The 226,288-nt window shown below is 37.3% G+C and overlaps 3 protein-coding genes and 1 pseudogene across 12 annotated transcripts in view; 1 reads left to right on the top strand and 3 right to left on the bottom strand.

Moving 5' to 3' along the window:
* Positions 1-12,846, bottom strand: part of LOC121314478 (receptor-type tyrosine-protein phosphatase mu-like) — a 275,442-nt gene extending 262,596 nt beyond the window's left edge. For all 9 annotated transcript variants that reach the window (XM_041247804.1, XM_041247803.1, XM_041247802.1 and 6 more), the window contains exon 1: positions 12,586-12,846. In XM_041247804.1, coding sequence (XP_041103738.1) covers positions 12,586-12,658 — 73 coding nt within the window. In that variant the 5' untranslated portion in view covers positions 12,659-12,846. The remainder of the gene's footprint in view (positions 1-12,585) is intronic.
* Positions 12,847-28,640: 15,794 nt separating this feature from the next.
* LOC121313927 lies at positions 28,641-29,412 on the bottom strand (annotated as a pseudogene).
* A 13,668-nt stretch (positions 29,413-43,080) lies between these two features.
* LOC121314480 (laminin subunit alpha-1-like) lies at positions 43,081-113,109 on the top strand. Its single transcript, XM_041247806.1, has 63 exons — positions 43,081-43,319; positions 54,951-55,121; positions 55,671-55,783; positions 62,539-62,781; positions 63,708-63,887; positions 64,194-64,283; positions 64,810-64,927; positions 65,302-65,480; positions 65,628-65,733; positions 66,071-66,231; positions 66,537-66,677; positions 67,351-67,509; positions 67,953-68,054; positions 68,274-68,488; positions 68,744-68,855; positions 69,345-69,455; positions 70,101-70,228; positions 70,644-70,730; positions 71,191-71,402; positions 71,811-71,917; positions 73,085-73,265; positions 73,912-74,048; positions 76,500-76,736; positions 77,745-77,888; positions 78,748-78,927; positions 79,674-79,859; positions 79,998-80,125; positions 80,512-80,632; positions 80,827-80,964; positions 81,266-81,387; positions 81,883-81,969; positions 82,385-82,578; positions 82,866-83,008; positions 85,034-85,132; positions 85,243-85,354; positions 85,483-85,639; positions 86,057-86,267; positions 89,480-89,593; positions 89,969-90,132; positions 90,511-90,649; positions 91,051-91,153; positions 91,464-91,580; positions 91,835-92,017; positions 92,280-92,434; positions 95,718-95,861; positions 96,694-96,827; positions 96,994-97,144; positions 97,230-97,354; positions 97,490-97,640; positions 97,930-98,074; positions 99,073-99,214; positions 100,055-100,169; positions 100,566-100,733; positions 101,180-101,331; positions 103,626-103,811; positions 103,971-104,160; positions 104,538-104,644; positions 105,490-105,679; positions 106,798-106,950; positions 107,381-107,534; positions 109,336-109,466; positions 111,972-112,194; positions 112,571-113,109. The coding sequence occupies exons 1-63, from the start codon at positions 43,109-43,111 to the stop codon at positions 112,729-112,731; spliced, it is 9,420 nt and encodes a 3,139-aa protein (XP_041103740.1). The 5' UTR covers positions 43,081-43,108; the 3' UTR covers positions 112,732-113,109.
* A 6,762-nt stretch (positions 113,110-119,871) lies between these two features.
* LOC121314481 (rho GTPase-activating protein 28-like) lies at positions 119,872-176,682 on the bottom strand. 2 transcript variants are annotated; one of them, XM_041247808.1, is made up of 15 exons: positions 176,426-176,682; positions 143,050-143,246; positions 141,982-142,199; positions 137,228-137,306; positions 135,990-136,138; positions 135,355-135,520; positions 135,171-135,262; positions 131,873-131,950; positions 130,102-130,261; positions 128,046-128,128; positions 126,901-127,098; positions 126,525-126,665; positions 125,905-126,032; positions 125,321-125,382; positions 119,872-123,975 (listed from the first exon to the last, which is right to left on the bottom strand). In XM_041247808.1, exons 1-15 carry the CDS (start codon positions 176,551-176,553, stop codon positions 123,884-123,886), a joined length of 1,971 nt encoding a protein of 656 aa, XP_041103742.1. In that variant the 5' UTR covers positions 176,554-176,682; the 3' UTR covers positions 119,872-123,883. The 2 variants fall into 2 exon arrangements, with proteins under 2 accessions (XP_041103742.1, XP_041103741.1); XM_041247807.1 differs by having other exon boundaries at positions 125,321-125,385.
* Between the last annotated feature and the right edge of the window lie 49,606 nt (positions 176,683-226,288).

The raw sequence follows: 226,288 nt of genomic DNA on the forward strand, positions 1-226,288 counted from the left end.
CACCTCTGTTCTTGTAGAGCACATTTTACTTCAACAGTCTTGGGTATACACTGATTTCTCACTAAGGGTTTACCTATTGAGATAATTATGCTGTTGTTTTAATTAAGTCCTGCATGAGCCCCTCGTAGCACGTACTGCTTGTAGACTCTTATACAGCAGGCTTTCCATTACATCCTCCTGCTTCCAGCTCTTCAGGCGCTTTCTAAGTACTGCTACCCTGGCTGTGTTATACATCGCACAATGAAGAATCACCATCATTCTCATCACCATCATTCTCCTCTCCTACATGTGAGATGGGAGATATTGAAATTGGAGAAGGAATCTATGAAAAAGACCTAGGAGTTTTTGTTGACTCAGAAATGTCTTCATCTAGACAATGTGGGGAAGCTATAAAAAAGGCTAACAAGATGCTCGGATACATTGTGAAAAGTTTTGAATTTAAACCAAGGGAAGTAATGTTAAAACTGTACAATGCACTAGTAAGACCTCATCTTGAATATTGTGTTCAGTTCTGGTCACCTCGCTATAAAAAAGATATTGCTGCTCTAGAAAGAGTGCAAAGAAGAGCGACCAGAATTATTCCGGGCTTAAAAGGCATGTCATATGCAAACAGGCTAAAAGAATTGAATCTGTTCAGTCTTGAACAAAGAAGACTACGTGGCGACCTAATTCAAGCATTCAAAATTCTAAAAGGTATTGACAGTGTCGACCCAAGGGACTTTTTCAGCCTGAAAAAAGAAACAAGGACCAGGGGTCACAAATGGAGTTTAGAAAAAGGGGCATTCAGAACAGAAAATAGGAGACACTTTTTTACACAGAGAATTGTGAGGGTCTGGAATCAACTCCCCAGTAATGTTGTTGAAGCTGACACCCTGGGATCCTTCAAGAAGCTGCTTGATGAGATTTTGGGATCAATAAGCTACTAACAACCAAACGAGCAAGATGGGCCGAATGGCCTCCTCTCGTTTGTAAACTTTCTTATGTTCTTATGTCACACAGAGCACACTGTCATTTTTTCGGTTGTACATCTGTTCAAAACGTAGCTTGAAAAGTGTGACCTCTAACTTTTATTTCTCCTTACACCCTTTTTAAGGCACCCCTTTAGTGTTACGTCTCCCTTCTATAAACATCATGGGTTTTATCAAATACCTATTTGATGTAAATAAATAAATAAATAAATAACCCAAAATTATTCAAGGTGAAAACAGATACAATAAGAAAACTAGGTCTATAATAAAACTTGAGACCTCCTAAGACTGAAACAAAATTGGATTCAGACTGCAGATAAATAATTTAAAACATTTAGGGGACAACATGGTTTTAGACAGAAAGACCTGAGGTTTGTTATATACCCCTCAACAATATCAACGCATTATACAAACAGGTTAACTTTAAAACCATCCAAACACAAGTGTGAACAGAATGGCTTGGTGGTGATGTCACAGATCAGGAAATAAACACAACAAGTACTGCGGGGTGAGTCACCAATGCGCTTTTTCTTTATTCCAAAAAAATTAAATATCTGAACAGAAACAAAACACTCTTACACAAAACAAAATGGCACGAGGGGCAAAACAAATAAACAGTGACAGAACAAAACAAGTACCGTGCTGGTTTAAAACATGCACGCATAGCAATTGCCTTTTAATTTAGTTTTTCTCTATCTCTGCCTGCGCAATATTTCCTCCTAACCACTCTCAACCCTGGTCAGCAAAAGCTGCTGGTTTTTATAGTGGTCGAGGGATTAACTGGTTATCAATTACCTCGTTTATCCCTCGACCATGTTCTGCACAGGTTTTTTTATTACCAGTCGACAGTCAATTTGTCAATAAATTATTAGCTGCCAACCACGCATTCTCACGCCGGTATTTTGGCAGAGATGAGAAGCAAACATTGTCCCTGCCTAATTACATTAAAACTATAAAAATAAACACAAATATTAAACAATAACAATAATACAAATAAACACAGGGGCAGGGTGTATCCTGTCACAACGTGCGATATGAATATATGGGAAGCCTTCAGAGACAAAAAAAAAAGGCTAGTCTTAAGGGTTAAGTTTAGTTTTTAGGAGCAGGAGTTTTAGACACATTAATACATTTTTTCATGGCAGGTCCCACATTTGGGTTATGTGTGTGAAACTGCTGCAGCTGTGGATTTTGGTCTATAATGAAACAACGCTAGTCTGTAAGAAACCAAATCACTTCCTTTCGCAGCAAATATTTGCCTCCCTTTTAACCCATGGCACCCTTTCTCCTTAAATTTCTTTTCACTAGTTCTACTTTTGACCGCATACAATGTTGACAAATCCACTTGAGGATTCCAGCCATTTCTGGCAACTCTCACACTGCTGTCCCATATATAACTATAGAACATTTATAACTTATCATCAATCAGAGTCTGAAAGGTTGAGGGTGCAAGCAAATGAGGTGCACCTCAGGGTAGTCTAAAAATACTTCCCCACATAAGAATACATGTGTCTTGATAATAGGTGTCATTTTTTTTTTTTTTTTTTTTAAAAGGACATCTTGGGGTGATAAACTAACCTTTATAAAAGTTTACCATAGTACAGTGTAATAAAGAATACTATCAAGCCACAAATATTTGCGAATCAAATATATGGCAGATCACACCCATAAAACCTATTTTGCTCCTGAAATGTTGGCAACCTGTTGTAAAATATGAAGTATGTATTGTTAGTATATTTGTGCCAAAAACATTTGCTTTTTTTCAAGTACACAAAAAACACCTAATAAAAGGCTCACAAATATTTATGGCTTTACACTATTAAAAGCATGGTAAAGCCCAGAGGTATGGTAAAGTTTTTTATTATTGTGAACTGTCTATGGTGAAGCATGAGGCTATTTCAGCTTAAAAGCACGCTACATTACGGTAAATGCATAGTATAACCATGGAAAAAGCAGAATTACATAAATAAACTTTTATAAAGGAAATGCCATGTGGATGTACCGTTAATGCTTTTCTATTCAAATTATTCCTTGAAGGTGGCAACAAAGCCAAACTATTAAATACCCATCTTATTTTTGCAGAATGAACGATAACGTAAAGCTGGGATAAGGAATTGTGGCATTTCACTTTAAGTGATGAATTCAAATTCGGAATAATTCTCTATGGTTCACAAAAAAGTAGTTGTAGTCAGCTTCTAGAAAAACGTTATGTTTCTCAAATAATTCCAATAGCTATATTTTGCCCACCATGTTTATTTGTCTTTCTTTCTGCACTGTGAAAAATGATGTCGGATAAAATCAGGTTTCAGGCCAGCTATTTTACTTGATATAACAGGCTTTTTATCAGTCTAATATATGGTTCCCAAATCTGGAACAAAATTAAAAGGTGTTTCTAATTGATGGCTGGCTTTGTGATCAAGAAAGTTGTATAATTTTGCTTTAGTTATTGTTTTGTATTTATCTAATAATGTATGTCTAGCAGCCATGTGCTCTGATAGTGAAGCAGCAGCAGTAGCAATATTAATTAATATTCAGTGTGTTGTATATATATATATATATATATATATATATATATATATATATATATATATATTATATATCTTTAGAGAAAACTCTGACGAGAACGAACTCAGAATCTGTTGTATCATAATAGTGCACTTCTGTATATCACAGCAGGGTTTTTTTTTTTTTTTAAACTCAATGGAATCAAACAAATACAGTCAATGTTTTTACAAAATGTTTAATATGAAAAAAAAAAAATGTATCCAAGGCCTGACAGATAATACTGCACTATCCACCCACAACAATGTATTTTCCAACATAGATTTAACCCATACCAGCCAATGGTACGGTTTACAAGTCAGACCTAAATTCTCACTCAATTGTAATTAAGTATTGCTGTGCCTTTAGATACTGCCAGCTGTAGAGTAATAAGTTTTCTCTGCTGCCAGTACATAACCCATTTTAATTTTACTTTCTAAAATGTACAATATACAGTACTGTGCAAAAGTTTTAGGCAGGTGTGAAAAAATGCTGTAAAGTAAGAATGCTTTCAAAAATAGACATGTTAATAGATTACATTTATCAATTAACAAAATGCAAAGTGAGTGAACAGAAGAAAAATCTAAATCAAATCCATATTTGGTGTGACCACCCTTTGCCTTCAAAACAGCATCAATTCTTCTAGGTACACTTGCACACAGTTTTTGAAGGAACTCGGCAGGTAGGTTGGCCCAAACATCTTGGAGAACTAATGACAGTTCTGTGGATTTAGGCAGCCTCAGTTGCTTCTCTCTCTTCATGTAATCCCAGACAGACTCGATGATGTTGAGATCAGGGCTCTGTGGGGGCCATACCATCACTTCCAGGACTCCTTGTTCTTCTTTACGCTGAAGATAGTTCTTAATGACTTTCACTGTATGTTTGGGGTCGTTGTCATGCTGCAGAATAAATTTGGGGCCAATCAGATGCCTCCCTGATGGTATTGCATGATGGATAAGTATCTGCCTGTACTTCTCAGCACTGAGGAGACCATTCATTCTGACCAAATCCCCAACTCCATTTGCAGAAATGCAGCCCCAAACTTACAAGGAACCTCCACCATGCTTCACTGTTGCCTGCAGACACTCATTTTGCTACAGCCAAATATTTCAAATTTTGACTAAAGTCCAGAGCACCTGCTGCCATTTTTCTGCACCCCAGTTCCTGTGTTTTCTTGCATAGTTGAGTCACTTGGCCTTGTTTCCACGTCGGAGGTATGGCTTTTTGGCCACAAGTCTTCCATGAAGGCCACTTCTGACCAGACTTCTCTGGACAGTAGATGGGTGTACCAGGGTCCCACTGTTTTCTGCCAATTCTGAGCTGATGGCATTGCTGGACATCTTCCGATTGTGAAGGGAAGTAAGCATGATGTGTCTTTCACCTGCTGCAGTAAGTTTCCTCGGCCGACCACTGCGTCTACGGTCCTCAACGTTGCCCGTTTCTTTGTGCTTCTTCAAAAGAGCTTGGACAGCACATCTGGAAACCCCTGTCTGCCTTGAAATTTCTGCCTGGGAGAGACTTTCTGATGCAGTATAACTACCTTGTGTCTTGTTGCTGTGCTCAGTCTTGCCATGGTGTATGACTTTTGACAGTAAACTGTCTTCAGCAACCTCACCTTATTAGCCGAGTTTGGCTGTTCCTCACCCAGTTTTATTCCTCCTACACAGCTGTTTCTGTTTCAGTTAATGATTGTGTTTCAACCTACATACTGAATTGATGATCATTAGCACCTGTTTGGAATAATTGTTTAATCATACACCTGACTATATGCCTACAAAATCCCTGACTTTGTGCAACTGTACCTAGAAGAATTGATGCTGTTTTGAAGGCAAAGGGTGGTCACACCAAATATGGATTTGATGTAGATTTTTCTTCTGTTCACTCACTTTGCGTTTAGTTAATTGATAAATATCATCTATTAACATGTCTATTTTTGAAAGCATTCTTACTTTACAGCATTTTTTCACACCTGCCTAAAACTTTTGCACAGTACTGTATGTCTATGAGACAATGACGTGCAATATACAGTGCTTGTGTAACTGTTCTTTTTGTGAAATGGTGGATCTCTCTCCCTTAGCAGATGCACCAAACTTCCAGTTCCTAACAAAATGTCCACAATACTTGTAAAGCACATTACTGTGCCTCTAATTAACTAAACCTCTGCACCAGGGTGAAGAAATAAATAAAAACCCAAATCCCAAGACTATTACCTTCTCAAAATGTAACAATTACCTGTTCTATATATAGTTTAGCATGATTGGCTAATTAAAAGAGGCACAGTGATTTATTGCAATGCTTGGTGTTGTGGATTTTTTTTAAGGAGACGTGTGAGAATAATCAATTGGGGTATAATTTCTGAAAGAGTGATTTTCTCTTTTGGGTAGACCACAAATTCACTTTCAAGAAACACTGCTGTTGTAACCAGAAAAGAAAAACAAGAAATATCACCCACAAGCCAGTGCTTGTTTGAATGTCCAGCATGGATGACTAAACTTGAAGCATACAGTAGCCGATCATTTTAACTAAGTTTCATTTTTAATAACTTGTAAATCATTTGACTAGTGTCTTCTGTAGAACAGATAAGTACATGCACACTATCTGTGGATTGAGGTTTTCCTTCATTTCTCGATAGTCAAGGCTACAGTAGTGATCACTTAGGTCTGACCACCCACTGCTTGGAGAACTAATGCAATCAAGTTTACTCTAGGGTGAAGCAACACCCTAATTAAGGCTCAATTCACTCTAGACTGATCCCAGCATGTACACTTCCACTGGGAAGCAATGGCAGCTTGGCGTTCCACCTCAAAAACCAGAGACTGAATAGGACAACTAATTGCAATTTGTAGAACTTACCATTCTGAAGATTAGATTTAGCATTTCCAAGGGAAAGCAACAGTGTAGTTAGTTGTTTTTACATCTTTAAACAGGAATACAGAACATACAATAATACACAAAAATCTACAATGATTCACTTGACGTGCTGCAGATTGTACAACCTGCACTGAATCCTTAAATCATATTACTTTTCTAGGTCTTAGATATGCCTTTGCTTCCCTCAGTAATTATTCCGAGCAGGAAAAAGGCAACATATAGCAGAACTGTGCTAAATGAACTGATCAGAAAATCCTAACAAGATTGCACACTTCTTTGTGAGTTCAAACACATCTCGATGTCAGTATATTAATTAAAATCTGTCTGAAACACTAATAACTGGAATGCTAGGTGAGACACTAAATTGCATTTCGAATGCAATTTAAAGTTATAATTTAATTTTATAAATTGGCATTATAAACTGGGGACCTTTCTTCTTTGGGCAACGTGTCACAGATCAACTTCTCAATGCCAAGGACATAATGAAGCTGACAGCTTTCACGTTGAAAAAAAAAGGAGAGGTTGCTTGTGGTCCTTTTACTGTTATATCCCAAAGACAAGAAAAGCAATGCAAATGAATCGAACGAAAGCAGCCACTAATGCATCATTGACTGACAAGTGGCAATGACACTAAAGCGCACAGATGTAGTGTGACATTAATGGATAAATGTGCCTGTGGTCATACACATGGGACCAAATAGGCCCACCTGCCTTCTGCTTTCAACCTGGGCATGGAAAAAAATCATACATCGGGCAAGATTAATTAGCTGCCTGGAGTTTTACTCTGTTGAGACGATACAGACAGCACATTTCCATAATGTGAGGAAACATTCATGTCGGCCCCAAATCAGGACGACATTGAGGGACGGTTTCTTTTATTTTGGTTGCTAGCAGCACTGTGCTTGTCAGCATGACTTTGTTCTACTTAAGTGGTTTGCTTTTTCTAATTGTATTATTTTAAACAATGAAAGCCCTGAGAGCATTAATCAGTAATGTGTTTTAACGCTTACATTTTCATAGTTGCCTACAATGAATGCAATCTCTGTAAACACAATGCATTCAAGATGCTTGTTAGTTGATGATTTGAAATTGTGACAATATCAAACTGACAACTGCCCAACATATAGCTCCTCTTGCTCCCCTTTATCCTTTCCCTCATCAGCCTTTTTGATAATTCATTGCCTGCTGCCTGTGCTTTTCCTCCACTGTGCGTGGACTTTCACTCACTCTCAACTAAAAAAACATTTTTCTTTTAGCATCTTTTTTACACAATCAATACTCATGTTTAATTATTAACCACACTTATTGCCCAATCAACGTTTAGCATTTTAGTAAAGTATAAATGAACACATTAAATCAATTAACACATTATTGAAACATGAGCTCCATATTCACTTAATGCCTAGATTTAAATGCACCTAAAATGCCTTATTCCCTCGCTTTAAAGTCAACTGCTGGAAAGGTGTCTCTCTGTAAACTTCCAGTAAAATTAAGTTTTTTAATATTTACTATAAACAGTTGTGAAGAAACAGCTAAGAAATTATTTCTGTGGCAAGTTTGGTTTGTTTTAAAACATACTTTTTTTTTTTTTTTTAATTATTATTGTTTGTTTGTGTTAAAAAGCCATTGTCAGCAATACTCAATTTTACTATCAACAACTAAGGCCCGTATTCCGTTGTGTGTACCATCCATGAATCTGTTAGTTGGGAAAAAAAAGATCTAAGGGAGCAACAGGATGCTTGTCAACGTCACATTTTCCTGGAGCAATATAATTTCCCAAGTTGCAAGGCCTTTCAAACAGTGCTGCTGCACAGCAGTCGTTAAGCCAACACAACATCACACTGCAGTTTGCTTACTATTTCTTGCTATTTTAAATAATATGTTTATGTTCTTTATCCACCCTAGGGCATAAAGGTTCATTTAGTCCAGCGCTATACATACATTTTTTATTTATTTATTTATTTATTTTTTTACAAAAAAAGGGGAGGGTTGGGGGGCTGAATCACATCAACACTTCAGGTAGCCATTTTCTGAGCCCCTGTAGTTTCTTCAGACGTTATTCTTTTCAAAGTCATGTAGACATTTTTTTTAAAACGTCCTTATACTTAATTTAAAGAATCAATTCCACTTATGTTTGACGACGTAATTGCTTTATTCATCATACCCAGTTGCAACAAACGTAAAAGAAACAGAAAAACATACATGTTTAGATGTATTTAATTCCTAACTTCCAGTTCTGAGGAGTGATTTATCATTTTTGACTTGCTTTTGTTATAAGCCATAGCTTCACTTTAAATTGGAGCACTTTAATTTCAGTCTCCACTGAGTCAAACACAAGAGCTGCCACCCGTCAAATATCCTAGAACTCCTGCTAGGCCGCTTGTCTTAATAACACCAAGCTCTCATTATAATATAGTCCATTCCGAAACCTGTAAGAACATGGTGAGAACACTCATAAATACGCAGGTTAATGCTACACAACTCCTCCAGCTGCTGACACTGTACCTGTCATTTTTCCTGTAGGTTAAAGGACATGGATTTAAAAAAAAAAAAAAAAAGAAACAAACAATATACTGGATGTGTAGGATGACCAAAATGTCAACCACTGCAGGATGTAAAAAATAAAATAAATAAAAAAAGTTTACTTTTTCCCCTGTCACAAGCTCACACAACGCAGGCCCTCTAAAGTATGGTACTGAAGCTGCCCTGGAAAGCAAGACGTTTTTCAGAACACAAACACTACAATTCAATGTAGCAATTTCTACGCAGAGGAGCTTAATATTTGCATAACTATTGTTGGGATACACCTTATCTGCAACCCAAAACGATGAACAGTTCAAAGGCGTAATTTAGAAGCGTAGCTTATACTTGGGTCCTTTTTAAATCAAGACTAGAACTGAGATTCACAGTATGTTATTCAGGTATACAGTACTTTATTTTGCTTTAGAACGTATAGATCAACAGAGAATGTCTTTGTAAATTACCCTTGGAGAACTTAGCACCGTGAGAATGATCAAACCTAATAAAATAGTTATTCCTATCAGTAGGGACTAATTTGCATTTCACCTTGGTACCAGAGTGTATCCTTTGACCAGATTAATTGACAGCTCAAGGATGCTGAAAGAACTACATTTACTTTCAATGTGTAAATAGATTTCAAAATGAAAAAAAGGGCACTGTATAAGATTTTGTATTTATTCAGTTTCATACCTGTATGTAAGCACTTATTTATTTAACAATACATTTGCAAAGTGTATATTACACTTACCATAGGTTATCCAATTTATAATGCATGGTTGACAAGGAATGATACCTTTTTTTTACATTTTTTTTTACATTGTTTACATTGTGTTTTAAGCAGTTAATTTGTTTACCATTTATTTTAAATTATTTTGCATTAAATGTATGGCAACACATTTGTTTTCTGTGCGACCTTTCTTATATACGATGCTGCCACCATCAGGGCCCCTAACGTAAACAATACATAGAAGTGCAGAAGTTCCAGGCATGGTACAATTGCAGACAATGAAATAGTCCTGTTGTGTCCTGAATTGCGCAGAAAATCTTTCCACTTATGAAAGAAAACAAAAACATTATTTTCAGAAAAGCAACGTGACTGGTGTTAGAAACACGTAACTTGCATTCAACCTTATTTATATCTTAAATCCTTATTGCAACTGGTTCTTTATTCAGTTTAAAACTTCAATGGCTGACTGGAAAATATTTTGTGTGTCATGTAACTGCTTGTGAACACATAAATGTTATGTCATTTTGCATCAATACAAAATTTAAGACATTATTGTTAAACCGAATTAAAGTATTCCTGGCTTGTAGTATTTCTAGTACTTACTGCTCCCGGTGGTGTGTTGGGTTGCAATGTGTGCTGTAACCCAAGGCACAATATGTACTATATATGTGCATATTGATTTACATATATCTATATAACGCATCTCTTCAGATAAAATCCGATGGCCCTACAGCAGAAAATGACCCCCGTTAAAGTATTGAATTCAGCATTTTTACTTGACCACGGGCACATTGTTCCTGATTTCATGTGCTAAAAAGCTCCACTCAGGTTAGAAAAAAAAAAGTCTATATACAATGCGAGCTGTATTTTAACGCCTTTTTATACAATACGTTCACCTCCATAACCACAATGTTTGCGGTTTCCTTCATCCAATGTGAAAAGCTCTGGTATAGCTACACCTCGTGATCGGCAGCGCTGGTGGTTCAACTCCAAGTGCTACCTTTAGAAATAATGTAGTTGTATAATGAAGAAATCCATTAATTACTTAACGTGCACAGCTATTAATTTGTGCAGTAGAAACTATACTGTAATACAATGTAGTGTTTTGTATCTCTCCACAATGCCCCCTCTATTGAAGCACGGCACTACGTTTTAAACGGTTAGATTATATCTACACATTTGATAAACAGCCTACTCCACCTTCCAGCTTTTAAATTTAAATGAAATTATCTTAACAAAATGATGGTTGAACCTGAAAAACAAAAAATGCTGTTGAATGTTTTATTGTACCTCAAAATATTATGGTGTATAGGCTAAAAGTGAAGTTAAAATGTTCTTTTGTAAAATAACAGTAAATTGTTCTATTTAATAAAATTAACCGGGTATTATTATTATTATTTTGTTTTTTTAAAATATCTCATTACGCGTCAAAGCATGGACATTTGAAATGTGTTAATATTATACTTTTTAAAAAAAGTTTAGCTGAGCTAATTCAAATTAAATTTTGAATTGTACATGATGAATCCTTTACGATAAGAGAGGCACAGATTTGCCATGGTGACAGTGATGCATTCTTCTCGTGCTATAACAAAAGGCTGTGGTACGAAAGATAAGAACTGTGCATTATTAGAAATGCGGTTATTACTTTGTAGTCTACTTTGAATAAAAACGTGTGTAGCAGAGCGTGTATATAATCCAAGGTTTTGCACACACCATTTTCATGCTAATAATAAAATATCATTAGCAGAAACATCAGTAGTTATTATTATTATTATTATTATTATTATTATTATTATTATTATTATTATTATAAAGTACTGTACTATAGAAACATCAATTTACGAATGTATTAAAAGGTGCCGCACAATCCTTGACTAAATTGTGAACTGTTTGCTAACTGCCAAACTTTTTATTTCCAAAGCTTAAGATCCAAACCAAATCCATTACAACTGCAAGCAGTAAAATCACACGAAACTTGCATTCAGCACTCCTCTTACACACACAACGCAAGCCCGTTGATACAACAAATGTTTATATTGTTTAGATATATTTTTCCATGTAGTGTTCTCTCTGTATGTACAAAGGTAATTGAAACTGCATCCGTTCAGATAACCAGTTGCATTCTGTGCTGTGGAATGACAGTCTGAAGTAGGTACTTTCTAGATAAACGTTGTACAGTATTACAAAACATGCACAAAACCCTTTGGGACAGTTTAACAGGAACTTAAAATAGTTCCCTGTGTGAACCGTTTTAATCACCTCAACTCCCCCGGTAAAGCGCTGACTTTAAATATAAAAAAAACGCATTCGTTTTTAAAAACTTAGTTTAGTTTATTTTCTCCTTACTGTACTTTGCCCCAAAAGGTGAAACCTACGTAAAGCAGAAACGGTCAACATGTCTGGTAATAACAGGCTACTATGGGAGAGAATGATATAGGGTCCCCTCCAACTGTTTATTTTTTTCCAGCTAGCAATGTCTGCAAATTAGCACCGTGCGGTGGAAAATACTGCTTCAATCCAAGCTCCAAGTTATGTTTCTGTTTTAAAAAGTTTGGGAAGTTGACAAAAACACACTAATGTAGGAATCTTATTTGGGAGTTTATATCGAACGCAATGTGTCGCCCGCTTTAATGCAAAAAATCGTAACTATTTGGATGTGTGTAACCTCCCCCCCCACCCCACCCAAAAGAAAACCCAGAAAACTCCTCACAAACCCAGACAGAGCCAGCCCAGCCACCTGGCTTCATTGGAAACCGTTAACTAATCACCATCTAGCAATCTTTTCAAATACACTTGAGTAGCTGGGAGTGTACCTTTTGTGAAGTCTCCTTATACACAAACTGTCAGATGTGTCATTTTACATCCAATACGCGCACGTCGAACCCAATATTTAAAAGCTGTTTCGTAACAGAGTAATTAACAACATATACAGAGCAACAGTATTAAACTTTCTCTTACCTGTATATACTTGTCCTCTAATTGAGACAAAAAGACTGACCGCAGCAACTAAATAAGTTATAACTCTCTCCATGGCGTATGAGTTGTTTCCTCGTTTCCCCCCCAGTCCGGGGTATGGTGAACGATAGCCTCTTTATCTTTAGGATACTAAGAAAAATCCCCCTTTGCAGTTGCTCGCCGGGTACCTTACACAAACTCTCCCTGTCTCTCTACTACTTACTTGTTGTGTGTCTTTCTAACGGCTCCACTCTCCGCTCTGACTTACTGACTGCCAGGGGAGTTCTGACGTCACCGGGCTCGCAAAGAAAGCTAGACCAGGTCTCACCAGCAGAGGGGGTGTTTGAGAACTAAGACAGACGGATCTGGTCATCCTAATTATAAAGTTTATGGTTATATCGTATTGAAAAAATAAGGACAGTATTTGTAACAGTGACAAGTGGTTTGTAAACCAAACACACACATTTTAAAGAGTTCTAACGTATAGTACATTAAGGTAAATATAGTAAACGATATGCTTAAATCAGTCAGTTTATTAATCTCTTTAACTTTTGATAGAGGGCTGAAAGCAGGTGTTTAGTTGGTAGGTTTTGAGTACCCAAGCCGGTAAAAAAAAAAAAATGAAATAGAATCAGTGTAGAATTCTGGGAATCAGTGTGGAATTCTGGAAATCAGTGTAGAATTCTAGGAATCAGTGTACAATTCTGGGAATCAGTGTACAATTCTGGGAATCAGTGTTATTATTTAGTTAGTCCAATAAAAGGTATCACATCTCCTTTTCTGGGAATCAGTGTAGAATTCTGGCTGCCTGTGGTGACCCTGCTCCGTATTGTTGTGATGGGTGTTTCAGTGTTATTTTCTTTGGGTGGGCAAAAAGTTAACAAGCTTACCACACACAAAAACTCCATATCGTCTTGTTTGGATATTTGATTGGAACAAAATGAAGACAAGGCCCAAGAGCAGAAATGCCAAGCTCAAAATATCCAAAATAGTGATATTGTGTGTGTGTGTGTGTGTATATATATATATATATATATAACAAATAGGATTGAAAATTATGATGTCAGATGTGTCCATGTCCATTGTCTGTACTATATACAGAGTGTACAAACTAGTTTACATGCTTTTCAATTCTATCATACATTACTTCCAACAACCTCTTTGATGTTCAGATCAAGTTAAAAGAAATGCAGTGTTTTTACTCTAAGACATTGTTAGTGCAGTTCATAGTACATTGAATTTTATACAGACATAACATGATTTTTAAGTCAATAGTTTGTAATACAAATACGTCACATCTTACATTTTTTTGTTCTTAAATATGTATGTTATAATCTGTCCTCAATTTAGAACATTTGTACAAAAAGCAGATCATTATTTTATATCCAAACTAAAATTAGGTAAATATAAACTACATATATTGATATATTGTAGATTCTGGGTTTGTGTAATGATACACTTTTTTGGTCTTTCCCATAAAGAAGGAGTTCTCATAAAAGAAAACAGGAGGGCAGATTCTGGAAACAAACATGAGCTGGATCTGGAGGAAACTCATAACCACCCAGCAGCTTCATCTTACATTTTTTGAGAAGGTCTAATTGTAAATCCTGGGCACATAAACTATGTGCTCCATCGAAAGATATTTGTGGTACGAATCGATAGCTCGAAGTACAAAACTAAATATATTATAATTCAACTAATATGCCGTTATGTTATGGTCAGGTTGACCCTTAATAACAACTACTGTATTTATATGAACAGTGTCAAAAATCTCAGTTTTGTAAATTTTGTAACAGTACAATGCAGTTGTATTAAAGCAAATCATACATAAACTGATAAAGGCAATAAACAAAAATGATGATTTCTTGAATACTGTACTACTATTATGGCTTCTGGTAGACTTGCGATATCATTTTGCAACTTATATGTTTACATGATATTAAATCAAATATAAAAATTATGTTCATACACTCATTTCTTTTTATTTTGTATTATGTCTCAATCCTAAAATTCTAGGTGATGCAAAATTTTGGCCATAGCTGTAGATTTAAACGTGTGAATTGATCTTGTTTCAGAAATGCAGCAATGCAGGCTCTCTGGTGCTAAACGCTGAAAACAGTTTAGCACCATTTTTCAAAACGGTTTGCACCCCTGCATATGCATACACTGTCATTAGTGGCAGCTGTTGTCGTTTGAATACAAAAATACAAGTTCTAAGTCATGTTCTTTTAATTATAGTAGTACGTTCAGCAAGTGGCAGACTTCTAATTTTCATGCAAGCTGTATTTTAAACCTTCAGTGGTGCTATATTTGATACACTGTGGTGGCCTTGAGGCTGCTGAAGGGATGCTGTGGCTTTCTCTGGGGAGTGTATTACATATCATAATAGTCATCAATCAGAGGTCAATAACACGTAACATCTATAATTTGAAATCTTCAAGAATAGAATAGACCAAGAGAGCATTATGAAAAAAGTGAACTTTTTTGAAAAATGTAAGCAGTACCTTTGACAAAAAGAAATGGAAATGTAATTTGAATGCTTTCTTTCTCGTAGTTATTTTTAGTCTTACTCTGTTCAGTCCAAGTGGCGCCTAATCAGAAGGTTTTAAAACCAAGTGTCACACAGAAGTAATGCTTTTATCCAAGGAACAGTTTTATTGCTTGTTTGATTTTTGTTGTTATCTTTTTCATGTCTCTGACATGTATTCACATATTCAATGTACGCTATACTTAACTTAAGCTCTTTGATCTAACAGCTGTACCCAATTAGTTAGTAAATATAGTTGTAAAGGTGCAAGCTGAGTGAATTGTCGGGTTTTTTTGGGAGGGGGGTTGTTATCTTATATATATTTTTAAGCTGAACTTGTAGTGTTTATGATTATATTGTGATGCACTGACCATATTTGTCTGCATGTCTGTCTGTCACACTCTGCACAATAAATTTTGCCTATCCTATAGACTGCATTCAGATTGTTGTTGGATGTAATCTGATAAACTGTTGATTTTGTACATCCTATTTTTCACCCTTGCTATGTGTGTGCACTGATTCAATTAAAAATATCTCTTGCTACAAGTGGCTCTTCTGGTAAAAGCACGACCCTGACCATGTGATACACACTGTGAGGGATCTTTGGTAAGGATTCCACAGACAGCGTCATATTGGCTCTGGCGTGTGCACAAGTGGACAACTGCCATGCTGATAGCTTGGAGACATCTTCTCTCAAACTCCTGTCTGTAAATAAACGCTCGGCTTGGCGTGGGATTGGAGGACACCCTGACCTTCAGTTCTTCTGAGGGAATATGTTTGGACATTCTTAATTGTTCAGGAAATACAGGGGAAAAAATAATTGGGCACTCTAAATAAAATTAAAAAAAGAAAATTAGAATACAGTAGGCTGCTTTACATAAAGTAATCCAGACAGGATTGTAGCCCGAAGGTGAGGTTTCTCTCTGGATTATGGGAATGGTAAATCTATTTTAATTTCATAGGTACACCAAAATGTTAGCCTGTTAACTTGAAATCTTCTACATGCTTTTTAACTCAATAATAATAATAATAATAATAATAATAATAATAATAATAATAATAATAATAATAAAACTCCTTAAAAGACTGGTCCAAAGCATATGAAAACGTTAATAAGATCCAGTCATGATGGACAGGGTCATTGCATATTTCTTAATTGATTTCAAGTAAAATTTAACTTAATTAAAAAAAAAAAACAGTGCTTTGCTAAAAATGTTGTTAAAATTGGGGAGTTCGGCCCAAATTTTGCAATACAGGAGGTTGATTAACACAACCCAGAGGAGCAGTGGACAGAGCCAGGGGCTCGCTCTCTCTCCCCATGGTAGTGACAGACATGTAATTCAGCTCAGTCCAGAGCAGTCCTAAAGTCAGAGCCCCATATCTCAGTGCTGTGCTGCCTTTCCATTTACTTTCTGCACCCCTAGAGTGACACCCCCATCTTGACCTGCTGCCAATCACAACCTCTTCTCTCTCTATCGATGTACTGTACTCCAAACCAACCTACTAACAGAATGTAAATATAGGATGTGGACTGCACACAAACATTTAAGCTACTTATTTAATCTTTAAACATTGTGAAAGGAGTTTGCAGAACTGCAACAACTGTAAACTGTTCTTTTCATCCAGTGTAGATTAATCACAGATATTATTTGTAACCCATTTAATCCTCTCATCTCTGGATTTTTCATTAGCCACCTGTCATCTACTGCAATATTATTGAAATATTATAAAAACACAAAACAATACAGAGCTAATTATTTTAATTGCTCATGGACAATCAACATCTACTGCATTTAAAAAATGAAGACTCAAGAAACAATGCAAACTTGTTTTAATTGTATTTTGGGCTAGAAATGTTTCGAAGCATTGCTGCATGTCTAACTCATCAAAAGTAGCTACATGCCTTTATGACAATGCCACATTCAACCGACATCCTTCCTCTGTTGAAATTTGTTGTTGATTAAAGCTCTGATTTGAAATAACAATCTTCATATCTGGAAAGATAAACTAACTAACTAAAACACATGTAAGAAAATATTCCCAAAGCATTTACCACAGTGCTAAATTTGCAGGGTTTTATTTTTTGCTGACGTGAAAAGCAAACTGCTTAGGTGAATGCTGGAGCTTCTAATTTAACTTACTGTGTTATTTATTTGTAGCTTTATGACATTAACGTTTTGTTTTATTTTTAGAAAGCATTAGTAAAGGCGATAAATTCTTTGTTGCCTGGTATATGTAACTTACACTAATTGGGGATATTGTTTTTAAATGTACAAATTCTATACTATAGATATATTAAACAGTCTCTCCTTTTATCTTTCCAAGTTATTTAATAATAATGTTATTGAATCTGATGTCTAAACATGTAGAGATGTAAACTGGAAAATGTTTTGGCAGGTGGTGTGCAGTCTGTTCCCAGTGTTTATATTCCAGACAGCTTTCATCAGTCTTACTTTAAGGCATTATCTGGTTCAGCTCACCAATGACTGTTCTTGTGGATTTAAGCAGCCAATAATTTGTCAAGTCATTGCAACACAGACAAGACCGCCATTAACCTAGTTCGGAGAACTAACTAGCCCCCAAACATTTCTCATTTCAAAATCTCAAATAAACTTAAAATAAACATCCACTTTTAAATCATGTTAGTAATTTAGTTTGCCTTTTATTATACTGGTAAAAAAAAAAACAAAAAAAACAACACACACTAGGTATAGAGGCTCCTTTAAGTTCGTAAGCAATATTACTGTGTATTTGAACAAACACACTTTATTGTATAAGGTTATGTTGAAGTTGAATGATAACTCTCATTCAGTTCAGAATGAAAGTTTCAGAATGAAACATTGATACTTGAAAAGATATCGTTTTTGTTGCGTGGAACAAGTTGCGTTTTACAAAAATAGGATCAGTGTTTTTATAAATTTCACTAGCCACATGAAGTTAGTTTTATATATATATATATATATATATATATATATATATATATATATATATATATATATATATATATTAATTATATTAGATCACTACATAATTCTCTGAAAAGTGCATTGCGATTGAGTTTCAGTTTGCGCGATTTTAGTAATGGATTCGCTTTTGATGCATTCTTGATCTTGTTCCTTCATATGTGCTTCAAATAAGCATTTATTTTCCGAACAATTTGCAGTCAGAATTGTTAAATTACCTTACCCCTATCAAAAAGTATTGAAGTAAATTATTGTCCTAATTACTAGTCAAAATAACTATGCACTTCTTATGCTTGGATTGTATTGTGAAGTACGGTAGTCTAGCATATCAATTAAAATAACATTTAAATAATTGTATCAGAAGAATCGTAAAATAAGATAAATAAAAATGAGCTCAAAGGTATTACAACAAACTTGTTTCATATTTGTTAAAAAAAAAAAAAATACAAACAAAAGAAACCTACAAAAACAAGTGAGGGAACGATGCTAAAGTCCTAATTGAATGTTACTGCTGGAATACCGTAGCTGTACCCTTATCAGAACATGATGCGGCGTTTTGCAGGAAGCTCCCCCTGGTGTTAGATATAGGCATGACTACTAATATCAGATAGAATAATTCTAGTGCGTGTATTATTGTTTTGTTTTATTAAGATATTAATGACTTAAAAAAAAAAAAAAAACATTCAGGAAAGGTTTTGTGACTATTAAACTTTATCAGAACAGACCAAACAAACTCTTTCAATAAGAAGTAAATGAACAGAGCCTCAGTCCAAATGTGATCACCTTGAATAGAAGCAGATACGTAACACTGGAAAATGTGTTTGTGCTATGTTTCAGTATATTTTGCAAAAGGTTCCAGTATCCGTTTGAATCAAAAATTCTCCTCTAATTGTGCCCAAGAGAAAAGCTATTTACACACTGCTTTGTTCCCCATAACTGTATTACTTAACCTAATATATAGAGTTTGGCATACCAGAAATGCTGGTTATGTTGTTTAGCATTCTGTGTGGTCCTTTTGGTAAGCATACTGGAGTTAGGCAGTGTGATTACAAATTGATGAAAACATTTTTTTTTTTTTTTTTAATGAGAAAACACTATTGTTCCTTTAAAGTGCATTCGAAAGATCAACACAATCTGTTATTGCAGTTTTGTATTATACTGTATTCTATTTTCTAAAAATGTCAACGCCTTACTGGAAACTATTTTTTTATTGCTTAAAACTTTCTTAAATAAAATTATAAATTCAAGATTTAGGAAGAGGTCTCATTGTCCCAAGCTGACCTTTAGCTAAAAATCCACAGTCAGATTTACTTAGCCTATGCAGCGGTTTTACCAAGTCTAAAATAAAAAACAAGTTATGTTACTTTAATTAGAAGAATGTGTTGCTGAACATAAATCTTTGCTCGACACAGCTTGCTCACTGCCTGTGTGCAGTGCTTGGGTTGTTGTGTGTATTAATTGATGCCTTTCACAATCGCTAATGGACATCACCTAGCAGTCCAATCACACATATACCAAGCTGTCTTCTTGGACAAGTGCCATCTCTTAAAGGTGTGACACAGTGGTCCTTGATTTCCCAGTTAAAACAAGTCTCCAATACAGTTACTTACCAAGCAGCTTTGTTGTTCTATACTGAATCTTCAAGAATAGGGACACCAGAGTTAATTGCTAGTACTGATAGACAGATTTTAAAACCATTTTTGGCTAGTGTCCTAATAAAAATAAAAGGTCTTTACAATTTTGTATTTTTTTATTTTTTAATTTGTTCTATTAATGTTTATATTAAGTTTTCCGGGAGATATAATTTGTTCCCAAACTGGCCTCAGACAGGAAGAGTTTCTTAAATTAGTAAAACAAACTTATCCAAGGTTCACTGCTTCCTGCAGATCTGTGTTTACACACTTACTTCCTGCAGGTGTGAGACTGAGCACAGTGATATGTGATAAGACAGGAAGTGAGAGGAACAGAGGGAGGAAGTTTGGAATTGGCTATAAAATGTTGGCATGAATAGATTGCGAATTGCCCAGTCTAGCAAGGTCTGATAAACTTTTTTTTTTTTTTTTGATGTGCGATAGGGAGTAATGTGATAAAATAATTTGAAAGATAAACAGCTGGTTTAAGGATTTCTTTTCTGTAATACAGTACCTTTTGCCTGACAGTTTTTTTTTTTTTTTTTGGACTGTACTGTACTAGATAAGAACATAAGAACATAAGAAAGTTTACAAACGAGAGGAGGCCATTCGGCCCATCTTGCTCGTTTGGTTGTTAGTAGCTTATTGATCCCAAAATCTCATCAAGCAGCTTCTTGAAGGATCCCAGGGTGTCAGCTTCAACAACATTACTGGGGAGTTGATTCCAGACCCTCACAATTCTCTGTGTAAAAAAGTGTCTCCTATTTTCTGTTCTGAATGCCCCTTTTTCTAAACTCCATTTGTGACCCCTGGTCCTTGTTTTTTTTTTCAGGTGAAAAAGTCCCTTGGTCCACATTGTCAATACCTTTTAGAATTTTGAATGCTTGAATTAGGTCGCCACGTAGTCTTCTTTGTTCAAGACTGAACAGATTCAATTCTTTTAGCCTGTCTGCATATGACATGCCTTTTAAGCCCGGAATAATTCTGGTCGCTCTTCTTTGCACTCTTTGCAGATGGAAAGATTCTGGATGGGGATCTCAAGCACAATCTGATGAGGTAAGTAAGCTGGGCTGAGCTGAGTAGGGGATGGGGGGGGGGGGGGGGTGATGCTGGGACACCAGAATCAGTTGAGCCCTCTTGAGGTGTTGTGGGCTAGTCGACAAAACACCAAGGACAGAAGGTGCCCACTTGAAGACCCCAGAGATATACCCTATTTAGCTCAATCCAGACGGTTGTCATGCTGATGCACTAGGGAGATCGCATTGTGGTTGATCCCCGGAGCCAGCATCGCAGCATTTGTGTGTGCTGATGCGCTGGGGAGGCAAAATAAGCTGTTCCGTGGAGCCAGCATTACACTTCAGCCATCAACACCAGGCAGAAGGATATCTACATCATCAGATGGAAGGAAACGCTAAAATGGATGGAGATGCAGATGGATCACATTAGTTTTACTGTAAAGCTACGTCTTAGTTGATGCTTATCTTGGCGAGAGCCGAGTTCAAATCAGCATGAAGTTTTTAACATCTACTCTCATGTAATGGAAATCAGCCATCTTTAAATGGGACAATTTTTATGTGCACATGATCATCATCAAAGCCTCTACTTTCTAGAGATCGGGATCCCACAATTATGTAAAAAAATTATGTGGTTATGTAAATATTGTCTGTAAAATATTGAAATAGAATATATCAGGAGTACGTTGACAAAATCGGAAGTTTTATAATATTCTGCAACTAGATTTGTCACTAACACGCCCTACAGAACTCATTGCTGTTTTCTATATATTCAGTTGAATTGGCCTTTATTGACCACCAGGTGTCTTAAGCACTAGTACAGGCTCATTTAAACAACACTGATTGGTAAAACCCTTGGTTACCTTTGGGATTCTTTGCCTCTTTCTTCACTGATGTACCAATTGCGATCAAACACATTTTTAAACGGATTGTTCCCAAGGTTTCAGCTGCTGTTGGCAGACATTATTTTGGATTCTCGCCTGCAAGTGGCTTCAGAAGAGGTTGAAATGAACTACTTTTGTATTTGCTGATCTCTTTATCAAAAATGTAGACTCGTTTTGGGTGGACACTTGTAGATGTTAAGTGCATTGATTTTGGACCTCATTACAGGGTTACATGGTTATTTGAGGGTACTCTTGTTTACTTTACCTCAGACATAGTGGTCAATTGTGTATGGTTACAGCACAAGAGACTCAATAATTATGGGCTTTCTTATTATCCTTATTATGAAATCCCTGGAGATGGGGATACAGTGGAGGCAGCTGTATGTAGGTCACACTTTTTTTTCTGTGTATCTGGAAAATTACTTATACAAGCATGTTGCAACTTGATATTAGTATTATGCATCATAAGTTGATAAGAGTATTACATTCTGGGAATATACATGGGGTGTCTGTCTGTCCATATATTTAACTAAGAAACTTAACATTATTAAACATAAGTTACTGGGGGTAGTGTTGTCTGTATGAGAACACAAGAAATTATTCCACATTATTGCATAAATTATTCCATATTAATATAATACACACCTCATTTGCTTACCTAATGACAAAGGTAAAAAATACCATGTATCCAATTTTCATAGAATTATTCATTGCCTTTTCTTATTCTACACTACTTTATGCATACTGTTGATAAATGTAATGGTCATCATCTTTTTGATAGTTCTAATTTGGAATTTACAGAGGGCCTATGTTACTGGCATACTTCTTTAATTTGGAGACGGGTGACATCATCATCCTTTTTAATTAAGTAAATGAAACGTCGTTCATTTTGGTTGGTTTATTCTGATTATATATTTTATATTTGGTTAATGTCTCAATATATTTTCCAGTTTTGAAAACGTATTCCTTGTTATTATGGATATGCTTCAGTTTTTTCATGTGGATGTAGATTTTTTTTTTCTATGGATGTTATTTATTTTTTCTTTTGCTTCATCGTGTAACTCTAATGTAATTGTATTCTGTTGATATTCATTCTTGTTTTATTTTGTACAGATTTTTCATTCATTTCTTTATGTTTTGAATGTATGTTTGTTTTACTCTTTGTGGGTAATTACAATTTCTGTTTCCTTTTTTTTCTGCACATGGCTTAGTTTTGAAGTTCTGTGGCTTAGTGTAAAGTACAAATTTAAAGCACCCTAAACAGTACTTTCATAACAATGAAGAAATTGGTGTTCATCATTTTTTCAGCCATTATCTCAGTCACCACATCCACAAAATCATTGTTCTTGTAAGATAAACTGAACCAATGGGAACCCATTTCATGAAGTTTATAAGCTAAGATTTGATAGGAAGGACCACCCCCTCCCTATAAACATCACGTCAACCAATACCTATCCAATATCTTCTATTGGATTTGCCTCTCCCTCCCTCTTGTAGCTGCACCATGTCTGTTCTGGACTGTGAGGCAGTGCTAAGGCTCTGCACTTGTAAATATTGTGTTATAAATAAAGTGTGTTTAATTTGAGTGTACTTTGGCAGGGATGAGGTTAAAGGGATGAGGTTAAAATCCCATCCCTGCCAAATTCTTGCACAGCTAGAATTTGGCCAGGTGCTCACTAATTGATTGATTGATTGATTGATTGTCAATCAGTCCTGGCCACAAAAGGAGCCAGTACTTTTGTTCTAGAGCTGTGGTTAGTTTAGAGAAAGGACAGAGAACAGAAGGCTGTGCCAGAGTCCTCCGCCAATCTGATTTTTAAGACCTGCTTCCGACCCGGACCCGCTACTACAGAACCCGACCCAAACCCACAACAGCAACATCTTACCTGCAACCTGACCCCAACCCGCAACAGCACTATCTTCTTACCTGCAATCCGATCCGAACCTGCAACAGCACCATCTTCTTACCTGCAATCTGATCCGAACCTGCAACAGCACCATCTTCTTACCTGCAACCCGATCCAAACCTGCAACAGCACCATCTTCTTACCTGCAACCCGATCCAAACCTACAACAGCACCATCTTCTTACCTGCAATCCGACTCGAACCCACAACAGCACTGTCTTCTTACCTGCAACCCGACCCCAACCCACAAGTGTTTGTCGTTTACCTACTGCCTTTGTCGTAATTCTCACGATCTCACATACATCCACATATCTCTACCATTCTCCACAGATTGAGATCAGGGATGAGAATGCTAAAAGCCTGGATCCATGAATTGGATAATACAGCTATATATCAGAAAAAGAAAATTGGGAAAACAATTTACTTTACTAGGTCAAACATTGATTTTTGTAGATACAATCTCAGGGCTTTGACACAGTTCCTCTTCCACAGGCAGACAGAAACCTGATCTGAGCATGTGTCCAGTGAGTGATGCTTCTGATTGGAGAAATTCAAGGTGTTACAATTGTCCAGTGTCCCCTGTCCCCAGTTTCCCCTACTATAAAATACCTGTCTATTCCTTTCATGCACCAGTTGAAAGGGAGCTAAACCTGTGCTTTCACAGAGATGTACCAGTTTTGTGGCTGTTGTTTACAAAAACAAAATGACAGGTTTTACAAGCAACTAATCCAGTCACATATTCATTATTTTCATTCGCTATGATTGCAAAAGAATTCCACACTTCTGATTTACCTGTCAAACTATTATCCACTGCATAATGTAAACCCTGCACTTTTGTTTCACCTTGTCTACAGACATTTTTCTATATCACCAAGGAGACCTGATAAAAGGATCTTGCGACGTATCAAACAAGCGGCAATACAAACCAAGAACACTGCTTAGTCAGCTGACTCCTCCCTAATCGCCTCCTGCTTTAGTGCAGGAAATACCATTTAGTGTTAGAAAGCGGTACATTTTCACAATGTGGCATGCGTACCAAAACTTGACCTGTGTAATGTTAGAAAGTGGCATGCTGCCACTTTGAAAGTGGTACGCTGTGAGATTTTGGTACAGGTGCAATCAATTGCGATGTGATGTGTTTTCCTATTCTCAAACAGAGGCAGTGGCACTGGAACCATTTTTAAAGTGGGGGTGCTGAAAGCCATTGAACAAAACTGTAACCCCTGTATATGATGGAAGCCATGTAAAGACAATGGGGTGCTACCACACCCCTAGCACCCCTAGTTCCAGCGCCCTTGAACAGAGGTACATTTATCATTAATTATACATTATCTTTTTGCAAACCATTAATTACACGTTATTTTTTGCAAATTTAAACTGATAACAGACAATCAATTTGCATCCCACTTTTTCCCTGCGTACCTGAAAACAGCACTACACCAGTACATTTACCTTCTAATGTGTTATTTGGGAAAGGGTTACAGACTGGTACGCTGAAAGGGCAGAACATTTTTTTGGTGATTCCAATTCAGACCCGAGCCTGACCCAAAAATGCCTTTTTTTTTTACCAGCACCCTAACCGCAAACCATGAAAAAGTTCACATTCAGAACCGGCTCACCCACTGGCACCCATGGGTACCCAACCCATTGCAGGACTCTAGGCAGTGCTCTCAGTCCTGCACTGAGATAGCCTTAGCTTGCATGGGTGTTTTCTTATTTGTATTTTTGTTTGTCTAACCCTTTCTGTTTTGAAAAATAAAGGTTGCAGCAAACGATGAACTTCAGTCTTCTGCCTCTGTGTTTGCTATCTCTACCGCTAGCTAGCCTTGTCAGGAACGCTACCCTACCAAAAGGGGTCTATTATTATTATTATTATTATTATTATTATTATTATTATTATTATTATTATTATTATTATTATTTTATTAGCAGACGTCCTTATCCAGGGCGACTTACAATTGTTACAAAATATCATATTATAAAATATCACATGGAGAATATCACATTACAGATAGGAGCAGTTGTAAAGTACAATCAAAAGTAGAATAAAAAAAGATCAAGTTCAAATGCGAGCAAAATATAGAATACAGTTAATTATTACATTTAAGAGTGAGTTTGACTAAGAGCAGTTAACTTATTCCAGCAGGCCAAGTGATGGACTGTCAAACCAAATGGGTTTCAGACAATCATTAATTTCTGTACGTCACATAATCATCAATACAATATGAGTTTTTCTAATTTTTGTGTTGTGGGGGTTTGTCCAGATCTGCTGAACAACAGTTACAGGGTGAAATCATCCATGTAAATCTATTTTTAACCTTTTCATTAAACCTAAAACTTCCCTGTGAAAACAGACTTCTGCCTTCAAAGCCGTTTTTTATTGCTTTGCTCCTCCAGATGGAAACAAACGGGACTGATTTTAAATCATTTCAACAACGAAGCCTGGCTTTAGACTTACTTCCAGAGTAAATACTTTTGAACAGAAAATCAAGAGAATTAACCAAAATTTGGGTGGAAAAAAAATTTAAACTCTGGCACTGCAATACCTGTGATTAGCCCTTTTGTGGCACAGTTTATCAAAACACAAGTTATTTGACTCCTGAAGCTGCATGTAGCTAATGAATCACAGAAACCTCTTTTGTATCATGCTTGAAGCAAAAATAATGACAAGGCTTTTGGTTGTAATAGCAATCATAGCAAGTACCTGGGATGAGGGGGGAGAACTGACTGTGACCATGATAAAGCTATTCAATCAGGGGCTGGGAAATGAAACAGCCCCAGAGCAGTGCGAGATGCACAGCCACTGGCCAATACCAGAATGCAAGTGAAAAGCCTTTAGATAAGTATTTCTGTTGGAAGCAATATCAGAATGGTGCTCTGAAAAGAAGTTTATGGGAGAACAGAGGGCAGCAAAAGGAGAAAGTGTAATTACAGTGCTTCAGAATGAGATCTGAGGGGCAAGAGAACAGCTGACCAAGTATTTAATCTCACACAAGGGCTACAGATAGCAAAGCAAAATAACACCACAGATGGATGAATAAAAATGCATAGGGTAGAATACTGGAGAAGACTGCAGGACACATCTGGTTATCGTTTCTATATTCTCCATAAAAATATGGTAGATAGATCACAATCTATTTTTGGTAGGACAGCAAAATTTGATTTCCCAGCTGCAGTAACTGTTTAGGCTATAGAGTCTATTGTGCACCACTTATCAAGGCGAAATAACAATAGGATACATCTTTGCTTCTACTCATTTTATGTCCACTTAACAAACAGCAACATCCTCTTTTATATCTATTTAAATTGCTTGTAAATTCAGATTGATGCTGGGGTTTTCCCTTTACCTATAGATCCTATAGTGAAGTACTTGATAAGACCTGCTTTTTTAAAACCAAGAAACACGTGCGTTCAACGACTGATAACTATAAATCACTTTAGCTTTAAAGCATTATGGCTTACCTTTGACTCAAATGGAAATTTGCATACATTTTTGTTTATAACCCATAAATAGGCTGACTGTGATAGAATGCCAATTCTAAATATCTAGTCATTTTATTGGTTGGAGTCCACTGCTACATATGAATCAAACTGCTGACCACAAAGGGTTAAAGAAAAAAACAAGATTCATATTATTACTTTAAACATACTGTTATGTTACTATTTCAATGGTAGTCATTCAAATTCTCTTAGGTGCCTAATGATTGAAGTGGTGTAAAGCGTGTTGAACCAACAGGTTTAAATGTTTAATCTGCTAAAAGTAAATTCACAGTCTTACATGAAACATTTCATTTTGTTTTGACAGCCAATGAGTTATAGGATCAGTGGTGTTGCTGTACAGTCACAAACCACTCAGCACCACCCCGCCAACAAGATATAATAGAAAGCAGTGTTATTGTATCAGAATGTTAAGTGTTACAGAACATCCTGCAAAGTTTACAAGAAAAGCTTTTTGCAAATGTATATTTTTAAACATATTGTCGAATCTTTTGAACTCACACATCATCGGTCATAAATCAATATAAATTTCTCAACATTAACTCAAGGCAGGAGAAAAACCATTTGTCGTGTTGCATGTCATATCCAGTCATTCCCCTTTGGTAGTAAATGGATCATATCTGGAGTACCGCTGCATTCATGGGACAGACTGCTTATTAAAATAATATTGTGAAATGAGTTTTATTTTAAAAAATGCTCAGTGGTGCATCTGCTACAGTGAAAGAAAAATTAATAAATGTTTGCCTTGTAAATAAAGTACACAAAAACATACTAGTAATTAAAACTTCAGCAGGGGTCAGTTTGCCAATTTAGTTATCCAGCAGAGCATTATGCAAAATATATTGGGGACACACTCTACAAATAACCCACTTGGATATCTTTTACTTAAGCATGGTCGTGTTTACCTTGTCACTGACAGGCAGTGGCTGTAATTGAACTTGCTCTCTAATATTGCCACTCTGGTCAGGGTCAGCAACAGGTCAACTATACTGGGTCATTAGGGAGTACTGCAGACAGAGTTCAAAATGGATACAAATATACCCCTAGTAAATTGCACTGTAGCCATTCAATGAAACTTCAAATGAAGATACTGCTGCTTGGCTTCAAGTTCCTTGTCGTTTTAAATACAAAAATCAAAAACCCCAGAGAGTGAATATCTTTGGACTAAGATCGAGCATCATTTTGCTAAAGATTTGCTATTCAAAACTCTAGAGATTGAACTCAAAGGCTAGATTGTGTTTTTGAAGACACTTGTTGCAGACCCTAATAAATACCATAAGAAGAAAAGCTCCTTGAATAAAACACCCTTGAGTTTTCTTTCAGTGTTTATACTTTATGCAAAATGTAAGTAAGCTTCAACCTTTCAGAAAGCACAATTCCAGAGCATCCTTGTTTACAAAACCAGGCTGTTTTAATGCAACCATAAGTTAAAAAATTATATCAAAAATGTTAAGACTATAAGAAAATATTACAAGTAGAAAAATGTTTTGACTAATGTATACTAATACAAGATAATTATTCTGTAAAGAAATTATACCTGTGCAAAGCGAAACTACTGGAAGCATCCAGGGTAACTAGAGGTAGCGAATTTCTAACAAAATCTGAAAGCAGTCAGTTAAGATTTGAAAACCTTTGTTCAGAGGGCAAGCTTCTTCAATCCTCTCAGCTGATACAGTTCCATGGGGACGTGCTGAATGACATTACAATCTACATTGTGCAACCGCAAGGAGGTCAGAAAGTACAAGGTTTTTGGTATAGAGTGGATGCAGTTGCCCTCAACGATTGGGATTTTTAGGTTTTCCAGATGCTCGATCCTATCTGTTATGTTTTCCAGCTTGTTGTGGGAAAGGTGCAAAAAGACCAGGTTCTTCATCCCGTAGACGCAAGCAGGGATGTGAGCAATGAGGCTGTGGCTCAGGTTCAGCTTCTTTAGGCTGACCATATCCATGAAGCAGATGGGGAGGCCAGTGATTAGATTGTTAGCCAGACTGATAACTTCCAACTTCCTGCAGGCACTCAGCTCCTCTGGAACCTCAGTCAGGAGGTTCTTGTAGGCAAGCAATACCTGTAGGTTTTTCAGCTGGCCAATCTCCACAGGCAAGCTGGCCAGCTGGTTCCCCCACAGGTTTAGAATTACTGGGCTTTCTAGCACCCAGAGGGAGAATAGTGAGGCAGTTTAGTGGCGGATTGAGCTTCTCCATGTCAGTCAGCTCCCACAACGGCTCAGGAACTTCTGACATTCCTCTCATGGTCAAGCTTAGAATGCTGAACCCAAAATGGCTGGGGCCATGCTTCCTTATTCTAGCAGTTCATGACAATCCATCTTCTTTGGGAGGGGTTTTGCCTTTCTTTATAACTTGTTTCTTTAGCTCCTCTTTGGTAAAGTCTTTCGATTGCTTTACTCCCATGTCTTCAAACTGTGTGCTCTTCCTTTTTCAAAGCCTCCCAGTACATTTTCCAAAGTAAGCTTCCCTAAAGGTGGCAACTATCAATGTTAGATTCACTTTTTGAAATGTTAACTCCTTTTGATACAACTCTTCAAATGTTCTTCGTTCAGGTAAACTTTGACGATTTTTCTTCTGTCTTATATTACAAAATTAAATGCAAATATCAATTCAATGCTTCATGTAAGTGAAACCTAACCTTGATTGCATTAAGGTCACATTAATAACATTTTTGTCAAGTCATTTTATATGATGGCATGGGAATCACACAGCATTAACTCTAACCTACAAACTACTCAAGAATCATTGCATTGCAGACATTTTCCTTTATTGCCAGGATAGGCCATTGGCAATCCAGGAATTTTGTCCCTAAGATGTAGTCAACCAACTACATGGCACAACTACAAAGCACCCTGATTATTACAAAAGTTTATTTTATTATTTTCAAGTCTGTGTATTTTCGGTTTTTATAGTCTTCCTGGTCATCAGGTGAATCGGTGTTGTGATTTCAGAATATAGGTTAACTATAAAATGACGGGAAGCATCTTTACTTTTACATGTACCTCATTACTACTGATAATAATGAAAAAAGACTTATTAGTTGTCACGGGAATCAAAATTCATAATTTAGCAAGACATATATTTTTCAAGATATGGATCCTCTTAGACATTGTGAGGAGAAAAAAAAAAGCACATGAATATGAAATACAAAATAATTTATTCATAAGGGATATGATTTATACTATTCCTCCTTATTGCTTATGGAAAGTATTTTATTTATAGATATAGATTTAAGATTTAAAATATCATATTTCTGCTGTTGTGATGGATTTAAATCTGGTTCATAATAGTAGTTGGCTTTGCAAGCTATTTTGGTATCGCCAACATTATGAGACCGGTTCACCTCATTTTTTTTAAATATTGGCAAAAAAATGGTTACAAATAATGCTAACAAACTTTTCTTTGGATGCCAAAATAACCAAACACTTAATCTCAGTGGTTTGCTAAATTAATTCCTGTGGTTTGCTTGAGGTGTCAGTCCAAAATGGGCAGGTTGGAGAGACTGGAACAGAAGGTGTGGCAACCTATGGTAGGGGAAGGGTCATGGTCTGTAAATATTTTGGTGTCAGCTTATTCTTGTTTTTTGTTATTTGTTACTTTAATGTATTTTTTTAAAATCATGTTTTGGGGCAACATCTTAACCCATTTTGTTAATAGGCCTAATATAGCTATTCAAATTAATTGGATGACATTAGAAGCCTGATATGGAATTTAAGAGACTAAACTTATTCAGATTGTTGCTCACTGATATTATGTGTACATGCATTATTTAATACTCCATGAAATATATATTCTTAAAGAGGTTCATCTCAACTAGTGGGCAAAAGGGGATCTTTGGCAGCACCTATAAATCTGTAAGGTGATCTTTCATTAACCTCCTAAAGAGGACTGACAAAGGGTACTCTCTGTCCAGTGTGTATGTTTGTCTGTTGATCCTTCTGTTTATTAGGACAGTGAAGCTAATACAGTCACAAGCCTCAGTAACGTAAGAGTGTGCGTACCTGTGTTTAGGAGGAGAGTAGGATACAGTGCTTATTAATAATTATATTATTCATATAAAACAGTTTGACTTTAAGGTTCAGATAAAAAAAATTAATTATACAGCTAATATGAAGCCATGCAGTTCACTTCAATGGAAGCTCATGATAGAATATTGTAGAATGTGTTGTTTCCTAGTAAAACTACTGGGTAGCATCCTGGGTTGGGGAGGTAAAATCAGTAGGGTCTGCTCCCCGTGCAACAGCGGGCCCTACTAGCCAGGTACACAGTGAGTAGTAGTGCCTATAGTACACTTGGTTTACTTGGCCAAAAAACATTTTCATTGTATTCTGTTAAATAACAAGCATTCTATAATATTTCGTAACAGCATATCAACTGTAACATATTAATGAAAAGGAAAACATCAGGTTTAAAAACTATTCCTTTGCTAATTAAGCTTACTTTGTTGTACAGCGATATCACAGTAATGCTGCTCTTAGAAAATTCTGGCTTTTCTGCGTTTTTCACTTTGTAAAAAGGATACTGCCTATGTTCTTTGGCTCCTGCTCAAAAAAATGAAATGGGAACAAAGATTGCTGGGATTTAGTTGGTGGTAATAATGTAGTAAAGCCTATGTGTGACATAGCATTTTTTTTTTTTTCACATTTTACTTTTCCTGATTACATTAATCTTGAGGGGTCTGCACTCATTTGTCTAGTGTGTTAGAACTACATCATCCATACATGCCCAGTTCAATGAAGCAGATGCTGAGGACAGATTGTAACATTTGTCCTCTGCTCTCCAACTGACTGCTAACAACCAGGGCAAGCAGGAGATTTTGCAGCAGGCAAGAAATGCAGAGAGTAACTCGATTTAAAAGATGTTAGCAGAAAGAAAATTACATTGTAAAAACATGACAGTGCCCAAAAAGTCTTCACTGGCCCTGTCAAAAACAAGAAGTAATACCTACAATTATGTTAATGTGAGTGAAATGTTCTTTTCAAAGATGGTTGCTGTGTGTGTAATTCATTCATATCTCTTTTTAAAAATAACGACTCGGCCTAGGGCTACTTCTTCTGCATTGAGGTGTCCCTACGTGGCACTGTCCAGTGACTCCAAGTTCATTGAAGGGTATCCACGTTACTGTAAAGTTATTCTTTATTATACAATGTTAAAAGCTTCTTAAAAAAAAAAAAAAAAAAGAAAAGTTGAGTCATAAGATAAATCACATCTGTTAACTATATCTGTGAAATATATATTTTCAGTGATAGCTGAAAATATTTCTCGTTTTATAATTTGAACGGACACTTAAGCGGCTTTTGGAGAATTGTAAGTTCTTTCCATGCTGAACAATTATGGATAAGCTGTGACTAATCTAAATAAATACAAATGTTAGGATTATGAGCAAACAAATTCTGTAAAACTGGATGGGAAAGGTTTACTAAAGTGTCAGTTCATATGAATACGGATTTAAGTAAGCCTGGAAATGTATCCTAATTTGAAGATTATTGCATTGGTACCAGATGAGGGATCATGTTAATTTCTGTAAAAGGTGATGCGAGTCTGCTGGTAGAACATATGAGAGAGAGACGGAGGGATTGTGCTTGCCAACCCCAGCTCAGGCAACTAGGTTTTATTTATTTATACACAACAAAAACTCAGGTGCAATCCCATGTGCCACCGGCAATGTTATGAAGTCTGCGGGTGGTGTCGATTATTCAGGAAAAACAAAACAACTAAATAAATCACTGTACAAAAACTCTGTCACAAAACTAAATGTTCTCTAGTTTAGCTGTGCACTACTTCCCATTAAAAGGGAGTTCCTGTTCCAGGAACTCTATCGTCTCTAAATCAAGTTGTAGCTTGCTATTTAGTGAAACTAAATTAAATCTTTTACTGCCTCTGTCGGTATAAAGGACTCTAATTCTATTGATTGTCTGCACTTCTCTTTTATACATGTGGACAGACTCTAATTGGCAACTAATTAATCAATAAGAATCAGATCACATTCCACAGATGGATATTTTAACCAATTTTAATAAAACCTTTCAATATTCACAAACTTTATTAACAAAACCCAAACAAACAGTAATAAACTATATGGTGAGACGCAGTCCCTGCCACGAGTTCATAAAAGGGTAAGTAACTGCTGATTTAATTTGATCTATTTCTCTTCCCTTCCTTTTTTACTACAAAATCATATGATGCAGTAACCTTTCATCTCTTTTGGCCACAATATTGAAGCATTTGCGGGAAATGAAGAGCAAATCACACAGGTATTTCAGGTTCTCGAATGAAGTGGGTTATTAAGCCTGGACTCTACACTGAATCAGCAAAACGTGCTGCTTTACCAGCCAGTGGTACAGCTACAGCTGAGCAGCGTAGTGCTACTCAGATTGACAAAATAATCAGCAGCCTGCTACTTATCCCCCTGTCCAGGCCACTCCCCCAGTGCCCCAGCCACCAATCTCAAGCATGCACGGCTTCCCGCTCTTGATCCCTTGATTGTTGCAACATCTTATTTCCTGATCTGTGACAATAATATTTCAACCAGGGCTCGCTTGCATGGCAAGCAGAGCTTCTGATTGGTGGTGATTCTCCCATTTCTGACTTTACTGAACGCCTGCTGCAGTTTGACTGGGTTATAGAACCTTCCCGAGTGTAGTTACAGCAAAGCCAGGGTCGTTGCAACAGTATTTGTATGAAGAGTGGTCTAGCAAAGTTGAAAGAGCACCACATCATGTGGCTTCTTCAGAGAGTCTTCAAAAGGTGTCAGCAACTAAGATTCTGCAGCTACAGTGATGAGTGACCTAACAGCTGCTTTTGACACCATAGATCGTGGTATTCTTCTTGACCTCTTTCAGAAGTATGCTGGAATCTCTGGAACCTGTCTCTCCTGGATGTCCTCTTGCCTATCCAGACGCATGCAGTCTGTTTCCTATGCTGGACACAGTGGTGTTGCAAACCCAGTCAATTGTGATGTCCCCCAAGGATCTGTTCTTGGGTCCCTTCTCATCAATATCTACATGCTTCCCTTGGGTTACCTCATCCACCAACAAAGAGTCATGTTTCACTCCTATGCTGACGTCACCCAACTATACTTAAAACTTGACCCTGGTAGTCCCTCTGCCATGGTCTGGCTCTCGACTTGCATTCAAGACATCGAGGCCTGGATGTCTGCCAATTTTCTTCAGCTGAACACTAGCAAATCTGAACTCCTTCTAGTAGGATCTAAAACTCAATATAGCTGTCCTGAACCTCAGAAACTGTCTGTTGCTGCCTTCCCCCGCAGTACGAAGCCTTGGTTTATTTCTTGGCAGCAACTTCTCCTTTGATGCCCACATCTCCTCCATGGTCAAATCTTCCTTCTACCATCTTCGAAACATCTCCAAAGTCTGTCCCTAACTTTCCCTCCCAGATATGTCATGCATTTGTCTCCTCTCCACTCTCTATATGGTGGTCTCCTGACACGCACCATAAACCGGCTGCAGCTAGTCCAGAATGCCACTGCCAGGATCCTAACCAGATGTAAAAAACATGACCACATCACCCCCCCCATCTTGCCCAGCTGCACTGGCTACCTGTAAAGTTCAGGATTATTTTTAAAACGCTCCTGCTCACCTACAATGCCCTTCATCCCACAGGTCCCTGCTCAACCTGCTAACCCGCTATGTCCCTGCCCGCAAGCTGAGGTCCTCCGACTCTGGCCTGCTTGTTATCCCCAAGCAAAAGTGCATCACACTTGGATAACACTTGTTTAGCTTCATGCCTCCGACTCTTTGGAACTCTCTACCAGCTCTGGTGCGTGATGCTCCCACTGTCACTTGCTTTAAATCAACTCTCAAGATCCACCTGTTCTCTTTTGCTTTCCATGCTCTTTAAGCCTGATATCTGCTATTAGCTGCTGTGTTGCTGCTACTGTTTCACGTATTATGTTACTATCATGTATTATGCACTTTCCACTGTATTTAACGTATTTTGCTTTTATTTTTTTTAACTGTATATCATGTATTATGCATTAAATAAAGACTGATTGATTGATGTGATGGCTGGATTAAGCTTTGAAAGTTAACCTAATGTCTATTGCCCTTTAAAGTAAATAGACAATGAGTTAAAAGTGGAATCTGTGTTCTTTTGTATCAGCTATTTGAGAATTCAGCAGCAAACTCTGCTCACCAGTGATGCAGTGCTCTAGCTGCAGAACTTAAAGCTTTATCAGGGAAGGCCATAGGCTTTTATCAAGCATGGCAAGTGTGACAAGAAGAGACTCAATCAACAGAGTCTTGTGGAAAAGTAAAGGATTAGCTAAGAGGCCCTGGGGGAGCTAGGAGTAGTACAAGAGAGGACTGGGCTCCACCTGGATGACAGGGGTTATTTGTCTTCCATTGTTCATTTAGTCATCTACATACCTTCCTCTTACCTTCTAAACAAGGGATGGGCAGCTCAGGTTTATGGCACTGCCTTAGCTAGCTTAATAATGAGTCATTTCGATTCCATCCAGGCTCAGGTTTGATGAGATAATTAACCTGTATGGGGGTTTGATTAGTTCAATTAAACAATTCAGAACCTGGTGGAAACAAAGGCCTGTCCAGGATGGGGCCGGAGTGACCCTTGCCATTTCTAAATCCATGTCCAACAGTACAGCACAAAAATGAAGGTAAAAGATACAGTTCCGTACTATATAACAGAGTGCAATGCAGTGTGCTAGATTACAAGCCTCAAGCACATCATTGTGCCTATCCTGGACCAAAACATTAAACTAAATTCCACTATTTACATGTACTGTAAAACACCACAGAATATTGTGTTGCTTTATTTATTATAAAACACAAGATACTAAACCCATTGGGGAGGGACTAATGTATTGAAGTCCTCTTTTGTTAAACAAATATAAAGTTGACTAAGGCACCTTCAGATTGTTAGTTAAAAACATCACACATTTAAAAAAGAAGGAAAACAGGATCAAACACAGTTTAACCATCCCAACGATGATTGATTGTGCACCACAGTTTTAAGGCAATGATAAGGCTTAGTGTTCCATACAATTATTGTATCATATAATGTTTTAAAAGCCATTCTAAAGACTTGCCACAATGTGCAGTAGAAGGGAGATTATTATAAATACTGTGTTACTATTTGACAGGCACTGTTTTGAAACACAAAACGTGTATTTTAGTCAGAGTATTGTAATTAATATATACTACAAAACTTTGATTCTTTTTTTTTTAAATAAGAATTTAAACAGCCATACATTGGTTGCATAAAACTGTATACAAAAGGCTTTGTGATGAATTGAGGGAATGGGGGATGAGGGAGCAATTGTCCTTGAAAACCACCAGCTATCCAACGACAGCATCTATATATCATAGAACTGGTCACTGCGACAGAAAAAAAAAATCATGTTTTATTCAACATTCTAGTGAAAAAAATAAATGTGCATTTTATGAATGCAGTTTGCATTAGCCTTGCAATCCAGTACTAACCATGTGGATGGAATTTAAATTCACAGATTATTAAATTTCTAGTAAATCTGAAAATTGTAACAAATAAGAACCTTTTGCTGTAGTTCTCTTATGATAAAAAGCATATGTTGTTGTTCTGTAATATTTCGTATGAATATGTATGCCCCCAACAATTTCCTTAAACAAATGGAAATCACCTCTATTGGTATTACTCACTGTACCCAAATAGCATGGTATGCTGAGTGCATAGTTTGTTTTCTGATAGCATAGTGTCCATTTATATTCTATCTTGGATTTTCATTTTAAACAGTAGTTCTTCCCATAGCCTGTTGGCAACAAGTAGACATGGCTTGAGGTTTTTGCTTTTTAAAACAGCTCAAATTGATTGCAGGGGAGGTTCAATCGCTGCCATTGCCTTTGCATCTGTACAGGAGTGCTAATATGATTGCGCACACAGGGACAGATACTGCCTAACATATGCTACTGGGAACACAATGTCATTTGATTGGTCGCCACCATAGTAATGCAAACCTCTGGTTGAACATCCTGTCAGAATTCAGTTACTAGAATATGTTTAATGGTGATGAAACAAGAGAGAGGAAGAGTTGAAGGAAGTCCTCGGCTAATCTTTCCATTTGGTCTTGCATGGCTGTTCAACTATTGGTAGATGCCTTTAGGTGCTGTTATGTGTTTATCCTTTGCTCTGGTAAAAGCATAGTACAGTGTAGAAAACAATGGAAAACCATGAGTGAAGCATAGCAAGTGCATAGTATAGTAATCGGAAAATGAGAAATGACGTGGTTAACATGGTAGCTCAGACAACACTTTAGGAAATACTGTACATTTCCAGTTCATTTTGATCAGTAAATATGTCTTTACACCATCCTGGAGGGGAGATGTCCTCGAAATCAAAATGTTGGTCAATCTCTGGCTCAACAGAAGCATGCCCAGTGTAGCCTAGCCAGACATTCTATTGCAATATCATAATCTAACCTTATAGTATATATCAGTTTCCATAATGTTTTCTTCCAAGTTGGACAATAATGATATACAACAGAGATGCTGTTTGTCTACAGTACTAACTTTGGTAGGTGAGATTGTTAACATATACAGGGTTATGATTTTAATTATCTTAACAGTGGTGTGGATCTAAATCCCACCACCTTTTAAATTTATCTGAATCCAATTTATTAACAATTAACACATCCAGTACAATAACAATACGCTGTTGGAAATACGTTCAAATTAGTCCTGAAAACCGTGTTTGTACGTTTTAGGGCAGCTGTATTTAGGGCAATGTTGACTATCCCACAATGAATTAAACATTGATTTTCATTTTTCACACTAGATGGAGCTATTTCTCTACTTCTATCACTTATTTTGTAAAACTAGAAATCCCCATTATTCTTCTATTTCATTCTGTCTTGTGTAAAAAGGTTGGTGTCTCCACTAACATGTCATATCATTATCTTTGTTACAGCATGACTAACCTTTAAATAATAATACAAAAGCCTCATTTTTTATGAGGAAAAGAAAAAAGAAAAAAAGGAATGTACATGTATTCATTTCATGTTGTTTACTGAGCTTTATCCTTTCAAATATAGGCACTGACAATACAATTGTACTCTCACACTTCTGTTTGACCTTCATATTATTGTGTCTTTACCAGTGTATCATAATAAGTTATTATGATACACTCTGGCCATACACTGTTACTGTCTATGTATCTCATAACAAACCCATTCAACTCTCCCATGACCTCACTGCTGAGAAGGCTGAAATGGGCATTTCATAGACTCATTTCAACTTTGCCATGAATATAGGGGAAGTCTTTGTAGTAATGGACTGACCAGTAATTCAGGCCATAAATCAAATCAGCATTGAAAATCCAGACACAAGTTACAGCAAATTCAGACATAGATTGCACACCATGTTTTGCTCCCTTGTTAATCCATGTTACTCTGGATATCCCTAAGGCATGTTTGCGTAGCCCTCTGCCCTCTCCACATTGTGGAGTGCAACCCAGTAAGTGGTGCTAAGAACATTACTTAATCTTTAGTAATGGATCATTACAACATCCCATATCATGAGGCAAGCGCTAAAGCAAAGACAATTTAGGCAATTTAGAGGTGAATAAAATAATTGTAACGATATATAACTAGTTTTGAAAATGTCTTGCTTGCCATTAAAGCATCATCCCTGTGTTTCTTCATATGTGGCTACACTATAGTAAAATTAACATTTGAAAGGTTTGCTAAATAACATGTTTTTGACACAGGTGGACAAGCAGTGTAGTTTTTATATTTTATTGGAAAAAAGACCATATGAGCTATAATTAGCTTGTTTACAACGGCCCCCAACAGCAAATTACAAAACACACATTTAGAACCCTACACATCATGTACATACACAGGGCTTATTCAGATAGTGGAACTATTTGATAACTCAAATAAACAGGCAGCTTGTTAAAGATCCCTTTAAAAAGAATCTGATTCCAGTGAAAGCTCCTTCTTTTTTCAGGTGACAAGAAGTTTAACCTGGAATACAAGGTACAGTGATGTTCTAAAGGAGGACTCTGAAGAACAAATCTACAAATCCTGTTAAACACTGTATCAATCTTCTTCAGCTTTAAACCTTGAGTTGTATCACGCATACATATGTACTGAACTTTTTCTGCAGACAGTAGGTATTTCATTAATAAAGACAGAAAAGTCCACGAATTGACCCCTGAGGGGCACCTAAAGATACAGGCATAAAATCTGATTTCTTTCTGTCAAAGACAACAGCTTGGGAACGTTCTGATAAATAAGACTTAAGCCACAACACTGTAGTGTCCGTAACTCCAAGAGTTATTAACTTATTAAAAAGTATTTTATGATTAACTAAGTCACAGGCCTTAGAGAAGTCAATAAAGATCACACCAGTTATTTTCTTTTCCTCTATAGCCCAGTGTATATTACTTGTTAATTTTAGCAATGCTGTCGTTGTCGAATGAGCTTTTCTAAAACCAGATTGATAATTAGTTAATAAATTATTTGTTGTTAAATAATCAGTCAGTTGAATTTGGACAATTATTTCAATGGTCTTTGATGGAAGTGGTAAGATAGATAATGGCCTGTAATTGCCAGGGACAGTAACATCCCCACTTTTTAATATGGGAGATATTATAGCTTGCTTCAACTGATGAGGCATTTCACCAGACATCAGTGACATATTAATTAACTTAGCAAGTGGACTTTTCAGAGCGTAAGCAGCAAACTTAAGGAGTTTTGGTTCTATCCCGTCTGCACCTGCTGTTTTAGTAACATCAATTTGTGTTAAATATTTATATACATCGCTCTCACTTACCGGTTTAAATCTAAAACATAACTCTTTGTTATGGTCAATAGAAGTTACATCAGAAGTTTTTAATGTACGTGTACATTCACTCAAATTAGTAAAATGATGGTTGAAAGCATTTGCAATTTGAAACAGTTCACGAACCATTTGACCCTGTATATTTAAGGGTGAGGTAGAAACCTTTTTCCCTCTGTTGAATAGTTTATTAATACCCTGCCAAAAAGTACATGGGCTATTTAGATTTGTATCAATGTAATTTAAAAGATATTCAGCTTATGCTTTTCTTATTAAGGCTGTAACTTTTATTTCTCAATTGTTTATATAATATTTTATCAGAATGGTCTCCATGAATTTTCTTTCTCAGTTTACAGCCTTGGTATGGCAATACGGCAAAAAATAAATGTCAGCACCCCAGAGGAGGGGAAAATGTACTTCCAATCAGCTTTCAAAACTTTCAGTGTGGACTTAATTACCATTGAGTGGTACTCTGTTGTAAAAGCGAGGGAAGGACAGATTTTCTTCTTTTGAAATCAACACATTAGTGAATGGATTTGTGTAATACCTGCCGATAAATAATTCTTAAAGGCAATTACAAGCCTGAACATCAGCACAGCCCTACCCAATATTTTAATTTGGTAGAATAGGGGCTTATGATATGAAATATAGTTGTGATATAATATTATTTCACAAAAACAATTGATGATTCAACTGTCGAGAGCTTAGAAATATATACATTTTAGCATTTGAAACAACAAATGACTAAATAATGGTCGAAACTGTCTTTCATTCTAAAGCTACAGTATTTGCTTCAGCTCAATGCTAAACCCTGTTGTTGGGAATGACTGCAAGTGAGCTATCTAGAAAGTATTGTTTATTATGTAATGGGAGTACTGTGCTATGAAGAGGAATTTGAATTATCAAGAAACTTAAACATGAACTTTAAAGTTGATGTTTCAATACTTTTATGAACTTTAAACCATCACCATGAAATTAACTAATGCCACTTATTCTATCGATGTCTAGGAAAAAGGGCTTTCAGGTCTGTGCAAGACCTTGCTGCTGATTTTGACTCCAACCAACAGGCACATAGATGTAGTTAAATGCAGAGCTAAGAGAAAAGCAATAGTCCTGCAACAAATCAACACAGAGTTGCTTACGTATCTGTAATCTCACAAAGTCCTGTCTGACCATCAGATTGACCATGCGGCACCTCATGCACATACAGCATACAACAAAAACACTGTAGATTTTATGGTAAGACCAAACAGAGTCAAAGCAGAAGCAAAGAGAGTCCTCCAAAGCTTCACCCTCAGGAGCGTCTTCTGGGTAAAAGTAATCAGAAAAGAATGCAGAATATTGCAGGCGCTGTTATTCTCTGAAATTCTCTTGTCAAACCCGAGAAGGTGTTTGTCTCTATATCGAGTGGTGTAGTCTATTGCTTGGCGGCACAAGTGCAAACATACAGCTCACCACCAGGGTGTTTCACAATGTGTACCCTATATGATGTGAAAAGGTGTTAATTCCAATCCTAGTCATGTGACACAGAACAAGTGTGTGCAACCCTACACACAGGGAAAAAGCAGCCTGCGCTCCCTGTGAATTTGTGCATTGGATTAGGTGATAATTCCCCCTGTGTTGTAGTATTTTGTTTTGCTCAAACACATTCTGTTCAGGTACTGTATATGAATACATCGACTGTTTGTACGTCTATAAATAAAATGTTCAATGAAAGGGAGATTTTCCATTTTTAATACAGTTTATTAAAAAAAAAAAAAATGTAAAAGTGTGTCATTTAACCTGAAAAACCACAATGAAAATGGTTAAATTATGTTCTGATTTGAAAATGATCATTTTCCATGCAAGAAATCAGATCAGAGTGTGATGACTCAAGACTGAAAAGAAATGATGCTTTATGAGTAGGGCTACCTGATTTCCAGAGGGGTAAAAAAATAATAATAATAATTTTGTTTCTTTAATTCATTGAAGCTGTACCAACTGAAGCAGTTAAAATAAGTAGATAATAACACAATCGTAATTTAAAAGTTAAACATATTGTGCGTGTGTGTGTGTGTGTGTGTGTGTGTGTGTGTGTGTGTGTGTGTGTGTGTGTGTGTGTGTGTATATATATATATATTAAAAACATGCTGTCCATAGCAAAACCGGGACGATTCAACAAACTTACTGTTTCTGACTGGGACAAAAAATGGTGGTTAAAAACTGGGACAATATCAGTTTTCCCGGGACGTCCTGTAACCCTATGAGGAATGTTCTTTAAAGCAAGTGTGGGCCATTCTGGAGAACATTCCAGAAAACAGATTTACAGACTTCAATCTGCCAGCACCTGAAGGATAGCCAAATTACATTCGGAAACAAATTGCCTACCACAATAGGAAACACTAATTCAGAGTTTTTGTTCAGTAATATCGTGAAACCAAACAGTCACATAAGCTCTACCAAACTAACATAAAAATAACACACACACACACACACACACACACACACACACACACACTCAAAAAAACCTTGTTATGTTTTTGTTGCATGTTGGGGGAGAGATGATCAGTTTGAGGATAATAACTAGTAAGTGCATTAAAATTAAAATAAAATAACTATCCTGCATTACTTTACAACATGTTCCTTGTTTTTGTCTGCCTGTTTGTTTGAAATAAGGACACACAAAAAAGGGTTTATTCGCACTATTGATTTGTTCTGTAGAGTTATTTAAAAGCAATGCAATTCAAGCATTTTGAATTAACTTTGCAATACTACTGGTATGGATACAAAGTTACTACAGTTACCATAAAGGGATTCCATAATTAAAAAGGAAGCATTTATTTGGGGTTTGATTATAATAAGTGTTTCATATGTACTTCAATTAAAAAAAATAAAAAAAATAAAATAAAACTAAAACTAAAATAAAGGGTCATTCCAATTGTTTCATGTTGAATGATTGTGCTGCCTGGGATAGTAGCAGGCATCCCCTGCTGCCTCAGCGACTGCGGAACATACCAAGTCAGAGGGATTTTTTTCAAACACGTGATATTTTTGACAAACAATAATTAATTAAACTTCGAATGAAATTGTTTTTTTAATAAATTTCAATTTAAAATAAATATATTAATTGCATATTTTCAGTGCTTATTAAATATTCTACGTTTTCTGGTGACCAATGATTGAACAAACCCGCTTTGTTTCGAATGGTGCACCCCAGAGCCTGTGTGAGTTTGTAGCGGGATGAACTGAATAGAGTTTTCAGGGAGAAAAAAAAAAGTTGCAGTTGAATGAAGCAAAGAAGAATAGTCATCAGGAGAGGGTGGTTGATGAAGCTAGTGACAAACCAAGAAGGAAAAACAAGGGAGAAAGGGGATTCTGGTTGGAAAGCAAAACAAATAATAACAAGTATTTGCGAAAAATCATTCCCTGTCATCTACTGTGCAAGTAAAACTACTCCACATACAGAGGGGAAAATGAAATGCTACTTATTAATTGTGCTGATGATATGCGCATCCTCCGTGGAGTGTAATAAAAGAGGTGAGCTGGAAACAATTATTCTCCTTTTGAATTTACATTTAATTATTAAAAAAAGTGACATAAAACAATATAACACAATGTGCCCTTTTATGACACTTACAATACACTGTTTAATATTACTATATATTTATTTAATAAGTTACATGTATACAAAGCTGCTATGTTAAATAAATAATATACTGGAATTATGTAAGTCGTTTTGCAATATGCAGTACTGCAATATTTCTTGTGACGCTTACAACATATGATTGTTTGCATCCAATAAGGCTGTCTTCGTTATTGCACATTTAAAAAATAGGTATTTTGTTATTATTATTCTTATTATTTTAATCTTCTAAGGACTTGTGTAGTTACCTGGACCATTAGCAAATTCGATACGCTGTTGCTTTACTTTTGATTCAAACGTGCCATACGTCTACATAATAAAACAAGCTAGCGCTCATGTAATAGTTTTAGATCACCATTCAATCGCTAGTTCACTGTTTTGTGTTTGAAAAGATCGATCAGTAAAGATAAGACCAATTGTTGCACCTTTTAAGATGCTGAAGTTGTCGCCAGCATTCATTCATCCATTATTGCCCACACAGACTGGAATGCAGTCCAATCCGTTTACACAACTAATGTATCTGAGTCCTTGTTAACACTTTTTTCTCTAATGATGTTGCTGATATGGAAATACAAAAATGATTGTAATAAATTCGATGCCTATAATATTATTTGAAGAAATCTAATAAGACTTCTAGTCAAAAGGTTTGTTATTGAATTAATGTAGTTTCTCTTAGTATTTCTAAATTATGCAGCACTGAGTGTTTAATAGTTATGGATATTGCTGATATCACCGTTTTGCTTCCAAAACGTCCTAACCATTTTGTTTTACTAAATAGGAACAGTTCTTGGGATGTAAATCGCGGTTTTTAAACTCATGGGATTAAAACTTTGATGTTGAAGTTTACGTTTCTATATAATGAACAAAAATGCTGACAACTTCCATTTTACTTCATATACTGTAGTCCTAACAGTTACTTGTCTGCAGTTATTAATTCATTTTTATTTATGCATCAAAAATACTTTCCTTAATAGCTCGAATATGTACCCGCTAGTTTACTGTAAATCAAGGCCATAGTACTTCGTGTAATGAGGCGCACCCTGGGTTGCAATGCTGTAGGTTCAGAATCTTTGTCTTTAAATCCTAAACTCAAACAAGCAATCCCCACTCTACAGAGAGATTCCTGCTTAGTCAAACATGGCATGATAATCTTATCTTGCTTGTCTTTTTATTGTGAACTGCAATCGAACCCGTATCTTATCTGTACTACTGAAGACTGTCACTTGGTTGCATTTAATTAAATAATTCTAGAAAGATAAGTTATGTTAATTCTTTAAAAAAAAATACAAACATATATAACTATTAATGTATTTTATTAACATTTTTATTTTATAAGCTGTAGACTTTGAAATTGAACAAGTTAGCATTCTCAAAACTTCACATTTTCTGAGAATTCTTTAAATGGCTTATGATGCAAAAGAAATGTATGGGCTAGTGCTGGCCTAAAGATGTTGGAGCAAAAAATAAGTGTTTATTGTTGGCAGTCAGTGGCTGGCCATGTGCTAATTTTAGGCCTAATCTCCAGGTATTCAGTATTGTGTGATGTAATGGATCACCTCCTAGCGGCTGAGGAGTTAATAAGACCGATATCAGTGTAAGACTTGTAATTACCTCTCAACTACAGATCTTGCTGTTTATTTGAATGGAAAGACTTTGGCCTTTGAACTGTATGTTCTGCCTTTCCATTTAATTCAACGGGTTGAAATGCATGGGGCTGAATTTGTCCTGCAGATTTAATAAGTACAGTCCACACAGACATGCACAGGTGGATCACATGTGCATAATGTCCTATCACCACCATCAAAACCAGTGCTTATAATTAAATTAGCCTTCACAGTAAAAGAATGTTAGCTGCACTGCTGTGGCAAAGTTAAATTCTGAGCTCAAATACCGTTTCACTGTCCTGGTGACAGATCTGTCACCTGTGGCCCCTCAATCACAGCTTAGCTTTCACACACACAAGCACTGATGGGTCCAGATGTTTTGGTAAATTGGCTTAGAGCTCCCCCATGTCTCTGTTTTAGGTGCTATTGTTTCCCAAATGACATCCAAACCCTAAGGGATATTGGAGATCAGATGCAGTAAAGGTTTGAAGTTACTGTATCAGGAATTTAATCCAGAGTTTTATCACATGGTTGAATGCTTGAAACAATCCATCTGAATGATTTTAGCAAGTCTGAAATGTAAGTGACTGATTAAAACAGATCAGTTTAATTATTTGTTACTTTAAGTGATATGAAACACTGCATTCCAATAAGTGTGTGTGTGTGTGTGTGTGTGTGTGTGTGTGTGTGTGTGTGTGTGTGTGTGTGTGTATATATATATATATATATATATATATATATATATATATATATATATATATATATATATACGGTAGAGTCTTGAATGGGTAAAGGCTTTCTGCAGATCAGAATTCTTTGTAGATTCCAGTCACACGTCCATGCTTGATACCAGACACTCAGTGATAAAATCTAAGTACCAGAATAAACCAGGTCCAATATTATTAACAAAGTGTCGCCTTAAGTGGGATGCTGGATTTCTGTAGAAACTAATGAGTGTATAGCACAGTGACTTGTCGGCCAGTGTCCCGTGCTGGAGAATGTTTGCATGTTGTTTATTTGATTGAAGATTGCTACAGTAAGCAACTGTTGATACCAGGGTGCTGATTTCTGACATACTGTACTGAGCTGTCCTATACAGCTGCCAGGGGAACAGTGATGTGTAGTGCATGGGTTAATTTAAAAGTAAAAAAAGTAGAAAAAAACTTTCTTCTCAGTTGTGTGAAAACCCTGACTCTAGAGCTCTTCACAGTGTGTCTGGTTCATTTCTTAGGGTAAAATAAAAACATATATAATTTAATACTACAAAATATGTATTTTTGTAATAATTCCAATCCCTCTTTTTCATTCCTTGGTATTGTTGGATTGTTTTACTAAAATTAATTCATACAGTACAAGACACAGTAAATGTTTTTATTTTAAATGCATTTTTTTCACCTGCACACCCCTTTTCATAGTGTGAGAGAATTCATATTTCCCAGTGCTGTCAAAGCTGGTGTTTTGTAAAGTAAGGTACCCTGTTTTTCAGGTTCAAAATAATGCAAGATTTTAATGTTTTTTAGTACCACATTCCTGTTGTGTTTGTAGCTTCTGTGACACACAGTCTTGTTCAGTCTAATACTAAAATATTGGTTTTACCCACACAAATGCTAAATATAAAAGAAGAAAAAAAAATAGGCATGATATTATTGTGTTGTAAGTTGAATTTTAAGAGAGACTTTCCTAATAACCAAAAGCTGCTCCACTAATTTAACAGCGCTGTTTTAGTTAGGCTATTTGTTTGTCTGATCAAATTAGAGAGGTGACAATTTGCCATATTGTGCTCTGTGGGGCTACAGTGTTTAGTAAACTGTTTTGTGTCTAAAGGCATAGTGACCCCACTGTGAGCTTACATCCTGTAAGATACTTGTACTAGGATTTTTTTTCTTAACTCTTATTTCAAAAGGCAACTCTTACCAACCAGCTGTATTGTTGCAGAGAAGCACATATTCAGTGTGAAAGCCGTTAGTTATTAGTCCAGCAAGTGCCTGAGGGGGGTCTGAAATGGCTATGAATTAACTTAACAAAGGACTATATGCCCCGTTGCTTTACAGCTGCCAGGGACTGCTGCTTGACTTGATGGTTACTGTTTTAAATGGCTTGGTCATTAAAAGTAAGGCACCATAAAATTACCCTTGCAGTGCCATGTCTACTATAGACCTCTTACCTATCAAGTGTATTAGGATAATAATATAATAGAATGCTACTCCATACTTAATGATATGCTTAAAAAAATGTGGTCAGTGTGCTGTTTTTTTTTTTTTTTATAAAAATGTTTTAATAAAGAAATCTTTATGTGTGGCTTTTCAAATTAAAGTGAGGCATGTTGTGTCTAGACTTGTAAATGATAAGTGGAGGTTAGTGTGAGTCATCTTGTTCCTTGCTGGGCTGTGTAAACTTTATACATATGTAGGACTTCTGATTTTCTGTGTTTTCCCCTGACTTTTTTATACTCTCCTTTGAGAATTCAATTGATACCTGTAAAACTATTTGTGTATCTCAATCACAACTGAGAAACACATTAATAGTAAAATTTATTTCATTGACGTTTTTTTTTTTTCCTGTGAAATAACTAAATTGGCTTTTAAAGTTACTAATCTTTATTAAAGTTATTATGATAAAGTATTTTATGTGAAACACACTTTATTACAATCATTATACAGTAGTCATCATTATATAGTAGTTATAACTGTATTTATTTTAATAAAGATGAGTCGCTTCTGCTTTTAAATGAAAAAGTAAGACTTATGATTTAAAACCCATTTAGTTTTTTCACAGAAAAATAAAAAGTAAATTGAATCAGTTTTACTATTGACGTTTCTCTCAGTTGTGATTGAGATACAGCAATGTCTATCAGGTATCAACTGAATTCTTAAGAGAGTAGAAAAGTCAGTAAAACACAGAAAATCTGAATTGCTGGGATTTGCTTTTGTGTTGGGTATACCGTATGTATGGATGTGCCTGATAATTGACAATTCTTTGAGATAATAAATTCACCATATTGTCAAGCAATCTTTAATGATCATTGGTGAGACAGCTGAGCCTTTTTGAGAAGTTTCGTAGGCATGGTAGTGTTACTGCCTTCTCATCCATTGACCCCATTCACACTTTTGATTTAAGGCGGCCCAGGGTCGCCTCAGGGCCACCTTTTCTCATATGTGAAAACTCATATGAAAAAAGAAAAAGCAACACATGCCGCCTTTTCGTATCACATTACCAGTTTGATTTTATTTATTTATTTATTTATTTCTTAGCAGGCTCCCTTATCCCGGGCGACTGATTTTCTGTGATAACACGGAAAAACGCGGATTTTCTATGATGTCAGAGATTTTTTGTTTTACATCTGGGCAGTGGCAAAAAAACATGCAAGGGTTTTTTGTTTGTTTGATAATAAACAAATCCACACATGCATCGTATATAAACATTAACACAGGCAACATCGCTTTAAATTTACATAAACATACCTGACCGATAAAACTGCATCTGGTATTCAAGTTCAGTGTTGAATGAGACTTCAGTTTACTTCAGTCAGTATCCAGAGCTGTTCAAAGATGCCGAAAACAATAACAATCACCTCTGGAGATTGGATCAGCGAATTTGGCAAGAATGAATTTCATGTCGATGGTAATGTGCTGTTTTGTATTTCATGCAGCTGTAGTTACACTCAGAACCACAGACAGACCATTATAGAGCACATGGGAAGCGCTAAACATAAAATGAATGAAAGGAAACGTAAATAACAACAAACTTGGGATTCTTTTATGTTCTCAATGCCAGCGTCTCGCGACAATCTTGCAGGAGAATGTGGCAGCTCTAGTTTACACTAGCCATCTGGATGACGAAGAAATATCTATTTTTTACAGTAGGTAACTATTTGTAATATTTGAAGTAAAAAAAAAAAAAAGTGCGTTTGTTTTATTGATTAATGGCAATGGTAAGCTTGTAACTTGCTTAGAATTTGAAAGTGTAACCCATTGTATTTTCACTGTATTATTCCAATGCCTGTTATTATTATTATTGTTAATGATTGAATTATGATTATTATTGTTAATGTTATTCTATAGCCATATGTTCAGTAGTCTTCCAAGAGACGGTGTAATGCTAATGTTCAGTCTTGAAATGGTTAGGGACTGGATAATAATAATGACAATGATAATAATAAAGAGTAAATAATAGAATAGTTTAACAATCGTGTTTGTAAACAAAGACGGTATTCGTGCAGGTTAAACAAATACATACAACTGAAAAGAAACCTGTTAGTTATTTGCAATCTGAGTGAAGTATCCATTACGAAAATAAATATTTATACCTGTGAACACTAGCAAGTTGCTGTTTCCTGTGTTAAATACCTCTGTATTGAGAGAATAATGTGATTGTGGGTGGTGTTAAGCTCGCATTATCTCCCCCTTACACACCATAACATTAAGTCAAAATTGTCAATAATACATGCTTTTTTAAAATATATACCATAAAATTGTTACTGTGCTGCATTGAAAAAAAATATTAAGAAACGTCTGCGACAAATCAAGGATTACTATATATTCTGGTAGCTCTTCCAACAATTCGACACATTTTAGGCCTACTTTTCAATCACATATGTGTACGTGCAAATGCCACTTAAACTGCAAGTGTAAACGGGGTTGCAGACCTAAATATACCCTGGCCCCGAGGCAGCACCAGAGGCAGCCCTTGGCCAGTGAAGTAGTGTGAACGGGATTATAGAAGCCTTGCCTAATGGCTGACCCAGAATATCAGCAGAGTTGACATCAGATGTACCTGCAGTGTGTTGCTATTGGTCAATCATAATGATTTTGTTTACAGTAAGTGGGACATGATCAGCTATCAGGATACAGGCTACCCGTTTAGTTTGGGTTTAAGGCCAAATGAAACTAGATTAAAGACCTTGATAAATCTGTCCAAAAGGTATTACCAATTACAGGGCAAAAAATAGTCACTTAAATAACAGCAAACAACACTCAGGGCTTAGAAAATCAATGGCAGAAGAAAACAAATGGGGATTCTGTACTGCCATGTGGGTCATTTTGACCCAGTCCCAGAAGTCAAAGATTAGATATTTTCTGCCAAAGATAACTGCATCAAATAGTAATATTAGCACTGTCTTCCATAGGTAGGCAACATCTATCCTTTAGTATAAGCTATATTGATGTAAAATATATTTAGTTTAATATGTAGTAGATTATTTAAAAGGTGAGTACTTTCAGTAGTTGTGTTATATTAAATACTTTTAAAGAATACCGATCCAGTTCAGTTCAATCAATTTGCTAAGTTTGTATAGCCTCTCGTGCTGTAATTGTGTCTTTGTGTTACACAGTAATGTTGACCAGAAGGTCTGTTCTGGATTAAGGGAAATGCTCTGAGTTACATTCATCTTTATCTAAATCAGATGCTGAGACTCCTTTGTTGTCCTTGTTATCTGATACAGCACTCCTTGGAAAACCTTTGTAAGCAAACCAGATATATTTTAGTCTGAAGTTGCTCAAAGTCTTCATTCCTTGTTCTGGTGGTGTAATGTTCTGATGAGAATGATCTAACCTAGATAATTAGCAAATTAGACATTTTAGTACCTTTTACTGGTACTCGGTTATAGTTGTTCAAATAAACTGAGTACGTTGCCTCTTACCTGTGTAGTGGGGGTTATAGAAAAAGTGTGTCTGCTCTGTTAGTGATGCTTAAATAATCCCATTGTTAGGCCACTCTATCAATTTCACATTTTTAAACTTTCTTTCAACAAAAACTTTTTTACTGTTCCAAACCTGTTCCATGATTTTAGGAAATGTAAGGCAATGCCTAAAGGAAGGTAAAAGGATGGCATCGAATGAAAAGCACCTACACGTCTGTTCATTTGATTCCCCAAGCTTTTGGCAGCATGGCTAAAAACATGCACAGTGGTAAAGAAGAGAATTATTTTCTGGTCCGCCAGGCTTATTCCCCCGCTTGGAATGAGTCCCATCTACCGAACCGCAGTAACCAGCAATTTGATGACTGGCAGGAAAGCTCTGTTCTAATGGAATCACACAATTGAAACAGTTAATAGACCCTATTACAGAGCAGTCTAGGAATTTTGAGTCTGTAGACAAATAGCAGCGTTTAAAACATACTAATGAGAGTGTTATCAGTTACTGAAAGACCGCTCATCTTTGGTTCTATCTGGTGCGAAAGTAGTTCAGAAGTCCAGCTAATTGAGCAGTAAAGTTTATTTTACCTGTCATTTAACATCCTTTCACATTTCTTGAAGCCAGCATTCATATTTCTTTTCCAAACAGATGCACATTTTTGCATGCATTTTTACCATATGTCGAGTGTAATTGTAGTCGCTTCTACCATTATTTGCTCATAATGTTCCAGCTGAGTTTAAGTGGCTGCGATCCAGCAGCTATGCACCATTTAATTGAAGCTGAAACAAAGGAATCTTGTTTTTTTTTTTTTTTTTTAAAGACCAATTGAATGCCAATCAACATTACAAAGCTTCTTACTTGAGCTTGTTCACTAGGGACTGGGCAAATTGGGTAAAATGTGTCTTGTCATTTGTGAGATATACTGTATTCATAAAGCTCGAGTACACCAGTAAATTAAATGCAGCCCCATTTACCAAAGCCAGCTTATAGCTTTGACCATAGACAGTTCTATCATAAAGCTTATGTTTTGAACTGGGGTTCTTAGAAGTACCTTTTCACTGGTTATCATATTCTGCTGCTGGTCAACTGTTTTCTTTTCCAGGAACAATATAATTAATAAACAAACTCCTTCCCAATGGTGACTTACCTGTGCATCTATCTGCTAGGGAGTAGCTTTCCCCAGAGTATCCCGTTTGTTTTAACTCAAGTCATTGTGAGCAATGCTGGAGTATTTTTTTAATGTTGAACCCAGGCTGAACAAACTTGGTAGAAAATGAGATACAATGCAATTCAGTATTACAACATTGTATCATAGTAAACATAGTAAAGCATTACTCATGTAACCATCAACGAAGGCAACGCAACACATTTTGGTAACAACAGAAACCTTGAAAGTCTAAATGAAGCAAGGTATTTTTTAAAACTGGAACACTTTATTACACCCTTACAGTCCCTTCTAATAGATCCACTTCACATTGTTTTCTGTGATCTGCGTTGCCTAACTTGGAGCGGTAAATATGTGGGACAGAAAAGCATTGTGTGTTTGAAAAAGGTTTTGGCTGCGTGAATAGTTATTGTCTTAGTTGATAGATTGTGCTCCACTGCTATCAAACCAATACATTTTGTGTGTCTGCTGCTCAACTAACTAGAATAATAAATCGGCATTCTTCATGTATTTCCTTGATGGAAAAATCTCTCTGTCTTGATGCGTCTTGACCAGGTGCAATGCAGCTTGCATTGATGGCTGTGTATTTTTTCCCCATTTAATGAAATTAAAAATGAGTACAAAAATAAAGTATTCCCCCTTAGTCTACACTACCCATTAACATATAACTGTGAGCGCCATATATTGCTTCAGATAGGCTGGATGGTCAAGCACAATTTGCGATTGGATCTGTGTATCAAAATGTCCTCAGTCAAACAATTAAGCACTTTAAAAAATATGAGCTGGGGAAAAAAACTTGCTCATAGTCACCGGTGTTGAGCTGATGTTATTCAATTTAAAGAAATGTATCTGTTGTTCTGGACCTGAATCCTGCTTTGTAACCTTGCTACCACTTTTTCTATAACAAGCTGTCAATAATGGTTTCCTATTGCTAGGATGTGATTTTAATGACGTTACTGACATTGACCAAGCAGTGCCTTTCTTTTTCAATGAAGCATAGGGTTGTTTTAGCCAAGTAGCTTCAGAACCTGTCTCAGAGGCTGTAACAGGGTGAGGAGCCCTGTACATTTATTTGTTTATTTTAGAACGGTACCCCTCCGCCCCTGTGCAGTTTAGTATTTTGTGTTTATTATGATTCATTATTTGTATGTATGACAGCGTAGCTGTGTTGTTTTGTTATAGTTTTATTAAATGTGAGCAGTGTTTTAAAAATAAAAACGGCGCATGCCGCACCTTTTGCATGCAGTATTTTTCCTTTGTTTTTCTTCCTGCATCTGGCCTGACGTCACCACGCGGCTACCCTGTCACAGAGGCTCTAAGTGAATCTCAGCTAGTTGAGTAAACTGAGGCTGTTTTCCACTTCATTTCTTTATCTGGGGTATACCAGAAAACTTAAACCTGTAGCCTCAGGTCATCTGTGTTTTGTGTTTTAGTTCAAGCCCAGTGACAAGAAACATGTTTCAATAGGCATTGCTGTAGGACACTGTTCTTCACAACAGTTTGTCACAAGTCAAGAGTCCCCTCATAAAACAACAATGTTTCATTTGCGACTGTGCCAGTTGTTTATTGCACTCTTTGTCTGTCAATTTGTCACATTACATCGAAACAGCTGTTCTTTTGTACAGACCTGTTGCTGGATTGTTCGTTATTTCTCCCCATCTTGAAATTGTCTAATAAAGATTTAATTTTACAAGAGAGGACATGAAAGGTGTAAACCTTGATCAAAGACAGAAATAGTTACTGAAGCTTGTGGCAAGTTGAACAATGCAGAGTACCAAAGTGTGACATTTGAGCTTTAAAAAAATATATTAAAAAAGGCAATGTTTAAATATTTATTTGTCTGGAATTATTATTATTGTAGGTGTTCTTTAGAGCTGGGAACAGGCTGTGCTGTGGAGAGATACATGTAGCCCCTTTTTTTTTTCTTTCCCCACTTTTTTGCAGTACTTGGATGAATTGAGATGGGGGAGTTTTCCCTTGTCTGACGCGACTCGGCCTAAAAACTTGCTATTTAAGGTTGTTTGATAGTTTCCCAGCTTGACACTGATGTGTCTGTCTGCAGTTGTACATTTTAGTAGCATCTGTTTAGTGGGGGAGTGTGCATTCACAACTTGTAAAGTGAATCTGAACAGATAGCTAGAAATAACTTTTTGTTTAATCAGTTTCAAAGGCCTCTTTGTGAGGAAGTGATGAAAAGTGTGTTTTATTTCTTAAAACTGAAGCAAAAACTATTTCCTAAAACCAAGCCCCTAATAACATATAATTAGTTTTTACTTTTTTTCTGTTCCTTTTAATCTTAAAGGCCTTGTTAAACTAGATTGCCCAAGGCTCTGTAGAATTTCAAGTGCTTCTTTTATTATGAAGGTCATAGTTTGTGAATAACACCATAGCTTGTAGCCAGATTCTGATAAGGTTTGAGATAGCAAGATAAAACAGGTACTGGCTTAATACTTTGCCAAAAGAAAATTCTGAATACATTTGTGCTACGTTTTAAAAAGTCTATTTGTCCTATGAGGCTAATTGCATAAACCATGTACCTACTTTTATTTTGTTTTGAAGATTTTAACGTTACCCACATCCATGTTGAGATGAAAACTGTGTATTTAAAATGTAAAATTTTATCACAAGTTTAAAGAGGAGCCAAATGACAAGGCAGCTGTCTTTAAGAGCCCTGGAATACCTGCTTCACCCAACAAATATACATACTATACAAGGCTTCAAAGCTGCACCCTGTTGAGCAGTAGTTGGGCTTAAGATACAAAGTTGATTAGTTCACCCCCTGGCTGTGCTCTTACCAGCTGGGCTTAAGTAAGGAAAACACATGGAGTAGTTCAATTTAATTTCCATTTATTTTATGTATATAGCACCTTTTATACCACAGTATCTCAAAGCACTTTACATGTTGGTTAAAACAGAAAGAAGTCTACAATATTAAGAAGTAAATAATACTAATAATAATAATAATAATAATAATAATAATATATAATAATAATAATAATAATAATAATAATATCACACTGTGTTTTCATATGTGCTCACTTCTAGCTGTATAGCAAATGTTTTGTTTAGAGTATGAAGTGAATGTGGCTAATAGATGTATTCTTTCTGCTTATCTCCCCGCAGGTCTTTTTCCTGCCATTCTCAATTTGGCCAGCAGTGCTGAAATAACTGCCAATGCCAGCTGTGGAGAGACTGGCCCTGAGATGTTCTGCAAGCTGGTGGAGCATGTCCCAGGCAGACCTATTCGCAACCCACAGTGCCGGATCTGTGACAGCACAAGTCCAAATCCCAGAGGTAAAGGGGTTTTATATACTGTACGGGATTATTTATAAAGCAAGTATTCATTTTAGCATGGCATAGCAGCAAATGTATTGATCATATGAATGTACAAGCTGCAGGAAATAATAAGGGAGATGCCACTGTTATATGGGAATAAGGGTAGCCACCAACAGATCAAAAGGTCATAATTGTAAATGGAATGGAAATAGAAACATAGCTGCAGTATACTCTTAGCACCTTTTCTGGTCATACACAACACAAGGGATTTCCCATTTATTCTACATTTGCTGGCATGAATGGTTGACTTACTTAACACCCCAGTGATCTGGCACTGGAGTGCCACTTCTCTGCAATGCTATATTGTGTAGGCTACTTTTAATGTAGCTTTTTCTTCATAAGGTTTCTGGTAGTCTCAATAGATTCCTCATCCATCTTGCTAATCTAGTGTCCTGGTATAATTTCAGTTTCCGAGATTCACCACCTAATATCCTGGGCACAAGACAAGTCCATTAAAATGAACATTTTAAGTTGTTTTTTTTTTGTTTTTTTTCTTTCTTCATAAAGAGCGACATCCAATCTCAAATGCAATAGATGGCACCAACAACTGGTGGCAGAGCCCCAGCATCAAGAATGGCAGGCAGAACCACTGGGTAACAATCACCCTGGATTTGCGACAGGTATGTCAACAGACTGAGCAAAAAAAAAAAAAAAATACACAGTAGGACTTTTACTTTACATACATTTTGAGAGTACAGAGGTGTTACCAGAACATTTGAAATTTAGAATATTTCATCCAGCTAGTAGGGACGCTCCAGATGTGTGGACCAAATCTTGGGAAGGTGTTTCCTTCATTTGTGTTTTTGATGGTTTCCTGAATACAACAGAACTGTGTAACTGCAGCCCCACATGGTGAGATGAATGTCCCTGAAGGTGGCGAAAGCCCATCTTGATGACCTTTTGAACACATTGTTCTCCAAGTGGACAGTTACCTAGACATTGGTTATCATTATCAGGCTATGATTTTGACACTGTGATTTTTAGAACATTTCACACGCTTTTAAATAGTACACCAAAACCAACACTATAAAGACTGTTGCATTTGACTGTTGACAAGTTTAAATGTTACTTTAGAGTGCAACACGTAGTTAAAGGTCCTATCACACAAATATAACTTTATATATATATATATATATATATATATATATATATATATATATATATATATATATATATAGTATGTCAAATAACTGTTTTTATTATTGTGTTCAAAATTAAATGGTATATATTTCTTCAATAATACGAATGAGATGTTTAAATTCAGTTGTTTCTGAGTAGCCTACAGAGCACTGCCCCTTTAAAAATAAAAACAAACCAAAAAAACAGAGAGTTGAAAGGTCAAATCACACAGGCACCGTGTCCAAGAAACGGGGCATCACAAATATCAGAAAAAAAGACCAGAAACAGATCAAGCTCTCATTTTATCAACAGTTTGCTGGTAATTAAAAAAGATGTTCAATGGCAGTCTTAAGTATTTTGTTTAGCAATGTTTAGTTTTAGAGAACGTGTAAGTATTAATTAATATTTTTTGAAGATGCAAACCCACCTTTTCCTTTAAAAAAATTAACAAGATCACAACCGAGAGTTTACAATAACATATGATCTATGTTCGTGCTTGCTTGCTCAGCTACAAAATGCAAATCTCATTCGCCGACCTACATAGCTATATGTAAATGATGTGTGCTACAGAACAAAACCAGTAACAGATACTCACAGATTTGTATTTTCAGTGCGTGACATACTGCGTTTTAAAGGAAATAAAGGCAGAGCCTAACCAAATGTGTTTTTACGTCCATTTCCAAGATTTCACTGACTTTTGTTCAAATTCACAATTTCCATGACCTCTGTGACCTCTGTGACAAACTCATAGCCTTAATTGTCATGTAAAGCTTGTTTCAAGGGCTTTCCAAAAAATAATGAATTCACGTCACACACGATTATATTAAAAAAAAAAAAAAAAAAAAAAAGTTCCAGGTGCACAAAGCTGAGACCCCCTAGGCAACATCTGTCTCTAGTCCTGTATTATTTTACTCAGCCAAGCTGACATATTTCAAATTTTATTTTCCTGTGAACCTATATGTTCAGTCCATATCTTTCACTTGTTGAATAGGGGCAGTGTTTCAGAAAAGTTCATATTGCCTGTATATGAGTCAGTGTATTTCACTTCAGTAAAGATACTACAGTACATGGAATTTAGCCTTAAAAATATTAAGTTACTTGACTTTTTTTTGTGCAGGTCATTAATAATTGCAAGTCTGTACTAAAAGTTTTAACTAAAAACTACAACAAGAACAGCACCAGGCTGCAATAAAAGCCTGTTCATAATAAGCTATATTTCCCATCACACATGGGCTTTGATCTATGGAAGACATAATGAAGACATAATGATCCAGTGAAACCGTTCCTGAATTGTGTTCTGTACCAGCAGGGTGATCAGATAGCATTCTGCAACAGCCAACCAGTGACAAAGGATTATCCCAGGAATCTGACCTCTGTGACCCTGGCTTGGTTCATGTGGGTTTTGAAAGATTTAAAAGCATATCCATCAAACACCATCATTGAAATATGTTGAGATAGTCTTCTGTTTGCACATTTAAATGTGTAATACGTTATCTGTTAGAAATTAGAAAATATAATATTGGTTATGTTATTATGAAGTAGATGATTTTATCTGAAAGACCCACAGTCTGTGTAAAAGATCTCTGTACCATGAACTCTTTTTTTTGTCATTAGCGACTTGTTGGATCTTGTAAGATAACACTGTTGGAATGTCACAAGTTGTTTGGACAGGGTCCTACTTGTTTATATAGGACACATTGTGTTTGATCAGCTAGCGAAGAGACAGGAAGGTTGTTGTTGGCATCTGTCTTCCCCCTGATAATTGGCTAAATGGGATTCTCCCAGGGGAGGATGGCCTGTCTCCTCTCCCTCAAACTCTGGCCTGTCTGGTCCCCTACTGCTTTTTCCCATGCCTTTTTTATTCCCCTCCTTTGTGTCTTTAAACACATCCTCTAATTGCCCAGTTTGCACAAATAAGTTCACGCTGAAGGTGCCCTTCTGTACTGTGATGTGAAATAAAACACAGTTGGCCTCTCTGCTGCATAACTTGCTACAGATGACTCATAAGGTCAGGCTCTTGGTCAAATGGATGATAGAAATGAGCTCCCTTTCATGTGCTATGAATCTGTGCAGTAGATCAATGCTGGTCCAAACATGTCAGGGTCTGAAACCAAGCACTGACAGTAGTGTCACACTGAAGACAACACTGGTACATTCAAATATTTCTGGGATTCCAAATATTTTTTTTTTTTTTTTTTCAGTTGTACATTTCTTTATTTGTTATTCTGGAACATATACATAGTGGTGGAATTCATAGGCTACTGTAGTGTGCTCAATCAGTCCTGCATGGTCTATTGAACCTTTTGGTCTAATTTAAGCAGTATGCTGGTAGTAAAGCAATCCTCAATACCTCGCTCTTGAAGCACCAGAACTCATTGAAATAAATACAAAAAAAAAACAACATACCAGTATATTTTTTACATTTTAAGTTGTGAGTGGCCACTCGATTATATCTAGGGCTTCTGCTTTTCATTTTTCAAAGGTGCATTGGAGTGTTAATGGATGGACAACGACACCTGTGCCTTCTGCCAGTGCTGTTGTCAATTCAACTCTTGTCATCTTTCTACTCCTTAAGGATATTATCTCCGAGTATTGCTCCTTGTTAGACAGCTTTTTGGGTCTTCCAGTCCTGGGTTTGTCAATTACAGTTGATGTTTCTCTGTACTTGTTGATTATGCTTCGGATGCCAAACCTTGAAAATCAAGCGATGCAAGCTATTTCACTCAATGTTTTTCCTTCTTTATGCAAGTCAAGGTTGTTATAATAATAGAAAACACTAGTGGAGGCTTTGAGTAAATTGTTGATGCTCATAATGCATCAGAGTAGAAAAACGCAACATGTCTAAGACTTTTGCCCAGCAGTGTATATATGTATGTATATACAGTGGTTTGCAGAAGTATTCACCCCCCTACAAAGTTTTTACATTTTGTTGGCACCTGAGCATACTCCATGACGCTTTCAAATTAGACTTTACATGTAAAATATACACAAATTACTCCACATTGATAAAGTTAAAATGCATATAGAATATAAGCAAGTAATATTTACAGAGAAAAACAGACTTATCTCTGTTGCATAAGTGTTCAACCCCTTTGCTACTGCAGCCCTAAGTCAGCTCAGGTGCAAATGATTTGTTTGAAAGGTTACAAAATTAGTGAAATGATTTCAGCCTGTGTGCATTCAAAGTGGTTTAACTTGTAGTTATGTGAGGTATATAAAGACTTTCAAGCTGCAACTCACATAGTGAGCCAACAAAGCAACCATGAAGACCAAGGAGCTTTCAAAACAAGTCAAGGATAAAGTGGTAGAGAGGCACAAAGCAAGAGAAGGGTACAAGAAAATTTCAAAGGCACTGATTATCCATCATTAAGAAGTAGAAGATGCATCATACCACCCAGACACTACCCAGATCAGATCGCCCTCCCAAACTGAGTAGCCGGGAAAGCAGGAAACTGGTTTGGGATGTCACTCTCAAGCCAACAATGACCTTGAGAGATCTGCAAAGTTATGTGTCTGAGATGGGAGTCAGTGTTCACACAGCAACAATAAGCCCGTCCCTACACAAAGCTGGCCTGTATGAACGGGTGACAAGAAAGAAGTCATTACTCAAAAAGCCTCATCTTAAAGCATGTATGGAGTTTGTGAAAAAAAAGCATGTAGTTGATACTACAGACATGTGGAAAAAGGTTTTGTGGTCAGACGAGACAAAAATTGAACTTTTTGGTCTAAATTGCAAGCGTTACGTCTGGCGCAAGCCCAACACTGCACATCACCCAGTCAATACCATCCCAACTGTCAAGCATGGTGGTGGCAGCATCGTGGTATGGGGATGCTTCTCCTCAAGAGGGGCCGAGGAGCTTGTCAGGATAGAGGGGAAAATGGATGGTGCAAAGTACAGGCGAATCATTGATGAAAACCTGTTTGAGTCAGCCAGGACTCTGAAACTAAGGAGGAAATTCACATTTCAGCAGGACAATGACCCGAAGCACAAAGCCAAAGCCACACTGGAGTGAAGATAATTAATGTCAAATTTAATGTCACTTTAATCCAATTGAAAATTTATGGCGAGACTCGAAGATTGCAGTCCATCGATGATCCCCAACAAACTTATCAGAACTGGAGCAATTTTCCCATGAAGAATGAGCAAACATTTCACCTATCCAAAATAGGTGCTTCTACCAAGTACTGACTTAAGGGGCTGAATACTTATGCAACCAGTACATTTAATTTTGTACATTTTCTTTGCAAGTTTTGCTGACATTTAACCTCCTCCTCATATAACAGTGTTCAGTCTAACCACTACAGCTTTGAATAAAAAAAAAGTTTGTTTGAAAAACTGCATACTTTATTTGTAATTCGACAAAATGGGACATTATTGGTCGGGGGTGAATACTTCTGCAAACCACTGTGTGTGTGTGTGTGTGTGTGTGTGTGTGTGTGTGTGTGTGTGTGTGTGTGTGTGTGTGTGTATATATATATATATATACACACACACACAATGCTCCCTTGCTATAATGTGGGTCTCGGGGAACACATGATAAGAGTGTTATAAATGAGGGAGGGGGTTGGGGAGCGCCGTGGGACACAACAACACCCATCTGACTAAAATACTAAATAAAATAACTCCCTCGCTATAATGCACATATACTGAAGCAAGAATGTAACTTTCCGTGAATTAACCATGCACAAAGCATGTAATCAACGCTGCATTTTTAGAAAATTTAGACATTCCCACTCGTGGATCATTTTAATTAGCAGTTGTTAAACTATGAATAGCCTGGCTAAACGGCGGTTGGGAGTTCAGTTCGAAGCGACAGACAAGCAAACCAAGTGCGAGAAGGAGAGAGCGGGTTGGGCAAGGGGAAGAGGGAATGGCTTAGCCCCAGGTTTGGGTGCAAAAAAGTAAATACATTAGGAAAGATAACCACGTAATAGGCCTAATATTTATTTAGTTATAAAACGAATGCTGAATAAGATGTCTGTGTTTTAAAGTGCCAGCACAGCTTTTCTTCAGTTCAGATACTGTATCAAAAGGGAGAGACAGAAACGGAATTTAGACTGAGAAGTTGTGCAATTTGAACAACACTAGTACTGTATTTACTGTAGAAATATTGCATGAATCACTAGTGTAGGGAATTGGGGAACATGCTGTAGGAGCGTTATATATATATATATATATATATATATATATATATATATATATATATATATATATATAATATATATATATATATATATATATATATATATATATATATATATATTGCCAACATATTGTGTGAACCTGAGCAAGTCACTTAACCTTCTTGTGCTCTGTCTTTCAGGTGAGGTGTTCTTGTAGATGCATAGTTCATACACCCTAGTCACGTATCTTGTAAAGCGCTTTCTGATGGTGGTCCACTATGAAAGGCACTATATAAAAACAAAGAAAACCGGTATTATTATCTTTAGGGATGGAAATACTGTAAGACTCCTATTGCATAGCAGTTTCACCTAACCCATGTTTTACTACGAGCTTGATTAATCACAGTGTATAGGTAACAAGCTCTGATATGTCTTATTAAACTCATAGTAAAAACAGGAGTAGATCAAACTGCTGTCCAATGGGAGACCTATTTCCATCCCTGATCTTGAACTGAAACATATCATGAATAAAGAAAATATTAATAAATAAAAATAAAGCTGATTCAAAAGTGTGTGTCAGGTTTGATTTATTTATACAGTATTTTTTTTCCCCCCAAAATGTTGTCCTAGTTACTTTTTTCTATGTTCTCTCACTAGTAAAAAGATGGCTTGTTTTGACAACTTGTAAAAATAGGATTTAAAATTAGCTGTATCGGCTCTAGTATTTAATGTGGAGATAATGTCTCTCCAGCCATTGAAAAACCTCCGCATAACCAAAAGCAACCCATTGGCAGTTCGTCCAACTGTGTAATAGGCAAAGAGGCAGTTCAATAGACTGTGGCAAGCATAGCGTGAATAACACCATCAAACTTATGGAGGGATTTACTGATGGAGAAAAAGCATAGGGTGCTTCACACAATCTATATTGCACACATTAACCCAGATGCATGTGTGCTTAAAGTGACAGGCTCCCTATTATTTTTCTTTCTTCTTTAGTAATAAGCAAGATGTTTCTAAAGAAGGCGTTCAGGCAATGTAATAAACTACTGAATTATTTATATTATATTAAGAGGCGTGCACCATAGAAAACCCCCATGAGAGGAAATTAACATTGTTGCTTGTGATGTTTCAGGTTTTCCAAGTGGCATATATAATCATCAAGGCTGCCAACTCTCCTCGACCTGGGAACTGGATTCTGGAACGCTCTATTGATGGCATCGAGTTTCAGCCTTGGCAGTACCATGCTATCAGTGACACAGAGTGCTTAACACGGTACAATGTCACACCAAGGATAGGACCACCGACCTACAAGAGGGACGATGAAGTTATCTGCACATCCTACTATTCCAGGCTGGTCCCGCTCGAACATGGAGAGGTATGGTGCAAAGCAGAGCCAAACACAAACTTTTACTGTGGAAGATTTCATCTTATTGTGTACAAGCAATTACACTGTGAGCTGCCCAAAATTGCAGGACCAACAATACAAGGCCTGCACATAAAACATTATAAAGTACCATAAAAAAAAAAAAAAGCTTATATCATGCCCAGATTGGAATGTTTACGTTTCCCAGTTTCGGCCTGCAAAAGCATACAATGTTTATTAGACTGCAATTATTTTGAGCTGGGGATATGAGAAAATAAATATATAAATTAACAGCAGGACTATTGATAAAGAACCATAATGTAAAGTGTGTTTGCCTCTTGACTAGAGAAACTGAGTTCTTACAAAGCTGTTAACTGTCTCATACAGCTGGAGTCACATACTAAGCCTCGGCTTTGTTTCAGGAACAGGAAAATGGAACAATCAGCTGAGAGTAAAGACAATGCTCAGTTCTTTAATTGGGCTCCAGTAGACCATTCATAGACAGACTAGTAGATTTCAGAGAGGCAGAAACATAATGAAATGTTGTAAAGTCAGCAGTTTGTCAATTTCAAATGCCATTCCCTTGGTATGGACAGAAAATAAGAATCTCGTTCAAAGCATGGGCAGGAATGAATGAAAAATAAGTTGTACAGTCCTGCCACGGTCTGTGTTTGTTTTTGTCTTGCCACCCACTCATGTTTGAATTTATGACAATGTGCAATTCCTTCTTTCCCAGCTTGAACAGTCACCAGAGAAGTGTTGGTCATGCCATTCATCAAATTTGTCTCTATGAAAGGCTTAGAATGATATTCTTTTTTTATGTATTTTTAGGTTGACACCTTCTGTTTAGGCATTCAGAATATAGCTATCATTTGTATCTGTCAAAGCTGAAGTCTTAGGAAGAGACAGCCATTGATATTTTTCCTGATATGCTTTAGATCCACACATCCTTGATCAATGGCAGACCTAGTGCTGATGACCTCAGCCCAGCCCTGTTGGAATTCACCTCGGCTCGATACATCCGCCTTCGCCTGCAGAGAATTAGAACACTCAACGCTGACCTCATGACTCTCAGCTACAGGGACCCCAAAGACGTAGACCCAATTGTAACCCGCAGGGTAAATACACATTTGAGCACCAAATACCATGCTTAGCTTTTGTTAAACTGTCTATTTTAGCTTGATAAAACACTCCTTCATTGGGGTGAAACTTGAGCATAGGTTTTCCTTGGAAATTAATATTTTTCGTTATGGTGAAGTTCTCTTTCATGGATATTTGTAGTTATTCCCCATACTGTGGAAGATGGTTATTTCTTTCTCTTACTAACATCTGTTTTCTGCATTCTGTTTGTCGGGAACCACGTGGCCATTTATCTATTCCTATATGTAGGTCATGGTAAATACATTTGCTACTTGTCTTTTCAGTATTACTACTCCATCAAGGATATCTCTGTTGGAGGAATGTGTATCTGCCATGGCCATGCTCAAAGCTGTCCCTGGGATGAAACAACGAAGGTCATTTATTTTACATTTCCATATTATGGTCTATATTTCTGGTTAAATGTCCCACTCCATAGTGCGCTCTCTCTAATGGTGAATCCAGATCACGATATTGTGAACTTTCAGGATTTCTCAGAGCCGCTGCCTGTCCTTGTCTGTGTTTGTTTAGGCACAACGAGGAAAGCACTGTGGAGATGTTGAAATTGTATTTGTGTATTTTATTTACTGCAGCTTGACACACACAAGCATGCACCACTTCAATCTGTTACATTTCATAAAGTGTTAATTGAGCACATTAGCAATTCCTTTCTCTTTTAAAATAAAAAAATATTGGATTACAGATAGTGGGGAGCAAATCATAAATTACACAGTTATTAGAAAAAAAAAAAAAAACATTTATCATTCAGCTGACATTTTTAATTTACTTTATACTCAGTAATATAATCATGAATCATGGTAGTTTATGTTAAATACTATTGAAGACCTGACAAGATGATCTATTTTTTAACAAAGCATCTACTGTTCTCCTTTGTTAATTTAGAAACTACAGTGTGTATGTGAGCATAATACTTGTGGGGAGAGCTGTAATGAATGTTGTCCCGGCTACCATCAGAAACCATGGAAACCTGGAACTCTCTCAGTTGGCAACACTTGTGAAAGTAAGTAGGACCTAAAACTAAAATATCCATTGAGCGTGCTAGTCCAGAGTTCTTTGTAATAAATCCTTTAAGTAAAAGTTTATTTGAATTACACCTGCTAAATTGTTCTGTTTTTTGACATTAAAAGAGTTTAAACTGTCTAAGCTGTGAGCTAAATATATATATTTTTTTCTTGCTAGTAATATTTGGTGTCATACCTGTGCTTTAGAATTAGTCATTTTTACTGAATTGCTGTTAGTATATTTTTAAGTCTTGTTATTTCCTCCAACTGGTGATTTTTGTATTTTGAAAAAGCTAATAATACAGTGTTTAAAATGGTGGGATTTTAGGTGTTCACTGTATGCATTACAAATACAATTGCGATTGTTTTCCAGAATGCAACTGTCATAACAAAACCGAAGACTGTTACTACAACCAAACTGTGGCCAATAGCAAGATGAGCATGAATATTGATGGTCAGTTTGTTGGTGGAGGTGTTTGCATTGACTGTTCCCAGAACACCGCTGGCAACAACTGTGAAACCTGCGTGGATGGCTATTACAGACCACACAAGGTAATGACCTCAGTTCTGAGAGATGTATCAGATACTAACAAACCACTAGTTCATTTCAATTAAATAGCCATATTAAATATGAAAATATGAAACAAATGTAATTACAGAAATTATGATTCTATCCAAAAATGTTTCACTTTACTTTAGGTATCTCCTTATGATGAGAATCCATGTGTTGAGTGTGGGTGTGATTTGAATGGCTCTCACCATCCAGTTTGCATAAAGGATGACAGTCATGCAGATCTCCAGAATGGTAAGCTGCAGCTTTATTATCCCAGCCGTATGTCACTTTAGGGTACTGCTTATTGTAATGATCTGTGTGTCCATCCATCCGTCACGCTTACATTATAAAACATTGAGGGTAGGATGCTTCTTGTTGTTATAAGAGATTATTTCTGTTATAAGACACATTGCACAGTGTAACAATGGAGACAATGGTTGATTCTGCATATGTGATTTACCATTTAAAATGGACATTTTTCATGTTACCAATGATACTGAATTTGAAAATGAACCCTATACTGTGTAATGGTGTTGATGTACTGTGTATGTCTGCCCTTGTCTGACAATGATTGTTTTTTTCCTGCTAGGTTTGCTTCCAGGGAAGTGTTTCTGCAAAGAGGGCTATGCTGGAGAGAAGTGTGATCGCTGTTCCTTTGGTTACCGTGGATATCCCTATTGTGTGAAGTGTAACTGCAGTTTGATAGGCAGTATTCATTTAGACCCCTGTGTGGAGCAGTGCACATGCAAGGTAGTTCTAGTATAACTTTTAAACTGAATGATGGTACATTTATTTTTATACCAAGACCCATTTTTATAAAACACACAATCATATCCCTTCTTGTTGCCCCAGTCCACCAATACAAAGGGTCGGATTTTACATTATCTATGAGGCAAACATATTTTAAGGTAGTATTGATTTCTTGATTACAGTAGAATGAAGCAGTGCTGTTTTGATATTATTTATTGCTTCTTGTTTTTCATAGTTAAGAATTTAAATGGATTTAAAGAAGACCTGTTTTTTTCACTTCGCACTTAATTTGTACCTCTTCCTAGGAAAATGTAATGGGTGAAAACTGCGACCTCTGTAAACGAGGGTATTACAACCTTCAAAAGAGCAGCCCTGAAGGCTGCACAGAGTGTTTCTGTTTCGGAGTGTCCGATGTGTGTGAGAGTATTTCCTGGCCTCTAACTCAGGTAATTTGTGTCTAGGTATGTCTTTAAAAAAAAAACAACCACAAAAAAAAAAAAACAACCGTTGATTTTCAGTAGTTTCTTATATAAATGCTAAGCCTCAGGTTTTTCCTAGAACTTGGCAATGAGGCTGGATTTTTTTTGTTATTTTTAAAAACCACAATAATGAGTTTGTGTTTCTTTTTTTTTCTTTTTATAACACATTTAAGAAAATTAGTTGCTATGACAGAAATTCCTTTTTTTACTGAGAAGCAAAAGGTCTATATCTGTACACTGTGCCATTACTGCAAAGTGTGTATGGGTCGCCATGAGCAGTGCAGAACTGATTTGACATGATGAGAATGCAAGGGGATTTTAAATTGATGACCATTGCTCAGTCATAATTTACATTTCAGTGTCGTGAAATATCAGTAATTTGCACAGTCTAGAATATGGGAACGCCTGCTGATTTAAGTGTCTTATCAGATTTCAACCAATCTCTTTTAGATTAGCTTTTTGTCATTGGAATTCCATTTACAAAACAATTAATCATCGTGTGAGGGATTTGCACAAGAAAATACTACATATTGCAGATTTGTTTGTTTTGTGTAACCCATGTATGAAATTCACTGTAGAATTTTCAAAGCTAATATTTTAGAATTCTGTAGTATAAACTTTGTCTTTTTCTTCAATAAAGGTTTTAAACGTTGATGGTTGGTTGATGCCCGTTCGTCCAATTCCCATTACCAGTGGCGCCAGATTTGATCATGATGACTCAAACCACATTAGCAAAGAAAGCAGGACATTACCACCCCAGTCCTCCTGGTCAGCTCCTGAAAGCTTTTTGGGAAACAAGGTACTTTTGTGATGAGAATATACTGGGGTATATTGAGTTGATTTTAACAGCGACAGATCTAAACACCACCACTGTTTAAATAATTAATACGTTTATGCAAAAACAACACTCAAACTGCTTTAAACACTGGGAAAGTCTTTGCTTTAAAAGTAAGCAAACGTAAACGAGATTAATTAGGCTGCAATACACGGTGTTGCTATGCAGTTTACTAGACGCCATCTTCACGCAAAGCTTTTTAAAAAAATACAAAACAAATGGTAAATGTACAGTAACCTGCAACTGATTAAAAATGAATTAAAATGTAGTGATTTTAAGATTCAACTTTGTACTTATTACAAGACGTTATTCAACATGCTGTGGATGTTTTTATGGTACTGGCTTCTGCGTGCTTGTGTACGTGCATGTGTGTGTATGTCTTTTAACACTTTCTCTGTTCCCTAAAGCTCACTGCTTATGGAGGGTACTTGAACTATACATTATCTTATGATGTTCCTGTGGAGAGCCTGCACCTCCAGTTGATGTCTAATTTTGATGTCGTTATTGAGGTAAGTCATAACTAGCTGTTACTTGTTGGAAGATAGTGTATACTGGATTGCCGATAAAGGCAATCGCAGTCCACGTGACACCTTATGTGGTGATTAATATACAACCCTTTTTTGTTGAATTCAGCTCTTCTCCTGCATTACTTAAAAAAATAAGTATATATATATATATATACCAATTAAAGTTTGATTATGCTAATGGTGGCTTCTTGTTTTCCTCAGGGAAATGGCAAGACTTTGCAGACAAGGTTAAATGCTCAGTTGCTGCTGCAGCCCTACAAGGAGCAGACTGTTGCTGTGGAGATCCTGCCAAGGAACTTCATTGACTTCTACACCAGTAGAGCCGTGGAGAGAGACAGGCTGATGACTGTCCTGGCAAACCTGACCCGTCTGCAGATTTGGGCCTCCTATAACAACACCAGCGATGCAGTTCTAAGGCTAGTCAAACTTTTTTGTGTTTAAAAATGTATATATATGAAAGCTGGTTAAAGAACGCAAAGGGAAAGTTTCAATTGCAATGTACCAGTAATATTTTACAGAGGAGTTTAGCCACATGATCGTAAACCGACACTGAGATTGAACTTTAATCAAGATCATTACCGTTGTGCTAATTATTATTATAGTACCTCCTTGGAACAACCTGTAATGCAGATGTTAAAGAGGCTTTATTATATGTATTCATATCTCAACAGGTTAAGTTCTGTATCTTTGGACACAGCTACTGTGAATGCTATTGATCTAAAGCCTGCAATGGATGTGGAGCACTGTGAGTGTCCATGGGGTTATGCTGGAACGTCTTGTGAGGTCAGAACATTTCTCTGTGTTTGCATGTGCATGTGCTGATGAATGGGTGTGGGCATGCAGATACATCACATGTTGTAACTAATCAATTTAAATAAAAACAGCATTAGATTAATTTTGAGGTGCATTCAGTAATAGTGAAATGGGACAGATTGACAGCACAGATGCTTTAGAATTACCTCATCACTGCAAAAAACCACCCTCTGAGTGGAGTGTAGTTCAGTTACAGTGCCTTTCAAAACTGAGTCTGTGTCTGGAGACTCCCTGAAAAGTGTCTGTTATTGAAAAGTGTAATATTATTCCCCTGGATGGAATGACAACCCAGCTAAGACATGGTTGAAACAGATGCAGGAGTGTGAAATGAAAATTCAGCACCCTTCTTGAATTAAATTCGAATGCCTTGTTTAGTAACAGGAAGCCACACTGTGTGCTATCTGTTTGTTATTTGTTTGCTTTTGTTTGTATTTGTTTTCATTTGTAATTGTTTTTCAGTCTTGCAGCCCTGGTCATTATCGAGTTGATGGGATTCTGTTTGGAGGCATTTGCCGGCTGTGTGAATGCAATGGCCACGCCACTGAATGTGACATTCATGGCATCTGCTCTGTAAGTTACTCTTTAACTCAGTGAAACTGCAGTACTTTCTACACGCAATGACTTTGAGGAAGGCATTTGTACAGGGTTAACTAGGTTTGGAGATATAGTGAAGTAGGTATTAAACCTATAGCATTCCTATTGAAAGCATCCAAAGGGATATTTAGACTGTCGAGGTACAGACTTTTTCTTAACTGTATAAAACCAATTAGTCATGCAGTGTGGTTCGATCTCCCAGGTCTTTGAGAGAGTCACTTGAACTCCTTGTGACTCGTCCCACACAGTTGTGGAACGCTACAGTTGGTCACCCACTTCGAACTACATGTTGCATCTCATTTGCGATGTAAATAGTTGCTGGAAGAACAAACATAATGACTAGGTTCGTTTTTGCAGTTTTTGAGATACCTTATGTTGAGTTCAGCAAAGCGCATGGATTCAACAGCTAAATGGTTCTCAGGAGAACTGACAGAAATGTTCAGGTTAATACACATTGTAGTACGCTTTCATAATGAATACCTGTGATATTTTTCATGACCCATAGAGTGTATTGTACTTATAATGTGCGCACAACCATTAACCTTTTCATAACTAATGGGGGGGGGGATACATAGAAGAGTGTTAAATAGCAGTACTACAAACAATGTAAAATATCCACAGGATTGCAAGCACAACACCATAGGGCCCCACTGTGAGCAGTGCATCCCTGGTTTCTACGGTGACCCATCCGATGGGATGCCTGATGACTGCCAGGTCTGCGCCTGTCCACTCAACATCCTATCCAACAAGTAGGTCTGAGTCAGACGTCTAGCGAACAGAGCACTGTTTCAAGAAGGGAAATCCCAAAAATTAAATATTGCTACTTCTACAGCCACCTCTGACCCACATCACAAAATGCTGGGTTTCTAAAATGATATATATATATATATATATATATATATATATATATATATATATATATATATATATATATATATATATATATATATAATTTTTGAAAACCAATTTCTGGCAGTTTTGTCATTTTTTTCCTAACCTCAAGAATGCATTTCGATACTTGAGTTTTTGGGTGTTTATGTGTTTAACTGTTTCTAGAGTGGGAGTGGTAGCTTCCTGTTAAAGTTATTTTATTTTGTTTAATGAAATGGCTTTGAAAGTACATTTCAATAATTGCAACATTAATAGCATTTTGCTTTTCATTAGTTTCAGCCCTACCTGCCACCTGGACAGTGCTGGAGAAGTGATGTGTGATCAGTGTGTGCCAGGCTATGAGGGACCTCGCTGTGAAAGGTCAAGCATCCGCATCATTCCTGAGACTGCAGCTGGAAAGCCTAAGCCACGGCTTTCAATATAATCTGTGCTGATTTTACAATTATACAGACAGACAGACATTTTTTTTTTTTAAGAATTTTAATGGCTTTCATTTGATCTGTAGATTTCATAAATCCTGACAACACAGCACTGGTCTTTCAACCCTTGCATGTAATTTAAAGAACAAAGTCTCCCCCCAGGGTTTTAAAAATGTTCAACATTGAAAGAGTGAATAATTTCAGAAGAAATCTGACACAGCCCTGTTTGGGCTGTAGTGGAATTTGATAGCGTGCCCCAGTCAGAATAGGATGGTATAGACAAAACATGGCTTGACTTATCACTTAAGAGTTGCCTTGGATTTATCTCTCATAGAAATGCAGAAAGAAAGAAAACAAAAATGTACCCAGGTCTCAAGAGTTTGTCATACTTCCGCTTCTAGGTGTGCAAATGGTTACTATGGGGATCCTACTGTGCCAGGGGAATTGTGTGTTCCTTGTGACTGCAATGGCAATGTGAACCCACTTGAACCTGGCCACTGTGACACACGGACTGGAGAATGTCTGAAATGTGTTGAGAACACAACAGGAAGCCACTGTGAGAGGTGTGCAGATGGGTACTTTGGAGATGCTGTTGTTGCTAAAAACTGCCAAGGTAAGTAGTTCAGTATGTCTTGGAACAAACATGGATGCATACCCTAGAAGACTGGTCCAGCATGTGAAGTTGTTTATTCGATGCCTAACTACACACGTTGAATTGCTTACATTGTCAAAATGTGATGCTTATCAAGGTAAAAAAAAAAAAAAGAAAGGGTAAGAAGATTTTAAAACAGTCCTATTGTGCTGATGCCTTACCACTGCCCTTGAATGTCCAAGACTAAAAGGGGAGGTCACCAGCAGTAAATCCTGCGATGGCTACGATTTGTTTTAACCAAGAATTGTCCTGACGTCTAGTGCACAGAGGTAAAACAGCCTTCCCAAGAAGACATATTGTGTTATTGTGGAATGAAAGGGAGAATTCAGGTAGGTAAATAATTCCTGAACTATGTCTGTGTTTTTTAAGACTGTGGCTGCCTTGTGAACAGTTCCTACTCCAGTGTCTGTGATCTAGAGAGTGGAAAGTGCGAGTGCAGGCCCAATGTCACTGGGGAGAAATGCGACCAGTGTCTGGTATGTATACTGTAGCAGTAAAACCACATCATGCAAACAAATTAGATTTATGACTGGAAGGACTATGGTCAGGAATTATTACTGTAAACAAGTACAAAAGTATCTCTGTTTATAATCCCGAACAGACATGCACCATTTATGTAAGGGTTAGAAAAAAAGGTAAAATGTTCAAATACCTTCATCAAGCCACTGATTTTCCACTAAGTGATCCATCACCTCTAGTGTTTTAATATGACTTAATAATAGCTGCACAGCTTCTTACAGAAATATATTCTTGTAGAAATTCCCTGGCAAGACTAATGATCTTAAGTCCATATTCAACAAACAGAAACATTTTCTAGTCTTACAGTTATTAGAATAACTATCTTCTAGTGATAACAAAGATAGCATTATTTGCTGTGAAGCAGAAGTATTTGCCTGATGTAGCTTTGCTTTGGATCCACAAAGCAATGCTGGATTCCAGAATGTTTCAAGGCATTAGGATACATCACTCTCCACACATCTTCCTCCATTGGAACTTTAGTGTCACAGCTGTGCATTTGCATCCATACTCTGGAACGTATTATGATTCTGGCATATCATTTAGGATCCCTGCCAGAATGCTTGACATGTTTTTGGATAGAAAGCCCACATGCAAGTTACAAACAGCCCCATCTGGTCAAAATAGCTGGCCAATGTTTTCCTGATTAATGCTGGCTATCCGTGTGTTTATTTCACAGCTGGGTGGTAATAGGGATATGAATATAAATAGAAAAGAAAACCGTTCACAAATCCCATATGTTACTTTTATTATTATTATTATTATTATTATTATTATTATTATTATTATTATTATTATTATTATTATTATTATTATAATAAATATGGTAAATCTCATTTTAAAACTGGTTAAGTTACTGGTTCTAAAATGTAATTGAATGTGAGATAAAGAAAATACTTTTTAATTGGCGGCCAAGAAAACATATTCTGTTTAATTTGAAAATCTATATCTTCTCACCTATGGAATATTTTTGGCACAAAGCACAATACAGATAAAAAGAACATACTGAGTACTAATTATGGAGACAGACAATTTCTTGAAAATGTTTCTGTTTTAAAGATACTGTATAGTGCTTTACAGCTACAACAGATACACTCTAGTAACATTTCCTTCCGTCTGTCCCACAGCCTGGTCACTTTGGCTTGAGCAGTGGTCTTGGTTGTCAGACCTGTAACTGCAATCTGGCGGGGTCACTCTCTGACAGCTGTGACGATGTAGGACAGTGTCCCTGTGTCCCAGGAGTGGCCGGAGAGAAGTGTGACAGGTGTGCCCATGGCTTTTATGACTTCCAAGATGACGGATGCACACGTAAGTCAGTAGGAATAAGTAGTTTGTAGTATTGATTTTGGCATAAACTAATTGGCCCTCTGCAGTGGACTTTTGTGAGGTTTAATACACATTATTCCTCAACATCCTTAATAAAGCAAAGTAAAAGCATGCTAAAGCATAGGTAAGTATTATAAAGCCCAGAGCAGTAAGGTAAAGCATATTAAACATGCCAATGCACGGCAAACTATAGTAAATACTTGGAATAACCATGGGAAAAGTGCAACATTATCGTACAAAAATACTATAGCAAATGTATACATTTTTTTATATACATGAACTATACAGGAGCTTTCCCTCAAATTAGTTTTTTATATATCTTTTTTCCTTCCACCATTTTCAAAACTTAGTGGTGATAGCTACCCAGCCCCCAGATATTAAAGTAAAATGTGGAATAAGACCATTTGTACATGGCATAAATGTAATCCAGATATTTTTGAAGTGTGTGTTACACATTCTTATTTAGTTATAAGTAGAAGTGTTGTTAACTGTTTTTGTTCCCGTTACATATAGATACACTTACTTAGCAGACAAGGGGTTAACATATTCCAGATGAGCTGCATACACTCAATTGATTCATTTGATGTATAGAGGCTGAGGTTACTCTCCTTTATGTTTTCCCTGGCAGCCTGCGACTGTGCCCACACCTACAACAACTGTAACACAGAGACGGGCCAGTGCATCTGCCCACCTCACACTGCAGGAGTGAAATGTGAGCTCTGCGAGGCCAACCACTGGGGGCATGATTCTAAACTGGGATGCAAGGTAAAGATGTGTGTGCTAAATGCTAAATCCTAAGGGCCCTATTCTGATTAAATGAGTGCAGTCGCAAAGGCAGTGGTTAAAGTCAATCGCGTCTGCCCCCTTAGGGAGTGTCGTCTCTAAAAGTGTGATTCTGATGAAATTAAAAACCCAGTGCAAGCGCATTTAGTGGCATAGTAACAGTGCCCAGCCAATCAATGCTGAGTATGTTGTGGAATCTGTTATCCAATCAGGGCCAGGCAATTCTGAATGTAGAAGTGGCGATCATGCCGAGCTGCAGTAGCACAGAGCAAGAACAACAACAACACCAAAGTCAGAACAGCAAGTGGTAGGCCACTCACCGAGAGAATACCTAAACCACGCTTCACGACACAGGACATTGCTTAACATTCATTCGTCCACTACTGGTCCTGGATATTAGCTGTGCCCTACATTATTGCTTTATTTGTATTTCACCCTTCTTTGTTTTGGTTATGTGTCATAATGTGTGGTTTATGCATTCTCTCCCAGTGGCCTGGCCTTGTATGTGCTAACTAGGTCCACACACTGTACTAAAATTTATAAAATATTTTCTTTACGTATCGTACTTTTTGTTTCAATAAACCAATTTAGCCTAACTACGTTTTTTTCTTTTGTAATGCATTTATGAAAATAATATTACATACCTGATATACCCTTCCTCTGAATGGATGAAATTATAGTAATATCATCCATGATTATTAGGGGCCTACTTAAATTACGGAGAATTTACATATTTTTCCCGGGTAGGTTATGGAATAAAATTAGGATTTTGCTGACATTTTGCGGACCTGTTTAAACATTAAATAAACCTAAGCAGATAATATTTCAGCTTCCTTACTAAAGTGGGGTGCTGTCTTTTGTTAAAGGCAAGTATGCAACATCCCCCAACAGTTGCTGCAGACATTCTCTGTTGTAAAGACTTGCCCATACATTGAGATTGCACGTTCTGCATCCACTGAATTGGTTGGAATTATAAGGCAACGCTTCGCCAAGATGTACAAATGTGGAAATCGATTAGATGCAGTCCCAAAACTCGGTTACCCAAGGGCATCTGGCATTCTTTAATAAAGGCGATGTATGCAGCACGTTCATTGTCATGTTGTTTGTCCCATCCAGGAATTTATTTTATTACAGCCGAGTTAAAAGAAAGGAAACGTGCTATTTGTGTATAATATCCTAACTGCATTTAAAAAGTAAGCAGCAGGTTGTTTGAAGCAAGGTGGCTCTGTTGGATTGTACCTGTAGTACTGATTTAACTTGTCTACAACCGACAGGAATAATTTTTGTCTGTGCTGACTTTCAAGTTTGTTTTCTGAAAGTTGTTACTTGTTTTATGTTCTGTTTAGTAGCCTCTGTAGTAGCCTTTTGTTTAATGTGTGATTCTGAAGCTAAATAGCGATCGATCGTATTTTCTTCAAAGTCACGTTACAAGATGTGCAAAACAATTTACCTCCATCTGCATGTAAAGCTTCTTTTGGAAATGTCTTGGCACGATCCTCAGCCGAAATATACTTTGCTTTTTTTGCTTTGTTTCTATTTTTGGTATTTTACCTCCAATGTGGAAAACTAGATTTTAGCAACCTAAATCAAAATAACAATGCAACACTGACTTTGTCCCACCTCCTAAGGTACAGTACAGGTTACAGAAAAGCCAGTACAGATGCACTGATAGGCTGATTAAAACATTGGAGTATTAATGTTTTTTAAATGGGATTTGTCTATGGACGTTTTTTTTTTTTTTTTTTTTAAACTTTTTTTCTTTGATTTCCTCTGTGTCTGTCCAAGCGCACGCAGATTCTACTTAGGACTACTTTGCTTTTTATAGTGTGTTCAATTGTTAAAGTTCCTAGTTGCACCACTAAATAAACCTGGTTTCAGCTGGTCTTAACACAGTGCTCAATCGTCTATTTGGGACCCCACTGATTCATCAGAACTGCTTCGGCGAATGTTAATTATGTTAATTTATGCCGACCCGTGGCAATGGGTCAGGAGCTCTATAACACTGCACAAGACATGTCTTCAGAATACCATTTCAGCGCAGTGTTTTATTTTTTTACATCTTCGCTCCATTTATGTGCGATCGTAATACCATATCATACTGACTGGACATCCAGTCATTTGGATGCAATTTTAGGGTAATTTAGAATTTTTTTTTTCTGAATACACTCTGAAATGTTTGTTTCTTTGGTCTTCTCTATGCAAAGAGCTGCCATACTGGTCAGATGATGTCATCAATTATTTGTCAGTATTGAGAGAGAGAGAGAGGTTATAACTGTATGCTTGTGTTGAGTGAGTGATGCAATGGGTTGAATAAACACTGCATGTTGAAGAAAGGGTGCTACTCATGAAGCCTGTTTTGAGGTCTTCTTTATTCTCACAAACATCTTTGATAAATGATGTAACACATTTTTTTTTTTTTTTTACTCTTTATAGCCGTGTGATTGCAGTCTCGTTGGCTCGTCCAGCTCTCAGTGCGACCTGTACACTGGTTGGTGTCAGTGCAATTTGGAGTTCGGGGCCGAGAAGTGTAACAAGTGTGCCCTGGGATTCAGAGCCTACCCAGAGTGCACAGCCTGCAACTGCAGCATTATTGGTACAAGAGAAGAGTACTGTGATGAGAAGCAGGGTGTGTGTGGCTGCGAGGATGACTCGAGCACATGTTCTTGCAAGGTAATATTTGTTTTTGCACCTTCACGTGTTTTAACGCATAGTCATCTCAGGAGACCCTCCCACCATCAACAGACCTCTGCCTCTCATTGGCTAAAACAAATTGTACCTGGTTTTAAGAAGTTGTACAGTTATTAGGCTGTGAAACGACACTCCTATTTAACTGAATTGCTGTTATTTGAATTCCTTGGAATTGAAATTTCAAGAATTAAATAAGCTGTCCATTTCATTTTAATATTAATTACCGGTATGACCATATATAAAGTGTAATTGTAAAACGGGTGGAGACAATTTTATATGCTAACATTTCTGAACATAAGATTAAAACAGTCAATTGTAAAATACCAGTTTAACTAAAAACTTAAATGGCTGGTTGCAGAGACCCCGACTGGCTTGCTTAAACATGACGTAGTCCTACCATAAAATTAGGAAATATAATATTGGTGCTAATCAGGGTTAACAGTTCATATTTTTAAATGTCACGAACAGCTGCAGCCAAACAATAACAGAGCTGTAACAGAATAATGTATTGTTCCTTTACTTTGTACAATTAAAATGCTTACTTACTGTAACAAATAATCTTCCAGCCATATTGGGATGTGTTGCTTGCTGCTTCACAGGCTTTTGCACTGGTGATTTTATATTGGCTTTCTGCACTAACCAAATAACTTTTGTGATAATGGTGGGCAAGCATTGTGTTCTCTATCTCCTCCATTCTATAACTCGATTATTACCACCACTATATATACGCCTATTACCGACCCAAGTTATATATATATATATATATATATACCTACCTATTATATGATATCGCGATTATATATATATAATATAATATATATATATATATATATATATATATACTAATATATGCAATTGATTTTTAAAGCAGATTGCTTGAAACATGTAGGACAGTGCCTTGAACTTCTAGACTTTTATTGCAATTGGAGGCTGATATCTTCCAGATATGGATTCAGTTGCTGATTTGTTTGCTCATGTCCTGATTTCTAGGTAAATGTGGTTGGCCCTGGGTGTGATGAGTGTAAGCTGGGGACCTTTGCCCTTTCTGCTGATGACCCGCTGGGTTGCACCCCTTGCTTCTGCTTTGGAGTGTCTGAGACATGCGAGGAACTCGGAGGGCTTGTTTGGATTCCTGTAAGTAAAGCCTTTACCTGTTCAACTGTGTTCACTTTAAAAGCCAGCCATTAACACTTTGCGGTCCTATATCGGACCAGGTCCAACATTACAATTTTCCCATTCCAGTCCGATGTCGGACCCTGTCCGACATCTAAAAAAAAGCACAGGTCTCTAGGCGTTTTTTCTCTGGAAAAAGCCAAGAAAACCTTTTGATGGCCGAGTGAGACCGATAGGAGCCGAATGAAGCCGAAAAATAAAGGGGGCGTATCTGAGCAATACAGATAGCCCCATGCACCACAGAGATAACACGGACACAAACAAAGGAGATAGCTGCTTCCATATCCTATATCACAGACATTTGCAGAGCTTTTTTAGATGTTATAGTAATAAAATAATGACTTGGATCGCATTATTGAGGAGTTTGGTGATAAAACGAGTGATCAGGAGAGGATTTATCAGTATGCACGTCTATAAAGAGGTATGTGAAAAATACAGCGATCAAGGGGTGGGGCTTGTCTGGAGATGCAGTACTGATGTCCTTTTGACATGCAGGGCCTTTTAAACCTGTTTTATTCTGAAACTTTAAACAGCGCGTGTGAAATAAACAGCGCGTGTGAAAATAAATTAGACCTGACGCACCTGATAAGTGCTGAATAAAGGGACTGCAAAGGGTTAAACCTCACAAAACTAACAGCACAATTTCATGACCTATAAAAAAATACACTGGCAGTATACCACAACACAATAATAATGGTGCAATATTTTAATTTGTGTACTGTAATACCTTGAACAATAATTCATTTTGAACTGTTTCAGTAATTAAAACCACTTGTATAGTCCATTCTAGCGTAACATTTCACTTTGTGTTTGTGTCTAGATCATCCTTACACCTGACCAGGAGAGCCTGCGTGTAGTCAGTCAGAGTGACCTGTCTGGAACGCTGGATGGTGTGTTCCTGCAGTCTCCGGACATTCTGCTGGACGCTGCACTAGTCAAGCAATCACTACACACTGAGCCTTTCTACTGGAGATTACCAGAGCAGTTTCAGGGCAATAAGGTGAAGGGGTTAACATGGAAAGACTGTATATACAATAGCTGCTAGCAATGTACACAAGCAAACATATAGTAAGCCGTATGCACTTTTTCACTTTATTTTTATATACTGTTACTATTCCTACTATTAAACCACAAATATGTATATTTAAATTTTAAAACATGACATCTTGCACTGCACTAGGTAAGAAGTTCTTAGTTTGCTTGTCTTGTCTTCCAGGAAATCTGTTACACTTGCACTTCATGAGTCAATTTACCCTAGCAATGTCTTTGGGGTCAAACCACCTTAATGACTGCAAAAGGTGTCAGTCACCAGGAGAAGCAACTGGTTGGTTACTTAAAGGAAATAAGGCCGTGAAGGGGTGGGGAAAGTTTCACTCTCCAGGTGAAATGACCATGAAAGTGCAAGACTATAAGAAAGACCTGCAATCAGAGATTTGTTTAACCTAATGTAGTTTCAGATATCAAGTTTTAAAAAGAAAATACAAGCATGCTAAAACCTAGATTATTATTATTTTTTTTTAATTGTGCACTTGAGACCTATTTAGTGAATGTATGTGCATTTGTTGGGAAATGTATGTAATTATTTTGTTAGTCATGTTACAGTTTACAAATTGTAAGAGTGTCCGAAATGTGCTGTATAGTACTGTAGCTATTTTGTTGTTTTAATTATTTTTAAAGAAACTATGACAAACCGAACAACCAGGGAACAATTGTTATTAGAAATCATTTCTATTTTATCATGAGTAGCTGTTGTCCTATGGAGGAAAGCTGAGGTACACTGCAGCTTTTTATGCCCTTGAAGGCTCTGGCATCTCTAACTTCGACCCTCAGTTGCTTATTAAAGGAGGACGCACGAGTAAGCTCATAATATACAGGGATGTGCCTGCTCCTGACAATGGAGTGAAAACCAACCAAGAGATTGACCTGAAGGAGGTGAGTGCACTGCCAGTTGACCAGTTTGCACAGTTTAAAAGTATGTTTTTTCAGCCACATTTTTCCCACTAGGCCATGCATCACATTGTTCTCTGGCTCTCATCCACTTTTGAAAAGCTCTCTGTGTTTTTTTGACAGCGTGAATGGAAGTATTTCAACTCGGTCTCCGACCAGGCTGTCTCACACTCTGATTTCATGTCTGTGCTCGGCAACATTCAGTACATTCTCATCAAAGCCTCCTATGGGAGTGATTTACAGCAGAGCAGGTATGAAGCTTTAACAAAACCCGGCAAATAATATCCTCCAATATTAGGTCTTGATCAGTGTCCAAACTTTACTTTTCCTGACAATAATCCACTGACCATTGCGCTGTGATCATTATTTCTTTATAACTTTCATGTGAAACTTGCTCAATGTAGAAGGCAATAAAACTGACAACTTAAAATGATGTAAAATATATTTTCAATATGCCAGATATACATATGCACAGATTTGTGGCATGATTTGTTCAACCATAGCTTCAAATGCTCAATAATACATTTCAAGGGACAACTTAAGGTTAAGTAGATAAATGTTTGGGCTAATCCCTTCGGTGTATGGTCAAAAGACTACTCTTTGACTTACCTTACATTGCTATTTTTGTATGTTACAGAATTTCCAACATCTCTTTAGAGATTGCAGTGGACTCAGATGAAATGAATGCTGGTAGAGAAACAGCACGTGGCATAGAGAGCTGTAAATGCCCATCAGGTTATGCTGGCCTTTCATGTCAGGTATGTCATCTGATTTTCATGCTTGCTGTATGAATGCATTTTTTATTTGTTTATAGCTGCTAGCATAACCAGGACCCTCCTTGAAAAGTGCATGTTTTAGTTATGGTTTTAGTGCCGAAAGGCTTTTTTTTTCATACAAAACTGATGGTAAGCACATTACTTGCCTTGTGACACTTGCCCTGTCCCTTTCTTAGGAGTGTGCCCCAGGATTCTACAGGCAGAGGCTGACAGAGCTCAATGTTCGGGGGTCACGTCCACTGATTGAGCCCTGTGTGTCGTGCCGGTGCCACAACCACAGCCAGACTTGTGATCTGGACACTGGGAAATGTCAAGTACGTGACAAGAATATCACACACTGTAGCTAAACATTCGAAAACCTTGAAGAATAACAAACAGCTGAGATGCTAACACAGCATTTCAAAGTATGATAAAGTGAAATGTCAGTGTGCCGCTAATAAAATTTGTATGCCAGGCTGTATTTTATTTCCAAGGCGAAACAATACGGTCAACATACAAGAAAAGGTTCCGAAAAACCTATTTGAATTCAATACCGTCAATATATACCGTTAGGATAATTTATATATATATATATATATATATATATATAAACTTGAAACTTTATTTTCAAACTAGGGTTGTCAAGACAACACAGCGGGTGATCACTGCGATCTTTGTGCACCAGGATACTATGGAAAAGTCCGAGGGTCAATTAGTGACTGCTCACTCTGTGCCTGTCCACAGGGCAACACAAACAGGTATTTGTTTTTTATTTTTTATTTAAGGATTTATATTTAAATCCAATTCTAGACAATAGCTACTGGCATTTGTACCACACATTGCCTTTAAGTAAAACCTGTAAATTCGTACATACCCTTTTTTCATTAAGGCTTTCAGCTATTGATATCTCCCCTGCCCTTTCCTCTTATGCAATATTAACACACCAGTATATTTGACTGTTGTCAGTTGCTGTTTATTGTGAACTCCTAAATGGAAGTTTTGTTTTACATGTTCATGTTTTGTTATTACATATTTATACCACTAGAGGGAAGTATGCCTTCAGGCAAGGCTGAGTTACAGTAAAACTCATGGATCCCAGCAACAAGGAATGGATGTGTAGATTTTAATAAAACATTATTTAGACTTGTTTTCCTTTTTGCCTTTAGTGAATTTGGGACCTCATTAAATACTGTGTAGTCTCATTAAAAAAAAAAAAAAAAAAAACTATTCTGTAACATTTTTCCTTTCTTTAGTTTCAGCCCCACTTGTGTTCTGGAGGGTGTAGATGATTTCCGGTGTGATGCCTGCATGCCAGGATATGAAGGACAGTACTGTGAAAGGTAAATACATCTGTTGACAACATTAACTTTACCTTACAAAATGTATTGATGAATGTATTTTAACGATTCTAAATGTTTTCACCAGCTACTGATGTAACTGAATTCAAATCGGTGACATTCTAAACCGTGGGAACCTTGGTGTAAAAAACCATTTAGATGTTACTAATTTATATTTATATATATATATATATATATATATATATATATATATATATATATATATATATATATATATATATATATATATATATATATGTGTGTGTGTGTGTGTGTGTGTGTGTGTATGTGTTGCAAACATGTGTGTTTGGTGATCATGTGAAATAGGTCAAATGTCTGTCCTGCATAACGAGGCTTGGTTCCTGTACGCATGGCTGACAGTAAATTAACTTTTCCCTATGTCCTTGTTTTCATGAAGATGCACTTTGGGTTACTATGGGAACCCAAATGAGCCCGGTGGTAGCTGTCAGCTGTGCAAATGCAATCCAACTGGATCGGTTCACAATCTCTGTGACAAACTCTCAGGGCACTGCATGTGCAAGCCAGGAGTGAGGGGTCTCCTTTGTGACGAATGTGAACCCAGACACATCCTGATGGGCACTGAATGCATGTGTATGTGTTTTAACATTTTCCCTTATTTAAATACTGCATTAGCCCATGACACCAGAACTGGGTGAGTGGAAATAAAAATGACATTTCTATGGCACTTTGTAGCTGTGTGTTGCTATTTAAAAACTAACAGCCTGGACCCAAATCAAGGTATTTTTATTAGGGACCCAGAACCATGTTTAATATAGAAGTTGTAAAAACAGTACAGCTCTTACACAAGCTATTTAACTAAATGAACAATGCTTACTAAATATCACTGGTTTATTTCAAACCATTTGTCTTCCTCACAGCGTGCAATGATAACTGCACAGGAGTACTGCTGAACGACCTGGAGAACTTGGAGCTGTCTATACAGTCTGTTAACCTTACAGGAGTTATCCTAGCACCGTATAGCCTGCTGGCTTCATTAGAGAATACCACTGATGAAATAAAGGTGAGAACTGGAATACAGTGATCGAGGAGAGTAATTGCCTGTCTGTCATAACTGAATATACATAGAACATCAAATTAAAATAGCTGGGTCTCCATTCATATTAGAACTTTTGGGACACTACCCAAATCTACAATTCTGTTATGTGCAAAGATGAAATGATTGGCGTAATTGAATACCAAATGCATACTATGTGGTAGATAGGTGAGAGCAAGCAATTTCAAAGCCCCATAGTAAAAACATGGATGTATTTTCTTGTAGTTGGGTTTGATTTGCACTTAAGGTGAATGATGTTGACTGCACTCTTAAATGGCACGTAAAATACATTAATATAGTTGTAGGTAAAAATTTACATACCCCAGTGAAAATTTGTTGGGGGGGGGGTTGTGGATGAGGAAAAAAAATTTAAGTGTATTTTTTTCAAGCATTATTAATTATTTATTTTTTTTTTATTTATTTATTTATTTATTTGCAAAACTCCAAAAAGTCCAATTCAAAAGTATTCATACCCTTTGATGCTTGATAGTATTGTCTACACGGTGCTAGAAATTTCAATATGATAATGCAGAACCCAATTCTAGTAAGGTCTAGAAAATGCTGGATTGAAGGTGAACATTCTTAAGAGTATGACAGGGTTAGGCATATGATGATTGGTATCATTACCAATAAGTCAGTATGGGAAAAAATAAAGATCTTTCTGAATTATTTATTATCATAAAGCTGGAGAAGAAGATTTCGAAGCGTTTGAGTATCCCAATTTCAACTATTGTTTCTATTATCAAGAAGTCCAAGACTCGTGGTACCCTCTCCCTCGGTGGAAGAAGGAAGGTTCTTTCACCAAGAACAAGTAGAAGAATTGTGAGGAAGGTTAATAACAATCCGAGATTGACTGCCAAAGATATTCAAAGTGAATTGTCTGCAAGTGGAACTGGGGTTTCCATTTCAACCATAGCATAGTGAAGGTCTCAATGGTCACAGGCCAAGGAAATAGCCACTCTTAGGAAAACGTTACATGGACAATTGCAAAGTTTGCAAAACGGCATTTGAATGATGGATATGAGTTTTGGTCAAAGGTTTTGTGGAGTGATGAAAGAAAAATCAGACTATTTGGTCATGCTGATAGTCATTAAGTTGGAGAAAGTCTGGTGAGGCGTACAAAGAAAAGAACACCATACCTACTGCCAAGTATGGAGGTGGTAATATCCTTCTATGGAGCTGTTTTTCCTAATGCCACAGGAAATTTAGTTCCAATGCATGGTAAAATGGATTCCATAGCATACCAAAAGGTACTGGCCAATCATCTGAAATCCTCCACTACAAAACTTGGTTTAAAGCGCAACAGGACAATGATCCAAAGCACACATTAAAATCTAATCAGAATGGGGGCTACTGAATGGTGCATCCAGTAAAGATACTCCACGTGGAGTGCGCCCTAATGCCTGGAGATCACAGGTTCCAATCCACACCATGTCATTGCCAACCATGACTGGCGGATCCTAGGGGGTGGCGCACAATTGGCTGAGCAGCACCCGGGTATGGAGGGATTAGGTCAGCAGGGCAATCCACAGTTCACCACACACCAGCAACCCCTGTGGCTGATAGGGCACCTGCGGGTCTGCAGTGGAGCCGTTCAGATCTGTGTTGTCCTCTGTCACTATAGGTCTGGTGGCCTCGCTGTAGATCTGCAGTCTGAAAATGACAGCTTGGCAGGAACACGTTTCGGAGGACATGTGTTTCAGCCTCCGTTCCTCAAGTCGTCGGGGGGGTTGCAGCAGTGACCCAGGATAAAAATAATACTTTTGAATACTCTATTTCTTGTTACCTTTTTTTACTCATCCACAAAGGAAAACTTTTGCTACAAAAGATTGTTCCTATAATTATTTGTTTTCGAGAAATTTGTAGAAATTATAAATTTCCATTGGGGTATGTAAACTTTTAACTACACCTGTATATGTATGTACGTCTACTTTTGCTTAGTGCAGTACATCAGTGTTTTTACAGGTACTTTTTATTTTTTACTTTTTGTAGATGCTTTTATCCCCTGAGAGGAATTCCAGCTTCTTATTAAAGAAGGGTGAAGAACAGCTGTCTGGGCTTACTAAAGACACTGATCAGCTGCATCAGAAGGTAATTTTTTTAATTTATTTTTTTGTACCCAGTGAACATCCCATTTACATTCACTGCTGTTTTTTTTTTTTGTCTGTAAATAAACTAAGGTCCTTTTCCTTTCTGTTTAGACCACACAGGCTAATGGCGATGGGCAGGACCTTAATAAATCTGCAGAAAGGATGGTTAACCAGAGTAAAGAGCTTTTGGATTCTATTACCAAAGTTCAGACAGCTATTCAAGGTATTTTTTTTCAATTTGGATTAAAAATGATGCTTGTTATTTGTTTATTTTTTCAATGAAACTTTGCATCAAGTTTCTGTTTAATTAAGTAAAAATAAAATAATAAAAATGCCGTCTTCTATTTTCAGCTCTCACCGAACTAGGGAGTAACCTGAATGACACTCTTGACAATAATCTGGAGCTAACCAACAGCACACAACTACTGGAGGAGGTCTCTGCAGTTCTGGAGAAGATGAGAAACAAAGATTTTACCCAGCAGCATCAGAGTGTCACATATGAGTTTAAGTAAGCCATTGCTGTTTATAATCTTCTCTGCTTTATGTATTCATGTATTATTTTGATTTTTTTTACATGCGGTATCCATGTTTAGTCATGGATAGGGAGGCAGCTTTTGGATAAGGTCATGTAATCTGGCCATACTGAATCAGTGGATGCCGAGCTAAGGTTGAATCCAGGATCTCTGGAATCTTTTAATCTACTCAAACGTTTTCAAGCTGCCTCTAATGCTTGTGTTTTCGTGTTCAACCGAATATTTTACTACAGTCTGTAGGGTCTGTGATACTGTATCAGTTTTAAAATTATGCTTTTGGAGCATTTGCTTTATTTATCTTTTAATAATGGAATACAATTTTTAAAAACCATGTATTGCAGTGAAATATATGCTGTGAATGGTGCTATGTTTTTTTTTTTTTTGTCTCTCAGAGCTGCCCAAGCCCTTCTCCTGTGGGTTCAGAGGGAGTTTGAGAAGCCACAGAAGGATGTTAAGGAGCTGAAGGAGAGAATAGTCGCTATCCTCTCTGAACACAGCAGCAAGCTGCAGGATGCCCAAAACCTGGTGAATGAGTCTTTCACCAAGGCCAACAAAACCAACCCCCTTCTTCATGCCATGTCAAACAATCTGGCAGCTTTTGATGTAAGATCTTGTATTCCAGGAAAAAAACAAACAAACAAACAAACAAACAATTTGTGTTTCTATGTGTTGCTGCATAAACAATTGTTAATCCATAGTAGATGGAATGGTAGTCATATTAGTCCAGAGATGAGAGACAAAGAGATGGATATGTGATACATTTTATTGGATTAACTAAACGCTAATTAATCACAAGCTTTCGAGACCTCAAAGGTCCTTTCTTCAGGTGAAAGTAGGAAAGAGAGATTGATGTTTACATTCAAAGGTGGCATCAGAACTGAATGAAACTAAATATTGAAAAAAGATAGATAAATACAATAAGAAATAATAACAATAAGAAATAATAACACACAAACACCACACACACACCACACACACACACACACACACACACACACATACATATATATATACACACACACACACACACACACACACACACACACACACACACATACAGACGATCCTTGACTTACGATGCTTCGACTTACGACGCACGGCACTTATGACTCTTTTGCATTATTACCCTGCTTCGACTTTACGACATTGATACGGCATTTACGACATGACGAGACCTGAGCCATGCGTCATGTGTGCAGCTCGGTGTCCGAACCGCAGTACTTACCGTCTAGCTTAGCGTTTTTTTTTTTTTTTTTTTTTTATGCATGTAACTGTTTTTTTTTTTTTTTTTAATTTATTTGCCCTTAATGTCTGATAAGAGCAATAGACGCAAAACGAAGCCTAAGTTGTGAACTCTGTCACATGATGAGGGGTTTAACTTTAGGCGATCATATTTCCTGCTAGGAGTACCACATACAGTACCAGTCAAAAGTTTGAGTACACCTGCTTGAAACCAGGTTTTTCATGATTATCTATGCTTTTAACTGTATAAACTTGTCTATAAACACTTAATATTTCATTATATGATACATGTACTTATATAAGCTGATAATCATAAGGGAATTGCATTCAAAAATAAAATTTTGCGAATCCGGCGATTAACTTCCCCTGAAATACAAGCTCAGCTAAATGCTAGAATTTGCGTGAAGCTGACCTAACTGGAAGAATTGCTGCAAAGACACCATTGTTAAGAGTGCAGAATAAGAGGAAGAGACTTGCCTGGGCCAAAAAACACAGAAACTGGACATTTGAGGAGTGGAAGTCAGTCTTATGGACCGATGAGTCAAAATTTGAAATATTTGGGTCCAATCGCTGAGTATTTGTAAGACGCAGAGAGGGTGAGCGCATGAGTTCTGCATGTGTGGTTCCCACTGTCAAGCATGGAGGAGGCAGTGTCATGGTCTGGGGCTGCTTTGCTGGTGACAGAGTTGGTGATCTTTACCAAGTCCATGGCAAGCTCAACCAGCATGGCTATCATAGCATACTTCAGAGGCATGCCATTCCATCAGGATTACTGCTAGTTGGGCAGTCCTTCATTCTTCAGCAAATTAATGACCCAAAACAGACCTCAAAGTTGTGCAAGAACTATCTGGCGAAGAAGGAAAGTGAAGGACAACTCAGTCTAATGATCTGGCCTGCCCAGTCCCCAGATCTCAATCCCATAGAACTTGTATGGGACAAACTAGACAGAAGAGTCAAAGCAAAGCTACCCACAAATGCCCTACATCTCAAGACATGCCGGGTGATTTCCTGCTGAAACTTGTTAACCAAATGCCTCTTGTTTGTGAGGCTGTTATTAAAGCAAAGGGTGGCTATTTTGAGGATCCAAGATTTAGACAATTTTAAATTTTCTTGGACATTGCTTTGATACTCCTTATGTTTTGTTTTGTATATTGTAACATGTGTTTTCATTTTTAAGTATTTACAGAAATGTATACGACGTAAAACATTGTCAGTTATGAAAAAAAACAAGTTTCCAGCAAGTGCACTCAAACGTTTGACCTGTACTGTACACACACTGAATACGTCATTGGAAAGCCCAGAGTCTGTGCTTTTAAACGTACTGAGTAATATGCACATAGTCACTGGGCTGAGTGTAAAGAGTTAAATAAATATTTGCATGAGTACAATATAACGGGTCATTTTTGTAAAACTATATTATCTGTGTAGGGTTCTAGATGAAACTCAGAGACAATCAGAGACAATCAATCACTTCAGATTGTTGCTTCAAAGGTTTATTGCAGTGGTCATCGGACAACAGAGATCTCTGGAGAACAACAGTCACTTCATCAGTAACTAATATATTCTGCCAGAGTATTACATGTACATGAGTTACATAGTTTCACATAAAATCCCTTACTCCTATCAGAAACTAGCACGCAGCAAACAATGTTTAGGGAGCTGCCTCCTTAATTATCTCTTTACCCCTTGTCTATACCTATTGGGGTGTTGGGGCTTAATTGTCCCCCTCTTGTGTGCTTGTTGTGTTCACTTCAGAAACCAGTTTAATACCAGTTTATGATTGTGTAAGGAGTGGTTTGTGATAAATGCTTCTTGCAGATTCTTATTTAACTCCCCTATGCCCCCGGACATCTGGCCCAACCTATTTGTGTGCTGGAACATCCTATCCTTTCCTCCTCTTTTTACCAGCTGCGCACTGATATGTTACAAGTTGCAAACTGCGGGTGTGTTTGTTGCTTTGACATCCTTTTTGGTCCCTTCATCTGGCTGAAAAGTCAGGAAGGTAACCCCAATTTATACATTGTTCCTGTGGGAAAATGTGCTTCGACTTACAATGCAACTTTCAAGAACACACACACACATTATTCTTTTACTTTATTATATTGTATTTATTTTTGTATTTATCTTTTTTTCACTATTTACTTTCCCTATATTAGTATTTACCGTTACAATTTTTACATTTTATTCTGATAATGTATTTATTTATTTTGTCTTTGTTATTGTTTATTATGCAACCACTCCTGTTTTTTCAACACAGCTGTTTTTCCTTGCATTCCGAGGTCTTGGAAGCTTGTGATTAATTAGTGTTTAGTTAGTCCTATAAAAGGTATCACATCCCCTTCTCTTTGTCTATCATTGTTAATCCAGAAACTGACACAAATGATCCAATTTCGGCAGTTGTACTGCACATTACCCTTTAAATGTGACACTTTATATGAGTTTAACAAACTAAAACAGCTGAGAGATTACTGTATACATTCTGAACAAAATGAGTATCCCTGTTTTGGATAGAATGCTCCCCTGAACACTTTTTTGTCTATAGTGGTGAATGTTTTGTTTTCTTTTGGCTACAGGATAAGAAACAGAATGTCAGCAGCAACCACTTCTTGACAACTGAGATGATTGAAGAAGCACAAGCAATGATGACTGAGGGCTTGAATATTGCGACCGATGTTAATGCAACTTCTGTAAGTGTTTGTCGTTATCCTTATTCAGTTTGAAAATGCAATACATGTATATATCTAAGTGGGATACACGTTTTTTGTTTTGCTCTGTGCAAATCTTTCACGTCTCACCAGAGGTTTGGTTTAAAAGTATATTTTAAGGTGCATTGCTGTATGTTTAATGGTGCATTTCAGAATCTTTCTGTTTGTGAAATACACAATGTACAGGGTGGACCAATAGTTGTTGGGATTGTTGCTTTTTAACCTACTGTATTCAGCACAGCAGGCTTTCTTCATAAAACACAACTTTAATTCACACAATCTAACTTGCAAAAGATTCAAAGTTAACACTTGCAGTTGTATATGTCAAATCTGATTTTCCTTTGCCTCTGAGCACAGCAGCTAGAGGGGCACAAAGATGAGCTGGCCCTTTGGAATCCTAAGCTCAGAAAACAAGTAGATTACATTGTGATGCAATTGACAAAGAGAAGCGTGCTGGACCTGGTGTACAAGGCAGAGGACCATGCTGCTGGACTGAAGAAACTGGCAGACTCACTTCACAGGTAAGTACTAGCATGCTGCATGTGCTGGAAAAAGAGAGCTTTTAGTAAATGCATTATATTCATGTGAGTTATTTATCGACAGCATGCCAACCAGATCTACTGAATTTGGAAATTTGTGTCCCGACATTTTCGTTCACATGCATGTACTATTATCATAATTGCTTTTGTGAGCTACGTTTTTTTGTTTCAGTCACATGATAAAATACGTGGGTCAGGATATCAGCCTTGAGATCTGTTTTCTGTTCTATGTAAGAATAATGTCTGCTGGTGTTAAGACAGTATGAAGAGCAAATGCAAAGTCTCAGTTTGCCATGTTTGCTAGGTGATATTTCATTTCTGGTTGTTTTTCCTGACTCGATTGTGTATTCTGTTCTTCAGTGCGCTTTCAGGTGTAAGGAATGTGTCGTTCGATGCAACAAATGCTGCTCAGGCCAACTCTAATATCAAAGTCAGCATTGAAAAAGCAGAGGGTTTGGCAGAACAACTTAACAACACCGCAGCTACTGCCTGGAGTTTGGTAAATATATATTCAGTCTGTATATTGGTTTGCCTTTTTTTTAGTCACCTAGGTTTGGGGTTTGGTCTTTTGGAGTAAAGAAAGCCAACTTGATTTAGCATCTAAAGTTCACATGGCATTTTTGTGAAACTTTTAATGGGAATGTGTTGCTAACTTGGCACACATACTGTGAATATCGGAGACAGTGACCTGTCTTTCATAGTATCAACGCTTGCTTGGCTGTGGACTTGCTCTTGGGATCCAGTGTTTTTGATTAAACTAACTCATGTTAGTTATTTATGGTGTGCTAATATGTCTATCTTGGATGTTGTTCATGGCAGTTTGTCTTTTTTATTTTTTTTTACGATGTTCTGTATTTATATCCTTTGCTGGGTATGTTGCTGACAGTGTTCTTGTTTTAGGCGCTATGTGCTGACGGCTCTTTGAAAAATGCTGGAGTAAAATCTCTGCAGGAAAGCTCCAGGCTTCTATCTGAGGCCACTGATCTAAACAATAAGACAAATGGTGAGTGTGTCAGTCTATTGGACCACTGCTTTTTACATCTGTTTATACTCTTCGGCTCATTCCTTATTCATGTGATTCTTTTTGTTTCATCTGTTGTATTTTTTTGTTACCTATGGATTTGGATTTATGTTTAGCTTTATAGCCATTCGTGGTCATTTTTACTCGATTGCTTAAGTCAGTTGTCAGGTAGCAGATAAAGATCCTTGGTTGAATAGCAGTCATCTACCTGATAGCAGCAGGTGTAACAAAGTGTTAAACTGTGAAAAATATCCATGATATATGTAGTGTGTGTCTTGTTTGCACATTGTAGGTCTCATGAGTGATTTAAAAGGACTGAAGGAGCAGATGAACAAGATTCAACACAATGCCCAAAATAAAAGCAAACAACTCAGTGAACCATTGCAGCTACTAAGCTCCATTCCCAGCAGTGAGTGCTGTTTCCTTTTTTCTTTCAGTTCTGAATTGTAATCAGATGACCTTTTATGGGATGGCGCTGTGTTGCACTTACCTTTTTTGTGTATTGTTTGTTTTACCACTGAAATCTAGCAGATATGTAACACACACACTGCAAAATAAAATAAAACAGCTGTTTGTGTGAAGCGGCTATCTGAAGTAGGGCCTGACAAGATACTGCAGTGTGGTAAGTGTGTGCGTGTGCGTTTGTTTGTTTCGATATTATAGATATCACTGTGAAAGTCTTGGAAGCAAAGGAGCATGCTATGGGAGCGAATGTCTCGGCTGTTGCAGCTCTCCAAAACCTTGAAGATTTCAGCCAGAAACTAGAGGAAACCTCTTCAGCAGTGACCAGAGCCAATGAAACTGTGAAGCGAACAAATGAACTGTTCAGTGATTCTGCAAAGACTGGTGAGGGAACTACTTGAGGGTTTTTTTTTTTTTTTTTATCTTCAACGTGCCTACCCCCCACTTCCCCTTCTAGGCTGATAACTATAAACAGAAATAAGGTGACACTTTTCAAGTGCACTGTCCTAAAATCAAAAAGAATAAACATCTGATATCCCTGATAAGGACTACATGGCTGTAAAGTGAGGTGCCTTCCTAAATGCAGGCGGGGAAGGGGGGAGAATATGATTGATAACAAATGTGCTTCATTCATCCTTCTTATCAGCTAATGCAGCAGAGAAAAGGGTCAAAGAAGTGGAAACGCAAACCAACCTGCTCTTTGAACGGCTGAAACCGCTGAAAATGCTGGGAGATAACCTGAGTAGGAACTTGTCTGAGATTAAGGAACTGATAGACCAGGCACGAAAACAAGCAGCTTCAGTAAGTATTGGATTGCCAACCTGGTGAACAGACTGTGTGTGCTTCTTCCTCGCACATTTAGTATTATTTAGTTCTTAGCAGATGCCCTTAGCCAGGATGACCTTAAAATTGTTACAAAATCAAAGTACAAAGTATCACATTACAAAATATCACATTGTAAAGTATCACATTTCAGAATATCACATTGTAAAGTATCACATTACAAAATATCACATTGTAAAGTATCACATTTCAGAATATCACATTGTAAAGTATCACATTACAAAATATCACATTGTAAAGTATCACATTTCAGAATATCACATTGTAAAGTATCACATTACAAAATATCACATTGTAAAGTATCACATTTCAGAATATCACATTGTAAAGTATCACATTTCAGAATATCACATTGTAAAGTATCACATTACAAAATATCACATTGTAAAGTATCACATTTACAGAATATCACATTGTAAAGTATCACATTACAAAATATCACATTGTAAAGTATCACATTTCAGAATATCACATTACAAAATTAATTATTAGAGGGATTTTTTTATAATAGCTACATTTTTGGGATATCTATTTTCTTACAGTACCTGTTCAATGCCCTGTTATTCTCTATTGTTTCTGCTCAGAACATTATTTACCCTGATTTCTAACTATTATATAAAAAAAAATAAACAAACATCTGGATGAAAGCTAAATTTCAGGAGTGAGGTAGTTTTAGAAATGGCCAATAGGGGTCGTGCAACTAACTTTTTAAAAAGTAAAGTAAAGTGTTTGTAATGGAAGATCTAAATACTAAACAGTTTTAATAAACACATTAACACTTTTGCAAACCTCCTCACTTTAGAAATTCAGCTTTTAGAAATGTGTTGAAATAGAAAATGTATTAGCCAGGTAATAATAATAATCTTTATTTTATATAGCGCAATTCATGTGACACATCTCAAAGCGCTTTTCAGTCCAAGAATAATAATACATACTCATAAATAATCACAGCCGGCTATATGCATTAAAACAAAACACACAAAACACAATTATCTATGGAAAAGCATTCCATAACTGCATAGCAACAGAAAGCCCTATAGACCGGAGCCTGGTTTTTGGGACTATTAAGAGCCCAGCATCAGCAGATCGGAGGTTTTGCACAGAATATTCAGTTAACCTATCAGAGATGTAACTTGGTGTCAGACCATTCCAGGCCTTATATGTTAAGAGTTGCATTTTAAAATCAATCCTGACCTTCACAGGCAGCCAATGTGGGGATGCCAAAATAGGTGTTATATGTTCAAATGATTTAGATCTAGTTAGGACTCAAGCAGCCGAGTTCTGAACATTCTGTAGCCTATAAAGAGCATGTTTTGAGGCACCAGCAAGCAAGGCATTGCAGTAATCAAGTGGAGAAAAGACAAAGACATGCACAAGTCTCTCCACATCAGACAGAGAGAGAATAGGTCTTAAGCGGGCTATGTTATGCAGGTGAAAAAAAGGACACCTTGGTAACATTTCAAACATGCGCTTCAAAAGTTAGGCAAGGATCAAAGATAACACAGAGATTTCTCATTTCAGAACTCAGTCTGATTTCAAGCCCCCCACATTACTCAACTGACCCAGGGGAACCAATTTAGGTGCAAGAAACTCTTTTGCATCCATAATTAAATTTCCACCAGAGTGAAAGTACAGAAACGGCTATTGTGGTGTCGGGTTTAGTTTGAAAATAAAACTGAGTGTCATTGGCATAAGAGTGAAAACTAACTCTATGGTGACAAATTATCTGGACAAGTGGTAGCATATAGATATTAAATAACAAAGGCCCCAGAATAGAGCCCTGTGGAACATCTGTGGAAACTGGGCTGAAATTGGACAAATAACCCCCAAATTGCTTCCTGTCCCACAGATAAGGTTTAAGCCAGCACAACACAGTGCCGGAGATGCCAATAGGAGGTCTCCAGGCGGCTAATAAGAATATCATGGTTGACTGTGTCAAATGCGGCACTAAGGTCCAGGAGTACCAAGATGGATAACGGTCCAGAATCCACAGCCATGAACAGATCATTTTTACAAGAGCTGTTTCTGTACTTTGTAGAGATCTAAATCCTGACTGAAGAGGGTCATAAAGATTATTTTGTACTAGATGATTACATAATTGATTAGCCACTGTACGTTCCAATATTTTTTGCCAGAAACAGCAGATTAGATACAGGCCTATAATTACATAATATTTCCAGGTCTAAGGTATGTTAGACCTGCACATTTAAATGCTGACGGGACGGCACCAGTGCTGAGAGACACATTAACGATCTTGGCCACCAGAAAACTGATGGCTGGAAAATTAGAAACAATAAGATGTTGTAACAGGGTCCAGAGAGCTGGTTTTAGGATTCATTTTAGCAACCATTATAGTCTGAGAAAAGAGGCCCTGTAAACTCTGTTGTAACAGGTGACAACACACCAGGCATGGAAGGAGGTAGAAGCAGTTGTCTAATGTTGTCTATTTTAGTTTGGAAAAATTCCAAAGACTTATTACATTGCTCTTTAGAACCAGATGGTGTAGACTTACAATGTGGCTTCAGCAGCATTCAATTTATTGTTGAAAAAAGACACCTAGGATTGCCAGAGCCATTCTTAATAAGACTAATAAGAATAAAAAAAGGTGACCGGACCGAATTTATATCAGCCTTGTAACCTCCAAGCCTGCAAATGCACAGTTAAGCCAGTATCCCTGCATCTGCTTTCAAGCTTACACCCTGCTGTTTTCAAGGAGTGTAGCTGATCATTATATCAGGGAGAGCAGCGAGTATATGAGACTAGGTGTGTTTTCTGTAGCGCTAACCTTTCAAGAGCATTACACATAGTAGTATTGTAAGAGTTAACCATGTCCTCCAGTGCATTCATCAAACAACCTGGGGACCTCCTGTGGCTGCTGGTTTTCATTCCAACCGAGCTCTCAATTACTTAACTAGACCCTTAATTGAACTGATAATTGGCTTAATTAGACCTTTTTTACTTGTTTTCAGCTCTTAAATAGTTGCAGTTCAAGTTACTTATAAAATGTTATAGCTAACTTGAAATATGCAGCTGTTCAAGAGCTGAAAAGAAGTAAAAATGTCTAATTAAGCAAATGATTTGTTACGTAGATAAGAAGTTTAACATTGTGAAAATACAGTTGGCATAAACAATCCTGGTTTATAGACATTGGGTCCTATAGATTTAGTAACATTGTGCATCCGGTGCAGAGCTGTTTTTTTTTTTTCACACGTGAGTAATGGCTTTTTTTTGTTCATTTCAGATTAAAGTGGCAGTGGCTGCTGAACAAGACTGTGTACGTGCCTACAAAGCAGACATCTCCTCCAGCAACTACAACACTCTGACGCTGATCGTGAAAACATCCCAGCCCGACAACCTGCTCTTCTACTTGGGCAGCAGCACCAGTGTAAGCTCGACAACAACGAATAAAGGGCATGTCTATAAAATGCAAAGCAGCAACAAAATAATAGGTGCTGGCCCATGAGGTTTATCCCGTCCTTGAAATGAATTGATTGATCGTGTGTGTGTGTGTGTGTTTGTGAATGTCTCACGTATACCATTTATATGTTCTTACACACACACACACACACAAATAAAACTAACTTTACTGTACTTCTCGTATATTCAGTGTATGCCAATAAGGGACAGTAGCAGTGCTGTGGCATGTTACATGGTAATAACTGGACTCCAGAGTCAAACATTATTTGAACAAGGGAGTCACATTTATTAGTGAAATACACACAACAGCAATATCATTATTATACAACTTTTTAAGTGATTTGTTTATTTACCTTTATTTGTCTCAAGTAATTATTGTAGTCAACTTGAGAGAAGGACTTGAGTGTCAACAAGAAGCGTTTAATCAGAAAGCAGTGGATTTAGAACAGGTGTCATCTCTCAGCTGTGCTTTCCGTTCTAGAGTAGGCCACCATAGAAAACAATGGAAGAGCAGTGTCTGGTTACTGTATAATACAGTATACACACTGTGCTATAAAAAAAATAAACATTTTGTTATCCTTAGCCATTCAGATGTTATACTGTTCTTTCTCTTGTCCACACAGTTTCTTAGACAAATATATTGTTATACAATTTAAGGCTGGGTCCATAACATATTGAACTGCATTTACTGTGTATTGAAATAACAAAAGTCTATCAAACAAAGTGAGGCAACTCTGAGCTGAATAGATTGATTGCATCTGTGTACACTTTGAACTGCTTTTTGTGTTCCTTTCTAACAGGTTGATTTCATGGCTCTGGAAATGCGACGCGGAAAAGTGTCTTTTCTCTGGGATGTAGGCTCTGGATTTGCAAAGTTGGAGTATCCTGACATTCAGATTAACAATGACAAGTGGCACAGGATTCATGCAACCAGGTGAAGTGCACAGATGCACATTGCAGATATGAGATTTTAAATTGGTGTAAATATATATATATATATATATATATATATATATATATATATATATATATATATATATATATATATATATTCTGAATCCCGAGTGTCTTGTTATGATATCCTTCTTTCTAAATCCCAGGTTTGGAAAGACTGGTTCTATTACTGTTCAAGAATTGAAATCTTCACAGACCTCCACTGTAAAGACAGCAACCTCCCCCGGCACATCGACTGTGCTAGATGTGAATCAATCCACTCTTGTCTTTGTGGGGGGTCTTGGTGGTCAAATTAAGGTGAGCGTTTTTTTTTCTTGATTTTTTTTTCAAGATACTAGATTCACTGTGAGTGTTAATTTATCGAATGCTTTAAAACTGACAGAAATCTTCGGCTGTGAAAATGACCCACTTCAAAGGCTGTATGGGAGGGGCTTCACTCAACGGGAATAATATTGGGCTGTGGAATTACGCAGAGAGAGAAGGCAAATGTAGGGGCTGCTTCATGAGGTAAGACAATCATCTCATTTGCAGCCACGTGTATGGCATATTGTCAGCAAAAGCTTCCCAATCGTCACATTATGTTTTGATGCGCCAAACAATTCCATTTCTAATAGAAAGATTTTTTTGTTTGTTTTTATTCAGTCCCCAGGATGAAGACACTTCCTTCCATTTTGATGGCAGTGGGTATTCCATTGTTGAAAAGGCTCTTCGCTCGACAGTCACACAAATAGTGATGCTTTTCAAAACCTTCTCTCCAAATGGATTGCTGCTTTACCTTGCTTCTAATGGAACGGTATGTCAGCAAACCTAGTTCTTTTTTGACCGTGCGGTTGATGTTTTAGTTTTTGCCTGTTAATCGACTGATAAAAATGGGAGTGGCTTCCCTTTTAGGGCAAATCAGTTTTATTTAAAAGCTACCATTGTGTATCGTCCTATGGGGGAAAAAAAAATACATTTTTATAATTTGGGATTTCTGTTTGTTTTTTAAATCTCAATCTGGGGCTATCATATGCCATACCTTTTAACTTCACACGTAGCATAATGTAGATTTGTGATGCTTAATTGAACTTCTTGTGTTGCAGAGAGATTTCACGTCTGTCGAGCTGGTGGATGGTAAAGTCAGGCTCACCTTTGAGCTAGGATCAGGACCGCTCAGCCTTATCACAGATAAGACATACAACAGTGGAAACTGGTATAAAATTGCTTTCCACCGTACCAAACAGAAAGGTAGGACTTTAGTTTCAGTACTATTAGATTATAATTGATCTCAAAAAAAAAAAAGGCTGAATCAAGCACCAAATGATACATTTGAGTTTTCAGTTATTCAGTTGATTTTTTCCATTGTGCCTTAATGACCTGAAGGGAAAATTTGTTTTAAATCATAAAATTATTTATGTTATGTAAAATTGCATACATATGTTGGAACAGCTTAACAAAGTTGGATGAGGGTATGGGGCTAAATTACTTTCAGATTTTGTGAATGAACTCCAAATGCTGAAATATGCTTACTAAAGTAATACATTCAGATTTGTCTTGTGAGTCTCAATTGCTGAGCAGGGGGAAAAAAAAAAGATATACTACCAGGGTTGCCAGATTTCCAGTGTTTTTGTTGCACAAAATGATCCTAAAACTAGACCAACTGTAAAACCACAGATCTGGCAACTCTGAACTACACACACAAACAAATGCACTATTACTAATTTTACTTTTTTTTAAATTGATGAATAATAGGAGTGAAAATATTCAGGTAAAAACTAGAGCGATTTCATTGAAAATGTAAGTTATTTATGTATGTTGGCAAAGATGCATTATTCCCCATTTGGGATGACTATCCCCAACAAAAATGCATCTTTGCCAACATACAGATAACTTTTATTTAGTGTATAATATACCTATAATTATGATGAGAACTAAATTGGTATGGGAAGACCTTTAAACTATCCCTATCTGGCTCATGGAGTTACTTTTGCATGAGTTTTGGCTTTTGATTTGACTGAACTATGAGTGATCATATATTGGGTACTTGCCTGGATGTGAAGAAGCTATGCATGGATATGAGTTGATATTCTGACAATGATGATATAATGAGTTCCTGACATCTGATATTTAAATGCCTTTTTTTAAGAATTATAGAGCATTAGAAAAAAAGAAGTAATGCTGACTACAAGATGAATAGGCCTGTGTGAATTGGGGGGGGAAATAAAATGTGTACCTGCTTCTTACAGGTTACTTGGCTGTGATGGATGCATATATTCCTACAAACAGAGAAACCAAAGAGGGCACTACCTCTGGTTCTGCCTCAGATCTCAATCGTTCAGACAAGGACCCCATTTACATTGGTGGGCTGCCTCGCTCAAGACCCGTCAGGTACGAGTTACTTTCAAATTAATTTTGTATTCTTTACTTTCTATACTGTAGAACAACCTATCATGTTTGATTCTGTACGATATAATACCCTCTATTAACCGATAGACCTCCGGCACGTGTCATTTACACATGCTTCTACTAGCTGAAAGGTACAGATGGATCTGGGCAATGCACATTTAGTTATGGGTTTACAACAGTAAATTCAGCTCCTAGAAGGACAGAATGGATTCAGTTACATTTTTTTTTTTTTTAAATGATGGTGTGTTTGACTTTTTACATGCTGTCACTTAATGCAAAACAAACTGCCCAGTTTAACCATATTCAAAAAAAGAAAATCAGAAAGCCAAGGATTCATATAATTACTCTACCATATAAATTACTGAAACAACATTTTTTCACTGACTATGTGTGTGCTTGTTGTTGTTTTATTTTTTAAATGCATTTGTCTCAGATAAACACACACTTTCAGTGCAACCCCCCCCCCATGCCATGGATCAAGAAAACACTGAAATAACTGTTTTTGGAATGCTGTTTTGTAAATTGCTGAATACTGTATTACAGTGCTTTGTTTTGTAATCATTTTCACTGATTTTCTTTGTATTGTAAACATGCAGTACCGTACTTTGGTGTTTTGGACACACTGTTGTACCTGAAATTGTTCATTTATAACAGCCTAGATGTTTATAAAGCAACAGCAATGGGGTATAAAGATCTTCTGAGATACTATGTCTTCACATATCTGATGGACCCTGGATCCAGTTACAATGGAATGGTTCTACTGTGCATGTCTGTTACCATTTCAGAATTGTTTATTTTTACAAATACACTTTTGTCTTGCAGGAAACAACTTGTGACCAGATCTTACGTGGGCTGCATCAAAAATCTGGAGATCGCCCGCTCTAACTTTGACTTGCTGAAGGAGTCCTATGGGGTCAAGAAGGGCTGCGTATTGGAGGTGAGAAACACTCCAATGATTTGTTGGAGAATGGCAACGGTAACTGTTTTTGTAAAACAGTAATTGCCCTTCTTGAAGTTGAACAGTATATATGTATTTGATCATGCTGTTATCAATCGTGAGTTTCCCCAAGGTAAATTTAGTCAATTTTAAGGCGCACCAGAGAGCCCTGACAAAATACCCATTCTTCAGGCTTCAAAACGATGGGGAGGCAGGGGGTGTACTACTTCCACATAAAAAAAAGACTTTATATCACTTCCATGTAGACAACAGTTCTTTATTGTTTTTTTTCATGCACTGGCTTATTTTCTGAACCTTTCTATGCAGTAGTCATCACGTGGTCTAGTTTCTGAACGGTGTCATTCATTCTTTCCATTTGCTGCTTTTCCTGTCCAGCCAATCCACAGTGTGACAGTCTTGAATGAGGGATACCTTGAACTTCACCCCATGTCTCTGGCACCTGAATCAGAACTTATGGCAACCTTCGCCACAAAGAACGACACTGGCATTATCCTGGCTGGAATCAGCAAAGGAGGAAAGCGCAGACGAAGGCAGACACACCTGGTGAGCTTCTTCAGCCACAGTTAATCATTTCTAACCAACTGCTGTGAAAGTGTTATGTTGCCTAAATGCCAAGGCAATAATCTTAAACATCTTTAATTAAGAACATGCACTGAAGATAAGAAAGTAAAAACACTTGTTATTCAGCTGAGCATTTAACCAGAACCATGGAAGATCCCTGGTAACTCACATTACCATTACTTTTACAAAGGTCTTTAGGCCTAAATACAATTTGCACGAAAAACAAACTATGAATGTTCCACATCTAGTAACCAAAAACGTAAAACATCAATTTGAGGAGTTGAACCACTAAAGTGTTTTCTAGATTTGGGACATTAACAGTTGTATTTTCCTTTGTCAAAAAAAAATGGTGCAAATTGTATTTTGGTGTACAGACCATGATACATTTGGCCTATTGTATTTTTTAAAAAGCATTTGTACCTGTACAGCCCTTCTTTGCAGTTATGCTTATCAGTGGCCATGTGGAAGTCCACATGAATACAGGAGAGAAAGGCCACACTAAAAAAGCTGTGATAAAATCTCCTGCTGGAAGCTACAGTGATGGAGAGGACCATTCTGTCATCCTGCATCGCAGCGAGAGGTAGGGAGACGGCTTGAGAGAAGTGCTCTGGTTAGTTTGCCTGGAAATAACCTTAGACAAAAGGCTGATTTGTTATTCTACAAAACCAGTTATATAACTACAAATCAGAGTACATGTGAATAGTATTTGAAATAAATTATCTTAGATTTATGTAAGGCAGCATAGGGGCTACAGACTTGTGTATTCCAACCCCTCGTTTTACTGCGGATTCGGTCCTGGAATTGGCTCCCAATTTTTACTGTCTAATTGCATGTGCCTTAGCTGCAATATACTGTACATAGGCACTTAGAATTACTGTTCATTTTATTTAGTACTGCACATCACAAACAACAATATACAAAACAATTAAAAACAAAGCATTAATATCGTACTGTTATTATATACACACGTATTGCACAATAACACAACAATAGCAAATTAACAGCCTGATTTTCAGAAGGGGCAAATTTAGAGCAAAATAGAGGTTGCAGCTCATTTTCATAACGACTTTTTTTTGCTTACCAATTATACGGCAAAGCCCTTTGCGAGTAGTTTTTACGACCCCTGCAATTGAAATGGCAATTGATTGCAGGGGCCTTAACAAGCCAAATTGGCAACTAAATTGCCCTGACTTCGTTTTCTCCGCCAGTCCGTAAGGAAGCATTCACAAAGTCGCAACCAAGCAGAACGCTTGATTAATATAAGCATTTTCATTCCGGAGTCCTGACTTGCACTACAACGGTGTAAAGTTTTACACCCCGTATGTGAAGAAAGCCTGACAACTAATAAAATGCCTGTTTATTATTATCTTCAGCCTCCCCATTTGGAAATGTGATATACTGTAGCCTTCTGTTTTACACTGCTGTACAGTCTGGGTTTATTTTTTCTTGGAATATTTTTTAAAAGCAAACTATATAGGCCGATAGTTTTTGTTTTTATCCTGTGCTCTACTGCTATCATGAGTTACCTTTTGCGTTACCCATTGCTGTAAAGAGAGTCTCCTGTAAGATTTCCCTTTTTAAAAGAACAGCAGTGCAAATCCATTGTTTTATCCCAAAAGCAAAAAAGAAAAAATCTTATTCACACTGTTGACTACCTTAAGAATTGACAACTGGTTTAGTTTGCTAAATGGTTGTACACACTGCAGAGCTGTACGATTTTTTAATCTCTGAAAAAGGCACCAGCTGCATAAAAAATAAATAGTTCGCAGATCGCACTATATAGTACAAGAAAAGGACATTTAACTTTAAACATTAGAAACATTTGTATAAAATCCTCTCGGGTAAAATGATCCACTTTAAATAATACGACTACTTTTTTTATTCCTAAAATACAGACCTGTTTTTGGTTATGAACGAAATAGCTAATAGCTCTGTTCTAATTCTCTGGTCTTTAATAATCAAAAAAACACAAGTTGCAGTCAACCCTTTTGGTCGCAGACAGTTTATGTCAGGAGAGGGGTCATGTCTTATTTAGCAAGTATATTTTGAGGCGGATTTGTATTTTGCACCTTTTGAAAATAAGTCATTGTTTCCAAAATAGAACCAATTAGGGACTTTAATTACTTAACAAGTTGAAATGTGAGTGCATTTTCAGCGCACACCCTGAATTGCCACTGTGCCACTGACGTAAAGGACTTTTGAAAATACAGTTTGACACCTTTCTGCTGTCGCAAAGGTGTTGTGCGACCTGTTTTTTCCTGTACGTCTTCTGAAAGTCGGGCTGTAAATATCTACTTGCTGAAGTGGTTTTTATTTTAGCCAATGAGATGTTCACTTGTGGCACCAATGCACTAGCAAAAGCCACAAGGCAGTGACGCCAGCTCCCTAGCAACAAGCCTCCTATGTTTTTGTTGGAAAGGGATTATTTCAATGCAGCCGGTCTGTGTATTTGAGAAAGGAGAGGAAGAGTCATGAAGTTATTTGGAGACAGAAGTTGATGAGAATCAATTACCCTCTGCTGTACGAATTTAAACGGTGCGCTGCTTTTTATATACAAATGAGAAAAAGCAGGTTACATAGAGGATTTATACTGGACCCTGACTCCCCCGATAAAACAAGTGAGTGGTTGTACAGTATTTGTTAGCCTATTTATTTTTCTATGGGTCTCTCGCTATATAGCGGCCCTCGATATACAGCGGATTTATACTAGACCCCGACACCCGCGATATATCAAGTGGGTGGTGTAGTATTATATATTTAAATAGGATTTTCTTGATTTCATAGCTCAGTAGATGCAACAAATGCACATGTATTTGAAAATGCAGTTTCACGTTGCATTTGCCTTCTTTTCTCTGAACTCTGTTGCTTTCCTAGGTTGTTGACTGTGCAGGTGGATGAGGGAAACCTGACTGAGATGAGACTTTCTCCGTTAGCAGAGAGCAGCCCTCTCAATGTCTCCAGCTTCTACATTGGAGGTGTTCCACCCGGCGATGGCGCTGACATGCTCAAGACGGGCAAATCCTTCTACGGCTGTATCAGGAACCTGGGCTACAACATGGAGTAAGTATAGGGCAGTTAGCCCATGCATGTCCTATTTTCGGTTATTTGGTTAAATGTGCTTTGGATATTTCTTAGCACAAGTTCTTGAGGGTATCAATTTTAACCTGAAGTTATAGGTTGCTTCATTTGTTTTTTTTCCTTGGTGTTCTTCATCACCAGGCTCCTGGACCTCACCACTGCAGTGAGCTATCATAACGTGGACATGGACAGCTGCCTGCTAGAGGAGAGACCCAAGCCAGTTATCCAGCCGGAGGAGGGAGACCTAGAGTCTGAGCTCCAGCCATCTCCCACTCCAGCCAGGCCTGTCTCCACTATAGAACAGAGCTCCAAAACCCAGGACCCAGCCAAGGTTGGCACCACTATGTGTTTCAGTGTCCACGTTATTCTCCCGCTATGTATAAAGACTGAGAGCTAAAATGTGTAGCGGTAGAACATAATTTTATTTCACATGTGACATTTATTTTGTCATACATTTTTTACAGCACCAGTCCTGAAAACATGTACATTTAATATTAAAGAAAATGTACAGCATTGTTTTTTCCTGTCTTCAGCTTTGCATTGCATATATATGGAACACTTTCAACAATATATATCTTTTTTTAATAATGCCTTTTTGATCTTTTAAACCAGTATTATTGGATCATACTGTATGTACAGGAAAACATGAATGGGTCTATTTTAATGATTTAACAATACCTTCCTCCTTTCATTTCTGCATGACCACAGTGTGTAGAAGAGGAGATTCCAGCAATAGTCCCCAATGCCCAACAGTTTGGCCTGACCAAAAATAGTCACATGGTTCTGTCTTTAGATGAGAGCACAGTAAGAAGAAAGTGAGTATACCATTATAGAAGACCATGGAGTTGTACTTGTTTTTGTTTTACAGATAACATGAACCCTAAAGAACCCTCGCAGAAATGCGTTACCTTTGCTGTAATCTGTGTTGTCCATAACAAAGCAATGTATTTTTCAGAATGCTCCCAATGTTTTTGATATTTTTATTCACCCATCATAGGTAAAGCAACTAGGGATTTTTATGTTTATATTTTTACTCAGGAGTGTTTGCCAGGGGAAATACTTTTTCAGTGTATCCAGACTGTTACAGGAGAGTCTGATCTTGATATACTACAGTCCTTATTAGTGAAATCATCTTTTTGCTGGCAAACGCTCCCAAGCATGTCACATGATGTGTAATTAATTATTTCAGTAGAGAACATTATGTTTCAAAGTATAAGGCTGCACTACAGACAACACGGGACACAGCCAAGTTTCTTGTAAACACGGCAGGGCATTCTTTAGCACTTTAAGCCGGATGCTTATCTTAAAGGCGTTGCTGTCAATCAGGTTGGCCAAAAGGCAATTCTGGATTATTCTGTAATTTTCTAGAAATGCTTTGCATGTGGAAAGTTCTTATCTGTTGCATAAGAAAGCTGAATGCAAGCCTGGACTGATCAAGGATGTTTACTCAATTATGAAGTTCACATATAAATATGTTTGCATACCATAGGCTTTGACAGTAGAAAGATTTTTGTACAATTAAAAAAAAAAAAAACTGTGCATTTGTTAAAAAGGTTTATAGAAGGGCTTCTAGATATGTGCACCAAAGGGGCTCACAATGAGAGTGTGTGTCCTTCATTCTAACTTACCTTCCATCTCCCTGCTCCCACTTTTTTTCTAGGTTTTCCATCCAGTTAACCTTCCGAACCTTTGCATCAAGTGGCCTGGTTTACTTCATGTCCCACCAAAACCAGGTTGATTATGCAGCTCTGCAGTTGATGGAGGGGCACCTGTATTTTATCTATGACCTCGGCAAGGGTTCAGCGAAAGTGACACTCCCACATGTAGTTAATGACGGCCAGTGGCACACAGTAAGTACCTGCAACGCAATCTTTCAAGTCAGCTGGGCAGCTTCTTTCCAACAATAAAATTCTGATGTAGTAATCGTGTTGGTGATGGAGAAAATAAAAAAAAGAAAGAAGGGTTTTACTAGGACCTTGTTGTTTTGTAGTTGGATATAACATGGATATTCACTGACACCTGTAAGGGTTGGTTTTCAGACAGAGATGGCGTGCCTGTAAGGGTGGGTTTTCAGAGCTGGCATGCCTGTAAGGGTGGGTTTTCAGAGATGACGTGTCTGTAAGGGTGGGTTTTCAGACAGATGGCATGCCTGTAAGGGTGGGTTTTCAGACTTAGATGGCGTGGCTGTAAGGGCTGGTTTTCAGACAGAGATGGCGTGCCTGTAAGGGTGGGTTTTCAGACAGAGATGGCGTGCCTGTAAGGGTGGGTTTTCAGACTGAGATGGCGTGCCTGTAAGGGTTGGTTTTCAGACAGAGATGGCATGCCTGTAATGGTGGGTTTTCAGACAGAGATGGCATGCCTGTAAGGGTGGGTTTTCAGACAGAGATGGCATGCCTGTAAGGGTTGGTTTTCAGACAGAGATGGCATGCCTGTAAGGGTGGGTTTTCAGACAGAGATGGCATGCCTGTAAGGGTTGGTTTTCAGACAGATGGCGTGTCTGTAAGGGTGGGTTTTCAGAGATGGCATGCCTGTAAGGGTGGGTTTTCAGACAGAGATGGCGTGCCTGTAAGGGTGGGTTTTCAGAGATGCTGTGCCTGTAAGGGTGGGTTTTCAGAGATGGCGTGTCTGTAAGGGTGGGTTTTCAGAGATGCCGTGCCTGTAAGGGTGGGTTTTCAGAGATGGCGTGTCTGTAAGGGTGGGTTTTCAGAGATGCCGTGCCTGTAAGGGTTGGTTTTCAGAGATGGTGTGTCTGTAAGGGTTGGTTTTCAGAGATGCCGTGCCTGTAAGGGTGTGTTTTCAGAGATGCCGTGCCTGTAAGGGTGGGTTTTCAGACAGAGATGACAGGGATTGTTGTATTCATTCTCGAAAGCTGTAGATAGCTCTACTTGCTCCTTGTTTTTTAAACATAATTCCACTGATGATGGATCTTCATCTCCAGCTCACTAACCTAATATACTGCTATTCCCAGGTGAAAACAGACTTTGCTAAGAAGAAAGCTACAATCACTGTTGATGGGAAGGAGTCGTCTCCTGCCGGGGCTGTGGGAGACACCCTGGATGTAGAAGGGAAACTTTACCTGGGAGGTCTCCCGGTGGACTTCACTGCCAAGAAGATTGGAAATGTAGGTGTTTCTCTGCACAGCAAAGAGGGCAAGGACATATGTGACACTCTTTTAACCATAGTAGCAATTAATTACAGCAAAAATAATATGACTTTTAAATGGGGAGATAGCAGGAATGGTTGCAAGGGCCAACATTGATTTATCAGAAGAAGAAATGAATACAACATATACATATGGAAAATTATGTATATGTAATGGTATGTTATTGATACAACATATGCAATATTAGTTAATATATGCAGTATATTTTGGGTTAAAACTAATAGAAAATCAAGTAAACAAAAAAATGAAATGTCTTTTATTGCTTTTTCCATTGGTGTAAATTGCAATTAGAGACCTTAATAAATCTGGCTCATGTAACTAGTTATTTTCCATTCCAGCCTTTTCTTAGCATTTAGTAATTCTGTATTTCTGTCATTAACACGCTCAGGTGACGCACAGTGTTCCCGCCTGCATCAACAATGTAATGTTGAATAACAAGCCACTGGACAGAGACAATCCCATCTCTGTATATGCAGTAAACAGGTGTTACGAGACAGCTCAAGAGGGAACACACTTTGATGGAACTGGGTTTGCATCTTTAGGTAAATATCAACATTTCAGTTTACTTCTCCAGTGTGGTTCAATTTATTAACGCTGGAGCAGACAATGATTAATCATAATAGCTTGGCAAAGTTTTGTAAGGCTTTATTCTAGAATATAGTTAATCCTACTGTGAGAGACCAGGATTACTTCTGTAAATAGTTTTTACTATGTATTGAGTACTTTTACATTGACATCAAAACTAAACATTGCAATACAAGTCAAGTATCCGCCTTTGAATACAACCATGTAATACGTTTAATTGTGTCTACCACCATTTTGAGAAAAATGTGTAACAAATGTTAATGTATATATTGTTTTTACTTTGCTTTGAGACAAATCACTTAGGCCCCATTCACACTTGGCAGACATTCCGTTTCCCAGTACGGTTCGTTTCAGTTTGGAATGTTTGCCCTTAAGTGTGAAAGATCCAAAAAGATAAAACGAACCATCCCGAGACCACATGAAAGAGGCGGTCTGGACACTGTTGAATCCGTTCTGGGGTCAGATCGCTTAGTTTTGCTTCAGTGTGAAAGAAAATCGTTCTCAGTTCAGTTGCGAACGTCAAGTGTACCAAAGTGTCAATTATTTAGTTCAGTAACTGATGTAACTCAGTTGGAACTAAAACCAGAAGAATCTTGTATACAATAGTATTATTGCCATTATTATAGCACACCTTGAAATTGAAGATATCACTTCATGGAGATGAAGAAAAGCATCCCGTTGCCTCTTCTTCAGCTGTAGAAATATTGTACTTATGTTTTAGCTAACTGTGATATCGGATGGTAAACTTTAAAAGTTTTTTTTTTTTTTAAAACGCCACATTTAAAACAATCGAGAATTAAGAATATTTAACTAAGTCATATATGTTATATTAGGCGGGCCTATATAATAAACAAATGATAACTTGAGATTTGTTTTCGTAGTAGTGCCAGTAGCTGAGAGGCTACAAACTCTGGGTGAGATTTTGTGCAAACAGCAGATCCCATAAGAAGAACTGAACACGAAGCAGGCTATAATAATAATACAGGGTTTTATTTCATTCACGCTTCTCTCATACAGTGGTTTCATTTGAATGGTAGTTTTTAATTTGTAAATTCTGTGACGTGAATACATTTTAATTAAGATGCGCATTTGTTCCAGTGCTATAAAGAAAACAATTGCGTTGTGTTCGGTTTTGCCGAGATCGTAATATTGCTACTGCATCATATAGATCAGCTGCATAAGGACCTTTCTACCACAGAATAGAATATGATAAAAACAAAATTAAATGCATGAGGTAAGTGGCTTATGAACAGTAAGTACAAAACGTTTTATTATTATACTAAATTATATTATATTAAATTAAGGCTGCCAAATGTTAAATTCATATGTTTTTACGTATCATGTATCAAACTGTACCAAGTTTTGTTTTAGTTGTTATTTATTAGCTATTAGCTGTTTTTTGTGTTCTCAGTATAACTGCAGATGTGAAAGGGAAGTGTTCTCGGTACACTTGAAAATATGGAATTGAACTCGGTACATTTCCAAACGATCCGAGGAGGTTTCCACTGAAAAGAGCCGAGCACACTTGGTACATGTACCGTACTCAGTACACTTACAAGTGTTCCCAGTGTGAAAAGAGGGTTAAACTAAACGATAAGCTGCCAACAGTGAGGGGGCTTTATTCACTCACCAATACAAAATCAAGAAACCAACACCTGACCACAGAATGACAATGAGCAACAATGTATTATACTGTATACTATTATGTATTGTGTGCATAAAAAAGGCAAAAAAAATATTTTGTATTTTTTTCTGCAGCAAAAGGCTACAAGGTCAGGTCTGACTTGATTGTCTCATTGGAGTTCCGCACGTCACTGCAGAATGGAGTCCTGCTGGGAATAAGCAGTGCCAAGGTGGATGCAGTAGGACTGGAACTTGTCAGTGGCAAGGTCAGTATTGCACATGTTGGGTAGAATACTGAAAAAGTACACTAGTAATCACTGCGTACAGAAGCTTAGTAGCTTAACGCTTTATTAATTATGAATGTGTTTGTGTTTTTAAGCTGTTAAACATGTTTACTTGCATTGCTTATGCATGACTAGTTTAGTTTTACAAAAGGACAACCACCCAAGAATTGAATTATTCCAACACCAAAAAATGTGAACTGATCTAAAAGCTAAGACCACGAAACAGCTGACAATATTGTTGAGAAGATGTACAGTGCCTTAGGAAGTATTCACCCCCCTTGGACGTTTTCACTGTTTGTTGTGTTACAAACTGAAATCCTGATGCATTTACATGGGATTTTTTTCCCTTTGATTTACACAACCTACTCAACACTTTCAATGTGTGAAAAAACAAATCAATTAAAAATAAAAATCTGAAAAGTCTTCATTAGATAAGTATTCACCCCCTTTGCTATGACACTCCTTAATAAGCTCAGGTGCAACCAATTGTCTTCAGAATTCACACAATAAGTTAAATGGAGTCCATCTGTGTGCAATAAAAGTGGTTCACATGATTTCAGATTAAATACACCTGTCTCTGTAAGGTCCCACAGTTGGGTAGTGCATTCAAAGCAAAGATACTACCATGAAGACCAAGGAGCTTTCAAAACAACTCTGGAAACTTTTTGGAAAGGCACAGATCAGGGTAGGGGTATAAAAAGAATTCAAAGGCACTGAATATCCCTTGGAGCACAGTCAAGTCGATCATTAAGAAGTGGATGGTACACGGCACCACCCAGAATCTGCTTAGAGCAGGCCGTCCTCCCAAACTGAGCAGCCAGGTTACAGGGGCATTGGTCAGGGAATCCACCAAGACCCCAATGACAACTCTGAGACCTACAGCGTTCCGTGGCTAAGATGGGAGAAACTATCCATCTGTCAACAATAGCCGAGTTACTCTACACATCTGGCCTGTCCCTTTTGGAATTTGCAAAAAGGCACGTTGGAGACTCTGAAAAGATGTGGCAAAAGATTCTGTGGGCCGATGAAACAATAATTGAACTATTTGGCCTAAATGCAAAGCATTATGTCTGGCGCAAACACAGCACATCACCCAGGTATCACCATCCCTACTGTGAAGCATGGTGGTGGCAGCATCATGCTATGGGGATGCATTTCATCGGCAGGGTCTGGGAAGATTGTTAGGGTAGAGGGCAAAATGGATGGAGCTAAACACAGGCAAATCCTTGAGGAAAACCTGCTTCAGTCTGCAAAAGACCTAAGACTGGGACAGAGAGTCACCTTTAGGTAGGACAATGACCCTAAATACACAGCCAAAGCGACACTGGAGTACTTAAAAACAAGAAAGTCAAAGCGTGGACTTGAATCTGATTGAGTATCTGTTGCAAGACTTGACGATTGTTGTCCACCAACGATCCCCATCCAACTTGACCGAGCTTGAGCAATTTTGCCAAGAAGAAAGAAAATTGCACGATCCAGATGTGCAAACCTGGTAGAGACTTACCCCAAAAGACTCACAGCTGTAATTGCTGCAAAAGGTGGTTCTACAAAGTATTGACTCGGGGGGGGGGGGGGGGGGGGGGGGGGGGGGGGGGGGGTGGGGGGGTGTGATAGGTTATCTGTAATCAAGACATTTCAGTTTTTTTTTTCCATTAACTGTTGTATCACAATATAAAATTCTCTTGCCTCTTCAAAGTGTTGAGTAATCAAAGGAAAACCAATCCAATTTAAATGCATCAAGATTTCAGATTGTAACAACAAATTGTGAAAACATCCAAGGGGGGTGGGGATACTTACTATAGGCACTGTATCATCTTTTTGAATAAGTTATATCCAGGGCAGGAAAGCATGATGGCTGACTATTTTTTTCACGACTATTACAGATTTCACTATTTCTCTGAAATGTACCCACTGCTGTGTAATATGCAGTTCCCTGTGACAATTCACATTTCTGAAAGAATAGTGTAGGTATTTCACTGATGGTGAAAATAGATTATCTTTAAAAGGTGGACATGAAAAACAAAATATTCTGCAATATATAGGAACATTTGTTGTATAATAACTCTAGAAAAATGTATCAATGTTGAATGTGACAACGCTATTTGTTTCTGCTTTAATAAATATTATTTTGAATCATGAAATATCTTAAAATGCCTATTTTTAGACCATGAAATGCAGTGAAATAAGCCAGTTTTTTTTACAAAGAAGAAACTACAGCCCTAATGATGGCCTTTTGAAACTGTTACCCTCTGTTGGCCATTCAGACCTTTGGGACTAGAGATCTTCTGAGTGCACTGTAAAGGAAGCAGCCAAAAGCATTTTGCTACTGCTTTGTACACTGGTGAAGACATTACTCAAAGCATTTGGCTAATTGGCTTTGTTTCCTAACGTTACTGCACACTAAAGGAGCACTCAAACTTTCTCTGCTTTCAAAGACATGACATTAAGAATGATCTAGGTATTTATGAAACTATGCTGCCGTTGCAGATTTTATTCCATGTGAACAATGGGGCAGGAAGAATAACCACTACCTACAGTCCAAGTGACTCCAGCAGCCTCTGTGATGGGAAATGGCACAAACTCCAGGCTAACAAAAGCAAGCACTGGTTCAGTCTAACTATCGATGGGCAAACAGTTCGGGCAAACAACCCCTATCCCCAGTCCACATCTGCTGAGACCAACAATCCAATCTATGTGGGAGGTTTTCCTGGTATGTATGACTTTCCATCTGTGACTGGGTTAAGGTTTAAACATTATGGACACAAATGTGCTGGTTTTGCATGTGTGCAGATGATGGCTTTAGCATTTCAGTATGCATTGGTTTTGCTTTGAAATGGGTACGGATCACAGCACTGGGGCCCTTTGTTTATTATTCCTGCGGCATGGTTTGGCGTCATTCTGGAAATTCAGAAAGCTTTTTGTAGTTTATGTAGCAAAGTAACTCCACTCACAGGAGAATCTCTGTTTTGTTTTGACCAAGATGCTTTTCTGAACTGATTTTTGTCCATCTGTTTCAAATACTTAAATGAATACATAAATGTCTTGCTGTAACTAATATGCCTGTTTTTCTTATTGACCCAATACAGCCAATGTGAAGCAGAACTGCCTATCAATCAAGACTCCATTCCAGGGCTGTATGAGGAACCTCAGGCTTGTCAAAGGAGAGCACAGCGAGGCCTACGACTTCAGCGGAGCTTTTGAACTTCGTGGGGTTTTCCCTAACTCCTGCCCAGGCGCAGAGCACTAACAGTACTGGAGGGAGTTACAAATCCAGAGCCATGACAGGCTCGACTCAGGACTGGCCTTGTTTTTAACAAACAACTTAAGACTTTTTATGTCTCACTAAAGTATTTTAAACAAAAAACTCCACTAAAACTACTTCATGGCATAAAGTTATACATTTTGATACAACGGTATTTTCATAAACAAATGTTTTTTGTTAATTCATAGATTAAATATTTTTAATGTACTCCAATAAATGCCAGACCATTTTGTTTTAAATTAGTTGTTGTATTTTCTTTAAAAGTAGCATTACTGAAGAGAAACTTTAAGTTGCAGCTTCAGCATATTTCCCAATTTGTGTTGTATTAAATTTAAAAGATGACTGTTCACTAATTTAATACCATGTGCCCTTATCAATATTATAAGACTCCTGAAAAATCATCAAATCTCAAGTCCTCATATCTTACTATTTCAGAACTATGCATCACTATGAAATTCAGTGTTAAGTAACATGGAAACAAAGGTCCTATTGTTACCCATGGATGTTGTTCATGCCCTTTTAATAAGTGCTATACTAGTTTTGGATGATTCACACATAAGTATTACTGGGGTTAATAATGATTTACAGCTCAGTATAATGTTACTTCTACCAATACAACTAACTGTGGAATGCTAGAGCCACAGAATTTATGCAACTGTAATGATAAGGCATACATTAGGACCAGTCAGCTGGAGTGCATTTAAAAGTGCTCAAGGCACATGTAAGTTTAGACCAAGGGTTGCAAAACTATGGCACGCATGCCAAGAGTGGCATGCACGGCTGCTAGCTCTGGCACGCCTTGGTAGTGTTACAAAAACATTCAAAACAAGCTTAAAACAAGCTTAACATACTTTTATTATTATTTAATTATTTAACGGACGCCTTTATCCAAAGCAACCTACAGAAAATTAACCTAAAAATAAAAGTATATACATTTTAGCCAATAAAAATGCAAAGCAAACACATACAGAGCCTACAGAACGTCTACACCCCCTTGAACTTTTTTCACGTTTTGTTGTGACAGTGCCTCAGAGTTTCATGCATTTAAATGAGGATTTTTTCCTCACTTATCTACACACCATACTCCAAACTGTTAAGGGGAACAGTTTATATTGAGAAATATATATATATATATATATATATATATATATATATATATATATATATATATATATATATATATTAAAAATACAAAACTGAAAGATTGTAATTGGATAAGTCTCCACCCCCTTGAGACAATACTTGGTGGAAGCACCTTTGGCAGCAATTACAGCTGTGAGTCTGTTGGGATAGGTCTCTACCAACTATGCACACCTAGATTTGGCAATACTTGGCCGTTCTTCTTTACAAAACTGTTCAAGCTCTGTTAAGTTCCTTGGGGAGCGTTGATGGGCAGCAATCTTCAAGTCATGCTACAAATTTTCGATTGGATTTAGGTTGGTGCTCCAACTGGGCCACTCAAGGACATTTGCAGTACCTTTTTGTCCCAGTTTCAGCTTTGTTGCAGAGGGCAGCAGGTTTTCCTCAAGGACTTCTCTGTACTTTGCTCCATTCATTTTCCCTTCTCTCCTGACAAGTGCCCAAGTCCCTGCCGATGAGAAACATCCCCATAACATAATGCTGCCACCATCATGCTTCACAGTAGGGATGGTGTTCCTTGGGTGATGCGCTGTGTTGGGTTTGTGCCAAACAACGCTTTGCATTTAGGCCAAAAAAGTTCCATTTTAGTTTTGTCAGACCACAAAACTTTTTGCCACATGGCTACAGAATCTCCTTAGTTTTTTTTTTTTTGCATACTTCAAATGGGATTCAAGGCGGGCTTTCTTGAGTAATGGCTTCCTTCTTACCACCCTACCATACAGGCCAGATTTATAGAGTGCTTGGGATATTGTTGTCACATGCACACTTTGACCAGTCTTGGCCATAAAAGCCTGTAGCTCTTGCAAAGTTGCCATTGGCCTCTTGGTAGCCTCTCTGATCAGTCTCCTTTTTGCTCGCTTATTAAACCAAGCTATTTCAGATATTATTTTTAATTAATTTTCTACAAATTTATAGAATTTTTTTTTTCACTTGGAAGTTGCAGGGTGGGATGGGTAGATAAATGAAAAAAAAACTATTTTAATGCATTTTAATTTCAGGCTATAAGGCAACAAAAGGTGAAAAATTTGAAAGGGCGTGTAGACTTTCTATAGGCACTGTGTTTACAATATATACAAGATAAATATAAATAAAGAAAAAAATACAAAAAGGTATATGAATAGGAATTTACAAATAATGATTGAATAAGTGAGTTTTGAGAAGACAGCAGAAAACAGCAAAAGACTGACCATTCCGGAGGATAACTGGTAACTGGTTCCACCACAGGGGGACAAGGGAAGAGATGGAGCGAGCACTGGAGGAAGGACAGTGATGAGAAGGCATAACGAGTCAACCAGGAGAGGATGAGTGGAGAAGGCTAGAGGGAATGTAAGGAGACAAGGAGTTGCAGATAGGAATTGCCAGTATGATTAACAGAGCGACAGGCAAGAGCAAAGGTCTTAAATTGGATGCGAACAGAGATAGGTAGCCAGTGGAGAGTACAAAGCTGAGGGGTAGCGTGAGAGTAGCTGGGTTGGGAGAATACCACCAGACGAGCAGACATGCTACAGAAGTGTTAGTAAAGAGGCTACATTATTTATTCCAAACACATTACAGTACTTTAGAATATAATCTGTATAGACACCACACATTTACCGTTTATCTAGTGAGTGCTGCAGCATTACATAGCCTATGTAGCATCTCATTCATACCACCACCTAACTTTCAAGCACACAATGTGGAAATTCCTCCCTAAAACCTAACAATAATAATAATATATAAATAATAATAATAATAATAATAATAATAATAATAATAATACACTTAAGGAAATTAATTTACTTAAGACAACATGCAGACCCGCTAAGTGAGAAATTAAGCTGATCATAATCACTCTGAAATTGTGTTCAACATCATTGTACATCGTACAACTCCCATGTTTTATGATCCGCCACAGGTTTTGGAGGGTCCACAACTCTATTGTCCTGTAACAGAACCATACCGAAACAGAACCGAAACATCTGTCCAGAATGGAGTTCTTATCTGTGTCGTACCGATAAGAAAAAAGCGCAAGTTTTGTACCGGTGTCACGGGAAATAAGTTAGCCGTGAAATAAATTATCGTTTGCCTTTCTGGTCCTTTCTGCCCACTCACGGATTTTAGAATTTAAAGGCAAGGTTCTGTGGAGATTTATCCAAGATTTTACAGGTGCCATTTGGATTTTTTTAAGAAACGAAAACAGGTATTGCAGACCTTTGATATCATATTTTTCGAAGTGTATGCAGACATTATTTTTCTGTTTAAAAAAGTAACATTTGTCGTCTTATCGAAGTGTAAATGTACGTTTAAGTTGTTTTTTTTTGTGTTTGTTTTTTTTTTTTTTAAAATAAATACATTTTAAAGTAAAGCGCTTGCTGTGTTTGGATGTGCAGTATGGTTTTTAACAAAAATAAATATTTTAAAAACATTATTTTGTAGGTATAATTTATGTTTATGCAGAGTTAAAATCACTACTTGCCAAATGTTTATTTCCTTTCAAAAATATTGTGTCATATCATACTGTGGCGTAAGCAAATATAAGCGTTTATTCTATGCAGGCTCAAGTTCAACTAAGTTATTATTTTCACTGTAAAATGCTTGGTTGTTTTTTTTTTAAATAAATGTTATGGGGAAGTGCGTACAAACACGTATTGATACAGAGAATACTGTTTTGACGTTTTAATCAAGTCTACGTGTGGGAATACCTAAACCTGTTTTAATATATAAAGAAAACGTATACGATTTTAGTGAAAGGTGGTGTTTTAAGAGATAGATCATCTGAGAAACGCACAAAACGATTGGCTTCCTATACATACTTTCATAGGGACATACCAAGAAACACGCCGACTTCATATATATGGACGAGAATACACACACCTGTATATGAATGGTGAATTAGAGTGCAGTACTTACAGATCGATGCTTGTGATGTGGTCTGGTTTAGTTTTTGGTATATTTTATATTTGAAAAATAAATTGTCTAAGATTTTACGCCTTTTAGGGGTGGGCCTGGGCAGTATACATTATAGGGGGGAGGGGTTTGTGACTTGACAGCTGTAATAATCTAGTTGCATATAAAAAATAAAAATAAATAAAAAAAATCTTAATGCTTAATTGTTTCTGATAGTCGTAACTAAATATACAGAATATCGTATGTATTTCTCTTTCGCTAATATTTGTACAAAGAAAACCTGTAATGTAAATATCCAGCGATTACAAACTTAAAATGACAACTGTGATGATGGTTTAAACTGGGAATGTTAAATAATAGATATTGTCATATTATTTAAAAAGTGTTATTATAACGATTTAACACACATATAATGCACATAAAAATAACTCGCACGACAAAGTCTTTTTAGTAGCTTAAAGTTAACCGCTATTATTAACTAAAATACAACGATACAGTAAAAAGTGTTTTTAATATTATAACAATGTGTTTTCAGTTTTAACCACATATAACGTAGCTTTAATAAAGATCCTGACAACATGTTTAAAAGTAAAACAATTTTCTGAATTAAAGTTTAGCGACAGAAAATGGAGACGGCTTAACCTTGCCATTAAAATTCTAAAATTCACGCGTGCGCAGAAAGGCTAAAAAAGGCAAACGCTGATTTATTTCACGGCTAACTTATTTTCCGTGACACCGCTAATGTTTCGGTACGACTCGAAACACCTGGTGTGGACAGGTAAACAGACACGGTACCGATACAGTTAAGGTAATATTCTGAAGCACCTGCATGTATTGCTTTACAGTTTAAATACTATAAACAGCTTTTCATTTACAGTGAACAGTACGTTTATCATGGCTACACCCAACACTGTCGATTTAAACATACATGAATGTGGACAAGGTATATCGCAGCTGTATCGGTACTGTACTGGTACTGAAAAGTGAGTTATGGCAGAAAGTGGTTTTGTACCAGTATATTCTATACCGAAACAAACTGTACTAGTATTGTATTGATACAAGTGTGAACAGGGCTTTTTCTGGTCGATCCCCATTTAGTCGCTGCCTCTGTTGATCAGTGGAACCCGCTGCATCACAGGCGGTTCAAAAATGTAGGGTTGTGGCGTCTGTTCCCTAAAATTAATTGTGTCTTTGACGTCATCTTCGATGTTTTCAGAGGGATTCGCCATGTGCGTTTACATTTCCTTACGTACCTTCCAGTTTTATTCCGGCCAGCATGATTTTCGAGTGGGTGTGGCCATACACCACACAAAATCCATCATATATTTGTAGTTTATTAATAACCGCATAAAAATGGTTTTATTTCTATTGATGAAATCTATACATAAATATATTGGTGTGTTTGACCTGAAAGATACACTTTAATAGGTCGTTTTATGTAAAATGATAAGCAGGATGGAAAATACAAAGCTCCATTATTAAAAGGAGCTTTGATGGTGGCAGCTGAAAACGTAATGATTTTTCCCAACAAGGACAAAGGAATTGTCCATTTCCAAAAATACTTTGAAAGACCATGTTAGGCTATGGCAGAGAATGTTAAAGATCATGCATTTTCACTCGCAGTTGACAGAAATACTTATATTAATGATATTGTAAAACTGTGTGGAAGCTCAATATTGTGTTGGTGACCAATTAAGAGAGGAGTTAAATACAATAATACCAGTGGTTGGAACAACTTGTGGACTGGATTGTGATAGGAGATCACCCAATATAACTGGTGCACGGAAAGGCTTTGTTAATTTTGGAACATCCTTTGATGCGATTTCATTGTATAATTCACCAAGAAGCTCTATGCAAAGATTGCAGGGCACGATCTACAACCGGTAATGGATCTTGTGATAAAGATAGTTAACTTTATCAGTGCAAAGGCATTACACCACAGGCAGTTTCAAGAGCCACTGCAAGAAATGGATAATCAACATGGAGATCTGTTACTCCACAGTAATGTTAGGTGGGTAAGTCGTGGAAATTTCCTTGCACATTTCATAAACTGTTTGGCAGATATTAAACTGTTCCTGGCTGAAAAACTGCAGCACACACCCTGAATTAGAGGATCCAAACTGTTGGTCAGAATCTGGCTGATAGCACAGAACACATGAACAACCTAAACAACAGTACGCAGAGCCTTAGTAAAACTGAAAATTCTGTACCAATAACTTTCCAACGGAAACTTCATGTTTTGCAAGGATATTTTCAACGTTTTAAATCATGTTTTGACCAAGCCACGCACCAGACCTAAACCCTGACTACTAGAAGCTCAGTAAGTACCAGCAGCATCTGGCTGAGAAATATGAACAGAAATCTGAAGCAAACATGGTTGTGGTTTCATCATGATGTGGGGGTGTTTTAGTAGTTCAGGGACTGTAGACATGTGATTTTGAAGCGTGATTGAATGCAGCCATGTATCAAAACGTTCTGCAAAGTACAACAATACCATCTGCTCGTAGGCCAATTGCCAGACAGTTTATCTTCCAACAAAACAACGACCCAAAGCATATGGCTAAGTCAACTCTGGAATTCCGAAGACTACGAAGATAAAAGCTCTGGACTGGCCTTTGCAATCACCAGATCTAAATCTAATAGATATGCTTTGGACTGATCTGAAAAAGCTTATGTCTGAGCTGAAGGAAATATGCAAGACAGAATGACAGATTTCACCACAAAATGTAACATACTGGTTAATAATTATCACAAATGTCTGAAAGCTGTAATAAAAGCAAAAGGAGGACATGCAAAATACTAAAGAAGTGGTGCCACTAAATTTGTCATGATAGATTATTTGTTAAATTACTAGAAATTGTGTATTTTTCTTTTTGTTTTATTACGAAAAAAAAAGTGTTTAAAGTTTACCAAATGCTTGTCCTTAATCAGTTCCTTGAATTATGCTATAATAAGACTAGGGTGCCAATACTTTTGACTGTGACTGTAGCTGCTACAGTACATGGTTCTAAGTGAGGAATACCGGTCATGTATTTCCTTCTGTGGTGCTGTATGTTTCTGCTCCCAATGTGTGAGAGAGGGAGGCGCGAGCACAGAATAAGAGAATGCCAAGTGTTTGGGAGTTCTTTAGTTTTTTAATGTTTCTGAGTACCCCAGGAATGCACGTCTAATACACTTTTAACGGAGTTGAGATTCAGGGATAAAGTATGCATCAAGACTGGAAGTGTGTGAAGTTTTCAAGGAATCTTCAGGGCACTCTCTTATTGGTAGATTAGGAACAAAATGATGCTTTGAAACTGAATCTACCAAGATACTAACCCTGGGTATCGCTGCCGTGCAACCTTGGCCAGCACAATTCATGGATGATTCCAGTTGAGACCGTAATAGAGAAGATTTGGACAAAGTGACACAATGTAGCATACAGCATTGTAGAAGATGAATGATACAACTTGAGACCTCTGGAGACTTTTCACAGTGTTGTAGAATGGATGGAGTTGAGATTTAATGTGAAGTATACATGAATTTACTGTTCTTGCCCATGAAAATGGTCTGCTGCAGCTTTCATAAATAAAATGGGTCTTGTAACAAAAAATGCAGTTTTGTAATAAAAAAAAGGTCACATGCTCACACTACACTGTTGGTCAGCCTTTACACACACTACAAATAGTGATCAAAACAAAAGCATAGTAATATAAAACATGTTTTTTAATACTGTATATATTTTAAAACAATGTTAAGTACAATATACATTTTTACAAATGCATTATGTGTAGTGTTTATTGACTGCAATGCAAAACATTTTTTTCATGGTATACAAACCATAACTTTTCTTTTTACCTCAACCCAGTAGCACGACTGACAAATACACTTTATACAGTCACACCACAAGTCTTTTATCACTAGTATGATAACACATTAGCTTGTCTGAATTTGGATTTCCTTCATTTTGGTTCAGGCCTTTTAAAAAATAAATGCAGTTGATTGAAACATAGTAAAAAAAAAAAAAATAACAAAATAAAAATTCACATAAATGAGTCAGAAAAACAAGTGCAACAAATCCTCAACACCATAGACTGAATACATTATTATATAAAATGTAAATAAAGCCAATGTAGTTTACACAGGAATACAGCAGTAAGAGTCCTACAGACACCATACTGTAATTGGTGGAGGGGCAACAAACAGCATTTCAATTTGGCCACTCCCAGGCAATAAAAAATGTATTCTTCATAAAATATGAAATGTAATTGTTATTGATGTTTTTATTTTTTAATGTTCAATTTGTCAAAAAACCTTTTAAAATGACATACAACATTAGACCCGATCATTAGAGGTGGCTTAATGTGAACTGTGTCTCTGTGGTATTGGATTGATGAACAAATGTTTCCGGGCATATTAAATGCAATGCAAAACAGAAGCATCACGGGATTTGTCAGAAAGTGCAATAGTTCTGATTTTAATCAGATGCAAAGCATTATGGGTAAGGGTATTGATGATGTGATGTGATTCAGTGCTTGAAATGGAAAAAAAAAAGTGGCGGTACTCACAGTACTCTCAGGCTCCCTGTCCAGCTCTCTCTCTCTCGGACTCCCTTTCCATCTCTACGTCTGTCTCCCTGTCCAGCTCTCTCTCAGGCACCCTGTCCAGCTGTCTTCCCTCCCACCCTGTCCAGCTCTCTCTGACTCCTTCCATCTCTATGTCTGTCTCCCTGTTCAGCTCTCTCTCAGGCACCCTGTCCAGCTGTCTTTCGCTCCCTCCCTGTCCAGCTCATCTCGTCAAATCTGTACTGCGTCTAATCGCGACTTGACCTGGACCATTCAAAATAAATCCCCCCACAGTTTTGCAATACACTCTGGGAGTTGCAGTTGTTTTGCAATATACTCTGGGAGTTGCAGTTGTTTTGTAATGCACTCTGGGAGTTGCAGTTGTTTTGTAATGCACTCTGGGAGTTGCAGTCTTTGCTCTGCTGTGACGTAAACCTTGCAGCTGCTGCTGGGACAACAAAATAACAACTACAAAGTCACATAAATGCAGCTGATAGTTTGGAAAAGAATTCAGGCAGACAGTCAGAGATAAGGACCAAAGTGCTGCTCAAACATTTGAAATTCAGAAGTAGCGGTACTCCGTAGCAGTGAGTACCACCCCATTTCAAGCACTGCTGTAATTACAGTGGCCTCTGTTTACCTTAGGCAGGCCTAAACCTCTGACTGGGCGATTCGCAGTGGTGTGTCCTAAATTCACAGTAGTTTCCCCATAAAGTATTATATCTGTTATAGATAATCGCCCAAATGTTCCACAAAACAACATTGTCACTTCCGCTCTACTTCTGTAGGGAGATCACTAGAGTCAAATATTTAGCCATAATCTGTAAAACTGTAAAGGCCTCAAGAGAAAGCACTTAATGCAAACAGTCAAATATGAACCAGGTCAATTCATGAACACAATGGGTGAGGGAGGGGGGAGGTATTTATTTAATCCTGTTTATAATCAATTATAAAAATATATCTTTTTTCTTATGTATAATCATCATATATTGGCTTAAAATAGGTGATCAGATTGAAATAAATTAATTTGCCAACAGCAATGCCCCAATTTCCTTCCAAACAAGATCAACTCAGAGGTCCCATTACTAATGTTAAATGACCAGTTTCAAACTCTTTTCATTACACGCCTCCTGTTAAGGTGAGTGGCTAGCTTAGCTCTTTCAGTGACATGCAGTGGTTCCTGTCCCCAATCCTGGTCCTCTAAAAACTGAAAACATAAAAAAAAAAAAACTCAACGGCTTTATGTCCACTGTTAAAATAAAAAACAGTTCATTCTCCCTGAGGACTACTGTAATGTAGCATTTAGCGTATGCACCTTTTTGATCTTAAAGGTCCTAAATGTAATCTGGATCATGCCTTTGGTAGAAAACTGACTATCTGTCAAAAAATGGCTGTGGGGAGATAAATCATGCAGCCTCACAGAACCTGCTGTAGAGGGCTTAAGACTTAATCCTTCAACTCTGACACTGAATGGTACTGACCTAACAAACTAGTAAACACACCTGCCAAATTTAGTGTTGCACAAAGCTGTAAATTAACAAGGCTTCCTGTGACAGTAATTGCCGAGTATAAATATTTCCAGCACAGACGCAAATAGTTTAGAACAGTATATATGATGTAGCACACTGTGATTAGGACAGAATGTGCAACCTGGCCTGACCTGAACTGGGTTTTTTCTTTTTAAAAGCCCACTGTCCTACAAAAGGCCATTAAAAAGCTAAAACGACCTGCATTTCACACTTGGCAATGGTGCTGGACGTTGTTTGAAAGCAACAGAAGAAATGCAACACTACAGTACAGTAATACATATAATTCAGAGCTTTTACAGGTAGTTGGAGATACCTGTTAAAATGACTATAAGTGACAGACAGGACAGTAAATCGTTTAACAAAAGCTGTGCAAGAGCAGTGGTGTACAATTCTTTTTTTTCTTTAGTGTTGGGAATACGTATTTCAGTTTAATGTTCTCAAGCTCTTAAATTAATGTTATTTACAATGAAGTTACTTGTGAAAAAAAAGGTCTCCATCAGAAAATACAACAAAAACATTGGATAAGTGTTATAAATATTGCATGTACATCTTTTTACATCCATGTTTATTTTGCATTGTCAGTGAAAAGGCTTCCAGGCATTTTTTCATACAGGTATCCCCTACAATTAGGAAGTAAAAACAGCAGACGTAATGGCTATAACTGGCAAACTGATTTGGCATTGACTGGATTTCATGACTTTATCTAAGTTTTCTTTTGGCTATATTTTGAAAACTACTCCAAGTAGAATACACAATTATGTCATGCAAGCAGTAGTTCAAATCCATATACATTCCACAGGCTGGCTCAAGCACAGTCATATATATATATATATATAGATGGACTCCTGTTTCCCAACCTTTAAATGTCTGCAGGAGATACTGACCATCTGTCTGTGGCAAAAATATCCTTTAGAAACAGGTGGTGTATCCAAACCAGCATCTGTTTAGTTGCCTTCATCTCAAATCCACCAGTATGAGATCCAGACATTCCTATAGGTGTAGTAACCAGCGCTTTCTTAATGACATTTCCATAAAGCTTCATGTTGTTTTGGGCTTTAAAATCCATTGACATTGAGGATTCACATGGTATAAATCTAGGAGGTACGTTTCTGGATCCAGGCATCGCTCACCTGCAATTACATGAAATCTGTAAGGTTTTCAGTGTTAAACCTGCCTATTCAGTGGAGGCAAGATTACTGACGGCACTGATTAAAAACAGTTTTGCGTTTTTAATGAGTCCCAATGGAAATCTACAGTATTTTGTTTTTAAATTTGCAAAGAGAAACATGTATTTTCTGCAAATAACTTGTTCAATTCTGCGGAAAAATAGTCTTCGAGTATTAATAAATAACAAAAAGTAAGTCACAGTTAGGTTAAGTAAGCAATAACCCACCACAGTTAGACACAGGCCTATCTGACACATGTCTGGTGCGTTGTTGCGCTTATAAAATGGTTCTAAGTTTATTTTATGAAAAGAAAACAAAAAACAATGGCATTTTAAAGTTTCAATTAAGTTTTGATTAATGTATCCTTTTTTTAAATAGTTTAAATACTCTGTCTTTAGGTGCTACAAATGAAATTTCTTAAATTTCTTTATATATCAAGATTATTATTTTTTTATTTATTTTTTACAGTTTGTAAAACTAAAAATGGAACTGCTTATTTGCATGTTTTATAAGTAACACGCTGTCTATGTCTCTTCTCAACATGAGTTTAAGTTCTCTAGAATCTTCCAGACAGTCAGTGAGGCAGACACATCAGTCAACCTGAACAAAACTGCTCACTGCATTTTAATACACACTGATGTCTGCAATTACCGTTATGTATTCCAATTTTTATACCATATTCTTTAAAATATGAACCTAGTTTTTCTTTTTTTTTTTTTTTTTTTTGGTCATACGCTGTCCCTTCGTTGTTAAGATCCAAAAAACGATCTCCATCATAAATTTAGACCCTGCAGTTCGGCGGAATTTGGCACTTTACAGATTTTTAGATTTTAAAGAAAATAAATCCAAGGAAAGAAACATTTTTTTGGTATGTATTGAAAAGGCTGATTCTGTGCATTTTTCCATGTTCACAGAATCGCGTTTTTCTAGAGGGACTAATTAGCAAAAATGTTTTTTCTACTTGATATAGTCTCTTATATGTCAAGGATTGTATTTCAGATCCTGCTCAGGTATAGCACGTTATACTTGAAAACATAACAAAAACAGAACAGCGCAATTGACATTGAAGAGGTTTGTGAAAATATAATGACTAAAACAATTGTACTATTTTCAAAAAATACATTTTTTTAACTTAAAACTTAAAATAGTGTGCTATTTTGTTACATTGTCACATACATTTTGTTAAGACAGTCAAAGAAAAAAGTTAGCCAGTATTGAAACTCAAATACCGAAAGCAGATCAACCGCAAGTGGTTAACGCTAATGCTTGTGTTACATATAACTGAAAATGAATGGGAACTTAGGCTTACCTATATTTCCACCAACTTCATAGAGATACTGTTTCTGTCTTCTAACTGAGCCCTGGGACCCACTGCTGAAAACCAACAATAAACACACACTGTTAAGATAAGTTATACAGGCTGTTTTAAATAGACAGACTTTTTAAAAATGTAACTAATGAGCCGCTATGGTCAATTTTTATTATCACCTAGAATTTTAGGATTGATAAAAAAATAAAAAAAGAAACCTATATGAACACAATTTAGATATTTTATTTAACATCATGTAATCAAAGAAATTACAAAATGATATTGCAAAAGTCTACCAGAAGCCACAGTATTTCATATTAGATTATTAAATGTCACATTAGTTTTTCGTTAAGTACTGTGCATGGAAAACTACACAAAGCGGTATGTAATTCAATATGTTAACATAACATTATTTATTTAGCAGGTTCCACTCAACTTTACGACTACATCTACATCTTTTTAAACATGGTCCAACAACAACCAAGAACTAATAGCATTAAGACAAGGCTCAAGCACAACCACCATGTTGTACTGCGATTTCAAAAACAAAACAAAATCATTAATCAATACCCCCTTGCACCCACCTGTTTTCACAGTCAAATCGAGCAATAACGTCCATGGCTTTTGTCTCGTTATCAAGTTGGATCGCCATGGAAACCTTGGCATGTCGGGGAGCGTGAACCCGTATCACTCCTCGAGGTATGTCACAGAGCTGTTGGCACAATGAAGAGAACTATAATTTCCGAAGCAATTGTAAGAACAAAAGCAGCAGAAACCTCACCAATCACTTAATGAAATTTCTTAGAAAACTGAAACTTACTTTGATTATACAGCACATTACTCAAACAATGCTACAAAGTCTAGAATTAATGTTAAATTAATGTTAAAAAGTAATTTGCAGATGTCAGCATTTGATTAGGTTTTTGCAGAATTAAATAATCACGGGACAGAGGTTAGCGAAATCATGTTAAAAAACAAAAAAACAGTTTGTGTTTTCTCTAGGGAATAAAAGGCTTTAGAAAGAGCACATGGAAGTACAGTGATCTTATTAATATAATGTTGTCTTTGCGAATGACTCCTCATATATAGGTAGTCAACAAAAACAAACAATAAAAACGAATCCAGCAGAAGTCTGTGGACAGTTTTCTTCTTAAAATTCTTAGCTTGTTCACATGTGAAGTATAGAAATGATAAGACAGCATACCTCGCTCCTCTCAGTTTTTTCTCTTTCTGGGTTCCAGAAGGGTCTCAACAGTTTTTTTTTACTTTTGTCAGAAGCTTGGTGTCTCTTGTTCATAGCCGCTTCGTTCATTTTTCTAACATGAGAGATCATAAAGTATGGCACCTGGAGAAAAATTCACAAGAAACTAGAAGGAGAGCTCTGGGAATAGAACTGTCAAAAAGAACATTTGGCAAGAGCACCCCAAATCCACACAATATAAGTTAACCAAAAACTAGTTAATTAAAATTATTAATTTGTAGATTGAAGTTGTATTTAAGGGCTGTCTAATTTAATTGATAGCAATCTCATTTCACACTAAATGTGCAGGTCCGATAAGTATGTGTTTTTCAGTACTCACTGTCCACAGAATGTCCTGGTACTTCACAAGCAATCGCACCACATGTGCTGCACCGGCTGCAGCCTGCATTTCCTGCAGGTTGACAGTTTTGCCTTTGCACATGAAGAGGTTCGGGGCAACGATCATGGACACATTCCATAAGCTCATTCTGTTCTTCTCCTCGTTATCCACCACTTTACTGAGGAACTCTAACAAAGCCTGAAAAGGAGAAGAAACTCAAATTTAGCATTTATCAGTTCACTTTTCCACTGAATTGCAAAACAAAATTCCTTCATTTTTTTATTAGCTAGAAACATCAGAACTTCAGCATCGATTATGAGTTGGTATTGACAGTAAGTAATATCAGCATTAAAAATAAATACGATGGTTATATACTAGAATGTGCAACTATCTTAGTAGTGCTAAAATGTAATACTAACCAATATATCAACTAATCTCTAGGAAGGTTAGCCGCTCACATGGCTTCAAACAAAGTGGTCCGCAGGCGGCTCAGGATTTAAAAATGTGGACTTCATAACAGATCATGAATGCAAATGCGGACTACGAATTGTTGGAAAAAATGTACACTAAGGAGGATAGTGGTTTAGATTTGAATCGTATTCGAATGGTGATTTTTCTAATCAAAAAATGTACTTTAAATGTTCTTACAACTAGATATAAAAAATTGAAGGAATTTAATTAAAAATGTAAAAACTATTTCATATTATATGTCCTAGGTGAAAGCACGGCTTTTACCATACTGACACCTGTGCTGTCACGATGTCTTTGGTCTGCTTTAATATGTATGTTTTCTAGATTTACTTTCCTATGTTTTTAGTATGGTATTGAACCATGGTACAGCACGGAGGCTGGTCGTGAACTAGCAAACTTTACACCGCAAGCAAACCCCTTAACCACAATGCAAAAGAGCCAAACTCCTCTTGTATTTGTGGTCATAGCGCTTTTAATCTCATCGCTAGTCAGAATCTGTACACATGTAAACTTACAGATAAGACCAAGGTGTTTGTTGGGAATAGCAAAATAACACAATAATGTGAAGACTGCAAAACATTGGCACGGACAGGCTTTAAGCAGGATAATTGGCTATTGCCTTGTAGTTTAATTCATGTACTGAAGATAAAATTCTGTTCCACGTGGAAGTGTACCTTAAGCGTGTCCCTGTTGGGTTCAGGCAGCAACATGATAAGGAGATGCAAAGCTTGTAGCTGCAGCTTGGATGGAGAGATATCTGAAAATAACAGCAATGTTAGAAAGGAATTTAGCAGTGCAAAAAGATAACTTAAAAGCATCATCCAGGCTCACTGGCAGCTTATCAGTGTTAATGCTGCAAAGCAAAAAAAAATTACATTTAAAAAAAAAAAAAAAAAAAAAAAAAAAAAAAAAATCTAAAGAGTACAGAGGCCAACGAATCAAAAGGAGAATCAGCTGCTTGAAAAGGTAATATCTGACACGATTCACTTCATGGTGGAAGCTGGCACGGTTCGTTTGCAATTTGGTTTCCAGAAAGCCTTTCAAAATTGAAATTAAATTAGCAAGGGCTTTTTTTCTTTTTGAAGATCAAGTTACATATTAGATGTAAATTCAGAGCACACTTAAGTACTGAAACACTTTGTTTATGATTGCATTGTCTTTTTCAATTCCTCACATCCTGTGTAAGTGAATACATGTCCATGGAGTATAAGGACCTAGACTGCAGCTACTGAACCACTGCAGTGTAGTGAGAGAATCAAGCAATGTCTGGTACACAGGCAATATCCTAGGTTGCTAGACTCCTGCACTGCTCAGTAACACACACACACACATATATATATATATATATATATATATATATATATATATATATATATATATATATAATTTAACAATATACAGGTTCAAGCTTTAAAGGTTTGTTGGCACTAGTTGGTTCCTAAACAATGTAACATATCAGTGTAATTCTAACACTTTGGCTTATACCTTCTTTAATGTTTAAAGAGATAAAGGATCAGTATGGAAGTTTAATTACATTACTTTTGGGATCAATTGAGTTTACAGCTGCTACCCCTGCTAGAAGGACCAACATATGTGAAAAAGATGTAGCTACAGTTGCAGACAAAAGTATTGGCCCCCTACACTTATATAAGATAATTCAACAAAACATGTTCACTACAAGCATGTAGTGAACATTAGCCACTAATTAATACGACAAAGACCAAAATATACCATTTCAGATACTTTACCAAACAACTTACTTAAACAATTTAAAATATTTGTTCATTAAAAAAGTCTGTAAAAATGTAAGAGAATTAAAAAATATATTCATTGATTGAAAACCATTACGCAGTAACTATACAGCATTATAAAGTCAGTAGCCAGATAAAGAGTTAATTTTTCCAACATCTGTTAAAGAAGACCATTTTGGCAACACAGCAGATGACAGTCACGAGAAAGGAGTCACATTTAAGGAAAGCACATTGTAGCAAACTACAACAAAGGAAATGGCTACTGAACAGTATCGAAGAAATCTGGGAAACCAACATCTAGGGTCTAGGTCGGCCAGGGTGCCCTCGGCTCACCGCGCACCAGCGACCCCCGTAGTCTGGCCGGTCGCCTGTGGGCTTGCCTGTTAGCTGCCCGGGAGCTGCGTTGTCCTCCTACGCTGTAGCTCCTGGGCGGCTGCATGGTGAATCCGCAGTGTGTAAAGAAGCGGTCGGATGACGGCACACGCTTCGGAGGACAGCGTGTGTTCATCTTCGCCGCTCCCGAGTCAGCACAGGGGTGGTAGCGGTGAGCCGAGCATAAAGAAATAACAACTGGCCATTTCAAATTGGGAGAAAATAAAAAAATAATTGGCAACAACTAAATTAAAAAAAAAAAAAAAAAAGAAAGAAAAAAAACTGTCTAAAATTTGCCAACAAATATGAACAGGAATCTGAAGCACTCTTCAACAAAATTCTCTATTCCAATGATACTAAAAAATAACTTTATGAACAATACTTTAAATTAATAAAGTTTTTTTTTTTTTTTTTTTTTTTTTTTAAATCGATTATTTGTTAAATTACTATAAATTCTGTATTTTTCTTTTTGTTTTAATAAAAAGTGGTTCAAGTTTAATAAATGCTTGTCCTTAATCTGTTACTTTGAATTATGACATAAGCATGAGGTGCAAATACTTTTGTCTCCGACTAAGTGTCCCAGATATGTTAGTTATAGCTTACTCACTTTCCACTGCGATAAAGGCTGGGAGATACTCCACAGTTAGCAAGGGATATGGCAGCTCTCTAATAAACATCTTCAGCAGCCCAGCTGCATCATTGTGCCTCACTTGCTCCCAGTCAAAAGTGTCTTCATAGAACTTTGCTTCCAGCTCTTGACGGAGATTCTGTGGTCATAAAGGCATGCATTCAGAACATGCTCAATGTTGCACCTATATTGCTTTGAAACAGGAGCATGACGCATTTAAAAGAACAATACATTATATTCCTCTCCATGACAGCATTTGTAATAATTAATGTATATATTGTACTGTAAAACTCTTTATTTCGGGTCTACTTTGCCTTGAATCAATCACCATTGTGGGGACCCTTCTTTACTAGATCCTGATATGTAAGGTAAACTGACACCAGGAACTAAATCACAGCCATGTGTAAATGGAAGCTGTTATAACCAAGATAAATGTAATATTTTAAAGGAGCTTGGAACTTGGGTGGTGGTAGTAGTGTTGGTAGTGATGGTGGTGGGGGGGGGTTAGTACTTGGCCTCACCATAATAGAGTATAAGAGATGTGAGAAAATTAAACCTGAATCTATTTAGCTGCAGCTCCCTGTCACTTGGTTGTGATGTTCCAGGGAGTTTTGGCTCTGCAGACTACCATGCCTGAAGCATTCAAACAGCACTGCTGCAGTCTAGGAGATGTTTATGTTACCACCCAGCATATCAAAGGGACAATCACACAATGACTAAGAGGTTTAATCAGATCAAGATGGATGGTACCTAGAGCAAAGGTCTGAAGATAAAATCAATAGTTTATAAACAATATAATTTGGGGCAAAACATTAGCAGTGAACGCTGTAGGGTCAGTAAGGCTATAATAATAAATATATAGCAAAGAAAATCAAAACAAAAAGAGGAAACCTGGAGATTAAAATAATATAAAATTTGTTTAAACAGAAAAATGGAAAGAATGCTTTTTTGTTGATAACAATGGTAATTACCACACTGTGGTTGCAAAACAGATTTTTCCATAAATCACTTGGTTTAAGTGGATGTTAATCAAGTTGATGTCATTGATCAGATTCCAAATGTTTCACTAACTTTGTTTTTGTTTATTTAAATTTAGTTGTTGCCGATTTATACCCTGGTTTTACCCAACCCCCCTGCAGACTCTGGAAACGGCAGCTGGAACACTTGCACTCCTGCAATTCAGTAATTTTTCACACTGCAGATCCACAGCAAGGCCATCAGACCTATAATGCCGGAGGACAACACCGACCTGGAGGCTCCACTGCAGAACCGCAGGTGCCTTATCGGCCACAGGGGAGCCGGTGCGTGGTGAACTGTGGATTCCCCTGCCAACCTAAGCCCTCCCTACCCAGGTGGCACTTGGCCAATTGTGCACCATCCCCTTGGAACTCCCAGTCACGGTCGTCTGTGACATGCCTGGATCTGAACCGGTGATCTCCAGGCTATAGGACGCATTCTGCACTCCACGCGGAGCGCTTTTACTGGATGCGCCACTCAGGAGCCCACCTTTTCACTACCTTTGTGTGTTCTTTTCTCAACAACCAACTATGAAATAGTTTCTTGTACCAATACAGAATATTTGTACAGAGACGCCTCAAACTCTTTTAACTCATAGAATCCAAGGACCCAATAAAATGTGAGTTCTCCGACACAGAAGAAATGTCAAGTATGAACCCTGAACGTCTATACTGAGAAATATTGGTTTTGATTGAATGTACTGTATTTGGTTCCAGTCTGAGGCCACTCTTACCTTCACCCTTGAGGCGGACCCTGGCACTCTGAGGATTCCTTCAGTCTGTAAACCGGTTTGTTCCAGCTTTGACAGCAGCTAAAAGGTGTGGATGTACAATGTGGCATTTTCATTACAACAATAAAAGATAAAGATAACATCCCCCCAAAGTTATCATCTGCTTGGGGATTGGGATTTCGTGCTTTATTGTTGGTAGCAGACCTTCGCCTAGCAATGTTTTAACATAATCCAATACTAGTGGCAGGCCAACTAATCTAATGAACAGGAGCAATGACCCTGTTGTTGTTCATAAGAATGATACTTTTTTGGTGCTTTGCCATTTGGGGTGCAAAACAAAAAAATTAAATTTTCTTTCTCCTACTCATCCTAAAATATACTGTTACAGTACACTTTTGTTATTCAATTTATGGAAGAGGAAAGTGTTTTTTTATTTTTTTTATTGTACATGTTATGTATCGAGTGGTTTTATTTCTTACATTTTTTTCATATCTTTCATCATTTGAAAACGGTTTAATTCCTGGCTGAAAGGCAAACAAAATCTGGGTTCCGATGCAATCCAGTGTGACCGGGCCCAAACTAACCCGTTTCTACGTCCATGCAAAACATAGTAAAACATAGAACCAACTCATTCCCAGTCCTAACTCTTGATCAATAATAAGACCTAGAACCAGACAATACGCAACATATTAAAACTGGTTACACTAAACAATCCTTACTTTGGAACAATGCTAACACAAAACCCTGTTTTCACAAACAATCTGGTAATAATCTGGCATTATTTTGTCTGCATCTTAAGGAATGATTTGTATGAATTGTATCCATAAAAACAAACAAACAAACAAAAGCAGCTGACAACTGAGAAGGAAAGGGAGCCGTGGTATTAATTACCCCACTACCACGGCACTTCAGAATGTGTCTTACTGAATGTTTGCCCTGTGTGATTCATAAAGGAGATTAATGAATGTATACTGTCTGTGTCTCTGAACAGAATGAAGGAAATTGTTAATCAGCAAATGTAAATTGTATATGCAGTAGAAAGCTATTGTCAAAGGAACTGGAAAAGGTTTGTGGTTGATTTGGTTGCTTCTAGTAGTAACTAGACTATGAACTCCTACACTTGAGGAGATGAATAAGTTTAAAGTTAAAATGGGCTTTGTTCCCTTCCTGGGATGGGAAGTGAAAGTTCATTAGAGAATTAAACTGGAGTACAGTACCAAGGTTATTACACTCGCTGACCTCAGACAAACATCCTAAAATCGAATGCATCTTCCTGCAGCCACACAGCCTTGTAGCCTGATCTGATCAAATCTAAAATGCTTAGCAAGGTTGTACATGTGACCTGGTGTAGGTGGTTCGTTAAGGGGGCACATATGGGGGGGATCTGTCCTTTATATGGAATGTTAGGCCAAGGTTCTTTCTACTGTCCAATATATTCAAGTGTTAACCTTTCTGTTCAGGTTTAATGACAATACAAGTGGATACATGTACTATTCACTGGCAAATACAGTGACTATTTCATTTCAGTGGAACTCCCTTCATCCGCGTGCTTGGGGAGGATGTGTGAAATCTGCGGATAAATGACATTGTGTGCGACTAGAATATGCATGACTAAATACAGAAACTAGTAATGCAAACCAAATTAGTGTTTATTGGAGATGTATGCAAGACAGAACAATGTTTTAAAATTAGTTTACTTTGACAGATAATTCAAATCTGTTCAAAAAGTGACACACCTCCTACTCTGTTTCCCTAGCTGCTTCTGTTACCAAAAAAACAAAAAAACACCTCATAAATAAATATACTACTACTACTAAAAAAAAAAAGCTACAATGCTACAAGATCATAAGACATTCAGCTATTCAGTTCATCCGAGCTCACAACTGTCCTGTAAACAAAGTCATGTGGCTAGCTGCTAGAAATACCACCAGGTATTATCGCTAATTTATTCCATGCATTAATATTAAATAAAGGCAGCTGAGTTGCTAGTTTTCTGGGATTTCAAACAAAAAATACAATTATATTATGTTACTATCATGTATCATGCATTATGCACTTTCTACTGTATTTAATGTATTATGCTTTTTTTTTGCTGTATATCATGTATTATGCAATTCTCTGTATTTAAAGTATTATGGATATTCTTCTTGTTACTGCATCTTGTAAAGTGCTTTGTGATGGTGGTCTACTATGAAAGGCGCTATATAAAATAAAGACTGATTGATTGAATTTTTTTTTTTTTTTACTTGAAAACTAAACAAGCCCGCTGTGTAATTTAAAGTCATTTTACATTTCAACAAAATACGTACCAACTGAAGTGGTTGCTTTTGTTTCGTAATAGCTTTTTTAAACAATTCATATCTGCAAGTCATTCTTTTGAACCTTGACAAAGTCCATGATAGTCTTTGTTTCACTGAGGAAAAATATGTTTGCTGGGCGTCACTAAGCAACTGCCTCAGGAGAATTAATTTTACAGAATCCTGCTGTTCACACCATGACATGAATCCTCGCTGCTGTCTTGGCGTCCACTCCACAGGTTAGACTAACGTATTCATCTTTGTGTGTGTGTGTGTGTGTGTGAGTATTTGTGTACATGTGTGTGACTGCGTGCACCGTGTGCATTAAGTCTACATTTGCAATAATGTACTGTATTTCAGAGATAAAACTTGTCAGGGAGCAGTAGATAATTGAAGTCGCAGATGAACGGGGTGTAGATAAATGAGGTTTTACTGTATGTCTAATACTAAGTATGTGGTCATTCAAATAAATTCCATTTAATGCACCACAAGGATAATCAACATTTGAACTTTTGGCCTGTTCTGGGGGAGACTGCTATGAGGAAAGTTCCCTAAACTGTGCAGGGTCAGGTATGACAAATAAAACTAAGAAGTGGCAGGTCGAGTGAGAAAGATGAAAAAATAAAAAACAAGACAAAAAATAGAATCTAACTCAGCTAAATACAGACTCATTCTACAGCTGGAAATTAATATGTAAATGTTGATAAGGATGTTTCAGCTATTCTGACTAATTCTGAAGGACTAAAACAATGAAAATGGTTTTGATAGAAACCAAGGAACTAATGTCTAAACATATGATAAACAATTCTCTCACTTTCTGTACATTTTCTTTGTTGTGTCTCACCTCTTGGTGTACTGAGAAACCTAAGAATTACAAACAGCACAATATATGTTCATTATATGACAATATATGACAGCGTGTGTATTAACTGGTCCCAGATGTGAAATACAGAACAGCATGGTAAAAAAAAAATAAAAAACATTGTGATAAAATTTTTAGGTACCTTTTTGAAAATTAAGGGTACTTTTGAACCAGGAAGCTTCTTTTGGTCATTCTCTAGTAGTGCTGTGAGGGGAACCCCAAAGAGGCCACATTCTGAAATACAAAATAGTTGTGAATGATTTCCAATATGTAAGAGCAACGTGATCTGATTGTAACCTGAAAGCCTTTTTAACTAGGCTACCCACCTCGTACTTTACTCTTCACTGTCCTGTTTCGTTTCAGCTCGATTCCCAGAGCATCAAAGTAGGCAGTTAGCTCGATCAGCGAGATGTAACCAATCTTCTTCATATCCTCCTGGGACAGGTCTCCTATGATTGTGAGCCCAAGTTTCGCTTTACGAATCAGAAACTTCTGAAGAACAACAACATTGTGTTTTTTTAGTTGAACAATCTCTTATAAAGCTTACTATAGTATTTATACACTGTATCGTTGTAGTTTTCCCATGCTTTTCCCATTGTTACACTACGGATTTACCATAGTGTACCCTTGTTTGCCATGTCTATTACCAGTAATATACTTTACCATACCTTGTTATTCTTTACAATGTTTACCTATGCTTTATTACACTGTTCTATGCTTTTACTATGGTAAACCTATTAGGGGTGTAAAGTCATAATTCACCAGACAGTTTATTTGATATGCCAGACATATCATGAATTATTTTTCTTAATTTCATATTGTGCTGTTCCTTGAGAACATCTTAAAAAACACGTTTGTGAAAGAAAAATTGAGAAAAAGTAAAAAAAAAAAATCACAACAAATCATTATACTCAGCATTCAAGAGATATGTTGATTAATCACATCCAGGGTGTTTACTTACAGGCAAAGTTGAATCATCCTTCTTTATTCTCTGGATGCTCCGGCAGTCTTTCCTAAAAACACACTCTGAGTAAGGCACGTCAAAGTTCATCTCTTCTGGCAATGACGGGCTGTCTTTGCTCAGCTTGCAGTCTGATGCACAGCTTTCCACTTTAAATACATATTTTAAAAGGTCAATTAAAATACTGCATAAACATCTCAGTAAGTACAAAATCTCAGTAAGTTGTTTTTTCTTTTTTTTTTTTATTATAACACTCATTATAACATGAATGTCCTGAGCAAACAAACTGAAATTAGAAAATGACTGTAGATTAATGTAATAGTCATACAGATACAGTACAGTTTTAAAGCCTTCATCCATGCTCCATGCCCAAGCTTTAAGCAGTGGAACTGTTGCTGACTAAACGCAAATACACAAACTTACTGTGTCTACCACCTAGCCATGTTTAATTACTAATGGAGCTGAATTCCTGGGAAGGGAAGACAGTGATAACACCCATAGGTTTCTGAAATATGTTTTCGGTTGGTAAAATTTTATCTCAGTAAAAATGAACTGTGGGTTGTCAAGTTTATCCAGGACACTCCTCCATTCTAACTTTACATTTGAAAGAATTTTTTTTTTTTTTTTTTTAAAGTGTGCATAAAAGCACAGTCTACTGTGGAAGTATACCAAATTGCTGACATTAGTAAAACAGTTTCTTGACTGTATATATCTATTCTGGCACCAATGCTCAAAGCACTAAAGGATATTATGAAAGTTTAATTAAAAAAAAGTTTAACAAAACAAAGCAACATCGATTTGAAACAGAAATAGTACAATACAAAATCGGCATGATGCGGTACAAATATGGATTTTAAAATTGCTTTTGAGAAGGTATTGCTTAAACAAATTCTACTCTTCCCAACTACAGTTAAAATAATTACCTTCTGGCTTCTTGGATTTAAGTCTATGTGACTGATATTGTTGTTTCTGTTTTTTTGTTTATACAACCCCCAGCCCCACCCCCAAGCTTGTTACATACTTACAACGAATACCACATTCTTTGAACAGGTGACCACCAACTGAGTCAACTTCTGTGTTAGCCATATCACAAAACTCATACGTATGTTTCGCTCCTATTACAGTACATGATACAATTAAAATGTAGCACCCCAATAATCTCTCAAATCTCAGGCTACTTCCATGAATTGTGACATTTACTGCATGTTTAAGAAAAAGAAGCTGACTAACACACTTACATCTTCCTGGAGCTCGGAAAGATAGCTTGGATGACTGCTGAATGCTATTAGGTGAACCAGCTCCTGGGCAGAATCCAGGCTGTGTGGAAAAAACAAACAAGATTGAGTTTCCAACACTCAATCTACTATATCAGTACATTAATATGTACATTAACCAATACATAGTAATGGTGTCATCTTGAACGTAGACAGAGACAAACCAGAACTATAACAAAAGTGGATAGAAAAGGGTTGTAGGACAGCAGACATCTGTAATGAGGGAATATTGGAATAAGAGAAGTGAACTGACTCAGGTCTGGTTACAAGCTACAGGTGTTGATATAACACACACACACACAATTGTTTTTATAACTATTATATATTACTATTAATTGGGAATTTAACTGAAAAGAAGGAAATGGTTGATGCAGATTGGCTGGGATATGTAGCCGATTGCAAAGACAATTTAGTCTGAAATGGCTTTGCAGCAGATTGTTATTCTGAGAGGTGCCTGGCGTATGATTTTTTTAAGCAGGTGGCCTGAAGTCTATATTTAGAATGAAGCACAGTACAAAGTCAATATGATACAGTTGATTTCATGAATGAGGTTTTGTTTGTTGTGTCATGGAATACAGTAGCCAAACCTGGAACTGTGATGGTCTGAAAGCTCCTCAGCATTAGCAGTCGATAACCACACACACACACGTTATACATACAGATACAATCTGATGGAAGACATATTCCCATGCAATAGGCTTACTGTATGTTTCAGAATAAATACACACAAGTAAACATGCCAAATATAAAAATAATGATGCCATTTAAAAAAATGTATTCATACAACTGCTGTTCAGATGATTCCACAAATACGAATTAGTCCCAATCGTAGACTTTTCCCTTAGTGTGCACAAGCCACAAAGCCATGCGGATTTGACCAATGATTGTCTAACCCAGTCACATAACGGACTGAAAGCCAACTGCAAAAGTTACACTTTTTACACCACTCATCTGCTCTACCTTAAAATAAATAAATAAATACATTTAGTAGTCGGCAATTTAGTTTAACCTGTTTTTCTCCCAATTTGAAATGGCCAATTGATTTAGGCTCAGCTCACTGCTACCCTCTCGCTGACTCCGGAGTGATGAAGATGAACACACGCTGTCCTCCGAAACCTGTGCCATCAGCCGACCACTTCTTTTCACTCTGCAGGCCTGCCATGCAGCCAACCCAGAGCTACAGCGTCAGAGGACCACGCAGTTCTGGGCAGCTTACAGGCAAGCATGCAGTCGCCAGCCTAGTCTGCTGGGGTCGCTCATGCGTGCACCCTGGCCGACCTAAGCACCCCCCCCCAGGCAGCACTCTGCCAATTGTGAACCGCACCCTGGAAACTCCCATCCATGATTGGCAGTGGAATAGCCTGAACTCGAATCAGCGACCAACAGGCTGTAGGACGCATCCTGCACTCCACGTGGAGTGACTTTACCGGATGCGCCACTAGGGAGCCCCTTCTAACTTCATTCTTAACATGGAAATGCCAGCCAGCATGGATGTTATGGCTACTAAAAGAAGAATAACTTCTACTGTATGTTTCATGTTTTTACGGTTGAGGGCAGTAACCCTGGTTTTCTCACTATTTGTGCAAGATGTTTGAAGGTTAAGGTAAATCATGTCAGTTCTGAGAGGGCGGTTTTCATTGACAAAAACTCACCCCACTCAAGTCAAACTTAGTTCTGCCGAAATACATTTCCTAAAGATGCAGTTTGTGGGAAGGAAAATAATTCTGGTCTATAATCCTAAAGAACAGATGTTCACTAGCAAAGTGAGTCATCACAAGGCAATTAATTGGAAAATTATGTGCTTACATGCATACACAAACACATACTTTTTGTATATCTGCTGACTACAAATCATGACACAATGAGTAATACCCTGTACTATATGAAAGAAACTGTAAAACTGAGAACTCCCTACATGACAAATGCAGTGTTACCCATAGACTGATTTTGACAGTATGTAACTTTTTCACTTAAAGGGAAATACAACTGTTTCTTTCTCTCCTGAAACACTAAAAACACCAAATACTCTGATACATAGAAATACACTGTACATCTTTGCCTGTCTCAGTCTGGTTCTCATTGATTTAGCCTTGAATTATTTCAAGAAATTACTTCAGATTAGAACACTGTGCCATTACTTGCAGTTCCATCCTCATTAAATTTGAATTTATACAAGTTCTTTAGCAATACTGATGTAGCATCTCAGGTGTACCTATCGAGGCCGTAGTTATGTCACTTTGTTGGAATTGTGTCATGACCTAGATAATGAGACACAAAACCTCTTATGACAAAGCTTTTTTATTCACTACCTGCACCCTTTTAAAACTTTACAGCTGTAAATTTGCATTGTAATTGTAGTTCTGCCATGCATTTACCATAGCTTGTTATGGGTCTTGAGGCAGGGATAACCATGGCTTTCAAACTCATTTTCTTGTATCTCTGCATCCCTGCTACGGATACATTTTCCAAAAAGCACGGTGGTACCATTCAGTGAGCAGATATTGCGAGTACAGTTTCAAAAAAAGGTTGAAAACCCCTGGATTAGAATGTTAAGGGAAAAGGCCATTATTTATGCGTGGATTGATTTAAAATTTAATTCACAATTGAAGCACTCAACGTTCCAGCGGGCATCTATGCAAAACAAAAGCCCGACAGATCTGGAAGCTGATTGGCTGTTCGCACTCAACCGTTTTCTAATTTTTTATAACATTGATATGTGATTTTGTATATACAACCTTGCCAAACAACGTGCAGCATGTGTATACTATAGGAACATTATGGTCCCCTTATCGTGGTGCTGAAGACTTTTCTGCTTGCTTGTTATGAGAAAAGAACAACATGGAATATTCAAAGTTTTACATAGAAAAAATTTGGAGATGTAGACAACAGCTTCCCACTTAATAAAAAATGACTGGGGAAATGGACACAAAACAGCAAATAAAGGAGGAAGATATTCTTGAATGTAAAAATAAAAAGATCTACCTGCAATTGTACTTTCTGTCTGAAAGGTGGATTCACTTTCACAGTGATGCAACATCTCTTTTAGCCACTATTATTTGACTAAATATTAACTCATAAAAAACAATACATACATTCATATTGTGCATAATAAAGCAGACCTTTGTTTATTGTCAGCCTCATATTTGAATATTTTAGATCTAACATACTACGCATGTAAACTTTAAACTCATGGTACTTCCTAGTTTAATGCGGTGTTGATCTGCCTAAAGGAAAGTCTTGATTTTAAAAGTCAGTTTGTATGATATGGGGTAGTATATTATGTTGTATTCTTTCAGTGAACAACAACATGGAATATGTTTGTATTGCATAGTAAGTACAGACTTAAAATCAATAAAAAATAATTTACTCTAAACCAATTCCAAAGAGTGGACCAAATATGTGAAGATATTTTATAGTAAGGTAACTCACTCAGATAACCCATAGCAATAAGCACTCCAGTAGATTTTATACTAAAAGTCTACAATAGTATATAAGACTAAGGGGTAGATGTACTAAAGTGTTGCGTCTGTTGCAATCATTGCAAACCAGTCGGAAATGTCAACCAGTCAAATGTACCAACCAAAGCAACACTGTTAGCATTATTTTAACGAATGCTTTGCAGCCGCAGTTCTTAATTGCACTTTTAGCCTTAAATGGATATGTAATTCTGGGCATTCCTGCAGAAATTCGCAAAAACAGGGTGATGAGAGTGCAAATGAGGGACCAAAAATATTGTAATGAGATGTACCAAAGCTGCAGGCAATTGCAACACTTACAATTGCATCAATTTGTTAAGAACTTTTGAAAGCATGTTTTAAACAGTCGCAATTTTTGCTGGCATTTCCGAGTCTGCTTTTTCTCGTGTGTTGCCAGTTGTGCTCAATGTATTTTTGAGATGAACACCCAAGTACCTAATTTTCGCCAAAGTCAGGGTGTACTTACAAGCCTTGAAAACATATTTCTATGACATTTCTGGTTTCCCCAGCATGTTAGGAGCATAGACTGCACACATGTGCCACTATCCCTTCCAGCTCATTCTGAGCACCTGTATAGAACCATGATCTATTGTGTGTTAATTGTCTAGACTACTAGGACCAAGTTAAAAAAAATAATAATGAAAATAAAATAAAAAAAATGTAAAATCATTTAGTTTCAATTTAAAATAATCTTGTATTCGCATTGTACACCAATGTGTACAACCAGCACCATGACTTATTTTGTGTTACCAGTAGGGTAAAGTTAAAAAAAATGTACTATTCATTTGATTTTACTACTGTACTGTATAGGCCTACTGTACAGATGTATATTTTTACATATTGTAATGTGTAGCCTACCCAAAACACATTACTGTAAATGTATGTGTGTGCGATTTTATTTTAAAGTTTTTAAACCCGTCACCTCCTTATGTCGGACAAACATGTCCGGTTTAGCGAGGGGCTATGGTATGATTATGAAAAGCTTTTTGGGGGTGAAGGTGGGGGCCCCATTATAGAATCCGATGGGATTAAACTGCCTTTCATTTTTTATACATATAACAGTATTAAAATGGGTACAATGAAGACGGAACATTTAACAAAAACAATGCTATTTTGATTCTTGTACCCTTGCACGTATAGACTTTATCCTTCAGGCACCCTGTGCTGCAACCAACCACAACTCAACTCCGCTATTTTATTTATTTATGTAGATTGATAACAATTCTCGTTCTAACTACTCACTGGGGAGTCTCCAACAACAAAGATGTCCCGAACATCCCTGACAGAATGCTTCTTCTTGCGCTGCGTCTGGGTGTAGTTGTCAATGTGCTTTTTGACAATGGCAGCCTGTGTGCGGGTCAGCGTTGAGAACAGCGCCTCAGCAGGCTCTTCCCCCAGCGATCCAGACACCAGTGTGGACAGCCCCGCTTCCTGAATCCAAGCCTCCTCCATCTCCCCCTCTGTAAAACCATGAAACCAGACCCAGAGTCACCAGCTTCCTCCATCTGCAGGCAGTAAACCTCTTTGCACTGGCAAACAGTGGCTACTGTTTTATAAATTTCCTTCCTATTTTTCCCCTTACTTAAAAAAAGGGTTAAACAAGGGATATAGCACCATAATTAAAATGAGCTATTCTTTACTGTATAATAAAAAACTAATATTTAATAGCGACACTTAGATATTGGTATATAAACCTTATTCCAGCCCAGGGTAGTAATGAGAAGGCTACTGGGCCATTGCACAGAAGGTAAGTTTCAAAGCCTTCCCTACACCACTAACCCTTGGCTCCTGTCAAGGCTTCCCTGTTATTTTCCAACACCGACACTGCATTTTTTAACATCCTTTCGCTAAGTGTTTAGCTGCCTGTTTGTTTTGTTCATTTTTCACAGGTAAAAGCATTTTAAAATAGATAAATAGAATACAAACTGAGAAATTTCAGGAATAATGTGTGTGCACAGGGGACAGCTGCCAGTGGCAATTACAAATTCAGATTTGGTTGCATTTAAAACGTAGGTACTTTCTTACAGAGCAACTTCTTATGGGTATTAAGTATCAGCTTTATCCAATGTGTTCTTTTTTAGATTCACCTGGTAACATTTTGTGTGTCGGTCAAGTTTAAAGCACGTCTGAGCCATCAACAGAGCTCTCAGAAGTGTCCCTCTGCAACACTTCTAATAATATGTCAGTAAGAAACACCAGATAGAACAAAATGAGACATTACCTTCACTAAGATGCTTCTGAAATGTCTTACCCTTTCAAAAATTGCTCTTGAAACTGTGTCCCAATTGTATGTCTCCATGACTCACTTACCATCAGCTGACTTGACCTCGAGCACTGCGGATTCCTCTTGCCTGTTCTCAGCACTCTCTGCGATGCTCTTCACCTCGCTCCAGTAATCCTCCATAGAAGTGCTGTCCAGGGACTCCTGCGACACGGAGCGGCTGAAAGAGGGGGGGTGCAGTGAATCTTGAGAGATCACCCTGTCCATCCTTTGGTAGTGCGCTTTACTGTGAGAAAGAAGGCTGAAATTAGGTGTCTATCACTGTGCCGAAGAGCGTCTACTGACAGTTGTCTGCGGTGTGTTAAGTGCAGATATGTCAGTATCTCTGCTAGCACGACTCAAAAAGCATTGTTATTTAGCTTTACTGACAAGATGTCTGTGCTGGGGATTGCAAGGACCCTGGCTCAAATAACCCCATCACCAACCCTAAACTTAATTACATTCATTCTAAATCCATTACACTTATACAGTGATCTAGTGATATAGTGACTAAATTGATTTATTGTGTTTATTAGAACCATTCCAACTACAACAAATAGAGAAATAACAAAACTACACAATTTGGGTAGGTTGTGTGCATAGGGTTTCATAAAACTTTTGAAGGGCTGCAACATCGCTGATTTTCACCAGGGACAGCCAGACAGCAGCTGCAAGTACCAATTTTCATCGCAGAGCCTATTAGAAAATACAATGGCGCTCATAATATTAGCCAAAAAAAATAAAAAATACACAACACATTTACAACATTAAAGCCTTTTAAATACCCCAAAATCAGTACATTAACCTGGAAGTTCATCTTGGATTTACTGTGTACACTGAATATTGGCTGGGTTTACACGCACGTGAAAATCGACTCTACAGTCATGACTGTGTGACGCTGTCACGTGAATACATTTTGAAACAGCAAAAGGATGTCCTTTTGACAGTGCAACTTTAAGGGCAGGGTCAATCGCTTTCTCACAATAAAAAAATAGCTGTAAAAACCCATGTAAACCAGAGCAGGAATCGTGCTTGTGGCTCACGAGGTTTCAGCAGTCAAGATCCAGTTCTTCTGACTTAATCTCACGTAATCTCCAGCAGAAAGGCCACACAAAACACACTCACACAATGTACATTTATGGACTATTTTAACTCTAGAACCGCCACGATTATACTCATACCTACAACCGCCAAAGGCAGTCATTATCACGGTACAATTTTAAACATAATCAATATTAAAATGAAAGACAAACTACCGGATACAACCCTAAAGCTTCAAGATGAAATCTCTCCTACTGATATTTTCCCCAGTGCATTTCTTGTACAAAACAAAGGAACTGATGGCTGCTAAGTCCAGTAGAGGTAACAACAGGCTTATATATACATTATTCAAATTATATATTATAATTATTCAAATTAAAAACATGTATTGTAAAAGGCGGTTCTAGTATTAATAAAATTTAACTTTTATATGTTCCACAAACACATACACACACACAAATATAAATTCAAAGTAATAAAACTATTTTACATAATTGTGCGGCCGATTTTTTTTTCTTAAATCAGAAAAGTATGGCAAAAGTGGAGGAAAATTTGTGCATGCAAAGGTCGCCATTGTGTTTCAAAAGAAAAAATAAACATATATATATATATAAAAGTACACGTTGTAATCAGTGCGATTTATTAGAGCAAGAAATTTGCCATATATGGAGAAAAGGGTTTAATTCCGTTCAAGCCATCTCATATCGCTAAATGTCTGTGTTAGATTTGACCATGGGAGTAAAGACAAGTTTCATTTTGGGCAAATTGTAATATTTGCTGATCACTTTGCCAGTGGGAGATATATTGGGAGATTATTATTATTATTATCATTATTATTATTATTATTATTATTATTAACAACAACAACATGGGTAACTTATAACTATGTATCTATTTCCACTCTTACTTAGACGGATAACAAAAGACGTGTTTACTTACTTTGGGTTAAAGGCAGCTTATCTTTTTTGCTCTCAATACCAGCAACAGCTACTTCACCAATTATATTTAGACATTTTTTTTACCTCCTTTAATTCCTTTCTAATCTCCCTTCTTTAAAATGTTGTTTTACTTGCTAGAACTATCTTTTTTTTTTTTAATTTCAGGTACCATTCTCTGCTCCACCCCCAGAGCATTTACTGCATTTGTGATTATCTGCCACTGCCTTTTCATTGTCTTCATTAGTTTAACTTCCAGAGAACTTGCCAAATAGAACAGATTTGTGTTGACCAACCATTTCTTTAATTGTATCGGTTTCTTCTTTGAAAAAAAAAAATTACCTAAATCGGTTACAGGGCTTTAAAGTGGATTAGCGAGTTACTGATATCTTTGAGCACAGATCGACGAGTGAATGCAAGCAATAGCATTTGAGAAGTGCTTTATGAAACGCATGCAGCGACGACCTCTGCGTCCTCACAAACACATCGCAAATCGTAGGACTTTTATGAAAACAGGCCCCTGTGCTGCTCTAAATCTGAGCCTCTTAAAACATTTAGGGGTTGAAAGCTATATAATGTACTACTTTTTGAAGTAAATTAAATGAACAACTGGGGCTAAAAATGTGTGCTTTCCCATTGGCAACAGCTGAGGATACAATTTCACTCGAGCGAAGCACATTGCAAGTCAGTCACTCTCTTCATTCATGCTCAAACAGAACATCTACAATTTTCTAACGGGCAGCTCCAGTTGGTAAGCACAGGCAGCTGCAGATACGAATTTATAAATTCCCTTCAAGGTTATTCGGACAAGTCGAAAAAATCTGTGCACAGGACTGCAGCAGTAATAAAGAAAATAAACCACTACGTCATAGTTCATAGCGTACCCTCAATCCTAACGCAACTAACAGCAATTTCCAAGTAATAACTAGTAAAATGACTCCAATCAAAAATCCTGAGGCCATATAGTGAAGGCCACTGCTGAAGTAATAAATATGCTTGGAATTACTTTGAGTCACAATTGGTGGGTATCCTATGACAATAACAGGGGCATTGACAAAAGTGGTACTTCAGCTAAAATAGGATAAATAGATTAGATTACATAGATTAAAATAGATTACCGTAATAGACACTTGGGTCATTGTAATATGCAGCAGTCATTTCAGTCGAACTGTTTGGGGGATTTTAACGAACATGGCCTTTTTAGGAACTTGGATAGTTTATGCCTTGGAATCATAGGAAACAACGGAATCCGTCTGAGACGTGATGAATGTCACCCACATGAATGTGCATCTTGTATTAAATCGATAACACTTTTTAGAACTATTACATTTTAGATGATCTGTTTTCCATTAAAGCCAGACATGCATGTGGTGTTCCAATGACATCATTACGGTCTTCATGCACTCACCACTGATTTATTACGGGGTGTCATGCATTAACCTTTACTCACAAGGAGGTTGGAATAGAGGTCTTGAAGCACAAACAGGACTGCTAGTTGGAGTCTAATCTATTTAAGACACAATACAACCTTGTTTTGATTTAAAGAAAAAAAAAAAAATTCACAGGTAATGGAATTTAATCCAGCACACACATCAGACAGGTTCAGACCTTTGGCATTTTGCCAGTTTTGAATGGAAAACTGAAATGGCCTTCCTCGTCTGATACGACTTGCTGGCACAGGGCATTCATACTACCTCCCCCCTGCCTATATGAGTCCTTGAAAGATATGTTCTGTGTCAATTATTTCAGGTTATTTCTAGTACGATACTGAACACACCAAGCAATTAGAATGCAATGGAAGAAAGCCCAGTACTGCATGGGGCCTCTGCTATCTCATATTAATGACTATAGTTTCATAATCTGTCACTTTAACTTACTTGTTAGAATAGCTTCTCTGATAAGGTCTACAAACTACTAGTAAACAACAATCATAATAATATTTTTTTCTGATAGTGATATACAAAATTTGAAAGAAACTGTGTAAATAAATTGTGACTTATTCTAAGACATTATTATGTCATTACAATAATGTTCTCCAGGCCTAGAACACTTTCAAACTAGTGCTGGGACAAATATCTGAATATTCAAACAAATATTTTTTGACATGTATTTGGATACAAAAATCAGATATCCGTATCTGCTACAAATGACAAAAATGAAAAAATTAAATAAAATGCATTGTCAACTTTATGTACAGTACTGTTTATTTCAGGAATAAACAAAACAATGTTTAACTTGAACTGCTATTTGGCATCTGGACGTTGGTTTTCCCTGATTTCCCACTACTATTTTCTAGGAAATACACATTAATTTGACAAAAATGCCGATTTATTTTGACTCCGACATTGTAATAAGCAGCCCTACACTGTATCCTAGGATACAGCAGATGTTTAGACGTCAGAGGATCAAACAACATCAAATGTGGTTCACTGCCATTTTACAAACACATTATCACCTGATTATGTTGGCCAATCAAAGTCTGATTATTGTGGCAATTGCTGGGTGTAGTAACTACTACCTTGATCAAAAACTAAATTGAAATGAAATATATTTTTAGTGGATGAGGAATGGGGAGAAAATGTTAATCAGTTTATGACTCGTCAAAAGAAAATGGATGTTTCGAAGTATACAAAAAGCAGAAATAGCAGAAGTGGCTCAGATGAGGTAGAGGATGCACAGCGCTGCAAATACTGCTGCATTGAGGTACATGTTCACACTGACAATAAAAGAAAATACTGAAAAATAAGCGACACATTTAACTAAAACAAGAAAGTGAACTGAGAGGCAAGCAATCCATGTATGCGGCTTTTACACGCGCTTTAAAAAAAACAAAGTGCAGAATGACTGTGCTAATGAGTTTGTGTTTTGAGTTCACACCTCGTTACTGATGACTGGATGAGCGCAGACATTCTTACCAAGTTACAGTTTTAGCAAATTTTGACGTCTCGGATTTAGGCTTTGGAAAGTTGGTAACTTTAAGTAGTAGTAGTGCATCAAAATCCATTTTGGACCAGGATAAATACACACCCCTCTCTGTGACAATCAACTTTAAAATAAGTCGCCCAAAGCTATTTAATCCCTGAAATACCTATTACCTATTCAATTAGTGTTATTGGATAACATACCAACTTGCTATCTCTTTGCCCACAGTTTTTCTACAAAAACTATTCTGGGCAAGAATAAATATATATATGGGTGACGTAGAGGGGTTCCCCCTGAGAATCAACTTTGAAATAAGTGGCCCAAAGCGATTTTACCCTTGAAATACCCCAGTTACCAGTATAAGAAGCTGGAATGTGAATAAGCAACTTTTTTTTTTTTTTTTTTTTTTTTTTAATCAAAGTGTTTCATATTTTATCCTGGTTATTTTTAAACGCTAAACTTAATTTGTGGAGTGCTGCAAACAAGCTTATGGTCACGTGACATTGCTGGACTGTTATTAAACAGTTTAATATTTTGTATTGTCAATAAGCTAAACAGGTCTTTTCCAAACACCTTCATTTGTAGGCTGAACTACAGTGTTAGCGGAAGACTGTAAATATTCTTCTCACAACGGTGCTGGACATTTGTTTTCTGAACTGTTGTAACATAACTCTTATTTTGATGCCAGCAACGAACAAAGCAATTTTTATAAACATCATGACATGCAAGTATTTTCAGGTGCTTTACTATTATGATTCAAAATCTTGGCTTTAATAAAAAAAAAAAAAAAAGAAATCGTGGTAATATTTATTAATTTACTTTAAAGTATCAACATTATATTTATGTTCATATGCCATCTTTAATGATCGATACATTGATAAAAATTGGGAAAAAAAAACTAAATTGGTCAATTTTGAAAAATGGAATTTGCTATTTCCCAGAATGGAAAATCAGTAGTCCTAAATGTGAATAAAGGCTGTCTTCATAATAACTTTAAGGACTGTGCATTTTTAGCTTAATATGCCACCATCATCATCTAACATCATGAAAATGTTTCTTCTATGACACATGCAGTTTTATAGAGAATCATTAAGTCCAAACTGCACCAGTCAAAATCGCATTTATCTTACTGAAAATTAGACTAAACCATTTAAAAGTCTGTACTTAATCTTAGTTATCCTATTACAATAATGGGGTCATTATTGTGGTTAGAAATAGATACAGGTCAGCTCGCAATCTCTGTTAATGTCAGACAGACTGCAGATCCTTACGGTAATACAAAACAATTTAAAAAATAAATGAATGAAACAAAATGTCCTTGAATCAAAAATAAAGTATGTGAACCAAACACACATATGGACTGCACAAGCTGTATGTTTTTTTTTTTTTTTGTTTTTACTGTTTGAATCAAATGTTTTCTTTGGCAGTTCAGGTCTGTAATGTAGTGCTCAGCAATAGACCAGGTATTCACAGGAGGTGCTTTTTTTCAGGCACAGGCTTGTTACTCAAGGTACAGTAATATTCATCGTGTCCCCAGTGCTGTTCTCCTGTATTGTATAATAACACAGTTTTGTGTTTTAGAGTTCATGTTCTGTGATTTGTGACAGCTGATGAAGGAATTCAGAGAGACTGCTTAAGCACTGAGTCAACAGAATGCAGGGACATTCGCTGATCAGATGATCTACCACAATAAAATGAGATGTAAAGTGTAATCTCTTAGCTATTAACTTGCATTGGGATTCCAAACCCTCTTGGGGTCGATTACAGTTTTGATAAAACAACATCACAATGGATCTAATTTACAGGACAGCGCAGCCCATGTGAAATGAGATACTATACAAACTTAAACAATTACATAATAGATCTGTTTTAGATAATTTGTAATTTATATATAGAAAACAATACATTAATGTTCTTTAATCTCACCTGTGTACAAACAAAATAGAATCACAGCTATTCCCCAACGTCCATTTTGAATTCGCCTGTGGTCCCTGCTTGCTACAGAGTCTAAAAAGATAAAACTTTAGGCACAGTGTATCCCCAAAACACTCTGTTGCATAACAGAGGACAATAAAGCATCAAGTAAACTCAGAGACAGCTGTCCCCCTTGCTTGTACAAAAAACTCAACCTCCAGACTTCATTTATCCACACAGGAATATATCTCAATGTACCCGCTAGCTTTTGTTATAATAATCACACGCCTGTGAGCAATTTGTGGCATATTAAAAATGTAAGCCTAGGATTTAATATAGAGTATTAATAGGAAACCATGCAAATTTCTTTTGACACAGTTCTTGGATTGTAATGGGAAATGATGAGCCTATTTCAAAATGAAACAGATGGAGACACATCTAATGAACATGTTACACACTCTGTAATAATACTTGACAATTAATCTTACATTTACTGCTCATCTTGGCAGCTTGTCATGCTTGAGCTCTATTGACTGGTCCTAGGCTTCGGCTGACTGTGATGAGAAAAGGGGAATACAGAAAACCTGAAGGAACAAATTAGGCCTGGTTCAGAGAATAGGAAGGAGTAACTTCCTTCAATCCCGTGGTAGTAATGAAAACTATGAAAACACTCAAGATAAAATGTCAACCATTAGCATTTGCCAGTTCCAATCAACACCACCTGAGCTGGCTCTTACAGCCGCTCCCAATCGCTTCAGCAGCTCTTAAAGTGATGAGTGCCTAATTCAATTAGAGAGCCGGGGGACAGGATGATGTAAGAAGTATTGCAATTGTTAATTACATTGTTCCTGGGTTATTAGTTTAAAGCATCACAATCATTTAGAGATAGAACGTGCAGGTGGAGTATACCTGCATATGTATTGCAGCTCAAATTCAATACAATTTTCGAATATACTTCAAAATAAAGGTACATTAACTACATGTACTTAAATCCAGCGATGAACTGCGAGTAGAATATTATTCTGATGCTTTTTAAACAAAGCTCTCTTCTCTGAATATTTAACAAGATTGGAGTATTTGCCTGCCCCGTCCTGCTCAACACTCTCCACGTCTAAACAGTAAAACAAGTCCTTAGTTAGCGGAGACTGCTGGGTCGTTCCATTATTATTATTATTATTATTATTATTATTATTATTACACAGTGTACTTCAAAATGGCCTTTTGTAATTGTTTATCTTGCTTAATCTGCATTGGTAGCGGGTGTATTCAACAGGCATTTTGAAGCAGAAATTGATTACTCTGCCGTCTTTTGTGAAGTATCAAATGCAAGTTTGCCTGAATTTTGTAACCGGAAATGTAATATTTGACTTTTTTTTTTTTAAGTGAACAATTTAAGTAGTGCTGCATTTTTAAGCAGTTAATGGTTAACTTTCTGTCATAAATACAACAAGTAAATGATATTTTATAATTATAAAACAAATTAAATATAGGCCCTATGTCTTGTTCTAGTAGTTCACAGTAGTTTACCTGCACTATCTATTATTATCTGTATCCTACTGGTATCAGCCGATATAGACAACCAATCGGCTATCGGTATTGACCAAGAAAATCTTTATCGGTGCACACCTAACATAAACTGCTGTTACCATGTATTAATATTTCCGATATGCACATATCAAATACTGTAGTTTTCTGATTGTGAAGACTGAACTCTACAAAATCAGGCTTTTCCAGATTGGAAAAAAGTTAGGTTATGCACATTTTGCAGCAATATAATAAATATTATATAACATTATTAATATACTGAACAACACTTACAAATGTTACCATATGACTAGTACTTTAATAATAGAACACTGTGAACATAATACCATTACATACATTTTACATAACTGTTATACTATAATATATAGTCTGAGAGCGAGAACTGTTAGACAATGTGGTTCTAAGTAAGTAATGATGTGTAAAATTGTGTCTGTTTCTATTCTATCTCTGACACAAAAATGAAAACTTGAATAAGTTATAAACAAACAGGTTAGTCCCATGGAAAGGGATAACAGAGGCACATGGGAAATCAATGTAATCGTTTTGGTTAAAATCAATGTAATCGTTTTGGTTAATTTCCCAAATAATGGCATTTGATGTTTTTGTATGGTATACTTTTTAATGAATCTCAAAAAACAATGGATTAGGAAAAAAAAATCTACATTATGATCCTTTTTGACCTTTTGCTAAGACATGAAACCAATAGCATACTGTGTGTGTGTGTATATATATATATATATGTGTGTGTTGCAGCTTTAAACTTGTGTTTATGGCCACAGTCACAAGATGCATTTTTGAATAGCATGTTTAATATAAAATTAAAATAAATATATTATTTGTAATAATACATTTTAAATTGCATTTAAAATCAATGTTTTTAGATAATTTTAAATAGCTTTCAAACCAGCACTGTTTTTCTATTTTTCAAATTGGATCCAACAAAAATTAGTTACTGTGCATTTCATATGAGAGTTTAATTTGTCATATTACATTCTAATACTTTAAATTCCATAAAAATGACAAAAAAGCACGGTTTATATATGTAGTCTAAATAATAATATTTAGAAGGGCGTTTCAAAAGATAGTCGATTTAACAAGATACTCGACTCCGCTGATTTTCAATGGAGACTTCTGTCTCACTGCGCGCAAAGGATTGTGGTATAGAGAGAGTTAGGCAAAAAAATTCTATGGACAGTCAATGCAGGCGCATGAAATGTTACTGGTTTTCGCCATGTCAAACTTGTGCCTATGCTACCTATATTTATAGTAATCATGGACCCTCATCTGTTATCAATAACTGGTGACAAAAGGTTAATTAGGTAACATGCTAGTTAACTCGGAGAACATCTAACAAAGACACTTTTATACCTAGGCCAGTGTTCTAACACCGTGTTATACACATTTCAGACTTTTAACTGACTTCCGACTGAAATCCCTTTGCTTTGAGTGACCATTTCATTGTAATTGACAAGATTTACATTTTCATTTAAAAATTACATTTTTTAATGCAATTCAGTTACGATTATCAGCTTATATAAGTACATGTATCATATAATGAAATATTAAGTGTTTATATAAGTTAAAAGCATAGATACTCATGAAAAACCTGGTTTCAAGCAGGTGTACTCAAACTTTTGACTGGTACTGTGTGTGTGTGTGTGTGTATACATATATATGTGTAGCAGCTTTAAACTTGTGTTTATGGCCATAGTCACAAGATGCATTTTTGAATAGCATGTTTAATACAAAATGAAAATAAATATATTATTTGTAATAATACAATTTAAATTGCATTTAAAATCAATGTTTTTAGAGAATTTTAAATAGCTTTCAAACCAGCACTGTTTTTCTATTTTTCAAATTGGATCCAACAAAAAATAGTTACTGTGCATTTCATATGAAAGTTTAATTTGTCATATTACATTCTAATACTTTAAATTCCATAAAAATGACAAAAAAGCACAGTTTATATATGTAGATTTATTTTGGTAACAAAAAAATCAGCATCATTGGCGTTGAATTCCAATATATATATTGCAATATATCGCAATATTGTCTTCAGTACTGCTACTAAGATCTACTTTCTACTTAGATTAGAAAGATTGATATGAAATAAGCCAAGAAAAAAGGGAAAAAGGAAAACCAAGGATCTAAATAAATCACACACAACATAGTCTGACAAAAAACACCCAACGGTGTGTTATTGTAATACCATGTGGTTCCTAAATTAGAGCCCTTGATTTGAATGATTCACTCATTACAGTCATTCAAGGTGAATATGCAGGTGTCAATGGACAGCATTATAATTTAACCTGAGAGCTGCTTCAGACCAGTTATGTACATCAAACTGAAAGACTGAATGACTAACAGACTTATTAAAACTTAAGACACATAGCCTGGTGCCACCGGATTAATATTAATATTGCTGCTTTCTTCAAGGGGGGTGGGGTCACAAACCTTGCACAGCATGAACTGAAACATGAATCGAGTGCTTAGCAACCAAGGCAGGCTTGCAAATCTAGGCGAGTATTTTCAGTGCAACTGGCTTCACTCAGAAATGTATAGGATGTGTCCTTTACATGTGTGCTGTATTTTTACCCTCTGCAGATTTAACTTTCTTCCACACTGCCTTCCTTCCTTATTCACAACACACAAAGAAGTAACAAATTCTCATGATTTTAACAAGAAAATCAGGAACATACATACTTGTGTTTTGCTTTCTATGGATATATCCCATATGTTGTCAAAAAAATATTTTTGTATTTAAAATATTTTATGTTCAGTTTGTTGGATCTGAAGTGTTTTATGTATAGTATGTACATAATAATAGCTGTTAATATTGTACAATGTTACTAATTACACTATAAACTCTGTACAATATATATAGTAAAATTATATCATGTTGTAGTAAAATATAAATAGCTATTACCTTTGCAGTCGTCCTCTGACAAGACAGGAACTTTTTAACCACAGAGAGACCTGGTCACGGTTCCTTTAGTAGCAAAATAACTTGAAGCAATCAGGAGGAGTGCCAAGAAAGATACTGAAGAGTTATTGGTACTGTATACTCAGGATTTCCTTTGCTAGTGAACTCCCCCTGTATTCTCTCAATCTCTCACCAAGTGCAGTATAAAGTCTCCCAGGATTCTGGCTTGTTTATTGAATGCTTTTTTAAAGGGATATGGCTCAACGTGTTCAGAGTAATCAATATGATATATCAAACTACCTACTACAATAAACTACAATGGTTCCATGAGCTTATCCAACAAGTACCTTCTTTGGGGGACATACCTGATTACTGCATTCTTCTTTTTCTCTGTTTGTTCACCTTCATAATTGGCCATCATTTGACTCTCGGTAGGAGGGATTAGTTTGTAGCCGGTTATTGCTACAACTGGTTTCTTTGAGGAATTTATAAACACTACAAAATTATAACAAAAAGGAGGCAAGGCACTGGTTATATTGCTTGGTTTGTTTACTCCCGATTTGGTATCCTCAGTTATCCTAACTATTGTAGAGTGAAAAACTGTGGTTCTGTTGAGTGTATGGGAAACAGGTGGCACAGCATTCAGCTTTAGACTGTGGTGTAGTCCTCTCACTTCTAAATACAGGACTACATCACAGTCTAAAGCTGAATGCTCTGCCACCTGCCTTCTTTCTCTGTGTCCATGGAATACCAAGTAAAATTTCACTAGGTGATCTAAGAGAGCGATTAAGGACATATGGCATTAGCAGATCTTTTAGTGATTGAAGTAGCTCCCCAATGCGCCTTTGACCTTTCAAGACCATTGTAATTAAAGCAGCTCATAATCAGGTGTTCCCGCAGGCACAGGTAAAGTGCATAACGTAAAACGGGTTACATACTAGAGGCATGTCTCTGTGGGTGTTTCAAGCCAACAACTTAGAATAAATGTATTGCATAACTTTTGAAAAAGGGATTAAAATGGCGAGTTTGAACTTTATTTCTGTACTACCTTCTTAATTTTTCACCTCTTTTGATATTCACAGACACTGTCAGTTTAGGCGCATCTTTGAGGGCTTGTGTCTCCTTTTCACTGGTGCTCTTACAATGAATATGGTCTGCATTTCCATCTTTTGGATTTATTATTTATTTGAACATCAATAATGTCTTCCATATGACCCTGAACACGAATGTCGATACCGCATTATCTTTCATATGCGCATAATTCATATTTCCCCTCACTGCGAATGCTTTAATTATTTAGTAATTATTTAGGCAGCGAGCATTATTCATGAAAATCCAACAGACATAATTGAAATGTTAATGTTCATACCCCTAAAAACTGCAATCCGAAAAAAAATAACTACAGTAGAGTAATTACTATAAACTAGAGTTTACAGTAATTACACTGGCTAAGGCTCTGCATCCGAGTCTAAAACCTAAAAATTACCATTAAAAAACAGAACCAAAAATAGTTGATCTTTGATGCACAGAGTTTCAAGGGCATTAAGCAACAATGTTCAAGTAACTTGTTCTGTCACCTCCTCCAGTTTGCCGTAGGGAATACCTGATTTGTTCCTTGCAAAGTGTTTCTACTTTTAGATCAGCCAAGAGATCCCCAGAGCAGGGAAACAGCTCAAAGTAAACAATGGCGTGTTGATTTGAGATGTTAATGGATGCTGCTTAAAGCTTGCTTCGTGTCATCGTGGAGACAGTGTCAGCCAGGGCCAACCTATTTATAGTTAACAAGACCCTAAGGCTGCCCTAAGCACATGCAGGAAAACTAAACTTGGGGCTCAATTACCGACATGCAAGAAGCTTACTATGCCTGGGGACACACGGCATCCACTATTTATTATGCTGTAGCTTTATTTTTGCCTCTGCATTTAGCAGGAATCCTCTAAATCCATCCTCAGTTTAATCATCAACACAAAAAATGAAACAAGCTTCATTAAAGACCTTTAGTATTTATAACTCTCTCTGAAAAAAGACAGACACCCCTGTTTCAAAGACACTACTGGCTCAAAGACTGCTTGCTTATAAATGGTATTTTCATAATTTATCATTGTGGCCATATTCACTTCACTCCCAATCACTGGACGCTGTTGTTTTGTTGATATGTATTTGTAAAAGGTTCTAGCAGGTGGTATCTCCGGAATTCATATAAGTAGACAAATGTTTGGCTAAGATAACACCTGCGAGTAGCCAGCTTCCAGAACACCAGATTGGTCTGTGCCTTATTATAATTGATATTCAACATGTGTAGATAATTTTGGAATCAACAAAAGACACTTTTTACAAATATTTAGTAAAAAAGTATACTATTTTTTTTTTTACAAGTTAAAAAAAAAAAGAAAAAACCTGTTTAAACTGGTCTAAAATGAACCACCCCACGGCAAACGTATTGTCAGCCTTCATACATAACAAATCTTTTTTTCACTCAAGAGACGTTAAACCCTGAACTAGAACACATAAGAAAACAAAATTACTTATCCAAAAGAATAATAAACTGAAGATACAGTGTAGGAGTAGGAATTGAGTCGGTCACGCCCCAATGCAATCAATGCGTTACAGCTTAAGTTAACATTGTTTTTTTGTAACTGGGCATTTCCTTTTAATTCAGCCAAAAAAAAAAAAAAGGGAAGCTTGTTCTATTTGTGATGATAGCACTTAGATCACGCATTTATCGTAACTTGTATGTATTTGTGCATGTACTGTATTTTACTATGTATTCTATGCATGTAGGTCAGTCATATCATGCCTGCTATCATTACCAAGACCATTGAACAGCATTATAATAATCAATACATTTTGCTATAGCTCAATTGTTGCAGCAGACTATTGCTTCACTGCATCACATCTACATCTTCTACTTTTTATTAAAAGGCAGTCTAACAGATAAGACTCCACAAGGCAACTTAACATTTTAGAAACTTTAATCTAACCTGGTTATCAAACCTAAACAAACAAACACAATTTTGTAAGAAGTAAAAACTTACCTCAGCCGAGTGAAATGTTGGCTTTCCAGCTAAACTCAAAAAGGGTTTTACGTAGAGCCAATTAAAGCTTTCCACGCAATCGTTATCCTGCATGACCAAGATGTCAGCTCTTTATATAGTTCAAAGAAAATCCTAAATCCATCCTCATAGATCCAACTGAACTTGGGATAGGAAAAGTCCTATATCCTGCCTTTGGCCATTTCTCTCCTCACTGCACAAAGGAATACTGAGCTTCCAATTCATGGGAACAAGCACAAAACACAGAGCAGACATTTGAAAAGTGCCTCTTTACGGGACTGACATAGTTTAAGTTTCTTCTCTCTATTGTAAAACAACAGTTCTGCTTTAATCAGCCCGAGTAGCTTCTGATTCAGTCTGGTGAGTTTTTCACTGCTGCAGCAGTAAATGAATGAAACCAATACAGCAGAATGGTTCGTTAAAGGAATAACGAGAAGTGATGTTATCCCAACACACAACCTGGAGAGCACTATTCCCAATATACAATGGCTCACACTAAAAAATAGGAAATAAGACTTATTTCACACTTAAAAGTGATTTTAAAATTAGACAAATGTAGAAATAACATTCCACCTCATAAAATAGTTGCTGTTTTCCATTTACAACTGTAGTAAAGTATTATCTGCGACATTCTAATATATACACTTGAATGTTATTTATGTTTAAAGTGAGTTAATATCAATAGGACTTCAAGTTTTTTATGTATGCCGTGAACACATTGTTGGCAGAGTTGAACTCTATATTTGACAGTATATTAATGTTACAGCTCAGGGTCGGTTCATTTAAGGTGCCTGTTTAAGCCCACACTGAGCCCTACAACTGCTTATTCCACAAAGCTCTCCAGAGCTATTTTTGACAGAGGCATACAATTGTCGTAGAAGTGCGTTAAGGTGTTCTATCGTTTTCAAGTCTATATTTGTGTTACTCTCACTCTCCCAGTCATAAAAAACAAACCCAGTTGGTTTGTCGTTTCATGGATGCTTCATTTCTGTCAGATTCTATCTTGTCTAGTCCGTCGATCTCCAGGTGTCTTTTTTATGTTTTTTTCTCTCATTGAGAGGTGCTGTCTGGTCTCTTGGCTGCTCTGTGTTTGAAGGCTCTTTGCCAAACGAGGTTTCCACAGTTGTCAAGTTTATGGTAAAATTCACTTCAAGAATTGTGTAACTTGTGTTATTGACTGTTGTGGCAGATTGATATGTCTAAGTTTTCAGTGATGAGGTTGCCGGTACTAGATCCGTGATGTTATGCTGGGATAAGATCACAGGTCTAGTGCAAGGCTGACCCATCAGAGCATATTCAGGACGGAGTGGTGGCAGGGGAGGAGGAGGCCAAACAAAATAAGCAACATGAATGCAAGCTACACTTGAGCTTTTATGGTGCTTAGATATGACGTGATTAGTGGGTGGATTCTCCTACCAGAAATACAACCAAGTTCTCCATTCAGGACGGAGAATCTGCAATGCGGATGATTTAATCTGTAATTGAACAGACGAATTAATGACGGAGGATGAATTTGGCTGGAGACCTTGTCCGTGGGCGCTGGCAGTTATCCGCAATGCTGGCCGACTAGCGAATACACAATAACATCATGAAGTCTAGTGCCACAGATAGGAAGTGGCTATTAGGGCCACCTCCCCAAAAGACAAAGCCGCCAAACCATGACTGGATAAAATGAAGATGATGAATGGTTAACGCAACAACTACTGTGGCGCAATGCCACCTACCCCAAAAAAGTTGAAGACTCTTAGACTCGCCTACCAATGCCTTGACCAGACTGCACACAGCTATCTCCAGACCCTCATCTCTCCCTACACCCCTACCCGACCTCTCCGCTCCGCCTGCACTAGAAGACTGGCTGTACCTCCTCTACGCTCCCCTACTCCTTATCTACCCTCACCCCGCAGTAGTGGAACAACCTTCAGGCACCTCCTCAAGACACACCTCTTCAGACAACACCTGTAAAACTCAACTCTTCCCTTCTGGACAATATAGCACTCTGCCTTCAATGTACTTTAACCTGCACTTATGTGCTCCCTATTTTACTGTATTTAATTCAATTGGTAGTATTTTGTATTTCACTTGCACTCGTCTCTAACCCTGCTGTAACTATCAACACTTACCTGCTCTTGAATTGCCCCTGTATCAAACCGTACTGTGTTTTGTATTTGCTCTTATTGGGGCTGAAGTCATTGTATTTTGTATCTTGCTATAATAATAATAATAATAATAATACTCATCACAATCCAATCAATGACATTATTTAATCTAATCCCATCACCGTTTTGTATTACATTTTCCATCTTCTTCTGCCCCTAGACAATGTACTATATACACCACAGTTTCATTCCTTTTGCAATGTGCCTGGCTGTGGTCCTATTATTTAAAACAAAGGCTATGTTCATTATAACCCTATTCTTATGAACGATGGTACATATGATTAGTGCAAATTGTTACGAGTGAAGACCTAACTCTCTTCTACCACTCTCTCTATTTTTTTTATTATGCCTCTCCTGTGAAATAACTGGTCTTGAATTAACAAATAGGTGGAGTAGTGGCACAGTAACCACTATACCCAAGAGTAAATTCATGATTTACACAGACAAATGTCTGGGAAATTGTGTGATAAAATGGTATCTGCTGATAATGACAAATCTGTGTGTATTAGCACACACTTAATGACAAACCCACAATTGTCAAGAGGATGACACTGTGTCATGAGCTACACCATGATTTGGGTCTATTAAGGTAAAAATGGCAAATTTTGCCAACTACTGAGGTTTGTAATTGGACTGAAAGTCTGTGAAAAGCAAAGTCACCTTTCAGAGCTGAATTTTCTTAATTCTGAGTTGACTCTTCAGGACATTGTTGTGGTAATGAAAGCACGTTGCACATAGCACGCAACATCTTAAGTACAGTTGATAAAACTGGGAATGGAAGAAACCACTTGCAAATGCTGGGAATACTAACAAAGCAGTATGCCAAGAAAATAGTTGTTCATGTCCTTTTTTGCTTAAGGAGTGAGCTTTAAATGTATCAAACAAAAGATATGAGTCACACAAACACTGTGATTTGCAATATTATGTAGAGAGCCCAGTTTGTTTGCTTAAAAGAAATATACATTTATTAAGTTTAGTAAATCGAGTATATTGCTGTCAATAATGATAATGCTGGGAAAGCTATTCGAATATTCTGACAACACTGCTTGAAAGAATCTGGGGGCAGAAATGTACATACTGGTATTCCAATAACAGAATTTACAAAGTATTATGGCAAAAAATGTGTCATGCAAAGGAAATCACTACATTAAACAAATGTCAGGAATGTTAGAGCACAAGATAATTTACGACTGACAGGAAGCCATTCGCACCCATTTAGGCTCGTCCGGTTCCTCGTAGCTGACTAATCTCAAATCTTTGTCAAATTGGATCTTAAAGGGTTCCTGTGATTCAGCATCAACAACACGACAAGGTAACCCAATTCATATCCTTGCCACAACTGAAATGAAACCTAGCAGTATGATGAAAAAGATCATGACATACAACAACAGTATGTACAGAAAAACAATTACCAAGTTTTAATGACAACTGAATAAGCGGTTCTCCACAAACATGCATCTGACATACAGGTGGACGGATACACAGACAGAGAATCTCTTCTTTGTTGAGACGGTCATGTGAAGGGGTTACGGGTTTATTGTACTCTTCAGAGGTTTCTTGTTATATGGTATGTGAAGGATTTTGTTTGTTTTGAGGTTCTTTTGCCCCTTTTATACAGACCCAGACACAGAAATTGAAGTTTTTAAAGCACTTCCATGGCGTTTTATTATTTTACTATAATTGAAGAAAAACAATCGAAACAAAAACCTAACTCCCCTCGGAGTACTAAAAAAACTTTGCACGGTCCTTAAACTAATAAACTGGACAGCTAAACCGTCCCGGTTTTTCACTCTGGAAATCCTAAACTACACGGATAGTGCGAGAAACCGACAGGTCAGACACCAAAATCGAAGACGAACAGGACAAAACTCACAAAAATAGTAAAATATATTCAGTATTTTTCAAATTACTTTGTTTAATACCGACAGTAGGAGAACAGTTCAAAATTACATAACTACATACTGCACTATTCTCCTACTGTCTGTAGGCATTCAAGAAATATGTTAATTAAATTAGCGAAGTGCTCCCCCAGGGCTTTCTTCCACAGCATGAACGTAAGAATCTAAAACATGCTAGTAAAAACAATACATCAATAGCTTCCATCTTTCAATATGTCTTGCAGGGTATTACAAACACCTGGTTAACACATCATATCAATGAACCGAGTGCTACTGCAAACTGCATTGTGAACACAAACAAACTCAGTCCTGGAAAAAAAATGGAAAACCAACTTTAGCTCGGATGCAAACGAACTCGGCCCCTTTGCTCGCAGATAAATGTAAAGAGCAAGCACATTGATACATTGTTTAAAATTTTTGTTTAACATTGTTTTTTTTGTCGCGCGTTAGAGACAGTGCCACACAGAGAGTCTATACCCAAGTATCAATTACATTTCCGAGGTTTAAAAAAAAAAAAAAAGTGCTCAAGGGGCTCCCGAGGGGCGCATCCGGTAAAGGCGCTCCGAGTGGAGTGCAGGAGGTATCTTTAGTACCGTTCTTATTTAAACATATATAGATAATCACAGTATGCGTTTATGCATATTTGTACATGCATGTTTGTGGGTTTTTTAAAAATTTTATTTGTATACACATTTTGTGTGTAAACAAATAAAATTACTAGGCCACAGTTTTACAGGAACCGACTATGCAGCGAATGATCTGAACAGTACATACGGTAGCTCATATAGTGATATTTTTTGCTTAATATTTAATCAGCAAAACAAAGCACATAAAAATACAATAATTTCATAGTCATAAAGTCATATTAATTAATGGTGCCGTGTGAATGTCGTTTCTTGAATCAATTGTATATTCTGGTTTCAGATCGATCTTTCAATACATAAGACATTTTACAATGCTATACACTCACTCTGTTTTTGTACACTTAGGGTGAAAAAGACAAGCTTACACAGAAAACATTTTTTAAATTTCAAAACTCTGCTGTACGGTTACTTACTCAGGTATATGATTGTACAGGTATATGATCCCCTTTGTGCCAGAAATGTAAAGAGAGGAACATTGGTTGAACATCAGAATTCACTTGAACCAGGATGTAATTATAATTTATTATAATTAAAAAAGTAAAGTTAACATTCAACTATGATGTAAGGAATACAGTCTACGTTAACCTACATAAACAACAAATCAGCACACAGTATATGAATCAGACAGGGATGTCGATAATTCACAGTAGTGATATGATAGCATTTTTTCAGTTTTAACACACGTTTCAACGTCTCATTTTACAGGAGTGCAGTACAGTGTCTGACATCATTGACAAGACTTTAGTTTTATGGATTATAGTTTTATGAAATCGGGAGAAGGAAAGATGATGGGACAAAACCCCATTCAATTTCCCAAAGTAATTACAGCTCTATAAGTAACACCTGTAGGGTTGCCAGATCTGTATGACGTCTGTAGCCAAAAGCTCAATCAAAAACAGCTGAACATAGCCAAAAAGCTGATTAAGAAACAGCCCAAAAAGTAGCCAAAAATGTGCCAACTAAAATTTACACAAAAGTTTAACCCAATAAATTCTGATAATCAAATCTGCACCCCATGGAACAAACAACCAACCAGTGGTGATTCTGGAAATTAGCAAACAATTTATATTTATATGCTTATCATACATACATACATACATGAAAATTGTAGTTTTTCAACGATAGTAATGTTATCTATTATATCATAGGGAAAAAGAGGCTTGGCAATGAGACTATTTTTTCTGTTGTAAAAGCAGCCATTATCTGAACTTTCCAGGCCTTTTTACATTTTAAACCCACATATCTTTTCGTACTTTTTTTTTTTCAATAGGCGTGCTTAAAATATAAATAGTACAGCAAAGCTCTAATTTAGTTTCAGTGTATTTATAAAATGAATAATGCAACCCCCTCCCCCCGCCACTACACTTTCACTACCGGACCTCGGCTAACCTTTTTTTGTTTTGTCAAGCCACAGTTCCCCTAATTTTTCTGAAAAGAACATTTTCGTAATACAATATGTAGTCATATATTTCCCACTAGTTTCTCCGATATGTACCAGAAGAGTTCCTGGTGTGCAAACTACAAGTCTCATAAACAATTAAGAAAGAGTATTACTGGTACACAGCATAATGCACAGGTACAGGTAGCAGTCTAAACACAGCATTTGCATTGCTCGTTGACAAGGCAGCTTTGTCTGGACACACTGAGAACACCTACTGTACTGAAACATTATCACAATATTATGGGATTCATTTCTTTGGTTAGTCCACAAAACTACCCGAGCTTGTCACAGATTAGGACACAATAAGAATTATTTCCCGTCTGATACATTTTTAAATTGCAACTGTACTGTAGCTTATTGGTACATCACTTGCCCACATTTGGTATGCATTACCATTATACTGCAGTAAAACAAGGCTATTGTTCTTGTTTATACTCACAATTAAAAACAAATGCCAGGACACATTAAAATGTCTACTTAAGCTTAAGGTGTTAATAATACATATGCACAGTAGTTACAATGTTGCGTCATCTATACTGTTACTTACAGCATTGGTTTAATGCAGTCTCATCCCAGAAAAGCATCAGAAGATTAGAATCTTAAAATCAGAAGAGTTTATGCCACTTGCACAAGAGTTAAATCCAACATGTATCATGGAAAAGAAGACACCAGCATTTTATATAAGAAAGGGACTTTTTTGTAAGTCTGTCATATATCAACATAAGTTATTTATAACTAGGTTCCTTTTTTTTTGAAGAACTAGCGGAAGAAACAAGGTTTCTCTTTTTGTGAGTAAAATGCTGACTTGGTTAGTGCAACTTGTGTTACCAGTTTAATGAGTCAGCATTTATAAATACACCCCCCCCCCCCCCGCATGACCGATCATAAACATGATCCAGTGAAATCCGGCAAATACAGAACATGGCTCCAAATTTGACCATTACCGTTAAATGTATCATTCAAATACCCCTCATTTTGTCATTTTCTCCTGCATCCATCATACACCTGTTTCTGCTGCCTCCGATTAAGGATTGCTACAGATTCATCTTCATGTAACGACATCGGGAAAGGACACTGGCTGTTTCTGTGCTATATTATTACTTAGCTAATTGTGTATTTTAAATATTTATCATTTGGTGTTATAAATCTGCTATGTCTTTCCATTTCTTTAATTTTCTTTTCCTATTTTTCAATTTAAGACTAATTTATATAGCGTTATATTTTGCTTAATTTCTGTAAGCCATTTGAGATAAAAGCGTCTGCTAAATAATTAAATAATAATAATTAAAATAACAACAGCAGCATACCTTACCATGCCTGGGAAATTATTATCTACACACTAAAAAGATGCAGCCTCGGGAGCATGCTGAATCTAATACCAGTTGGGTTACCCATCATTTGCACTCCCACAGATTAGGTTGCCTTGGGAACACTTCTGGAAATTACTTTCAAAACGTTTGGTCAGGCTACAGCTGAAAATATGCTTTAAAAAATCCAGCTAGCTATCGAACCCACTCGCTCCCTCCTGTGATGCCATTTTCTAGCACAATGATATAAAAAGCAGGTTCATGTGAAATGTAATGTTAGACTTGCACTGTTAAAGCTCTTTTTGATTTCCTTGTTAGCCATAGTGTCTGAAAAAGGAGCCATTACGGTTTCAAGTTACTGAATAATGTACTCCGACTACAGTAATGGATTACTCCCCAACACTGACCGTGGCATCTCAAACCCTATCGCTCAGGCACCCCTTCTTTCCAGCAAAATATAACTAGGCTCCACCTCTCCTCCTGCTGAACAGGTGAAAATAGCCAATTGCATTGAGAGCAGAAACAGAGGTCGCCAGTTGACATATTTCACTCTTAAAAATCGGTAGGTGGGTTGTGTGTCACTATGTCACTCACTGAGAGAAACAGCAATTTCTCCTACTACTGTACTTGTATTCATGGGAGTTTTATATTACATCTTCTCTTTCATGTTCACAGATTTTGCCCCTCTTAAGCAGCATCCACACTGGACGGGGGCAGAGGCGCAACCGAGGGGGCTCAAGCCCCCCCCGTTACCCATAGACGCGGTTACAATTGTGTTTATGTTTTGTATTATTAATCAACTACAAATTCTCGTTGCAGTCGTATATATGTATTGTATGGAAGCACAGATTGCAGCAAACATCGCTTCCCTTCCACCCAATGGAACCATTTACACAGCTGACCAAATGTGACCAATGAAAACCACACGTACAAAGGCTAGCTGACAAAATGCAACCAATTAAAACTATATACAGTACCTTGTTGGAAACTAGGTTTTTTCATAATTGACAATGTTTTACGTCGTATACGTTTTTGTAAATACCGCAAAATGAAAACATGTTACAATATACAAAACAAAACATAAGGAGTATCAAAGCAATGTTCAAGAAAATTGTCTCTAAATCTTGGATTCCTCAAAATAGCCACCCTTTGCCTTAATAACAGCCTCACAAACACGAGGCATTCGGTTAACAAGTTTCAGCAAGAAATCACCCGACATGTCTTCCCAGCTCTTCTGCAGCAATTCCCAGAAATGCAAGGCATTTGTGGATAGCTTTGCTTTGAGTCCTGTCCACTTCGTCCCACACAAGTTCTATGGGATTGAGGTCTGGAGACTGGGCAGGCCAGGTCATCAGATTGAGTTGTCCTTCACCTTCCTTCTTCGCCAGATAGTTCTTGCACAACTTTGCGGTGTGTTTCGGGTCATTATCTTGCTGAAGAATGAAGGACTGCCCAAGTAGCCGTATTCCTGATGGAATGGCATGCCTCTGAAGTATGCTATGATAGCCATGATGGTTGAGCTTGCCATGGACTTGGTAAAGATCACCAACTCTGTCACCAGCAAAGCAACCCCAGACCATGACACTGCCTCTTCCATGCTTGACAGTGGGAACCACACATGCAGAACTCATGCGCTCACCCTCTCTGCGTCTTACAAATACTCATCGATCCAAATATTTCAAATTTTGACTCATTGGTCCATAAGACCGACTTCCACTCCTCAAACGTTCAGTTTCTGTGTTTTTTGGCACAGGCAAATCTCTTCCTCTTATTCTGCACTCTTAACAATGGTTGGTTTGCAGCAATTCTTCCAGTTAGGCCAGCTTCACGCAATCTCCTCTGAACAGTTGATGTTGAAACATCTGTACTTCTAGTAGCATTTAGCTGAGCCTGTATTTTAGGGGCAGTTAATCACCAGTTTCGCAGACTTGTGACTCGAATGAACTTGTTCTCTGATTCTGAGGTCACCCTTGGCCTGCCTGACCTTGTACGGTCCTCATGAGTGCCAGTTTCTTCAAATCGTTTGATGGTCTTAGCCACAGCAGTTACAGATACTTGCAAAGTTCTTGCGATTTGTCTTAAAGATTGACCTTCATTTCTTTTTTCTTTGCTTAACTGAGCATATTTTGCCATTTTCTGCTCCTTTACATTCAGGAATGACAAACCTGTGCCTATGCTACCTATATTTATAGTAATCATGGACCCTCACCTGTCAAAAATAATTGGTGACAAAAGATTAATTAGGTAACATGCTAGTTAACTCAGAGAACATCTAACAAAGATACTTTTATACTTAGGCCAGTGTTCTAACACCGTGTTATACACATTTCAGACTTTTAACTGACTTGGGCTTCAGACTGAAATCTCCTTGCTTTGGGTGACCACTTCATTGAAATTGACAAGATTTACATTTTCATTTAAAAATTAAATTTTTGAATGCAATCCACTTATGATTATCAGCTTATATAAGTACACGTATCATATAATGAAACATTAAGTGTTTATAGACAAGTTTATACAGTTAAAAGCATAGATAATCATGAAAAACCTGGTTTCAAGCAGGTGTACTCAAACTTTTGACTGGTACTGTATGTAACTGATACGAACGTTTTCCAATTTAGAAAAATACACTGTTCACTGCTAGTTGAAATTAAATGACGAAAAATAAAAGAAATTTGATTTGGTGGTTGAATTTTCTTTAGAGCTCAACACTATGGTTACTGCTGAGTACATCATTACTGCACAAAAAAAAAAAAAAGTTTTAAAAAAGTCTTAGAAGAAAAGTTAAAAGCTATTGATCGAGCCATGCAAGCCCCAGCAAAGATTAAGCACTGATAATAGGCAACGTTACTGTTACTTGGAGTGAATGCAATCTGTTACTTTTACCCTACTGTAAACAGTGATGCCCGTTCTCATCTAGCAAGACTGCATAATTGAAAAGCTTATATTAAGTTTACACTATGATGTACTGTATTTTTGGCCTCCTATTTCTATGTGTTTCTGGATGTATTGCTGCCTTGTTTACAATATCTCAGGCCCACGATAAAATTAATTTGATTGTATAGCTTTTGTGATTTATTCTCTTCTTGTGGCTATCGATATATTGCGGTTTTACACAGATTTATTTAAAAAAAAAAAAAAAAAACATAGTAGTAGTAATCTGTACAATTACTACTAATAATAATAACGATAACAATAAAACTGTTGGGATGTTCAATAACTCTGATCTATAGATTTTACAAGTCCAACCTTTATTTTACAACCGAGTTGCCGGGGGTCAGGGTGGTAAGCAAACAAGCCCTGTTTTATAATAGGCCAGCCCATCTCTAGCATGTCCAATAGGAATGCACAGGTGGGGTCGTGTATTTATTTCCAGTCTTTTGGATTGTTTTCAAGGTACGTCTGGTGTGGATTAACATTCGTTGACTTGCCTGCATCGCTCACGTCTAGTGTGGATGCAGCTTTAGACCTGATTAACTTTCTTTACTAATAATTTGTCCTGGTGAGGATGATTGAGATCAGTGTACCTCACTACCTCAAAAAGTAAGCAGTGACAATTCAGAGGCCACATTTAGTCTGCTTAATGAAAGGAGGTAAATAAATCCTAATGACATCATAACAATAATAATAATAATAATAATAATCATCTTTATAGTGGACCACCATCACAAAGCGCTTTACAGGATACAAGACTACGGTGTGTGCACTATGCATCAGCTGCTGAGTCACTTACAACAATGTCTCACCTGAAAGATGGAGCACAGGGAGGTTAAGTGACTTGCTCAGGGTCACACAATGAGTCAGTATCTGACCTGAATATTTGAAGCCTGTTTCTTTAACCACTGGACCACACACCTCCTATAATGATCTACTGTGCTGTAACTGTTCAAGCAGTATGATGCGGTTTGTTTGATGTCCTAATTTCCCATTCAAATTCAGGCGTTAACCTGAGTTCTGCAATTTCACTTGCAAAGCAACCACCTGGAAGGAGAGGTAAGACTCGTGATCTGTTGTGCATTGTGTTCTTTTTTTCACTTGCAAAATACACAGCATATTATTATAATATATAAGCAAACTAACGGTACTTAAAGTACAAAAGTACGTTTCCATCTTTTGGCCTGCTTGTAACACCAAATGAATTAACTAGGAGATCCTGATGACACTGATAATTTGAAGTAGGTGGTCATTCCTTCCAGCAGCTGTGTTCCATTCAATCCCTTGATTTGTATCTAGTTACACAGGAATTTGTTAGCATTCACAGTACTATTAAAAAGTGTTAGGGCAGCAAGCAATTTGTGAGGAGAAAAAAAAAAAAAAAGCACCACACCAGAAAACAGAACAGAACAAGGCCAGTGCAAAGAAAGAGCTTGTCAGCATCAGAAGATAAGATAAGCTATAGACCAAGGACGATCTGGAGAGGGTCCCAATTTTGAAAAGTGAGCTAAATATACACAGGAGGATGTTGCTGCAGGGAAACCATTCTAGATATGGCTCATCTTCAAGGGCAGCAATGGATTTTAAATGGCTTGCAAGTATACCACATACACGTTATAACCACATACACGGCATACCAACAAGTACAGGGACAACACATGTTGTCATGTATATAACAGTTAACTGAATAAAGCCAACATTTACTAATACATGTTATTCATTTGTTTATTTATTTAACCTGGGTGTCACTAGCAGTTCCAAAAGGTAAGCTTTAACCAGGCTCAGCAAAAACTATTCCACTGTAGGGCCAAAACTCAAGACATACAGTCCACATTAAACAATAATCTACAAGAAAAGCAACAAGCCTAGACACAACAGCTAGCGTCAGCATTTAAAACGGTTCAGAATTTAAAAACAATGCTCCTTTAATTACAAAGCATGTTTGGATTGCTCTAATGACATTTATTTTTTACTTCTAGAAGTGCAAATTACATTGTACAATCAACCCACCTAAATAATACTAGCTTTAGATATACTGCCTACGTATTGTGTCTGCACAAGAAATACCATAAAAAAGCTTATTCCGGTTACCTATGCATAATTCCAGTGCTGTATGCTCCTGCTGAACGGCCGACTGAGAAGTGGCACAACTGTAGCTTCCAGCGTTCCAGCCTTATTACTGTATCGCAGCAGCAACAGATACAATTACAGAAATGACTGGGAATGTTGACTAGCAGCATAGTGATAATGCCAAGAAGTAACTTTTTAAAATCCCTGTTCTACCAACTGGACTTCTCCAGACTACACAGTTTCTTTAATTGTTGACTTGTTTGTTTGTTCACTTCTACACAGCCAGGAAAACCCCCCTGTTTAATTAACATCATAAATCAAAACACTATTACTAGTCATGCAAGTTCTCATATACTGTCTGTCCAGAAGATAAAAACCCCTTTTAACTAGCGAGAAGCAACATAACTGTGGAAGTTAAATTCTTGCTTTTAGTTTTGCTTGGGTTTTTCAAGGGAGTTTTGTCAAAGTAAAATTGTTTTCTTTCATTTAGGAAACAATTGAGACTTTGTGTCCAGGATTCTATTTTCAGGATAGTTAAGGAATGAGATTCTTCCATGCCCATTTCACAACTATAGTGCTTGCTATTTGACAGTTCAGTTGGCTTTTGAGATGCTACAGTACCATGTCCAATTGCAGAATAGGCTTCTTTTATCAAATGTTATACCTACACAGATATGTATTCACACTACCTGTGCTGTAGAGGTATCATTTCACCTCCCCCTCTTGTCTCCAATTAACCTTATTATAATTAGGAACCCCATTAGCCTTGCAAATTGCATGGGTCCCAACGGAGATAGAATGTCCTTTACTGTCACACAAGATACTCCAATGTACACACACACAACATAAGAAAGTTTACAAACAAGAGGTGGCCATTCAGCCCATCTTGCTCATTTGGTTGTTAGTAGCTTATTGCTCCCAGAATCTCATCAAGCAGCTTCTTGAAAATCCCAGAGTGTCAGCTTCAACAACATTACTGGTTCCAGACTCCCACAATTCCCTGTGTAAAAAAGTGCCCTGTTTTTTTTTTTGTTTTGAACGCCCCTATTTTCACATATTGCCACATATGGGTTTACCTCTCATGTTTTAATCAAGGTGTAACTCATAACATGTCTTCAATTCAAAATATCTAACTGAAATGTTTTTGTTTTTGCTTTCTACTATCTTCCCATCATATTAACATACAATAATGAGGGAACACAGACCCCAGTCACACTTGCAATTTAAGGCAGCCCAGGGCTGCCTCAGGACCACCTTTTCTCATATGTGAACACTCCAAAAAAAGAAAAGGCAGCCCAGGGCCAGCCTATTTAGGCCACCGTTTTGATGTGGCCCATGGCCTGCAACTGCTAGCCTTTACAAATACATGAACACAAAGCAGACTTAGGGCTTTCTACATTATACAACTTCAATTATAAAAATATTAAAGAAAAACAAATCTAGCAGGTTAGGGTTAGGGTTGTTTCTTTCACATAATATATGAGCGGCAGTGCATTCATCATAATTTGACACGATTACCTTTTCTTCCTGTTATTGAGTAACTAAGCAATAAATATAAAAACTGCAAGATTGTGGATCTCAACAATGCGGTGACTTTGCATATTCAGCCACCACTGGTTACTTTGCACGCAACAATATGCATAGCTACAGAAGTGTGCGTTTACATTAAACTGCTGATCATTTCTTTTAGCTACTTGCTTTTACACAAATATAAGATACTGTTCTCATCCACAAATATTAAGATTGTTGATGCACCACAAGTCACGTCAAAAGTCAATAATATACTGTATATCATTTTTTTTTAATTATATACCATAAAATTGCTACTGTGCTGCATTGAAAAAAATTCTTAGAAACATCTGCTACAAATCAAGGATTACTGTATATCCGAGTAGCTCTGCCATTTTGAATGCAGGCTATTGTTTCATAAAAATAAAAAATAAAAAATAAAAACAAATTTAACACATTTTAGGCCTGCTTTTCAGTCACTAAGGTCAAGAAAATTTTTGGAAGTCAATTCTATATAATTAATATTATATTCTGTGCTTGGAGAGTCAGGATGTTTTATATTACTATAGCAAGGCGACCAAAAAGGAATACAATATTATCATATCTTTATAAATATATTGTAGGTGGATGCAGTCCTTTTTAAGTATTCCATCTGCAGAATTGAAATTAAACTGTTTCTGTGTTTATTTGCTTCACAGCCATATTGTTTGTGGTCAATAAAGCAAATAAGAATAATTACTGTTTTTATTGTAAGACCAACTGTTTCTACAGTAGTTCAAAGTAACATTACAATTAAAATGCACGGTTGTAGTTAACCCATTAGCAATATCAATACAAGACCTGACCTTACACGCAAAGGTAATGCATATTAATGAGTGATCTAGGTGAACAGCAGCATATTGCAGATGTAGTCAACAGCTAAATGTATAAATTGATTTGTTTCAGGAAACCATGAGAAATCCACTCCACATCCACAGGCTGAAGGAGAAGCGTAGAACACAACTATCATCTTCCTCAGTAATCAGGATGTTGCTGATCCTACCAATTTAAATAGTGAAAGTGGTGACGTGTACTCTACGTTCGATAGGCCCAATTGGCACCTTCAAAATAGGCACACAATGCACTTCGATCCCAAATGAAGGAATCATGTGTAGATCCTGGAACCTGGCGAACACTTTAGTAATTATATAATCGTGTCGACACACTATTTGCGTGTTAATAGAATGACAAACTTTTCTATTAATAAACACATTGCCATTATTAGATGGTGCCTTTATGGCTCTATGCGAGCAATCGATTGCCCCTAAAACATTAGACATGCCTGCAGTATCGTACAATCCCTGCTTTATAAAACTGTGTTCCCTTGCGTTAGGTGGGAAGGCGATATAAGTAGATATTCTAGATAGTAATGCATTGGTAACTTGTTTTACAATCCTACTCATTGTGGATGACTGAATCCAAATGCATCACTGTTGTTTCTCTGGACTGATCCTGAACTGTAAAACATGAATGCAACTAGCAACCTATTAATCGGAGCAATGAACTGACTCCTTGTTTTACACTGAATATCTGGCTCAAGATCCCGGTACAATTCCAATATTGTTCCATGGCTCAAGCGGAACCTCTTTATATTTCTTCATCTGTAAGTGTCATATAATACATTCTGTCTCGGAAGTGTCGTTTTCTTCACTGGCCATGACCAGTAATAATAGCGGAGATGTACTGTCCCTTTGATGAAACAAACTGACACTCTGTAAAAGATGTGTAGCGGCAAATATGTGGTGGATTTCATAGAAGTTATTTATTGGTCATGACAGTAGTTAATTAGCGCAAATTTAATTAATGAATCGCTCAGCAACTGTCGGCAGTAGTCGTGTCAATTAATTATAACAGATACACGTTAATAATTTGTGGATGAGTTTGTGGTAATTAATGATCCACGTTGGCACACTAACAGGTTCAAAATTAGCCAACAATTAATCGTTTTCAGTCGATAGTTTTCTAATGTGTATTGTGACGCTAGTGTTATCTGTGAAAATGCAACAATGAATAGGGCCCATCGTCTCTAAATTAGACAGTAAATTACTCAAATGACACAAAATCTTGTCTGGGGCACTGCCTATAGTCATTCTGAGACCAAATCCTTCAAACATCAACACAGACAGTTTGCCACCAAACTGTTTTTATTATTTTAACCAGTCCTATTAAATGCAACTTTTAAATCTAGCAAACACACCATGTTTCTTTTTACATTATTGAATGCACCAATTGTAGGATTTCTCTTTATTCAAAAAGCTTGTTTAATATTACTTATGCTGTACATTAAGTTTTGGTTTAAGTTTTGTGTAATTATTTTGTGAAGAGTTATAAAGCACACCTTTAGAAAAGGTGCTTTCTCAATTCCATCCATCACATAGCCAGTTTTTAACAACTGACTAATCAGCCTGCAATTACAGCTCTTAATGATAGCAGCCCTCAGAGACAGTCCTAATAGCTTGTTATTAACCTGTAAACAAGTACAGTACTTACCATAGAGAAGCCTCCTATGTGACTGCCGTTACTAAGACAGGGAGGTACAAATTCTGTATAGCATGTGTGCTGCAACACCCTTATTTTCCCTCTAGATGATTAAGTGAAACCTTATGAAGGGGGCATTTAAAAGTACACAGACATATGGTCTTCATACAGGTGATCTGACATGAAATAAAAAGGGAAGGGATTCATAGAGAGGTTAAATTAAAAGTAGAGCAGTTTCAACTTTTAAGATTGTGTTGGATTATTCAGACTGGTTACTATTGACAGCTAGTCCTTCCTTATGGGAGGTACGCGGCTTCATGTTTCACTGGAAACCTAAATGACTCCTTCAATATAGTCAACTACAGTGTATATGTAAATGCTGTTCTGACTAATTCAAAATAGTCTTCCATTTTATTTCTTTAAATCAGAGAGCTCAAATCTAGAATGATTATACTTTTCATTAAAATGCCAATAGCCCAGCTAGTCTCCTACAAAATCTAAATATTTACAAAAGTCATCAATTTATTGCATCCCAGTATGACTCAGACACCACTCCTTCAGACACTTTGTGGCTCCCACCCCTCAACTGTCTGACCCTGACATTTTTGCAGGCAAATCCATGATGAATGACTGGTGATGGACAGGGCAACTGGCCAAACATCCAGGCGCAAAAAAAAAAAAAAAAAAGAAGACGATCAAAAGGGCTTTGTGCCAGATGTTTTCAATCTGCAAGACAAGTAGCAATACCAGGGGACACCACATGGGCACTCAATAAAATAAACCTGAGATTTACAACTCACAATGCAATGTCAGACCTTCATCATGAAGTAAAAATGTGGTCAAAATAGAATAAACTAATGTTTACACTGGGTTCAACTGTGGATTATATTGTGAAGCAATGTTTGTGGGAGAACTGGTGTGTGTGAGGATAGTTTCCATTACAATCTACAGGCACAGCTTCTTTGTCCAAACGTGATACATGCAGAAGGTACAAATCAGTGATAAGAATGACTTAAAGATTGTATTTGAATTGCTATGAGTAGCACCAGCCCATCAACACACTAAAAGGTATGCCTTATTCAAAGCTTATATTTAAAAATGTTTCAGACATTGCACAAAATATATCTGATTTAAACTTTTTGTGATTAGGCTTGTTACTATTCGATATTTTATGTATCTATTTATTTATTTATTTGCCAAATCAATGATTAATATCGACATTTATTTTAGAACAAATTTACCAGATTTTTCTCTATCTTTATTTTTCAATTCAAGCAGAGAATGGGTGAAATCGACCTTTATGCTTAAAAAAAAAAAAAAAAAACACAAACATTTTATGCCATTATGCCGTCTCATTTAGCGAAACCCCTTTATCGCATTCAACATGCAACAAAACCATGGTTACCAACATGCTAATTGAAATGGAATTTGAAATGTGTGTTTGAAAAGAATTTGAAATGTGTGTTTGAAGAAACGGTACATTCCTTCATGGATGGCATTGAAAGAGAAAATACAGATACAAACAACTTACAACTCTATGCAAATTCTGTAGTGTTGTTTAAAAGCTCTTAAGTGTACAAGTATAGTCATTCTGTCCACATTGTTGTTCTAGCCAATTCAAATAAAATATGCAATATATTATTCACAATACCATTTTACATGGTAAAATATATATGGCCTTTTTGTAGAAATGTGTTACTATACCTTTAAGAGACCAGTGTAAAAAAAGTCACAACCAGAGAGCACATGGCAGAATCCTACAGCAGCCACCACCAAATGCCAACTGTCTGAGGTGGGAGGGAATAAGTAAGGTCAGACATTTCACATTTTCCAGTAAAATGATAAGGCTTGAACTATGCATCCTTCAAGCAATAACACTAGATTTTGGCCAGTATGGAAACCATTTCCAACTCTATTACCAGTAACCCCTGTTGCAGAGTACTATCCATGCTAGACCTGAAACTGTAGTTTAAGGAGGCAGTTCTTCAAGTAGTGTTTGTTCCTTAATATTGGTGTGTAAATAAGTGGTTATGATTGTGTAGGTGTTGATCAGTAAAGTGTCAACAGTTTGTCACCCATGAAAGTAACTCAAGAATGTGTAATGCACATCCACCTTTTAAAGCAATTTAAACTATTCTGACTCAAGCCTGTATCTGTGATATAATGAAAAACAAACCTAAAAAGCAAAAGTACTTTTGTTCTGTACAAAAAAAAAAAAAAAAAAAAAAACTGAATATCACAAAATAAACGTTAAAGCCAAAACTAACATACAACTTTGCAAGCCAACACTCAAACTGGATACCTGTAATCAAAACTAACTTTTTTTTTGTTGTATTATTATTATTATTATTAAACCCACCGAACATTTTAAAGCACTTGTAAACGACAACGGCAGGCAAAATAGTTGCGTATTGCAATATGCAGTTCCTTTATAAAAATTACAGGGACCTACTTTGACCAGCAGACACTAGTAATCTATACTTAACAACAACAACATTTCAGTTATTTAACAATACTAGTAGTTTGTTTCGGACGGAAATGTGGTATTACATTTTCAGAACAGTACTTTCCAAAGTAGTATTTACTATGAGCGCATGCAATCGGTAAATGTTACCTGTTGAGAGGAGAATTTCCCGGAGTCGCAGAAAGCTGTGGCACAAAGCTTTGCTCCATCGGTATCCTTGAGGGCGTGTAAGAATGGTAAGCTGTCAGAGTTACACTGCCCGAGTCTTTAATCTCCATTATAGGCACATCACATTGCCTCCCTGTTCCCTACTGACAAAAGTGGACAAGGGACTTTCTTTCAGTCACATTACTGACATGCAATGTGGTGCTCCCGCAACACAGAAAAGGGCATAGCCTTTCGCTTTCTTTGTGAGCCAGCCTCTCACTCTTCAGTGGCAACACAGACCACGGGGAGCAAGATAGAGCAACTGGACAGCCTATCGGGAGTCGGTGTTAGCATATATAATTTTAAAAACCCTCCCACAAACAGAACACCATTGGTAATCCTGTATCTGGCACCAGTGGCGTTTCAGTATTCAGTTCCAAGATGTTTAGTGACGTACGTCTCTTTAAAAATCGATGCTTTACTTTTTAAAATCACATTCGCTCAGAAATGTATAACAGTCACGCCTGACAACTTCCCTTTGTTCCAGTAGTTTACTATTGCGTTAGTGATGTAAATTGATACCCGGCGATGAACCGACCAAGGACAATGGAAGAACACTGCGGAGTCCGCATGAAAAATTTAGAAAGTGGATAGCATTGCTGTTCACGCAAGCAAAATAAATAAACAAACTTTAATGGATAGCCATGGGTCAATTGCAACGAACTGAAAAGGAACGTACTGGGATGATCCCGTCGTTACTACTTTGGACGGTACTAAACTACTACGCAAGTTACCAACTGCAACGAACTTAGCATCTCAAGATAGTCTACATCTCCGTACTAAAATAGGTCTGAATTGCAACGAACACCTCTAGTCAGTATATTAAAACACAATACTAAGCTAGTCCAGCAATTTCTGTAGACTAAAGACTTGTGGTATCGTACTAACTGAAACAAATATGAAAAATCCCCAAATGTATTAACATTTACGAAAGTGAACTTTCATAACCAAAAATTATATACAATTATTTTAAATCTTACGCGGAAAAAAAAAAAAAAAGTCTCAAACACCAGTTTCATCCTTATTTAAGTTATTTAACTTAACGTAGGACTATTTTATATTAAAATAAATAAATAAAAATAATAAAATAATAATAATAATAATAATAATAATTCAAAATTCCACTACGACTTTTCAATGTCTCTACTTTCAGCCTCTTTCAAACGGAAGGCAGCATTAAATCTGCTTATAAGTGTATTCCCTGCAGTTGGTGCGCTGCAGAACTTCTGTGGAATCGTTTCGGCCATCCTCCACAGTTTCTATAAAGTGTTTGCTCCATTGTATAATTTTGCACACAACTACTGGCCTGTTTGCCTTCCTATGGATGCACTGAAAAATGAAGCTTTTACAGGCAATACCTCAGTGGTGCACAATTCAGGTTATGGAGGGCTAGTGCCCCTCCTGGTGTTTGTGCAACTGACCAATTAAGCTTCTAATAAGCACTTAATTGGTCCAATTAAGTAATTTAGGGTACAACTGGAACAAAAAGCAGGAAGTGCCCCCCCCCCCCCCCCCCCCCCCCCCCCCCCCCCCGCCCGCTACCCACCCGCCAAGAGATTAAAACCGTCATCCTGAGGAAGCCATTTTATTTTTCCATCGATCCCGTGAAGGTGTCTGGTGAGACTTTGCAGTTGGTGGTCGTCTTCTCTTTCAGGTAACCAGATTTACAGTAAGTAACCTAACGTTCTCTTTCAATTCGAAGACAATCACCAATGACATTATGTATGGGATAATGTATGGGATATTACGATGAGCTGTCACAAGGGAGAAGGAATGGCAGCATATGAGGGACGCACAGAACCGCATAACCCAAGAGTTAGCAATTGAGCTTACACCCTCAAGGACCCTTGTGCCTGATGAAGTCAAGGCAGGATCTGCCACATTAAGGTGGGAGAACCTGGAGAAAGTATGCGAGAGGGGATGTCCTAGGATCCATGTCCCATGACAGACAAAGAGCTGGTCAGACTGATGCAGAGCTCTTGTCCTATCCATGTAGCATCTCAATGCCCGCACAGGGCAGAGGAAATTCAATCTCTCGTCATGGAAGGCTGTGATCATCTTGGGGAGGAAAGCAGGGTTGGTACGCAAACACCCTGCTGCCATCCTCCCAGATATGCATGCAGGAGCTGTGCACAGACAGTGCCTGCAGCTCACTGACCCGCTTAGAGGTGATAGCCACGAGAAAGGTTGTCTTCACAGACATATACTTCAATTCTATGGAGTATATGGGCTCAAACGGGGCCTTTCTGAGAGTCTCCAGTACAATCTCAAGGCTCCATTCGGGGAGAACAGTCCTTCTGGGAGGGCATAATCACTGAGCTGCCAATGGTCTGGCCACCGAGGACGCAGAACTCACCGTCTTGACCATCTCCAAACTAATCTCCCTTTCCTGGGGCTGAAAAGCCGCACAGATGCTGCAGGCCACCTCTCTCTTCAGGGCCAAGATGGCATGTTGGATGCCCAAATACTGCGCACAGAAGGTATGCTTATCCTCCTGCAGGATCTTTTTGCCTTGCAGGTTGTACAGGGGTGGAACTTGCCTGACATCAGTTCGGTGTTCTGCATCGGCTGTGCGCCAAACATTGCTTGCACTGGCTGTAACGAGCGCTCAAGCACTGATTAAATAGTGCGTCTCTTTGCGTTCATGCACTAGCACTATAGCGGAGAGCACTGAACACGGTGTGCACCGCGCTTATCGAGCACCGTGCACACAGAGTACCATGGGCACCATGTACCATGCAGCACTGTATTCCTGTGCACTAGTGTAGCAGTAGACACTACATGCACCGTAAGAACCGTAAGTACCGTAAGAACTACATGCACCGTGTACCGTGCAGCATCGTGCGTTCGTGCACGGATGCTGTTGCACCGAGGTGAGCGGGCCTACACAGCCGGTGAGGTCTACTCACCAGCGGGAATGGGGCAAGACCTAGCCCTGTGGAGGAACTGTGCACTCTCAAGAAGGAAAAGACAACCACTCATGAGGGTGAATGCACAGGCAGTCAGTTTCAAACGACAGACAGATAACAGGCTGGTGCTGAGACAGAGAGTGCTGCTGTGACAGAATGCTGCTGAGATAGAGTACTGCTGTAACAGAGTGCTGGAGAATGAGAGAGAGCCAAGCTGGAGAACGAGAGAGAGAGACACAAGCTGGAGAGTGAGAGAAAGACAGCAGAAGAAACTACAGGAAAAAGCAAAAGGGAAGCAGGACTAGAAAGCACCAGAGACTGCACTTTGTGGCTGTAGCACTACATTTCCAAAGCAATCATTTCCAAAATGAAATAATTTTCGATTTTGTGTTATTTTGTTCGGTATTGTTTTTCATCAATACTGGGGCGTAATCCAACAGATTTTTAAAAAATCAAACAGATGTGACCGTATCAGTGACCCATGCCCTAGTACTGTATCATCTCCATGGGCAGCGTAACCATGGTGAAGACAAACAATTGCTTTACAGATGATGTAATCATCCACCCTAGGGGACGTCACAAATGAGGTTGCAGTAGTCCTGGCCTCAAGCCCTCTTTTTTATGGTAGAACAGGCATGAGAAAGAGAATTCACATCTCTCTCCAAACCAACACAGGGATGGGAGGTTCCAAACAGAAGGCAAGCGTTACACCTGGGCCATATGGTGGCCTTCCTGCCCCCTGATACTCTGGTAAAACACTGAACTGTAAGACAAATGTTTCAACAAAAATCATTAAAATTATTATTTTTTTAAATTATGATGTTTTTTTTTTTTTTTTTTTTTTTAATTATTATTAATTAGCCTGGTTGGCCATAGTTCATATCTAAGATCCCACATTGTAATGATATGGACCACTAACCAATAAGCTATGATAGCATACAAGACCATAATGTTTTGCACTATGAAATGTTAATTTATAAAGCTGATGCATTATCAAAGAAAAAATAATTGTTAATTATCTCAAAGACCTTTGCTCCCTGATTCAAGGCTGCAATCTTCCAACTGTATATAAGAATATAGCAAACCCCTTAGGTGTTGTGCTTAGGAAAGAAAAAGTAAATTTATTTTTAATAAATAAAAAAAAAAGGGTTTCCTTGTCACTGCTTTTGCATTCTTTATTATTCTTTTTCTAGAACTGAGTTTTCCATGATCGAACTGATCAAAGTGGTTTCATTCTGTAATTATTTATCTTTTCATTAGCACTTACAACTACTTCATACGCAAATGAAAAGCTAGGAATTCTAAATCTGAATCGCGGATAATCATACAAGTGTATGTATTTTAAATCAGTCATGCTTTCTCCTCTTGTCAGAGAAACAAGCGTTGAAAGATAACTTAAATTCTAGGGACTTTTGAGTTACACAGCACTTATCTTTTAAACCTGGAGAACAAATAATTCCAGCATTGTGCTAATACTTCAAACCTCATGCAGCACATACACTGTAGAGGCCTGGAACACATCTCTGGCATTCATTTACAAGGAGAAATACAGATTAGATACCACTCCTTGACTTTGCTTGACTTTGCTCACCTTAGCTCTGTAATTAAGCACATTGTTTTCAGGTTTAGACCTCAGTAAAAGCAAGCCACTGACACATGAAGTTGGTTCATAACCAATATTTAAAAAAATAAAACATTTTTCTTGGAAAAGAACATATTCTAAGTCATCTTTCAGCAAAAAAAAACAAGCAAACAAAAAAAAAACTGAAGCATTGCCTAACAAGGTGTACACTGTAGACAGAGCCGGCGCCAGGGGGGCGAGGGATGCGACTGCACCCGGGCCCAGACTCTGTTGGGGCCCATACCAAAGATATTCTATAATATCTTTGACCATACTATTTTTTTTTTTCAAAGTCCATTATCGATAAACAAAAAACTGTTCTGCAGGTGGTTCAAAAATAAACCGTGGCAAAGTTCTACTGTCAGTCAAAACACACATTATCAAATCAGAGCTACATAGGCGGGACTCTGTGTGAAACTTTGTGAATAGGTCAGTGTCGATTAAAAAACAACAGACTGTTCCATTTATGGGGGGGGGGGGGGGGGTTTGCATTTCTTTCACAGCTGCTGTTTATAAAGGATTATAACAAACAGTTTACTAACAAGGTATATAATCACAAATACTTCTGAAAAAAATAAACACATAGGCCTATCAGCCAACTTTAATTCTCTGTGCAAACTCCTACATCACACCCCCATTTTCCATAATAGACTTGCCTGGTAAACAAAATAAAAATAAAATAAAATAAAAGCGCTCAGTGGAAGTAAGCTAACTTTTCCACAGTTGTGGAAATAAGCACATAACATATGGTATATCGAATATGCCATCAAAAAACAAGTTGGGTTGTTCAAAGCGAAAAGACAGCTAGAAATTTCCCAAAAAGAAGCAGAAAATGCTAAAAAAAAAAAAAAAAAAGTATTAAAAGTGAGCCGACAACAGCAGATGGAAGTATAGTGCGGCAGCGGAACTGCCAACCTCCTCCTCACACGAAAAATAAACAGTTGAGCCAGAGGAAAGACGTGAATCAGAGACATCAGATTTTGGAAATGTACAACAGCAAATACAAGGTATTGAATCATGTATTGTAAACCTGGTACCCAGTCAGACACCTTTATGTGATTTTTATGATCCAGCTACTTGGCCAGACTTTTGTACCGAAGAGCTAAGAGTTGAAATCATGAAACACAAACCTGTGCAGCTAAATAAATGAACACTGAATTCCCCAAAAATCACACATGATTTGTACTCATTTTTGGAACAAAACTTTTTTTTTTTTTTTTTGGGGGGGGGGGGGGGGGGGTCTACTTTACACTCTTGCACCAGGGCCAAGTCAATCATAGCACCAGCCCTGACTGTAGACACCAAAAAACAGGCACTATGATTCAGCAGTGTCACGTTACCTTTACTTTTTTCTAAAGTCTGTATTGTAGTTTATGCAACTGCCATCGTAATTGGACAAGCAGTTCTCTAGACATACTGCAAGTTACAATGCAAGTGTGGCTTACAGACAGACGGACAGGCAGCCTACATATGCCACAAGATTATAACACATAATAAAACTTGACAACTTTCTTCAGTCAAGTTATATAATGTATGATAATACATTACCTGACCTGTCCAATGGTGATACAATTTTCTGTGGACCTTATTTAGCACAACCTATGCAATAACAAATAAATGCTTAGTGCCAATAGCTTCACTGTTGCACATACTAAAAGTACTGGCTTATTTTTTTTTTTAATTCTTTTTGGGAGTGGAGTTTTTTCATGTGGAAATTTAAATGTAGGTGTTTTACAGTAAAACAACTGTATTCTATGTTCCTTGCTCTTTTTTAGAGCTATAACACGTTCCTAATTCTTGGCAGAACATTCTATTTTAATGTTGCTCCTTACGCTCAAAAAAACAATAAAGAACAGTGGAGAACAGCGAGGACTTTAGAGAATACAGCATTTCTTAGTCATGGTCTTTGAACCAGAGATTACATATGTATTGCCTTCATTTTAAATGGGTTTTTCTTGCTGATTTAACACTGGGGGGAAAAAAATAAAAATAAACCCATACCTTAAATCTCACACACTAACAAGCTAGCAAACATCAAACACATCTTCAATTAAAAATGAAATAGATGAAAGTCAATTCATTCTTGTCCAGTCCTGCCACAGACACAGCTGAAATAAGCCATCTTGAAATATTAGCTTTAGTCACTTATTTCCCCTAATGAAGATATTTACAGACTCTCAATTCACTCAATTAGTCATACATAGCTACAGTACTGTACTGCAGTCTTTTTCTCAAGCTTGTTTGTGCACTTTTTTGCCAATTACTTTTTTGAAAAGCTAAAAATTAAAGATTAATAGATTGCTAAGCATAAATACAGATTGCACTTTAAAATAATCTAGATGGAAACTGTAAATGTTTCTATTTTCAATAAAGGACGTTACTAAGATTCTTGCATATTAACTGGCCATCTAAATAAATGTAAATATGGAATGTCTTTGAATGCAATGTTATTTTTTCCCCATAACTTTAACTTTTTTTTAAATATTAAAATTGATGCCAAAATGTGGTATTTCCAAGATATTAAAAATACTGAATTGAGTTGAAGTATCTTGATTTTTCAAAAGGTCCCTGAGGTTGGTAGGTCAAAATAGTATTCATTACACATTCAGACAGGATACCCATATTTAGGTCAAATATGCAGTCTTCTTGCAAATTATTTTTGTAATCGACAGTTTAAAGGCACTGAGTTTCCACTGTTGGTTATGAGAAAGACTTTTCTTCCTCCGTAGTTAGAACTTGAACATTACCTTCAACTAGCCTTAAATTTCTGAAGAAATGCTGTCAGATGGCCTTGTTTGGTTCATGGTTTCCATGGAAAATATCAAACTCCTGGGACCCTTTGAAACAAACAAAAAAGCCATAACTGAACAGCTACAATATTACTGTATTACACACGATTGTAGATTCATATTGTGCCATAAACTAAGAGAGGCTGTTTAAGTTATTTTGACAAAAGGTATTTAGAGTGTGTCGCACTACATGAAGTGGCTGAAAATTGGAACTTTTGAGCAAAATGTCGAGACACCGGGACCTTTGATGAAAACCGGGATGTCTGGTCACCCAAATTATTATTCTGATTGACCATGCAATTCTTGTCTGCAGCAGCTTGGCTATGCAATATGGTTTCATGATGCGCTCTCAGGATGGATACTGGATAACCACAATCATACTTTGGCAGGTGTTACAATTTGCAAATGGCAGTAAACACATAATCAAAACAAACATGTGTTTATGGTTCTTGTTTTCACATTGTCCATAGTTCAGAACCTGTAGCTGACATTTCTTGGCAGTGCATCAAGCACGTGTTGGACAAATGTTTTATACAAAATGGTTACTCTGTAGTCACTAACTCATAAAGTGGTTGGTTAAAATTGGAGATATTCTTTTGTTCGGAGTGTTACTATCAACCCTAACTTGTTGCACATGCATGTCAGGAAAATTAGTTTCATACGTTATATAAAATATTGACTGTACCATTAGGTCATTTTAACAATTAATTCTGTAGTCTGAAATACTATTTTTTTTTTGGTTTATTTTTTCAACAGGCTTTAGGGCTGGACAAATGATAATTGAAGATTAATAGTTGGGTTTATGAAGAGTTTATATGAAAACAACAGACAGTGTTGAGCACCTAATACCAATATGAAACAATACTCTGTTTTCTAGTACTGTCACATTCATACAGAACCTTGTATAAAGATATAGCATAAATTCAATGGTAACTGGCTTACACATCAGCATTTCTATATTTTACATATATTACATCATTGCCTGTGTAGAATGTTTTATAGTGTGTTCTTGTTAGATGCATGGTCATAAATTTAGGTAGCAAGCATAAGAGATAGTAATGTGAGTCATATGACGCCCTACCTTTATGGGTAAAGCCAGCACCCGTGTTCAGTCACCCCAGTAAAAACAATGGCTTCTGCTGGCACTGTTGTATCTGCTGCCATCACTCTGTACCCTTCATGTACTCTAGCCATGATTATTATTATTTAGTCTGATTCAGTGCTGCATGCGCAATTACCTGTAAGTGATTCAGGCTGTGGTTTGCCTTTGATTAGTTGAGATTAAAGACTTATTTTTAATATATCAGGTTTAATGTTAGGATTGATATCATTCGCATGCACATGATTGTCAATAGGAAACAGTTGCTGTGACAACTCATTAATACTGTAGCAGAATCTGTTTGAGGGTCTATTATGATGATTATCTTCAAAGAGCATAGAAATGAGTCTCCACATACACTATTTTTCAGCTTGAAAGTACTTAGTATTTTAGATATTCAAGGTATTATTTTAATGGAAATCTCATTACCATGAAACTAGACACAAAGTATTTGTAACTGTATTTGTTTGGGTAAAACAATAAATAGAAGTACATTGTTTTTAAATTTTCAGAGGCTGTTGTTACCATTACAATGGAACCGCCCTATCCTGAATGTTTTGGCACCCCTTATGGAACAAACAGATTTTAAATATATATTGGAAAAGTATGAACTTATAATTTTCATATACAGAAACTGGTCCCTTTTTTTAATATTTAAAATATCTTTTAGTCTGTAATCTGTATATTTATTTTACATTACAGACTAATGAGAATATATGGTGCACCACATATTTTCAACATATAAAATAAATATATGGATTACAGACTAAAATATATATATATAAAAAGGGGCCAATTTATATATATATGAAAAATATAAGGATCATATTTTTCTACCTTATATTAAAAATGTTTTTTTTTCCATAAGGGACCCAGTAGTAGTACATCTCTTCACACCTGTACTGATCAGCCAGACATCACGACCTCTCCAGTCTATTTTCTTTGGCATAGCCGTAAACTGTTATACGGAGCTCAGCTTACCTGTCTGAACTTCTCCTGCCTCATTTCACAAACAGACAAGTTGTCATTCTTACAGGTCAGGTCCAAAGCCTTTTGCTTCTAAAGATGTTGGAGCAATTAATGCAGCTCTTCATGTCTCATTCCATCCCTATCCAATATATGGTCTGGGCCAAGTACGCTGTTTGCACTGTTCTACATCACATTGTTTCATCTTCAAAGCACCAGTCACAGAAAACTCAAATAAATCAACATTTGCTGTCAAAAATGCGAAGGGGGAGGCCAGGATAAGCAATGAGAAAATAAATTCCAATTATTGTCTCACAGTTTGTTTTTTGTTTTTTTAAGTCTGTTCTTTTGGATCTATTTTTTTTTTTTAAGTGGTATTTTGCAACAGCTTCTTTGCTTAATGAATGGATCAGCTTTCATGACTCCTTACCCCTTCTAAATATACCAGTTTTCCTTTTATTGCCCTTCATAGCTGTTTGACATATTGCGTCATAGGCTTTTGGTTGCTATCCAAGTACACTGCTTTTGTAAAGCCAATACAATTGTAGATTATGGCTTAATCTGTAGTATGTCAGGGGTTATTATTACAGACCTAGTCTTTAGGGTGGAGAGGGTTCAGATCAGTATTAACAAGCACTTTGATCTTGATCTAAAAATGTCCAATGAGCACATTTTCTTGTTGCAAACGTAAGAGCAAGTTGGCAGGGATACAATATACTCTTTTGATTTTTTTAAATTGCATAGCACATTAATGAAATTAAATATAGCCAGAATCCAGAATTATTATTATTTTTTTTAAATATGTATAACAAAGACATAAGTCTCAAAAACTATTAATAAAGATAATATGAAAGAAATAAATACCTACTGTTTCTAATGTTAGGCAAACATTTGTAGAACCCTGTGTATTTTGGGGGGCTAGAGCTGGGAATCCTCCCTTGTGTCATCCTGCTTAAATACATGTCAGCCACCATTTAATTACCTGTCAACACCCTATTTAAACTGTAGCCAGCTTAATTCTTGTCTTGCTTTTCAATTTGAGGTAACCACGCAGACTTGCAGACCCAATCTTAAAACAAAAAACATTGTTTTCAATCTGTTTAAAACGACTACTCACCCAAGGCAGCTTTTGTTTCATCTGACTTGGGTTAAGTCTTTAAAAAACTCAAAAGATATCCGCCCATCCTGTTTCTCCTCCATCTGACAATGCTGCCGAAGATTTCCATCAAGCCTCAGCCAATCCTGCTGCTTCAACCACCGCTCAGCCAGCTGTGCCCACTGCCATTCCTCTTTGCTGCTCTAAATGCATCAAACCTCAGGATGATTCTCCAGCGCAACTTTTTTTACAAAGACCTGCCCATCGACAAACTCGTGAAAGCTCTTTTCAAAAAAGGATTGCCCATTGAAGCAGGGGTGATTGTGCTGCTTTATTTGTTTCATATTGGAATTCCATATCGGCTGATCCTGTTTTCCCCCCCTCAAAAGTCACGGCAGAGATCCAAACTTGTCAGTTCACACTCCACCCCTGCTGTGCAAGCTTCAATCACCAGATCCGGCGACTACAACCCTTCAGTCTTCAATTTCATCTGATCCTTCCTTCGATTTGCATTATCAGATTTTAAACAATATCAAGTCACTCATTCATCCTCTTTCCACCAAAATCACTTGGATGCGCTAGATAGCAGGATTACTCGCTTGGAACCGGCAGCCAGTACTTCCTCATCAGTAGCAACAGGAGCTGCGCTTGTCTCTCCCGCTGGTTCAGCCACGCCCACACCTGCTCTCGAGCTGCCAATCTTCACCCTAGTAACCGCCTCTAGTTCAGGAACCTCCTCTGCTTCAGTTGTTCATCGCCACTCTCTCCTCAACCGAGACGCAATATTATTGAAGGGAAAGACATTAACTTGGTCTCTATTCTTATTGCAACCTCACAATTTCTGGATCACAGGGTAGTTGAATGTCTATTACTCTAAAATTTTGAGTTCTGTGTAAAAAATGTACTCTTGGGGGATTTGTGCTTGCATTTTCTGTATTTCGCAATGTCCTTTGTAAAGTTTATGCTCACCAGCAACAAGAACTGGGCTCAATTACTTAACATTGTTGATTTCTTGGTCAGATATGACAGTACCATTTTCTATGAGTATCATAAAGCTTTTTCAGCTAAAGCAACGTCTCATTTAGCATTGAACAACACACTGACTGACTGGTCTCAACCCCATCCTGATCTCTTTAATAGATTCTTCAGTGGTCTCAGTGCTAATGCTTGCAAAGTTTGTGCTTCCACCGCCCATTCTACCTCTCAAAAGCAGCCTCCTCTTCAGCCTCAAATTATTCTTCTCCTGCTCTCGACAAGACTCCTTTTTTTTAGGAATCATGCGTCTGCAATTTCTCTTATTCATTCTTCAGCTCTGCCTGCTTTTTCAACAAGCAAAGATTGTCATGGCAGACAGCTGTGCAATAATTTAAATTCCTCATTCTGAATTTTTAAAGGATGCCATTTTTACATATGTGCAGTTTCTGTGGCGATTCTCATTCACCTTCCATCTGCCTGCCCTCTTTCATATAAATGTCATTCATCACTACTAACCGCCTCTACCCCCATGTGGCAATGTTGCCCTGCCCCTGTGTGTATTTCTGTGTTGTATGTTGCGTGTAGTGTGTTAATGTTGGTGTATAGTCATTGGCACATGGGATATAATATGGGTTATGAGCACGAGTGTTTAAAATGTATATTTGTATTTAGGCACGAGGATTGCACAGCACTTCACGTGCCGGTAAAATGTAATAATATGTGAGCACGGGAAACTGCATATGAATTAATTAGGTGCAATTTCCAGTGCTCACATATTATTACATTTTACCTGCACGTGAAGTGCTGTGCAATCCTCGTGCCTAAATACAAATATACATTTTAAACACTCGTGCTCATAACCCATATTATATCCCATGTGCCAATGACTATACACCAACATTAACACACTACACGCAACATACAACACAGAAATACACACAGGGGCGGGGCAACATTGCCACACCCCATCAACGTCCCAGCTCTTTTCAGATGCTCTTCAATATCTTTTTTTTGTTAATTATCTAATTTCTGGCTTTAATAATAAATACTGGTTTAAAATCCATCCCAACTTCATCTGTAGCTTGTAAAAACCTCCAATCTACTATAAAAGGAACCAGAAGTAATCCATTCTCTCATCAATTCAGATCTCAAAGGGATTCATGGAGGGCCCATACTCAGCCCATCCCTTCCCTCAATTAATCAATCTTATTGGAGTAGCTACATGGAAAATGTTAGAGACGAAGTGCCTCATCATTGACCTCTCTGCCCCTCGCAGCTATTCTATGAGCAGCATTAATTCTCTCATTTCTCAAACATTCAGTTTTCTCTTCATTACATCACCATATCTGATGCTATCTATTCCATCAAAATATCTGGACTGGGTTTCTGCTTAGCTAAAGCAAACATTTCCAACGCCTTCAAAGTCATGCCTACACTCCCTTCTCTCCGTCATCTTTTTGGTATCTTTTGGATTGCACAATTTTATTTTGCTACTAAACTAACTTTTGAATGTGGCAGCAGCCCTAAGATCTTTGATTCACTCTCCAAAGCCCTCTGCTGGCTTCTACTTAATATTAACTGCATCCCCTTTCTGCTGCACTTATTGGACAACTTTTTCCTTACATCTCCTCCATCAGCCCCTCCAGCTGAATCACTCTTAGAACTCAGGTCTCTCTTCTCAGGAGTTGGCACCCCCCTCTCAGAGGAGAAAAACATAGGTCCAGTTCATTCTCTTGAGCTTCTAGGAATAACTTGGGATACTATCCGATTAGAAGCTCGGCATCCTCCCGATAAACTGGAACACATTCGATCTCTCATTCAAGCCTTCGAGATCACTCATTCCATTTCTAAACAGAACCTTCCTTCACTCCTAGAACATTTCAATTTTTCAATTTGCATCATTCCTCAAGGTAGGGCATTTATTTCTTGTCTTCTCGCTCTCTCTACAACAGCTAAAAATCTCAACTCTTACATTAAGATTACAGCTGAAGCCCGGAAGGACATTAGGATGGGGTCCTCTCTTTTACTGCACTGGATCGGCCGTTCTGTGTTTTTATGATGACTTCATTTCTGCACCCCACGACTTCCCAGTCCATATGGATGATTTTTCTATCAGTTTTGGTGAAATATTTCTTAATCAGTGGTTCTCAGATGTCTGGAGTCGAGAAATACATTTAAAAAAAAAAAATTCTCCTCAGCTTAAATCTACAAACTTACTGGAGATCACTCAATTCATACGTCTGGCTCCCTCAGCTCAACCTTTCCCTCTACCCATTCCTCCATTCAGTGAACTGGTTTTCAACTAAATTCATACAATTTGCAATCATCTATCTTCAACTCAAGATTATAGGGTGATGCCCTCGCTCCTTCTTCCTGCTCCTCTTATTCGACTGGCTGGTCTACTTTCATAACCTTCTGCAAGCAACATCACATCTCCCTTTCTCCTTTCAACAGGGATTTCATTGTTTCTTTTCTCATTCATACAAAAGACAAGCCGCATCTCTCCCTGGGAACTATCAAATCTTATCTAGCTGGAATTCAATGTCATTATCACCTAGCGTGTATTTCCGGTCCTCCTCTCTCATCTATCCCTGCTGATAACCTTCTTCTACTCATCTTTCCTCATTCATTTCTAAAGTTGGTCTTCCTCTGCTCAGCAAAGTATTGCTAGCATGTCCGGAGTGGGGGCATCTCTCCTCCAGGACAATAAGGCGGGGTGTTCCTCTCTGCCGAGCAGTTAGATCAGTTTTAATGAATAAACAATAATAAAAAATTTGTAACTGTTCGCTATCATTTCTAATTAACACTTTTATCTGTTCTTTACATTGGTGGAGCAGTTGCAGGGAGTTGGGGGTCCTCTTTTGGGGGCAAGTGAAGCTCACTTCCCAACCTTAGAGGCCAACAGTGTCATCTCGCGGAAGGTTCCCACTGGTCAGAGGAGAAAGGTGGCTCTTACAGAAAGTTACATTTATATACAGCAAACTGCAAACCCCTGTAATAGGCATATAGTGGAGGCAATTATATGCACAGTGCGTCCTCTGTCCACCTGTATCACTTCTGCATATTGCATATTGTCATCAACTTTTTCATTGAATTGATATCTCTAATTCTGAATTTACAGCAGTTGCGCGGGGGGTGGATGTTACGGACATACTTGTTTAACTGGTCACCAAGGGACTTAGCAACTGCTTAAGACAGGTGGCAGCTTCTTCAAATTAGTGCTGAAAAACAGAGAAAATCCATTCTGAAGTTTGCTGGCTGGCTGCTCAGTTCAATTGCCCATATGCACTATACAGAAAATAAACAATATTAAGCACAGAACACTATAAAGACCTTGCCACTACTTAGACCATGAACAAATACCACCTTGGTTGGTATCAATCATATACAGTGCATAGACATGGTTCCTTCATTGGAGAAAGACTGCTACAGTAAATGCTTAGAGTGGCTTACCTAATAATTGGAATAGTAACTGGAAAAGTACATGAAAAATGTTAAGTTGGCTGGAATGAATATCTCCAATGTACAAAAGTAATTGATTTATTTTTCCCGGCTCTAAATTGATTTTCTTCTGATTGACTTTGGGTTGCAGAAGAGAAGACTCTTCTGATTATTGGTCTTAATCAAATTCCATGAACTCAGCAGAGTGGAAGTTAACAATTGCTGACATTACATTAAAACCACACACACACACAACCTCTATGGCAAACGTACACTTCTCTTTGTAAAACAATACAACATGTAAAAGTTAATCTAAATGTAGTATTGTGTAAATTTAAAGTGACTGAACCTAAGGGAAGATATCTACTGTAACAAGAAATGTTAATCCATAATACATTAAAGTTTAACTTTGTTTAATGTGTTATAAACTACTACTTCACCTTAAAGGGACAAACTATACAGTATGCAAACAAGACGTGCTTTTGGCAAAAGTCATTTATATTGCAGTTTCTGAACTTGTGCCCATCTTGCCAGCATTGTTTTAACAGTGTGCTTGTAACTGTTGCAATTTTACTGTTTTCCACTATTTAAATGGTGCAAAGCAGACCATTGATTAAAGTGTTTAGATTGTAAATCAAGAAAGTTCAACTTTAATCAAAAGACCAGTTACTTGCTACCCATTCCTGAAACACAGTGGTAAAGTAGAATGATAACAAGGAGAAAATGTCAGAATATTTTACACTAAAATGTTTTTTCTTTTCAAAATATTTGTGTGTGTGTGTGTGTGTGTGTGTATATATATATGGCCCTGTGAAAATCGCGATTCCAAGGGCTGCGCGGAGATTGTGAAATTAGCCCAATACCATGATTTTTTCAATATTCTTAAAAAATAAAAAGTTTTGTACAGCTCTGCTATGTGCCTGTGTGTAATATTCACCATGCACACAGTGGTATGCAGTGATTATGTCATGTCACTATATGCAATCTAAGTGGGAAATTAAAATACTACAAACTGTAAACAAGAAAATGGATGCCACTAAAAAGGTTAAAAATGTGTCTGCAGCAGATCATGTAAAGCAGTGTCTGCCGGAGTTTTAAACAGCGATGGAGGTAAGCTCTTCTGTATGTCCTGCAACATTACTGTAGATCGCTACCGAAACTCATCTGTTGACAGGCATTTAGATTCAAGTATTCACCGAAAGAGAAAGGTAGAAATTCAGAGCAGTACTGCGGCTGCTTTACTTGCAAAGAAACAAAAAAATGTGACTTCCATATTCCAAAAGTCCACTTAATAAATTTTAACATGACAGAGGAGTCTGTTTGCGCAAATATCCCTCTTCAGACACAGTGTAGCAAATGGTGGCGTGATTCCTTCATCAGCCCAGCTGAGACGTGTATACTTACCTAAAGTTGCTGAGTATCACAAGCAGGAGATTATGGAATTTGTAAAACAGTATGGTTGCTTGTCAGTGGTCGCCGATGAGTCAACTGATGCACAAGTATGGCTTACACATTTTATTTGTTTTTCAAGATCTAAATGGTGAACATGTATCTGACATACTGGAACTGAAAGCTGTCCTTGCAGATAAACGTTACCTACAGGCTGTTAATTACAACACCGTTTCACAGGCTATTGTAAAGCGCTTGATGTGCATTTTGATGTCAGAGCATTTTTGCCAGTTTCATAACGCTGAGCTGGACTAACTACATACTTTAAAAGTAGAAGTTTTAACATCTCTGCTGACAGTGAGTTTTAAAACCAGCAATAGTGTATTCCTGTCAGAACCTCTATGCTGACAGCAAGTTTAAAGCCAGCAATAATGTATTCCTGTCAGTCAGGAAAACTTTTACAAAAGCAGATAGACACCAGACACCACCACCCCCCACCCCCCGAATTACCAGCCTGGATTTGAAGCATCTGCGGGAAACTGAGGCACTGTCCCGACACTGCGGTTGGATTGGTGCGTAAAGTCTGGTTCGATTGGCAACTTAATCTGGCACGACTTGGGCGCGACGGTGTCAGACAACTAACAAAAACATCTTTTGAGATCCAAAAGCATGAAAACCTACTAGAATATGTGTGCCTCGCAAATAACAAGTTAACAAACTCACCTCAAGATCTGGCTTCAGTCTCCATCGCAGCTGCTCTCCTTACTTCCTTAGTGTCATTTGAAACTCTGCCCATTATCACAGCTTGTGGTCAGTCCTCTAGTTTCTAGTGAGAGGGCACTTTCGATGCAGAAACTCACAATAAACGAACATGTGCAATTTATTTTTAATAAGCGAACAATTAATTAAATAAAATAAAATGTGGGACTATATTACACCGCAGATGTATACACAATAAAAGTTTCTCGTTTTGTCTTAATTTAAATGTGTTTTAATTATTTTAATTATTTTTTTTCCCCACAAATGACAGGTAGACATGTTATAAGTGGTATAAACCACTTTGTGCCGCGCGGTTCCGATGATATACCACTTCTGGGTATATAAAATAAGAAAAACACCCCAGAAAAACAATCCCGTTACACTATGAGCCCGTTCACACTACCAGGGCCGCCTCAAGGACTGCCTCAGGACACAGCATATTTAGGTCTGCAACCACGTTCACATTTGTTGTTAATGACGCCTTTGCGCATTCACATTTGACTGAAAAGCAGGCCTAAAATGAGGCAAATTGTTGTTTTTTTTTGTTGTATTTTTATTTAAATGGAACGATAGCCTGCACTCAGAATAAAAAAACTTCCAGGATATACAGTAATTTGTAGCAGATTTTCTTATTAATACTTTTTTTTCAATGCAGCACAGTAACAATTGTATGGTATACATTAAGAAAAATGAACCCCACCCACAATCACATTATTCTCTCAAGAATGACCCCTACTGGCCGAATAGTCACATTGTATGTGTCCATAAAAGACATGACTACAAACCCCGCTACGGTGTATAGCCGTTTAACGAACCTGTAGCGTGTATGCCTTTGGTGCTAGACCGCGGTAAGTATGCAAATTAATACATTTAATAATAAATAAATAATAATAAAAGCGTTACAAGGGGTATAATATCGTCCACAAAACCCACTTACTCGTTTTATGCAGCCTGGCAAATGCTGCTTCGCCTGCCTTTACAAAGTAACATCAGGATAAAATTCACTTCCAACGCAACTAATAACCAATAACCATGTCGGCTGATAAACTGACATTTTGTGCAGCCTGTCAACAAACGCTGCCTGGTCGGTCTTTAATTAACGGGATACAGTTGAGTTCCAAAACACCAACGTCACCATTAACAGTCGGTCATATGCACACACAAAAGTGCAACGCTAATTGATAGCTCTCATCAGTAGACAAATTCATGCCTTTTTTTAGATAATGACACAAAATGTATTTGTCTTGTAGTAAACCGTATGCATTTGTTAAATGTAAAGCAAGACTACATGTGCAGTATTAAAACACTGTTCTTTAATTCACCGCTAGTTTTCTTTCGTTTTTTTTTTTTTTTTTTTCTGGCACGCGTAATGTACTGTCATAGGCAAATGTGAAACTCGATTTATATCATGAAATAATTTATATATCACGAATTATACCTGCACGGCAATCATGATTTAATGCAGCTTCATCTGATCGGGTTTTAAATTTAGGCCCGACCTCACATTGACAAGATCACGACTGACCACCTAATAGTACTGCTCCCTCCTAAGGAAAGACACGACATTAAATAATAATGAATTCATTATTCAATAACCGGTTACACCTGGAATCATTTTATACAAAAAAAGAAACTTAACAATAATTCCATTTACAAAAACATTAATATACTTTACATGACACCTGTCTCTTCTCAGTTGTATGTATTTGTTTAACCCGCACGAATGCCGTCTTAGTTTTGTTTACAAACACGATCGTTAAACTGTTATATTATTTAATGTTTATTATTACCACTGTCGCTATTATTCTCGGCCCTAGCCATTGCAAGTAAAAACTGAACATCATAATGACCCTTATTCTTGGAAAATGAGAGAACACGCTACGGCAATTTAAGTAAATTAAGCCAGAGAAGCGCCCTAATCTAAATATAGCAGCTATACATCTTCATATATCAAATACACTTTGCTCAACATCATGAACGATACATAATAAACTACTGCTTAATCGCCAATAGAATAACATTAACAGTAATTACAATACCAGGCACTGAAATATTATAGTGAAAATACAATTTTTTACACTTTCAAATTCTAAGCAAGTTACAAGCCAGTACTATTTTTAAGCAATAGAACCGGCCGATGCGGGCGCTATCGTGCGGTAGAAGACCGCGACTGGTGGTCTGCATCCAGAGCCGTAAGCGAGGGCGCTGAAAGTAAAGGTCATCAACCACACGGTTGAGCCTGCATTGAGAGGGTTAAATCGCTATTAGAAAAAGATTTATTTCTTTATTTTATCTTAAAAAAAAAAAAAAAAAAAAAAGTTTAAAACCTGTATTTACCTGAACTTCTGATATTTCGCCAAGTAACATTCCGCTGTGGAAAATAGTCCCTAACATAATTAGAATAGAAAAACGAAAACACGTAGAGTAAACATTATTATTATTATTATTATTATTATTTATTATTATTATTATTATTATTATTATTATATTTATTTATTTATTTATTTATTTATTTGAGTTTTACTCTTTCTTATTAGAATTTATCAGGACATGTACAATTGTTGGCTAGTCCTTATAGATTGGCTTGGATAAATTATGTGTTGTGATTGGCTGAACAAGATCACGTGACCGTGCGGTAATAATTGTCTCACTGCACGGCTTTGACCTCATAGACCAACTTACTTACCTGATCAATTAATATTACTACGCTTTAATAGTAACAATTATCTAGACTAACTTAGTCTCCTACTTAGTATCCTCTAGTGTTTCTGTAGGTAAAAATGTCAACATACAACTGAAACAGCATTTAAATCACTCAACAATAACTCTTTTACTAAGAATTACAGAAACATTGGCAAATATACTGTGGTATTAATTTAGTCAAAGAACAGAACAAAGAAAACTCCGAGGCAAGCAGTCGCAGTAACACTATTCAAAAGCCATCTGAGAAATCACCATGCAAGTCTCACTCAGTATGTCATACAGTATACTGTATATGCAGCAGCTGCATCTGCTTATTAAACTAAATAGCGCTTTATAAAACTGACTAGCGAGTATGCAATATTTAAACTTGACACAACATGTACAGATACATCTCAGCAGTACCCTCTCTAGGGTGACCACCTTTTCAAAATGCCAAAACGGGACACTTCATTTGCATTTTATTTATTTATTTATTTACTGTTTCCCCCGAAGAGCGCCGGGTGCTGTAAGGATTAATTGTAGTGATTGTCAGAGTAAAATGATTTAAATGATTAGAAATGGAACCAGCATAAAATATTTTGAGCTAGTTTTTCCTTTAAGTCTGTATTTCAAATAGGTTTATTTCAAGCTTTTATTGTTGTGAACTGTTTGGCTGGCACTTTAGTTGCTGTAACGTCTTGATGGCAGCACGCTGTGTTTATTCATTTTGAAAAAGGGAAACTCGGTAAAGAACAGAAAGGTGCTATGATGCGCTTTTTCAATCTGCATTTTTCTGTGTTATTGTAGAAAATCAAATTGTAAATGTGATACGAAAAGGCGGCCTGTTTTGCATTCATACAAATGTAAAGGCCGGCCCTCGTCCCCGATTGCAGGTGCTGAGCTGCCTTTTCTTTTTTGGAGAGTTCACATATGAGAAAAGAGGCCCTGAGGTGGCCATGGGCCGCCTTAAATCACAAGTGTGAATGGGGTCTATGTTCCTTTTTAGTGCAAACAGTGTATTTATGATGAGAGTTTAGTTTAGTTTTTTTTCTTTTGGCCATATCTCAGGTTACTCCAGCCTTCACATTCTGGTGCTCAGCTGGTAAAGGATTGGTTATTATCTTTTCCAGTGGTTGACTGAGTGACAGATGGAGCCACTTAGATAATAAGAGAGTATGCAGATATAATAATACGGACTGGAAAAAAATGGAAAGGATTCCAATATATGCTCCAATCTGTTTCTATGATATTCTAAAGAAAGCTGCACAGATTAAATGTTACTTCATATCATATGCCATTGTTGAATATAGAATAAACAAACTTAATTTGTTCGTATTGGAGCTTGCACCTTGGCTGTGATGTATCCCTCTCATGAAATTTAATACAAGGTATCAGCAGGAGTACTTGCTGTCTCGCATTAGTAATAGTTATCATTTATATAAGAGCCACCAACACAATCTTGCTGAAAAAGCTCAGAAGTACAGCCAATAATGGATCTAATATATGTCTTGTATATGTAGACTATTATTTACAAAGTACAGTGAGTTTCTCATTGCTTTACATAATTAAATCTTAGCAGCTGTTTAAAACAGTGCCTTTTTACAATGTTACGACAATCTGCATTGTGTCATTCCATGGTGTTTAATCAATCGCTCCAATACCAAGAGCATTATAAAGGGCAACACTTGACTCACACATCAGTATCCAAAGAGGTTACACTTCTTAATGTATTCATGGTGGTGGTGGGGGGATGGGGGTTTGTGGTGTTCAAGGTTACAACCGTTCCCACTACTTGTCACTTACAGTAAGAGACAGTCATAATGTATTCTTCCCATCTGTTGTAAAACTCTCTCTCTCTCTATCTCTCTCCCTCCACTCTTCTTTTTAACTGCCTGGCACAAATCCTTGAAATCATTATGATGGAGTATAATGGATTAAGATAGTGGTTATTATTAGATTATGCTTTTTTGTAATGGCCAGTTGTTGTTGTAGGAGCATCCGTTTAAATGAGATATTGCATGTCTTAGTGTTTTAAAGCAGGTGCATGCAGAAGCTTGAGATTATGTCAGCTAGAAAAAAATGGTCAATAGAATGCTGGTGAAAGCACAGGATCACGAAAACAGCCAAAGAGACATCCTTGGGGTTCCATACTGGCTCTCTTTCACCTGGTGAATGACCATTCATAAATTAGCAGCTTGTCCAAGGAGATTAGAAAGTAGGCTATTCTACTGAAAATGAAAGATAAACATGTGAATCACTTTGTTAATGAATTCTAGCCTATAAAATGGCACAAAAGCATAACATGTACAGTAATTCTAATAGTGTGCTAAATTACTGCAACATTTTGTGAGCCATGAAATTAAAACCAATTTCTACCCTGGCAGGTTTTGATCATCATTTTTATGTGCACAAAAACTGTATGTAAATAGGGGTTATTTTAGAGGTTTCCAATGTGCTACCTGATTTGTTGTTATATAACTTTCTCTGCGAATCCTGTACTTAAAATGCTTACAGAACTATTAAAAAAAAAAAAAAAAAAAAAAAAAAAAAAAAAAAACTCACAGTATGGGCTATATAAAATGACTTTTCAAACAAATATGTCTGTTCTCCGTGTCTGACCCTTATTGATTATGCTAAACAAAGAACTGACTGTCTCACAAAAGCAGCAGTGGAGAGCTGATGTTTCCCTGAGTCAAGCACTTATAACAACGAGAATTCTATGCATGACACAGAGCAGACCTCACTCTGGTGTGTTCTACAGAGGAGGTCTTGCAAAGTGAGCATGTAGAGGAGACCGAAAGATGTTGAGGACAAGAGGTGCATTGTACCAGGACTGGTAAACTGTAAAGCATTCATTAAAATAGATATAGCAGGAATGCAATACTAGACCTAAGGAGATTAACACTAAGAGCATTGAATAAATGCACGAATGCACAAATGTTATATGAAAAGAAAACAACCATTGTTATTAATGAGCACAATCGCAGACATATATCAGTCATTATACCCAATCTAGATAAAAATGTGTCAGTCAGGTTCTTGTTTATTGCATAAAACACATGTGGCAATTTTATGTGTCACAATGAACACTTGAAGAAACAGTACAGATTTTTTTTATGTGATAATAACGTTTATCGCTGAATGTTTTGTCTGCCACTAGGGCATTCTTAGGCCATCCTCACTTTGGTATTATTATGACATACTGAATCCATTCTGTATCTTCTATACTATAAGGATTCTTGCTAGAAAAGAGCAAATCACATTATCAAAATTTGATTAAAAAAATAATAAGTATGTGTGGGTTGTTGAAATTAATCTGTACACTTTCGTAATATTTATTTTCAGTAGTGGTAGAAAGTAATTATGTAATGGGACACTTCTATTTTAGACAAATGAAGGTCTCAAAGAGATTAAAAAATATCCATTATTAATTTTTTCTGGGCACACATCCAGGGTTATTAAAACATACCAGACAATCATGTGCATTTTGGCATTTGGGCTAATTATTGAAAAAGGTGCTTTCTAACCAGCAAACATTCTCCGAGAAAAGGAAATTATTTCATAAGATATTTTTGTCTTCCTAATCGAAAAAAGATAGAAAAGAACAACGATATTGCTCATCTGAAATCCACAACGCTTAAAGACATTTCATAGGTTTAAAAGGATGCCCTTCCCTCTGACCTTGCATGCAGCTTTTGTGTTGTTGACTATTATTTGACCTTGAGGAGTCACTCACTTGCTCCCACAGTACCTTCTTTGTTCATTTAGCACAGTTTTTCAGGGATAACACTGCTATTTTTAGCTAGAAAGACAACCCACAAAATGCTGCCATTGTTTCAGATTTAGTCCCTCAATATCTCTGTGGTCTTAGAGTGAACCAAGTACCCTAGAGTTTAAACCTGCATGATACTTTTACCTGTAGGCTTAATGATCATAACCAGTATGACAGAAGACTACTGAACAGGGGTGTCAAATAAGATGAATATGTCACCTGTCAAACTGGATAGTATTAAACTAAATCTGATTAAAGACCTACTGTAGACAGAGGATACTCCGAGAATGCTAATACACGTTTTTCCACAAATTAGGATGACTAAGTAGTAACCAAAGAGTCACAAAATGTAATGGAAATAAACTGCATAAGAGCAATTCCTCTTGTCATTCTATCATTGTATTTGAATGATTAGAAGCAAGATTCCTTTGTGAGATATACACTAAAAATATTCAGCATTGGGCACAAGTTATTCAATGTTAAAAGAAGTGTTTAAATCAACAAGGAGCCGTTCTGTTTTAATTAAGATTTCATTTTGCTATCAGAAAGGGAGCGAAGCACTGAAAACTTGAGTATTGGTACCAGACCTCTGATATGTAAGACCTGTTTCTTTAAATTTCCACTTCCAAAGTCTCTTCTTCAGGGGTATGTAGACATTTAAAGAAATGTGTGTTATTGTATACATTTACACATCAGTCTGACAACTCTTCTAATATGTAAATGTAAACAATAACTCCCGACTCCCCCCGAACTCAAGTTTATTTACAACATACTAACAATGCATTACGGTACTATCAATGATACAATTAAAACAATAAAGCCTTTCATAGGCAAATCCAATCCTTTGTTTAAATTTAAAGTGCTTCTGGATCTGAAGCTTGTGCTTATACATATATTCATATCGCAGCACTTACAATGATACGAAAGTAAAGCCAATGCATTTTAATTGATTACATTTCCACAAGCATGCTGCTTTATTTTTCAAATTGTATTGTTAGTGCCATGATGCATATAATTAAAAAAGCATAGTGTAGCATGAAAGGGGGAAGGTGGCAGCAGCAGGGCTGATAGATGACATAATCACATACGAAGACATAAGCCCGATATACCCTCCTTGCAAAGGAGCTGGCTCTTTTGTACAGTGGTATCGGTGCTATGCTTTAGTGCGAGAGGTCCTGGGTTCGCGCCTGCCCTCCGTCTGTGTGTGGATTGCATCGCCCTGTGGGATGCGCCTTGCTGCGGGAACCGAGATTGCTACAATATGTTCAGATCTAAAAGCATGTTACTTTTAAACAAGGGACTGTTTTCGTTCAATAATGGAAAACTTGTATTTTCTTACTAACTTTACTGTAATGATTTTTTAAATTCTAAATAAAGGTACCTATAAAACCGAACATTTTCTCATAATGACACTTATCAAAATACGATCACAGGCTACGTTTGTAGAAAAATTATATTTCTGACAATAAAGTTTATCCCACATAAATTATACACATTTAAATGTATTTTCACATTATAGGACAAATATAAAAGTCTGTTTGTATTTTGGAATCCTCTGCCTTGGTCTTGCTCAGAGTTTTTGGTTCAGTTGTCTGAGTAACAATCCAAACTCCCTTGTTGCTGTTGTCTGTGACTGTTTGTCTGTGCTCTGACAATGGAGGGGAGGCAAGTGTACATGGCAAACCAATGCATTCACAGTAGAGTGAAAACCAGACCAAAGCCATCACAGAGGCCTCCTCTGGACCAGGCCACTTTTAGGACCGCTGGACCTAGGCTACAAAAAAAAAAAAAAAAGACCTAAGACACCTCAAAAATGGTTTAAAAGTAGTTTGTTTAAATGGGGTATAAGACGTAGGAACCACTTGCAGGAAATGTTGACCCAGGTAAGCAAGGTAGAGAGGTCAGGTAGACCTCATAAATCCAAACTAGGAATTTGTAAGCCATACTTTTAAGGCACCTGAAGCCGAGAGTACAAACTTGGCAGCACATGGACGCAACTTTTTTAGTTTTGTTCCGGTTTTATTAAAGTGTGTTTGTATTGCCAATAATTGACAGAGCCATTTCATAGGGTTCCAGCTGCTCAGAACTTTTTGAACCACTGCCTGATTCAGTTGACAACCAATTCACTTTTGTAGGGGTGCACAATAACACACTCCAGAGTGTTCAAATATTTGGTTTCGCCTCGTGACGAACAACACTCCTAGGCTTGCAAATGTTGAACCACATTTGAACACACAGTCATGTGTTATTCCTTTCATGTACCACAAATATCCTGAACCTTTTTTGCTTGAAATGAAAAAAAAAAAAAAAAAAAAACTTTAATTTGGTGCTGTTAAGGGTCCATGCCCATATCTCTGTACAGCAGCACCTGGAATGTTATTTTAGGTTGACAAGGGAGAGATAATACCTCTCTGGCTTTGGTTTTCATTTCCCCCCTGTGATCAGTAATCAGAGCATGGTAATGGTATAAAGTAATGAACAAACCTGGGAGGGCTATCAGTGTTTTGTTGACTGTTCATAAAAAAAAAAAAAAGAAGACTCGTTTCATGATTTTCATAGTGCTTTAGGATATTGCTATCACACCAAGAAACATCAGAGGGATTTATTTGGTCCAATCAAAAATGCATACCCCCTGAGGCCCAGTCTGCTTGTCATATTTACTGTAGTATTCCTTTTAAAAAACTATTTAGACAAAATGTCAGTTAACTTAGGTTCCCAAAATATAACTGTGGAATATAATTGGACTGCAGTTATGATGCACAATAATTAAATAACTAATTTCTGATCGCTTTATTTTTTGTAAATTTACATCATAAATGATGTGAGTGCAGGAATGAAGGGAAGTCCAAACAGTGGGTCTATTTACAATAATGTTTATTCCAGTGACAACACATACATAGCAACTCAATCTTCAGCTCCCGTTAATCTCCGTTTACTAACAAAACAGCGCTCCACCGTGATCAAACTTCAGCGTAAGAAGCTGAACTCGCGTAGCTGCGTTCCCTTTGTACTTCCAAACTCCTCCCTGTGATCAGCATGGCACTACGCTGTAGTTAAACGAGGCAGTCTTCCCAGCGACAGCGAGTGGGAGAAGTACAGGCGTGGAAAAGTACAGAGCAGTTTCGAAGCAGAAAGGAGAAATTGCATCTTGAATTGCTTTAATCAGAAAACAGAGGACGTTGGGGAAACACAGCAGCAGCTCAAAGTCAAACAGCCGCGTGTGTTTTTCTGATAACAAACAAGCTGAAACTCGGAGCAGCTGATTCAAATTCAGCGCCGTTTTGAGACACGGGCGAGGGGAGGAGCCAACAGCACAGCAGAACAACGCAGTTAAACGAGGCAGTCTTCCCAGCGACAGCGAGTGGAAGCGACAGCGAGTGGGAGAAGTACAGGCGTGGAAAAGTACAGAGCAGTTTCGAAGCAGTTTCAAAGCAGGTTGACGGCTGCAGAAGAAACTAAACTTCAAAAAAAAAAAAAACCTCAACATGGTCTTCAAGCCAGTAATCTGTGACACCTGCTTGATGTGGGAAATCCGAGAAAACCCAGCGGAGCTAAACCAAGTGTGGGTAAAGTGCGGCGCGATCCAGGATTTGCATAAACTAGTAAGTATGCTAGAAATGGAGCTGGAAGAAGTGAGACAGCAACAGGATCTTGAGGAACTGGCACACCCACAATTCATGGAAGTCTGCATCACCCCTAACAGACTGAAAGCCACCAGGGAGATAGAAGGTCAGAACAGCTGGGTTCAGGTAGGCAGAAGCAGGGAAAAAAAGAAACTTTGTCAAACACAACCACCAGAAATCAAAACAACCAACAGATTTGAGTCACTTCAGAATTTTGATGAGCAGAACCAACAACAAGAGAATGAAAGGAACAACATCCAGGACCCTATTGACAGTGGTGACCAGACAGCAAAAAGAAGGGAGGTCATGATTGTTGGGGACTCCATATTGAGAAACACAGCAAGTTCAATTCGCAGTTTGGACCCCCTTACTACAACAGTGTGCTGCCTTCCGGGAGCCTCGGTCAAGCACATCACTGAGAATGTGGACAGGCTCCTAGAACGAACAGGAGACGACCCGGTAGTAGTCGTCCACATCGGTACAAACAACATTGGAAGAGACAGACCAAAATCCCTGCAAAACAAATTCAGAGAGCTAGGAAGGAAATTAAAAGAGAAAACCAAAACTGTGGTATTTTCTGGTATACTACCCGCACCTTGCAAAGGACCATATGGACAGCTGGAAATAATTAATCAAAACAAATGGCTGAAGACGTGGTGCACACGGGAAGGCTTCACCTATCTTGATCATTGGACCACATTCTACAACGAGGACTATCTGTATAGACGGGATGGACTGCATTTAAATAACAAGGGAACCAGTCTACTCGGAGAAAAGATCCTCGAGCAGGTTCGGAAGCATTTAAACTAGAAAGGAAGGGGGGAGAAATCAACAAAAAAACAGAAGGGAGACCGCATCAAAACAAGAACAACAACTCAGGTAAGACAACCATTAAATGTATTTATCTAAATGCTAGAAGTATCAGAAACAAAATTCTAGAACTTGAAGCTACTGCACTAACAGGTAACTATGATGTGATAGGTGTTACAGAAACGTGGTTATCTGAGAGTGATGGGGACGAATATAATATTTGTGGGTATACACTGTATAGGAAAGACAGGCAGGACAGAAGAGGAGGAGGGGTAGCGCTATACATAAGAAACAGTCTTGAAGCCCAGGTGTTAAACCTGGACAAAGAAAATAAAACCGAATCAATATGGGTCAGAATAACAGACAAAAATTCAAAAGGCATAATAATAGGAGCATGCTATAGACCGCCAGATTCAGACGGTGAGCACAATAATCTGTTATACAATGACATTAGAAATGTGTGTAGCAAAGGAGAAGCCATACTAATGGGGGATTTCAACTTCCCCCAAATAAAATGGGAAAACCCGGTGGGTAGCACGAAGGATGAAATAGAAATGGTGGAAATGACAAATGACTGCTTCCTAACACAATTTGTCAAGGCACCCACTAGAGGGGAGGCATGCCTTGATTTAGTCTTTTCAAATAACGAAGATAGAATAACTAAAACAGAGGTCAGAGAACCACTGGCAAACTCAGACCACAACATGGTCTCATTTGAAGTGTTTTTTAAAATCCCCAAAAGTAATGACTAAAGCTAAGGTTTACAATTTTAGAAAAGCAAACTATGAAGGTATGAAACAGAGACTAACAGAAGTAGATTGGAGTAAAATAGAGAAAACACCCACAGAAAAAGGATGGTTGTTCTTCAAAAATGTAGTACTAGAGGCGCAAAACAATTATATCCCTAAAGTAGACAAATCTAAATGTAAAACTAAATTGCCAAAATGGTTTAATAGATCAATTAAAAAAAATATTCAGCGAAAAAAGGCACTTTACAGAGCATTAAAAAAAGGACCAAAAAGAAAGTACGCAGAAAGAGTACACAGAACTGCAAACGCAAGTCAAAAAGGAAGTTAGAAAGGCCAAGAGAGAAATAGAAATAAACATTGCTAAGGGAGCTAAAACCAATTCCAAAATGTTTTTCCAATATTACAACAGCAAGAGAACATTCAAAGAGGAGATTAAATGTTTAAGAGATACAAATGGCAAAATCGTAGAGGAAGAAAAAAAAAATAGCAAATATGTTAAATGATTACTTTTCACAAGTTTTTACAAAGGAAGATACTGACAACATGCCCCACATGTCATCCAGTTCCTATCCAGTTTTAAATAACTTTAGCATAACTGAGGCAGAAGTGTTAAAGGGACTAGGAGCTCTTAAAATAAACAAATCCCCTGGGCCGGATGAGATCCTCCCAGTAGTACTCAAAGAAATGAAAGAAGTAATTTACAAACCGCTAACCAAGATCATGCAGCAGTCTCTTGACACAGGGGTGGTACCGACAGACTGGAAAATTGCAAACGTAATACCGATCCACAAAAAGGGAAACAAAACTGAACCAGGTAACTACAGACCAGTAAGCCTGACTTCTATTATATGCAAACTTATGGAAACTATAATAAGATCCAAAATGGAAAATTACCTATATGGTAACAGGGTACTGGGAGACAGTCAACATGGTTTTAGGAAAGGGAGATCGTGCCTAACTAACTTGCTTGATTTTTTTGAGGATGCAACATCGATAATGGATAATTGCAAAGCATATGACATGGTTTATTTAGATTTCCAGAAAGCTTTTGACAAAGTCCCGCACAAAAGATTAATTCTCAAACTGAACGCAGTTGGGATTCAAGGAAACACATGTACATGGATTAGGGAGTGGTTAACATGTAGAAAACAGAAAGTACTGATTAGAGGAAAAACCTCAGAATGGAGTGTGGTAACCAGCGGTGTACCACAGGGATCAGTATTAGGTCCTCTGCTATTCCTAATCTACATTAATGATTTAGATTCTGGTATAGTAAGCAAACTTGTTAAATTTGCAGACGACACAAAAGTAGGAGGAGTGGCAAACACTGTTGCAGCAGCAAAGGTCATTCAAAATGATCTAGACAAGATTCAGAACTGGGCAGACACATGGCAAATGACATTTAATAGAGAAAAGTGTAAAGTACTGCACGCAGGAAATAAAAATGTACATTATAAATATCATATGGGAGATATTGAAATTGGAGAAGGAATCTATGAAAAAGACCTAGGAGTTTTTGTTGACTCAGAAATGTCTTCATCTAGACAATGTGGGGAAGCTATAAAAAAGGCTAACAAGATGCTCGGATACATTGTGAAAAGTGTTGAATTTAAATCAAGGGAAGTAATGTTAAAACTGTACAATGCACTAGTAAGACCTCATCTTGAATATTGTGTTCAGTTCTGGTCACCTCGCTATAAAAAAGATATTGCTGCTCTAGAAAGAGTGCAAAGAAGAGCGACCAGAATTATTCCGGGCTTAAAAGGCATGTCATATGCAGACAGGCTAAAAGAATTGAATCTGTTCAGTCTTGAACAAAGAAGACTACGTGGCGACCTAATTCAAGCATTCAAAATTCTAAAAGGTATTGACAGTGTCGACCCAAGGGACTTTTTCAGCCTGAAAAAAGAAACAAGGACCAGGGGTCACAAATGGAGTTTAGAAAAAGGGGCATTCAGAACAGAAAATAGGAGACACTTTTTTACACAGAGAATTGTGAGGGTCTGGAATCAACTCCCCAGTAATGTTGTTGAAGCTGACACCCTGGGATCCTTCAAGAAGCTGCTTGATGAGATTTTGGGATCAATAAGCTACTAACAACCAAACGAGCAAGATGGGCCGAATGGCCTCCTCTCGTTTGTAAACTTTCTTATGTTCTTATGTTCTACGCTCTAGCCAATCGCTGCATCAGTCTTACAACTACTCCCTTTCGCCAAGATGGCCGACTTCAGGTTCCATCCTACCATCGAGTCGGCACATCCCTGTGAAAGCGTACCAGCAACCTTACTTAGTGCCCTTCCAGGATGGGAGACAGATTCCTGCTCTCCCCATCACAGACGTACAGCAGTAAATCACAGATTGCCCCAGTATTTTAATGCTGAACACACTTGGTTGTTTTGGCTGGAACTTCACATAATTTTAAACTATTCTTGGCATTATGAGAGTACAACTGACCACTAGATGCTCCAATTTGTGAGTGTTTGTCAATCAATAACTGTATTGTAAAACAAAATCTTGAGACAGGTATATCCAACTCAAGGTGAAAGCAATACAAATCTTAAATCTATCACTGGGTGTCAGCTTCTGATCTCATTTAGGTAAATAACAGTCCTGATCCACAGTTCACTCGTGGCAAGGCAAAACAAATCAGCCACAAAATCTTCCTTCCAATGGCTAAGCACTTAACAAGACACACACTCAGAAACAAGTTGATGACCTACTGATTCAACTATGTCCCCAGATTGTGGAATTCACTACCAGATCTGTCTGCCTGATTTACTTGGGATTAAAAAGGTCAAAAACATTTTTTGTGGCATATTGTGTTTATATACAGTGCCTATAGAAAGTTACACCCCCTTTCAAAATGTCCACCTTTTCTACCCTCCTACCCCACAACTTCCAAGTGAAAGAAATATTCTAGAAATCTGTAGAAAATTAATTAAAAATAAAAATTGTAGTGATTCACATGATTTCAGGGTAGATTCCTGTAGGTTCCCTCTGCTGGCTAGTGCATTTCAAAGCAAAGACTCAACCATGAGCACCAAGGTGCTTTCAAAAGAACTCTAGGACAAAGTTGTTGAAAGGCACAGATCAAGGGGATGGGTATAAAAAATATTAAAGGTCTTGAATATCCCTTGGAGCATGATCAAGACGATTATTAAGAAGTGGAAGGTGTATGGCACCACCAAGACCCTGCTTACATCAGGGCGTGCCCTCCAAACCGGATATTCGAGCAAGAAGGAGGCTGATCAGAGAGGCTACCAAGAGACCAAGACTCCCAAGCACTCCACAAATCTGTCATGTGTGGTAGGGTGGCAAGAAGGAAGCCATTACTCAAGAAAGCCCACCTTGAATCCGTTTGAATTATGCAAAAAAAAAACACTCAGGAGATTCTGTAGCCATGTGGCAAAAAGTTTTCTGGTCTGACGAAACTAAAATTAAAATTTTTGGCCTAAATGCAAAGCGTTATGTTTGGCGCAAACCCAACACAGCACATCACCCAAAGAACACCATCCCTACTGTGAAGCATGGTGGTGGCAGCATCATGTTATGGGGATGTTTCTCATCGGCAGGGACTGGAACACTTGTCAGGATAGAGGGGAAAATGAATGGAGCAAAGTACAGAGAAGTCCTTGAGGAAAACCTGCTGCCCTCTGCAACAAAGCTGAAACTGGGATGGAAGTTCACCTTCCAGCATGACAACGACCCAAAGCACACAGCCAAAGCTACACTGGAGTGGCTAAGGAACAAAAAGGTAAATGTCCTCGAGTGGCCCAGTCTGAGCCCCAACCTAAATCCAATCGAAAATTTGTGGCATGACTTGAAGATTGCTGTCCATCAACGCTCCCCAAGGAACTTGACAGAGCTTGAACACTTTTGTAAAGAAGAATGGTCAAATATTTCCAATCTAGGTGTGAAAAGTTGGTCGAGACCTCCAACTGTGAACTGTGATGGTTTATTCACAATTTTGTTCTAGCTCTGTGTAGATATTGGAAATGTATTTGCTTCCCTATAAAAGACTATAGTTGCACGCAGCACCAGAATATTGTATACATGAGATACAGCTACGATTAGTCAAGACCTGGCCTTGTGTAATACAATACTTCATATTATTAGTTTTCAGGAAGTTACAATGCTGGTACTAGTTCCTAGAAAGAGTAGGAAATGGATTTGTGTGATCCTCTTTTTACCTGAAATGCAGAACAACCCTTAAGCATATTATCCTACTGAGCAAGGGCGTTTCCATATAGGTCTAAATGATCTGATCTAAATGATGGGATTTGCATCTGATGCCTATTGAATGCGGGCCAGTTGTCTGATACTCATTCAGCTATAAGAATGGCCTTCAGGCTATTCAGTCAGATAAATATGCATACTGTGGACAGTACAAGAGACACAGGTCTGGTAACTCCACTTAATTGGTCCTGGTTTCTGTGCTGTGCTTAAACTATCTACTCATTTTAAGAATACAAACATAAGAACATGTTACAAATGAGAGGAAGCTGTTAAGCCCATCTGTTCTTGGTTTCTAGTAGCTGATTGCTCTCAGAACTTTGTCATGTTGGGCCTTAAAGGATCCATGTGATTATAAAGCATTGATGAATCTAAATGTCAAAACACAGCATATAATGTAACTATCTCTTACAGACTGACATTGATGTAGTCATTAGTATCAAACTACTTCGATCAGGTTGACACTATATTTAAAAATATTACATACATGACGTAGTTCAATGCATACTTTGCCAGATTCACAAGAACTTGCCCAACCTCTGATGCATTGAAACAGGGTCAGAGTGTGAGCATTTCAAAGCTCAGGAAGGAGTTCACACTGTCGATAACCTTTAAAAGCCTAAATTATGATTTAATTTCCTTAGCAGCTGTTTCAGCTGCAATATTTGTTACCCTTTGTTTTCTGTTAGCATTTTGGCATTATTTGTCTTTTTTTCTTTAAGAAGAACTGTTGTGTTTCTAAATCAGTTAAGAAAATGTGTGTTTGAAATTCTATCATTGTGTAATTAAGAGTTCTCAGCCTATATTTTCCACTTTCTGTAGATTGCAGGCAAATTGACCACTGTACAGTAAATGTATTATATGGACAGTTTGCCCACAGACCATTCAACTGTTTTTCTCTGTTTCAAAAGAAGGGAAAATCTTAAATTATAGGTGAGGTTAAATCATTGAAAAAGGATTAGACATGCAAAAAAAAATAGAGAAATTGCAAAAATGTTAGTGTAAATGGCAATACATTTCAAAATCCGTACATTAACTGCATGTTGTTATATTAGTTACCATGTACTAATATTACCTACACTTATCACACAGTCCACACATTAACAATGTGTGTTTAACAGTTATTTTCTTGATCAGATAATTTTGTTGCAATTACATGTTGTAAATTGTGTAACTAACATACTAATGAAAGGGTCAATGTGCACCTTGTTGTTGAACTAAAATAACGTTCACACATTTAAGGAAAAATTTATATTTTGGACCAGCACCTGCTATATAGAATACAGTAGTATAAAGTAGATGCCATGATTTTATAGGAAGAATGCCAACTCTGAAAACTCTTAAATAAGTTGACCTTCTGAGTGTCCATGAAATGTGTGATTGTGAATAGTTAGGAATGCAGTTGTCTTATGAATCAGATGCTTCCTCTGTGTGCCAGAAGGTCTCCTGGTGAGGTAGGCCTGAATGCATTCGTACGTGTGCTTTGGGCAACAACATCCTGATTCCCCTATTTCAGTCCTCAACAGTCATAACATCAGCCAGTCAGGCTCCCTCTCAGGGTTACACAGCACATTTCCTCTCCTATCCAGTCAGGATATGGGGCTGTGGGACACAGGCTGTTCCATTGCTTCTCATCTCTACACATGGACAACTCATATATAGACCATAATGTTCAAATAGTGATGGAAAGAAATAATATACAGTACTTCGGCACAGAGCTTTAAGCGCAATATTCCGACAATCAAAATTATGTAGTCTATGTCAATATTTAAAAGCTATGAATTTTCTATAAGCTTTAAAGACCCAGTGACAACAGAAACACACCATAAAATAACATATTTCAGAAGGCTGCCTTTGAGAATAGAACTGTCAACAATCAATTAAAATAAAATAAAAAAAACAGGTGCCCCCCCCCCCCCCGCCCCCCCGTTTCTTTAACAACTGGACCACCAAGCCTCATTGTAGCATATGGGTATTTCAGGGTTAAAGTAAGTAAATAAATAAATGACTTACAGATATTGTACAGATGAGAGTTACAATTATCACTATTAGTAACATCTATATGTCATTTACTTAAGACCTTGGAGCTAAATGACTTCCACTTTTATAGAAAGCACAGTAAGGGATCCTTCCCCTGCCTCTATAGGATAATTTTCCTGAAGCAAGGAGATGTGTCATAGTCAAGCCTTTCTAATACATTTAAATAAACTTCTATTTATGCACCTCTCTATACTGGCAATTAGGTGACAATTTTTGACCTTTTTAACGACAAGTTCTATCACTGGTCATCCATTAGAGATTCACTTATCATGGGATACATCGAAGTGATAAATGTACTGTATGAGGATGAGTTCACATGTGAACTGCAGACAAGCTGAAATAAATCCTTAAAAAGCAAGGATGCTGAACAAACTAAATTACCACCTATAACTATAATCAAGAATGATGTATACAATAAGTTTAGATGTAATTACATATGAAGTAAAATATTACTGCCTATAGCAAAAATCCAAGACAAATTCCACTATTATTCATACGATTTACCATTTATTGAAATGTTTTACCTTTTTACTTTAAGGTAACACTTTTTACAGTATAGTTACGGTACATTTTATTTATCAACATATCATTACCAAATTAAGCCATACAAAGAATATACTTTGATGCTTTGGCAAGGAAGCAAACATATACAATGCTTGTATACTTTGTTTTGCTTATCATTTAAAGATTTGAGAGAATCTGCATATAGAAATTACCTTTCAGTATTATGTTGCATGTTAAATTGTATCACAATAAGCATAAATGAAGCAACGGAAATTCTCAAGCATACTTTTAACGGGATTTAAATCAGTAGCATTTTCAAATTTGCCATTTCATGGTGATATTTTTTAGAAAACCAAAAAACAGTTTCCTGTTTATTTATTTTTGCAAAGTTTGGAACATAAACATAGATAGATCTCTTTAAAGAGTTCACATGTTAAGACCGATAGGAAATCTGGAGCAAACCAAGAGAACAGACTTTTTGGCAGCAGTAATGTTTGCAGTAGTACGCTCCAGATTGAGACTGATAACTAACCCAGAGTCATCGCATGATGTATAAAGGAGACAAAGGCACTTCCACCCCAAGCAGACAGGTGAAAACAGAAGCCACATGAGGATCACTTGCATTATGGTTACCCATGTGGCACAGTACTATGTACAGTACTGTATAATAAGAAAACACCACACAATGTTCTCCTTGTGTGTTAAAAACCACCTACGAGTACAAATGACCAAAACCAGGAATCTTTAAGCTTTATCAACAACTTGATTAAAAAATGTGATTTGCAAGGACTTATTATTTGACTTTTCTCACAAACGTTTTTCTAACAAATAGAGTAGTTATTTTAACACAAAAAAAGGGAAATAACAAAGGCATACAGAGCTTGGTTTTATTAAGTCATTTTCCTTCTGTTATATATACAGTGTGTGAATTATTCAACTCAGAGAACATTTCCAAACACAGCTGTACACACTGCAGCTGGAAAAGCTGATGCACACAGTTCACAACCAAAGAGAAAAACTCATGGGTCACACAAATGCCCCACTGGCACACTGAGGAAATCCCTGTTCAGTACTGAATAAACAGCACTAACTATAATGCTTTTATACTCACTTGTATTGGGATTGCCACTTCATTTTTCCACTGGTGTAAGAATAGTACTATAAAAATAAAGAGATTTAAATTCAACCAAGGAATGATGATGGGCAGTACAAAACAGCACCATCCATATCCATAACCAAATAATTTAAATAAAGAGAATCTAAATACAAGGAAAAAAAAACAAAACCAAAAAACACTTGCTGACATGAACTTCACACATTCTAATTTGCATTTATTGTGAGAAACGAAAGGTTCCAATCATTGACCCTGGCAAGAGATTTTTAGATCAGCTAGGCCAGGCGGTAAGACGTCCCTAGATCAAGGCTGGTCTGCGTCATTGAAATAGTAAACCCAGACTCAGAATACTGCAGTTTAGCGCCTTGGCACACTTTTATTATTTTCAAACAAACACAGGAACAAACAAAAGGTTTAAACAAAACACAACAAACACTTCAAACTACAACACCCAGGCTTCAACTATCACGCTGCATTCCTTCTCTCCACACTCTTTCTCTGTTCACTATTGAGGTTAGGCCAGGCAAGCGCCTTCACAGAACCCTTTCTTGTCTGCTGCTGCCCCAACAAACACTTCTTTATCTTTTATAGGATGTGGCCAGGGGTTTATTGACGATCAAAGGTGAATGCAAAGGTGGCTATCTTGACGCCAGGCTTTTCCTCTACAGATGAGCCAAGACCGCTGCCAGCCACAAAAACACATATATCTAATTTGAATGAGCATTATCCATAACAGTAAGTCTTTCATTACATGCCAAACAAATACACATTTCTAATGTTAGCACAATTTTAGTTCAGTATTTTATACATTGCTATCTAATCTCAGCCTTTCAGTAGACCCAAGATTCGATTCTAAACTATAGACTCTTGTGGAATTAAACATGCAATCAGCTGTCATTACAAAAAAATATCAGTCTGTGCAAGATTATCAGTTTTTTAATGTTATTGGGTTGTTTGTATGGTGACTTTTATTAAACAAAAGATGTCATCTCGAGCAATTTGGGTGAGAGAACTGCAAAGCAAAACTGCAAAATTATGAATTTTACAAAAATTGTGCAGTGTGTTATGTACACTGGGTGGCATCTGCACACAGGGTAAGATGATGTATATAATTCTTTCAAATTTACTACAAATAAATGTAAATCTTATTACTTGCAATCACATTAATTCTCCATCTAAACCGACACACATAGGATATCTAAGTAAGAGGCAGACAGTTAATAATCAGTCCTTTTAACCACATATTTTTCCTTTCTGGCAATGCAAAATGAAAACCCAACAACAAGATAGCATTGCCCATTTGCTGCTCATGAAAACACTGGCTTTCATATTGCAGAGAAGAGTGGTACACTGGCCTGCTTTTCCACATTATTTCGGATGAGTTAAAGCAGTACATTTTACATTTTGACAATGACAACCCTAAAACCAAGCACAACTGACATCTGCGTTGCATGAAAAGACGGATATCCCCCTATACACATTTTTTAGGATTTTTTTTTTTTTTTTTAGATAAATATTTTTCAATATATGAAAATATTAAATGAAAATAATATCTGGTGCTTTTCATGATCACTTCACTTCAATTCCTTGACATCTGTTTCATCCACACTGTATCCCCCTGTCCACTTTAGCTGTTGGAATACAAGGTTTTCCTCTCTTGAAACTTTCTTGTCCAATTCCCTTTGTGCTGCTACTTGCAGCACTATGAGGTTATAAATCACATCTTCACAGAAAGTAATACATGCCTTTAAATAGTTTTTTCTTTCTCTTTTCACGTTTTAAGTTTTAAGATCTCACCATGTGCTTTCCTTTCTTGGAATATATAACGAGCATCACAAGAAACGTATCACTATTATAACACATTTATTTAAAAAAAAAAAAAAAAAAAAAACATATTAGGTATATAAACGATGGACATTGAGAAAATGTTTTTGGTTTCTTTTTAATCACTCAATCATTGACCATGACACACTTGAGTGACTGTGACTGAAGCATATGCACTTAATCACCTAATTAGTGAGGCAGTTGATTGGACGCTGCATATGGAGTGATTTCAGCTGTTGAATTGAAAGCGTGAATAAAAGCAATTAAAAAAATCACACAAAAAAAAACAATATGCCATGTCTGTCAAGAGAGCAGCGTCTTCGTGCAATTGGCATGTTGGAGACTGGTCTAGGGCAGCGTACAGTGACTTGTCGTCTTGGGTGCTCACAGCCAGCAATTTCAAAACCTGGAGAGACGGCATAACCACATGCTCTGTCATGCTCTGTCTGGCAAGAGTCACAACACCTGCACAAGATCGACAGATAATTTTGCAGCATTTTCGTGATGTCAATCAGCACAATAAAAAGTCACTGCACCTGCTCTAAAACAGAGTTTGTAATTGTTCGATCACATCTAGCTTTTTTTTGACGCTCAAATATAAGTGATAAGTTTATTTTGATGCTCAAATATAAGTGATCCGTTTCTTTTGATGCTCAGTATATTGTAGCGATCCCGGTTCCCACAGACAGGCGTATCACACAGGGTGAGGCAATCCACACACCGGCAGGTGGTAGATGTGAACCCGGGACCTTTCACACTAAAGCATAGCGCCGATACCGCTGTACAAAACAGCCGGCTCCTTTGCAAGGAGTGTATATCAGGCTTATGTCTTCGAATGTGATTACGACACCTACCAGCCCTGCTGCTTGCTTCCCCCCCATGCACGCTACACTAAAATACAAATGTTGAAAGTATCAAATAACTCTAGCATCAAATAACTTCTTCATATTTGATGCTGCTGAGTGAATATGAGAAAGTTGATACATTATCTTCAATTAGGTGCTACCAAGCAGAATAAACATACATCCCAGTGGATTTATGGTGCACACAAAGTATTAATATTAAATAGTTTCTTTATTGCATTTTTTCTAAAAAGACATAGCGATCTACCGGTTTTGGCACAAATGTGCCTTTAACAGATCTCATTTTGGATTCCCTCTTGCATTCATTGACATCAAACAAAAGGTATGTAAAATAGCAGTATTCCAAATGACGCTATCATTCGTGGAAAAAGTACAGTACTCCATGAATGCTCATGGTGTATTCTCTAAATATTTAAATTAAGCAAATTACTACAATCCCACTTGACTAAATAATGGAAATGTTACAGTAAAACATCACAAAATATAAACTATAGATTTACATTTTAACCATGCGTTTTATCTTTGCGCAGTATGCAGCAATCACAAAAATATTGATGTTGCTTGTTGATATGAACAAAAGTGAAATGAGAAAAGCCATCCTAGGTTATTGTTTTCCAGCCAGCCTGCAAGAGTTAATGGAAATAAAAAGCTGGCTTTGGCAGGACAATACAGTAACAGGTTCTCTTAGGAGAACAAAGACAGACATCACACACTTAATGCAAAAGTTCACTAACAGCAGAATAGGAAATAAAATAACATTTCAAAAACTACATAAACAAAGTTGAGACTGATCTTTCAAATAATGCAGTGCTTTGCAATTGTGCTTATTGTGTTACGAGATATTAACACGTATGTACTGGTTAATTAGACATTAATAACCAAAGATAATATTATGACTAACTTATAATTATGTAATTTATTTGAATAGAAATTATACTCTACATTACAATGTATCAATAATCTATACATTATATCTACCCTTTCAGTTATTAACTTGCATTCATGTAAGCTTAAGCTAAATGCCAAACCTTCTTTATATTGCATACATTTCTATCGATTCTGTAAACACATCAGGATACTTTGAATAAATGAATGTTCTTGGATCTATGTAGAGAGAGATTCAAAGATTCCCTCCAGAGGTGAAAGGTATGAGAAGACTGAATGAATGAATTAGTAATTCATGAATCCAAATGGCAAAGCCATCATACAACTCAACACAACTGACAGTTTCTGTTTGAGAGAATCCTATGACTGAACAGGGGATTTTAAGATGTATGTGTGCTTGCTGAGTTTAGACAGAAGGCATCATGGGGTTTGTCGTCACTGTGCCTGCAGGAATCCTGTGCCATTGTCCTTCACCTTGCATGAGCATTCACCAGCATTTTAAAGATATTTAAATAATGAATACTTTTCAGACACTTGATACTATGTGAATGACCAGGCAGAGAAATCTGTAAAGCTAACAAACATCCTTATTTTGTGAAAAGCTTCTTTGTGCTTGAAACTCCAGTGAAAAGGTTCCTAGCACAAGAAGAGACATATTTCTCACTTGAGCAGGAGAGCTGCTACACATTTGACAGTTACTTCCTCAGATCTAATCCTAATGGATTTAGAGATCACATTATAAGGTGTACTTGGCTTCCACGTTCCAAAATGCACAAAACCCCCCCCCCCCCCCCCCCCCAAAAAAAAAAAAAAAAAACAAGTGAAAAGTAATGGTCTTGTCCCTATCTTATTACATTGACAGGTTTAGAACAGAACACAATTTTAACCCCAAGGCAATGCCTTAAGCTGGAGCTAAGGGAAAAATGTATCCTCTTGTTTAAATTCCAGTAAAATACATCTTCTGCTGAAGCCTTCAGATAAGCCACTTAAAAATTAAATGTTTCAGTTAAACGATTTTAAAAAAAGATCCTAGGTTTTCTGTTTGCAGTATTCCAGTTGGTAACTGTTACCCTTAATAGGATAATATGTGGCAAAAAATCCAAACATTTCAAACATAAGGAAAACATTAAATGTGGCATATCAATGTCTCCATTTTCAGCTATTTGATTTTTCAGGAATTATGTACGCATTCCTGAACTATTAAACCAATTTTGTCCCCCAGAAGAAAGGGCCCCTCTCCATTTGATTTAAAAATACAAAATAATTTAAAATAACAAAATCATACTATACCTTGAATTCATAGACGACACTGGGCTCTATGTACCATTGCTTTTCTTTCGTATCTTGACTTTCTCATTATAATATCATAGTTTTGCTCTTACACTTGATGTATTGTCATTTTTTCCTGATTTATGACTCCGGTTTGTGCTTGTCATTTTACACATGCCTCTCACTGGCGTAGATTCAACTAGCTGCTTGTATGTGAAACTTCCTGTTTAAATGTTTCCAGGCTTTCAGTTACTTTAAAATAAAGCACCTTAAAATATAAAAGAAACATACTGCATATATACTAACTAACTGAGCTTTTGTCCGCCTCAGCTTTAGCGTGTGCGTCTCCCCTGGTGTATGTTGCGCGCTGACCAGGTGTGTGACCACACATGGTTAGGGTAGGCACCGCTGCATTAGCTGCCCCCAGGTGCTTTTGTACCTCGTGCAATCTCAGCCCTTGGTATTTGGTGCTAGAGGCGGGCAGGTCCCCCTCTATGCTGAAAGTATATCTGGCAGCTATATCTGCATGCCACGTCCCCATAGATTCAGTTTTCCCCGGGCGCCCATATTCTGGTGACCCATTTTCTAAAGGGTGCTGTTGGCTGCTTCCCCCTAGAAAGGATGTCCTTTGCGAGTGGAGTCTGGACATGGTATTGGAGGCTTTCACTAAGGCCCCGTTTGAGCCTATACATTCCATAGAGTTGAAATATCTCTCTATGACAGCCTTTCTATTGGCCATCACCTCCGCTAAGAGGGTCAGTTGAGCTGCAGGCTCTGCTGTGCACAGTTCCTGTATGCGCGTTTGGGATAATGGAAAAGGCTATTGTTGTGCACGAACCCTGCGTTCCTACCCAAGGTGATTACGGCTTTCCACTGGAACCAATCGGTGGAACTAGAGGCCTTCCATCCCCCTCCCTCTCTCAGAGGAGGATAGGAAACTGAATTCTCTCTGCCCAGTGAGGGCATTGAGAGGTTATGTGGATAGGACGAAAGCACGGCATCAGTCTGACCAGCTCTTCGTTTGCTATGGTGAAGGGACCCTGGCTCAAGCTCTCTCGAAACAGCGACTGGCCCACTGGATTGTGGACACAGTATTGACTGCGTACAGTAATGCAGGCCTACCCCCACCTGGGAGGATGGCTGTGCACTCTACCAGAGAGTGGGCTCTCTTTGACTGACGTTTGTACTGCAACTAGCTGGGTTACGCCGCATACATTCACCAGCTCCTACTGACTTAATGTGGTAGATGCCTCTAAGCCTTCATTAGGCACAAGTGTCCTTGAGGTTGTATGCGAACACCAGCACTAGTTGGCGGTAGTGAGGCGTCCCTCATATGCTGTCCGCTCATGCTGCCTCGAGACGGCTCTGGTAGACTTGCCCAAAAGTATTGGTTGGTGGTTGTCTTCGAATTGAAAGGGAACGATAGCTTACTTACTGTAACCCTGGTTCCCTAAAAGAGAAGAAGACCACCAAACTTTGTGAAGTCGCATCACTCGCATTCGTGGGCTAGATGCAAAAGAGGAAGTGAGCTCCGCAGAGCGACTACTTATTCCCTCAGCAGGTGGACGTCACTTCACAGGGGGGGCCTATCGGCAGCTCTGACGTACAATGCCAAGCGAATACCTACCTAAGGCAGGCATATTGGTTGGTGGTCATCTTCTCTTTCAGGGAACCAGGGTTACGGTAAGTAACCTAATGTTACCTGAGCAAATGTTATTTTCTTCGTGCATTTTCGATCTACATCTAAGAAATAAAATTTCAGAGCCATCAAAGTGCAACTTGAAATAACACTGACTTGTCTTCAAAAGACTGCAGGAATCAAGATTTACCTGGATAAAAAAAGTGAAATGCTGTTCTGTTTTATTTCTTGCTGTCACAATATACAAAAATATACTTTTAAAGAAGTTTTACAGGGTAGGTTGATATATGTTTTATTATTATTATTATTATTATTATTATTATTATTATTACAGTAATGCTACCATAACACATCACATGAATGAATGAGTGAATGAATGATTAGCCCATGCAAAATCCTGGCATGACAATTTGGAATGACTAGGCTTCTGGTTCGGAAAAGAAAATGAGATGACAACCAAACATTCGTTCTGACCTCAGCTCACAACCTCACCAGAACGGGCTTGGTATTTAATGTATTATATTAAACTACTGTTGCAGTAGGTATTTTATGAACATTTAAAAATGAGGTTTTCAGGGGATCTAAAACCGACAGTACATTCATTGACTTCATTCTGCCCATGATGCCTGGCAGACTGTATTTTAGCAACCTTAGCTGCTACTGTCTGTAAAACCAGCTCGTGGGAACTCTTGAGTGAGAATAATAGGTGCTATCAACTGACTTTTTTGGGGTGCACTGGCTACTGCCTGACTGGAATAAAGGGTGATGCTAATTCTGAGACTGCAGCCAAAAATGTAAACATACCAGCAAGCTTTGGGTTACATCAAAGTTGCCTGAAGCTGTTCATATTGTCAAAAAAATACTAAAAAAGTTTTTTCAAGTGACCAAGAAGATAGGAAACAGCATGTACTACCACCCTGACATGGATATGATGAAACCGTTTCTGTAATTAATCAAATACCACACAGGACAATTATGTAATGATGATAATTCATGAGATTACTTATGCTGGAATTATTTTGCATGATCTAGGTTTTTTTTTTTTAACATATACAAATTATAATAACAGCAACTGTACCTTTTCTTAACTTATATAACACCGCAAGTGAAACTTACATCTGCGTAGGTAGAGCAATAGGGATTAGACCAGCTGTTCAATGGCACGGCTTCTTATATCTTAAGGTTGTAGGAACAGAGCTGATAATAATATAGTTCATTAGTATTCAATAATAATAAAAGCTAATGGGAGGGTTAACTGGTCTTGTGGTAATACACTCAATGCAAATTATTATATTGTCATTTTAATATTGTACCTAAAGCCCTATTATATCTAAGGAACGGGGCATACCAGTGTCTGACTAACTATGCTTCCACTTCAGTTTCACTGATAAATGGTAAACAGATGTTCAGTAACATTGTAAAAGTCACTTGCCATTACAGTTTTCAAAATCTATTGGCAATTGTTACTTTATAAGCGCCATCTACTGGACCGTAAATGTATCTTAATTTTATTTATTTATTTTCACAACAAGATATGTGCCTTGGGCAAAAACATTGGTTGACAGAAAATGTTTAAAAAAAAAAAAAAAGAAAAAAGAAATCCAAGATTTGTACCTTTTATGACAATGTTCAATAGATCCGCTCTGGGAAATATTGCAATACTAATGCATTGGGCTAGAGTACATTATGATAAGACTAGAGCTCAAAAAGTAAACAAAGCCGTATCAGGAATGCTTAATGTACACACTGTATACATTGTGCTTTTTAATTTTTTTTTTTAAAGACATGACAAGGGTATCAGCGAGATAACACAAATTAAAAAATCTACACAATACACTGGTATAATAAGCTGCTCTGAATTTCAAAGGGGCTGAATTTCCCTGATCCACAGTATGCTGAAAATGCTTTTCAGAGTGCTAGAGCGGCCATTTAGTAATCCCACACAGTCTAAGAATAGAGCTGCTAGTTTTCTTTAACATAGGGCCAATGCAATACCCTTGGAAATACAGCTGTATTTCTACATTTTGTTTTACACTTTTGCTTTGTTGTTACAGTTGAGTGACTGTGGCAGACATTTTGCTACAGAGTTTTCCATCCATCCATCCAGGTTTCCATCACAATTGGCACTAAGGACAATCTTTTTCTTATGAATTGCAATTAAACTTGATCATTTAAAATGTATTAAGCATGATGAATACTGTATGACTTTAATGTTGCTTGCTTAACCAATTTTATATGTGCTACCTTTCCAGACATGGCGTTTATATAAACCAAACACTCATCAGTATCAGCAACCAGGCAGTGTGGGTTAGCAATCACAAAGGTATACTCTTTGGGTATGTAGCTAAAAGTGTAGAGTACAAATCACGGGAGGTTATGCCAAGGTTATTGTATTACGCACAATGAGTACTGTGTCAAACTGTGGTCACCACAGTACCAAAAGATCCATGAGAGGGTCTAGTCCAGCGAAGAGCAATCAGACTAATCACAGGGCTTAAAAGAATAAGCTATGAACAATGTGACTGATTGAAGTCTTTATAATCTTCAAATGAGTTGCCAAAGTTAAACTTAACCAATACTTTAAGCACAGCACAGAAACCAGGACCAAAAGATGTAGTTGGAAATTACATGGAGATAGAGTTTGGGCAGAGGCTAGGAGACACTGCTTCAGGACACATATTCTTATGTGGGAAGCAATACTGTAAGTGAAAGATTCAGTTGGTATTGCCAGATGGTCAATTCAAACTTAAAAGGTGCCCTCATAAAAGCTGACTGTGGCAAACTGTGGTGCAAGCATAGCAAAGTTTATCTTTAATATTCCTGTGTTCGTTTTTTTATGGTGACTTTTTGTAAATGGATTGTAGCATCTCCATATCTCATCAAATCAATTTAAACTAACCTTAAAAAACAACTTCAGCTCAGGGCTACACCTCGCCAGTTTAATTTGTCTTATACAGTGCATGCAGACTGAGTTACAGCTCAGGTTTTGAGCGAACCTTAATCTGACCAGTTCTCAAAAAGCAATTATGGATTTAAACCATTGCACATTATTATCTTCTAATGCTTTTATTAAAGCTGTTTTCAAAGGTTTTTATGACCATAACTCATATCTGATATGTTTCAGGATAGATTGAAAATGGTCCCTAATCAGTTTTTCACCAGGCTTGTGTCTTGTGACAACAGGCCACAGTGGAGATAGTCTGTAAAGGGTGCATCTCCAATATTCTCCAGACCTGACACCCAGTGATTGTTTCCTGTGTGAACCTCCAGCATTGGGCTATGGAGCATCCAAAGTGTTTTACAGAAGACAACCAGAGCACTGCTGAAGTTTTGGACACATGTTAATGGAGTGAGTGAAAAGAATCAGTATTGAGACACAATTAGGACAGTATTTTTCATTAAATGCAAGGTAAAATGGACTGACTTATACCTCAACTTTAAATCATGATTAACAATAGCTTGGGAATAACAAGAAAAGTGATTGTGTCACTTTGTAATTGCAGATTTGGTTGGAATTAATACAAACTGATTTATTTTAATTTTTTATGTTACCATTTAAATGAATGTAATGGATCAATTGTTTGACAATGCTCAGTGATAAATTATACTGTACAATATGGTGTATAAACAAACTGACTCACTCATGTGATTCCATATTTCCATACTTTCCATACTTCCCTACAGTCTTAAAAATAAACATAATGACAGCTTCAAGTATGCTTACATTTAAAAACACACAAAGACATAGAAAGAACATACAAAAAATGATGCATGTGTTTAAAATGTATTAAAGAAAACAAAAAATGTGCAACATACACCTAGGTATGTTTCTATATCCCAACAAAGATTGAATACATTGCAATCCATGCAAAGTGCTGACCTTATACAATGTCACTTTAGAAGAAACATGATTGCAGTAAATAAACTTCTCCTACCTTACAGAGAGTGACAGCCAAATGCTACAAAACAGTTTTTTTCCCCCCTCTGGCAAACAAATATGATTTAAAGCTGTGAAAATGATTTGTATGGTTAAAAATACTAATTTGCTTGACACAAGAAAAAGGGAAAGGCATTCTACCATTTATCAGCTCCCAGTAAATCAGTCTTGTACTAGGAAGGACTTCCCAAAGGCAGCTTAGGCAAGCCACCCCTTTTGGCCATGTCACTATTTAAAGAAAATATTTCATGTTTACCTTTAAATAAGAATGTTTGCTCTTGCAGAACAAAGCCTTTGGCAAACTGTCACAAAGACGGCTGTAGTGAGTGACCAGAAACAGGGACCAACACAAAACAGACAGAGACATGGAGTTTGGTGAAGCTTACACTCAGCATTTAATAAATGAACAAACAGAAAATAAAAGGTTGACCAAAACAGCACACAGCACCTGACGCCAAAATAAGCTGACACTAACACACAGGGCATGAATACTAAACAAGTACGGGGCTGGTGCTTCCAGCACTCGTAGCAATTATTTGCTTTACCTTTTTAGTTTACTCTCCTCATTCTCTCCAGTTTTTTTTGCCCTGAACACACAACTCCGAGTGAGTGAAAACATGCTGCTTTTATACAGGTGTACCAAGACTTGATTGCTAATCAGTCATTTAATTAGAGTCCCGGTACAACTGTACGTGAATTAATCTAGTGCAATTTCCTGTGTTCACATATTATTACATTTTACCTGCACGTGAAGGGCTATGCAATCCTCATGCCTAAATACAAATATACATTTTAAACACTCGTGCTCATAACCCATATTATATCCCATGTACCAACCACAATACACCAACATTAACACAATACATACAACATATAACACAAAGATATGCACAGGGGCAGGGCACACTCCCACATACCTCCCACCTTGTGTGCAGCACACATGGCCTCAATGGCCACCTCCCCCCTCAGTTCCAAAGTCCTGGTCACAGCTCCAGCCCAGGAACAGAGGCAACAATAAGTCCATAGGGGCCGGACATGGTGGGAGGTCCTTCACCCACCCCTTCTTCATGGCTGGCAGCTCCCTCTTCCGGGGATCCCATCCGGGGATCCCACCACACTTTATCCAGCACCGAAATTGCTGCGGGGGAAGGTGGTCCCCTGACCTCTCCCCCCTTCATAGTCGGCAGCTCCCTCTTGTGGGGCTCCGGCAACACTGACCCCTGCGGCCAAGCAGAGCTGTCGGCAACACCTGTCGAAGCAGTTCGGGCGACCCCAGGCAAAGGCAACAGCGGACCATAGAGGGGAGCCCCTGACCACACAGGCGGTACCGGGAGCTCCACTTCTCCCTCGTACCCTGCAACTGGTGGTTCCACAGGCAATGCGGACCACCAGGCAACCCCAAGAGATATGGAGCAGCAGGCAACCCCAGGCGAGGAAGGCATCCTTGCGTGAAGCAAGGCAGGCATTCTTGGGCGATGTGAGGCAGGCATCCCCAAGCAATGACATGAAGGCATCCTTGGGCGGTGTTGTGCAGGCATCCCTGTGCGATGATGGAGTCAGGACCTTTCACGGTGCTGTGGTTGGCCACTGTGGCAGTGGCTGCGGCGGCGCTAGCCCTCCTTGTGGCTGCTGTGGCCAGGTTGTTTTCCATTGTGCTTTCCTCAGCAGACTATGCAGTAGTTGCTGAGGAATGCCAGCATCACATCCTGGTCCTTCGTCTGGTGAAGGCAGAGGCAGCTCCTGCTCCTCTCCTCGTGATAGTGGGGGAAGTGATACCAGCAGACATTCACCCTCTGCTGGTGGAAGTGGACCCAGTAGGCATTCTCCCTCTGCTAGTGGAAGTGGACCCAGCTGGCATTCTTCCTCTGCTGATGGAAAGGAAACCAGCAGGCATTCACCCTCTGCTGGTGGAGGTGGAGACAGCAGGCATTCTTCCTGTACTGGTGGAGATGAACCGATGGTGAATCGGTATGAACCAATTCACCATGCAAAATTTGGACACAAATTGGACACTGCAATTTTTGCCCATTTTTCTTTGCAAAATTGCTCAAGCTCTGTCAAGTTGGATGGGGACCTTTGGTGAACAATAATTTTCAACTCTTTCCACATATTCTCAATTGAATTGAAGTCCAGGCTTTGACTGCGCCACTCCAGGACATTGACCCTTTTTGAGATTTGATGTGAGTTTTTTTCAACAATGACTTTCTTTTTGCCACTCTTCCATAAAGGCCAGTTCTGTGAAGCACCCAGGCTATTGCTGCCATATGCACAGTGTCTCCCAGTTCAGCAGTGGAAGACTATAACTCCTTTAGAGTTGCCATAGGCCTCTTGGTGGCCTCCCTGACTAGTGCCCTTTTGCCCAGATACTCAGTTTTTGAGGACGGCCTGTTCTACACAGATTCAGAGTTGTGCCATATTCTCTCCATTTCTTAATAATGGACTTTACTGTGCTCCGGGGGATATTCAGTGCCTTGGAATGTTCTTGTATCCTACCCCTGATTGGTGCTTTTGAAGAACCTTATTCCAGATTTGCTTTGAATGTTCCTTCATTTTCATGATGTAGTTTTTGTTAGGAAATGTACTAACCAACAGTGGGACCTCCCAGAGACAGGTATATTTAACCTGAAATCATGTGAAACACCTTAATAGCACACAGGTGGACTCTATTCAACTAATTATGTGACGTCTAAAAACAACATTTGGCTGCACCAGAGCTTATTTAGGTGTGTCAATTATTTTCTGTTTTATATTTGTAATTAATTTAGAACAATTTGTAGATTTTATTTTTCACTTTGACGTTGATCAGTGGCAAAAACTC

Source organism: Polyodon spathula, chromosome 4 (genome assembly GCF_017654505.1).
Source record: "Polyodon spathula isolate WHYD16114869_AA chromosome 4, ASM1765450v1, whole genome shotgun sequence".
NCBI lineage: Eukaryota > Metazoa > Chordata > Actinopteri > Acipenseriformes > Polyodontidae > Polyodon > Polyodon spathula.

What these genes read in the sequence shown, in the direction of transcription:
- LOC121314480 (XM_041247806.1), top strand. Translation starts at nt 43,109, where the DNA reads ATGAAGCTAGTGACAAACCAAGAAGGAAAAACAAGGGAGAAAGGGGAT. An exon ending in CACAAGTCCAAATCCCAGAG is followed by an intron (nt 55,122 to 55,670) that starts GTAAAGGGGTTT and finishes TTCTTCATAAAG; the next exon opens with AGCGACATCCAATCTCAAAT. An exon ending in ACTAAGCTCCATTCCCAGCA is followed by an intron (nt 91,581 to 91,834) that starts GTGAGTGCTGTT and finishes TCGATATTATAG; the next exon opens with ATATCACTGTGAAAGTCTTG.
- LOC121314481 (XM_041247807.1), bottom strand. Translation starts at nt 176,553, where the DNA reads ATGGAGATTAAAGACTCGGGCAGTGTAACTCTGACAGCTTACCATTCT. An exon ending in TACCCTTAATTTTCAAAAAG is followed by an intron (nt 131,951 to 135,170) that starts GTACCTAAAAAT and finishes CACACCTTTTAG; the next exon opens with CTGCTGTCAAAGCTGGAACA. An exon ending in AGCCTTTATCGCAGTGGAAA is followed by an intron (nt 128,129 to 130,101) that starts GTGAGTAAGCTA and finishes TGTTATTTTCAG; the next exon opens with ATATCTCTCCATCCAAGCTG.